This window comes from Neoarius graeffei, chromosome 22 (genome assembly GCF_027579695.1).
Source record: "Neoarius graeffei isolate fNeoGra1 chromosome 22, fNeoGra1.pri, whole genome shotgun sequence".
NCBI classification, from domain to species: Eukaryota; Metazoa; Chordata; class Actinopteri; order Siluriformes; family Ariidae; genus Neoarius; species Neoarius graeffei.
Window position 1 is genome coordinate 23,681,590 of NC_083590.1, and position 288,358 is coordinate 23,969,947.

The 288,358-nt window shown below is 41.6% G+C and overlaps 2 protein-coding genes across 2 annotated transcripts; one reads left to right on the forward strand and one right to left on the reverse strand.

The window, feature by feature from the left end:
• Positions 1-26,086: 26,086 nt before the first annotated feature.
• Positions 26,087-27,938, forward strand: tnfa (tumor necrosis factor a (TNF superfamily, member 2)). Its single transcript, XM_060904041.1, has 4 exons — positions 26,087-26,415; positions 26,519-26,546; positions 26,654-26,713; positions 27,146-27,938. Exons 1-4 carry the CDS (start codon positions 26,257-26,259, stop codon positions 27,589-27,591), a joined length of 693 nt encoding a protein of 230 aa, XP_060760024.1. The 5' UTR covers positions 26,087-26,256; the 3' UTR covers positions 27,592-27,938.
• A 7,659-nt stretch (positions 27,939-35,597) lies between these two features.
• gabbr1b (gamma-aminobutyric acid (GABA) B receptor, 1b) lies at positions 35,598-169,787 on the reverse strand. Its single transcript, XM_060904042.1, has 18 exons — positions 169,647-169,787; positions 140,666-140,800; positions 122,445-122,615; positions 120,368-120,469; positions 119,246-119,311; positions 118,954-119,145; positions 114,274-114,519; positions 113,039-113,102; positions 102,884-102,961; positions 79,980-80,130; positions 75,561-75,693; positions 72,141-72,257; positions 66,815-66,922; positions 66,505-66,598; positions 63,799-63,926; positions 43,584-43,712; positions 43,208-43,351; positions 35,598-35,939 (listed from the first exon to the last, which is right to left on the reverse strand). The coding sequence occupies exons 1-18, from the start codon at positions 169,770-169,772 to the stop codon at positions 35,655-35,657; spliced, it is 2,469 nt and encodes an 822-aa protein (XP_060760025.1). The 5' UTR covers positions 169,773-169,787; the 3' UTR covers positions 35,598-35,654.
• Between the last annotated feature and the right edge of the window lie 118,571 nt (positions 169,788-288,358).

Sequence of the window (288,358 nt, forward strand, 5' to 3'; positions counted from 1 at the left end):
TAAAATCATAAATGCAGAAAATATATGAAAAATTGAGCACTTTATGCTCGAGCACCAAACAACAGACCAAATACTGAGCCATGTGGGACTTTCATTCTTTCTTTCTAAAGAAAAAATCAAATTAGATTACAGTGTAATGCACAAGGGGTGGCACAGTGGTGTTGTGGTTAGCACTGTCGTCTCAGAGGAAGAAGGTTCTGGGTTTGAGCCCAGCGGCTGATGAGGGCCTTTCTGTGTGCAGTTTGCATATTCTGCTCGTGTCTGCGTGGGTTTCCTCCGGGTGCTCCGGTTTCCCACACGGTCCAAAGACATGCAGGTTAGGCTAATTGGTGGCTCTAAATTGACCGTAGGTGTGAATGTGAGTGTGAATGGTTGTTTGTCTCTATGTCTCAGCCCTGTGATGACCTGGTGACTTGTCCAGGGTGTACCCCGCCTTTCGCCCGTAGTCAGCTGGGGTAGGCTCCAGCTTGCTTGTAACCCTGCACAGGATAAGCGGCTACAGATAATGGATGGATGTAATGCACAAAGGGCAGCACAGTGGTGTCACCTCACAGCATGAAGGTCCTGGGTTACAGCCCAGCAGCTGATGAGGGCCTTTCAGTGTGGAGTTTGCATGGGTTTCCTCCAGGTGCTCCAGTTTCCCCCACAGTCCAAAGACATGCAGGTTAGGCTAATTGGTGGCTCTAAATTGACCGTAGGTGTGAATGCTTTTTTTTTCACTACATGCCACTAGAACACCTTTAATGAGCCATGACATTGATTGTACAAGCCTCTGGAATGGTCCTGAAGCAATAAACATTGTTCTTCCAAAAAATATTCCCCTAGTTGGTGTTTCGATGAAGGAGAGCGCTATCTGGCACGTCACTCCAGAATCTCCAACAGGCGTTCAATTCGGTTGACCTTTGGTGAGTGTGATGGCTGTTGCATATGATTTTCATCCGCATCAAACCATCCAGTGAGCCCTCGTGTCCTGTTAATGGGGCGGAGTCATCTGGTAAGAGACCACACCCATCAGGATATAAACGTTTCAACATAGGATAAAAGTGATCTGTCAAAAGACCTTTGTAGTGATTTGCAGTAAAGATTTCCCTTGAATTTGTGTACTGTCTGCGCTCGTATTTAAGAATCACAAAGTTTATAGTATTAGTTTAACAAATACTTAATAGATGACAAAATTTGAGAAAGGGGTTATAATTAGTTACTGCCTCAGCCTACTTAACAACATTCCTGATTGCAAAAACGTCTAAAATAAGTAGCAGGTGAAACATCCGGTATTGCACAAGATGAGGAAATGCTATATTTGTCAAAAAGGAAAAACACACTTCCCTTCCAAACGTGTGAAAATCCACCATGAGTGCTCTGTGTTGTTTGTACAGTGTTGCACACAGGGAAACTCCAGCTCTGGAGATGTTTCATTGTAGTCTCACTGAACACAACTGGGGATTTAATACTACAGTCGTGACACTGCCACCTACAGGTACTGAGAGATGTGTTTATCTATCTATCTATCTATCTATCTATCTATCTATCTATCTATCTATCTATCTATCTATCTATCTATCTATCTATCTATCTATCTGAGCTTGATAAACTGTTCATGTGAGCAGAAATTATAAAGCATATAAGATCATTAAAAGGAATTAAAACTCATATTTGTGACAAGATGTAGTGTAAATGTTCCACCACTGAATACTGCATACAGCATTAAGTAAGATGATAATAGTAATATTCTACCATTGCTTATGTAACATTTATCCTATCCACATTCACTGGATATGAGCAATCGTGCACTCTGATTGGCTACTCTACTACTAGGATATCAGCTCATATACCGTGAGTAGAGAAAAACAAAATGGTGGCGCATGTTGCTGAACCAACCGAGGACGGAATAAAAACTCGACTCGAAAACAAAACCCCAAAAATACACACACAAAAAAAGCAGCAAAATATGGAATAAAAGTATTTGATGGTAATAAAGCGTCTTTTTTATTTGTCAAGAATTATTATTATTATTATTATTATTATTATTATTATTATCGCATTTTTCACAAATTGCGACTGTCATTTCGCCGGCTTGTTGACATTCTGAGCGGAAATGATTTTGCTCAACGTTTTGTGTAAAGTTTTTATTTATCGAATTTGCAAAAAAATAAAAATGCTCTGTTTCTCAAAATCCAGTGAATATGGATAGAATAAAACAGTTATACCACTCAATCTCGTCGTATATGGTTTATAGCCAACTCGGCACTACGTGGCTCATTGGCTATCAGCTCATGTATGACTCGATTTCATGAAATAATTGTTAACTACAGGAAAGGAAACATGGCCTAATGGCATAGACATATAAACATAGACGCCTCCTTCTGCGTAGAATCATACGTGATCCTCGCCACCATATTGGATGTGGCAAAGTGGAGATTCTTCAACCGTCTCTGGTATAGCGTCTAGACAGTAGCCGAGAATAAAGATGCCTCATTCATGTGCTGTACCAACAGGTTTACCATCCAAACGAGATCACATGGGATTACCTTTCACAGGTGAGACTGGAAAAATACTTTTCATTGTATTTGGTCATTATGACGTAATTTTACGAACAGATTTTTCTGACTTTGTGGCTAATATGAAGTCTCGCGCATAATAGCCGCTCGGTGAAACCTGTCTCCAAACAACGAAGTATTTCCTTCGTAACTACGCTGATTGTTGTTAGTTAGTTGCTTAGCTAACTTTTCACATACTATGTAGGTTTCCCAAAAATAAAGACATGAAAAAGCGGTGGGAGACAGCTGTGCGACGGGAAGGGTTTTCTGCTACTCCGTCATCCATGCTCTGCAGTGAACACTTCAGAACGGAGGATTTGGACAGAACAGGTCAGACAGTCAGGATCAGAGAGGGAGCTGTTCCTTCAGTCTTCAGTTTCCCAGCTCATCTCCACCGGGTAGGTGTATAGTTATAAGCAGTGAGAATTAGATAATACAGTGCCACACTATGATGAACGTTTTTGAATGTACGATGAATGTTTTTAACCTTTCTGAATGTGAAAGAATCAGTGATGTATTTTGTTTTGGTATGACGTTAGAACCTGGCCGAACTCAGTTTGGCGGTCATTCAGAATACTGACGGGTATTTCGCACACTATTTATAACCATCACATTAAAAAGTTATGTTGTTTTGATGCCTGTTTGTTTCCCAAATATATACGTGTGTGTCTTAATGGGTGAATAAAAGGCATCGAGTTAAACATTATTGTAGAAAGGGGCTTTATGAAGTTCAGTTCATTTACTTGCATTGGTTTACAGGGAAGATTTGCCACATCCAATATGGCGGACACTCTGACGTATCCCAGCAACGGGCCACCAGTTCAATGCGGCGTCTATGTTTATATGTCTATGGCCTAATGGTTAGTGAAGCAGCTTTGCGACCAAAAGGTTGCTAATTTGATTCCCTGAATCAGCAGGAATGGATGAAGTGCCGTTGAGCAAGGCACCGAACCCCCAACTGCTCCCCTGGGTATGTTGTACATCCCAGTAATGTACCATAGTAAATACTATACAGATGGTTGGTGGGTAATTACTTATGTCTTAAGCATGACAGAGTTGGAAACAGTTATTCTTGGAACTGCACACCTTCTTATCTCACTTTATAGATACAATTGAAGCCTAACATCCTTATCTATGCTTATTTTCTAGTAAACTTCTCTTTTTCAACTCATATGTTCCATGAAAGGGGGAATTAAATAGAGAGGGGCTTGCCTGTGCAAGTAGGTCAAAGTAGGTCAAAAAGGTATACACATATGAGTAAGCACAGAAACCCTCCTCCACCTTGAGACTTTAAAGTGTGGAGAGTTTCACATCGCTCCCTCCGCTCAGGTAAAGCCTCGACCTGGCTGAAAACAAGTGCGTTATTCAGGGGCAGAGATGGGAAAGTCCCACTTACACACACAGGTTGTCCCAGCTGTACTATTCTCCATGAGAGTCTACCTCAGTGGAACTTACAGATTTACTGTTGACATAATAGATACAAGAGACACACGGCTCTAATACAAACTGATAATAATATACACTTGCCTGCCACTTTATTAGGAACACCCCACACCACACCCGCTGTTTGATGCGGTTCTCTAATCAGCCGATCCCTTGACAGCAGCACAATGCATCAAATCATACAGATACAAATCAAGAGCTTCAGTTAGTGTTCGCAATGTTCAAACATCAGAATGGGAAAAATTGTGATCTCAAAGTGTGACTTTCTTTCACTGTGTGTTGGCATGGGTATTGGTTTGAGCCACATGGACTGCTGGTTTGAGTCTTTCAGAGACTGTTGAGTTTTCAGAAACTCCAGAGTTTACACAGACAGAATGGTGCGAAAAACAAAAACCGCAGAGCGAGTGACAGTTCTGTGGATGGAAACAAACGCCTTGTTGATAAGAGAGCTCAGAGGAAAATGGACAGATTGGTTTGAGCTTTTTGGCCAGGAAGGATATAATGACTCATAGCAACTCTTTACAACCGTGGTGAGCAGAAAAGCATCTCAGCATCCAACAGCAGAAGACCATGTTGGGTTCCACTCCTGCCAGCCAAGAACAAGTTCCTATTAAAGTGGCCAGTGAGTGTATACAGTGGGGAAAAATGATCTGTGGGAAAACAACAGTCATAGTCATGATTAAGTGTTTCCAAACTTTTGGCTCGTACTGCTGGTGTGACTTAAGGTACCATAAAGCAAAATATGTTTTTGTATCAATTGTGATATTTTTTTTTTGTAATACAAAGAGCTGTTAAAAGTATTAAAGGAAAGGTCAGTGAAAGTAGGATGTATTCATTAAAATTCATTAAAATACAGCAAAAAGACAACCAGAATTTTCTTCATATTTTAAGACACACTGGAAGTTTTGGTCTAAAATTTCAGAATACTTTTTTTTGTCTGTTTGTTTAAGGAAGGGTAATAAGGAAGGGAGGATCAGAACATTCCAAAATGTCCAAATCGTAATTTGGCTGGATATTTTTGTGAACGGGCGGCACGGTGGTGTAGTGGTTAGCGCTGTCGCCTCACAGCAAGAAGGTCCAGGTTCGAGCCCCGTGGCCGGCGAGGGCCTTTCTGTGCGGAGTTTGCATGTTCTCCCCGTGTCCGCGTGGGTTTCCTCCGGGTGCTCCGGTTTCCCCCACAGTCCAAAGACATGCAGGTTAGGTTAACTGGTGACTCTAAATTGACCGTAGGTGTGAATGTGAGTGTGAATGGTTGTCTGTGTCTATGTGTCAGCCCTGTGATGACCTGGCGACTTGTCCAGGGTGTACCCCGCCTTTCGCCCGTAGTCAGCTGGGATAGGCTCCAGCTTGCCTGCCACCCTGTAGAACAGGATAAAGCGGCTACAGATAATGAGATGAGATTTTTGTGAACATTTTGAAACATTGAAATACAGCTCAAGTGTTTACGATTATTTGTATTTATTTATTTATTAAAACTATTTATTTATTCAAATTCAAATCCACATTTAAAAGACATAAAAACAGTGAAAATATGAAGCACATGGAATCAGACAAATGACCAAAATGTGTCAAACAAATCCAATCTGTCTAGATTTCCGTAGATTTTTCCGAGTAACTGTGATTGCACCCAAAAAGTGTTAAAGAAATTCCTAACAAAAAATTTCCTTTTTCATGCTGCTAGGCAACCAGATCGTACATTTTACTTTATATGGTATTTGAAGTCATAAAGTGTGTGTAATACACCTCTACGACTAGACTTGCATAACCTTATGGTATGACACATATATTTTATTTTATATATAATTTCCGACATGTCTGTGAGATTATGAAACAGAAGCATGGTACTGTACAGCTGCAGGAAGTCAAGTTAATCATTATTTGGGTGATCTGGATGATGAAATTCTCCATTTCTCCCTCCCACACTTCACCACCGTGTCCATCATTCACTGCACATGCACTCCAGCACATGGGATGTCATTGTCATAGTAAGTGATTTATTCCATGATGACATCCACCACAGAAACGTTACAGGTCATATGGTTTAGTTTTGAATCCACCGTATGTATTGTATACAACATCTCTGACTTGTTACCGTGTTCCCTATTAATTGTCTTTGTTTCTCAGTTTCACTTCATGTTATCTGACACAGATAAGTGAGAGAAAGTTAATAAATACAGTGCTTAGTGAACAGAGCGACTGAGTATTCAGACCGCATACATACATACATACTGAAACTATAGTGAACACATCCACCGAGGCACAGAAATACAGAACCTCTACTGTGACATTTAAAAAAAAAAAGAAAAAAAAAGGTGTAGCTATGTGTCAATATATAAGACAATAAGTTATAATAAGACAAAGGCCAATATTTTTTTAGTTACCACAAAATACTTTAATAATTTAAGAAATTAAGACAATTTGAGTATTGTGGTAGGAAACTGGGTGCGGAGAAGTTTGCTCATAAAACACTTCATTCTCGGAATGATGCATAAAGACAAAATGGAGTCACTGGTGCTGTGACATGGATGTACCATTAGTCCATGTCACCTTATGAGAATACTCAAAACAAATACTTTTCTTTTCTTTGCTCATTCCTGACAAAAAATTAACCGGAGGCTATGTATTAAACACGATACTCCAAAACATATTAAATTGTGGTTCTACACTTTGCACTAGTGTTGTAATCAAGACCACCTAAACCAAGACCAAGTCATGACCAAGACCAGAGTGTATCGAGACCAAGATAAGACCAAGTCAAGACCAAGACCAAGGCAGGGCAAGACCGAGTCAAGGCCAGCTAAGCTGAGGCCAAGTCATGACCAAGACCAGAGTGTATCGAAACTGAGACAGGACCAAGACTTCGAGGGGTTGAGATCAAGTCAAGACCAAGACCAAGGCAGGGCGAGACTGAGTCAAGACCATCGAAACCAAAACCAAGTCATGAGCAAGACTAGAGTGTATCGAAACCGAGACAAGACCAAGACTTTGAGGGGTTGAGATCAAGTCAAGACCAAGGCAGAGCAAGACCAAGTCAAGACCATCTAAACCAAGACCAAGTCATGACCAAGACCAGAGTGAGATCAAGTAAAGGCCAAATCCAAGGCAGGGCAAGACTGAGTCAAGACCATCTAAGCCAACCAAGTCATGACCAAGACCAGAGTGTACTGAGATCGAGACAAGACCAAGACTTTGAGGGGTTGAGATCAAGTCAAGACCAAGGCAGGGTGAGACCGAGTCAAGACCAGGACCAGACCAGTGTGTGTGAAGGGGGTGGCGTGACCACCATTAACAGAAAGAAAATTTTCAAATTAGCAATGAGTCACATTATCGGTTGCATTTGAAGCAGGAAATTTTACATCTAATCACAGTAATGATGTTAACAAATAAATCAGACAATGCACAGGCAATTTAGTGAAATCCCCACAGTTGTGATCTTGACTGGTCTTGAAATAAAATCCCGAGTCCTCTATGTCTGAGACCGAGACATGCCCAAGTAAAAATGCGGTTGATTCCAAGACGAGACCAAGACCTTCCAAAAGTGGTCTTGAGAACGGACTCATGTACTCCAGCACTAATTTGCAGCCATGTTGTTTAACCAGCCACTTTCTTGTTTTAGCTGAAAGTGTGTAACTGCATGTGGAAAATAATACAGTAAGAGCTATAATATTCAAGCATGATTATTTAGGTAAATAGGCTATTTTATTTCAAAAGTTACATATTTAAACTTGAGGAAAATACTCGAGAGAAATACATCTTCTCTCTCATGCATGCACGCACGCACGCACGCACGCACACAACTGTGAACTGATGGAAGTTACATTTGATGAGTTGGGCAGATTAAAGAACCACTAATCATTCACGGAACTCCCCATTCTTGGCTTTTCTCCATTTGTCATTTCGAACAAAAACATTTTTCACCCTTCGCTTCTTTGGCCTGTGTCTCCTAGGAGGTTTTTTTTTTCTGCAGACCTCTTAACCCCCATAATGTAACTTTTTTTGTTTGTTTGCTGGAACCCTAGCTTTGGCTGAGGTAATTCTCTTTAACCGTCAGTTGGTAGTTAGTGCTAGTTAGCGTTCCATGCTCAAGTTAGCATTAGTTAGCCTTGTATGCTCAAGTTAGCACTAGTTAGCCTTGCATGCTCAAGTTAGCACTAGTTAGCCTTGTATGCTCAAGTTAGCACTAGTTAGCGTTGTATGCTCAAGTTGCTACATTGAATCCAAGTCTTCTTGTTTCACTCGGACACTTTAATGACACCTCATGACTTTAAGACTCGCGATTCAGTCTGCACTATGAAATGTCACAAATAGTTTTATTACAATTGCATTCTTTCTTTGCCACTGTCGCTGGTAGGTTGAGCAAATTCAACAAGGAGCGGGTGCTAATTTCCAACACTGGTTACCATCCACAGAGGATTACTTCTTTCATATAACTGCACTGCACAAAGTATTTTTAATTAACGGACCTGCAATACACATGCTATTTATTATAAGAAAATAATCCACACCGGGGTGGTGTGATACAGCACAACGCAAAGCGGAGTGCCATTACCAACTTGAAGTAGATTATTTTCATATAACGGCACGGTGTGAAGTGTTTAGGCCACATCGTGCATTGCAACAGCTCTCTCTCTCGTCATTTTACAGAGAAACTGGAAGCGTAAATTCCTCTATCCTGAAAACGGTGACTGTTACAAAGTGTTGACACTCATGATAATCAATTACAGGTTTTAAAATCCCTTTGTGATGACTCTTAGATTATGCGGCGCTTCTGCCATGTGTATGAGCTCCCTGTGTATGAGCTGTTACTATAGAAACAGGAATGTATTAGATTGAGCGCATTAATCTAAATCTATGATTCATGTTACAGCCGGGGCTCCTGTCTGAACCGTCCTGTCACACTCAAATAATACACACCTTCTGACCAATCAGATTTCAGCATTCAACTGCGCTGTGGTATAAAGTCAGATTTAATGTTGTTGAATGTCCACAAGCCAAGTTAGTTCCTGTTATCACTTATATCATAGTAGCTATAAACAGTTGTTCCTTCACCAGACTTTCTCTTCCTCTTTCTTTTTTCTTTCTCTCTTGAAAATTTGTTCGGTGTTAAATGTGAAATAAACTCCTGACAGAAAAGTCACCATTTGAATTCAACTATTTTAAAACGTCTGTTTGTCATTAGGTTTAGATGATGTCGGGTCCCTGTGTATGAGCTGTTACTGTAGAAACAATATCGTTTTCGAACTAGCGCATTAAAATCAACTTAGCAAATACAATCCAGATGAAACTACTGTCTAAGCCGCTGTTATAAAAATACAAATCAACACCAATGAGATTCAAGAATCTTATATAATTAAAAAAAAAACAAAAAAACACAGCTGCTCCATTGAGATATGACCAAAATGTGGGGAAATAGGGGGCTGTCCCTGATCAGATCCCCAATCTTTTCTACTTCTTAACACCAACATTTAAAGAGAAGTACGACTCCAATGTACTATTTAAAAATGCCCCACTTTCGTGTGTTCTACGGAAGCTTACATCTCATTCACACCAGTGGTTTAGTTTAGTTTCCGCCCACACTCCATGTTCAAACTCTTTTGTGTGATTCTCCAAAACTGCACCATCACTTCATCGACTTAAATTTGTTTTAAACAACAACAACAACCATCACAACAAAAAAATCTAGATATAACAATCCACTTTGATTCTACTTTCTTTAAATTTGGTCAGTGCTTAAAATATGTAGAATAGAAACTGTACAGTAAGCGTGTGACATTATAAAATTACTCAGTTCCATATTTGGACATTAGCAGTAGCAAAAAAAAGAAAAAAGAACGACTATGAGATTCTGTGGAACTATACTCGTGTCATCTTTCACCACCTCAACACCATGTCATCGACTCTGACTTTCCTTCCTTCCTCAGACTCCTTCATATTTTGAAGTAACCTGCGAAACTTTTGATTGTTTTTACTTTTTATGTCATTCGTCTTTTTGTTGTTTTTGTCTCTTTAATCTGCATTTCTCATTTTTTACTCAACTACAAAATGACAGCATATGTAATTCTCACATAAATGAACATTACTGATATAAAAATGATGAATTTCTCTCCATCTGTGCTTCCTTTAATCGAGCTCAAAGCAAATAAATCACATAAGTGGAATTTTCAATGCGTTTTTTCCTATATTACAGTACTGTGCAAAAGTCTTCGGCCCCTTTTTTTTCATACAAACTTTGTTATAGATTTCTATTTGATGACTTCCACATTATCGAGTCGGTACAAAAACATTTTAGAGTCCAAACGTTTGTTTTGTTTTCCAGCACAAAATTAAATGTTACAGAAAAAAAAAGTTTGTACCTGAGCAGTATATTACATAAAAGAGCACTTTTCAGATGAAAAACGAAAACATAATGAAGGCTGCTGGGTTTTGGTGCAAAATGAAGAAGCGAGTGTGACAGTCAAGGTGTCCAGAAGAACTGGGGCTGGTTCTGGAAGATGCTCAGTAAAACCTACAGATCATTTCCACATAAAACTGCACTCATTGGACCTGAGACTGCTATTATTATTATTATTTTTAATCAAAGGGTCGTCTCACACCAGCTGTTGACTTTGTTTAATTTATTATGGCTTACTGCTTACTGTTTCTAGTATTTTTTTAATATTGAAAAATTTCATTTTATTATCTCATCTCATCTCATCTCATCTCATCTCATCTCATCTCATCTCATTATCTCTAGCCGCTTTAAGGCCTCTGCATGCTCTTGCGACAAGGCTTTCGCAGATAGCTTTTCGCAGACAGTTGTAATTTATTGTTGAGCGGGGAGTAATAGGCGTGCGAGATGTTATTCACCGGCACAACGCAAGGGGGCGCGAAGTCACTAGGAGTAGTTGGTGGGTGTGGTTAGTGGAGTGTTTATCCTCCGGTTACTTATAATGACTAGAACTTTTTTTTTATAATGACTAGAACTGGAGTCGTATAGATGTCCGTACTTCCTCAATCAACCGCTCTTCATGCTGCTCCATCTTCGCTTGTGTTTTTAAAAATGCCGGTCGTGAAAACAAACCAAACCGGGAAAGTAGGGAAGCGGAAGTGCGTGTACAGCGGATGTAGAGTGGACCAATCAGAGCCCTCTTGTCTGCGGCGCTGTCTGCGAGGCTTCTGTGGTGGTCACAATTTTTGGGAGGTGCGCGCAGAGCGTCTGTGAAGGTGGGGGGGCTACGCAGACACTGTCTGCGACGCTATCTGCGAGGACTGGGTTGTCAGTCTAAATTGGCCTTTATCCTTCTACAGGGTCACCGGCAAGCTGGAGCCTATCCCAGCTGACTACGGGCGAGAGGTGGGGTACACCCTGGACAAGTCGCCAGGTCATCACAGGGCTGACACATAGACACAGACAACCATTCACACTCACATTCACACCTACGGTCAATTTAGAGTCACCAGTTAACCTAACCTGCATGTCTTTGGACTGTGGGGGAAACCGGAGCACCCGGAGGAAACCCACGCGGACACGGGGAGAACATGCAAACTCCGCACAGAAAGGCCCTCGCCGGCCACGGGGCTCGAACCCGGACCTTCTTGCTGTGAGGCGACAGCGCTAACCACTACACCACCGTGCCGCCTCATTTTATTATTTTTAAGCTATTTTTGGTCAACAGCATGTCTTTACATGTGCTTTAGACTTTTGGACAGGACTGGAAGACGGCACAAAGGCAACAATCATAGCTGCACAGGAACAGACCCTTAGCACAAGATCAATAGAGGCTGGGGTCTACCACACGAGGCAGAACCTCAGGTGCAGACTGTGTAAAAATACCCCAGAGACAATCCAGCACATAACAGCAGGGTGTAAGATGCAGGAAGAGTGTACATGGAACGCCATAACCAAGTGGCTGGCATAGTGTTCAGAAACATCTGTGGACACACCTCCGAAGGTGGTTGAGAATGACCAAGCTAAGATCCTGTGGGACCTCCAGATACAGAAGGACAAACTGGTAATGGCTAACCAACCAGACATGGTAGTGGTGGACAAACGGGAGAACAAGGCTGTGGTGATAGATGTGGCAATACCAAGTGATAATAACATCAGGGAAAAGGAAGTTGAGAAGCTTGAGAAGTATCAACGGCTGAAATTAGAGTGAGGAAAGATGTGGAACATGAAGACACCAGTGGTCCCCGTGGTGATAGGAGCCCTCAGTACAGTGACCCCCAACCTGGGAGAGTGGCTTCAACAGATCCCAGGAACCACACCCGAGATCTCTGTCCAGAAAAGTGCAGTCCTAGGAACAGCTAAGATACTGCGCAGGACTCTCAAACTCCCAGGCCTCTGGTGGAAGACTCGATCTTGAGGGAAAAAATACCACCCAAAGGAGGGGCAAGTGGTGAATTTTATATATACAGGGTTAGTCAAAATTATGTTCACACTAATGGATTATTTTTCTATTTTGGCTGTACTGTTCATGTTTATCTCGACCACACATTTCCAGGTCCATGGATAGGTCGCGGTGGACCATTGCCGTGGCCTCCACACTCCCCTGATTTGACGCCCTGTGATTTCTGCTTATGGGGTATGGTGAAGGAGCGCGTGTATAGCAGGAAAGTTCGTGATATCAATGACCTCAAGGACAGAATAAAGACTGTGGTATCATCTATTCCCTGCGAAATGTGTGTCCGGGCTTTAAATGGTGCTGTTACTCGCTGGTTTTTGTGTGTTGAAGACGATGGCGAACAGGTTGAGACTGCCCTGGAAATCATCTTGCACATATGATCTATGTTTTGTGAATAAATGGTTTCTACCATTTAAGTGTTAACATAATTTTGATTAACCCTGTATATATAAAACCCAGAATAAAACTCACTGAAATCTCATCTCATCTCATTATTTCTAGCCACTTTATCCTTCTACAGGGTTGCAGGCAAGCTGGAGCCTATCCCAGCTGACTATGGGCGAAAGGCGGGGTACACCCTGGACAAGTCGCCAGGTCATCACAGGGCTGACACATAGACACAGACAACCATTCACACTCACATTCACACCTACGGTCAATTTAGAGTCACCAGTTAACCTAACCTGCATGTCTTTGGACTGTGGGGGAAACCGGAGCACCCGGAGGAAACCCACGCGGACACGGGGAGAACATGCAAACTCCACACAGAAAGGCCCTCGCCGGCCACGGGGCTCGAACCCGGACCTTCTTGCTGTGAGGCGACAGCGCTAACCACTACACCACCATGCCGCCCCTCACTGAAATGAACCATTAAATAAACATCACTTATAAAATTTGGTTAAATTTAATGGTCAGTGTAACACTTATTTTTATAGATTTGGATTTTACAGAATGCATTTTTTCAGTTAAAGGTTAGAGACTGACCTACTAACATTAACGTTATCACTGCAAGTGAGCAGTGGCATTGCCTCAGTTTCCACTGATTATACATGAAAACCTGACTAAAAATACTTTGTAAATATTGCGCCACCGCAGGGCTGACACACAGAGACAAACAACCATTCACACCTACGGTCAGTTTAGAGCCACCATTTAGCCTAACCACATGTCTTTGGACTGTGGGGGAAACTGGAGCACCCAGAGGAAACCCACGCAGACACGGGGAGAGCATGCAAACTCCACACAGAAAGGCCCTCGTCAGCCACTGGGCTTGAACTCAGAACCTTCTTGCTGTGAGGTGACAGCGCTAACCACTACACCACCGTGTCGCCCCATGTGGCAATTTATTTACGTGAAATACACGACACCACATGACACAATTCAGTGGCTTGTATGCTATATTATCAATCTATTCAGGTTGATTTGGTTCCCTTGCAAATATTTTGCTCATACACTCATCAGGAGCTCCACTTTTATGTGCTGTGTATATACAGTGGGGCAAAAAAGTATTTAGTCAGTCACCAATTGTGCAAGTTCTCCCACTTAAAAAGATGAGAGAAGCCTGTAATTTTCATCATAGGTATACCTCAACTATGAGAGACAAAATGAGAAAAAAAAATCCAGAAAATCACATTGTCTGATTTTTAAAGAATTTATTTGCAAATTATGGTGAAAATAAGTATTTGGTCAATAACAAAAGTTCATCTCAATACTTTATTATATACCCTTTGATGGCAATGACAAAGGTCAAATGTTTTCTGTAAGTCTTCACAAGGTTTTCACACACTGTTGCTGGTATTTTGGCCCATTCCTCCATGTAGATCTCTAGAGCAGTGATGTTTTGGGGCTGTCGCTGGGCAACACGGACTTTCAACTCCCTCCAAAGATTTTCTATGGGGTTGAGATCTGGAGACTGGCTCGGCCACTCCAGGACCTTGAAATGCTTCTTACGAAGCCACTCCTTCGTTGCCCGGGCGGTGTGTTTGGGATCATTGTCATGCTGAAAGACCCAGCCACGTTTCATCTTCAATGCCCTTGCTGATGGAAGGAGGTTTTCACTCAAAATCTCACGATACATGGTCCCATTCATTCTTTCCTTTACACGGATCAGTCGTCCTGGTCCCTTTGCAGAAAAACAGCCCCAAAGCATGATGTTTCCACCCCCATGCTTCACAGTAGGTATGGTGTTCTTTGGATGCAACTCAGCATTCTTTCTCCTCCAAACACGACAAGTTGAGTTTTTACCAAAAAGTTCTATTTTGGTTTCATCTGACCATATGACATTCTCCCAATCCTCTTCTGGATCATCCAAATGCTCTCTAGCAAACTTCAGACGGGCCTGGACATGTACTGGCTTAAGCAGGGGGACACGTCTGGCACTGCAGGATTTGAGTCCCTGGCGGTGTAGTGTGTTACTGATGGTAGCCTTTGTTACTTTGGTCCCAGCTCTCTGCAGGTCATTCACTAGGTCCCCCCATGTGGTTCTGGGATTTTTGCTCACCGTTCTTGTGATCATTTTGACCCCACGGGGTGAGATCTTGCATGGAGCCCCAGATCGAGGGAGATTATCAGTGGTCTTGTATGTCTTCCATTTTCTAATAATTGCTCCCACAGTTGATTTCTTCACACCAAGCTGCTTACCTATTGCAGATTCAGTCTTCCCAGCCTGGTGCAGGTCTACAATTTTGTTTCTGGTGTCCTTTGACAGCTCTTTGGTCTTGGCCATAGTGGAGTTTGGAGTGTGACTGTTTGAGATTGTGGACAGGTGTCTTTTATACTGATAATGAGTTCAAACAGGTGCCATTAATACAGGTAATGAGTGGAGGACAGAGGAGCCTCTTAAAGAAGAAGTTACAGGTCTGTGAGAGCCAGAAATCTTGCTTGTTTGTAGGTGACCAAATACTTATTTTACCGAGGAATTTACCAATTAATTCATTAAAAATCCTACAATGTGATTTCCTGGATTCTTTCTCCCCATTCTGTCTCTCATAGTTGAAGTGTACTGTGGCAGCGGGGGCGTGGTCAAGCGCCGGTCTGTGACAGGAGGGCGGAGTCAGGGAAGGTGAGTGGCAGAATCACTACACCTGACGGCAATTAACCTGTGTTTGTGTGTCTTCCCAGTAACCACACCCTATTTAAGGAGGCAGAGGGAGAGCAGAGAGAGAGAGCTTTCCCTGGACGAGACTGCAGTGTGTGTGTGTTTGTCTCTGTCTCCGTGTGGAATTGTCTACTGAAAAGGGTGGCAATAAAGCCTGAATTGAATCCGATCTCTGTCCTGCCGTCCTCTGTGCTCCACCCACCCATAGGGAACTTACCACATGTACCTATGATGAAAATTACAGGCATCTCTCATCTTTTTAAGTGGGAGAACTTGCACAATTGGTGGCTGACTAAATACTTTCTTGCCCCACTGTAGATATCTTACTTTAGATTCTTCAGCGTATCCAGCGTTTACCTTGATGACGCTTTGCACACTACTGTCATTATCTTAACCAGCTTCATGAGGTCGTCACCTGGAACGCTTTTCAATTAACAAGTGTGTCTCATCAAAAGTTAATTAGCGGACAAGTTTCTTCCTTAATGTGCTTGAGACCAAACAGTAAATAGTAAATAATCAAAATACTGAATAAGTAAATAGCCCTATTCCACAACTGTAGTAATCCATACAGTATTATGTCAAGACCCGCTCAACTCAGTAAAGAGAAATGACATCTATCATTACTTTAAGACATGAAGAAGTGACTTTTAATTCATAAAAATAAAGGAAAAACATTGAATTAGAAGCTGTGTCCAAACTTTTGACTGGTCCTGTTGCTGAAGTAGCTGATTATTTTCCTACAGTGGTATTTGTTCCAGTTAGCACTGTCACCTCACAGCAAGAAGGTCCAGGTTCGAGCCCAGCGGCTGGCGAGGGCCTTTCTGTGTGGAGTTTGCATGTTCTCCCCATGTCTGTGTGGGTTTCCTCTGGGTGCTCCGGTTTCCCCCACAGTCCAAAGACATGCAGGTTAGGCTAATTGGTGGCTCTAAATTGACCGTAGGTGTGAATGTGAGTGTGAATGGTTGTGTGTCGCTATGTGTCGGCCCTGTGATGATCTGGTGACTTGTCCAGGGTGTACCCCACCTCTCGCCCATAGTCAGCTGGGATAGGCTCCAGCTTGCCTGCGACCCTGTAGAACAGGATAAGCAGCTACAGATAATGGATGGATGGATGGATGGATGTTATTTGTTACAAACAAAGTGCTTTATTCCTCTTATACCATAGCAACTTACCAATGATAAGAATTTTGTATTGATTACAGAACAACACATATTTTTCACATCATATACATTTATAGTTATATTATAGCTAATATTGTGGAAGGTCTGCAAAAAAAAGCATTGCTTGTTATAGCAGCTATAGTCTTTCCCTTACTAGCCTCTTGTTTTTTTTTTGTCTCAACAAACAAACAAGAAGAAATTAAATGTAGCTGGCCATGTTACGAAGCTGTAAAGTTCAAAAACTACAATATTAAGAAACCACAAGAAGCCCAATTTCTTGAAGATGTCATACCGTAAAACACAGTCAGTTAAAGTTACTGAAACTGGAGACTCCTTTCATAAATGTTAAACATCTCCCACATTATACACCACTAGTGCATCCACCATACAGGTTTCTGCGTTACTTCAGAAACAATAACATATGAGAAGAAGAAGTGCACTAATAGGAATCTGTGGCTTGAATTATATGACAATATATATTGACATTTGTCATAGCATCTTGTGTCATCCTGGAAACCCCCACCCCACCCCCCAGATTGGATTATATTAGCAAATTTCACAACTTTTTTTTTAGTTTAATGTTGCAATCTGTTGAACATAGTGACACCTTGAACTGGCATCACATGCATTTCATATAAATGTGATATTTGATGAGCAACACTTTCATTTCCTCTGGTGCTATATATGCAAAGATTTAAAGAAACCACCGCAGTGAGTGAGAATGTCATCGTATGTAGGATGTTATGCTCTGTTGCATTGATGTGTAATGAGTGTAGGCCTATATAGAGGCTTATTTTTTTCCAAATGACTATAAAAGGATTAGTAAATTTACACTTAGTCATGAGGGAGATGTCCTTTTCAAAGAAGAAAAGAATCCAAAGAATCCGGTGGTGTCGAAGTTTACGTTTAGAGTTCGTCTCACAGCAGTGCCCATCCATCCATCCTTCAACCATCATCTCCGTCACTTCATGTAACTCAGAACACATGCTTTCATCCATTGTCCCTTACCAACCTGCTGGAACATGTCAACTCTTGACTCATGAAGAACCGTTCTGAGATCTGGGACATCAAAATTTTGCAGCCCATGTTACCAAATCTGTAAAGTGCTGAAAGTTACATTTCCACATTTACAGCTCAACCACATCAACAGCTACACACTAACACTAAGGTTACATAACTCACAGTTCTTTCCTCATGTCATCTCAGGGACATGTCCATCTCCAGTGTCAACTCTGGATTGCTTGAAACCTACCTCCTGATTTCTATAAAGCTGCTGAATGACAGTGTCTATTGTTAAAGACGCTCAAGAAATAAAATTGAGATCAAATCTCAGAGCAAGGGCGGCATGGTGGTGTAGTGGTTAGCACTGTTGCCTCACAGCAAGAAGGTCCTGGGTTTGAGCCCAGCAGCCGAGGAGGGCCTTTCTGTGTGGAGTTTGTATGTTCTCCCCGTGTCTGTGTGGGTTTCCCCCAAAGACATGCAGGTTAGGCTAACTGGTGGCTCTAAATTGACCGTAGGTGTGAATGGTTGTTTGTCTCTATGTGTTAGCCCTACGATGACCTGGTGACTTGTCCAGGGTGTACCCTGCCTCTCACCCATAGTCAACTGGGATAGGCTCCAGCTTACCTGCAACCCTGTACAGGATAAGCGGCTACAGATAACGGATGGATGGATCTCAGAGCAAGTCAGAAGTCTGATGTCAGAAAATATTGAGATAAAATTCAAAGAACGTGAACTAGCAAAATAACAGGTGGTAAATAAAAAGGAATGTATTCATTATTTTTGTTCACTTTTTTAGCTTTTTGTTCTGAATAATAGGTCCTAAGTTGTGTATTGTGTATGTAGATAATAATACTCATCTTTGTTTTAACCCCTTACATATCTCCAGTTACCAAATTATAATTATAGGCTAACATTATATACAGTAAATGTGTAGGTTTATGCAAGAACATATTCTATACTGTATACGTGAGGCAAAATGCAAACCTCATTTTGTATTTGGCTACATGTATCAATAATGTTGATATTAGCTTGTTAGTTGCAGTAACATTAGCTAGCTACAGTATAAGCTCCTTAGTTGGCGATCACAATAAAAGTACTTCATAGTTGTTGAACGTAGCATACTATGAGCATTGTTAGGTTCTGTTTTTGCCTCCGTTCGTTTGTTTGTTCCTAATGTAACTCAAAAGTTAGTGAACATACTTCGATGAAATTTTGAGGAAAGGTGAGCCATGGGCCAAGGAACAATTGATTAAATTTTGATACAAATCCAGATATGTATGCCGATCCGGGATTTGTTTGTCTGTTCCCAATGTAACTCAAAAAGTACTGAAAGGATTTGGATGAAATTTGGTGGACAGCTTTAGTATTATCCAAGGTTCAACTGATTTGATTTTGATGTTGATAACATGTGGCTTGGTGGAGATATGCACTCTACCGAGTTCCCTTCTAGTTTACTAGTGTATTAACAGCACAGCACAGTATTGTAGTAACAGTCTTTGTTGAATAAAAACGAATCTAATTAGCTTGCTACTTATTTTTGGAGAATAATAAACATTAACCATAGCACAGCCCACAGCCCACAATATAATAAACAAATCAAATTGAACTGAATCAAACATCAAATTTACATTCCTTTGTAAATGACAATAAATTACCGTGTCGTGTCTCAGAGAGCTGATCGCAAAGTTGAGTCTACTTGTAGCTTCACAGGTTAGCAATTATGTTTGTTCATGTTATTTTGTCTGGATTATAAACCAGCATGCTTCAGACATTTTGTATATTTATGTATGTGCTGTCAAACCTTAAAGACTTATACTGTGCGGGTTAGAGTGGCAAACCGTTACTATTAGAGCTGGGACTTGAGCTCAGCCAAAACTTGGCCAGACACCAAGAAAGCAACAGGGCAAAGGATTTTGTAAGGGATTAGTGTCAGGCTGCCAGGTTGCTCCATTGTGTGTAATTGTCTATGTTGATTTTAAAAGTAACTAAGTAAATTACAGAGGGAAATGAATACTGAAGTCTGAGTGAAAAGTACTGTAGTGAGCGTGCAGTGTGGAAGAAGAGTCTGGAGACAGAAATCTTAGTTTCTTGGTCGTTAGCCAGTGCTACTTGCTCTTGATAGATAGCACTGGCTTGACCGCTTTATTAGCATTCACTAACACTACTGATGAACGCTACACTGGCTGGAAGGTGACTTCACTGCTGCGCTGATGGTGCCAACTCACAGTTAAGCTAGCGTTGGCCTTCGAGGAGGTCTAGGGCAATAAATTTTATGTCCCCCCCACTATAAATCAAAATCTGATTGGTTAATTCATCTGTCAGTTCCTACATAAACATACACTGCCATGGCCTTCTGTCTCGGCAATGAAGTCCTAACCAATGAGTGAGCAGCTCTAAACTCTTCTCAGCCTAGAGACAACAAACAAAACAATCTCATTGGGTAACTCGATTTTAATGTTTTCAGGACAGTAACCCTTTCATTTCTGAAGGAAATCTGACAGAAAATGAGGCCGAATTAGAATTAAAAGAGAATAATTATAATGAAATTTTGAAAGAATGAAAGAAACTAAATATAATATTTGAAATGCTGATATGTCTGGGCCGTCTCTGAAGGCGTAGAAAGCCCTGACGGTTCCCGTCTGGTGAGTTATACTATGATATGAAAAGGGAGCAAAAGTAAGGGGATTACGCAATCTCTCAATCTCAATAAATAACTAATAAATGGTAATAAACTCTTTTCAAGCCTATTAAGGCATGATCATATATCAATACACATTTCAGGAAGTTTTATTTTTCTGAGTCTAAGATCTAAAATTGAACATTTTTCCAAAACAAGATTTCTTGACATTTCATTGTAAAACATTTAACAATATTGAAATACATTAGAACATACAAGAATGTTATTGTGCAACTATGTTCTTAAAAAGCTGACCTTCAGTTCCTGGTTGTTCACACATTGCTAGACAGTGTAGCTAGATAAAGCCAAAATCAGTTCATATTTCAAAAAGTGTATGCAGTGTTTCTCCTCTGAATTCTTTTCTATCAGAGTGTAAATAAAACGTCGATGTTGATTAGTCAAGGCTGTCCATGTCTCGCTAATCTTATGTTCATTTTGGATGATGATTGGCTGGCAGATACACAGTAGAACCTTATAAAACCAAGTTTATTTGAGAAATTGGATACAGAGCTCTTTTTCCCTCGAAAACATTCCACCAAAATAAAAAGAAAATAACACCACAAGGGTATAAAGTGTTCTCTGGTGATGAAGTGCCTGATCAAAATGCCAAATACAACCTCATCTTACAATCCTGCGATCACAAACTGTGTGATTTTTTTTCATCCATTCTTTAACCCTTTGATGTTAAATGCCACGTATCATGGCATTGTACAAACCCAAACAGCAGAGGATTACGCTTTGCCAGCCCACGTGTGTTTGAAACTGAGACAAATTGCACAATATACTGTATTAATGCAGGCCAACCAGCAGCTGTTGCACTAGGGCTCTATTTTTAGTTAAAGGAAGGAAACTGAGTAAAAGACTTAAGAGGCTGAAACCAAATGAGGCCCCAGGGCTTACTTTTCAAGAATATATAGATTTTAAGAGAACGAAAGAGTGATATCGGAAAATACTGAGATAAAATTCAAAGAAAATGAAATACCAAAGTAACAGGTGGTAAATAAAAAATGAAAAGGAATGTGATCATTATTTCAGCTCACTTTTTCACTGTTTATTCTGAATAATAAGGTCTAAACCTTGTATTGTGTGTAGGTAATAATAATAATAATAATAATAATAATAATAATAATAATAATAATAATAGTCTTTTCTTAACCCCTTACATATCTCCAGTTACCAAATTATAATTATAGGTTAACATTATACACAGTAAATGTGTAGGCTTATGAAAAATCATAAGAAGAAGCCTTTATTTGTCACATGTACACTCAAACACAGCAAAATCCCTTCTCTGCATTTAACACACATATGCACACACACACACACACACACACACACACACACACACACACACACACACACACACACACACACACACATAGCAGTGGGAAGCTATGCTACAGCACCCAGGGAGCAGTTAGGGGTTCGGTGCCTTGCTCAAGGGCACTTCAGCCATGATACAGAGGGAGGGGAAAGTGCTGTTCATTCACTCAACTCCCCTCACATTTTTCCTTCCAGTCCCAGGAATCAAACCAGCAACCCTTTGGGCCCAAGGCTGCTTCTCTAACCTTCAGCAATGGCTGCCCCTTATTGTATATTTAACACTTATTCCATGAAATTGAGTCGTACATGAGCTGATAGCCGACGAGGCGCGTAGCACCAAGTTGGCTATGAGGCATGTACGACTCGATTTCGTGGAATAACTGTTTTATTCTATCCACATTCACTGGATTTTGAGAAACTGAGCATTTTTATTTTTATTTTTTACAAACTTGCTAAAAAACTTTATACAAAACATCCGACAAAATCATTTCCGCTTTGAATGTAAACAAACCAGCGAAATGACAGGAGGAATTTGTGAAAAATGCAATAATAATAATTTTCAAAAAATAAAAAAGATACACGGGCACGGTGTTACACGGTGGTGTAGCGGTTAGCGCTGTCGCCTCACAGCAAGAAGGTCCGGGTTCGAGCCCCGTGGCCGGCGAGGGCCTTTCTGTGCGGAGTTTGCATGTTCTCCCCATGTCCGCGTGGGTTTCCTCCGGGTGCTCCGGTTTCCCCCACAGTCCAAAGACATGCAGGTTAGGTTAACTGGTGACTCTAAATTGACCGTAGGTGTGAATGTGAGTGTGAATGGTTGTCTGTGTCTCTATGTGTCAGCCCTGTGATGATCTGGTGACTTGTCCAGGGTGTACCCCGCCTCTCACCCATAGTCAGCTGGGATAGGCTCCAGCTTGCCTGCGACCCTGCACAGGATGAGTGGTTACAGATAATGGATAGATGTTTCTTTTACATACTTGATAACAACTTTTGGGGTTTTGTTTTCGAGTAGAGTTTTTATTTCATCCTAGGTTGGTTCAGCAACACGCTCCGCCATTTTGTTTTTCTCTACTCATGGTATATGAGCTGATATCCTCGTAGTCGAGTAGCCAATCAGAACACGCGATTGCTCATATCCAGTGAATGTGGATAGAATAAAATATATTATATAGTATATGTATTTGTCCTCTTATTTGCACTATTATCATGTCCCATGACATATGTTGCACTATTATTGTTACAGTTCCACCATACCTGCAGCTCCCTCACTTCACTGTGTCACTTTATACAGCTTTACACCAATACTGGATGTAGTGCCCCTCCCAGTTTTTGTTGTTCGTTGATGTCTTCTGTGAGCAATTGTCCTTATTTAGTTCTATTTTTATTCCATTATATTTTATTCTATTTTTTTTTTTACTTTGTCTACATTTATCGATATTTTAATCTGTACTTGAGCTGCTGCAACACCTGAATTTCCCCTCATGGGGAAATAAAGGAACGTTATCTTATATATAAGGTGTGTTTTCAACTGGAAAAATGCAATCCTCATTTTTTATTTAGACTAGGCATAATGTTGATATTACCTTGCTATAACAATAAAACACTTAATAGCTGTTGAAGTTGTTGAACATACTATTATTAGTTTATTAACAGCACAGTATTACATAACATCATACAGGAACCACTGGGTAATGTACTGTAGATTATGTTATGTTATGTTATGTTATGTTATGTTATGTTGTTATGTTGTTATGTTATGTTATGTCTGTGATGACTTCTGTCTTTCTCGTTAACACCAGTCTGATTCTTTCAACATTCTTATCGTTGACTAAAAACAAAGGTAATTAGCTTGCAAATTTACATAAAGTCTTCCTATCATGGAACATGATGCTGCCACAAAATGAGTCACACTACAGCTTTTAAACATGGCACAGACCACAGCCCACAATAAAAGAAACTATTCACTTGTATTATACATTAAACAAGATTTTTTTTTAATGATTTGAATTTGGCAACTCAATTTAAACTTTGAGGCAAAAAAACCAAACTGGATATCATGAAAATCATTAAAAATTCCAAAAATTCCATTAGATAGTATACTTAGTTAAGTGCTTATATTCTACTCATATTGAAACACTAAACTGGTTTAGTTTTCTGTGTTGAACCTTTGAAGATTTCCCCATAGGGACAAACTAAAGGGTCCTTAAGGGTTCAGTATTTAATCTTTTTGTTATCCATCCATCCATTATCTGTAGCCGCTTATCCTGTTCTTTTTATTATTATTATTATTATTATTATTATTATTATTATTATTATTATTTTGGCCACATCATGAGTCCCACCACAGCCCCAAAATATTCTACACATGTTTAATATGATCAAAATTTTAAATAGCTTTTGACAATTTCAAGGTAAATGGCATCAATTTTAACATGGAAAAGACTTCATTAAATCAAACCGAACTTTAATTAAAATAAGGTAAAATATTTTAAAGAAAAAAATTGGGCATCTGATAGTACTCAGGTTTGGATCTTCTACACTGCAAAAATTAAATAAATAAATTATAAATAAATAAATAAATAAATAAATATACACAGATGTTATAATTTCAAAAGGTGTGAAAGACATCCCCCAGAATTCTACAAAGAAGGAATTCTCCGATGGAAACATCACTTGCAGAAGTGTTTAGACTTAAATGGAGGATATGTTGAGAAATCGCTTTATTTTTTCATAAAAAAGATTTTTTTTTTCAGTTTGTCTTAGAACTTTTTGACTTACCCTCGTGTGTATGTATATATATATATAAAATGAAGTTAAATTTTCTAATCAGATTTATTTTGTATTTACTATTATAAAATTACCATAAACAAAATATAAGTCAAAGCATTTTCTAGCCTTTTTTTTTTACTCATTTCAACTTTAAATTCTTATTTTAGCATATAAGCTTTTATTTTACCATATAAATATTTACAGTCAGCAAAATTATTTTCCAATAGTACGAGACTTTTCAAGCTTGAAATGAGTAAAAATGTTTCAAAATAGGGATAATAATTTTATATTTGGTTTATTGTCATCGTATAACAGAAATACTAGATACATTTGACTATATTCAAGATATTTTCAGTTGATATCGTCTCATGTTCAGCAGGGACACAGTCTTTAATATGATGAAAATGTTCCATCTGATGAAAACTGAAACAGTTTCTGACGACCTGAAGGAAACTGGCATCCATTTCAAGTTGGCACAAAAGACGTCAGATCGAATAAAATGAAAATCTGGACATCACTAAGCGTTTGATCCTGGGTACAGCCTTGATAATGATAATAATACACTTTTATACAGTAGCAGTCAAATGTTTGTACACCCCAACTCTACTCATTCATAGGGTTTTCTGTATTTTGTATTTTTTCTATTGTAGAACAACACTGACAACATCAACACTTTGAAATAACATCTGGAACATATATCGAATTATGTGGTAAACAAACAAACCCAAATCTGTTTGATAGTTTAGATTCTTCCAAGTATCCAGCATTTACCTTGATGACACTTTGTGCACTATTGGCATTATCTTAACCAGCTTCATGAGGTCGTCACTTTGAATGCAATTCAATTAACAGCTGCCTCGTCTAAAGGTAATTAGTGGATGAGTTTCTTCCTTCTTAATGAGTTTGAGGTCAAACAGTAGATAGTAAATAATTAAAATACTAAATAAGTAAATAGCCCTATTCCACAACTGTACTAATCCATATTATGTACTTTAAGACATGAAGAAGTGTCTTTTAATTCATCAAAATAAAGAAAAAACATTGAATTAGAAGGTGCGTCCAAATTTTTGACTGGTCCTGGAGCGGCATTTGTTTCAGGCCTCGATTGAGTTTTCTCCAAAGAACTTCGTCATAGGTCTTGTTGGAGGTTTTCTAATAAGCATAAACTTAAGGATACATAAAGGTTTTAGACTGAACCTTTTTTAAAGTGTATTCTTACCTCATAAGTAAAGACTAAGATGAAATAATAAGAATGACTGTGCTGTTTGAGTTACTTTGAGGTGAGGTGAGAAAGGAGAAGAAGAAAAGTGGGGAGGGAACTCAAATTGGGCCAAATGAGGAAGGAAGACTAATACACGAGAATCAAAAAAAGCACAAACACGAGACAAGGGCAGAAAAACCCATAGCGAGAAAACCTGTATATTTCATCTTATGCTTTTTTTTTTCAAAGTAAAAAAAAAAAGATTACAATGCAAGCAAAGAAACAAACTTTTGTTGGGAGAAGAAACAAAGAAATGGGAGCACTGGTCGTGTGTGTGTGTGTGTGTGTGTGTGTGTGTGTGTGTGTGTGTGGTAAAAGAAATGTGCGTGGGCGTAGGCATGGTTTGTCTGTGGGCTTTCACAAAATGAAACACTTCATGGTTTCTTCCCCTCCTCTCTCCTTTCTGTCATCAGTGGAGTTTCCCCGGTATTTGCCTCCAGAGCTCCGCTTTAAAAGCAGACCAGCACACAGGAGCACCATTATCAAGCAGCAAAGACAGACACGAAGAGCAACTTCAGCTCCAGTCAGACATCTGAACTCAATTCCATCAGCAGGAGCTGCAAGCAGAAGACTACATTCCTCCTAAAGGACTAACTACTGAACGAGATGGCCAGTGATAGTCAGGTTGTGTTGGATGTGGACACACCCCGGGTGATGCTCGTACGTGAGAAGGCCACGTCTTCTTCAGGAATTTGGAGAACGTGTGGCATTCTGCTCGCTGTGGGTCTCTGTGCTGCTGCTGCTGTCTGCTTTTCTTTCAACAAGGTGAGCTGCGCGAATAGAGACATGACACTGCTCTATAACCTGTTCATATTTACCTCTGCAATAACACAGTCCTTCTTTCTTGTTTTTCTTCTTCATTTAACAGACGCAAAATCAACCAGATGAAACCCAAGGTGAGTTCAAATCAACGCTTCTTCCAGTTAATTAGTCACTCGAACAAGCTCTGAAACTTATTCTGAAATTCGCGACGCTAACGACATTGCTTCTTTTCTCGCATCAGAAATCAAGCATGCGCTGAGGCAGATTTCCGAGACTGCAAAGGCTGCGATTCATCTCTCAGGTAAGAAACTGGCTTGATTTTCTCAAAAGCATCGCGTCACAAAGATCACTGTTCAACGGTAGAGCGAGCAGCACAGTGAACACTCTCTCTCCCTCGTAGTTAAGATGCTCTTAGCGTTAAGAGGCTTTTGGGAAACCCACCACAGATTAGGTACAGCGCTAAACAAAGCAGCAAGGAAACACAGGCTCGAAAAGCAACAAAGGAGTTTCTAGATTAAGACAAAGAAAATCAATCTGGCGCTGAATGAAACGTTTTAAATATGAGCTGATTCAAACCTGTAGGTAAATCAGATTTGATGACTTGTACGGTGGCTGACAGAAACTGTAGATCAGTTGTATTAAGCCTTACTGTGTTGACTCACAGAGCAGAAGAGAAATAAATATGAAAGGAAAAAGAAAACATGTTTCATTTGCATTTTTCTTTCTTCTGAAGGTTCTTACAACTCGGAGTACTCGAACAAATCTGTCCAGTGGAAAGACAACGCAGACCAAGCTTTCGCCTCAGGCCTAAAACTGGAGGGGAACGAGATCAAGATTCTCCATGACGGCCTCTACTTCGTCTACAGCCAGGCCTCGTACCGTCTCAACTGCAAAGCTGATGATAAGGATGCCGAGGGCCAGGTGATGCACATGAGTCACAGAGTGTCTCGTTGGTCTGATGCCTATGGCTCATGGAAGCCACTGCTGAGCTCTACAAGATCAGCCTGCAGGAAAACACTTGAAGAGAACCCCTCACACTGGTTCGGTGCTATCTACCTCGGAGCCGCATTCAACCTGGAGGCCGGAGACCGACTGCGCACCGTCATGGACACCGAGCTGCTCTCTAAAGTCGAGAACACCGGCGGGAAAACGTTCTTCGGAGCGTTCTCCTTATCCTAAGATCTAACATGTTGCCATTTTAAAAGTTTGCAATGGCTCCTAGAGATGGACCCAAACTGAGGAACTGTTGTTTTATATTAAAACACACATCAGTGTAATTAAATGTTAATGGAACTGCTAAGTAAACTTTAGCAGTTCTCAATGTTCCGCTAGAGACGGAACAGATCAAGACGTAAAAACAGTCAGTGAGGACAGTGTTTTAAAACTGACTACAGGGAAAAATGAAATTTAGAAAAACATTCAGAAAATGATGTATGTATGTATTTATTTATTTATATAAAATTATTTATTGACTTATTTATTCCAGGGACACATATTTATTTTGTTATTTATTTATATGGTGTAATTTTGCTGGATGTTTAATGACCAATAAAACTAACAAAAAAAGAGAAAAAGAAAGTCTTGTGCTCTCTTGGTGTTTTACTGATTGGTTTTGGATGAAATGACTGGAATTTTTCTTTCAATAAGAAAAGTTCACTACTATTCTTACCGCTATGCATTACTTAACATAATGGTATTATATTGCTTCAGAGTCTATTACTCAGAGAGAATTATATTATGAAATAACGAATGAAATATCCTTCATTCATGTTCCTATGGAATCAAGCAAGCAAGAAAAAACAAAAAAAAAAAATGTACTGCATTTATGAAAGGTTCAATCTAAAGCCCTAAAGGTTCTTTAGTTTGTCACAAACTATCCTTTAACGATCCCTTCAGAGAATGCCTTTGTCAAAGGTCAACTCATATCGCTTGTCAAGTTTGTTAGTAAGAAACCATGAAAAAACAAAACCTCCTGATAACTTCTCCATGTTGGAATAAAAACATAAAGTTACGGCAATCTGAAACTAGATAGAGACTGTGACTAAAGTCAGAGTAATTTGTGCAAGCTGTTACAAACCGGGACATCTGGTCACCGTACCCTACAGATCTGGAACGGTAAGAGATAGAGAACGACGCTTAGTGAGGAAAAGTTGCGCCCTGACGCCCTGAACACAATAAAAAAAAAAAAAAACGATTTAAAAAATCATGAAAATTGACAGAGTTATAAATGATTGAAAAAAAATCCCATTTTTTCATGGATCATTCCGGATCAGTGATCCAGATCAGCACCAAAAGTCATAGCAATGTAATTCAGTCCAGAGGTTATTCTTTGGGCAAAATTTGGTGATGATTGGTTGAAAACTGAGGGAGAAATAGCGTCCTTAAAACATAATAATAATAATAATAATAATAAAATAGAAAGATCCTGAGGGAAACAATTTGCTTCAGCGCTGAGAGTGCAAATTAAAAATAACATTTCTTAAGAATATTAACTAGAACTATATGTTATTAAGAACATTCAAGCAGTGAATGTTTGAACTGGCCCATATGGAAAAGATGTAGATAAATCTTATAAAATTTGTATGTCCTTTGTCTGAAACTTGTATGTAAAGCATACAACAGTGAAACCAGATATAAGATCCTTAGTAAATTTGAACAAAATGAAACTTGTATGATTTGCGTATTTATCAGAACAATATATGACAGTAATGCAAAAGTGGCCACTTTCAGGAGTAAATCATATTCCTGATATGATGCACAATACATGAAACATAAACTGAAGGTGATGGAAAGTTATATATTTTTTATAAGTTTCTTCTATTTCTTTTCCATATGGGGCTGTATATTTCCGAAGGAAAGCTCCATCACTCATATTACTGCTCAGTTGTTAACATGTTTGTGGTTGATTTTATTAACCTCAGTGCGCTCGAGCTGGAATACAACTTGCCCCAGATATACCATGATGACAGATGATAATGATGACTGCATTAAAAGAGGAAGTGGGCAGTCTGTTCTCATTAAATATTATGATTTACGAGTAGTAACACTTTTAGGTTTGACCTGCATTTTGACGTAAACTTTATTTAGGTCGTAATCCCCCAACTTTTAAAAAATGACACACCGATGCTAAAGTAAGGGTCTGAATTGCACCTTGCGTAATTTTTCGCAAGCACTGCAATTTCCATTTGACTGCCATCTCCTTACATCAGAGCGAGTGATTTTTTTCTGCGAGAGGGGAAACTCAGTCATTTTGCCATGTGCTGACTCCATCAGTGGGTCCTCCTCTGCAGGTCACATACGCCGCCACCGCACTCTGGGATCAGGCGGCCTGGAAAGTTACGACCTTGAGAAAAGGTGATGTTCTTTTAATCAACCAGATTTAGAGTAAGAGGGAGGAGAGACTGAAGAGGAAAGACAGATTTGGAGTAGAACTGCCAGTCAAATGTAAGCAGGTTGGGGTAATGAGACGCTCTGGGCTTTAAACAGCACAGTACTGAAATGACCTCTATGACATTTCCAGCATGCATTTGGAAGAGTGACATTTGCACAGATCATGTGACATTTCAAAAGCACTTCATGTCAATGATTTTAAGAAGAATAATAAATATGCACTTGAGCTTTAAAAACTAGCAATGTGGGGTATTTGAGCACGAATTGTCACTTAGACTGTTCTGTAAAAAAAAAGCATTTTTAAAAGCCAGGTAAAAAATATTGAGTCTAAACTGTATAACTAGAGATGAATTTCATTTTTCAGTCCTCTGACAGGTACGAAGTAAAGCTGTACTTATTTTACTGACGTACCTTACGTAATAACTTACTTATTTGCTAAACAACTTCTTTACTTTAACACCATTGATTTATTTTATTTATTTACTATACTTTCTTTACTTTTAACTTAGTTAATTTACTTAGGTACTTTATTTATTTTCTTAGTTTTACTTCAGCCTGCTTATTCCACTTATTTACATTTTTATTTTTACTTACTTATGTACTTACATGCATTTATTTACGGGTTGTTTTACAATCAGGGTACGCAAGCTAAAAATCACATTTAACACTTATCTTCAATATCAAAAGGCTTGACTAAATAAACTTGGTTGTTTATTGTAGCCCTGTGATAGCTCTATTTACCATGCAAAAAAAAAATTTGGTGATAACGTTATTTTGGGTGAATGTATGGCAATATATGTCATATTTAGCAAAATTACTCGTGTCATTTAGAAAAAGTGCTTTTTTGACCACAGGTAGCTCCAAAAGGGATGCACTTACATCATTCTTTATACCATAAAACAAATATTTGGTTCCATATCATTGGAAACATAGTTAAGTTTTAATGTTGAATGCCAGTAAGTTTTCAGACTATTTTGATCAAATTAGTATGTAATTGTGTCAAAAAAAAATGTCCTCTCCAAGACAGCTAATTTTTCAATATAAAATAACATATCTAAAATGATTATTTTCATCCTAAAATGTGGTCAAGATATTGGGACATAAATATTAGAGACAACTAACACAAAGCTTACAGCCTTATATTTAAAAGCACTATGGAAGTAGTGGATTCTGAATTGTCAAAAAAAAAAAGTCCTCTCCGAGAATCACTTCATTTGTTTCTCCCAGCCCTGCTTAAAGCTACACTTAGGCAAAGTTTACATTAGACCGTATCTGTCTCGTTTTCTTCGCGGATGCACTGTCCGTTTACATTAAAACGCCTGGAAACGCCGGGAAACGGGAATCCGCCAGGGTCCACGTATTCAATCCAGATCGTGTCTGGTCCGGTGCTGTGTAAACATTGAGAATACGCGGATACGCTGTGCTGAGCTCTAGCTGGCGTCGTCATTGGACAATGTCACTGTGACATCCACCTTCCTGATTCGCTGGCGTTGGTCATGTGACGCGACTGCTGAAAAACGGCGCGGACTTCCGCCTTGTATCACCTTTCATTAAAGAGTATAAAAGTATGAAAATACTGCAAATACTGATGCAAATACTGCCCATTGTGTAGTTATGATTGTCTTTAGGCTTGCCATCCTTCCACTTGCAAGTGGTAAGTGACGCGCATGCCCGACATGCACTGAGATCACACACACAGCGGCTCAGTCCCAAATCACTGCTCGTGCGCTTCACTCACGCGCTGTGTGAGCTGCGCAGGGCCGGAGTGCGCACCCTCCAGAGGGCACTCGCTGTTCAGGGCGGAGTGATTTGGAGCGCAGGATGCCTGCGGAGCCGAGCGTATCCGTGTATTGGCGTTGCTGTGTGCACGCAAATCGTGTATTGGCGTTGCTGTGTGCACACTAATCGTTTTAAAAACGTTAATCTGATGATCCGCTGATACGGTCATCATACGGGGTATGTAAACCCCACCTTAATCTTGTTATAATACAAACTATTACACACGCCTATCTGTTCTTTAACTTGTCCTTCACTTAAAAACTGGTACAAGCACCAGTTTGAATCAATTTGAATTTTGGACCCCTGTGACACAAACTTTGTACCCTGATTGTAAAACAACCCTTACTTACTTCACTTAAGCTTCTTACTTTCTTTCATTTAATTTTTATTACTTACTTACCTTTACTTACATACTTTCTTAACTTACTTATGATTTTACTTTTACTTACTTAATTTACTTACTTTACTAACTTACATTTACCTACTTTATTTAATAATTATCCCCCGCCCAAATGAAGTTTGGCAGGGGATATAGAAACGGGTTTCGTCCGTCCGTCTGGCCATATTTTCGTTTCCGGGCCATATCTCTGAAACTACTGAAGATATCTTCATGAAACTTTGTATACATATCAAGGAACATGTCACCTGGTGCCTTTTGGTATTTTGGATTTTTGAAAAAAAGTATTTTTCAAATATTTACTTAAAAATAGATTTTGACTTAGTTTCTAAGAGCAATGCTCATTTCCGGAGCATATATCCAAAACTATTCATGATACAAATTTGAAACTTGGTATACATGTTAACAAGGTGATGTAGATGTGCCTTTTCATACTAAGATATCTGAGAAATTTTAATTTTTCATGTTTCCATGGAAACAATTTCAGACTTAGTCTCTCAGGTTAGTCTCAGGGGTAGGTTTTGTTTCCGGAGCAGAACTTGAAAACTTGAACTTGAAAAGTGGTATGGTCTTGAAAGTTGGTATATGTGTTGATTAAGTAATGTATATCTGCCTTTTGATACTAAGAAATGTGAGAAGTTTTAATTTTTAGCTCACCTGGACCAAAGGTCCGCTGGGTTTATGCCATGGGCTGCTGAGGTCAGTGTAAAGAGGTAGGGTTTGTTTCCTGCAGCAGAACTTGAAAAATGTGACAAATAATATCTTGAAATTTGGTATATAGTTGGTATATAGGGCAGGGGATATATTTACTCTGTCTTCCTGTTTTCTTACTTTTACTTACTAATTTGACCTTAGTTAATAATTTACTTTCTTGACTTATATTATTTATTTACTTAGTTTACATTTACTTACTTAACTTAATAACTTTCTTAGTTTTATTAACTTTTTTAACTTATTTTTACTATTTCTTTACTTTTACTTAATTTATTTACCTCTTACCTTTTTACTTACTTTATTTGCTTAACTTATTTTCAAGATTTATTTATTTTACTTACTTTACTAACTTACATTTACTTATTTTATTCAATAATTTTCTTACAATTCCTTACTTATTTACCTTAGTTAATAGCTTACTTTATTTACTTATATTACTTATTTACTTACTTACCTGAATAACTTACTTTCTTAGTTTTATTTACTTTTTTACTTATTTTTACGATTTCTTTGTTTATTTTGCTTTCTTACTTTTACTTAATTTACTTACCTCTTACCTTTTTACTTACTTTATTTATTCATTTGCTTACTTAACTTACCCACAATTCATTCATTCATTCATTCATTCATTCATAGCACCTTTCTAACATCTACTGTACAAAGTATGTAACACAAAGTTTACAACAAAAACAACACAAAACAGAAGAGTACATGATACATAAGCAAAGCGCATGTTCAGTAATGACTTTGAAAAATAATTTCTCCAGAGTGCTGAGTCCCGAGGACATAACACACACACACACACACACACACACACACACACACACACACACACACACGCCACATTTGATTCACCAAAGAACATAAAAATCAAGTGAAAACGCAGTGAAGGAATCACACCTTAAAATACAAAAACAATTCTCTTTATTTATCCATAGACACCAATTCTGTTAGATCTGACAGAATCTGAACATCTGAACTCTATAATGGTGAATATAAATATACTTTCAATACCACATGGGAATACGATTTACTGTTCACACTTTATATCGTATGTTCAAGAGAATACAGTTAACATATACACACTTTGTATGTGCATAACATCTGGATGATTATAGCTGGAGGTTCTTCTCGATCGATTTGAAGATGCCAGAAATGCTGCCGTCGAAGAATGAGTGTGAGATAATAAAATATAAATTCAAATTTCCTGTCAATGTGCTTTTTGTCATAAACATTTTCATGTAAACATATGAATAACACCGTGTTGAGTTTTGCACAGAATCCTTTCCGGAGCTGATTCTGCACAATCTGAGGAGAATCAAAGGCCGTGAGTCAATTGAAAGCTAAAAGTCCCACAGGCCTGTGGACCCAAGCTGGTATTTCAAACAATAACACCTTCCCCACATACTTAGAAGGACTACACAACACAAGGAGACAGAGAACAAAACAGGTAAGAACTTGCTCAGAAAAAGTACCTCAAGCCTGGGTTTTTCTCATCAAAAGTCAGTATGAAACCACAAGACTGGGATTTATGTTGAGAGGAAACTGTAAGAAGTGACAGAAAGAAGTGTGTGTGTGTATGTATGTATGTAGGGGGGTGTTGTTTTATGACTCATGTGATGCATCCTACAGCAATCCCCTCTCTTCACTGAACTCTAAGGGCTTTTGGGGGGGTTATAATATATAATAACTTTATAACATTCACATCGCTGGACTGCATGACACGAATAAGCGTCGACGCACGTGCCGTTAAGAAGCTAACTGGATTATAGCAGCTTGTAGATTAAATCTGAAGCCTTTGTCTGTGGGGTGGATAAAAGATAAGCGAAAAAAACAATCAAATCACATACTTGCAATCTACCACAGTAGGCTTTTAAACATGCAACAATGCAACATCTGTAAACTCTGGAACCTTTACTGCACTCAACTGTGGGAGGCCAAGCGACTGCAAAACCAATGCACGTCATTTCTGAGCATCTGTTCAGATTAGGCCTTGAAAGAAAACAAAAACAGACTTGGATGGAATATACCTTCAGGTTTTTTTTTTTAAATTTATTTCTCTTTAATAAAACCCTATTCGAAGGTCAGGATGTGTAATGGTGCTTCGTAATACTGTGCTTGGCAACTTCAAGGTGCGTTTAATAAGATCATAAATCCCAACGATCCTAACACCAACCAACAAAATGGTTATGATGTTTGATCATTCCTCCCTAAGGCAATCGATCCACCCTAAGTTTAGATCCGAACACCTCTGCTGTCTCCTGCCCAACCCTAAAAGTTATTTTGCCAGAAGCAAAAGAAACTGGTTAATGTGCTAAACAATGCAACCAAGAGCAGGTAAATGCTTTTCCTGGGTTAATTGTACAACATTACAAGCTGCATGCCTCAGGGAATGAGCAATGATGTCATGGTAAAAGGACATGGTTGCGAAATCGAAGCATTTTCCTTCTGACACGATCTGTGGAAAAAAAGACTTTATGCCTAAAGGCTTATAATGGGGGTGAGACTATAATAATTATGGTTCAGGAAGATTCAACACCAGTTCAGACAAATTTCCTACATAATAAAACACTTTCCAGCTCCACTAAAACATTCAAGACATTCTAAGTTATCAGGTAGATCAGCTCTAAAGTTGGTAATTCAAACCCCATTGAAGATACCTGATAGCTCATATTAGAGATTTATGATCCAAACTTTTAAGGAAGGCTGAACATGTTCTGCAAGTCACCCAGAGTTAGCCTTTCTCCGAGAAGGCAAATTCCCCATACCACTGCAAATGCAGCTTCAAAAATAAGCATGACTTGAACATGATGTGATGAGGTCCAGCTGCATGTTCCCTCACCGAACACAAATGCCAAGGTGTAAGACAAGGAAACAGGTAGATAATGAACAAATCTTTTGTGCCCCTTCCCCTTTTTAGTTCAGGTCTTCTTCCTGCCACATTCCTTGATCTTTCGTTGCCTCACTTATAGAGGAGCTGCAGGCGGCTGGCATGGCAGTTGTTGCGGCTGATCTTGCCATCTGGCTGGTAAACGCTGGTAGAGTTAGAGAAGGTTGGAGGCAGGGAGTGATTGTCTGAGGTAGGAATAGGGTATCCGGGTGGAGGGAGGAGAGATTTAGGGTCAGTGTGAGAGACTGAAAGCGGAGGGGTGCTGTGATTCAGGTTGGTAGATGACGGACGTCTCCGGGAGCGCAAGGCTTGTCGCTCGGAGAGCTGGTTCCTCAGTTCGGATACACGCTCTTCCTTCTGTGAGATAAAACAAACAATGGAGACAAATGTTCAACATGGACATTCATTCACTCATTTTCAGTAACTGATTTATCCTGATCAGAGTCATGGTGAAACCTGGAAGTACTGAACTTGAAGGATGAGATGGGATGCTAGTCCACCTGCCTATATTTAATTGAAAATAGTACAAAGATAACATATCAAATGTTCGAAACTACGAAATTTTACTTTTTTTTTTAATACATACTCATTTTGAATTTCATGTCAGCAACACGTTTCAGAAAAGTTGGGACAGGGGCAACAAAAGACTGAAAAAGTTGTGTAATGCAAAAAAACCCCAAAACCTAATTTGGTTAATTGGCAACAGGTCAGTAACATGATTTGGGTATAAAAAGAACATCCCAGAGAGGTGGAGTGTCTCAGAAGTAAAGCTGGGGAGGAGTTCACCGCTCTGTGAAGGACTATGTGGGCAAACAGTGCAACGATTTAAGAATAACGTTCCTCAATGTAAAACTGCAAAGAATTTGGGGATCACATCATCTATGGTACATCCATCCATTATCTGTAGCCGCTTATCCTGTTCTACAGGGTCGCAGGCAAGCTGGAGCCCATCCCAGCTGACCATGGGCGAGAGGCGGGGTACCATATGATATATTTAACGATCTTATGTACCATACCATCTACGGTACATAATATCATTAAAAGATTCAGAGAATCTGGGGGAATCTCTGTACACAAGGGACAAGGCTGAAAACTGACACTGGATGCCTGTGATCTTCAGGCCCTCAGGAGACACTGCATTAAACGCAGACACGTGTCTGTAGTGGAAATCACTGTATGGACTCAGGAACACTTCAGAAAACCATCATCTGTGAGAACAGTTTATTACTGCATCCACAAATGCAAGTTAAAACCAGATATAAACAATATCCAGAAACACCGCCACCTTCTCTGGGCCCGAGCTCTTTTACGATGGACTGAGGCGAAGTGGAAAATTGTCCCGAGATCCGACGAATCAAAAGTAGAAATTCTTTTTATAAATCGTGGACACCACGTCCTCCAGGTGAAAGAGGAGAGGGACCATCCGGCTTATTATCAAAGCACAGTTCAAAAGCCGGCGCCTGTGATGGTATGAGAGTGCATTAGTGCACATGACATGGGGAGCTTGTACATCTGGGAAGGCATCATTAATGCTGAATGATATATGCACGTTTCAGAGCAATATGCTGCCATCCAGACAAAATCTTTTTCAGGGAAGGCCTTCCTTCTTACAGCAAGACAATGCCAAACCGCTTTCTGCACATATTAAAACTGCATGGCTCTGTAGTAAAAGAGTCCGGGTGCTAAACTGGCCTGCAGTCCAGACCTGTCTCCCATTTAAAACCCTTGGCGCATTATGAAGCGCAAAATACGACAAAAGAGACCACGAACTGTTGAGCAACTGAAATGGTATATCAGGCAAGAACGGGACAACATTTCTCTTTCAAAACTACAGCAAATGGTTCTCCCCGTCCCAATGTTTTTGAAACGTGTTGCTGACATCAAATTCAAAATGAGCATATATTTTTCAAAAAACAATAAACTTTCTCACTTTCAACATTTGATATGTTGTCTTTGTACTATTTTCAATGAAATATAGGGTTTCCAGGATTTGTAAATTTTCATATTCTGTTTTTGATTTAGGGCGGCACGGTGGTGTAGTGGTTAGCGCTGTCGCCTCACAGCAAGAAGATCCTGGGTTCGAGCCCTGGGGCCGGCGAGGGCCTTTCTGTGTGGAGTTTGCATGTTCTCCCCGTGTCCACGTGGGTTTCCTCCGGGTGCTCCGGTTTCCCCCACAGTCCAAAGACATGCAGGTTAGGTTAACTGGTGACTCTAAATTGACCGTAGGTGTGAATGTGAGTGTGAATGGTTGTCTGTGTCTATGTGTCAGCCCTGTGATGACCTGGCGACTTGTCCAGGGTGTACCCTGCCTTTCGCCCGTAGTCAGCTGGGATAGGCTCCAGCTTGCCTGCGACCCTGTAGAAGGATAAAGCGGCTAGAGATAATGAATGAATGAATGAATGAATGAATGTTTTTGATTTATGTTTTACACAGTGTCCCAAATTTATGGAATTGGGGTTGTATTGAGCAGAGGCTCTTATCGAGAGCAATGTATAATGAGTGTTCACACACACACACACACACACACACACCCTGGAGAGCAGTTGGTGTTAGATGCCTTGCTCAAGGGCACTTCCAGAGAATCAAACCAATGACCCTTTGGACCCAAGGCTGCTTGTCTAACCTTTAGGCCATGACTGTCTTGCATGTATACGTTCACAACCAGTAGCAGTTTAGTGTAGCCAATGCACCTATCAGCATGCTTTTAGGAGAAAATGGAGAACCTGGAGGAAACCCATGCAGACATGGGGAAAGCATACAAGTAACCTGAACTCATAACTGGACAGGGGAATTTGGAGCTGCGAGGCCACAACACTACCTGCTCCACCAGCTTACCGCCCACAATAAAAATGTCCTGGCTTGGTAGTAGTTGGGGTCAGAGCACAGGATTATCCATGATATAACACTCCTAGAGCAGATCAATATTCTTGCTCAAGAACCCAACAATAGCAGTAATGGGATATGAACTCATGACCTTTTCATGTCATAGTTCCCATGGAAACCATGTTTGAGTCCTGTCTCAGCCGTTTTATTGTTATTGATCTGATTATGTGCACCTGACCTTTGTTTCCTTGGGTCTTTGTACCCATTATCTTGCCACTTAACTTTGTGAAATCTTGTTGTGCATTTGCCTTCATGTCTAATCCATGATTTCGTGTATGTTTGAGTTTCTTTTTTCCTCCACTTTGACCCTGGATTTCTTAGATTTCTGACCATCGAGTTGTCTTGTACTACCTTGTCTGTCTGTTTTGACCATAATGGACGCTATGGACACTGTGCTTTCTGGATTTGTCCCAATTAATAGGGGTTACACACTTATATCCACCTCTTAGCACATATTCCATCATGCGCTTTGGCTCAACCATTTATAAAAATACACATATATCAATCAATTAATCAATCAATCATGCCAAGCAAGCTCGGACCCCCATGACCCTGCCTCTCCAACCGACTTTATCCTGCATTACCGCAGGCAGTTCTTCTACTAGGCAGCCCGTGTCATCCCCCAGTTGATCAATGTGGGTACATGCGGGATGACCCACAAAGGTGGTACTGTATTTGGGCTGCCATAGAAGGAGATCGCTAGCCAGCTCTTCCTTGTTGCGCCAACAGTGGCCAGCAAACTGTAATCTTCTCTCCTGGACGGTTACCGATACGGGGGGAATAAAAACATATAGCTCTTTATTTGTTAGATGGTCTTTCCAGGAGATATTTAAAGCTGTTCTTAATATTCTTGTAAAGGTACCGTTGAGTGAGGATTGGAGTTTGGAGGTGAGTGTCCAGATAGTGCACCAGGTAGTGAGCAGGTAGCGGGTGGACACACCAATTTGGGTGGTCCACAATAGGGCCTCCTTCCCTCCGCTAGCCTGGGAGTCCACTGTGGGAAAGTGGTAGTACTCCTTTAACCCCCCTGTCAGGGATACTGGCAAAACCATGAGGAGCAGCGTGGTGGATTTCTGGTGCATGACGGAGGAGTTCTCGTTGACCAACGACTGCACATGAAATTGACGTTGGGCGGATGATTTGCGCTAAACAAACAATGGCCAAGGTCTCCCAGTCATGTTAATTGACTACTGCCAGGACCGTAGGCGTGGCATCCGCGGCTCCTTTTCTTCGCCACCAAAAGACTTACATGTATGTTACTGATCTTATGTTGACCTGAGTGTTCGAAGATGAAACGGTATTCAAATGGTTATTCTCAACCCTCAGCACCCACCATCAGAAAGAGTCCCAGACAATGTGAAGGACTTCTGGGGGTCTATTTTTATCAGTTTGGTTTATATTGCCGTCATTGAGAGATGACATTATGAAATACATTTTACAACAATACTGCTGGAGATTGTAAAGAGACTCCCTGGTTTAATGGGATTCCTATTTATAAAGCAATATTTCACCCAGAAGCCTTCTTTTGGTGTCTGAAGTTTGCTCCTTCCAGGTTAGATTGAATCTGTGAGGCTCATTTTGTTAAAAACTAGGGTCTGCTTTGAACTCCCAGTTTAATGAATCATCACACATGTGCTCAAAGCCTTGTCGAGTTGCTGAGAATCTCAAACAGATTCGCTTATGTAATTTCTGACGATGTGAACAAAAAGCCGCTGCAGAGCTGAAAATAGTAGCAGCCATCTTAAAACTAGACTCGCGCTCTTGTTTTCTTCTTTTAGGAATATAGACTTATGTAATATACACACACCCAGGCGTATTCCTGAGCCAAGTGGTGTCTTCTGAGTGCAGTTTGTAATGATTCAAATATTCTGAGCCGCTAGTTATACATTTCGCTTACTTGCTAAATATGCACTCGCCGGCCACTTTATTCGGAACACACATCCATCCACCTGCTGTTTGATGCGGTTCTCTAATCAGCCGATCCCTTGACCGCAGCACAGCGCATCAAATCATACAGATACAAATCAAGAGCTTCAGTTAATCTTCACAATGTTCAAACATCAGAACGGGAAAAATTGTGATCTCAAAGTGTGACTTTCTTTCACCGTGGCATGGGTGTTGGTTTGAGCCAGATGGACTGCTGGTTTGAGTATTTCAGAACCTGCTGATCTCTTGGGGTTTTCACACACAACAGTCTCTAGAGTTTACACAGACCGAATGGTGCAAAAAAACCAAAAAACATCAAGCGAGTGACAGTTCTGTGGGTGGAAACAAACATCTTGTTGATAAGAGAGGTCAGAGGAGAACGGGCAGATTGGTTCGATCTTTTTGGCCAGGTAGGATATAGTAACTCATAGCAACTCTTTACAACCGTGGTGAGCAGAAAAGCATCTCAGCATGCAACAGCAGAACAACACATTGGGTTCCAGTCCTGCAGCCAAGAACAGGAGTCTTAGAATCAAGAACAAGTTCCTGTTAAAGTGGCCGGTGAGTGTATATTAGCCTAAGTCTGAAGCTGGGGTCATTCTGTGATTGGGGTGCCATTTTTGTCCCACTGATATTATATTTAACAGTTATTCCACGAAATCGAGTCGTACATGAGCTGATAGCCGATGAGGCGCGTAGCACCGAGTTGGCTATAAGCCGTGTACGACGAGATTGAGTGGAATAACTGTTTTATTCTATCCACATTCACTGGATTTTGAGAAACGGAGCATTTTTATTTTTTGCAAATGCGATAAATAAAAACTTTATACAAAATGTCAGACAAAATAATTTCCGGTTAGAATGTAAACAAACCGAGGAAATGACAGTCGCAATTTATGAAAAATGCTGTAATAATAATTCTGAAAAAATAAAAATGATACGTTCTTACCAAGGGCGGCACGGTGGTGTAGTGGTTAGCGCTGTCGCCTCACAGCAAGAAGGTCCTGGGTTCGAGCCCCGTGGCCGGCGAGGGCCTTTCTGTGCGGAGTTTGCATGTTCTCCCCGTGTCCGTGTGGGTTTCCTCCGGGTGCTCCGGTTTCCCCCACAGTCCAAAGACATGCAGGTTAGGTTAACTGGTGACTCTAAATTGACCGTAGGTGTGAATGTGAGTGTGAATGGTTGTCTGTGTCTATGTGTCAGCCCTGTGATGACCTGGCGACTTGTCCAAGGTGTACCCCGCCTTTCGCCCGTAGTCAGCTGGGATAGGCTCCAGCTTGCCCGCGACCCTGTAGAACAGGATAAAGCGGCTAGAGATGATGAGATGAGATGAGATGTTCTTACCATGAAATACTTTCATTCCTTATTTTATTGCTATTTTGTATTTTTGGGGGGTTTTGTTTTCGAGTTTTTATTTCATCCTCGGTTGGTTCAGCAACACGCTCCACCGTTTTGTTTTCTCTACTCACGGTATATGAGCTGATATCTTAGTAGTAGAGTAGCCAATCAGAGCGCGCGATTGCTCATATCCAGTGAATGTGGACAGAATAAAAATGAATGTCCGTAACTGTCATGCATGCGAGTTAAACACATTTGCACTCTAATGCTAATTCTGTGCTAAAAAAAAAGCAACTTGGCTACGTTCACACTGCAGGCTGAAGTGACTCAAATCCGATCTTTTCGCCCATATGTGACCTGTATCCGATCTTTTATTGACAATATGAACGACACAGATCCGATTTTTTCAAATCCGACCCAGGCCGTTTGGATATGTGGTGCTAATTCCGATTCCTATCTGCTCTTTTCATATGCGACTTCAGTCTGAACCGCCAGGTCGCATTCATCCGACTTACACGTCATCAACAAGCCACAAACATCACTATTCTGCGCTGAAGTAGGCGGCGGGTCTCTCAAACAGTGTTGCCAGATACTGACGTTTTCCAGCCCAAAATATGTTCAAAACCCGCCAAAATGCTCTTGAAACCGCCCAATCTGGCAACACTGCTCTCAAAAAAGTTACAACAACATGGCGCGTAATCACGGGCGCAGATAGAGGGTGGGACGAGTCATATTTAAATTCACCTCGTTCGGTCCCCCCCTACTTATAGGGAGGAAAAAACGTCTATGCTGTCTTTCTTTGCATAAGGCAAACCTCACGGAAAAATCAAAAGACTAATTACCATTCGGTTTATTGAGGTGCACGGCAGTGTATACATATAGTTGCAACAACTCACATAAAACAAAACAAAGACTGATATTCGGTTGGTTGAGCTGCGCAGACTGCACAGGTTGCGAGCTCGAGCTTGGTTGCTATGGTTACTAACAACAAGTTTGACAGGCATGTTGGGGTTGGTTTGCTGGCAGCTTTGTCCCCCCCAGTTTTTTGTCCCCCCCCCAGTTCAAAAAACGTATCTGTGCCCCTGCGCATGACATCAATGCGAGGGACGCTTCGGGCTGTGAAGGTTCTGAATCTTCTCAATGGAAGGACGCAGAGGTTAGGGAGCTGATTTCCATTTGGGGGGATGCAGCTATTCAAGCTAGATTGGATGGGTCATACCGCAACCGGGCGGTTTTACTTCCGTAAACACTGGCCGTGCTCACTGCGTGTGACGTCGTCGTATCCTGCAATGCGCATGCGGAACACTTTTAGGTCGCTTTTCGTTCATACTGAGGATCACATACAAGTCGCATATATTTGTTAATGTGAACGACCTCACAAAAAAATCGGATTTCACAAAAAAAATCGGAATTGAGCATTAAGCCTTGCAGTGTGAACGTAGCGCTTGTTACACATTGAAGAGCAAAATGTCGCCATTTACCTCTTGGATGATCTTCTGCAACTCTTTGTTCTCTCGCTCCAGCTGGCGTGATTTTTCCTCATCATTGTTATTAGTGGACGAGCCGGTCTTCATGGTCTCCTGCTGATCAGACTGCCACTCGCCACGTGTGATTAACCTTCGCATCTACAGCACACACACACACACACACGCACATGCAAATAAATACAGATATGTACACAGATATACAAATACACTCCAGAGACTGAAGGAATGCAATCCGATACAATACAATAACCACACAATCCCTTTCATTAATTTTTCACTGGCAGGATAAAATGCTCGATAGATTTCTGATCTTCAGGCTACAATATCTGCACTAGAGAGTCTCATTCATATTAACGATCCTGTCTTTTACCTTGGGGACGAAGAGCACGACTAGAGTGATGTAGACGGAGAACACAATGGCGAGAGAGGCGAAAGCGAACGAGGCGTCCTGCTTTGAGGACAGGATCATGGTCACAGGAGCTGTAATCATGCACAAAACCTGAAAGAAAGGACAAGTGATGTAGACACAGAGGAAAAAAAAGACAGGACAGAGCATGGAATCGATAAATATTGACCCATGGTCAACCATCTCTCCAAATAAACACCATTTCATCCAAACTGGCAGGAAAAAGAATAGCCTGACATTAAGAGGAGGTGATATTTTTTGATGCGGTTCGTTAGTTATTTGGACAGGACACAAGGTGCTGGACAATACTGATAAATCATCACGCTTTACTGCACAGGTCATGAAACTGTGACCGTTTGGGGTGAAATCTCCATCTAGAAATAGACAAATAACATGCGTTCTCATCACTGCGGCCTGAAACGGAGGCAGGCTGATTTCTGAAATGCTCCTTTCTGCGTTATTTATGACTCAAAAAAGAGGTGCCTGCAGTAATTAATCTTTAATTAAAGGAAATATCCACCCGGAACGGCTTCAATATTAATCTTTATAATTAACATGTAATCCAAGATTTATTGTGCAATGAAGTTGGAGTTGATTTTTTAATTAAACTTCTTTCATTGGTTTATTTTCTGTTGGATGACCTGCTGTTTGTGGTGCAGTGGGATTTAGGCCTTGCTTCAGCTCCAACTAAAGAGAGCGATGCAGCGGCACTTTGTTCCTTCAGTCTGTCCAGCTCTCTGACCTCCTTATCTGTACAGTCTGCTCACACAGCTCGACTTCCAGTCATTAAGCTTTCATGCTAATAGCACTCTCACTGCCAGCTCACTCATCATCCTGTAGATCAGTGACCAGTTTAGTAGAGTTTCAACTGCAGTATACAGCATAGCTGCACCGGATTTCTCAGTAATATGACTTTGAAAGTCAACGGAGACAAAAGAATCACTTGCTTGCTTGTTTTTAGGAGCGAATAACAAACTCCGACAGTTTTACCCTGATATTTGAACTCCACTGTAACTGAACTAGCACTAACAACATCCTCCTGTGGCCTCAACTGCTCCCTTCTTACAGGAGCAACGAAAATACAGCACCAATGAAAAATCTGGATCACCACACCAGTGTTGTAGTCGAGTCACTAAACCTCGAGTCCGAGTCCAGTCTTGAGTCCCAGGTGTTCAAGTCTGAGTCATTAAGGAAAATTTCGAGTCAGAGAACAAGACCCCAACTGCACCATTTGACGGTGGCTGTTGCTGCCTTTATGTGAAAGCATCTCTGCTACTGTGTCGGACTAACGTTCCTGCTCGACCGCCACATTTTAGTGAATACACTGCAAAAAAATGGCCTTTCAAAAATAAGAAATAAAAGATTAAAACAAAGCATATTTGCTTGAATCAGGTGAAAAAAATCTGCCAATGGAACTAGTCAAATTTGACGTGGTAAGATTTCTTAACGCAAGATGTAAAATCTAACCTGTTTTTAGATGAAATAATTCCAAAATAAGATTGGGGAACTTATTATGCGAGATCTGATTAACTCAAAATAATCAAAATAGTTCTTATAACAAGATCGTACTTCTAACATTTAGCCATTCAAGTCATTTTTATTTATTTCATTTTAAGGGTATTTCACTTAAATTCATGACAAAGTCTTAGCAGTAAAAACTGAATTTAAGATAAATATACTAATATTAGGATTGTTAAATTCTACAACTAAGCATTGCTAGCTTAAAAGATTCTCCTTCTGTGACCTGTAATTAGTAAAATACTCTAGATATGAGACCAGAGACTATCTTGAATCAAGTTGACATGTGTAGCATTGCAACAAGTTTATTTTTTTTCCCATTTCAACATTCAAACATTAAAACATCTCTTAAAGTGCTGATGACACGAACATGACTCTATGCAATTTCTTAAATAAACTATACAACATGGCAAACATGTTAGATTTCTGTTATAATTACGTGAAAAGAAGCTGTTGTTACGCGAATATCCAACTTTTAATTGTACAGCGCAAGAAAACTGGGTCCGTGGCTCGCGGCCATGCTGTGACATCAGCGGAAGAACACGCTGCGGTTCACTGGCTGTTCTACTCAATGGAAATGGTGCATGAAAACGCCGGTGAACTCTCTAGTGCTAGCTCTTCAACAACCAAATACTGGTACTTTAAGCAGTGATCATGATGGCATGATTTTATCTGATTTTAAATAAATGAGATTGATAATAATGTGAATGTTCACAACTAGTACATACAAACTCTGCAGCTTCTGATTCAGCAGCTGCGTCATACTCCGCAAAAACATCAGCCAGAACCTACAATATAAATGGAAATGCAATACACTAAGCTCAAATGACTTTTGGAAAGTATAATTTCTAAATTTTTTCTACATATTCTTGAAGTCGGTCATCGGGGTACTTGCTACCGTTCCCTAACGACGCATGGCAAAGGGTAAAGTGTAGTGTTGCTACGAGTGCTTGCTAAAGCCTCCGGTGGAAGATCCTCGATGTGCTGATAAGACATACAGTTCTATATAACACACAAGTGTCACGATAATCACAAAACAGATGCAAATTGTTAAAATACCTAATTTTTAAGCAATCATGTGTTGATCTCTTCCGAATAGAATCTATGATAGCCTACCCTCTTTACCCTTTGCCTCTCGTTGCTAGGCAGCAGTTACATGAAAGCCGCAAGCTTTCACAAGCAAATACATGACTGATATCACGCCGACTTTATGATTACATTTATGATTATCATGAATGTGTACTCTATGATGTGTACTCTATGAGCACTCTGGAGCGAGTCACTTCCAAGATGGCCGCGCAGACCGCAGTGTTACTATTTTTAGCATCATGTCGGAGCACTCTATAGCTCTACGTACCTTTATCTTATGTCATTTCTCAACACATGTTCTGACAGTTGGACTGTCTTTGGAGGAGTCGCCTTGTCCCAGGCGACTGCTGGATCCGGCGTAGCTACTAGTAGACCCCCTCCGGAATACTGTAGGCACTGCTGATGGCAGCAACACACGTTTGTGCTGAACTGAACACCCAAGAGATTCTTTTAAGCTGGGAAGGGTGTCAAAACAATCCAAATCGAAGTGTTCAGAGCACAGGACGGATGTTGGGGAGGGCTCCCACTTGTCACGAGTGCGCCTGACTTGCTTCACCCACTTCGCATGCAGCTCGGGATCTCTGGGAAACTTGAATAAACTTACCCCATCCTTGTAGGTTTTGGAGCAAAAGCCGGCAACACAACACGAAGGCATAATAACTATATATATATATATATATATATATATATATATATATATATATATATATATATGAAATAATGTCTAATAAAAATACTAATAATGATAAACTGAACACCTGCCGCATCAACAACAAACTGGTAAGTGACAAGGAAGGTTCTTTCGCTGACGTCATATAGCCCCTCCTCCTCATTCGTCTCCTGGGTGCTGCAGCCCCGTCAAATTTGCCCAAATAGCCGCGTTTATCATCATAACTTGTAAAATAGGCGCCTTCGCGAATTAATATATGGATCATCGGGAATTACTTTTTATGTTATAAAACATCGCCAAAGATGTCAAAAACGTGTCATCAGCACTTTAAGATTTCACTTCCCCAGGACCTCAGGCACAAAAAAAAAAAAAGTCTACGCATTTTGACTTGCAGTGCTTACACAACGCCAAAGCAACAGTGCATTTTGGGGGCACTGACTATTCATGTGTACGAGGGGTTTACAAGATCAGGCACAAAAAACCAACCAACCAACCAACCAACCAACCAACCAACCAACCAACCAACAAACAAACAAAAAACACTGAACTTAACTCACAGCATTCCAAAAAGCCCTCACTAAAACGCCCTCCACTCACTCATAGCCTTTTTGAAGGCACCTGTCTGGTCTAGAGTCTGTACAGCATCTAGAAGGAGCTCACTCTGAATGACTGAGAAAACAGTCGCAGTAAACTAAAGATATGCAAGGTGACCAAACGTCTACGCATTTTGACTTACAGTGCTTACACAACGCCAAAGCAACAGTGCATTTTGGGGGCACTAGATTCAAAGATTTCAGTAAAGTTCATTTATTCCCAAAACAAGCATACTTTGTTTTTTTTTCTTGAAACAAGATGAACCGCATTTGAGAAATATCCAAAATGTACTTACTTGTTTAAAAAAAAACTTGTTTTATTTTCAAAGGTGCTCCAAATAAGACTTTTTCAAGACATTTTGTCTGTACAAGATTTTCAAGATGGACTGTATAAAAACTAGCCTTTCTAGCTAAATGAGGTTTTGTTTGTTGGGCAATTATGTCTTATAATAAGGGTGGCTAGATGTTTTGACTTGAAAATAGACAAATAAACTTCCTAAGATTTTTATTTTTTGCAGTGTAGTCTACAGATAAAAAGCTTGTTCATCGCTCAGCAAGCCCCGCCCACTATCAACAGGGTAAATAACATGAGAGGGTTAACACTAGCTAGTTCATCGCTCAGCAAGCAAGCCCCACCCACAATCAACAGAGCAATGAACATAGCGTGTCACTTCCTTCTCTGGGTGGAGTCTTGCCAAATGACGATCGAAGTTCGAGGTTGTCGATGTCGTCTCCTCGACAGTTCGTCTGCATATGGAACACACAGCAGTGCATTTTTTCCCACTGCACGAGAAGTCTGTATAAGCAAAGCGGACAATCCTAGAGGCGTCTCTCCAGGCATTTTGGCGTTGTTAACGTTAGTTTGCTCCTGAACATGACGTATGAACAGGTGAATGTGCATTCTCTTGCACGAAATTAGTATAAAAATTAATGTAGATATAAATATCTTATGCCAAATTATTATGGCATGTTACAAAAAATAAATAAAAAATCCGAGTCCTCGTCTCCAATTTATGAGTCCGAATGCAGTTAATGAACAAGTCCGAGTCATCAGTGCTCAAGTCCAAGTCAAGTCACGAGTCCTTAAAATTAGGGCACGAGCCGGACTCGAATCCGAGTCCTGGACTCGAGTTCTACAAGCCTTCACTACACATATCAGAAATATTTAAATATAAACATGACTATGTAATGCATGTCCATCTATCCATCCATCATCCTTGCCACTTATTTGTCAGGGTCATGTGGGAAGCATCACCCAGATGAGGGTGGGTTCCCTTTTGAGTCTGGTTGCTCTCAAGGTTTCTTCCTCATGTTGTCTGAGGGAGTTTTTTCCTTGCCACCATCGCCACAGGCCTGCTCATCAGGGATAAATTAATTTATCCCTGCACACACACACACACACACACACACACACACACACACACACACACACACTGTGTATCCTGTGTGTAAATGTTTTGCTGAGATAAAAAGCATCCCGCGTTTTATGATTCCAGAGATTGCTGAAGCAAGTGAGCAACGATATCATGTGACCACCGTGGGGCGTGTCTGACCTACTTTTAACGGTGTAGGCAAACATGGCGGACTCGGCTCTCCCATCAGCGAAAATCCAGCGGAAAAGAAAAGGAAAGCCTGCCTAGTGAGCGCAACTGCAAGATAGGTGACATGCAAGGTTAGATGATGTCATTTTTCTGGACAAATAACTAAATCATTCTAGCTAGCGCTTAGCTATCATTGACTTGACTCCACGGTAGCGAGTACGGAGTTATACACCTAATGTTTTGATCTTACAGAGAACGAAACGAGAACACAAAAGCAGGAACAGAGAAAAGATATAATTTATTCATCTTTTGTTTCACAGATCTGTTCACGAATGTCAACCACAAATTACATCCCGCGACTCAAAACTCTCCGAGGTCGATGCAGAGTCACGACGTTTTCCACACGTCGCCATCTTGGTGTGACGGAGTTCCATCTCATCTCATTATCTCTCGCTGCTTTATCCTGTTCTACAGGGTCGCAGGCAAGCTGGAGCCTATCCCAGCTGACTACGGGCGAAAGGCGGGGTACACCCTGGACAAGTCGCCAGGTCATCACAGGGCTGACACATAGACACAGACAACCATTCACACTCACATTCACACCTACGGTCAATTTAGAGCCACCAGTTAACCTAACCTGCATGTCTTTGGACTGTGGGGGAAACCGGAGCACCCGGAGGAAACCCACGCGGACACGGGGAGAACATGCAAACTCCGCACAGAAAGGCCCTCGCCGGCCATGGGGCTCGAACCCAGAGCCTCCCTGCTGTGAGGCGATAGCTAGCGCTAACCACTACACCACCGTGCCGCCCACGGAGTTCCATAGTTATGCTAATTAGTTAAAGCTCCTCGCATTCGGCTGTTTCCTGTTTCTGTAGGGCCGTACTCTTTACCTCAAGAGGGAGGAAAATGTTCCCAAAATGGAGAAAAGCGACCCTCAGGATATCAAAATGATCACATCTCGTCCGCATGATATTGTTCTTGCGAAACATAGGAAAATGCCATGCATAATAAAAAAAAAATGAACGTTTCTGATGACTTTGCAGTCAGCACTTTGAAAGTCTTTAATTTTCTGTAAAGCTGCTTTGTGACAATGTCTGTCGCTCAAAGCGCTTGACAAATAAACTGACTTGGCTTAAAGCCGGACTCAATCCCAGCTGACCATGGGCGAGAGGTGGGGTTCACCCTGGACAGTTCGCCAATCTATCTCAGGGCTAACACAGATACCAACAACCATTCACGCTCAGCTTCACACCTATGGGCAATTTAGCGTAACCAGTTGACCTCATTCACATATCTTTGGACTGTGGGAGGAAACCCACACAGGCATGAGGAGAACATGCAAACTCCGAGTTGGCAGAAAGGCCCGAGCTGGCAGCGAGGTTCGAACTCAGAACCTTCTTGCTGTGAGGTGACAGTGCTGTAATGCATATCAGACTGGTGTTTTTCTTCAACTCACTGGTTCATGGAGCGGCATGGTGGTTCAGTGGTGAGCACTGTTGCCTCACAGCAAGAAGGTTCCGGGTTGGCTGATGGGGCCGATGTTCTTCCTGTGTCTGCGTGGGTTTCCTCTACAGTCCAAAGACATGCCGTTAGGTTAACTACTCTAAATTGCCCCGTGTGTGAATGGTTATGAGAAGAAAATCTCTATAATAATCCAGAAGGCAAGAGGAAACCGTGACTGTAATCCTTCCCTGGAAGCTTTGCGGCTGCAGTGATATGCCAACTACAGAGAGATCTGGTTCCTGCTGAAATAGGTCTCTTTTTCATTTTATCATATTCCCTTTCAGCTCAAATTAGAAAGAAAAAAAAATTTGTGGTAGTGCCCAGCAGACTGCATCTCTGAACGTATCAGAGTTATTTATTTAATAGCAAGAGCTGAGATAGTCTGCGTGCTCAAATTTGGCTCACTGTATAATGGACAAACCCGGGGAGACGAGGCAGAAGATGACAGCGGGAATGAAACAAGAGAAGGAGAGTCAGTCAGAAAGCACTTCTGAGCAGGAATGATTGATAAACCCAGAGCGTAGCATCCTGCTCACGCAGTGATTTCGACTCAGCATGGTGTTAGCTGCTCAGCAAATCTGCACTCTTTGAAGTTATAGATTTCAGAAAAGCACACAAACCCAAACTGTTCACGGGTTGTCTGGGGCTGTAGTTTGAGTAATAGCATCTGCTCGAAACAGAAAACATCTGTGAAAATGGTAAGATCCAAATGTGTCATAAGGCAATGATAAACCTTCAAAGAGGATTTGACATCATGTAGGACTCATTACGAGATTTTACACCAGAGAGTCAGACTCCGGGTCTCGTAAAACGCACTGTACAGATTTGGATATTAAGACGCTCTCTGGAGCACACAGTGTTTGAAAAGTGATTTCGTGTATAAATACTAAATCAGTGTCTAGTTTTAATGAGTTATTTTTGGGACCATCCGTTTGGCCTCCATTAACATGTTATCGCTTTGTAAGAAATTAAGTATAAGACGTTAGAGGAACATAATCAGTGTTGATGCTGCGTGATCTATGACCTATGACAGTGTTGATTATTTTCTAATAACAGCATGTCTCAAAGTGTTTTATTCCTTTTATACCTTCCAAAAAGAACTATCCTTGTATAAAAAAAAAACCCACATCATCCTTTGCATCAATTTATATTTACATTTATTGTGAAACATTCATGAACCAACTTAGTCTTGGTTGTCCGTTAGAGCAGCCATTCCTTCACAAGCCTCCTTTTCTGTTTAACATTAAAGCTAGACGGCCTTTCGATTTCATAAAATCGGTGAAATTTAGTTCATTCTAAAATTCAGTCATTGTGATATATGTTTATTTCTGTAATATCTCACAAAATATCAGGCCATTCTGTGGCTGGGAAGTTATTTAATTTGAGGGGATTAAAGCAAATAATGTGCATGAAATCGCTCGCTTTGCGCAGTCAAGCAGACAGAGGAAGTCCGTGTGCGCGTCTGTGCATGCACAGGTTTACCTTTGACCATGCACTGACAGTTCCATCATTCGGTCGCTAAACGAACAGCTGATCACACCGAGGTGCTCGCTGACCGCCGATATTTATTAGTTTGGTCCTGTGTTTCCTTTCCGTCGTATATGACATAACGTCTTTTCTTCTCACTTTCCGTTACTGTAGTTGGTCTTTCACGTTTCATTCACACGCTCACGTCCTCCATTTTTCTCTCCTGTTTTAAATTTGTATCCCACAATGCCTTGCGCGAACAAGGAAAGCCCACCATGTCATGCATGACGTAGTATCTTGAATTGGGTCATGGTGAAGCAGGAAAAAACAGCAGATTTTTTGCCATTAATTGTTCTATAAAAAAAAACTAATAAAATTGGAAGTCTGTGATTCGAATTCAGTAGCTTTTGGTCCACTAAACAAAAATAACTGGGTGTCGTGGAAAATTCTTTTTATGACCTACACTTAAAATCTAAAAGGCAGTCTATCTTTAATAAAAAATAAAAATTCAGCTTGTCAATTTACTCAAAAAAATACTCCAGAAAGCCATCCATCCACCGTAAAAAAGTTTGTCAGAAAACTTAAAGAAATCTTTACATTTGATTATTAAAAAAAAAAAAAAAAAAGACTACTTTCAAAAATGTTCAAATAATTGTTTCGTCCTTACAGAAACAAGAGTGCTCTGAGAGCACAATATACCCTGCTGGCAACTAGGCCATAACTCTGTTATATGTCGACATATAACAAAGAATCCTGTTAAGTTTTGTGAAATTCCTCCAAAAATTGAGAGAGGAGTTGATTTCAGAAGGTGAGCATCCTTCCTGGGATGGACGGATGGACATCATCACGACATAATCCCACTTTGGGCCTTTCGGCCAGCAAGGGTTAAAAATATTACACATTTTAAAAATATATTTATACTAGCAGGTTACCCGGCATTGCTCGGGTTTTACAAAATTCGGGATTGCCCCCAGACTTCCATGTCAAATTTGTTGATGATCCATCGAGAAATGGTGATGTTAACCCAAGACAAACAAAAATCCAAACATCCACCACCCAGGGGCCCACTGGGGACCCACTGGGGCCCAAATATGAAATTTCTGAGTTCTGCCAAATTGTGGCTATCTCCTGTGCCTATGTGTCACGTTTAGTGAAGATCTGTTGAGAGTTTGTGTTGATAAATGTAACGTGAAAGGCATTGAGGGAGGGGATGGGTGGATGTTGTGCCCTCCAGGGACCTCCCTGGGACCCGTACATGAATTTTTTTTTAATATCTGCAAAATTCCGGGTCATTCCCGGACCTAGTTACCAAATTTGGTGAAAATCTGTTGAGAAATGGCGATGTTAGTTCAAGACAAACAAACAAACAAACAAACAAACAAACAAACAAAAACTGTGCAGCTTATTATATAGATAGCGCATAATGACAGCAGATCACCTTGAAGCCAAACTATCTCACGGTTACTGTGATAAAAAATTAATCATGCCTTCTGACCAACCAGAAATGAGAGCTCAACAGCACGGTGGTGTGATTTTATTGAATTGATATTTCAGGTATTTGAGAGGTGGTTATGAAGGATTCAGGGTTGCCAGATGAAACCATCAGCAGTTTAAAACCATCCCAATCAGCTCAAACATGATCACATTGCATCCAAAGGACCAAATTTATTAGCAGCAAATTGCACCAATTTGTGACCACATCAGTAGATATCAAAAGAATATCCCATGTTACGAGGTTTAAAGTGCATATTGCGGGTAAATTCAGGAGCGAGATCAATGTAATTCTCCTATTTTATATTAAACTTTGGTCAAATATCTGTCACATTTTGCATTTTGTGCAATTTTTTTTTACCTTGCGCAATACCAGAAAAATTCAGTTGAAATCAAGTCATTTGAGGCGAATTGGTCCACCTCTGAAAAAACTTGTCATTTGGATTTCCCGGCAAACACTGATTTTCGTGACGTCACGTGCGGGACGCCTCCCTCTGAATCCTACGTCAGCGCTGGTTTGTTTATGAGAAAACGACCTGGTGGTTTTCTGCAAATTTCTTCAACGTTATCATGTAATTATTAAAATGGTTAACAGATGTATCGTAGGAGGGTGTAGCAACACCAATCATGATGGGATTAGTACTCATCGTTTTCCAAAAGACCGGACAATGAGAGAGAAATGTGAGCGCTTGGTCTACACAGGCTGTGCACTGAAACCGTGCAAAGCTCGCGCAGCCTGCTGGCGCTTCCGCAGGTGACGTCACGAATCTGGCTCCAGACTCCCTTGGGATTTTTCCAGACGCGTTTTGTTATTTTATTTTTTTCTGCTGTAGACAGATGGCCTTGTGCAAAATTACCCTTCTGGATGAGTGTGTAAAGGGACATGCTTTCATCTTAAAAAAAAAAAAAAAGAAATTGGTCCGGAATATGCACTTTAATTTCACGAGTGTTTAACCTGCACTGCATGCTGCATACACAGGAAAAATGACTCAGCAATTTTTCCAGAGTTAAAAGTATTTTCCTCAAAGAGAATTAATTCTGCTCTGTTTTGAGTTTCGAGAGTAAAATTTGGAGTTGGAGTGCGAGCAAAATTACAGAGTAATTGTGTAACACAGTTGGTTGTGGCTCTGAATTGAGTAAAATAGCACAAGGAGTTAATTTCAAGGCACACTGAATGGAGCACTTGCATGTGACGTCACAGCCGATCCAGATTGTGACAGACGCCATCTTGTCGGTCAAACGCCATATTCCGCCTTCTACTTCTACTTCTGGTTCTACTTCTGCTTTTACTTCTACCTTTTCTTCTGGAAAACCCTACTATATACACTTCTACTACAACGGCTGCGGCTACAAGCTCTCCCTACCTGTGCACGGTTTTTGTTTTTTGTGTGTATTTTTGCGTGTTGTTCGTCTGTACCGGACTTCAATATCCACTACAACCGTATGGACTTACTGGACATTGGTTTCCAGCAGAAAATGACGGTTTGTAGCGATTTCCATCGCATGCACAACATTCCGGACGAGATAGCGAAACCAGCGGGGTCTCCGTGGATTGTTATCGGAAGCAAAGCGAAGGAGGCGGCGCTGGGAACGGAAGCAAAAGCGAGGCTGCAGAGCGGCCTGTTGACTAAGCTCAGAAAACAGCCACTCAAACCTCCACTGCTAAGCCTCTACCTCTCCAACGCCAGATCCATGTAAACAAGATGGACGATTTGGAATTACAGCTGGAATTACCTTATTCTATTCTATAATCGGCTGGTCAGTGCTATACTCAATACTTAAGTGACTTACCCGTCCAATGAGGATTCTTGTTTACAAGATGCCACATCTGAGTCGCTGACAAATCCTGAATTTCTGTAAAGAAAACTGTCCAGAGATTTATAAGCACGCAGTGCTTCACCACTGAACAGCGAGGGAAAGTTAATGAGGTAATTATACACGTCTGGGTATTCCGCTGGCAGTTCAACATCCGGTCATGAAAACTCCGTCCGGAAAGCCATAAGGGTCACTAATCTGTAGATTGTTTATTTTAGACATATATCTAGTTATCTGTTCATTAGAAAAATGAGCCGTGTAGTCCGTCGGTTGAAATTGATCCATTCTGTACACGAGTGCAGCAGTATTCAGCGCTGTTTTTGACCGACAAGATGGCAGTTGTGTACTTTCCGGTTACGTGACTGCAAGATCTCTATAGAGTCAAATCCCACCACAAAGAGTAAACAGAGGAAAAACAGCTCTATCAAAAGAGTAACTTTTAGTCTTTTTATAGATGGATCAAATGTTATCTGGCGTAGAGTGTAACATTCTGACTCAAACAAATAACCCCAAACCCAAAATAAGGCACTCAAAACAGAAAATCATGCTCTTTACTGGAATTCATACAATTTTAACAAATACAAATTACCAAACCCAAACCCATGGCCAACGTGAAGCCTAACGCTCACGGCGCACATCACACACAAACAAAGTCCTATTAATAGGCCCAGGTGAAGGCTTCGCAGCTGGCGACATTCAGCACAATCAACTTCCAGCTCCGCGCTGTCAACAGAGGCACCGCCCCCGAAACACTCGCAGGCGTCACATAGAGTAACAATTTGAGTAAATTTGAAATTTTTTGAGTAGAATTTGAGGCAAATTTCCTCTGTACTGCAGTTTAACACTCAAACCAGATCTCGATACCGAACATCTTCCTTCAAAAAGGTTTTTTAAAAAAAACCCTCGTAAGAAAATCAAACTTCTCCATTGTCACGCAAATGAGTCGATCACATTAGGAGCTAACTGTCAGGTTCATACGGGGGTTTTCCGCTGCGCAGGTACTTTGTGGTGGCGGTGCGCCAAACCACCGTTTCTTTTTAATTTTGTTTTTCACAGTTTGACCACTGGTGACAGTTGTTTACTCATCACTGTGACATTTATAAAAGCATACAGATGCAATCTGATTTGGACTGTATTCAAAAGCTTTTTGAAAACAAACAGATCTACTTCCTGTCATGTAGAAGTTGAGTTCAGTCACACAGACTTGCATGAAGCCGTCGCTTTTATACATGGCTGACTTTTGCTTTTCTGACACGACGGATTTGATCCATTAAATGTGTCACCATTTACAGAAGCACTCGGACGTTAAATTGCCTTTAACAGAACAGCGTCGAGTGCTGTGCATACCGAATTTGCTCAAAAACATTTAATTATTGCGACATAGCAAAGTCTTCTGTGAGGACGTGTTTATTTAGCATTTTCGTCTCTCCAGTGTCAGCACTTTGTACTTGCTGGTTTCTCGGTAACATGACAAGCTGTGGGGTTTTTTTTTTTTTTTGTATATTAACCTCAAGAGTGAGAAACAGAGAGGTTGGTGAAAGAATAGTTTCTGTAACGTAAGTGACAACAGAAACTAACTTTCATCTTATTTTACAACAACGTAACTACAAACATACGTTTTTCTAATGAATGGGAAATTATCACTTTTGGAAAAAAGAAAGAAAAAACTTTGGGACACGATGTTATACGAAAATAGTCAACTTCGGAGCGTTAACATTAACCTTGTTTCAGCGGGACACATCAAAATACCCAGTCGCTGGCGGTTTTCTGATAGCATTGCGTTTTATTGTTAAGTATCATACACTAAGTCAGAATTTACTGGACGGAGCCTTCATACGAAATGGAGACGAAATAAATGCTGGAGACTAAAAATGGCTTCAAAATAATGAAATGAAATGATTCAGCATTAAAAAAAATATTATAAACCGTAAACAGTAAGCCATAATAAATCAAAGTCAATATTTAAACAAAGTATGAGACGACCCTTTGCTTTAAAAAAAAAAAAATAGTAGTCTGAGGTCCAGTGAGTGCAGTTTGATGCGGAAATGATCTGTAGGTTTTACTGAGCATCTTCCAGAACCAGCCACAGTTCTTTTGGACACTTTGACTGTCACACTCGCTTCTTCATTTTGCACCAAAACCCAGCAGCCTTCATTACGTTTTCTTTTTTAATCTGAAAAGTGCTCTCTTATGGAATACGCTGCTCAGATACAAACTTTTTTTTTCTGTAACATTTAATTTTGTGCTGGAAAATGAAACGGACATTTGGACTCTAAAATGTTTTTGTATCGACTCGATAATGTAGAAGTCTCATCTCATTATCTGTAGCCGCTTTATCCTGTTCGACAGGGTCGCAGGCAAGCTGGAGCCTATCCCAGCTGACTACAGGCGAAAGGCGGGGTACACCCTCACTGCAAAAAGTAAAATCTAACCAAGATTAAATATCTTAAATCAAGACAAAATATGCTTGTTATTTGTCTGCCAAGATAATTCTCCTTTCCAGGCAGGTTTTGTGTAAGAGTATTTCACTTACTTTCAGCATTTTTTCCCTCAATTATCTTAATAAGGTACAGTATTATAACTTGTTATTGAGATTTTATTACTGGTTATGAGTAAGTTCTGTCTTAAAATGAAAATTACCATAATTTCATCGGTGTTACAATATATTAACCATAACAAGTTTGTCAAAGTCAGAATTTCTTATTTCAAGCATCTTATCCTTTCTTTTAATCTCTTAACACAAAACAGATAACTAAATTAAATGAATTGTTGTATTGTCAATCTGGCAACAAAAATAGGCTACAAAATGGATTGGTTTGTTGTTCTGATTTTGACTTATTTGGCGGTCTCAGTTGGTATAGACACTTACTTAAACAGAGCACACCAATACGTCCGGATGAAATAGTCAAACTGTTGGTTGGGGGACAAAGTATCTAGCATGTTAAAATGAGTAGTACAACTTTACTTGTTTTTAGTATAAATACACTAGTTTTAAGACATCTGTGGGGTTTCTAAAGCTAGATATATTTACTTGTTTTTAAAAATCTTGCCAAGTCAAATTTTCTTGTTCTGTTGGCAGCTAATTTTGCTTATTTTAAGTAAAATATTCCTAATTTTATTACTTTTTTTTCTTGTTTTTGTAAGCCGGGTTTTTGCAGTGCTGGACAAGTCGCCAGGTCATCACAGGGCTGACACATAGACACAGACAACCATTCACACTCACATTCACACCTACGGTCTATTTAGGCTACGTTTACATTAGACCGTATCTGTCTCGTTTTCTTTGCGGATGCACTGTCCGTTTACATTAAAACGCCTGGAAACGCCGGGAAACGGGAATCCGCCAGTGTCCACGTATTCAATCCAGATCGTGTCTGGTCCGGTGCTGTGTAAACATTCAGAATACGCGGATACGCTGTGCTGAGCTCTAGCTGGCGTCTCATTGGACAACGTCACTGTGACATCCACCTTCCTGATTCGCTGGCGTTGGTCATGTGACGCGACTGCTGAAAAACGGCACGGACTTCCGCCTTGTATCACCTTTCATTAAAGAGTATAAAAGTATGAAAATACTGCAAATACTGATGCAAATACTGCCCATTGTGTAGTTACGATTGTCTTTAGGCTTGCCATCCTTCCACTTGCAAGTGGTAAGTGATATGCGCTGGGATCACACACACAGCAGCTCAGTCCCGAATCACTGCTCGTGCGCTTCACTCGTGCGCTCTGTGAGCTGCGCAGGGCCGGAGTGCGCACCCTCCAGAGGGCACTCGCTGTTCAGGGCGGAGTGATTTGGAGCGCAGGATGCCTGCGGAGCCGAGCGTATCCGTGTATTGGTATTGCTGTGTGCACGCAAATCGTGTATTGGCGTTGCTGTGTGCACGCTAATCGTTTTAAAAACGTTAATCTGATGATCCGCTGATACGGTCTAATGTAAACATGGGCTTAGAGTCACCAGTTAACCTAACCTGCATGTCTTTGGACTGTGGGGGAAACCGGAGCACCCGGAGGAAACCCACGCGGACACGGGGAGAACATGCAAACTCCACACAGAAAGGCCCTCGCCGGCCACGAACCCGGACATTCTCGCTGTGAGTCGTCAGCGCTAACCACTACACCACCGTGCCGCCCCAATGTAGAAGTCATAAAACAGAAATCTATAACAAAGTTTATATGAAAAAGAAATACGGTGGCTATATATTATATATTTGCATGATTTATTATCATGAGAAATCTGATCTGTTTAAATCCATACAGCTCTATAAGTATAAGCGTTAAGCAAATGTTAACACGAGACTTCATTTTTGCTGATAAAAAGAGAAATTCTCATGCACTGAGATATCCTGCAGTGAAAGACATATTTCTGCATTTTCATCACTTTGTGAAATTTTAATTGCTTTAATGTTTTGCCTGAAACTACAGCACCTTACTCAGTATTTAAGAGGGTGTACATTAGGCCATGCTCACTCAAGGCACTTTTACTCAAGAATTTTACTTGTTCTGAGAAGTGGCTAATTGTAACAAGTTCTGCTGCCAGCGTTTTTTTTTTTTTTTAATCACAGTAAAATATTTCCAAAGCCAAAAAAGTTCATTTCAGAAAAGCATTCAGTGAGTTTTTTCACTCAGCCGAGTAGCACAGTGCTGAAAACATTCATCTCGTTACCAAAGGTGGTAGAATTTCCAACAATTGTAATTTTACTCAGGTAAAACGTAAAATTACATCCTTATCGAAATAAATTCTCTGGGAAATGGAGCACAGCTTGAAAATGATTACTGAGGTGAAAGTAGAAAAGCTTTTAGACTCTATATAACTCGTGACTTATTAAAGTAAAAGTACAAGAAAGATTCACAAAAAACAAGAGGAACCGAGGAACATAGGAAAGGCTGACTAACACCAGTCTTATTGCTAATCTCACAAACGCCAGCGAGCATGAGCATATGATACTACATGATTGCACAAAGATATGAAGTTTATCTTCAAGTGGTGAATGAATGTATATATCATGAGAGAGAGAGTGTGAAGCGAATGACTGATATATTTTTCAACACGAGAAGATAAACTTCATATATTTGCGCCACCGTGCAATATTCTTTATGTTATCTGGACACACACACAAAACCACCCAGTTAATCAAAAGAATTTTAATTTTAAACCGGTTCGCTATTTTGACAACACGCATCTAGTCAGCGGGAAAACACTGGGAGTGACATAATCGGAGTGAAATATCAGGAATCATTATACATTCAGGACACTTTTTCGATGGAATAAAAACACGTGTTCTATTCCCTTCTAGCGGGTTTCATTCATTTGGTTTGATAGCATGCAATATTGTTAGCATATCGCTTATCCTACGTGTATTACGTCACTCTACCCAATGGAGAATGAGCGTTGAATATGGTTTACGATATTGCACGGTTGTCAAGACAACATGACGTCATGCGTCAGAGCTGATGCGAATATTCACTGAGAAAGTTTTCTGCTGCGCATGTGCAGAAGCATTTCTTTGTTCACCGGTGGCGCCCGCAGTAAACTGTTGCAGTGAATTGAAAATGCCATAAAATATGGATTACATGTAAAACTTCCATGCTAGCGAGTGCTTTGGATATTTAAATAATATTGGCTGGTGTTGAGTGGTGTATCAGATATATTCCATTCAGCCAGCATGATATTGAACGAGTCAAAGACGAGTAGCCGAATGGAATATATCTGATATACCATGAAAAAAGCCATTATTATTATTATTTTACATACACATTCAATGGAACAATTATAGATTTTACAAAAAGTTAAGAACAGGGAGGAACTTACCAATATTGAATGCTGATTCTGATCAAATGTAATTCAGTGTTCTATCAATCCAATGTACTGTACAAAGTCAAAGTTCTAACAATAAAAATGGTACAAGCCCAAAAAGCCTGAACAACAACCCAACTTCTATACAAGCTATATCCAGGCTGACGGTTCAAGTTTAAAGTTACTTTTGGTCGTAGTTAATCGTTACATCACAGTTGTTCAAAACAAAAGGGCTTTGCTGAGTGAAGTCCATGAGTGACGTCGTCTTGTAAAAGTCTCTGTCACTTTTCCTCACCTCCAAGTAGAACTTTGACAATATTTCTGCTATTGCGCTCTTTTCCAGTTTTTCAATGTCTGTTGGTCTGTTTTTCTCTTGTAAATATGCATAAAGAATATCCAGTGAAGTTTTGGTAGCCTTTCAGGTGTTCAGCGTGTCTGTCTCTTTAAATCTTCACCTTTTAATAAAGCAAATGTCGCCACCATGTTTATGTACAAACTGTCCGAGTCACTCACTAGTGCGGAGGTTTTACATCTCCGATGTGTTTCTTTTCCAGTTTTTCGATGTCGGTTGGTATGTTTTTCTCTTGTAAATATGCATGAAGAATATATAATGAAGTTTTGGTAGCCTTTCGGGTGCTCAGCGCGTCTTTAGTGTCAATTTTCAGTTTATTTATTTGGTACTTAATTCGAGCACCAAATTAACCCAGTCTTCTCTCTCTCCCGGCCAACAAAGAAACGATTGTGCACATGCGCAGCAGAAAAGTTGTCATTGGATCATCTTTTAATGAACTCCAACATGTGACATCATGTTGTCTTGACAATGTGCAATATTATAACAATATTGCATGCTCATTCTCCATTGGGGAGAGTGGCGTAATACATGGAGGATAAGAGATAACAATATAGCATGGCATCAATAAATCTGCTAGAAGGGAATAGAATAAATATATGTTATTTACCAGCTGGGAGGTCCGTATGGTGAAATACCGTGACCGAGGTCTTGAAAGTGCTGAGCGAGGCCTTCTGGGCCGAGGTCAGTATTCAAGGCCGAGGTCACGGTATTTCACCATACGGACCGACCTTAAGCTGGTAAATAATATATTTATTTTTTTCTTTACCAAATTCTAACAGAAAACAAGAGTGCCCGAAAGGGAAAACCGAGCCGAGCCGCCATTTTGAATCCTCATTCATGGCTGTAATGCAAATGGCTTCCTCCTTGGTATACAAGTGCACTTCCATGGCAGGAAAAAAACTACATTTTGCCGCCTATGTAGTCCCCTATTTATACAAAACTGAGTCATTCAGGATTCAGCCATGTTTTTGCTCGGCGTTAGCAACAGTTAGAGGTTTTTAGCTTTCTCCTGAAATGTTTTCTTTTATTTCTTCTTCCTCAGGGTAGTAAAACTCGCTTTCACTGTGAACACTGTTATCACTATCCATGCTGTAAAATTAATGCTGTTCTCCTGAGAAATGCAAAAATAAATGTTGACAAAAATTGCTACTATGTTTGTTGTTGTTGTTGTTGTGAACGAGTGAGTTGCCAGAGGTCCGTATCTGAGGTCCGTATCTAGGGTCCGTATCGTAGGATACGGACCCACTCGCCAGCCAATCAGAGCGCAGGATTTGATGGAAACCAGACTGCGAAAAAAATAAATGTTTTTATTCAATGAAAAAAGTGGCCCATATGTATAATATTGGGAAGTAGCCCCTCTGTTCTTAACTTTTTGTAAAACCTACAATTGTTCCATGGAATGTGTATGTCTAATAATAATAATAGTAATAATAATAATAACAACAATGGGCGGCACGGTGGTGTAGTGGTTAGCACTGTCACCTCACAGCAAGAAGGTCCGGGTTCGAGCCTCGTGGCTGGCGAGGGCCTTTCTGTGCGGAGTTTGCATGTTCTCCCTGTGGGTTTCCTCCGGGTGCTCCGGTTTCCTCCACAGTCCAAAGACATGCAGGTTAGGTTAACTGGTGACTCTAAATTGACCGTAGGTGTGAATGTGAGTGTGAATGGTTGTCTGTGTCTATGTGTCGGCCCTGTGATGACCTGGCGACTTGTCCAGGGTGTACCCCGCCTTTCGCCCGTAGTCAGCTGGGATAGGCTCCAGCTTGCCTGCCACCCTGTAGAACAGGATAAAGCGGCTAGAGATAATGAGATGAGATGAATAATAACAACACTGACTGGCTTTTTTCATGGTATATCAGATATATTCCTTTCAGCTAGCATGATACTGAACTCGTCTTCGACTCGTCGACTTGTCTACCACGCAACGCCAGCCAGTATTATTTAAATATGTCACTCAGAGCCGTGATGTATTTTGGATGAAAAAATGCGAGTTTTTCAACATGAGTAGATAAACTTCATATCTTCAAGCAACGTGTGATTTTTTTTTGAATTATATCGAGACATTCACAAACAAAAAGTCCCCAAATTCATCAAAACAATTCACTGATTTCCTCACGGGTGAGGCTATTGAAAAATGTGTCACTCAATGTCCCGCATGTAGTTCGTATGAAAAATACAAGCGACGTATTTCCCAGTAAAACACTTGTGTCATTATATATATATATATATATATATATATATATATATATATATATATATATCCCTCAGCTGGGTGGATCGAGAAGCACAGTGAAATTTCCAAAATGACAGAAACAGATGGAGGGACAGAGGAGCTGAGAGACTCACAGAGACATTATAGATGGCCATTCCCACGGCTCGGTGGTCATTTATCTTCTCTGTAGAGATAGATTTGGTCTCATAGGCGAGGAAAATGCCAAGCAGCAGCAATAAGCCCTTGTAGCCATAAACCACCCCTGGAACAGTGAGGACACAACAAGGTCATACAGACAAAACAAACGTGCTGTTTTATTATAGATCTACTCAAAACACTGTCTTTCTGGCTGTCCGAAAATTGATCAGAAACTAAATCTTAATATTGGCTTGCTTTTTTTTTTTAATGCCTATCTAACTGGATAAAATGCATTAATTAACAATAATTCAACAGCGATGCTTGAGCTGTAGTCTCACAGTAATTTTCATGGTAATTCACACTTCTGTTCTCAAGGTCACGGCCACACATTTACTTCACACACGCATTTTAATCACTCTGTGACCACAGAACGCAGACTGGTTTAATCTGTTTTATTGAGGATGTGATTAATTTGTTTCATTAGTGCAAAATATTACATGAAATGAAAAACCTGGGGTGGAGAAAAAAAGAACCAAGCAAAAATTCCCAGTGAGTGTTACAATTACAATATTAAAATTCCCCTCATGCATACAGACGGGTGTAACACTGACAATATCTGTACCTGGATCTGTTTAGTGCTCCAAATATTCATAGCTGTATCTATATTCTGGTTTAGTGGGTGTGACCGTCTTTTTTTTTTAATGTGTGTAGGATAGTTATTATTTTTGCTCATAAAGTGGTGCTTGAAAGTTTGTGAACCCTTTAGAATTTTCTATATTTCTGCATAAATATGACCTAAAACATCATCAGATTTTCACACAAGTCCTAAAAGTAGATAAAGAGAACCCAGTTAAACAAATGACACAAAAATATTATACTTGGTCATTTATTTATTGAGGAAAATGATCCAATATTACGTATCTATAAGTGGTAAAAGTATGTGAACCTTTGCTTTCAGTATCTGGTGTGACCCCCTTGTGCAGCAATAACTGCAACTAAACGTTTGCGGTAACTGTTGATCAGTCCTGCACACCGGCTTGGAGGAATTTTAGCCCATTCCTCCGTACAGAACAGCTTCAACTCTGGGATGTTGGTGGGTTTCCTCACATGAACTGCTCGCTTCAGGTCCTTCCACAACATTTCCATTGGATTAAGGTCAGGACTTTGACTTGGCCGTTCCAAAACATTAACTTTATTCTTCTTTAACCATTCTTTGGTAGAATGACTTGTGTGCTTGGGGTCGTTGTCTTGCTGCATGACCCACCTTCTTTTGAGATTCAGTTCATGGACAGATGTCCTGACATTTTCCTTTAGAATTCGCTGGTATAATTCAGAATTCATTGTTCCATCAATGATGGCAAGCCGTCCTGGCCCAGATGCAGCAAAACAGGCCCAAACCATGATAACTACTACCACCATGTTTCACAGAAGGGATAAGGTTCTTATGCTGGAATGCAGTGTTTTCCTTTCTCCAAACACAATGCTTCTCATTTAAAACAAAAAGTTCTATTTTGGTCTCATCCATCCACAAAACATTTTTCCAATAGCCTTCTGGCTTGTCCACGTGATCTTTAACAAACTGCAGACGAGCAGCAATGTTCTTTTTGGAGAGCAGTGGCTTTCTCCTTGCAACCCTGTCATGCACACCATTGTTGTTCAGTGTTCTCCTGATGGTGGACTCATGAACATTAACATTAGCCAATGTGAGAGAGGCCTTCAGTTGCTTAGAAGTTACCCTGGGGTCCTTTGTGACCTCGCTGACTATTACACACCTTGCTCTTGGAGTGACCTTTGTTGGTCGACCACTCCTGAGGAGGGTAACAATGGTCTTAAATTTCCTCCATTTGTACACAATCTGTCTGACTGTGGATTGGTGGAGTCCAAACTCTTTAGAGATGGTTCTGTAACCTTTTCCAGACTGATGAGCATCAACAACGCTTTTTCTGAGGTCCTCAGAAATCTCCTTTGTTCGTGCCATGACACACTTCCACAAACATGTGTTGTGAAGATCAGACTTTGATAGATCCCTGTTCTTTAAATAAAACAGGGTGCCCACTCACACCTGATTGTCATCCCATTGATTGAAAACACCTGACTCTAATTTCACCTTCAAATTAACTGCTAATCCTAGACATTCACATACTTTTGCCACTCACAGATATGTAATATTGGATCATTTTCCTCAATAAATAAATGACCAAGTATAATATTTTTGTCTCATTTGTTTAACTGGGTTCTCTTTATCTACTTTTAAGACTTGTGTGAAGATCTGATGATGTTTTGGGTCATATTTATGCAGAAATACAGAAAATTCTAAAGGGTTCACAAACTTTCAAGCACCACTGTACCTGCCCATGACAATCTAACGTATTAATTTGGTTCAATTTTCCAAAATATACACAAACTATCAACCAAATTTAAACCACAATTACCCTGACCAGGCAGTTACTAAGGACGAATAAATGAATGCTGTAAATTCAAGCTTTATATCAGACCGCTTGCCTGTATGAAAGTAACAGCATCCCAGTCACATGACTTTGTTCTTGCATCTCATTTCACAGCTCCAGTCTCAACCAGATGCCTTTTGGTAAAAAACCCTCAACAAACTGTGCACCTCTTATCCATGTCTGTATTCGTATCTATTTACAAACGACATGTTCATATTTGAATATTAGCTTCCCGACTCATGCATGTGCTGTTACCGAGCCATGTGTTCATCTTCTCAGAGCTGCAGTGCTCCAGCAGGGGCTCAATCAACACGTCCAAGTCTTCCTTCGGCGCCTCTCTTGTGAATTTCTGCTCAAAGCGTGCAATCCGAGCAACAACAAACAGACAGGAAAGGAAAGGAAAGGGAAGGAATTTCCATTATTTCAATCTGAATCATCTTCCTGATACTTTGTTCATGTAAGGTGGCTCTTACTTGACCATAATAGTCTAGCCACGACACATTTTAATTCCTGCAACAACATGTACAATGTGCTGTATGCACTGAGAACCTAAGCACTGCCGTACCTCCTCTGTGATGTGTAGCGGATCCACAATCTGCCAGATCGTGAGGGACAGGACGTCAATAACCAGAAGCACGCCGACAGTAGCGTAGAGCTTCCAGGGCTCCAAATGCTGCTGGGATACACAAATACTAACAAGTCACCTTTTCTCATGGGCAGAAACCACTCGAGTGGAAAGGAACGGATTTATGGCCCCATAACTAACTAGTGAGTGCACGGAGGACGAGGAGAAAACAAGTGGGCCATTACTGCAAAGCCAATTCAGCCCAGTACAGAGTGTAGATCTTATGAGTGTCAGGCTTCAACTGAAAGCATTACTCTTTTACAGTCAATGACTCCTGTTCGCATCGTATGTTATGGATTGCTGCGTTTGCGATGAACAAAAGCCATCTTGAGAATGATCAATGCAGAAACGTGTTATAGTCACTATTTTGGGTTCTCGCAGTAGACGACAGCTGGTTTACACTGGAGCTCTGACTTTACAGAATAACGCACAGCTGACATCAGGGTGTGATGATGATTTCTCTTATGTATAACTGCACCTGAATTAAGTGCATTTGTGCCAAATACTTGCTTCAAGTAATACCGGGAACATTTTTCTATTTATTTATTTATTTATTTATTTATTTAATTTTATTTAGAAAGTGCACTTATATGTAGTACTCTAAAGTGCTTGACAAAATACTATTAAAAAAATCCAATTAAAAAACAAAACACACACATATACATATATATATATATATATATATATATATATATATATAAACGTTTTTGAAAGCAAAAAATTATACAAAATTCCAAAAACATAGACCAAAAAAAAAGCCTTTCAGAAAAGACACAAATATCGTTGTTACCAACAAGTAATTCTATCTATTCTTACTAAATAAATTTGTCTTTAAAGGTAGACCGCCTTTCAGATTTTTTAAGTGTAGGTCATAAAAAGAATTTTCCCCGACACCCAATTATTTTTGTTTCGTGAACCGAAAGCTACTGAATTCAAATCACAGACTTCCAATTTCATTAGGCTTTTTAAAATAAAACAATTAATGAATTTAGGGCCACATGGCCCTAAATTCTCCGCTATTTTTTCCTGCTTCACCATGACCCAATTCAAGATACTACATCATGCATCACGTGGTGGGCTTTCCCTGTTCGCGCAAGGCATTGTGGGATACAAATTTGAAACAGGAGAGAAAAATGGAGGACGTGAGTATGCGAATGAAACGTGAAAGACCTCCTGTGGAGTTCGGCCCCATATGGACAGTTGAAAGTCAGACCTGGAAGACGCTCTGGACTCTTACAGTAATGCTTTTATGGCTGAAGACTACAGTTGTCTTGCTAACTTTAGGACTGCGGTTGTCATGAACAGTTTTGCACTCAAGTTTCCATCAGTGAAGAGTTTATAACATCAACGAAACTGACTTCATGTTAAAACTGTTGATGTTATAGTCATGCTGTCTGTTGTTGCCCAAATGAGGATGGGTTCCCTTTTGAGTCTGGTTCCTCTCGAGGTTTCTTCCTCGTGGTGTCTGAGGGAGTTTTTCCTTGCCACCGTTGCCACAGGCTTGCTCATGGGGGATAGATTAGGGATAAAATTAGCTCATGTTTTAATTCATTCAAATTCTGTAAAGCTGCTTTGCGGCAATGTTTATTGTTAAAAGTGCTATACAAATAGACTTGACTTGACTACAGTAATGGAAAGCGAGAAGAAAAGACATTATGTCATATACGAAGGAAACGCAGGACCAAACTAATAAATATCGGCGGTCAGCGAGCACCTCGGTGTGATCAGCTGTTCGTTTAGCGACAGAATGATGGAACTGTCAGTGCACGCTCAAAGGTAAACCTGTAGATGGCAGTAATGCAACACTGTGGATGCCAGCTGCCGTAAAACCCAAAAGAAGAAGAAGAAGAAGGTAAACCTGCGCATGCGCACACGGACTTCCTCTGTCTGCTTGACTGCACGAAGTGAGCGATTCATGCACATTATTTGCTCGGGAATCCCCTCAAATTAAATAACCACAGAATCCCAGCCACAGAATAGCCTGATATTTTGTGAGATATTACAGAAATAAACATCCATCACAATGACCAGATTTCAGAGGGAACTAAATTTCACCGATTTTATGAAATTGAAAGGCTGTCTAGCTTTAAGTGTTTCTTAAATGATTCAAAGTCAGTTTCAAAACGAAGAAGAAGTTTCAAAATGAAAAATTTCTACCTCATTTTTGACCCATTTCCCATTTCTGAGTGAAGAACAGACAATTTGTTTAAGAGTCTAAGGTCAGTTGTTGATTTGTGATGAGGGATACACTGATATAGATGCTAGAATTAGGTATTGTTCTGATACTGTGCTTATTTACTATGTGACCTAAGCTTCCTGTCCTGTAATGTTGTCACATTAATAACAGACGACATGAGATACCTGTGATCTGGACGTATTTCATGATTCGGATAACAATCAAATCAAAGCAAAGCAGACTGTGAACTTTGCGCTACAAAAATATCAAGAGGAGGAACTACGACATCTTATGGCCCTTTTCCACTACCCTTTTTCAGCTCACTTCAGCTCGCTTCAGCTCACTTCAGCCCGACACGGCTCGCGTTTCGACTACCAAAAAACAGCACGACTCGGCTCGCTTCAGCCCTGCTTAGCCCCTAAAACTCGCACGGTTTTGGAGTAGGGCTGAAGTGAGCCAAACCGAGCCGAGTGAGGCTGGGGGCGTGAGTAGACACTCCCCTGTGCACTGATTGGTGAGGAGGAGTGTCCTCACATGCCCACACACGCCCCGCGAGCACGCTGGGATCTGTAAACACCGTAAACCCGGAAGAAGAAGAATTACGAATTACGAGAATTTCTGAAGCCTTATGCGCCTCGCCTCATCTATACGCTCTTGCCAGTATCTGTCCGCGTTGTTGGTGACAACAAGCCACAGCACCAAGACCAGCAACACTAACGACTCCATGTCCTCCATGTTTATTGTTTACTATTCGGGTCGTGAGACGACCGCTTAAAAGATCACTGATGTCACTGTTTGCGCTGCTTAACGACATCACCTGACGTCCACCCACTTTCGCTAACTCCACCCAATGTGTCCACTCACTTCCAGCCAGCACGGTTCAGCGCGGTTGTAGTCGAAATGCAACTCCAACAGCCCCACTCAGCTCGACTCAGCACGGCACGGCTCAGCCCGACTCAGCCGCGTTTGTAGTGGAAAAGCGGCATTATAATACTACGATCAGGGTTCTCCAGAAAATCTGAAGTAGCCAGCTAAAATAAAATAGTAGCCAGCTCTGGAATATGCGGAGGTGAATTTCCATGCCTTCTGGTGGATTCTGGTGCACTCTCAGCTAATAAATTACTAACCATTTCCCTGTAAAATACTTGCAAAATATGTATTTTGAGAGCTTTCTCTCCAGATGTGTGTGCGCTTGGCTTCCTCAGTTCCCCTCTGTAGTACGCTGCCTGGCTCGGTAACATAACTACATAGTGAGCTTATTTGGTGCATGTGTAATGTACTTGATGTGCTTCTGGTGTGGTATTGTGTATTGTACAGTTTTAATTTCAGCATAAAAATTTGCACACAATTAGTTATTTGCACTTGCACTTTATAAGTATGAAGCCTTAGCGAAGGGACCGGACATCTCTGTGGGAACTTCGACACTCTGGGTAGCTTGTGGATATGGAAATAACAATTCTTAGATATGAAAATATTAATCCCAATTTATACGTACAAACCTGCAGAAAACAGGCTTTATATTTATTTGAAGGTTATCACGAAAGGTTTTAGTTTCTTCTTCGGTGGCATTTTGTGAAAACCGAGTGAAATCGTCTGCAACAACCACCAACTGCGTCTTTACCGTCATCTGCTTCGGCGTGGTCACGTGGTCCAGCTCAGCCAATCAGAGCGCGAGACTCGATCAACAAACATGGCATCGCTTCTGGTCATGCTAGACCCAAATCGAAGACAATTTCATGGTGAAATAATTGGATTTGCAGCAAATTATGGGCAGCAGAGACGATATAAAATCACTAGAATGTTGAAAGGCAAGTTTTTATTTTTGTCCGGGATTGAGTAGTCAGCACAGACTGTCTGTGCAGGCGGAGAAAATCACCGGTCGCCGGTGCTTGTGGACATCTCTGTATGATACAAGGAACCTGATTTAAAAAAGGTAATTGCAGGGATGCATGTGAAAGCATTTCACTTCAGCGAGCACTGAGCACTGAATACTGAGAGACATTAACGATCACGTTTAAATGTCAGAAACTCAGCAGGAGGAGTTCGTGGGCTAGCAGCACACGGCAGCAAGCGACATAGACGGAGTTAAATAAAATATTCTGACAGCGCTTATTGCTGAACATGTTTACTGAGGTATTAAGGACGTTATTCATTCTCGGTACAGGGAAATGGGACGGAATACTTGTCAGTGATAATCAAACCTACTGTACAGCTGAGTAAGGTAGAAATTGGGTTGAAACACTGAAGTATTCCTTTAATCTTTCATGACAGGAAACAAATTTCAACCCCCTCAAATATTTGCATTTTACATCCCTGATGCGGCAAACAAAGTGAACATGAAATTGCATTTCCATCAGTTGCATTGTGCGGCGTGCATCATCATCATCATCCTCTTTAAGTAGAGAACAAGCTGCATTTGTGACAACTCTCCATGTTCTAATCCCTAAAAGCCAGGCAGACGCTCATAAATATTCACTAATGGCTTCTTATCTCTGAAAAAGACTCTGCTTTTCCAACTCAGCTAACCTCTCTCTCTCTCTCCCACTCTCTCTCTTTCTCCTCTTATTCCACCACCCAAGAATTCTACGTGACGGCGAACACGTATCTCCTGACTGGAGAGTGTTAACAGGAAAGTGGGTGTTTTGACATGGATTTTGCGAAATGATGGAGAGAATCGTTTCAGCCAGAGCTGTGCAAAAGGGTCATCGAGTTTGAGCCGTACGATAAATTGTTCATTTAGGAGTGTTCAAGGGCGTCTGGAGACCCATTTCTCGGAGGTCAGCCACAGAGATGAGGTCTAAAGTGATAGAGTGAGAAAGAAAGGGAGACCTATTTTAGTTAAGAAGAACAGAAGAGACATCAGGGTGAGAGAGCGAGAGAGCGAGAGAGAGCACCACGAAGCAAAGAGCAAGTAGTGTTAGACAGACTGATTATCATCTAATTATGTAATATCATCATAATCACATCATTTCATAATTTTTCACAGAAAGCAGGATGATCTTTGTTGCGATTATAATGAAGTCAGGGCTAGAGCTTTTATAGCACAGCTCTTCATGAACGACCTCTGTATTAAACCTGCACAAGATTTACCTTCCTCTTGTCTTTCTTCTCATCCTTCTTGGTGAAAACCGTGTGCACCCACCAGATCTTCGTAAACATGCTGCCGTAGGCCAGACTGAAGCCGAGCCCGAGGAGCCACAAGCGGAACTGGAAAAGAAACGGTCTTTTCAATGTACAGTAGGGAAGAGCGGGGAGACTTGGGACGGGGGAGACTTCACTGGGACAGTTTGTATTCCCATAAATTAATTCCAACCAATTGGAGTTTTAGATGACATCAGATGTTAGATGTTGACCATTAAAGGGGAACTTTTTGGGCAGTGTTGCCGGACAATTGCGCTTTGACACTTTCCCATTGAGATTGAGCAACATCATTTCTATCTGAACAATTTTCATCATTTTGGGCAACTTTTTAAGATCATCCAATCAGAGTGCTAGCAGTGAATCACATGACCACCTGAGGGCTTCTGAAATTTTCAACAAAGATGGTGGCGTCTCTGGCAGTGGAGTGAAGAAAAAGAGAGACGACTTATAGCTTTTTATGCCGGTAAGTCGTTATGTGTAAACCCAATGTGGTGAATTTACCTCATCAAATGCTTACAAAACCAACAGACATCTATTTTTATGTGCTCAGGTTGGAATTAAGACATTGATATATTTTTTTTTCAGCTAAGTGTAAACTGCTGTTAGTTAACCACCGCTCCATAGAGATTGAATTGGATTTAGCTAACTAGTGGTGGGTTTTGCTAACATAGTTAGCTGAATGTTATCGCTAGCTATGTCGGGATAACGTTAGCTCTCTTGCGTCAAGTTAAAGGAGAACTGAAGTCATTTTTAAACTTGCTTTATTTCTTAATTAACGTGTTATTCAACTACGTTTTTGCTTTTAGTAACCTTATATTGTGACTCGTATTGGCAACTAATTGCAATTAAATATTATATTTATCTGCCGATTCGGTTTTTAGCCATGTTGAATTTAGTTAGTTTGGTCCACGGGTATGGAATCAATTTTGTGCCAAAATGTTCATACAATACTTTTGAAATATCAAACAAAAACGACAAATCAAAATACAAAAAAAGAAAAAAAAGTCAATTTTTTTAGACTGGCAAACAAATTATTCATGTAATCGTGCAAAATATCAGTCTATTACTCTTCAGAAACCTTTTATTTTTGTTCCGCGGCTTTCTCAGTTTTGTTTGCCGTAATTTATTTTGGTTGCGATTCCAGCTTTCTCGTTTGCGCTCCCTGACTTTTTGCTTGCAGTTTTGGCACAAACTTCACGTGTGGGTGGGCTGTCCAGGAATGCATTCCCATTGGCTAGCTTGTGTTTGACTGACAGCTACGCTCAGCCATTCCCTACTCGGATTCTGGCGGACTGTTTGACGAGTGACCGATCCATTGACGGTAAACGAGGATCGAGTGGACTTCAGTGGCGACTATGATATTGAAGTTACACTTTGTTGAATTAATTCAATATCATAGTCGCCACTGAAGTCCACTCAATCCTTGTTTACCGTCAATGGATCGGTCACTCGTCAAACAGTCCGCCAGAATCCGAGTAGGGAATGGCTGAGCGTAGCTGTCAGTCAAACACAAGTTAGCCAATGGGAATGCATTCCTGGACAGCCCACCCACACGTGAAGTTTGTGCCAAAACTGCAAGCAAAAAGTCAGGGAGCGCAAACTAGAAAGCTGGAATCACAACCAAAATAAATTACGCCAAACAAAACTGAGAAAGCCGCGGAACAAAAATAAAAGGTTTCTGAAGAGTAATAGACTGATATTTTGCACGATTACATGAATAATTTGTTTGCCAGTCTAAAAAAATTTTTCTTTTTTTTCTTTTTTTTGTATTTTGATTTGTCGTTTTTGTTTGATATTTCAAAAGTATTGTATGAACATTTTGGCATAAAATTGATTCCATACACGGCAGGCGTCACTTATCCGCACGATCTTCACGAGACTTGTGCGAGACTTCGAAACTTGAAGTGTCAGCGCCGCCATTTTGAAAACGGTTTTCCAAACGAAATATTGCACAAAAACGAGTTTAAATGACGATTACTGCCTACTTTTTTCAAACTTTCCTGATTGCTATCAAAACAAACAAAACTTCCGGCTTGATTACGTCAGCGTTCGAAAGAGGGCGCACGCGTCTTTTGACAACGTTGGCAGATGTTGGTGACTTTGATTTCCGCTGTATATTTTACTTCCGTCCTACGTTGTCTCGGTCTCAACGAATCTCGTTTACGGCCATCGCTTTGACATATGACGCGGTACGCGGTGGTCCGGACTACCGTTGTGGTCCGGACCACGCCGTTTTCAGGTGTGGTCCGGACCACCAAGTTCAGAAGACAAATAAAAAGTCTTACTGTGATGTTGCATGGTTTAGGCCTATCCATAAAGATAAAGGATACCTTTTAAAAAAGCGGGCAGCTCCCGCTTTTTTACATGCGTTAGAACTGGTATCTTTTATTGCGCGTGTGTTTTACGCATGCATTTCTCTTCCGGTTTGAGAAAAAATAACAAATGATGTACGACTTTGTAAAAAAACTCGTATTAAATGACAAACACAGTATGATTTTGCTAAGTTTTTATTTATATCGTAATATAATACAGCATACGGTGAACCGGACCACAATCCAGGAAAAATAATTAATTAATGCCCTCGTTTTGTATGGAAAATACGGTGATCCGGACCACCGCGTACCGCGTCATATGGACTGATATATTACAGAGCATATTTCAAACACTCAACTTGCTCTAGCAGCGACAAAATAGCGATCAAAAATGCATTCCGATATCTAATAAAATGAGATAAATAGAATTTTGATAATAAAAAATTTGCCTTCAGTTCTCCTTTAAAAGTAATAAGCAGCTCATGATTTTTTTTTGTGAGTTATAATAGAGATTGTCTGACTTATCGTCTGATCTAATTCACATACAGAGCACGAGTACTTGTGGAAGTACTCGTGCTCGAGTCAGGTTTTGTGTAAACTGACATCGCTGTACCAGCATTGTGTGTTCATACAGTTCATATGGGACAAATTTTGATAATAAATAAAAATTAAACCTGTCGGATTAACCTAGGTATTTTATTTTAGTTCCATGTCTCCTCATTATGTCCCATGTCTCCCCTCAATGTCTCATGTCTCCCTGCAAAAAATAACAGTAAAAGTGAAGCCTGAAGGTCAGTATATGTGACAAGCTGAGAAACTACAGTAATGTTGTGGTAAGAGGGTACAGTAAATACTCTCTAATGCAATATGAATGTGACGCTACCTGCAAAGAATTTCACACAATCTACAAAAGCTGAAAATTTGTCCCAAGTCTCCCTGCTCTCACCTACATCGAATCCAAGAAATACTTTGTTTTTTTCCCCAGAAAAAAATCTTCCATGTATCATGCATCATAAACCTCCTATATTACAATTTCCAATAATGCCTTTGGGTTTACCTGGCACACTACAGGAAACTGAGAGCGATGGACGTGGAGCCCATCGATCCCCAGAGGAAATACAGCAGCCAGAGCCATCATACAGCCAACGGCCGTCATGTTATTCAGATACGGCTGCGAGTTCTGGATGTACCTGGAACATATGGGAATATTCACAAGAGATCTTCAGCTACATCAACAAACGAGACTGTCTCCATCTTCCATGTGCAGTGTCAGGATGTTCCTTATTTAATGACAGCGATGTCTCATTGTTTATGCAGGTCGTGGATAAGAGCATCTGGAAAACTTCATCCAGGAAAGTTTAAGCGTCTTGATTTTCACACAGTTGCGTGACGAAGAAAGTTTGCAAAAAAAAAAAAAATTATGGCATTTGGATGTTTTATTACCAAGTGACAGCTCAGAATATTAATTTTACATTTATTCATTCTGCCTTAATGAAAAGACAAACTTTAATGAAGTAAAATCACTCAGGGGATAGAAAATAAGGACTCACAGAAACAGATTTCCTCGATCAACTTCAATTTCATCAAGAAATGTGATTAAGACTAATTTGAGAAAATACAAATGAAAAGAAGATGATGGTGGCAATCATTTAAATGAACTTCTAATAGTAGATTTGCCAGTATCCTGAAGCTGACTTAATGGTTTTTGTTGTAATTATCATGTTAATTTGCAATCACTGTCAAATTGGCTTAATTTAAATATAGCTCCCAAACAGTGCTTTGGGTATATCTGGTACAGCTTAGTAACATTCGGAACCGAGACATGCCTCTATTGTGGTTTGAACACAATACAAATCTGTATTTATCTCCATGTTATTTAATTACATCATTCTCGACTCAACTCAGAATCAATTTCTGTCCCTTGTAAAAGCCAGCCAGAGTTCTGAGCTAATACAATTCCACATGCATCTGTGGATCAACAGTCTGTGCTGTTCTAGTTTGTTCTACATTCCTGTCTCTATCGAAGCTGATGATGGATTCTTCCAATTGCATCACCTCCACTTTTAACAACACTCTGTAAACTTTTGGGAACTAAGGAGACCAATTACTGTAGTTTTGAAAGATAAATGTTGTCCCATTCTTGCCTGGTATACAATTTCAGTTGCTCAACAGTTCAGGGTCTCCTTTGTCATATTTTGTGCTTCATAATGCAGCACCAAAAGTTTTCAGTGGGAGACCGGTCTGGAGTGCAGCAGGCCAGTTTAGCACCCAGACTCTTAACTACAGAGGCATGCAGTTTTAATATGTGCAGTTCTCGACTCAACTCAGAATCAATTTCTGTACCTTGGAAAAGCCAGCCAGAGTTCTGAGCTTATACAATTCCACGTACATCTGTGGATCAACAGTCTGCGCCGTTCTAGTTTGTTCTATGTTCATGTCTCTAACAAAACCGATGATGGATTCTTCTGGAAAAGCCAACGTGACTCTTATAGTGAGAGTACAAACAAAAATTTGTTTGTTTTCTCCAGAATCTTCTCAAGCAGGATTTATAGTGACATGCCAGAAGTAGCCACTGCATAAGCCTAGTATGTCCTCCAAGAGTTTGGAAATTAATTTTTAGCAGCTTGTAAATTTTCATTCAAAAATAATCTGGTCAGACAACACGGGGACGTGCTTCTATAGAAAAATAATCAACAACGAGTTTTATGTTATGCAGTCTGAAGTTGAATATTTTCCTGTATGTCCTGCACAGCAATGTACCAACTCTCGTACATAGCAACAACATATCATAGTGGTTTTATAAAAATCCATTTATAGTTATATTTCATATTTAACAGTTGTTCCATGAAATCGAGTCGTACATGAGCTGATAGCCAATGAAGCGCCTAGCATCGAGTTGGCTATAAGCCATGTATGACAAGATTGAGTGGAATAACTCTTTTATTCTATCCACATTCACTGGATTTTGAGGAACAGAGCATTTTTATTTTTTGCAAATTTGAGAAATAAAAACTTTGTACAAAATGTCCGACAAAACAATTTCCGCTTAGAATGTAAACAAACTGGCGAAATGATAGTAGCAATTTGTGAAAAATGCTATAATAATAATAATAATAATAATTCTTAAAAAAAAAAAAAGATATGTTCCAATCCAATCCAATCCACTTTATTTATATAGCACAATTTTAACAAACACAGGGTTTCCAAAGTGCTGTACACCACAACAGTAAACAATAGACAAAAATAAATAAATGAATAAAATCAGCAATAAGTAAAATAAGTATAAAATAAGTAAAAACAGTAAAATAAGTATAAAATAAGTAAAAACTCATAACCCACCCAACACTTCTACATCACATCAACACACCATCCAGTATCCAAAGGCCAAATAAAAAAGGTGGGTTTTTATCATAGTTTTAAAAAGAGACAAAGATGGGGCTTGTCTAATGTGGAGTGGCAAAGCATTCCACAATTTTGGGGCTGCTACAGCAAAGGCACGTTCTCCTCTGTTTTTTAACCTGGTTCGGGGTACAGCCAAAAGCAACTGGTCAGCTGACCTAAGAGAACGGCTGGGAATGTAGGGTTGTAGCAGCTCAGAGAGGTATGGTGGGGCAAGGCCATTTAAAGCTTTAAAAGCAAACAAAAGCATTTTAAAATGAATCCTAAAATGAACAGGTAACCAGTGCAGTGAGGCCAGAATAGGTGTAATGTGGTCATACTTTCTGGTGTTTGTTAAGAGGCGAGCGGCAGCATTTTGCACTAATTGCAAACGGGCAATGGAGGACTCACTAACTCCCATATATAGGGCGTTACAGTAGTCCAGCCGGGTAGTCACAAAGCCGTGGATTACTGTTTCAAAAATGTTCTTACTATCAAATACTTTTATTCCATATTTTGTTGCTTTTTTTATTTTTTGGGGTTTTGTTTTCGAGTAGAGTTTTTAGTGTTTCGTCCTCGGTTGGTTCAGTAACATGCTCCACCATTTTCTTTTTCTTTAGGGTTTTTTGGTGGTTGGCAAACCAACTTAAAGGTGCATTACCGCCATCGACTGGGCTGGAGTGTAGAACAGGAGATATTATGGGGAAAAAACTGTATTCTTTTAGCTATTTCTGTTTCTTTTAAATACTTAATAACAAAGTGATAAATCTGATTTGATGTGTGCCGCCATTTTGTTTTTCTCTACTCATGGTATATGAGCTGATAGCCTAGTAGTAGAGTAGCCAATCAGAGTGTCCGATTGCTCATATCCAGTGAATGTGGATAGAATAATGTGAAATGTCTGTTCGAGGAGTTTAAAAAGTCATTCCCTCACCAGCTCCTCTTTTCCTCTTTTTTCTCTCTTTTGAAGTTAATAAGATGAAAAACGCAGCTTGTCATGTTACAAAGCGCTCTGTCAGGAGGACTTCGCCAAGAATGTTTACAGAAAACTTATTCGCATAATGCAAACAGAAAACTGCGGAACACGTTCTGACCAATCAGATTCGAGAATGTTTTTTTCTCTCGCTAATAGCGAACACTAACAGCTGAAAAACACACTGTGTTTATTTCAACACTGCATCAACAACTGTATCTTGCTGCCTTTAATCTCAGCCTTATCACTGAATTTCATTACAGACTGACAGTTTATTTAAATGCTGTTTTTTTTTTCTTTTAGTAAAAAGCCCCTCTAGTAACCAGGCTCACGCTGTTAGCTTGGTTACTGGAGTTGCTAGAAAACTGAATAAATCTGATCATATGATGTGACTTGTTTTGAATATCAGAAATGAGATAAGGGCTGGAACGAGGGATGGTAGGTCGGAGTGGAGGAGTGTTACTCTGAAGTTCTGCATTGATTCTGTCACATTTTTTTTTCCGGAGGAAATAAACAACCTGCAACGGAATTGTTGCATCAGATACAAACTGATTGAAAATGAGTCTTCCAGGCATGGGACTGAATGTGAATAAGATTTAAATCACTGTACGGTAAGTCTTTTCTGAGCTGTCACACATGGACATGTTCTTGCTTTTGTCAGAAACACACACACACCCACAAAAGTTATCTGGGGTTTAGGTGTTATCTCAGGTAAGTTAGTTGAAATGAAAGAGGAGAATTCACATACACGCACACACACACACACATCTGAATGTACTTATCACAAGTACGCTACATACTTAGTATGCGTATCATGCACTTAATATTCTGAATCCATTAGCCACACTCACTCGGCTCTGCACGCTCCTGTGCACACTGCATCACTATCTAATGCATACATATGTGAAGGAGACTGTGGCTCTGGCTATTAACTAGTGCAGATGGAACATCTGAAGTCCTCTCCATCTTATTCAATCTCATTCAGTCCCGTGCCCTCTTCTGATACTATTTCTGGCTGAATAGAGACCGAGCTCTAATGAAAAGGGAATGCTCTGACTCGACATCCTGCTTTTTTTTTTTGGGAATCCGGCACACACACTGAGGCGCACACACTGACAGGCACACCTGACATTGCTGTTGTAAATGTTGAATGTGAGACACACAATGCCCAGTAAGATGCCCAGTCCAGCAAACACTGACACGGACACAAAGAGCTTCTGAGACAGGAATCTGAACTTCTGGATCACCACCGTCTGATCCGCCGGAGGACCAGGGCCTGGAGGAGAGGAGAGGAGCAGAGAGGAGCAAAGAGGAGAGGAAAAAAGAGAAAAGGAGAGGAGAGGAGCAGAGAGGAGAGGAAAGAAGAGAAAAGGAGAGGAGCAAAGAGGAGAGGAGAAAACAGGAAAGGAGAGGAGAGGAGAAAAGAGGAGAGGAGAGGTGCAAAGAGGACAGGAGAGGAGAGAAGAGGAGAGGAAAAGAAAAGGAGAGGAAAGGAGAGGAGCAAAGAGGAGAGGAAAGGAGCAGAGAGGAGAGGTGAGGAGAGGAGGGAAGAGGAGCAGAGAGAAGAGGTGAGGAGAGGAGCGGAGAGGAGAGAAGAGGAGCAGAGAGAAGAGGTGAGGAGAGGAGCAGAGAGGAGAGGAGTGGAGAGGAGAGAAGAGGAGCAGACAGAAGAGGTGAGGAGAGGAGCAGAGAGGAGAGGTGAGGAGAGAAGAGGAGCAGAGAGAAGAGGTGAGGAGAGGAGCAGAGAGGAGAGAAGAGGAGCAGAGAGGAGAGGTGAGGAAAGGAGAGAAGAGGAGCGGAGAGGTGAGAGAAGAGGAGAGGAGCAGAGAGGAGAGGAGAGAAGCAGAGAGGAGAGAAGAGGAGCGGAGAGGAGAGAAGAGGAGCAGAGAGGAGAGGTGAGAGGAGAGGAGCAGAGAGGAGAGGAGAGAAGAGGAGCAGAGAGGAGAGGAGAGAAGAGGGGCGGAGAGGAGATGTGAGAGAAGAGGAGAGGAGCAGAGAGGGGAGGTGAGAAGAGGAGAAGAGAGGAAAGGAGAGAAAAGGAGAGGAGCAAAGAGGAGAGGAGAAAAGAGGAGCGGAGAGGAGCAAAGATGAGAGGAGAAAGGAAAGGAGAGGAGAAAAGAGGAGAGGAAAAAAGAGTAGAGAAGAGGAGAAAAGAGGAGAGAAGAAAATAGAATAAAAGAGATCAAATAAAGAAGAGAAGATTGAATAAAGAAGATAAGAGAGAATAAAGGAGTAAATCAAGAGAAATATATAAGAACAGAGAAGAAAGAAGAAGAGAAGACAAGTCAAGAGTCGAGCACAGAAGAAAATTGAAATGAGAATCGAGGGGAAGAAAATAAAAAAGAAGAGAAGTAAAGAACAGGAATGAACAGAAAAAAATGAGAAATGTGATTAGTAAAGAGAAAAGAATAAATATGAAAAGAGAAGAGAAAAGGACAAAGAGAAGACAATAGACAAAAAGGAGAGGAGAAGAGAAGAAGGGAAGAGAGAGCAGAAAAAGAGTGCAAGATGAAAAGAAGAGAAGAATAGAAAAATTATAAAGTAGCAAAGGAAATAAAGAAAAGAAGAGATTTTCAAACAAGGGAAAAATATGATGGAAACCAGAAGAAAAAAAAAAGAAGTAGTAAATGGAGAAGAGATGAAATAAAATGAGAAGAGAAGAGAAAGTTCATTCGCATTGAAATACTAAAGGAATCAGGTGCTGAATAAAAGTGAGACACAGAACATCGAGAGAGAGAGAGAGAGAGAGAGAGAGAGAGAGAGAGAGGGGCATCAGCAGTGACCCAGTTGAATAAAGTAAGCCTCTTTCTGTTTCTGGTGTAATCATAGTGCTCTGTGCGTGCGTGTGTGCGTGTGTGTGTGTGTGTGTGTGTGTGTGTGCGTGTGTGTGCGCCTCAGAGTCAGTCCTGAGCTCAGTGTGGAGTTTCATCTCTTCACTTCCCCCATCTGTGTGTACTGATATCATCACAGCCTCTTTCCTCCTCCGTGAGCCTCGGGTGCAGGACTGCATGCTGAGCGGAGCGTGGCTTTTCTCTCCCGAGAGGCTGCTGCACTCACTTTGTCTCTCTCTCTCTCTCTCTCTCTCTCTTTCTCAGATTGTTTGTGCTCTCGAGTGCTGTCCAGATCCTGAACTCGGAGCCCAGAGAAACTCATGACCTCACGCTGGCCAGCAGCCTTAAAGCCACATGCTGAGGGCTAACAGGCTCGAGTGAGATCTTTCCTTCTCACAGAAACCTTGTGGCACTGAATACAGCTGTTGAATAAAATTATTCCCAGGTCCCGACAGGCGACCGAACTGTGGTTCAGGTGAAGGAGAGTGTGAAGGAGTGTGAAGTGCAAATAGGCTTGGCTTTGAGACTCAATGACAAGAGATAGAGAGAGTCATCATTATCTCATTATCTCAAGCCGCTTTATCCTTCTACAGGGTCGCAGGCAAGCTGGAGCCTATCCCAGCTGACTACGGGCGAAAGGCGGGGTACACCCTGGACAAGTCACCAGGTCGTCACAGGGCTGCACATAGACACAGACAACCATTCACACTCACATTCACACCTACGCTCAATTTAGAGTCACCAGTTAACCTAACCTGCATGTCTTTGGACTGTGGGGGAAACCGGAGCACCCGGAGGAAACCCACACGGACACGGGGAGAACATGCAAACTCCGCACAGAAAGGCCCTCGCCGGCCCCGGGGCTCGAACCCAGGACCTTCTTGCTGTGAGGCGACAGCGCTAACCACTACACCACCGTGCCACCCCTCAGATAGAGAGAGTGAGAGAGAATAAAAATTTCTGAGAAATGATTTCTGAGCACCAGATGCAGGGACCGTGATGGTTCAGAGTGTCAGATTCGCACCTTCATATTGCTCTGGTTTATTTTATTGTATTGTTAATCGTTTTACTGGCGGATTTTTTTTTCCCCAAACAGCTCAGTTCCATTCCTTGTTACAGGACTGAAATTGTGTTTTGCTCTCCAACAGATTTCCTCGTCGAAATCTTTTTCACAAGGGGCCACCAATCAATATTTCCTCGCCCCTCGTGCCTCAGGTGAAAATTGGAGAAAGAAAATTGGCTGCTTGTTTCACCGAGCTTCACACTCAGCTCCGTATGAAGGGTTTCTCATTTTCAGTGGCGAGACAGTTCAGTGACGGACATCACGTTAACGACGTGTCTCTTAGAGTCGTCGGTTCTCACCGAGCCGGGAATGATGTTTCACGGCAACACGGGCGAATACTCGTGCAATCAAAGGCTGAACATTTTTATTTGGTTAAAGTTTTGTTCACGATATTGAAAATAAAAAGGATGGAAGCAGGAAAGCCATGGCCTAAAGGTTAGAGAAGGAGCTTTGGGACCAAAAGGTTGTTGGTTTGATTCCCTGGACCAGCAGGAATAGCTGAAGTGCCCTTGAGCAAGGCTGTCTCTGGATAAAAGCGTCTGCTAAATGCCTGTAATGTAATTTGTCTTCTCCTCTCCTGTGCCCGTCAGAACAAAAGCGTTCAAACAGTTTTGTGTAGCAGATCAACGGCTAAACTGTTGACCATGTGAAAATAGTCCGTTTCATTTGGAATCAAAGTTCATGCCGAGTATCAGGATGATGTACGGCACTCACTCAGTCTATACAATACTGCAGAAAGACTGAAAAACAAAAATGAAAGTCGCTATCATCACACCATCTGTAGCCATGGTTTTAGAAAAGAAGAAAAAGTGTCAAAGAACAAAGTATAAAAAAAAAAAACAGAATTAATTGCCGTGGATCATCAGTCATTCTTTCTTGTTGACGATGGATTTCTGAAACTAACGGAGCTTTGCGATTTGCTATTTTAAAGAGGACATATTATGAACATCTCACTTTTTTTCAGTGCTTGTGCACATACACGAGTATCTGGAGTCCAGCAATCCGCAAGCTGTGAAATAAGACCCCAATCAGTTTCTTTTGTGCGGCCTATTTCAGAAAACATGAGCTTCAACAACAAGCTGTTTAGATTCAGCTCCTCTTTCTATGTCATAAGCGGAGCTCATTAGAATAATCCCGCCCCCTCATTACATTACATTACATTACATTACATTAATGGCACTTTGCAGACACTCTTATCCAGAGTGATGTACAACATACCCAGAGCAGTTGGGGGTTAGGTGCCTTACTCAAGGGTACTTCAGCCATTCATGCTGGTCGAGGGAATCAAACCAGCAACCTTTTGGTCCCTTTTGGCTCCTTCTCTATCCATTAAACCATGACTTCCCCATTTGAGTAGCTCCACTCATGGCTTAAAGTGCTGATGACACGTTTTTGACATCTTTGGCGATGTTTTATAACATAAAAAGTAATTCCCGATGATCCGTATATTAATTCACGAAGGCGCCTATTTTACAAGTTATGATGATAAACGCGGCTATTTGGGCAAATTTGACGGGGCTGCAGCACCCAGGAGACGAAAGAGGAGGAGGAGCTATATGACGTCAGCGAAAGAGCCTTCCTCCTAACTTGCCAGTTTGTTGTTGATGCGGCAGGTGTTCAGTTTATCATTATTAGTATTTTTATTAGACATTATTATACACATATATATATATGGCAGAGCAGAAGAGGGTGGTGGTGATAGATGTGGCGATCCCAGCTGACGCCAACATCAGGAAGAAGGAACATGAGAAACTTGAGAAGTATCAAGGGTTGAAAGAGCAGCTGGAACGGATGTGGAAGGTCAAGGGCTGCGTGGTCCCCGTGGTAGTGGGGGCACTTGGGGCAGTAACCCCCAAACTGGGAGAGTGGCTCCAGCAAATCCCAGGAACAACATCTGAAGCCTCAGTCCAGAAGAGTGCAGTCCTAGGAACATCGAAGATACTGCGCAGAACCCTCAAACTCCCAGGCCTCTGGTAGAGGACCCGAGCTTGAGGATGACATGGATACCACCCCCCCGCCGGGGGTGAGAAGGAGATTTTATATATATATATATATATATATATATATATATATATATATATATATATATATATATATATATATATATATATATATATATATATATATATATATATATATATATATATATAGGCGGCACGGTGGTGTAGTGGTTAGCGCTGTCGCCTCACAGCAAGAAGGTCCTGGGTTCGAGCCCCGGGGCCGGCGAGGGCCTTTCTGTGCGGAGTTTGCATGTTCTCCCCGTGTCCGCGTGGGTTTCCTCCGGGTGCTCCGGTTTCCCCCACAGTCCAAAGACATGCAGGTTAGGTTAACTGGTGACTCTAAATTGACCGTAGGTGTGAATGTGAATGGTTGTCTGTGTCTATGTGTCAGCCCTGTGATGACCTGGCGACTTGTCCAGGGTGTACCCCGCCTTTCGCCCGTAGTCAGCTGGGATAGGCTCCAGCTTGCCTGCGACCCTGTAGAAGGATAAAGCGGCTAGAGATAATGAGATGAGATGAGATATATATATATATATATATATATAGTTATTATGCCTTCGCGTTGTGTTGCCAGCTTTTGCTCCAAAACCCACAAGGATGGGGTAAGTTTATTCAAGTTTCCCAGAGATCCCGAGCTGCATGCGAAGTGGGTGAAGCAAGTCAGGCGCACTCGTGACAAGTGGGAGCCCTCACCAACATCCGTCCTGTGCTCTGAACACTTCGATTTGGATTGTTTTGACACCCTTCCCAGCTTAAAAGAATCTCTTGGGTGTTCAGTTCAGCAGTGCCTACAGTATTCCGGAGGGGGTCTACTAGTAGCTATGCCGGATCCAGCAGTCGCCTGGGACAAGGCAACTCCTCCAAAGACAGTCCTCCTGTCAGAACATGTGTTGAGAAATGACATAAGATAAAGGTACGTAGAGCTATAGAGTGCTCCGACATGATGCTAAAAATAGTAACACTGCGGTCTGCGCGGCCATCTTGGAAGTGACTCGCTCCAGAGCGCTCATAGAGTACACATCATAGAGTACACATTCATGATGATCATAAATGTAATCATAAAGTCGGCGTGATATCAGTCATGTATTTGCTTGTGAAAGCTTGCGGCTTTCATGTAACTGCCGCCTAGCAACGAGAGGCAAAGGGTAAAGAGGGTAGGCTATCATAGATTCTATTCGGATGAGATCAACACATGATTGCTTAAAAATTAGGTATTTTAACAATTTGCATCTGTTTTGTGATTATCGTGACACTTGTGTGTTATATAGAACTGTATGTCTTATCAGCACATCGAGGATCTTCCACCGGAGGCTTTAGCAAGTACTCGTAGCAACACTACACTTTACCCTTTGCCATGCGTCGTTAGGGAACGGTAGCAAGTACCCCGATGACCGACTTCAAGAATATGTAGAAAAAATGTAGAAATTATACTTTCCAAAAGTCATTTGAGCTTAGTGTATTGCATTTCCATTTATATTGTAGGTTCTTGCTGATGTTTTTGCGGAGTATGACGCAGCTGCTGAATCAGAAGCTGCAGAGTTTGTATGTACTAGTTGTGAACATTCACATTATTATCAATCTCATTTATTTAAAATCAGATAAAATCATGCCATCATGATCACTGCTTAAAGTACCAGTATTTGGTTGTTGAAGAGCTAGCACTAGAGAGTTCACCGGCGTTTTCATGCGCCATTCCCATTGAGTAGAACAGCCAGTGAACCGCAGCGTGTTCTCCCGCTGACGTCACAGCATGGCCGCGAGCCACGGACCCAGTTTTCTTGCACTGTGCAATTAAAAGTTGGATATTCGCGTAACAACAGCTTCTTTTCACGTAATTATAACAGAAATCTAACATGTTTGCCATGTTGTATAGTTTATTTAAGAAATTGCATAGAGTCATGTTCGTGTCATCAGCCCTTTAAGAATGGCCTTTGCAAATGAACGTTCATGAAGAAAGAAGTGCTACCTGATTGGTTGGCAGAAGATGGGGTGGGGCAAGCAGTGGCTCATTATCATTTAAAGGAACAGGCACTCAAATCATCCATTTTGAACAGGGCTGTTTAGACAGGGTGACAGGTGTTTGTGAATGTCTCGATATAATTCAAAGAAAATCACACGTTGCTTGAAGATATGAAGTTTATCTACTCATGTTGAAAAACTCGCAATTTTTTCATCCAAAATACATCACGGCTCTGAGTGACATATTTAAATAATACTGGCTGGCGTTGCGTGGTAGACAAGTTGACGAGTCGAAGACGAGTTCAGTATCATGCTAGCTGAAAGGAATATATCTGATATACCACGGAAAAAGCCAGTCAGTGTTGTTATTATTCATCTCATCTCATTATCTCTAGCCGCTTTATCCTGTTCTACAGGGTCGCAGGCAAGCTGGAGCCTATCCCAGCTGACTACGGGTGAAAGGCGGGGTACACCCTGGACAAGTCGCCAGGTCATCACAGGGCTGACACATAGACACAGACAACCATTCACACTCACATTCACACCTACGCTCAATTTAGAGTCACCAGTTAACCTAACCTGCATGTCTTTGGATTGTGGGGGAAACTGGAGCACCCAGAGGAAACCCACGCGGACACGGGGAGAACATGCAAACTCCACACAGAAAGGCCCTCGCCGGCCACGGGGCTCGAACCCGGACCTTCTAACTGTGAGGCGACAGCGCTAACCACTACACCACCGTGCCACCCGTCACAGACATTTCATTTCAGAAAACATGAGCTTTTCAACAACAAGCTGTTTAGATTCAGCTCCTCTTTCTATGTCATAAGTGGAGCTCGTTAGAGTAATCCCACCCCTCATTACATTAATGGCATTTAGCAGACGCTCTTATCCAGCGTGATGTACAACATACCCAGAGCAGTTGGGGGTTAGGTGCCTTGCTCAAAGGCACTTCAGCCATTCCTGCTGGTCCAGGGAATCGAACCAGCAACCTTTTGGTTGCTTCTCTATCCATTAAACCATGACTTCCCCATTTGAGTATCCCCACTCATGGGTTGAGAACTGCCTTTGCAAATGAATATTCATGAAGAAAGAATTGCCACCTGATTGTTTGGCAGAAGAGGGGGTGGGGTGATCAGTGGCTCATTATCATTTCAAAGAACAGGCACTCAAATCAGCCATTTTGAACAGGGCTGTTTAGCCCATGTTTACATTAGACCGTATCAGCGGATCATCAGATTAACGTTTTTAAAACAATTAGTGTGCACACAGCAACACTAATACACGATTCGCGTGCACACAGCAACACCAATACACGGATACGCTCGGCTCTGCAGGCATCCCGCGCTCCAAATCACTCTGCCCTGAACAGCGAGTGCCCTCTGGAGGGTGCGCACTCCGGCCCTGCGCAGCTCACAGAGTGCGAGTGAAGTGAACAAGCTGTGATTCGGGACTGAGCCGCTGTGTGTGTGATCCCAGCGCATATCACTTACCACTTGCAAGTGGAAGGATGGCAAGCCTAAAGACAATCATAACTACACAATGGGCAGTATTTGCATCAGTATTTGCAGTATTTTCATACTTTTATACTCTTTAATGAAAGGTGATACAAGGCGGAAGTCCGCGCCGTTTTTCAGCAGTCGCGTCACATGACCAACGCCAGCGAATCAGGAAGGTGGATGTCACAGTGACGTTGTCCAATGACGACGCCAGCTAGAGCTCAGCACAGCGTATCCGCGTATTCTCAATGTTTACACAGCACCGGACCAGACACGATCTGGATTGAATACGTGGACCCTGGTGGATTCCCGTTTCCCGGCGTTTCCAGGCGGTTTAATGTAAACGGACAGTGCATCCGCGAAGAAAACGAGACAGATACGGTCTAATGTAAACTTGGCCTTAGACAGGGTGAGAAGGGAACTGTGGTGCTTTATTCCTTGTGATATTATGACCAAAGCATGTCACAGACGTTTCATTAAGACCTCAGGGAACCGGGACAACTTGTGGAAAAGGGGTGCAATATGCTAACTTAAATGTCTACCAAAAATGGAAATGAAAAAGAAATGCAGCAACATGTACGAACACGTTTCAGCCTTCAGATTTGCAACTAAAAAAAGAACTTGCATCAGGTTTTGGCTTCTTTCCAAAAATGTTCATTTTGGTGCAGCACTACTTTAAACACCTACAATCACCTGGTTTACCTCCTCCAGCTTCAAGAGCTGATCAAGGACTTTCTCTCTGAAACATCCTTACTCCCTTTCCATGGAAATAATTTCCAAGAACAAAACGTACAAAAAGAAAAACAAAACTATCCCTGTAGGTCATATACATTCAAGTAAGCGCTTAGAAAACTAACCCCGTGTCCGAAATCGCTCACTCATTCACTACTCCCTACTCCCTATATAGACCCTTTTCAGTCACGTGACCTTCGTAAACGCGACCGCCATTTTGGACATGTAGTGGACTTCGGTTCGAATCGGTTTGAATGCAAGGAAGGCGACAAACATAAAAGAAAAAGGAGCGAGATGCAGAAAACTGTATTTACTAGTTTACTGTAATTATGATCTGGCAGCTATTTACACCGGATCCAGTGTAAATAGCTGCCGGAGCCAACGTCCGAGCTTGCCGGAGCATGCTCCGGCCGGCCGCAAGCTAGCGCGCTCCGGAACCTCGGATGTTGGCTCCGGCAGCTATTTACACTGGATCCGGTGTAAATAGCTGCCAGATCATAATTACAGTAAACTAGAATGGAATGTTAACAGCAATGTAATGCCTTTTCTGGCTAATTTTATTCGTCTTACCTCCAACAAAGTGGTCACTACACAAGCGTTGGTATGCCGCTATCCATCTTCTCCGTCGGTCAGCATCTACCGGGATCCGATAAAATGATAACCCTTGCCTTGTTTGTTGATGGTTACTACATCCAGGTGCACAACAATATAGTGGCATGATGGAAGTCTTGCTGAAAATAAACACTTTCTTTGCTGCCGTTCCTCAATGCTGGATGTGGTAAACTACTGGTAGTACATGTCCAAAATGGTGGCCGCGTTTGTCGTGACGTCACGTGAAAAGGGTCCATAGGGAATTACTATATAGAGGACTATTATAGTGAGATCATTGGTAAATTGAAAAAAAAAAAAGCTTTCGGACACTCTTCCATCACGCTGGTATTTACGTCATTACTGTTGCACAATTAAAACGTGTCAGCAGGGCCGCGTTAACCCTTGCCGAGGCCCTGGGCAGACCCCCCCCCCCGAGGCCCCACCCCCGCCTGTTGTCAACTGCGCTCAGCAAATTCACCCCCTCAGACGTGCCTGTGTAACTAGACGCAGAAACTTAAATAATGACAGTGGCACAATTAGAAATACTATTGAACGATAAAACTTTATATCCATCAACACCTATTTAATCGAGAAAAAGCAATGGTGAAATAGGCAACTGCATGGTGAAAAAATCCATCAGACATCACGGTTAACAAGTCTGGTTAACTAAAGTTTAGCCTCAAGAAGCCTTTGAATGAGTGAGTCAATGAACAACATGTCAAGAACATAACCTCGGCCTACAACAGTTTCTTTAGTATTCAGAACAAGAACATTCATTTGGTATATAACCGTTCATTTTCATTTTGGAATCCAGGCGACTTTTAACTTGTGAAAACAAAGAGCGATAACAAAGAAAGAAAAATATCTTGCTTCTCAGGAATAAATCTCAAAATGTTAGGCTATGTGAAACATTTCATCCTTTCACACACGTAATGTCCCAAACAGCAGTGGCACACAGCTTTGCGCATTCAGTTTGACAGCCATGGGTCAACTTACAGGGGCGCTTTCCTACTTTTCTGGAAAGCGAAGTCATTAATTAAATCATTGAACTCAAGCTGGCGTAGCGTGTGAAGACATGGTGGACAGTGATCATATTGACAGTGACGGGTGATTTATGCGACGGGACAAGGTGGGCTTCCTTACGGGTGGGGAAATGCATCAAAAATGTTATCAATATGATCAAAACTTCTGAAAATATCGTTTCATATTTTCCGATCTCGATACCTCCGAGGCCCCCTAGTGGCCGAGGTCCTGGGCAGCTGCCCATGAAGCCCGTTAGGATAACGCGTCCTTGCGTGTCAGATCAGTCGGCTGGTGGCTTTTCAAAATAATAAATACACACGTGTTTTTGCGGGTGGCACAGTGGTGTAGTGGTTAGCGCTGTCGCCTCACAGCAAGAAGGTCCGGGTTTGAGCCCCGTGGCCGGCGAGGGCCTTTCTGTGTGGAGTTTGCATGTTCTCCCTGTGTCCGCGTGGGTTTCCTCCAGGTGCTCTGGTTTCCCCCACAGTCCAAAGACATGCAGGTTAGGTTAACTGGTGACTCTAAATTGAGCGTAGGTGTGAATGTGAGTGTGAATGGTTGTCTGTGTCTATGTGTCAGCCCTGTGATGACCTGGCGACTTGTCCAGGGTGTACCCCGCCTTTCGCCCGTAGTCAGCTGGGATAGGCTCCAGCTTGCCTGCGACCCTGTAGAACAGGATAAAGCGGCTAGAGATAATGAGATGAGATGTATTTTTGTGATAAATCCATATTATACTGAGTGTATTTCCTACATTAATAAATACAAAGTACCTGCATCTTTCAGTTCTTTTAAATCAAGGCTGAATACTTTCTTCTTTGCCGCTGCCTTTTATTAAATCAAATTTGAGACTTAGTTTGATTTCTTTCAGCGTGACTGCAATGCATGATGGGATATATTGCTTTGGTTAGTGACCATCGGTTGTACACTACTTTTTGTGATGCATTGTGGGATACTTTGAGTGCACTATATAGGGTGTAAATAATCCTCACTATCGTTTCGGACAGCACTACAAAATGGCGTCCTCACTATATAGGGAGTGATTTCGGATACAGGGTATAAGTGACCACCAATGAGAATGAGAAGTGAGAGCAGAATCAGCCAATCACTGGGCGCATTATCCAATGTGACCATTTTGTGAGAGAAAAACGTCATGTCTGAAGTAATTGGGTGTTTGTGGTAATTTCATCAAATCATTGGCTCATCATCATGGCCGTATTGTAATTGGAGTATTTGAATTTGATTTTTTTAAGATTTGAAGAATTTGGTTCCAAAACGCGATAAATGCCAAATTTGAAAAATTAAAACTCCCGCCAACAAACCATCAGCAATTATCATATCTTACTCGTACTAGGTTCAGTTTTCACCAAAACGCGATATCTGCCATTGATTTACACACTGCATTATGGCCTTTCATTCCAAAAAACATATCCATTTGGCCAATCAGAGGCCGCCATTGGCGTGAAGTCTTCTAAGATGGCTGCGCCCATGAAGTAGGAAATCGCTTCATCACTTCTCACATTTATTGGACAATTTCACGCTGAATTATGAATAATTTTGATAAAATTATCTAAAAAAATAATCTCATCTCATTATCTCTAGCCGCTTTATCCTTCTACAGGGTCGCAGGCAAGCTGGAGCCTATCCCAGCTGACTATGGGCGAGAGGTGGGGTACACCCTGGACAAGTCGCCAGGTCATCACAGGGCTGACACATAGACACAGACAACCATTCACACTCACATTCACACCTACAGTCAATTTAGAGTCACCAGTTAACCTAACCTGCATGTCTTTGGACTGTGGGGGAAACCGGAGCACCCGGAGGAAACCCACGCGGACACGGGGAGAACATGCAAACTCCACACAGAAAGGCCCTCGCCGGCCCCGGGGCTCGAACCCAGGACCTTCTTGCTGTGAGGCGACAGCGCTAACCACTACACCACTGTGCCACTAAAAAATAATCTATAAAATAAAATAATCTGGGGTGGCACGGTGGTGTAGTGGTTAGCGCTGTCGCCTCACAGCAAGAAGGTCCTGGGTTCGAGCCCCGTGGCCGGCGAGGGCCCTTCTGTGTGGAGTTTGCATGTTCTCCCCGTGTCCGCGTGGGTTTCCTCCGGGTGCTCCGGTTTCCCCCACAGTCCAAAGACATGCAGGTTAGGTTAACTGGGGACTCTAAATTGACCGTAGGTGTGAATGTGAGTGTGAATGGTTGTCTGTGTCTATGTGTCAGCCCTGTGATGACCTGGCGACTTGTCCAGGGTGTACCCCGCCTTTCGCCCGTAGTCAGCTGGGATAGGCTCCAGCTTGCCTGCGACCCTGTTGAACAGGATAAAGCGGCTACAGATAATGAGATGAGATGAGATAAAATAATCTGTCATGAAAGAACACGGTTAAATGCAATTCAAATAGAAAGGGATATGTAGCATTTTGGGGAAAAATGCCGTGGCGTGGATATGTAGCGACTTGACAAAAAAATAATTACTTGGTTCAGTTAAAAGCTGTTAATTAGTTCTGGATTTCATTTTTGAAGTTTATTATCATTAAGGGGTTAGTCAATAAATTTTAAAACAGGACACAGTGGTTTTCCTTTTATCACTTCCTGTAATCATAGGGTGACCAGATTTCCCTAGTCTGAAACCGGGACACTTTTGCGCGCGACCATGCTCGTGCACGCACACCTTTTTTTTACGTAAACGTGACACTCAGAGAGGTGCGCTTATCATTTTGTTGAAGCTCACATTTATCAACATCTCACATGAAATAAAACAAACAGGCATTTTGTTATCTAGTAGCATAGTGGTATACAGATCAGTTCAATTATGGTCAGACAACAGATGTTGTAATGGCTGAGAATAGGCCAGGCTACGTCCATAGGCCAAATTTAAACTGATTTATTTCACCTGTTTGTGAGAACACCAAGAAGAATGCATATGCACATGTAGGCTATATCTCTAAAATTGTATGCACTATAGCATGAACTTTAAAAGTAGATATGTGACCTCAGCATAGCCTAGGTCAGAATCAACCTTACTAACCATTCCCCACAACTGAATGAATAAAGCAAGATGATGTGGACAAAAGTGAACACTTTAATGGAAGCTGCAACAAGCTGTTCAACACAGCAATATGGCCAAACTGTCAGAATGGTATGTTAAACAGAAACAAAAAAGAGACAAGTGATTTGAGAATATATACTACGGAAGCCGAGAGAAGCCCTTCATATAATCCTTTTTTTTATTCACCTTGTTATCCCGAGATAACGACATAATTAATTCAGGATCTCGAGAAAACAACACAACTAATTCGAGATCTCGAGAAAACAAAACCGTTATTCCGAGACCTCGAGTAAACAGCTGAGAAATGGTTCATTCAGGTGCGCCAAGAGACTTGTGATATGCTGACTTTGGGGCTATTTCTCATTCTGTATAGACGCAACTTTGGTCATTAGAATGTCTGGAATAATCGATCACCTAATAAGGCAATATTTTGATCAGGGGTTGACACAGGGAGAGATTGCATTAAGTCTTTTAATAAGGGATCATTTCAAAATTAGTCCGCAGCACCTCTGCAGAAGACTGGCCCGGCTTCGTCTCTACCGACGGAGATACAGTGATCCAGCTGAGATCATGAAATAATTGTTTTGTTTTCTCGAGGTCTCGGAATAACGGTTTTGTTTTCTCAAGATCTCGAATTAGTTGTGTTGTTTTCTCGAGATCCTGAATTAATTATGTCGTTATCTCGGGATAACAAGGTGAATAAAAAAAAGGAGCGCACAGCATTTGCAGCATAGGCTACCCAACTCAGTACAAGAACAAAGCACTTACAGTGTGTGCAGTAGGCTTCGTGCGCATTGTTCTGCACCTCTCGGAGGAAGGGGTAGGTGCCCTGTAAATCTTTGGAAAAGGTACATTTTCTTTTCGGCATAATTGCTGCGGCATTACTGCTGCTAGCTGCTAGACAAAGAACATTCGCGCCAGTTAATGTTTATTTTATTGTTGCATGGCAACACGTTCTGTTGTCTGGAATAATGTGGCTAAATAAACCCCCATGCCACAGGGCCAGGGGGCAGTAACCAGGAAAGCTTGCGATTCCTGTCCATTCATCAAAATAGTAAATGCAGTCAGACATTTCTCCGCTAATGATTCCCACGCTGCTCAGTCGCAAACGTCGCGAGTGGCGAAAACCGGGACATATCCGTGTCCCGACAGACTTTTGTCGGGACTCGGGACACACAACCCCAAATTGGGACTGGGACGTCTGGTCACCCTACGTAATCAGAAAAAGTGATTTTTCTCGAAACAATGGAATTGGATATATAGCGTTTTGGAACCAAACTCTTCATTTGTTTTGTGGTACATAGGTAGAGCCAAGCAGCTCACCCACTAGTTCAGACTTCAGGAGCTGGCGAGGCCTCGCACATCTACTCACCCATGACGCAATTAGGAAGCAACAAAGAACCAATATGTTACAGTGCAATCAACCGATTACCATTTAACTCTCAAGCCTGGGACCATTCTGTGATGAAGTGTGTGACACATTGATACACTGATCTACTGATACACTGACCCTATTTCACTATTTCACTGCCAGTCATGTGATTTAGAAAGCAGGATTCAATATATGGTACCAGTGAAAAGTTTGTACACCCCTGCTCATTCATAGTATTTTCTGTATTTTGTATTTTCTCCATTGTAGAACAAGACTGAAGACATCAACACTATGAAATAACATCTGGAACATATCTGGAATTATGTGGTAAACAAAAAACATTTTAAAAAAATATTTTCGATTCTTCAAAGTATCCAGCGTTTACCTTAAAGACGCTTTGCACACTCTTGGCGTTATCTTAACCAGCTTCATGAGGTCGTCACCTGGAACGCTTTTCAATTAGCAGGTGCCTCGTCAAAAGTTAATTAGTGGACGAGTTTCTTCCTTCTTAATGTGTTTGAGATGAAACAGTAAATAATAAATAATAATAAAAAATAATAAATAAGCATTCCACAACTGTAGTAATCCATTATAGTATTATGTCAAGACCCGCTCAACTCAGAAAAGAGAAACAATATCCATCATTACTTTAAGACATGAAGAAGTGTCTTTTAATTAATAAAAAAATAAACGCTGAAATCAAAGGCGTGTCCGAGCCTTTGACTGGTGCTGTAAGTTAGTCATGTTACTGTGTGTCCATTACAACAGACATTAAATCGGTCATGGATATCAGACGAATATCAGATGTGAAAAAAAAAAAAGAATCAGACATCTGGTAATTTTATTGTCCACCTGACGTTTATGGTCCAATGGCTGGCTGCAATGTGTGAAGTTTATTTGCTAGTGAAAGCCAGTGTCCTCTTTTTATTTTAAGGCAGTTAATTTCTAATGTCCGTACTGTGATCTATTAAATTTAATGTTGTTTTCGTAGCTGGATAAAAAGCCAGATTCTTGGCCAAGCCAAGCTCGGAGATGCTGAGTCTCACCACTGTTTTTTTTTTTTTTCAAACCAGCAACTAATTATGTGTGTGTGTGTTATAGATATATACAACTGTAATAATTGTATGTAATATACATTTTGTGTGTGTGTGTGTGTGTGTGTGTGTGGCACCACGGGATTTGTTTTATACCAGATGCTCTATTTACAGAATGCGTAGAAACGGTGCTGAAAAGCGTGCAATATTTTGCACCGTTTTCGCTGGCTGATTCAGTAACTATCAACAAATAATCGCCTCAATAGCGCCCCTACAGGACACATTTACCACTTTTAACATCATCCACGACTGAGACAAGTATAGATCTTCTTTCTGCCATAAAAATCAACGAATGGCATTTTGATTTGTAGTGAAAATGCGTCGATCACGCGAGCGCAGTTTTCGTGCAACGTTTGCTTGGCGGCGCTAAAAGTGCACCACATGTTTTCTTGACCTTCCGAGCAGCATTTTGTGCTTCTGTTGCTCAACAAATCTGGAAATTGGCCAACAATCTACAGTGGAGATTGTCTCCTGATGGATTCACAAGGTTCTGGATCATGTGTAGTCAGCGCCTGGAAAATGGACCATTTTGGGTTGCGTGCGTGTGATTTCATGTCAGATTTACAGAAAGTTCCTTTGGTCCAGTTTCACTTTGGTTTGTATTTCCTGCATACGAAGGCTTGGTAGTGTAATGCAGCAGGTAGAACGCAAAATCCATAATCTGAGCATCTGGGATGGAAATCTGGTAGACTGACACACACACACACACACACACACACACACACACACACTATATTATATATTATAGTGGTAATAGTTATAAATAGTTGTTAGAATTGTAACACAACTCTTCCAATGTACAGTATTTCTTTCTCCTTTTAAGCTCTATTTATTTTTCCTTAAAGGGGAACTGAAGTCATTTTTAAACTTGCTTTATTTCTTAATTAACGTTTATTCAATTACGTTTTCGGTTTTAGTAACCTTATATCGTGACTCGTATTGGCAACTAATTGCAATTAAATATAATACTTATCGGCCTATTCGGTTTTTAGCCGTGTTGAATTTAGTTCGTTTGGTCCATGGCAGGCGTCGCTTATCCACGCGATCTTCACGAGACTTGTGCGAGACTTCGAAACGTGAAGTGTCAGCCAGGTGTCAGTGCCGCCATTTTGAAAACTGTTTTCCAAATGAAATATTGCACAAAAACGAGTTTAAATGATGATTACTGTCTGCTTTTTTCAAGCTTTCCTGATTGATATCAAAACAAACAAAACTTCCAGCTTGATTACATCAGCATTCGAAAGAGGGCGTGTGTGTCTTTTGACAACGTTGGCAGATGTCGGTCGCTTTGATTTCCACTGTATGTTTTACTTCCGTCCTACGATGTCTCGCACAGGTCTCAACGAATCTCGTTTACGGCCATCGCTTTGACATATGGACTGATATATTACAGAGCATATTTCAAACACTCACAACTTGCTATAGCAGCGACAAAATAGCGATCAAAAACGCATTCCGATATTTAATAAAACAAGATAAATGGAATTTTGATAATAAAAAAAATTGCCTTCAGTTCTCCTTTAAACTCCAATCTTAGACTTCAGATGAACAGGACTGGAATGATCTAGAAGATATATTCATGTTAATAATTTTCTGTAAAATAAACCGCTGTAGGATGCCATAAAGATGCAGCTCCCCTCTTGACCCATATGTTATTGCAATGTCTTTTTTTCTACCAGATATCTCTTACATAGACACGAAAATCTCTCTCTCTATAGCTTTGAAGACAGCATGGATTTTTTTTCCCAGATAATCTGATAAAGTTTGCTTCAAAAAGTGCAGAAATGACTTCACATTATCCTACAATATTTGTAACTACTGCTCTTCCCTATCCAGTGTCTGCATGTATTCACGTTTTCAACGTTAACCATTTCAGAGTGTGTGTGTGTGTGTGTGTGTGTGGCCTGTTTGCGTTCGCGGCTTCGTACTTCTACCTGACCTTGATGGTGAAATCAGGGCCGTACGATACGATACCATAGCAACCAAGCCTCATAACGGTAACAGTTGCTACGGTGATGAGAGAAGACGGCAGCAATGCAGCGGTTGTCATGGGCGACCAGGGAAGGAGAGAGAGAGCATGTTGTGTGTTAGGAGAGAGATAGAGAGAGAGAGAGAGAGAGAGAGAGAGAGAGCGCAACATGCCAAATGAAAAGCAGGGATTGCTCAACATGTAATGTCCTGGAGCAAAGTCACACTCTCCTTGGCGGTTGCTTTATTCAACCACGTCACTGCTTAATGCTTATTTATAGCTGCTTCACTTCCCTGAACAGCAGCAGGCATGAGGTTGGCGCTAGGTAACGTTCACCATGGCGACAGTGTGACAGGGTCACCATGACCGTTTTACAACCCAGCGGTGACCTGGGATGCTCGTGCGTCTACACTGTGACAGTTGGCATGAGTGTGTCCATGCTCCCAGATGGCATGGCTCATGTCCCTGCCGTTGGTGCACACACACACACACACACACACACACACACACACAGCTCATGCGTTAACCTTGGTGCGCGTGCAGCATGCAGACATAATATTTTTCTCTCCAGAGTCTCCCTCGTCTCTTCTCAATATGGAGTATAATACAATGAGAGTCAATGGCCACTCACACAGCAATACCTTCCTGACAGATTCCACTGCATCTCACACACACACACACACACACACACACACACACACACACACACACACACACACACACACACACAATCTCACACTGAATCTATAGGTAACAGGATTTGCCACATCAGCCTGCTGTTCACACTCACAAGTTGAAGAAGCACTCGCAGTCTCATCACATTCCCACCGGAAGGGTTTTTGTGAAAATCGCAATTAGCGCTTTCAGCGACAGAGGCTCGCTACAGTTGCCATGGAGCTTGATGGATTCTCTACATTTTAAAAAGCTAATAAGGCCATTCTGAAAGCTCACAGGCGTACGCTGGCCTTGTCCAGGGAACGCGCATAAAGAGCGACGTGTTCAGAGCTGACACTCCATCTTCAGCCCGCGAGGTACACGGGCCTAGAGCTAATGATGTCTCGCACGCAACTCAAATACAATTTTCAATTCCGGCAGCCTGCTTTTGAGTTCTAAACGGCTGACAGAAAAATTTTGAAGCGCGTAGGATGCGTGTCGCAGCTGCCCATGCCGATCGGACTGTTCCTATCCTCCGAGGACGTGGAGACGCCTCTCGCCCGCCTGTCGGCGCTTTCCTTTTGATTTGTTTTGTTCCAGATGTCAGGAGGCATCTCCTCTACACACCCTCCCTGAGACGGAGTTTGAGCCGGTCATGAAATTTGATTAGAAAACTGAACGCAGCCATCGCTCATGCTATGTAGGGCAGATTTTTTATTAGTCTGCTTGCTCAATTTATGTTTGGAATTACCTAGTGGCAGTTTTCTAATGTCATTCATTTTTCATTTTTTCCCCCCCTTCTGTCTATCTTCTTGTTCTCACAAAGAGAATACTAAACAGAGTTTGACTGATTGATTAAGAGCCTCCAGCCAGCCTTTTCTCTCTCGCTCTGTGTGTGTGTGTGTGGTTATGGATGTGACCATAAGAGGCACAGAGCTATAAAAGAAAAGCAATGTGGAAGGAACACAGTGTGTGCATTTGAAAGAAAGAAAGAAAGAAAGAAAGAAAGAAAGAAAGAAAGAAAGAAAGAAAGAAAGAAAGAAAGAAAGAAAGAAAGACGCCTGATAGACAACAATAAAACAATTTATCATATGATCCATACAGACTCACGTACGTGCTCTTAATAAAACCATTGGGAAAAGTCACGTGACTGGGCAGATACGGATTTTTGAATCCGGTCCGGAAAAAGCCGTATGCGGCCCCGGCCCCGTTTCCCTCGCTTCCGCAGTTTTCCCTTTGCTCTGAATTGATTTTTTGAAAAATGAGCGACACAGCTGAGCACAGTGAAAGTGAATTTTATTATCCAGATGATTAATCAGACACAGACCTAATTGAACAAGCTGAAATTGTTGCACAAAATGACAAAAGGTACTTTCAAGCGAAGAAATTCACTTGTTTATACAAGGACAACAACAAGAAAACAGCATGATAAAAAGAACAAAAAAAACTAAGTACAACATGAATGTTTTCGAAAGATTTCTTGCTGAAGTGAAGGAGTAAAGACACACAACAGTCGTCCCCTCTAAGGAGCTCGACAGCTTGCTATGGAGTTTCTATACCATATATGAGCGAAGAAAAAGGAAATTTAGACGACGAACCTGCCACTTTGTCTTCCTTTTCGCGAAGTAAGGATTCAACGCTACCTTGACAACAAAAACAGTAAGATAAACATCCTGAAAGACGAAGAGGTTAAAAAGTCCAGGGAAGTCTTGAAGTCTAAGCACAGAGACCTCAGAAAAAATGGAAAAGGCAACAAATCAAATGCCACAGAAGGCTCGACTGGTGGAGATAAATTGATTGGTTCATTTTTCGCACACCGCTGTTCATTGTTTTCCACTGTATGTGTTAGTTTAAAAAGGTCATATGATAAAATGCTTATTGACTGAATTAGGTCGAGCCAAATATTTTCCCGTCCGGCCCTCCCACTCAGTCAATAAGTACATAACAATACAGTCTAAACACAGTCTATTTAACAGTTATTCCACCAAATCGAGTCGTACATGAGCTGATAGCTGATGAGGCGCATAGCACCGAGCTGGCTATAAACCATGTACGATGAGATTGAGTGGAATAACTGTTTTATTCTATCCACATTCACTGGATTTTGAGAAACAGAGCATTTTTATTTTTATTTTTTGCAAATTTGATAAATAAAAAGACTTCATACAAAACGTCCGACAAAATCATTTCTGCTTAGAATGTAAACAAACCGGCGAAATGACAGGAGCAATTTGTGAAAAATGCAATAAGAATCTCATCTCATCTCATTATCTCTAGCCGCTTTATCCTGTCCTACAGGGTCGCAGAGCCTATCCCAGCTGACTACGGGCGAAAGGCGGGGTACACCCTGGACAAGTCGCCAGGTCATCACAGGGCTGACACATAGACACAGACAACCATTCACACTCACATTCACACCTACGCTCAATTTAGAGTCACCAGTTAACCTAACCTGCATGTCTTTGGACTGTGGGGGAAACCGGGGCACCCGGAGGAAACCCACGCGGACACGGGGAGAACATGCAAACTCCACACAGAAAGGCCTCCGTCGCCGGCCACAGGGCTCGAACCCGGACCTTCTTGCTGTGAGGCGACAGCGCTAACCACTACACCACCGTGCCGCCCTGCAATAAGAATAATTCTTGAAAAATAATCATTTAAAAAAGATACGTTCTTACCATCAAATACTTTCATTCCATGTTTTGTTGCTTTTTTTTGGTAATTTTTGACGTCTTCTTCTTCTTTAGGGTTTTTTGGCGGTTGGCAAACCAGCTTAAAGGTGCATTACCGCCACTGACTGATAATTTTTTAGGTTTTGTTTTCGAGTAGAGTTTTCATTTCCTCCTCTGTTGGCTCAGCAACATGCGCCGCCATTTTGTTTTTCTTTACTCATGGTATATGAGCTGATATCCTAGTAGTAGAGTAGCCAATCAATCAGAGCGCATGATTGCTCATATCCAGTGAATGTGGGTAGAATAAAAGTGAAGATTCCAGTATACCACAGCAATTTGCCAACATTTACAAATTTTTAAAAACAAAACATACTTCTAATCCGTTTATAGTTACATTTAATGTTGTGGAATGAGCTTGTTCCGGGTATCTCTTACACTATGGCAGCTATAAACAGTCATTCCTTTGTCAGCCTTTCTGATTTCTTTCTTTTGTAGCTAATAAAACACAATCCTGAAGACTTTCCTGAAGCAGAAAACTTACTAACACTGGAGACTCCTTTCATAAAATGTTAAACAAACAAGTGTCACCATATCCACGACAATTATTCTATGCTTTTCTTTCTTTCTGAAACAACAGCATGCTTGTCTGACCCATTATTAGCAGCTCATCCGGCTGACAGGTGATGAGTTTATGCCGTCATGTGTTGTCCGTCGTCCATCTGGCGGCGTCCACATTTCATGAAAATCGCTTCTTTTCTCTCAATTCTTCACTGATTTTTATTCTTTTTGGCAGGAAGGTCGGTCTGCCTGGGGTGCATATGGTTTCTACCCAAATTTGCATAATTGCGATTAATAATGACGATATGGAGTAATTAATCAATCCCTAACGAGCAGTTTCCACACAAATCGCTTCTTCTCCTTCAATTCTTCACTGATTTTGATTCTTTCTGGCATGAAGGTAGGGGGACCTAGGGTGCATAGAACTTCTACCCAGATTTGCTTCATTATAATTATTAATGAAGTTATGGACTAATTAAGCCTTAATGAGCAGTTCAACAAAAATCGCTTCTTCTTGGTCAATTCCTCACCATTTTGGATTCTTTCTGGTAAATAGGTCGGTATTCATAGGGTGTATATAGCTTCTATATATAGCTTGTATATAATGTATATACGGTAGCTTGCAATATTTATTGCGCAAGGTGGCCCAATTGAGATCATTCCTTCTGGACGAGACGGGGCCGGAGTGAGCTACGCCATCAACGGTCTCGTTTCTATTTCTTTTTAGATTATGTGAAGTGTCCACTGTACAAGTCCCAATGAACGAGCTGTTACTATAGAAACAATAACGTATCAGAACAAATACATTTACGTTTACTCCTGTGAGTTAGATTATAGCCGGCAGCATGACCATCATAGCTGCAGTTATTGATAATTAACCAACACCTTCTGGCCAATCAGATTTGAGAATTCAACACTACCATGATACAATATAATAAAACAAAGATGACTGCGTCTCACCTATCCACTTGTCGTTCCCGTACCAGGAGAGATTGCCTTTGGTCATATCATAATATCCGATCTTCTTATAACTCCCTCCTGTAGGAGACAGACAGACATAAGAGTGAGACAGTGTGCGAGACAGAGAAAAGACAATAAGAGACAGAGGCATGGCAGGTGTCTCATTATATAGCACTTTAAATCAATGTAATAAGACAGCTGAACAATTTGACAGCTTTCTTAATAATAAGTGCGGCTTTCTGCTTTCAGCTTTCAGCCAGCTGCCTGAAACCAGAATCTATCATCAATCAGAGCTGCTTCTCACATAAACGTGATGTTTCCCCCCATTTTCCCACAATTCAGATGGAAAGAGGATGCAGTAACTGGGTAATACTGATAGACCAGTGCAGGAGAAAGAACAGGCAGGCAGAGAAATAAATCTTCGTTTCATGTAATCAAACTGAAAGCAACTGCAAAACCCAGCAGTCAGATATATATATACAGTGGTGCTTGAAAGTTTGTGAACCCTTTAGAATTTTCTATATTTCTGCATAAATATGACCTAAAACATCATCAGATTTTCACACAAGTCCTAAAAGTAGATAAAGAGAACCCAGTTAAACAAATGAGACAAAAATATTATACTTGCTCATTTATTTATTGAGGAAAATGAGCCAATATTGCATATCTGTGAGTGGTAAAAGTATGTGAACCTTTGCTTTCAGTATCTGGTGTGACCCCCTTGTGCAGCAATAACTGCAACTAAACATTTGCGGTAACTGTTGATCAGTCCTGCACACCGGCTTGGAGGAATTTTAGCCCATTCCTCCGTACAGAACAGCTTCAACTCTGGGATGTTGGTGGGTTTCCTCACATGAACTGCTCCCTTCAGGTCCTTCCACAACATTTCCATTGGATTAAGGTCAGGACTTTGACTTGGCCATTCCAAAACATTCACTTTATTCTTCTTTAACCATTCTTTGGTAGAACGACTTGTGTGCTTTGGGTCGTTGTCTTGCTGCATGACCCACCTTCTCTTGAGATTCAGTTCATGGACAGATGTCCTGACATTTTCCTTTAGAATTCGCTGGTATAATTCAGAATTCATTGTTCCATCAATGATGGCAAGCCGTCCTGGCCCAGATGCAGCAAAACAGGCCCAAACCATGATACTACCACCACCATGTTTCACAGATGGGATAAGGCTCTTATGCTGGAACGCAGGGTTTTCCTTTCTCCAAACATAACGCTTCTCATTTAAACCAAAAAGTTCTATTTTGGTCTCATCCGTCCACAAAACATTTTTCCAATAGCCTTCTGGCTTGTCCACATGATCTTTAGCAAACTGCAGACGAGCAGCAATGTTGTTTTTGGAGAGCAGTGGCTTTCTCCTTGCAACCCTGCCATGCACACCACTGTTGTTCAGTGTTCTCCTGATGGTGGACTCATGAACATTAACATTAGCCAATGTGAGAGAGGCCTTCAGTTGCTTAGAAGTTACCCTGGGGTCCTTTGCGACCTCTCCGACTATTACACGCCTTGCTCTTGGAGTGACCTTTGTTGGTTGACCACTCCTGGGGAGGGTAACAATGGTCTTGAATTTCCTCCATTTGTACATAATCTGTCTGACTGTGGATTGGTGGAGTCCAAACTCTTTAGAGATGGTTTTGTAACCTTTTCCAGCCTGACGAGCATCAGCAACGCTTTTTCTGAGGTCCTCAGAAATCTCCTTTGTTCGTGCCATGACACACTTCCACAAACATGTGTTGTGAAGATCAGACTTTGATAGATCCCTGTTCTTTAAATAAAACAGGGGGCCCACTCACACCTGATTGTCATCCCATTGATTGAAAACACCTGACTCTAATTTCACCTTCAAATTAACTGCTAATCCTAGAGGTTCACATACTTTTGCCACTCACAGATATGTAATATTGGATCATTTTCCTTAATAAATAAATGACCAAGTATAATATTTTTGTCTCATTTGTTTAACTGGGTTCTCTTTATCTACTTTTAGGACTTGTGTGAAAATCTGATGATGTTTTAGGTCATATTGATGCAGAAATATAGAAATTCTAAAGGGTTCACAAACTTCAAGCACCACTGTATATAGTGTATATAGCTTGCAACATATATTGCGCAAGGTGGCCCATTTTAGATCGTTCTTTCTGGACTAGCCGGAGCCAGAGTGAGCTATACCGTCACTGAAGCCATTTATTGCCATTTGGGTCGTTACAGGGCTCTGGGGGTCTACAGCCGCTTACACAACAAGAAATTAACTTAAGTGAGAAGCATTATAATTATCAGGTAATCAATCATTAAACATAATTACTGCACTCCACTCTGGCTTCCTCCTGGGAAATCCGTGTGTGTGTGTGTGTGTGTGTGTGTGTGTGTGTAAATATATGTTTACATCTCCATGTGATGAAGGGAGAAAAAATGGACAGAAAGTGAAAAAGAGTGAACACACTGAGCAAGAGAGAAAGAGAGAGAGAGAGAGAGAGAGAGAGAGAGTTATTATTAGCTGCTGTTTTTGCTGTGTGCTTTCACTATATAACACCAACTTCAACTTCATTTCCGTGAACAGCACCATGACATTCTAACAGCGAGGTGTTCTGTTAACTTGCTTTTCTTAATTATGTTACATGTTAATTAAAACCTATTTTCAGTGCACTGGGAATATTATATGCAATACAGCCATGCATTAAAACTATCCTGAAATGAGTTGACATAAGGCTGATTGTGTTTATTCTTGTGCTATCCGTGTTTAGTTCTAACACTGAAGGACAACAAGTAATGAAAACAGGAAACCAAATCCAATGTTGATTAACTGCAACCTCCTAGTTGTCATGTCTAGGCTACTTTTGACCTCCTTCGACCTCCACATTTTGCCAACAAGTTTATGATACTCTTGGCTTCCCATTTTACACATATAACTCAAAGGACCAAATCGAGGTAAACCTCTTAAAACTTTATATTTAGTTATTTATCCTAAAGCATATGGGCAGCATGGTGGAACAGTGGGGAACATTGCCGGTTCACCGCTCCAGGTTTGATCCTGAGCTCAGTTACAAATGTGTGTGTGTGCATGCATTGCCTTCCAACAGACCAGCAATCCATCCAGGGTATATTCCCATCTCATGTCTAACGTTCCTGGGATTAGAATCCACTGCAATCCTGATCAGGATACTAATCAAAGATGAACCAGGCCCGGCGCCAGGAACAGTTTACTAAGGGGGCAATTAGAAATCGCAAGGGGGCAAATATTTTTCATATCGTGTGTAGTAGTGATGGCGGTCTGACAACGTGTTTCAAACAATTAACTGCGCCAACCACAAAACCACGGCCCCGAAGGTTGCTTTAGTCCGGGAAAATCATGTGACATATTACCAGGGCAGTTGCGCTTTATCAGCCCCCGTGCCCACCTGTTAACCCTCCCCTCCGATTTTCTCACAGACACGCGTTACAACCGGAAAGATGCCAAACATAAAACAACACACACAAACCTACAGGCAAGTCCTTTAAATTTAAAATACATACAAATAGCTCCGCGGCATGAAAACAAAACGTCAATGCAAGTAAGGTACTTGGCTCGGCGGCCAAAATCATAATTTAAAAAAATCAAAAGACCCCGCGGCTGCACCAGTAATAGCCTTCCTGACTCGCACCGAGTCAACGCTAACCACTTAATCCGCGATCCCAGTTTAGGCGTGTAGGGGACAAAACACTCTGAAGTGATGAATTTTCACCCCCGCTGCATGGGGGGTGATGTCAACGACACATATTCTTACGCTATTTGCGCACAAAGCGGACCATATATGAACACATACACCAACATAAACGGAGATAAACTTAGCCTACAAAGAAAGAAAATGGATTCACAATATTGTGATTGAATTCGTTTAATTCGGAGGAGGAAAGACGACTCCCGTAAACTGACTGCATATTACAGGATATTGCAGAAACAGTGCACTTGTAAGTGTACATGTAAAACCCCCGCCCGCCCGCACGACCCCTCCCCTTGTCCTTATCACAGGTCTGTGTGTGCACGGCTGTGTCAGCATTTCACACATACACCCACAATAACTAGTCCCCAGTAGTTAGGATTGATACATATGTCTAAAACAGGGTTAATATTAAATTCAGGCTTTTTGAAATAATCCTACCTTAATACAGTTGAATTCTACGATTGCAACGTAAGAATCATAACAACCAATCAGATTTGTTCTACCGTGCCAGTTTTAGTAGTGATTTATGTGAAATGTATTTTTGTGCAATGCGCAACCACTTAATATTTCGTATTTGAAAATGCAAATTATTAATACGTCTATAATACATTATATTTTCATAAGAAAACAATTAAGTGATCTGAGTCTCCGTTGAGGGGGCGGGGCTGTAGCCACGAGGGGGCGACGCCCCCTTTCGCCCCCCCATGGCGCCGGGCCTGAGATGAACATGAATGAATAATCCCTCTAGTAACTACTCTGAATGATTTTTAACTCCCATGACAAAGAGTGAGGAATATTAGTTTAACCCACAGACACATCCTCAATTTAAGTGATTAAAATATTTGTAAAAATGTCTTGTGATCCTTATCAAAAATCAAAGGTGCATCAGTTTGTGCTGTGCCAGTGACAAAAAAAACCCCCACACACATCAAAATCCCCATAATTTATTGCAACAGCTTAGCTTGTGAGTGCCAGTGTACTCTGACCTCATTCGACCTCCACACTCTGCCCACCTGTTTTTGACCCCCTTGGCTTACCATTTTACATATCAAGTCTTTAGTTCCAGTTAATTAGATGCACTTCACACTCATTTCCTCACTCTTTAAAGAACTTTTCCTGTAATTTGTTGTAATTCTATAGCTTTTATACTTATCTGTTTTCTTTAGTTCCTTGCCACTTAATCGCTGGGTGTATCTCAATGGTTTATTTGCTGTTCTTCATTTCCTTTCTGTGTTTTCCTTCACTGCATCTTAGCACAAGAAAGGAAACAAGGACAGGAGAAATCGATTGCAAACTAATTTTCCAGATGACTCAGTGTTGCTCACTGAAGCATCATGTTCAAGTGATGTCACTTACTGATGACTTGTCCAGTTGTGTTGCCTGTCAGTGGAAAAAAAATCTTCCTGAATAGATAAAACATGATAAGATTACTAACTGGATTTAGCGTCACTGCACGTGTGTACATGCTTAAAGGGTGTAGCCACATTTTTTTTTTTTTTTTTTGCTGTGTGTACACAATGTAAATGGAGAAAGCCTGACAGTTTTATCGAGCTCAGTGTATAATATATAGCATACGGTCCGTGGGCAGAGTGTCTCAGGCTGAGGTAAACCAGCCAGCATTAACCTGCTGTTAGTTTTTCAACATATAAAGAAACAGTGCAAGATGTGTCATGGCCCATGGAGCTGGAATCTTCCAACACTAAAAGCTAGCACTTTTACAGGAGCGTTCTCCGTTCTTGTGTCCTTGTGGGTTCACGTAGGTGACTTGGCAGGAACATTCTTCCCAGGAACATCTCATTTTTGGTGTTTAACAATCAGTCAAGTAGATCGGAGTGACAGAGAGACACACATAGCGAAAAGCAGTGGCGAACCATCACAGACACCAAGAAAGCAACAGGGCAAAGGATTTTGTAAGGGATTAGCGGCATTGTTGCCAGGTCGCTCCGTTGTGTGTAGCCGTCAATATTGATTTTAAAAGTAAGTAAATTACAGAGGGAAATGAATACTGAAGTCCGAGTGAAAAATACTGTAGCGAGCGTGCAGCGTGGAAGAAGAGTCTGAAGACAGAAATCTTAGTTTCCCAGTCGTTTGCCTGTGCTACTTGCTCTCGATAGATAGCACTGGCTTGACTGATTTATTAGCATTCACTAACACTACTGATGAACGCTATACCGGCTGGAAGGTGACTTCACTGCTGTGCTAACGGCGTCGACTCGCAGTAAGCTCGCGTTGGCCTTTGAGAGGGCTGAGGGTGATATATTTTTGATCCCTCCCACTATAAATCAAAATCTGATTGGTTAATTCATCTGTCACTTCCTATATAAACATACACTGCCATGGCCTTCTGTCCCGGCAATGAAGTCCTAACCAATGAGTGATCCAGCTCTACACTGCAAAAAACTGAAAACTGAATTTGAGGAGAAAATTCCTTCATACTATTGAAATTGTCTTCCTGCATGGACAGATAATTTTACTTGACAAGACATCTTGGAATAAGTTGGTTACAATCTCGAACTACTTTTAATAATCTCAGAGTTGGTGTCTTGTATTTTTCTATACTGCAAAAATGATATCTTAAGTTAGAATATCTTGAGGATAGCCGAAACGATCTAGCATTTCCTATTCGAAGAATACACGACACCAACTCTGAGATTATTAAAACTAGTTTGAGATTGTAAGCAACTTATTCCAAGATGTCTTGTTAAGTAAAATTATCTGTCCATGCAGCAAGATAATTTCACTCGTATTAAGGAATCTCATCTCACCTCATTATCTGTAGCCACTTTATCCTGTTCTACAGGGTCGCAGGCAAGCTGGAGCCTATCCCAGCTGACTACGGGTGAAAGGCGGGGTACACCCTGGACAAGTCGCCAGGTCATCACAGGGCTGACACATAGACACAGACAACCATTCACACTCACATTCACACCTACGCTCAATTTAGAGTCACCAGTTAACCTAACCTGCATGTCTTTGGACTGTGGGGGAAACCGGGGCACCCGGAGGAAACCCACACAGACATGGGGAGAACACGCAAACTCCGCACAGAAAGGCCCTTGCCGGCCACGGGGCTCGAACCCGGACCTTCTTACTGTGAGGCGACAGCGCTAACCACTACACCACCGTGCCGCCCCGTATTAAGGAATTTTCTCCTCAAATTCAGTTTTTTGCACTGTAAACTCTTCTCAGCCTAGACACAACAAACAAAAAAATCTCACCAGGTAACTCGATTTTGATGTTTTCAGGACAGTAACCCTTTCATTTCTGAAGCAAATTTGATAGAAATTGAGGCCGAATTAGAAATTAGAAGAGAATAATTATCACGAATTTATAAAAGAATGAAAGAAATTAAATATAACATTTGAAACGCTGGGGCGGCACGGTGGTGTAGTGGTTAGCGCTGTCGCCTCACAGCAAGAAGGTCCTGGGTTCGAGCCCCATGACCGGCGAGGGCCTTTCTGTGCGGAGTTTGCATGTTCTCCCCGTGTCCGCGTGGGTTTCCTCCGGGTGCTCCGGTTTCCCCCACAGTCCAAAGACATGCAGGTTAGGTTAACTGGTGACTCTAAATTGACCGTAGGTGTGAATGTGAGTGTGAATGGTTGTCTGTGTCTATGTGTCAGCCCTGTGATAACCTGGCGACTTGTCCAGGGTGTACCCCGCCTTTCACCCGTAGTCAGCTGGGATAGGCTCCAGCTTGCCTGCGACCCTGTAGAACAGGATAAAGCGGCTAGAGATAATGAGAGAGATGAGATTTGAAACGCTGACCTGTTTGGGTTGTCTCTGAACGCCTCGAAGGCCCTGATGGTTCCCCTCTGGTGAAAAGGTATGCATGTTAGTGCAGTAATACTTTTTCCTAAGCGGTTCATTTCACCAGCTCGGTTAGATTGAAATTTTAAACCCTGCATTGCATCCACAGCTCACAAAGCAAGTGAGTGACAACTATCACAAATCAACCATTCAATACCTCGCACTGGGGCTCAGCATCATATCTCTCTCTCTCTCTCTCCATACACAAACAACCACACGCTATCACTTTATATGAGCTCACATTCATGAAAGCAACAATTTTTTCAACCTTTTCAATCTACACAAAAGAAGACAGGGGAAAAAAATCCTTCAGGCTGAAATAAAATGCGTTTTTAAAGCTACAGGGCTGGAAAGTTGGACAGGCGACATGGGCGACAACAAAGACAAAGACTTGAGTGGGAGAACATAAGCCTGCCAATCACACGGCTCGGACTCTGGAAATAGCCGTGGCCTGACAAAACCCCAGTGGAGATAAGAGGATGCAATCAGCATGTGGGAGCAGAGACTGGAATATCGATGGACTTGGCATTGCTATTGCAGTTGCTTGATCGAGACAGTGAAGCAGAAAACAGTATGGCTCTATTCCTCTATTCCATTACTGAGCCTAGGAAAAGCACTTACGTAAAAAAACAAAAAAAGGAAGTTCACTCTAAAAACACTGTTTTAATAAGGAAATGAAAGCACCTACTGTACTACAACCATGCGAACAAACATACTGATTATTGAAGAATAAACGCAGTGTATTCATTTCTTTTACATTTAATAAGCAATAAGCAAAAAAAAATTGCTTTTTTTCTTTCTCTCTATGAGAGACCAGAAAGTGCAAAATCTTCGATCCTGGAGACTTTCCTGTGTCAGGAAATCTACTGAGTCTATTGGAGACGGCTTGTACTGTATAAATGTTAAATAAATGGCTTCTTCCAGAAAACGTTACCAGATCATACATTATGCATTTTCATTTGTTAAATATACATTTATTTTGGGGTGAATTTATTAGTAGGCTTTGATTATGTGGTGTGTCCACTACAGAAGAAGTTCTTCTCATCTCATCTCATCATCTCTAGCCGCTTTATCCTGTCCTACAGGGTCGCAGGCAAGCTGGAGCCTATCCCAGCTGACTACGGGCGAAAGGCGGGGTACACCCTGGACAAGTCGCCAGGTCATCACAGGGCTGAGAAATAATAAAGTATTAGAATCAGAGTGTTAATGTGGTGGCATGGTGGTGTAGTGGTTAGCGCTGTTGCCTCACAGCAAGAAGGTCCGGGTTCGAGCCCCGTGGCCGGCGAGGGCCTTTCTGTGCGGAGTTTGCATGTTCTCCCCGTGTCCGCGTGGGTTTCCTCCGGGTGCTCCGGTTTCCCCCACAGTCCAAAGACATGCAGGTTAGGTTAACTGGTGACTCTAAATTGACCGTAGGTGTGAATGTGAGTGTGAATGGTTGTCTGTGTCTATGTGTCAGCCCTGTGATGACCTGGCGACTTGTCCAGGGTGTACCCCGCCTTTCGCCCGTAGTCAGCTGGGATAGGCTCCAGCTTGCCTGCGACCCTGTAGAACAGGATAAAGTGGCTACAGATAATGAGATGAGTGTTAATGTAGAAACCTGGCATTTGAATTATAGCCAGAACTACTGTTAAAAAAAAAAGTTTTAATGAGTATATGAAGTTCATGAGGGGCGGCACGGTGGTGTAGTGGTTAGCACTGTCGCCTCACAGCAAGAAGGTCCTGGGTTCGAGCCCCGTGGCCGGCGAGGGCCTTTCTGTGCGGAGTTTGCATGTTCTCCCCGTGTCCGCGTGGGTTTCCTCCGGGTGCTCCGGTTTCCCCCACAGTCCAAAGACATGCAGGTTAGGTTAACTGGTGACTCTAAATTGACCGTAGGTGTGAATGTGAGTGTGAATGGTTGTCTGTGTCTATGTGTTAGCCCTGTGATGACCTGGCGGCTTGTCCAGGGTGTACCCCGCCTTTCGCCCGTAGTCAGCTGGGATAGGCTCCAGCTTGCCTGCGACCCTGTAGAACAGGATAAAGCGGCTAGAGATAATGAGATGAGATGAAGTTCATGAGTGCATTCGAGGAAATTTTATTCTGCAGAGTGAAAATGCAAGTTTGTACAGAAGTCAATCCCTTTACGTTTTTCAGCCTTGACTGGATAAACACAGACCTGGATCGTGTAAGCATAAAAACCTGGGCGTGTTTCACCTGACACCTGCGCTTCTCTGAACCGAGGAACAACTGAAGGCTGACAGCAGAATCATAAATCATCTGCATGTCTGGAAGTAGTGGAGTGTAAGGATCGCTGCTGTCCCCTCACATCCTCATATGAATCGCTTAACCTGCAGCTGCTGCTCCTTAAAAGCCTTTTCACACACTGCACTCACACATGGTTGGGCAGCAGTGGGTTAAATGAAGGGGCAAGTGTTTATCCAGACTATCAAGAGTATCTTACATATTAATCATTCTCGTTTTAGACTTCAAACAGACACAATTCACAGATTTTCCCCTTCGGTGCTGACTGAAGTCATGTTCTCACTGGATGAATCTGTCAGCACTGTGACAAGTCGGAGGAAATCATGCATGCACTCTTAGAGAATTATTATAATCATATATTAATGCAGTGACAGAGATTCTGTCAAATCCATGCAGTTACCTTGCAGCTGCTCTATCAGAGTCCAGGCCATTCTCGAGCCCTGTGCATCAAACACAACGTGACCCTGGAAGAGGTGAGAGGAACGATCATTTCACACCACTTTTTATTTTAGAGACGCTCACTTCTAGCTTTTAAGTCTTGATCTCTTTCCTTAGCACATCTTGAACACACCTTTTCTTCTTGATAAAGGAGGAATCACACTTCCTACTATTTTAGAGCAACATGACTTTCAAAGATGGAGGGGATATCAAAATAATAAAGAGCAAATCAGCCTCTAGTTAGCCTGTTCCTTAACTTCTCTTTATGTCTATCCATCCATCGACCCAGCAATTCAGCAACCCATCCATTCATCCATCCATCCACCTATCATCCATAAAATCATCCCCCCACCTACTGATACATCTATTCATGCATCCATCCACCCACCCATCTATCCATTCAAGCAATCGTCCATCAATCCACAAACCCAACCCACTCATCTATCCATCCATAAATCCATCCAAAAGTTCACCCATCCACTTATCATCCCTCCACCCAGTAATACATCCATTCAGGCATCCAACCAATCTAGCCATCCATTCATGCAGCCATCTATCCATTCAAGCAATTGTCCATCGATCTACCCGTCCATCCATCCAAAAGCTCACCCATCCATCCACCCACTTATCATCCATAAAATCATCTGCCCACCCACTGATGCATCCATTCATCCACCCACCCATCTATCCATCCATTCACCCAGCCAGCCAGGCCTCTATTCATTCAAGCAATCGTCCATCAGTCCACAAACCCATCCACAATCCCAACCCACTCATCCATCCACCCATAAGCTCACCCAACCATCCATCCACCCACTTATCATCCATAAAATCATCTGCCCAGCCACTCATCCATTCATGCATCCATCCACCCACCCATCTATCCATTCAAGCAATCATCCATCAATCCACAAACCCATCCACAATCCCAACTCCTCATCCATAAGCTCACCCAACCATCCATCCACCCACTTATCATCCATAAAATCATCTACCCACCCACTGATGCATCCATCCACCATCCATCTATCCATCCTTGCACCCACCCAGCCAGCCATCCTCCACCCACCCATCTATCTATCCATCCATCCACCTAACTATTCTTTTTACCCAGCTATCCATTCAAGCAGTCGTCCATCAATCCAAAAACCCAACCCACTCATCCATCCATCCCTCCCTCCCTCCACTGTTACTCACAGAGACTCCCTCGAATGAGCTGGTGTTGAGGGCACGGTAAATCTCAGCAGTAATGTCCTTGTTGTTGTAGTTAAAGTCCTCCAGCCTGCGGCCTCTGGCCCTTAACGGCCCGACAGTCTTGTTGAGTGCCAGAGCGAGAGCCCACACTGCATCATAGGCAAGCGGCGCTTCCTGGAAACCTCCCGTTTCTTCTGGGTTCTTCCCTCCTAGCTTTGACATCAGCTGGGTCAGGAATTCCTGCGAGGTCTACGAAGCAAAGAAGTGAACTAAAATGAAAACGTATACATTTCAGACGGCGGGAGTGAGATCATTATACAGTATAAGTCAAGATAATGTGCAGTCTTCCCCTGTAGGAGCGTTTTATGCAGATGGAGGTAGTTTTTTCATTCATGTGCACATACACACACACAAAAAAATGAACACTTCCTGTGGTGATCACATTAAATTGGGGAATTCTGAGGAATTTAAAGACAAGAAGGAGAAAGTGGTTTTGCAGTTATTTCAGCTGCATGTGATTTTTTTTTCCTCCTCTCGCCAACCCAAAGTAATAACTCCAACATTTTTTACGCTTCAGACAGGTCCATTTAGCCAAAAAGCCAAGGTGTAAATAAATAACTTTGGGCTGTACGTGTGTACGCACATAAAGCATCAACGCTGTCAAAAAGCAGTATGGCAGGAGGAAATGAGGGAGAGCAAATCACTCCTGAATGAAGCAAATTTAGCATGATGATTTTTTCCACAAACATGCCTGTCAAGTACAACTCCCCCCCCCCCCCCCCCCCCATTTTGGCATCAGGTGTAAAGCGCGGGCATCTGGAAATGAGCCCAGACTGAGCAGGATGTGGGAGAACAGCGGGGGCATCTGTACTCATGACAGCTCCCAGCACGGGGCACCGGAGCTGGATATGCTTCAAACGGTGTCCCCCTGGGGAGCACATTCTACCCCGAAACTCACACCTGTCTTCTCATCAGCAGTTTGGACTCCAGAGACAGTCATCACATCTTCCACGGCTAAGGCTCTGGCTGTGATCTGATAGGTGACATGAGGATGTGTTTTCAAATGTTTGCGAAACATGAAGTGCATTCTATCCATCACATTCATGTGGCCACACTGAAGAAGATCTCGTCATCAAAAGAACATCAGCCAAGCCCACATGATCAGAGATTGACTGGAACAAACATGATGCTTATTTGAAAATTAAGTTTCCGTTGCCCCCGTAGTGCATCTTTTCTTTATGCAACAGCCAAGTTTTATACTTCAAAAGTTCTGTGGCATTTAGGTGTTTTCCGAATGACTGGTTTTTCAAGTAACGTTGTGAACTTGAATCAAAACTGGTGGATGGAAACCACACTATGGTCTTCACTGTAGAAACCACAGGTGGATGGAAAACACAAATAGGTGGCTGGAAACCACATCATGGTCTTTCATGCAGATTCAACCGAGAGTACTGTAAGAGAGGAAATATTGCACGAATGCAGTGTTCAATACTGCTAACAAGAAAATCATAGCAGATTGAAAAAAATGAATTTTATGAAAACCCCTTGTATATGCTCATGCTCTATGAGTGATTTTACTTTCTCTTGTGAATTACAGTGACACTAGACGATTGCTGGTGTCTGTGAACTCACGTAACGTATGCAGAAGAGGGCAATTAGCGCTTTCGAGTGTGTTATGCTGCCCCTTGAACAGGTGATTGGGTAGCTTCATGTGTTTTGGAGGAAGCATGTGTTTGCTTTCACCCTAATTCATCCATCCATTATCCATAACCACTTATCCTGTGCAGGGTCATGGGTAAGCAGGAGCCTATCCCAGCTGACTATGGGTGAGAGGCGGGGTACACCCTGGACAAGTCACCAGGTCATTGCAGGGCTGACACAGAGAAAAACAACCATTCACATTCACACCTACGGTCAATTTAGAGCCACCTTTAGAGTCTTTGGACTGTGGGGGAAACCGGAACACCCAGAGGAAACCCACACAGACATGGGGAGAACATGCAAACTCCACACAGAAAGGCCTCCGTCGTCGCCACTAGGCTCAAACCCAGAACCTTCTTGCTGTGAGGCGACAGTGCTAACCGCTACACCACCCTAATATTGGTAGCTAGTGTAGCATGGACAGAGCTGGATGGTGGCTGGGAATTTGCATGTGACCAAACAGGAGAAAATGGGGAAAAATCCAAACCAGAGTCCATGGTGGTGTAGTGGTTGGCACTGTTGCCTCACAGCAAGAAGGTTCTGAATTTGAGCCCAGTGGCCAACAGGGACTTTTCTGTTTGGAGTTTGCATGTTCTCCCTGTGTCTTTGCTCCAGTGTTCCCTCACAGTCCAACTCTAAATTGTCCACTGATCAAGTTTAAAATGCCCTAGACCAGGGGTGTCAAACCTGATCCATAAAGGGCCGTGTGGCTGCAGGTTTTCATTCCAGCCATGCAGCAGCACCCTGATTTGGCTTATTCAATCAACTGACACACCCACCCTTTAATCAAGGGTGGGTGTGGCTGCAAGTATTTGACTGTGTGAAGACAGTTCAGTTGATTGAATGAGCCAAGTCAGGTGTGCTGCTGCATGGCTGGAATGAAAACCTGCAGCCACAAGGCCCTTTATGGATCAGGTTTGACACCCCTGCCCTAGACACACCAAACATGGACCAAAACCTAGCTTTAGGCAGAGGTGGAAAAACTGGATTGACAAAGTAAAAGTCCTGCTTAGGTTTTCCTTCTGCCTGTGCTCTCAACACAGGTGATTTCACCAATTAGCTCATCAACCTGGCTTAGGGGATGTGGTAATTAGGATCAGCTGGTTCATTGAATTGGCTGGAGCAAAAATGTGGCAGGGTTTTTACTTTCTGCACCCGGGTTTTTCCACCTCTGGCTTTAGGAAATATAAAGTTGGCACAAAATTACAGTAACTGCTACCAAAAGAAAGACCACATCTTTCATATCCCACGTCCTTTCCCCTTCAGTGAGCTAGCTTTTCCACCAGGGAGAGTTTTATTTGCATTTAGTCTGATTGTGACTTAAATAGTGATGGATAGCTTGACGGACGAAGTGAGGCAAGAGTCACCATGGAACATGATGTTTGCGGATGATATTGTGATATGTGGTGAAAGTAGAAAGTTGGGTTTGGAGAGCTGGAGGTATGCATTGGAACGAAGAGGAATGAAGGTGAGCAGGAGCAAAACGGAATACATGTGCATCAATGAGAATGGGGATGAGAGTGTAGTGAAGATGCAAGGAGTAGACGTCAAGAAAGTTGGTGAATTCAAGTACCTGGGTTCAACTGTGCAGGAAAATGGGGGCTGCAATAGTGAGGTGAGGAAGAGAGTGCAGGCAGGGTGGAGCAGTTGGAGAAGGATTTCAGGAGTCATTTGTGATAGGAAAGTCCCAGTAAAAGTGAAAGGTAAGATGTATAAGACAGTAGTGAGAGCAGCTGTGATGTATGGATTGGAGACCGTACCCTTAACGAAGAGACAGGAGGCAAAGTTGGAGGTGGTGGAGTTGAGGATGTTAAGGTTTGCGATGGGAGGTTGGACAGGATAAGGAACGAGCACATCAGAGGGACAGCACATGTGGAGAGCTTGGGAATGAAGCTAAGAGAGATGAGACTGAGATGGTATGGGCATATCCTGAGAAGAGATGCAGAGCATGTGGGAAGGAGAATGTTGAGGATGGAGCTGCCAGGCAAACAAAAACGAGGAAGGCTAAAGAGGAGATACATGGATGTGGTGAGAAAGGACATGAAAGTGGCAGGTGTAGTAGAGAAGGATGCTGAAGACAGGGAGCAATGGAGACGAAAGATCCGCTGTGGCGACCCTTAATCGGGAGCAGCCAAAAGAAGAAGTCGTCGTCTGATTGTGACTTAACTGAACTAGAGACCTGTGCAGGTCTGAGCTCAGCCTTGGTCTGATTGGGAGATAGAAGCTATGGTACAGAAATAGAAAAAAAAAAAACCGCTCAGAAATATGTTGATGCCAGGATTCGAACCAACGTTGCAAAATTTGCTCCTCTCCTGGATAGCACCCTAGACTGCTCAACCACAGAGGATTACAGCATGAACTAAGTAATATAGTAACAGAGTGGCACCACACTATGATTGTGGACTTGTTGCCTGAGGCTGGCAAGCAAATTACATTCTTAAACACACTCGAACTCGGTTAAACACACACATACAGACAGGGGCCTCTATACTGTAGGCTTCAGCCAAAGGCTGAGCCAAAAAGCAAAAATATACATTTTCAGTTGTTTCCCATCAGATGTCTCTGAAATGTCAGTGCAAAAAATGAGATCTTAGCAAGTGAAAACATCTTGAAAATAGTTGAAACGATCTAGAATTTCCTATTAGAAGAATACAAGACACCAATTCTGAGATTATTAAACCTAGTTCTAGATTGCAACCAACTTATTCTAAGATGTTTTATCAAGTAAATATATCTGTCCATTCAGCAAGATCATTTCACTAGTATTCAGTCATTTTCTTCTCAAATTCAGTTTTCAATTTTTTGCAGTGGTCAAAGTCAAGATTACAATCATTACATTTTCCACGACAGACTCGACGATATTCAATTTCCTGTCCCTCCACCACATATTTTGGAACCCAAACTTTGATGATAGCGTTATCATTCGGGTCAAAAACCGTGGCGAAAAAAAAGAAAACAGGTGACTAAAAATAAAAGCCTCACCAGATTGGAAGCTCCTCGAACTGTCTCAGGGTTGAGCATGACTATCTCCGTGGTAACGTGGCCCTCCACCGCCTCCGTCATCTGCTCTACGGTGCAGTTGATTGATGGGTCTTTTATCTTGAACCAATTATCGGCGTACCAGCCAATCAGGAACCAGACGTATTTCTTCCCATACAGCTTCTCCTTATAGACCTGCAGCCAAGAGTTTTACGAAGCAGCAGACTTTCAGCTCGAAAAGAAGTTCTTCCTGAGAAACCATTAATCATGTCGGACGAAAGCACTACACACCGACCTCGCAGAAGACTTTCCGGGCCTCCGTCTCATAGAACAGACCCACGATGATCCGAGCGTCCTGGCGCTGTGGGAGAAGAAAGAAAAGGAGTCAGGGTAGAGAAATACTAACAGTGACATGAAAGAAAGACTGAGAAAGTAAAACAGAGAGAAGGAGATGTAATGAGGAACAGGAAGATAAGACACACTGTCTAAAATACACGTTATGATGTTAATACACACATGGCCTTCATAGAAAGTGTGACCATAAGCGCCAGCGTGTGTGTGTGTGTGTGTGTGTGTGTGTGTGTGTGTGTAAAACGCTGCAGTATTACTCATGCTTGGTGCTCCTTCACGTCCCTATTATAGTTGCGCTATATTCCAGGTTACCATGGTATCTCAAATGATAGCCAATTAATCTCCTGTACCAAAACTAGGTCAGCTGAACAAGCTGCCATCATGTGGACGCACAGAGAGACAGACAGGAGACTCCCTGAAGAGGCTGGAGAGAGAATAAGATCAGACCCATGTTCCAATTTATACAATTTTCTCTCCCAAATAAAAAACCACAGATATCTGAACACACCCTGTGGTACTTCTCCGGGAACACGGATGATTACTTTGATCATGACAAGGTAGTCCTGCTTTACTGCATCTGTGCTCTCGTGTGTGTGTGTGTGTATGTGTGTGTACATGCACACACAGACAAGGATCAGAGACTGGACTGGAAAAGGAAAAAACAACAACAGCGAAGCGGAGCGCCACAAAGACATACAAGGAATGGGGTAACATTAAGAAAACAAGAGGAGGGAATGAAAGGAAAAAAAAAAGTCAGGAGATCCCCCTCCTGACTATTATTTCCATGTGGGTGTTTCTATGCGCGTGCACCACACTTTGGATTTTATGTTTACATAATATCATACAAAATATCTTCAGTGTGACCTTTAACCTTCGACTTTTGATAGAAGTGTCTGCTAAATATGTAAGAAAATATAAATCAGTTTCGCGCTCATCTAACTTCGAGGGCTTGTATGTCCATTTGTGTACTTGTGTGTGGTGTGTGTTTATGTGGTGTGCTTTTACACTGTGTGTAGGTGTTGTGTGGGGGAGAAACAGAGGAGCAGGAAAGGAGAAGTGAAGGCACCTTCAGGTTCTTGACAGCTACAGCAGGGTCGGTGAGGAAACTCTGCCTCACGCTGATCTCGATTCTGGCCTCCTTCACTCTCTGCTCCAAATCATCCAACGTCTAGGGGGTGGGGAGATGGGAAGAAAGGTGAAAGGTTAGTGGGGGTCCAGTGACATTTGGAAAATGAGGAAGGAAAATAGGAGAGAGGGAAGGAAGGAGGACAGCAAAGAGGAAGAAGGGACATAAAAGAGAGAAAGCAAGAAAAAAGTTGGAATTGGAGAAGGAAGGAGTGAAAAACAGGGAGGGATGGATAAAGAATGAGAAAGGCAGAAAGATCAACAGTGGGAGAGAAAGAGTGAGAAAGTGCAAGAGTGAGAAAGAGAGAGAGAGAGAGAGAGAGAGAGAGGAGGAAGAAGATGGGAAGAATGGCAAAAGGAAGATGGGGGTCCAGTGACATTTGGAAAATGAGGAAGGAAAATAGGAGAGAGGGAAGGAAGGTGGACAGCAAAGAGGAAGAAAGAAAGAAAGAAAGAAAGAAAGAAAGAAAGAAAGAAAGAAAGAAAGAAAGAAAGAAAGAAAGAAAGAAAGAAAGAAAGAAAGAAAGAATTGGAGAAGGATGAAGTGAAAACAAGAAGGGTGGATAAAGAATGAGAAAAAAACAGAAAGCTCGACAGTGGGAAAGAGAGAGAATGAGAGAGAGAGGAGGAAGATGGGAAGAAAGGCAAAAGGAAGGTTGGGGTCCAGTGACATTTGGAAAAGGAAAAAGGAAAAGAGGAGAGAGGGAAGGAAGGTGGACAGTAAAGAGGAAGAAGGGACAAAAGAAAGAAAGTTGGAATTGGAGAAGGAAGGAGTGAAAAACAGGAGGGATGGATAAAGAATGAGAAAGGCAGAAAGATCGACAGTGGGAAAGAAAGAGTGAGAAAGTGTAAGAGAGACAGAGGAAGAACGTGGGAAGAAAGGTGAAAGGTTGGTGGGGTCCAGTGACATTTGGAAAAGGAAAATAGGAGAGAGGGAAGGAAGGAGGACAGCAAAGAGGAAGAAGGGACATAAAAAATAAATAAATAAATAAATAAATAAATAAATAAATAAAGAAAGAAAGAAAGAAAGAAAGAAAATAAATAAGAAAGAAAGAATTGGAGAAGGACAGAGTGAAAAACAGGAGGGATGGATAAAGAATGAGAGAAAAGCAGAAAGAGCAACAGTGGGAGAGAGAGAGGGAGGAAGAAGATGGGAAGAAAGGTGAAAGGAAGGTGGGGGTCCAGTGACATTTGGAAAATGAAAAAGGAAAACAGGAGAAAGGGAAGGAAGGAGGACATCAAAGAGGAAAAAATAAAGAGGGGACATAAAAGAGAAAAAGAAAGAAAGTTGGAATTGGAGAAAGGAGGAGTGAAAAACAGGAGGGATAAAGAATGAGAGAAAGGTAGAAAAATCGACATTGGGAGAGAAAGAGTGAGAAAGTGTAAAAGGAGGGATGGAAAAAGAAGACGAATAAGACAGCAAAGGAAGAAAGAAGAGAGAAGCAAGAAAAACAGAAGCAGGGAGAAGAAAGAAGGGAATTAGGAAAAGGAGAAAAGAAAAGGGGAGGAAGAGGGAGAGAGGAAGGAAGAGAGAGGTGGAGGTGAAGAGTGAGAAAGAGGAGTGAGATGGTGGTAGAGAGGGAGAAAGAATAAGAAGTGGAAGCAATAAGAAAGGAAGAAGAGCAGTCAACAGATAAGGAGAGGTAGAAAGATGGAGGGAGAGAATGAGAGAGGGGAATAAAAGAGATAAGAAGACAAAAGAAAAGAAGAAAATTAAAAGGAAATTAATGGTAAAGTCAGAAGTGAAGTGATATTGGACAGGTTTATGACAGAGAGATGGAGGGAGATGGATGGATGGATGGATGGATGGAATATCAAGTCCAGAAGTGAGGAAAGAAAGAAAGAGTGCAGGTTTTATTTCTTTAGCCGTGTTGTTTATTCTTTACAGCTTTGAAAGGTGTCGATAAGAAGTTTGTGCTCCAGATGATTGATTATATTCTGCCTCACTGTGCAGCTGTAGACACTGATACAGTCTGTGCGCTCCACAGTAACGACAGGAAGAAATCCACGTGACTCACGGAAGTGAAGACCTCGGTGGTCTGCTGGATGGTGGCGATCTTGGTCCACTTCCACTTCTGGAAGAGCTGCACGCGTGTGGGGTTGTGCAGCGTGGCAGACGGGTGTGTGCGGAAGAACGTGGGGAAGCGCTGACGGTTGGACAGAGCCGGAGAGCTGGAGCCGTACGAGAGCTGTGGCACAGGGGGAAAAAAAACCATGAAGAGGAGAGGAAAGTGCAGACCCATCAAAGAGTGCACCGTGAGCACACTAAAGACTCGGCTTTAATGTTCATCGTAAAACCTGAGAAAAGAAATGAACAGGAGGGGGGAGTGTAAACAAGAAGGAAATGAAGTGTAGGATTAGAGCTTTCTAATTAAAGTTGGCTACAGAGGTTTGACTTTGTGCTTTGACTCAATGAACTCATTTGATCTCATCCTGTTACTTTAGAGGCTTTTATGGTTTTTATTGCTAACGCTGCTACCTTGTTAGCATTTCAGTGAATTCTTATTGAGAGACGGGGTTCTTCCACTAAGTCTAAGAGGTGGTGCAGTGGTTAGCACTGTCACCTTACAGCAAGAAGGTTCTGGGTTTGAGCACAGGGGCCGATGGGGGCCTTTCTGTGTGGAGTTTGCATGTTGTCCTCGTGGGTTTCCTCCACAGTCCAAAGACATGCAGGTTCGGCTAATTGGTGGCTCTAAATTGACCGTAGGTGTGAATGTGAGTGTGAATGGTTGTTTGTCTCTATGTGTCAGCCCTGTGATGACCTGGCGACTTGTCCAGGGTGTACCCCGCCTTTCACCCGTAGTCAGCTGGGATAGGCTCTAGCTTGCCTGCGACCCTGCACAGGATAAGCAGCTACAGATAATGGATGGATGGATCGAAGAGGTTCAAGCATGACTTGTTCCAGCATGACAATGCTCCTGTGCACAAAGCACGCTCCATGAAGACATGGTATCCTGCACTGAACTCAAACCTTAAAGGGGAACTGAAGTCATTTTTAAACTTGCTTTATTTCTTAATTAACGTTTTATTCAATTACGTTTTCAGTTTTAGTAACCTTATATCGTGACTCGTATTGGCAACTAATTGCAATTAAATATTATACTTATCAGCCGATTCGGTTTTGAGCCATGTTGAATTTAGTTCGTTTGGTCCACGGCAGGCGTCGCTTATCCGCACGATCTTCACGAGACTTGTGCGAGACTTCGAAACGTGAAGTGTCAGCCAGGTGTCAGCGCCGCCATTTTGAAAACTGTTTTCCAAACGAAACATTGCACAAAAACGAGTTTAAATGACGATTACTGCCTGCTTTTTTCAAACGTTCCTGATTGATATCAAAACAAACAAAACTTCCGGCTTGATTACGTCAGCATTCGAAAGAGGGCGTGCGCGTCTTTTGGCAACATTGGCAGATGTTGGTGACTTTGATTTCCGCTGTACGTTTTACTTCCGTCCTACGATGTCTCGCACAGGTCTCAACGAATCTCGTTTACGGCCATCGCTTTGACATATGGACTGATATATTACAGAGCATATTTCAAACACTCATAACTTGCTACAGCAGCGACAAAATAGCGATCAAAAATGCATTCCGATATTTAATAAAATGAAATAGAATTTTGATAATAAAAAAAATTGCCTTCAGTTCTCCTTTAACACCTTGAGGATGAACTGGAACACTGACTGCACCCCAGGCATTACTCCTCACCCAACATCAGTACCTGATCTCACTAATGCTCTTGTAGCTGAATGATGACATATCCATGGCCTTGGGCCCAAAGGGTCGCCAGTTTGATTCCTGGGACCGGCGGGAAAAATGTGAGGGGAGTTGAGTGAATGAGCAGCACTTTCCTTTCCTTCAAAGGCTGAAGTGCCCTTGAGCAAGGTACCCAACCCCCAGTGTGTTCACTGCTTCAGACGGGTTAACTGCAGAGAAGGAATTTCGCTGTACCTGAGTGTACATCTCATCTCATTATCTCTAGTCGCTTTATCCTGTTCTACAGGGTCGCAGGCAAGCTGGAGCCTATCCCAGCTGACTACGGGCGAAAGGCGGGGTACACCCTGGACAAGTCGCCAGGTCATCACAGGGCTGACACATAGACACAGACAACCATTCACACTCACATTCACACCTACGCTCAATTTAGAGTCACCAGTTAACCTAACCTGCATGTCTTTGGACTGTGGGGGAAACCGGAGTACCCGGAGGAAACCCATGTGGACACGGGGAGAACATGCAAACTCCGCACAGAAAGGCCCTCGCCGGCCACGGGGCTCGAACCCGGACCTTCTTGCTGTGAGGCAACAGCGCTAACCACTACACCACCATGCCACCCCTGAGTGTACATGTGACCAAATAAAGGCTTCTTCTTCAGAAAAAAAAAATCCCGACAGCCACGCCCCAAAATCTAATGAAAAGCCTTCCCAGAAGAGTGGAGATACTTTTTGTCCGTATAGCGTATCGGTGGGTGTTTTCCCAGTGTTTTCTAACATTTCTGTGGACATAGTGGTCCTGAATTGAAATATTTCGAGCATGAAGCAGAGCACTAGAGCGAGCAGTTTTGGCCAGTACAGGGTTATGTAGGTCACATGTGGTGATGGTGATGTCAGATATAGAAATAGAGCTAAACATTAAAAATGAAGAGGGTGAATCTGTAACAGAAGGAACCAGCTGGAAAGGTCAGGAAATGGCCCAGATGCTAGATTCTAGTTTTATACCTGAAAACACCAACAATTTTTGCTTACTGTGGTCAGAATGTTCAGAATCGGCGAAGGAGTCTAGACACGCTGAAGGAATTATGAGATCTGTTTGTAGCATGGCCACTCGATTGAGCCATCCCATGGATTCATTACACTTATCTGATAAGAAGATAGGATAAGGGGATTTATATCCTCTGGGAGACTCAGACTCGGTTAACCCGACCATGAACCTCAGATAAAACACAGAGACGCCTGAAGAGATGCCTCTGCTTTCCAGGAGTCGATCTGATGCTCGATTTGAGGGTATGACACCATCCTGGTTTGAAAAAAAATGGACAAAAATTATCGTCCTTCTCCTTGACAGGTGTGCTTTCTGCTGTTTTTTTTTTCCTCATTAGTTCATCAGCTCATGCCGTGACATAAATGACATGAAGTGGTTTTTGACTCCTGACCAACGACCACAAAATTTGGGGCGGAAAAACAGAGTGAGAAAAGCAGATAATGCCACAAAATACTCCTCTCAGCACTTATCATGGTTCCCAGAGCAGATAACGCTGTGTGTTCTGAGTCTCCAACGTGTTTTTGTAATTGTATAGGTTTCGTTTTCTCCTCCACTGTTCGCTCGCTGGTTCTCTGTGTATATTTTTCCAGGTTTCTGTTCATGTATCTCGTCTATTGTTTCTCGTTACCATACGCTGTCAGAAACAGGGGTACAGTAGGAGTCCATTTCTGTCCCCCAAAGTACAATTTACATGAATGTACCCCTGAGGGCTCATTATTGGACCTCAGGGTAACTGTGTGTACCTTTTTAGGGCCAAAAAGGTATATGTATGTTCCCAAGAAGTATATAAAGGGTACAGATAAGTACTTTCGAGGGAACTGCGCCAGTGACAAGCCATTGTACCCCTAAAGGTACAGTAAAGTACTTTATTTTCTATGAGCGTCGTTCTTTCAGTGCTATCTTCATGTCAAGTTCTCTAATTTTATGTTAATTCATCAAAATCTGTATTTTGAGTCTGCTCAGACAAAGTACAGGTGGAGAAATTGGTCATGTTGGTGAGCAAATACAGTATAGAAATGAAAATATTATTATATACAGTTTTATTGCCAGTAATTCAACTCGCTAAAAATCTAAAAATAACAATTTGTCCATTTTGGGGACATTCACACAGTATGTGATGATGACGTCCTACAACTACTTTAACCCTTTGATGCAAAACATACCGTATGCACACCCCTTCTCATGCACAACATGGGTCAAAAATGACCCGCATTCATTTTCCAGGTTATTTCATGCTGACTGAGTTTTTCTTTGCTCTATCTTTTGAAATCAATTTATTTTATGATTGAATATTCCAAGTATTCTTTAAATATCTTGTTTTTAATTACCACAAATCATTAATTTAATTTTTTCTTTCCGACTTTATGAAGAAAAATACTTTTTATATTACTACACATGGGTCATCCAAGTGTGATTTAAAATTAAATGTCTTAATACTATAATAATAATTTGTTTCAAGTAATTACTTTAGCAGTGAATGGGGCCAGTTATTTATTTATTAACTATGTAGTTAGCTAAGCCAACTACAATAAAATTAGCTAACTAAAGTAGAATATGTCAACAGCTAGGTAGCTAATAGTAATTACTTGTAACTTTCTGACAAGTAATCTACTCACTCTCAAGGTAACCTAAACATAATCAATTTTTTTTCTAAGGTAATGTTAGAACAATTGAAAACCATTACTTACATGTCAAGTCAAGTCAAGTTTATTTGTATAGCGCTTTTAACAATAAACATTGTCGCAAAGCAGCTTTACAGAATTTGAACGACTTAAAACATGAGCTAATTTTATCCCTAATCTATCCCCAATGAGCAAGCCTGTGGCGACGGTGGCAAGGAAAAACTCCCTCAGACGACATGAGGAAGAAACCTCGAGAGGAACCAGACTCAAAAGGGAACCCATCCTCATTTGGGCAACAACAGACAGCATGACTATAACATTAACAGTTTTAACATGAAGTCAGTTTCATTGATGTTATAAACTCTTCATTGATGGAAACTTGAGTGCAAAACTGTTCATGACAACTGCAGTCCTAAAGTTAGCAAGTCAACTGTAGTCCTCAGCCATAAAAGCATTACTGTAAGAGTCCAGAGCGTCCTCCAGGTATAACCCTCAACTGTCCTCATGGGGCCGTCCTCCACAGGAGCGATGCGATAAAACTCCAACCAGACACAGGGCACCAGGATGGATCAAGCAGGTCCGAGGGGCAGAAGAGGTCAGCATCTCAATCCCAGGACCAACATGTAACTCAGAGGGACAGACTGGGGGGGGGAGGGAAAGAGAGAAAACACAGGTTGTTAGGTATGCCCTAAAAATGACACAAGTATTAAATCTGTGTGGTAGGCTCGCAGAGACGAGAGTCTTGACATCAGGCATAATACACAACAATGGCATGTTAATATGGTTAAAAAATATCATGACCTGCTCTGGCTGGATGCTTGATTGGGTGATGGGAGCACACTCCTCAGCAATGATGGGATGCAGATGGGACCCTTAGGGCTGGCCAAGACAATTCAGTTACATTTCACCGGGTCTGGGACATGTGACAGAATGTCTGACGGCCGATTCCCTGCAGGCTACGATAGCCAGTCGAGGTCTCCACCCTCTCCACCAAAAGATTTCCTGTTGACTCCATGTAACTCAGAGGGACAGATTTGGGGGGAGGGGAGAAGAGAGAGAGAGAGAGAGAGAGGGAAAGAAAACACAGGTTGTTAGGTATGCCCAATGTCACCTGAATAAGTAAGAACAGTATACATATTGCACTGAGTACAAGCAGGGACTCCGGCAACTAACTATGACAGCATAACTAAAAGGGGAGAGCCAGAAGGTAACACAGGCATGAGGGAGCCCCGGGACATAAAGCAGCCAGCCACTACACCGTCAACAAACTCGAGTGAGCAAGCGAGTGGGGACTGACAGCATCCATACATCCCAGTTTACCAAAACACTCTATGTCTGAGGACCCTCCAGATCTACACCTTTACCTCATAAACATCATTAACAAAAGGCTTGACTAAACAGATATGTTTTCAGCCTAGACTTAAATGCTGAGACTGTGTCTGATTCCCGAACATTACTTGGAAGGCTGTTCCATAACTGTGGAGCTTTGTAAGAAAAGGCTCTGCCCCCTGTCTGAGGACCCTCCAGATCTACACCTTTACCTCATAAACACCATTAACAAAAGGCTTGACTAAACAGATATGTTTTCAGCCTAGACTTAAATGCTGAGAATGTGTCTGATTCCCGAACATTACTTGGAAGGCTGTTCCATAACTGTGGAGCTTTGTAAGAAAAGGCTCTACCCCCTGATGTAGCCTTCACTATACGAGGTACCAGCAGATAGCCTGCACCTTTTGATCTAAGTAGGCGTGGCGGGTCATAGAGGACCAGAAGTTCACTCAGGTACTGTGGTGCGAGACCATTTAGTGCTTTAAAGGTCAATAGTAGTATTTTATAATCAATACGAAATGTGATTGGGAGCCAATGCAGTGTGGATAAGACAGGGGTGATGTGGTCATATTTTCTAGTTCTAGTAAGGACTCTTGCTGCTGCATTTTGAACTAACTGGAGCTTGTTTATGCACTTATTGGAACATCCAGACAGTAAGGCATTACAATAATCCAACCTGGAGGTAACGAAAGCATGAACTAGTTTTTCCGCGTCATGTAATGACATTAAATTTCTTATCTTAGCAATATTTCTGAGATGAAAGAAAGCTATCCGGGTAATGTTATCAATGTGAGTTTCGAATGAAAGACTGGGGTCAATAATCACTCCGAGGTCTTTTACTGCTGCACATGAAGAAACAGAAAAGCCATCCAGAGTCACTGTGTAATCAGAAAACTTACTTCTAGCTGTATGTGGTCCTAGTACAAGTCCTTCAGTCTTGTCAGAGTTAAGCAGAAGGAAATTAATAAGCATCCAGTGTCTAATGTCCTTCACACATTCCTCAATTCTATAAAGCTGGTGCCTCTCATCAGGTTTTGCAGAAACATACAACTGTGCGTCATCAGCATAACAGTGGAAACTAATACAATGTTTACGAATAATATCACCCAGAGGTAACATATATAGAGAAAAAAGCAGTGGACCCAAGACAGAACCTTGTGGAACACCAAACTTACCTCAGTACATCTAGAAATATCACCATTTATATCAACATACTGATAACGATCAGTTAAATAAGACCTGAGCCAGGAGAGGGCCGTTCCCTTAACTCCCACAACATTTTCTAGTCTATCCAGAAGAATGGAATGATCAATGGTATCAAATGCTGCACTAAGGTCAAGCAACACAAGCAGCGAGACACAGCCCTGATCAGAAGCCAACAGTAGGTCATTTACTACTTTAACCAGAGCTGCTTCTGTGCTGTGATTAGGTCTAAATCCTGACTGATACATTTCATGGATGTTATTCCTATGTAAATATGAGCATAACTGCTGTGCCACAGCTTTTTCAAGGATCTTGGAGATAAAGGGGAGGTTTGATATTGGCCTATAATTGGACATTGACAGGGATCAAGGTCAAGTTTTTTAATCAGGGGTTTGATAACTGCTAGTTTAAAGGATTTGGGTACATAGCCAATCGTAAGAGAAGAATTTATTATTTTTAGAAGTGGTTCAATTACTTCAGGTATTATCTGTTTGAATAGACGTGCAGGTAAGGGCTCTAGTACACAAGTTGAGACTTTTGATGCCGAGATTAATGAAAGTAATTCAGTTTCTTTAAGGGGAGTAAAACATTCTAATTGATGATCTGATACAGTTATATGGTTAACTACAAGGTCACTTTCATTGTCTGACCTTAAATTAGTAGTTTGAATTTTTTGTCGGATATTCTCAATTTTGTCATTAAAAAAATTCATGAAATAGTTACTATTATATACTGCAGGTGTGCATGTGTCTATAGTGGACTTATTCCTGGTTAATTTTGCTACAATATTAAATAGGAATCTAGGATTATTTTTGTTATCTTCTATTAGGGAGGAGAGATATGTTGATCTAGCAGCACTAAGAGCTTTTCTATACTTCAGGAAGCTCTCCTTCCACGCTAATTTGAACACTACCAATTTTGTTTGACGCCATTTACGTTCCAATTTTCGAGTGGTCTGTTTTAATGTGCAAGTGTCATCATTATACCAGGGTGCTATTTTTTTCTCTCTGACGATTTTCCTTTTTAGAGGAGCTACATTATCTAAAGTATGGCGGAATGTTGACTCTAAGCATTCAGTTGCCTGATCAAGTTCTGCGGGGGCTGACAGTGACCCAATCAAAGTTGATAACTCTGGGAGATCATTTATAAAGCACTGTGCAGTAGTTGACGTGAATGTACATTTAATACAGTAGCGTGGTGAGGTGCATATATTATTACTCAGACATAGTTTGAATGAGATAAGATAATGATCTGAGATAACTTCAGACTGTGGAAGTATGACTATATTTTCTACGTTTAACCTGAATGTTAGTATTAGATCGAGGGTGTGACCACCATTATGGGTCGGTCCTATGACATTTTGATTAATCCCTACTGAATCTAAAATGGACACAAACGCTGTTTTTAAAGGGTCTTCTGGGTTATCGAAGTGAATATTAAAATCTCTGACAACTAAAGCTTTGTCTAAGGAAATAGCCAGATCTGAGATAAAATCTGCAAATTCAGAAAGAAACTCAGAATATGGCCCCGGGGGCCTGTAAATAATAAGCAATGGAATTAACTGGGTAGACTTATTTTTCGAGGCTACATACATTATATGAGTATGAAGAACTTCAAATGTATTAAATTTATAACCAGGTTTTTGTGTTACACCTAGATAATCATTATAAATAACCGCAACGCCTCCTCCTCTGCCAGTTAGACGAGGCTGGTGTATATAACTGTATCCAGGAGGACTCGCTTCATTTAATGCTATATATTCATTTGGCTTAATCCATGTTTCAGTTAAACAAAGTACATTAAACTCCTGATCAGTAATGAGTTCATTAACCATTAGCGCTTTAGATGTAAGAGATCTAATATTTAATAGCCCCACCTTTAGATCAAAGGTGCTGGCAGCAGCTGTACAGTCAGTATGATCTAATTTTATATTGATTAGGTTACTGGAACAAACTCTCTGAAAATTTCTACCTTTTTGTTGAGCTCGGGGAACAGACACAGTCTCGATGTAGTGGACCCTGAGTGACGACTCTGTGCAGCTAGCAGACATTCGGTTTAGCCTGTTCGTCTGCTCCCTGGCCTTGGCTCTGGATTGTCAGGAATTAACTAGGCCTGTTCTGAGACTATGACCTATGCTGCAGGAAATGAGAGCAGCACCTTCCCGAGTGGGATGGATACCGTCCCACCCTAACAGGCCAGCAGTGCCCTCAAAATTAGCCCAATTATCTATAAAGCCCACACTGTTTTCAGAGCACCACCTGGACAGCCAGCAGTTCAGCGACCATAACTTGCTGTAAGCTACATCGCCACGCCGCATTGGGATGGGGCCAGAGCATACTACAGCATCGGACATTGCCTTCGCTAATTTAAACACCTCTACAAAGTTACTCTTAGTAACCTCAGACTGACAAAGGCATATATCATTAGCTCCTGCATGGATAACTATCTTTGAGAACCTGTGCTTGCCTAGGACTCTAAGATTACCTGCTATGTCCGGCACCCTGGCTCCCGGTATACACCTGAGTAGTCCCCTATAACCAGAGCTCTTTCAGGTTTCTCAGCGGGTGCATCACTAAGGAGAGCAAACCTGTTCGACACGTGACGCGGAGAGGAGTGGTGCTCCCATGGGCGAGCCTCAGCGGTAGCTTTGGCTCTATGCTTATGCCACCGAGCCGTCACCCATTCACCCCGCTGTAAGGGCTCTAATGCCGGAGTTGGGGGATTGCTAACTCCACCTAGGGCATCCAGACTTTCCCCTACAGAAACTACACTGTTCTCATTCTCACTGACCTTCTCTAAAGCCTGGACACGCGCTTCTAACACTGTAATCTTCTCCGTCAGAGAGCTAACTAATCTGCACTTATCACAAATAAAGCTAATAAAGCTATCGCTAGCGACGGAGGAAGAATGACTAAACATCCTGCACTCAGCACACTGAACAGGCTGAAGGTGTGCCATGATGAAAAGATTCATGTACCTTAATCGAAGATCTGTTGATATTAAAGCAGATCCAATGTGGATGGCCTCCGCTTGTGGTCTTTACACAGGAGGAGAGAAAAAGAAAGCTTCCGGTCTCGGTGTTCTTCCGAAAAAAAAGAGAGAAAAAAACGGAAAAAGGAAAGCGAAAGTGAAAAGTACAAAAAGGAAAGCGACAGTACAATCATGTATTAGATGGGCAAAGGACGCTGTGCTGAGCTGTGAAATGTCTGACACAAGCACAATTCACAGTTCCCACCAAACGCTGGAGTAAATGCATGCGGGTCGTTTCTGACCCATGTGTGTAAACTTGATGTAGAATTACAAAAGCTGTGCTTGTTCATAACTTAAGAAAGGAAAAATAAAAATGATGATTTGTGCTAAACAAAAACATGATATTTACTGCATACTTGGAAAAGTAAATGACAAAATGAATTTATTTCAAAAGTCTATCATAGAAACACTCAGCCATACATGAAATAACCTGGAAAATGAATGCAGGTCGTTTTTGACCCATGTTGTGCATTAGAAGGGTAGTGATGCAAAAAGGGTTTTTATTCAAAAAGTAAGAAAGGAAAAAATAAAATAAGGATGTATGATGATCAAAAACAAGTTAATTGAGGAATACCTTGAATACTGAATGATGGAATTAATTTATTGCAAAGATATAGAAGATAAAAACTCAGCCGGGTCACTTTTGACCCATGTTTTGCATCAAAGGGTTAACATGCCTTCATACAGCAAAAATGAACAGCCTCCTAATCAACAATCTTTATTTCAAACTATTGTTATTTAATCTGGATTACTGATAATAATAAAGTCTAATTCATTTCTTCCCATATCAGCATAAAGGGTGCTCTGCAAAAAAGCATTTTTTCCTGGAAAAAAAAAAACCAAGCAGGTCTGAAAGTTCCCTGATATACGGAAGCCGAGACAGGCCCTTCATATAATCCTTTTTTTAATTCACCTTGTTATCATGAGATAACGACATAATTAATTCAGGATCTCGAGAAAACAACACAACTAATTCGAGATCTCGAGAAAACAAAACCGTTATTTCGAGATCTCGAGAAAACAAAACAATTATTTCATGATCTCGAGTAAACAGCTGAGAAATGGTTCATTCAGGTGCGCCAAGAGACTTGTGATATGCTGACTTTGGGGCTATTTCTCATTCTGTATAGACGCAACTTTGGTCATTAGAATGTCTGGAATAATCGATCACCTAATAAGGCAATATTCTGATCAGGGGTTGACACAGGGAGAGATTGCATTAAGTCTTTTAATAAGGGATAATTTCAAAATTAGTCCGCGGCAACTCCGCAGAAGACTGGCCCGGCTTCGTCTCTACCGACGGAGATACAGCGATCCAGCTGAGATCATGAAATAATTGTTTTGTTTTTTCGAGATCTCGAAATAACGGTTTTGTTTTCTCGAGATCTCGAATTAGTTGTGTTGTTTTCTCGAGATCCTGAATTAATTATGTCGTTATCTGGGAATAACGGTTTCGTTTTCTCGAGATCTCGAATTAGTTGTGTTGTTTTCTTGAGATCCTGAATTAATTATGTCGTTATCTTGGGATAACAAGGTGAATAAAAAAAGATTATATGAAGGGCCTCTCGCGTCTTCCGTACTGATATTACACATGACCAGCTTATAATAAATATTGCACAATTACAGTACAGTACGTGTGTGAAATATGGAAACGGAGGAAGTTGATGAGAATATAATGTCCATCGTAATACTGAAATATTAAAATTATATCAGAGGAAGATGAATGAATTAATGAAACAAATGATTGAAATTAGGTCTGAGCTTGGTGATAGATCAGCAAGTATCTATGGTAACAGCCCCCAATGATGGTAATAATTAATTTGCTGCTGGTTTATATATATATATATATATATATATATATATATATATATATATATATATATATATATTAGTGCTGTCAAGCGATTAAAATATTTAGTCGCGATTAATGTCACGACTGTCATAGTTAACTCGCTATTAATTGCAATTTAATCGCACATTTTTGTCACACGAAAAACCATTGTAATTCTCTTATCAGCATAAAAAAAGTGAATGGGCTTGTTTTGTACCAATGTTTTTCTTATTGCAAAGCATAACACGTCTTGACACAGCCACTGCAAACTGAAACCTAAGCTGAGCACCGGGGCTCTTTGTCCCGAGACTAACAAGAGAACCATGAGTGAAGTGATCTACTGCTTGAGTTAGTCTATCAGAGAGACAGGTTACATAGTGACGGTAGGCTTGACATGCTTGATTATAATATAAAGTACACTATTATATTAAGTTTAAGTTGTTCGTTGATAAATATTGCATTGAATCTGATCTTTACTGTTTCAGCTCACTTAACACATTTTGTACTTTTACACTTTCTGCCTGTTGATGCGTCGCGCTGTCCAATCAGAGGCGGCCAAATTTGCATATTACAGGAAGGATTTCTGGGATAGCATTGAGTTTACAGTTCAGAGGGATCTGGCTTCTCTAGACGCTGTCTTCTTAAAACTGAATAAATATTTAAAAAGAGCCAAATGAGCCAGTCTTTTGAACGGCTCTTTTCAAAGAACGGATCACAAAGATGCGGATCCCATCAAAGAGCCATAAATCCCATCTCTACTAGCGCGCCCTGCCCGCGCTGGTTCTTTGAGGGAGGAGGGCAGAGGACTCTGGCTGTGCGGGGCGTGGCTAGCTGCTATCGTTTTTCTAAGCAAAGTCTATGTTCCAAGTTCCTGGCAGTTTCAAAAGCTTATGAAAAACCTACATCATGTCACAGAGCGTTAATCTCGCGATAAAAAAATTATCGCCGTTAAAATTGAGTCAAGTTAACGCGTTAATAACGCGACATTTTTGACAGCACTGATATATATATATATATATATATATATATATAAATAAATAGGCGGCACTGTGGTGTAGTGGTTAGCACTGTTGCCTCACAGCAAGAAGGTCCGGGTTCGAGCACCGTGGCCGGCGAGGGCCTTTCTGTGCAGAGTTTGCATGTTCTCCCCGTGTCCGCGTGGGTTTCCTCCGGGTGCTCCGGTTTCCCCCACAGTCCAAAGACATGCAGGTTAGGTTAACTGGTGACTCTAAATTGAGCGTAGGTGTGAATGTGAGTGTGAATGGTTGTCTGTGTCTATGTGTCAGCCCTGTGATGACCTGGCGACTTGTCCAGGGTGTACCCCGCCTTTCGCCCGTAGTCAGCTGGGATAGGCTCCAGCTTGCCTGCGACCCTGTGGAACAGGATAAAGCGGCTAGAGATAATGAGATGAGATGAGATATATATAAATACGGAGGTGATTATAGGAAATCGTACACGCTGTTTGGTTGAGAAATAATCACCTCGAGTGACTCGGAAAAATGGCGGCCAATCACTTTGTCACCGTAAGTGAGGAAGAATTACACATGATGAAAGAAAATGCTGTTCCTAAAAGCACTAAAGATGCTACGAAGTTTGGTCTAAAACTATTCAGAGGTAAGGTAGAAATGTGATTTATTTCATCGATTTCAAAACAAAGTATTTTATGTGACTCAGTGTAGATAAGTGACACAAGTCTGTGCCGCACCTTTATTACATTTGCATGCTGCTTTTGAAGTTTGAAATAAATAATTTTTTAATACGATTTTTTTTTTATTTAATAATCGTGTGTATTTATACTAAAACAATTATCCACCTCAGGCTCGGTGAATATTGGTGAATAATAACCTCTACTTCGTCTCGGTTATTATTCACTGATATTCACTAATCATTAATTTTTTCATGCAAATCAGAGTAAGAAACTAATATTCGCAGACATGAACGTAACTTTAAGCATGTTGGACGATGTGATATTCTAAGTTAATACGATATTTATTGCATCGAGCAAAGATGAGATTATTTAAGAAATGCAGCTATTACGCTGGGTTGGGTTGTAGACAGATATCATACTTGGCCGATACAAAAAGTAATCTATGTATGGTCTTGCATACTTGCCAACCCTCCCGATTTCGGCGGGAGGCTCCCGATTTTAGCCTCCGTCTCCCGCCTCCCAATCGTATTGGTTAAAAACTGGATAATCTCCCGGTTTTGGGAAATCCCTACCGCCAAGTTAAAAATACTCCCGATTATGTCCAATCAGAATCGTATGAGAAACACTGCTGACGTCAACTGATTTTTAACCAATCAACAAACAGAACGACAGTCACTTCCGTAATGTAGGATTCACCCAGGCTGTCCCACATTTTTTACAAGCAGTCATTCATCATGGCCACTAAACCCAATACCACACGGCAAAAACATGAATGCAAATACCAGGTTGCATGGGAGAATGAATTTCCATGGATAAGCAAATGTTCGACCAGCCAGTTACACATTTTAAGGTAAAGATACTTTAAATCAGAATATAATGGACATTTGAGTGTGAAATTAAACTGGTCTTCCGTACCGTTTCAGAAACAAACTGTACAACTTCTAAAGTGTTTAGTGAAATTTTGCATGACAGAGAATGTGTTTGGTGAGCGTATTTGAATAGTGCGGTCGTGTCTTAGTGCTATTTTGAATTTATGCTTGAAAGTTTTAAGTGAAAGTTTACAAGTGAATTATCTGGAAAGTGATTGATTTTGATAGAGTTTTGAGGTTTTAAGTGAAAGATTACTAGTGAGTGTATTTTGGTCGGACTAAAATTTTGCATTCGAGTGAATTTCTTTGCGGAGTATATTTTGTAGTATTTATAGCACCATTTTTAAATTTTGTTTGAAAACTTTCAGTCAAAGTTTGCAAATGAGCAAATTCTTCGATGCATTCCGATAGGATTTGGATAGGATTTCTAGTGCTTTTTAAAAATTCTGTTGGAAAGTGTTTAGTGAGAGAGATGCATTTCAGTAGTACTAAGACAGTGCAGTATTTATTTAATTGAGTTGTTACTATTTTGGTTAAATCTTATTAAAATCTAATTTAATTTATATATGATATTATAGTTCTCTGCATTTTTACATGAGCTTACAGAAGGAAAACATTTGATGCAATCCAATAATACTTTCATTCACTGTGACTATTTTAAGAAATTATAAATATTCTTCTAAAGCATCACTTGTTATTTTCTGTGGGTCTCTGAATGGATACAATATTCAGGCATGAGATTTTTCAGCTAAAAATCTGATTTAAGACTTCCCTTTCTTTCTTATTATATTAAAATTCAAGACAAGAGTATTATTTCAGATTTTTCACTCTGAGCTCTCTCAGGCCTGATACATGAATCCCATAGCCTAGAGTAATTGATAGAACAAAATCAACAATTCAAAAACACTTTAATTGTATAAATTTCAAATGGTTTGCAATTAATTGGGATCCACTGTTTTTATCATTTCAACCGCACATCATACCCTCGTCCAATTGAAAATGTCGTTTAAGCACTTTTCTCCCCCATGAGAGTTTTGAAAAGTTGGCAAGTATGGTCTTGTCTTGGCCATAACCATTAGTTTATGTGAATACAAACAAACAAACAAACAAACAAACAAACAAAAACAGACAGACAGACAGATAGACAGACAGACAGATAGATAGATAAAAACTACTGCTACTGTGTTCATGAGTGCAAAGAGCCAAGATTTGCACTGACAAAAAATGTATTTCCGAGTGTAGAGTGGTAAAGTGAGTGTGTGAGCAGTTCCCCTCTGCGAGCACTGAGCCACGCTCACTTCCTCTCATTCTTTTAAAGTTAATTCAACTGAAAGAGCCATTAAAGTAAAAATTAAAAAAAAAGTATTTGCAAATTTGCATTCATCAAATTTGTAGTCTGGTGTTTTATTATTTTATTATTTATTATTTCTGACAATTTCCAAAAGAATTTAAATTGAAAATATGATCTGGATGTATTTTTTGTCCCAACAGCAATGATCGTAATTTCCTATTATCCATCCATTATCTGTAGCCGCTTATCCTGTACAGGGTTGCAGGCAAGCTGGAGCCTATCCCAGCTGACTACGGGCGAGAGGCGGGGTACACCCTGGACAAGTCGCCAGGTCATCACAGGGCTGACACATAGACACAGACAACCATTCACACTCACATTCACACCTACGGTCAATTTAGAGTCACCAGTTAACCTAACCTGCATGTCTTTGGACTGTGGGGGAAACCGGAGCACCCGGAGGAAACCCACGCAGACACGGGGAGAACATGCAAACTCCACACAGAAAGGCCCTCATCGGCCGCTGGGCTTGAACTCAGAACCTTCTTGCTGTGACGTGACAGTGCTAACCACTACACCACCATGCCACCCTTCCTATAATAATAATAATAATAATAATAATAATAATAATTATTATTATTATTAGTGTATTATTATTATTATTATTATTATTATTATTATTATTATTATTATTAAATTGGTTACATAAACAGCTTGTGGGCAAAAAAAAAAACTAAGTAGATCATGAATAATTACAGTGGTGCTTGAAAGTTTGTGAACCCTTTAGAATTTTCTATATTTCTGCATAAATATGACCTAAAACATCATCAGATTTTCACACAAGTCCTAAAGGTAGATAAAGAGAACCCAGTTAAACAAATGAGACAAAAATATTATACTTGGTCATTTATTTATTGAGGAAAATGATCCAATATTACATATCTGTGAGTGGCAAAAGTATGTGAACCTCTAGGATTAGCAGTTAATTTGAAGGTGAAATTAGAGTCAGGTGTTTTCAGTCAATGGGATGACAATCAGGTGTGAGTGGGCACCCTGTTTTATTTAAAGAACAGGGATCTATCAAAGTCTGATCTTCACAACACATGTTTGTGGAAGTGTATCATGGCACGAACAAAGGAGATTTCTGAGGACCTCAGAAAAAGCGTTGTTGATGCTCATCAGGCTGGAAAAGGTTACAAAACCATCTCTAAAGAGTTTGGACTCCACCAATCCACAGTCAGACAGATTGTGTACAAATGGAGGAAATTCAAGACCATTGTTGCCCTCCCCAGGAGTGGGTGACCAACAAAGATCACTCCAAGAGAAAGGCGTGTAATAGTCAGTGAGGTCACAAAGGACCCCAGGGTAACTTCTAAGCAACTGAAGGCCTCTCTCACATTGGCTAATGTTCACGAGTCCACCATCAGGAGAACACTGAACAACAATGGCATGCATGGCAGGGTTGCAAGGAGAAAGCCACTGCTTTCCCAAAAGAACATTGCTGCTCGTCTGCAGTTTGCTAAAGATCACGTGGACAAGCCAGAAGGCTATTGGAAAAATGTTTTGTGGACGGATGAGACCAAAATAGAACATTTTGGTTTAAATAAGAAGCGTTATGTTTGGAGAAAGGAAAACACTGCATTCCAGCATAAGAACCTTATCCCATCTGTGAAACATGGTGGTGGTAGTATCATGGTTTGGGCCTGTTTTGCTGCATCTGGGCCAGGACGGCTTGCCATCATGAATGGAACAATGAATTCTGAATTATACCAGCGAATTCTAAAGGAAAATGTCAGGACATCTGTCCATGAACTGAATCTCAAGAGAAGGTGGGTCATGCAGCAAGACAACGACCCAAAGCACACAAGTCATTCTACCAAAGAATGGTTAAAGAAGAATAAAGTTAATGTTTTGGAATGGCCAAGTCAAAGTCCTGACCTTAATCCAATGGAAATGTTGTGGAAGGACCTGAAGCGAGCAGTTCATGTGAGGAAATCCACCAACATCCCAGAGTTGAAGCTGTTCTGTACGGAGGAATGGGCTAAAATTCCTCCAAGCCGGTGTGCAGGACTGATCAACAGTTACCGCAAACGTTTAGTTGCAGTTATTGCTGCACAAGGGGGTCACACCAGATACTGAAAGCAAAGGTTCACATACTTTTGCCACTTATAGATACGTAATATTGGATCATTTTCCTCAATAAATAAATGACTGAGTATAATATTTTTGTCTCATTTGTTTAACAGGGTTCTCTTTATCTACTTTTAGGACTTGTGTGAAAATCTGATGATGTTTTAGATCATATTTATGCAGAAATATAGAAAATTCTAAAGGGTTCACAAACTTTCAAGCACCACTGTAACTCCACCTTTCCCCCACCTGGGTTAATTGTTTATTCCTGTTATTTTCCACAAAATTCTCCACAGAAAAGTTGATTGTGTTATTAGAACAGGCCCAACTGCAATCTATGTCACTTGGAATGTCTGATCATTTAAAACATTTCTAATAATTTGGAGGACATTTTGATCTCAACTGACTTAGAAGTAAGGAAGAACATATCATCCGAGAGCTAAAGGCCCAGTAGTGACTTTCTGTCGGTTTTGTGATCTGAACCCACAAACCAAAGCGCTGAAATAAATGGACTCTGGGATACTCACCACTATGAGGTTCCACATACGAGCCGCCTCAGCCACCAGCGTGGACACTGAGCTACAGCCGGGCATCAGTACGATTTTTATAGGCTCCGTGTAGAGCAAGTCGTAGAGCAATTTAGTGGCTTCCCCGGGGTCGCACTGAAAGATCAAGAGAAAGATATCAGAGTATCCTGTGCATATTTCACGTCTTACCTCCGAGTCGATCTGATTCGCCATGTGGTGCGGTACAAACAAATGAAATATTTTACTGCTGAAGTATTCCATGAAGCGCTCGACTGTGAGATACATTCAAGAGATTTATTTAATAATACAATATAACAGAGAGAAAGAAAGAGAGAGAAAGTGAGAGAGAGAGAGAAATACAGAGAGATGTGTAATAAAAAACATTGATTTGGATAGCATCATGGTTTCTATCACCACTGTGTGATCTATGTCTGACAATAGCCATTGTTAAATTCATCTTAAATGTGATGTTGAGGGAAAAAAAATCAATATCTCATTCACATGATAATTGTGGCCTAACAGCGGCATTGATCACTGTGTTCAGAGAGGAATGAGCCGCGGTCCTTGGCCTTGAGCCGGGCTCATGATGGAGCGGGCGTGTGTTCTCATTTGGTCTCAGGGACAAAGACTTGCATTTTAATGCACATAACAAAGCATGCATGTCTAAAAACACTACCAACCATGAATGCCGCCTGATTACACAGGCTGGAAGCTTGATTTTGTTTGATTGGTGCAATCACGCTAATTGAATCAGCGATGCCCTCCAGCAACAGACTCCTCTGTACTTAACAATGTCTGATCTGGCAGTCGTGCTTCGACGCAGGTCCCCCTCCCTCTCGCTGTCTCTTTCTCCTGATGCTTTTAATTTCAGCTAAATGCACAGATAAATCAGGAAATCATTGGAGTCAAAACAAAGGGCCTGCTTTTAGTGCGGAACTGTTCGCTTTGTTTGAATTAAAACGATTCGCTGTGGAAGGCACAAAGCGTCAGGAGACATTGCACTCAATTAAGGCAAACGGAGAAATTTGGCATCACCGTTTTCCTGATATAGCAAATTTTGTCCACATTTCCTGTTTAATAATATAAATAAAGCAAATATTCCTCTTGTTGGTCACAATTCAAACATCAATGTCTGATCCCATCATCTATGGATGTTTTTTTTTTCTCCCATCCGTTTAATGCCTCCGTCAGCAAAGGTAATAAAATACCCAATTTCTCATCTAAATAAAATTTCCTCTTGTAATTATTGCTTCAAATTCTTCAGTCATGCCAAAGTAGAAAAGTATTAAACTCTTCAAACTCATCCGGAACAACTCGTCCGACTCAAATCACACACTGAAGGAAAATGAGTTCCTCTTTCACCAAAGAAAGCAAGTTAACTGAGGTTAACTCACAACAGCTAGATTTCTCATCTCATCTCATTATCTCTAGCCGCTTTATCCTTCTACAGGGTCGCAGGCAAGCTGGCGCCTATCCCAGCTGACTACGGGCGAAAGGCGGGGTTCACCCTGGACAAGTCGCCAGGTCATCACAGGGCTGACACATAGACACAGACAACCATTCACACTCACATTCACACCTACGGTCAATTTAGAGTCACCAGTTAACCTAACCTGCATGTCTTTGGACTGTGGGGGAAAACGGAGCACCCGGAGGAAACCCACGCGGACACGGGGAGAACATGCAAACTCCACACAGAAAGGCCCTCGCCGGCCCCAGGGCTCGAACCCAGGACCTTCTTGCTGTGAGGCGACAGCGCTAACCACTACACCACCGTGCCGCCCAGCTAGATTTCTTATCTCTGAAATGTGAGCTAGCATAATAAGAGCGTCAATGACGGTATAGCTTACTCCGGCTCCGTCTAGTCCAGAAAGAACGATCTAAAATGGGCCACCTTGCGCAATATATGTTGCAAGCTATATACACTACTGTACATACAGTGGTGCTTGAAAGTTTGTGAACCCTTTAGAATTTTCTATATTTCTGCATAAATATGACCTAAAACATCATCAGATTTTCACACAAGCTCTAAAAGTAGATAAAGAGAACCCAGTTAAACAAATGAGACAAAAATATTATACTTGGTCATTTATTTATTGAGGAAAATGATCCAATATTACATATCTGTGAGTGGCAAAAGTATGTGAACCTCTAGGATTAGCAGTTAAATTGAAGGTGAAATTAGAGTCAGGTGTTTTCAATCAATGGGATGACAATCAGGTGTGAGTGGGCACCCTGTTTTATTTAAAGAACAGGGATCTATCAAAGTCTGATCTTCACAACACGCGTTTGTGGAAGTGTATCATGGCACGAACAAAGGAGATTTCTGAGGACCTCAGAAAAAGCGTTGTTGATGCTCATCAGCCTGGAAAAGGTTACAAAAGCATCTCTAAAGAGTTTGGATTCCACCAATGCACAGTCAGACAGACTGTGTACAAATAGAGAAAATTCAAGACCATTGTTACCCTCCCCAGGAGTGGTCGACCAACAAAGATCACTTCAAGAGCAAGGCGTGTAATAGTTGGCAAGGTCACAAAGGACCCCAGGGTAACTTCTAAGCAACTGAAGGCCTCTCTCACATTGGCTAATGTTAATGTTCATGAGTCCACCATCAGGAGAACACTGAACAACAATGGTGTGCATGGCAGGGCTGCAAGGAGAAAGCCACTGCTCTCCAAAAAGAACATTGCTGCTCGTCTGCAGTTTGCTAACGTTCATGTGGACAAGCCAGAAGGCTATTGGAAAAATGTTTTGTGGATGGATGAGACCAAAATAGAACTTTTGGAAAGAAAGGAAAACACTGCATTCCAGCATAAGAACCTTATCCCATCTGTGAAACATGGTGGTGGTAGTATCATGGTTTGGGCCTGTTTTGCTGCATCTGGGCCAGGACGGCTTGCCATCATTGATGGAACAATGAATTCTGAATTATACCAGCAAATTCTAAAGGAAAATGTCAGGACATCTGTCCATGAACTGAATCTCAAGAGGAGGTGGGTCATGCAGCAAGACAACGACCCAAAGCACACAAGTCGTTCTACCAAAGAATGGTTAAAGAAGAATAAAGTTAATGTTTTGGAATGGCCAAGTCAAAGTCCTGACCTTAATCCAATGGGAATGTTGTGGAAGGACCTGAAGCGAGCAGTTCATATGAGGAAACCCACCAACATCCCAGAGTTGAAACTGTTCTGTACGGAGGAATGGGCTAAAATTCCTCCAAGCCGGTGTGCAGGACTGATCAACAGTTACCGCAAACGTTTAGTTGCAGTTATTGCTGCACAAGGGGGTCACACCAGATACTGAAAGCAAAGGTTCACATACTTTTACCACTCACAGATATGTAATATTGGATCATTTTCCTCAATAAATAAATGACCAAGTATAATATTTTTGTCTCATTTGTTTAACTGGGTTCTCTTTATCTACTTCTAGGACTTGTGTGAAAATCTGATGATGTTTTAGGTCGTATTTATGCAGGAATATGGAAAATTCTAAAGGGTTCACAAACTTTCAAGCACCACTGTACAAGCTATATATAGACACTATATCCACGCTAGGAATACTGACCTATTTACCAGAAAGAATCCAAAATTGCAAGGAATTGACCGAGAAGTGATTTTTGTTGAACTGCTCATTAAGGCTTAATTAGTCCATAACTTCATTAATAATTCTAATTTAGCAAATCTGGGTAGAAGTTATATGCACCCTAGGTCCCCCGACCTTCAAGCCAGAAAGAATCAAAATTGGTAAAGTATTGAAGGAGAAGAAGCGATTCGTGTGGAAACTGCTTTTATGCAATTATGCAAATTTGGGCAGAAGCAGTGCTTAATTTGTGAAGTGGGAGGTCCCGGAACGCAGGAGGTGGGTGGGTCCGGTGACTCAAAAAAAAAAGGCGAGGGGCGGTTTACTATAACTTTACGCACACACGCCTATTGCATGACATGTATTGCAACAGCAGCAGTTATCAAATCCTGGACAACAATGGACAACGCTCAGAATGTTCTCCAAACAGGCACTCAAGTTCACTCGCTCTCCACACATACGTTAAGGCAGGGGTCGGGAACCTTTTTGGCTGAGAGAGCCATGAAAGCCACATATTTTCAAATACATTTTCGTGCGAGCCATATATAAAAAGTGACGCTGAATACAACTAAAATGCATTTTTACGTATGACCAACAATTTGAGTGTAATATATTCTTTTTCATAATGAAGAGGCTCTTGACATGCCGTCTTCCTCCTGTCCCCCGCTGAATATTTTGACGCAAACGTAGCTTGGCGTGTTTCGAAGTGCCGCTTTATTTCATTGTTTCATCGATGCAATCTTGTCATTGTATAGGCCTATTGGACACAAAGCAGAACCCTCTCACCCCACAAAGGTGAATTCCTCTGTCCATTCCTGTTGAAATGTACGGTAGCCTACCAGTCACCTTTTTTCCCTTTTCGCCATGTTCTTTGTCAAAAGGCTTTGCTTTGCGGACAGCTAACTGACTTTTTCATTAAATGGAGGTGTACTTCTTGATCTCAATGTGAGCTGATTAATCTGTGAGCCAGATGCAGTCACCAAAAGAGCCACATCTGGCTCCCGAGCCATTGCAGACCCCTGCGTTAAGGCAACAACTGGATCAACAATTAACAAATCAAACACAGGTTACAATATACTGATGGCCATAATAAAACACAGCAGAGTAAAGACTTAATCTTGCTTGTGTATCTGACTGAGATTATAAAGAAAGTAAATAAATAAAACGGTCCTGGCACTTGCACCCACAACACAGCCCCATAGACCGTAGAACGCACTTGAACAATAGACCTACTATGTGTCGACCGACCCGGCAGTGGCCCCGCTTGGCAAAAAATCATATCATATTATTATCTGTAGCCGCTTTATCCTGTTCTACAGGGTCGCAGGCAAGCTGGAGCCTATCCCAGCTGACTACGGGTGAAAGGCGGGGTACACCCTGGACAAGTCGCCAGGTCATCACAGGGCTGACACATAGACACAGACAACCATTCACACTCATGGCCTAATGGTTAGAGAAACAGCTTTGGGACCAAAAGGTTGCTGGTTCGATTCCCCAGACTAGCAGGATTGACTTAAGTGCCCTTGAGCAAGGCACCTAACCCCCAACCGCTCCGGCAAGAGTGGTGGCGTACCTTGTGTCTGATTAGCCAAAGAAAAATTGATTATGTGATCATCAGTTCGGGCATTGAACCCGAGCAACTGAACTGAACATTCACAGCTACGGTCAATTTAGAGTCACCAGTTAACCTAACCTGCATGTCTTTGGACTGTGGGGGAAACCAGACAACCCGGAGGAAACCCACGGGGAGAACATGCAAACTCCGCACAGAAAGGCCCTCGCCGGCCATGGGGCTCGAACCCAGACCTTCTAACTGTGAGGCGACAGCGCTAACCACTACACCACCGTGCCGCCCTGTCAAAAAATTAAAAATAAAATAATATCAGACATTATGATCTTAGAAAACGCTTTAGTGATGAACAGTTACAGACAGTAATATGTCGTGATATTATGCTATAAAATGTTCTTTTTTATTAGGCTATATATTAAATTATATATTAAATTTATCTTCTAAAATAACAGACTGTACTCATATCACAACCGGTTTATTTCACCATTGGAGATCAGATCACACAAGACATGAGTTAAATGACTCATTTTAAGGATTTAAGTAGGGTATTTAAAAGCATAGCCTCGGATTTCAAGCATCTTTCAAGTTTAAAAGCAGTGCCAGCAAACATAAGTGCAATCAATTCAAGTAATAGTTAAGAAATAAAGGGTTTACAAAACAAGTTGGAGAATTCATTTTAAGGATTCAAGTTTTACTATATTCCAAGGATTCAAGTAACAGCCATAAGTGCAATCGATTCAAGTAATGGGTAAAAATTTTAGTAAGCTTTCTTGTTTTTTTTTGCCATTTTTTCCACAGCGCAAGCTAACGGCTACAAAAAACCCAGTGTTCTATTGAGCGGAAGTATACACCCCATGTCCCTCCCTCTTCCCCTTCCGCATAGATTTTGTGGATGTCATAGGAGAGAAATCAACAACAGATATCAAACTCAAAACCGAACACTAAACAAATTTTTATGTACTTATTTATTTAATTTATTGTTTGATTTTTTTTCCCTTTGTGATGGGGAACGATCTGATCCATTTAAATAGCTGCCGGAACACCGAATGAAATGAAAATAGCTGCCGGATCCGACGACGGAGGTTCCGGATCTTGTTCCGTCATGTTCTAGCTCAAATTAAGCCCTGGGCAGAAGCTATCTATATGCACCCCAGGCAGACCTACCTACCTTCCTGCCAAAAAGAATAAAAATCAGTGAAGAACTGAAGGAGAAGAAGCGATTTTCATGAAATGTGGACAACGACGGATAACTGACGGGTGACGGACAATGCATGATGGCATAAGCTCATCGCCCATCGTCCGGATGAGCTAATTAATCAGTAGCAAACTAGCTGTGTAAATGTACGCAGCAGCAGATAGACAGTGATTACAGTGATGATATTAGGTCTCATTCTCACTGTCACATGTTAAAATATAGATTTCTGGAATGTGAGGAAACTTCGACTCCTGGATCAACGCCTCGTTGATGACAAAGGTCAGAGCAGATTGGACTGATTTGAGCTGACAGGAAGTCTGACTCAAGTCACCAATCTTTACAAACATGGTAAGCAGAAAAGCAACTCAGAAGGAACATGTTAAACTGTGAGGTGGATGTGCTACAAGAGCCGAAACCCATATCTAATTCCACGAACAGGAATCCGAATATGTTTATAAATCTTCAACTGTCTGTTTTAATGGTTGACGTGAACAGTAAATGAAGCTCTTGACCCGTATTAATCCGATGTGCTGCTGATCGTGGCACGGTGGTGTAGTGGTTAGCGCTGTCGCCTCACAGCAAGAAGGTTCTGGGTTCGAACCCAGCGGCTGGCGAGGGCCTTTCTGTATGGAGTTTGCATGTTCTCCCCGTGTCTGCGTGGGTTTCCTCGAGATGCTCTGGTTTCCCCCACAGTCCAAAGACATGCAGGTTAGGTTAATATGGGACGGCCTTGGGCTGAGGTGCCCTTGAGTGAGACACCTAACTCCCAACTGCTCCCTGGGTGCTGTTAGCATGGCTGACCACTGCTCTGGGTATGTGTGTGTGCTCATTGCTCACGTGTGTGTTTTCACTGCTTCAGATGGGTTAAATGCAGAGAGGAATTTCACAAGTGTGTGATGAATAAAGTTGTGCTTTCTTAATAAAGTGGAACATATGGTCCAAGATGGCGATGTGGCAGTCGCATGCAGCGGCCCCTCCACATCCAAAATGGTGTTTTCTTATGTGATTTTGTCCCAACCTTGGACAGCACATGGACATCGGATCAAGTGGTGTTTGTGTCTACCATCACCAGACACTCGTTCAGAACAGCAAGTCTCATCTCATCTCATCATCTCTAGCCGCTTTATCCTGTTCTACAGGGTCGCAGGCAAGCTGGAGCCTATCCCAGCTGACTATGGGCGAGAGGCGGGGTACACCCTGGACAAGTCGCCAGGTCATCACAGGGCTGACACATAGACACAGACAACCATTCACACTCACATTCACACCTACGGTCAATTTAGAGTCACCAGTTAACCTAACCTGCATGTCTTTGGACTGTGGGGGAAACCGGAGCACCCGGAGGAAACCCACGTGGACACGGGGAGAACATGCAAACTCCGCACAGAAAGGCCCTCGCCGGCCACGGGGCTCGAACCCGGACCTTCTTGCTGTGAGGCGACAGCGCTAACCACTACACCACCGTGCCGCCCCAGGACAGTAAGTGTATAATGTAATACCCTTATGTCAAGCAGTGTGCAAATCTAGGAGGAAGTGATCTTAACACACACTGGACACTGAAATATTCCACATTGCATATTAAGATATTGCACATGAGCAGTCATGTGACTCAACTTGTGTTATAACCTTGAGGACATGTGCTCAGAAATGTTTTTAAGATTATTCCATGGTTCCTTTCCCTGTGACTTTCTGACAGATTTCAGGATAGTGTCAGTCGAGTTTGCAAAATTATTGACAAATAAAAGCCGTGCTGTGTGTATATATATATATATATATATATATATATATATATATATATATATATATATATATATTCTCTTGTGATTTTAGTGCTAGTGCAGATTGGCAGTAATATCTCACCCTTTCCCAGGAAACTCTGCCTGATCTCTCTCTCTCTCTTTCTCTCTGTATTCCTGAGGGAAGCCATGCGTGAGGATCACTCTCCCCATAGTGCAGCTGGGTCCCTTTGTGCCAAATCAACTGAAAATCCTGCCAAATCAACTGTTTTTTTCCCCCCTTCTTTTTTTTTGAATGAGAAGAAGGAGAAGAAAGACATCTGAGGTTGAAGTAACTCGACATAAAACTCACATCACGTCAGCATTTATTTTTATTGATTAACTTCAAATAACAGAACGGCACATCCTGCCGAGACACAAGTATTATTCAAACGGGAAAAGATTTTCTGACAAATGTGCGTTGTGTAATGTCTCTGAAGGACAGGACGTGTGCAGTAATTCTGATCGATTCACATAAGATTAGTGATCTCTGTATAAATGTTCACGATGTACGACTGGCTGTCACATTAAAAATCCCATGCCAACTACAGATGCCTCATAGCTATCAGATTATTACAGGCAATTGAGCATTAGTTGATCACATGACCATAATGTCTATGTTGGCTGTACGCAGGGGCGCCGCCAGAAATTTTGGGCCCCATGAAAGATTAGAATTTTGGGCCCTCCAACTTTACCCACCCTCGTCACAATTGCACTATTGTCATTATTTGACTTTTGATAGCCCATGGACCTTGAGTTTGTGACTTTATTACATTTTATGTATTAACCTACCAGGGACTAGATGAAAACTGGTCAGTGACTAATTCTGGTGCATTTACAATCACAAATGAAAATTCAAGATTTTGCCACATGCCTTCTTGTGCTAGGACAACTGGTAGTGAAATGTGTGATGTGACTGCTAATAAATCATACAACCCCGATTCCAAAAAAGTTGGGACAAAGTACAAATTGTAAATAAAAACGGAATGCAATGATGTGGAAGTTTCAAAATTCCATATTTTATTCAGAATAGAACATAGATGACATATCAAATGTTTAAACTGAGAAAATGTATCATTTAAAGAGAAAAATTAGGTGATTTTAAATTTCATGACAACAACACATCTCAAAAAAGTTGGGACAAGGCCATGTTTCCCACTGTGAGACATCCCCTTTTCTCTTTACAACAGTCTGTAAACGTCTGGGGACTGAGGAGACAAGTTGCTCAAGTTTAGGGATAGGAATGTTAACCCATTCTTGTCTAATGTAGGATTCTAGTTGCTCAACTGTCTTAGGTCTTTTTTGTCGTATCTTCCGTTTTATGATGCGCCAAATGTTTTCTATGGGTGAAAGATCTGGACTGCAGGCTGGCCAGTTCAGTACCCGGACCCTTCTTCTACGCAGCCATGATGCTGTAATTGATGCAGTATGTGGTTTGGCATTGTCATGTTGGAAAATACAAGGTCTTCCCTGAAAGAGACGTCTGGATGGGAGCATATGTTGCTCTAGAACCTGGATATACCTTTCAGCATTGATGGTGTCTTTCCAGATGTGTAAGCTGCCCATGCCACACGCACTACTGCAACCCCATACCATCAGAGATGCAGGCTTCTGAACTGAGCGCTGATAACAACTTGGGTCGTCCTTCTCCTCTTAAGTCCGAATGACACGGCGTCCCTGATTTCCATAAAGAACTTCAAATTTTGATTCGTCTGACCACAGAACAGATTTCCACTTTGCCACAGTCCATTTTAAATGAGCCTTGGCCCAGAGAAGACGTCTGTGCTTCTGGATCATGTTTAGATACGGCTTCTTCTTTGAACTATAAAGCTTTAGCTGGCAACGGCGGATGGCACGGTGAATTGTGTTCACAGATAATGTTCTCTGGAAATATTCCTGAGCCCATTTTGTGATTTCCAATACAGAAGCATGCCTGTATGTGATGCAGTGCCGTCTAAGGGCCCGAAGATCACGGGCACCCAGTATGGTTTTCCGGCCTTGACCCTTACGCACAGAGATTCTTCCAGATTCTCTGAATCTTTTGATGATATTATGCACTGTAGATGATGATATGTTCAAACTCTTTGCAATTTTACACTGTCGAACTCCTTTCTGATATTGCTCCACTGTTTGTCGGCGCAGAATTAGGGGGATTGGTGATCCTCTTCCCATCTTTACTTCTGAGAGCCGCTGCCACTCCAAAATGTTCTTTTTATACCCAGTCATGTTAATGACCTATTGCCAATTGACCTAATGAGTTGCAATTTGCTCCTCCAGCTGTTCCTTTTTTGTACCTTTAACTTTTCCAGCCTCTTATTGCCCCTGTCCCAACTTTTTTGAGATGTGTTGCTGTTATGAAATTTCAAATGAGCCAATATTTGGCATGAAATTTCAAAATGTCTCACTTTCGACATTTGATATGTTGTCTATGTTCTATTGTGAATACAATATCAGTTTTTGAGATTTGTAAATTATTGCATTCCGTTTTTATTTACAATTTGTACTTTGTCCCAACTTTTTTGGAATCGGGGTTGTAGAAAAAGTTATCTACCCAGCATCAAAATACCTATGGAAATCCCATGGATTGTTATGTGTTAGGTAGAAAGCTGTGTGTACTGTTCTGCAAAAAGGGAATACGTTTGAAACCAATGGTTTAGAACGTGTGAACATTCCACACACGTAACCATGTCAAACACTTGACTGGTGTCCGTTATTAGCAACACTTTAATCTAGCAAACTGTATATGGCGCTTGCTCATTAAAAACTTCAATCTTAAAGCATTTATGGGTTGTATTGCTGCTCACCTCCTTCTCCAAAGGGGGGTTCAGTGGTTTGGTAGGGCGGAGGTCGCCCTGAGACTGAATCTGTGCATATTTAGGGCACCCCATTAGTTATGAAACTGGTTATTAGCACCAGCATAACGTAATATTTCATCTTGTTTATCACACAAGTCAGTTCAGTTATTAAAATGGAAAAAATGTCACTGTACAAACTGTAAAAGTGTTCTCTTGATAGGCTAATCCAACCACGTTCATACTGTTCATTTACCATTCGCTAATATTCTGGACACACATGTGAGCGATAGCTACCTTTCTTTGGGAAAAACTGAGTGACCAGTTGCCTGCCTCTCCGGTCCCTCTCAGCTTTCAGCTGCCTTTCTTTACGTTTTTGACAGCCACTCTTCATATTTAGCGATCATAGACTGTACGCACTCCACTGCTGGCTGGCTGGCTGCTGCACCGCAACACAGCAGCAAGTAGCGTTGCACTGATCAGCACACAGATTTAACGCATCGCGCTTCTACCAGAACTGGACCGTACCATTTCGCAAAAGGGGGAGGGTTAAATGACAATATGTTGAAGAACTCAAGAAATAGACAACCTTGTTCAATTAGCTCATTTTACCAGATGGAATATTGCATTGCTGTTATTTCAAAAGTCTTATTAAAATCATTAAAAGCATATTATCAGCCCCTTAAAGGGCCCCATGGCAGTGCTGGGCCCCTAGAATTGTTCTAACCTTTCCCCCCCGGTGGTGCCAATGGCTGTACGTTTGATACTAACCTATAGCCTCCAGATGTGTCATTTCTCTTAAAAAAAAACACCTCATGTACATTTTATTGTTCAGAACTTTGTTTTGATTTCATCGAGAGATGACAGAAGAGAGATTGTGCATCCTAGAGTGTCTTATACCAAAGGAAAAAAGCACACAGAATATTTAACAATTATTCCACGAAATTGAGTCGTACATGAGCTGATAGCCGACGAGGCGCGTAGCACCGAGTTGGCTATTGGCTATAAGCCATGTAATGACGAGATTGAGTGGAATAACTGTTTTATTCTATCCATATTCACTGGATTTTGAGAAACAGACACTGGGTCAGCAACTATTGTAAAGGTTTTATCATCAGTTGGACTTCTTAAAAAACGATCGATGGCTGCACGAATTGCCTTTCGTGTTGTTTTCTTTTTTTTGTAGAAAGTGCTGTATCGCTGTCGTGCCGAGGTATAGAATAGCTTTAGACATTTATTTAATTATTCCTTGGACATTTCAGTTCTGTCATTTTCAAACTTCTTTGAGCTTTTGAACCAGTCTAAAAAAAATTCAACCAATTTTAATGTTTAAAGCAGATACACAGAGCCGTGGCCTCACTTTCGTTTATAAATGCCTTGAGACCTCAAGAATGGCACAGGAATAGTTTTAAGCGTTAACAATATATCTATTATAGTAATTTTTATGATTAAAGTTATTTATAGAGGTAGCGGTCTGAGTGAATGGCCTTGACGTCTGTAACGTCACAACAGGAAGTCTATCGGTCTCATCGCCATTTCCGCTACACTAAAACACAGAGCTAACTGCAACTCTGATCCTCCATTTTGAGCTAATTTATCGCCATGCCACGGAGATGTGTTGCTGGCGGTGCAGCAACACGACAGAAGGTGGATTCACGTTGCATTCATGGCCCAAGAATGTTCAAACTGCAAAGATTTGGACGCATTTTGCGAGAAGTTCACGGGCACATTGGGTGCCTACGAAGTGGTCTCTCCTCTGCTCTGCACATTTTACTGAAGACTCGTACAAGACCTCTGATCTGTTGAGGAGCGTTGGCTATAAGCCCGTATTGAAAGAGGGTGCAGTACCAATAATTAAAGGAAAAGAAAACTACAAGAAAAGGAAAGTTTTCTTTTTTATATTTATTTATTTATTTATTAAAAGGAAAGCGAGTTCAGTTGCACCAGTTCTCCCAGAGTGAGCTGAGGGTTGTTGCTAAAACCCAGGACGGAATGGGACGGGACATAATGCTTGGGCAGTGACCTCCCCACAGTTGTTGCTAAAACCAGTGACATCCCATTCCGTCCCGGGTTTTAGTAATTGCCTGAGCCCAGCAATAATGGCAGAACACAGTATGAAGAAAAGTGAATGAGCGGAGCAGCCATCTTATTTCTAAACTGGATATCGCTGCCATCTTGCCCTTACATGGAAGAAGTGAATGAACGGAGAACTGAACAAACAACAGAAAGTCAGATTGTTTCAAAAACAATCGGCCACAAGATCGGCCTTCAAGAAGCGAGAACACGGACGGGTTACGCTCCGACTCTCATTTGGATACAAAACAACAAAAACAACACGTTGTTTACCTGCATTTAGATGAATACACGTAACTTGTATTGTGTGTTTAAGTTACCGGTATAAGATGATTTAATTTGCTTCAGAATGTGATTGTCTCAGTTCATCTGATTATTTAATGAGCCTTTTACGTTTTATCAGTGAAAATGCATGCATGTACATGTATGCTGCATAAGTTATAACACCCATCCTGTTTTAATGAGAGTCAACCTACAATCAGTGAAGTCAAATCAGTCTTAGTTGAGCGAGTCGGTAACGGTATTTCTTACTTTCACCGTAAATTTTTATTTATATGACTTTGGTCTATAGCTGTCAAAGGCCTCGGCCTTAAAACTGGTTACCGCTGTGACGTCATGCACTCAGGGCTGGCTGGCTCAGCGGGGCAGCTACAATGCCAACTTTGCAGTCGATTTTAACTCTCAAAAATATATTTTTAAAAAATTCTCATTTCTGCAGCATACAAGAGTCAAGGATGGAGATACTATCCACTCAGAAATTTATATAAAAATAAAGGATCTGCATACGGTATCTCTTTTAAAGACGAAGAATGTAAACAAACCGGCGAAATGACAGGAGCAATTTGTGAAAAGAGTGCTCTGAGAGTACAATATCCCCCACTGGCAACTCGGCCATAACTCTGATAAAATGCGACTGAATTGAACGAAATTGCAATATGCGTATTACCGACATATAACAAGTTGATTTCAGAAGGTGAGCACCCTTCCTGGGACAGACGGACATCGCCACGACATAATCCCTCTTTGGGCCTTTCGGCCAGCGGGGGATAAAAATTGCAAGGGAAGTTGATTTCAGGAAGCAAGCACACCTTGATGAAATTGCCAAAGTACAAGTTTGTTAATAATCAAGCGCATAACTCTGGGAAAATTTGCCCAAATTAAACGAAATTTCAATCTGCGTATAACTGTCATATAACAAAATAAACCTTTTGCCAAGTTTGGTGAAATTCCTCCACAAATTGTGAGAGGAGTTGATTTCAGAAGAGCGTACACCCTCATGAAACTGTCAAAGTACAAGTTATTTAATCAAGGGTCAAAACTCTGGGAAAATTTTCACAAACGAAATTAAATCGCAATATGCGTATTACCGTCATATAACAAAGGCTTTTGCCAAGCTTCAAGAAATTCATCCAAAAATTGTGAGAGGAGTTGATGTCAGAAGGTGAGCACACCTTCATGAAATTGTAAAAGTGCAAGGTTGTTAATGAAGGGCTGTAACTCTGGTAAAATGCGACTGAATTTAACGGAATTATGATATTCCTACTAGCGACATATGACAAAAGAATCCTGCCAAGTTTGGTGAAATTCCTCCACAAATTGTGAGAGGAGTTGATTTCAGAACGCAAACACACTCATGAAATTGTCAAAATATAATTTTGTTAATCAAGGGCTGTAACTCTGGTAAAATGTGACCCAATTTAACGAACTTACACTATGTGTATTATGGACATCTAACAAACACTCCTGCCAAGTTTCGTGAAATTCCTTCAAAAATTCTGAGAGGAGTTGATTTCAGAAGGTGAGCACCCTTCCTGGGACGGACAGACAGAAATCACCACGACATAATCCTCCTTCGGGCCTTTTGGCCACTGGGGGATAAAAATGCTATAAGAATAATAATTCTTGAAAAATAAAAAAATATATACATTCTTACCATCAAATACTTTCATTCCATATTTTGTTGCTTTTTTTTTCTTTTTTGGGGGGTTGTGTTTTCAAGTCGAGTTTTTATTTTGTCCTTGGTTGGTTCAGCAACACTCTCCGCCATTTTGTTTTTTTCTCTACTCACAGTATATGAGCTGAGTAGTAGAGTAGCCAATCGGAGCGTGCGATTGCTCATATCCAGTGAATGTGGACAGAATAAAATGAGTTATTCCACAGCACCTTTGAATTCTCAATTCTCATTGGTCAAAATGATTTTTGATATCAGCAGCTTGAACTCTGACTCTGATTCAAATCACAGGTTTCGATTAAAGTGCTAATTCTCATCCATTTTCATGCTAACATCAAACTCAAAGGAACTCATAACAAATGCTCATGTCATGTTTAACAACAAACTGATTTTCATGAAGAGGAAAATGGCGATGATTTTTGAAAGGACGTCCCGATGATCACTTCGAGGATTTTTTCTGCAGAACAGGCTTCAGAACAAAGGACTTTACACTTTTTTTTGTGACACACTCGAACTTCAAGAGAGAGGATAAAAGATGAGGGAACGACTCTGTATACAGCAGCTACAATAACATGAGCGATAATAGGAGATCATACGTTTGTGGATACTTCACAGTACTAACTGTAATTATAATTAGACAAAAGGTTTTTTCATCCTCGGACAAATCTTAAAATTGCAAATTTTAGGTACAGTACTGTGCAAAAGTCTGAGGCACATTCATAATTTTCCAGCACAAAATTAAATCTCATCTCATCTCATTATCTCTAGCCGCTTTATCCTTCTACAGGGTGGCAGGCAAGCTGGAGCCTATCCCAGCTGACTACGGGTGAAAGGCGGGGTACACCCTGGACAAGTCGCCAGGTCATCACAGGGCTGACACATAGACACAGACAACCATTCACACTCACATTCACACCTACGCTCAATTTAGAGTCACCAGTTAACCTAACCTGCATGTCTTTGGACTGTGGGGGAAACCGGAGCACCCGGAGGAAACCCACGCGGACACGGGGAGAACATGCAAACTCCACACAGAAAGGCCCTCGCCGGCCACGGGGCTCGAACCCGGACCTTCTTGCTGTGAGGCGACAGCGCTAACCACTACACCACCGTGCCGCCCACAAAATTAAATGTTACAAAATTTTTTTTTTGTATCTGAGCAGCATATTCCATAAGAGAGCCTTTTCAGATTAAAAAAGAAAACATAATGAAGGCTGCTGGGTTTTGGTGCAAAATGAAGAAGCGAGTGTGACAGTCAAAGTGTCCAGAAGAACTGTGGCTGGTTCTGGAAGATGCTCAGTAAAACCTACAGCTCATTTCCGCATCAAACTGCACTCACTGGACCTCAGACTACTATATCAAAGGGTCATCTTACACCAAATATTGACTTTGTTTCATTTATTATGGCTTACTGATTACTGTTTATAATGTTTTTTAATGTAAACATTTCATTTCATTATTTTTTAAGCAATTTGAAAAAAAAAATCTACAGCATGGGCGGCACGGTGGTGTAGTGGTTAGCGCTGTTGCCTCACAGCAAGAAGGTCCGGGTTCGAGCCCCGTGGCCGGCGAGGGCCTTTCTGTGCGGAGTTTGCATGTTCTCCCCGTGTCCGCATGGGTTTCCTCTGGGTGCTCCGGTTTCCCCCACAGTCCAAAGACATGCAGGTTAGGTTAACTGGTGACTCTAAATTGACCGTAGGTGTGAATGTGAGTGTGAATGGTTGTCTATGTGTCAGCCCTGTGATGACCTGGCAACTTGTCCAGGGTGTACCCCGCCTTTCGCCCGTAGTCAGCTGGGATAGGCTCCAGCTTGCCTGCGACCCTGTAGAACAGGATAAAGCGGCTACAGATAATGAGATGAGATGAGACTTCAGATAAGTTAACGTTATTCATCTTAGCGTAACTCCGTTTTTACATGCTAACTAACGGTGTCCAAGTTAACTAGCTATGTGTTAACGTTAGCCGTGGACAAGGCGATGGCAACTTGGCAGACGAATCCATAGAAAGTCATTTGACGAACCAGACTGCATAGCTATTGCAGCGTTATCGCTAGCTCTAAAAGCACAGACAACTTCATTACAAGCTTTCTCTTGGAATAAAACATTTATATAGATCAATATGCTGCCGCAGGTTGGATGGTGAGTTTTTGCAGGCTGTGATGTGGTTCGTTTTCGGCAAACAAAACAAACATTTAAAATGAAACAAATCTTTATTCCTTACAAAAAACTGAAACATGGGTTCATGGGCCATGAGTGCGTGCATTCCCCAGAATAACCGTCTCCTTCCATTCTGCCATCAACTGATCGAGTTAAATAACGCTGCTGAGAAATCATTGATCTTGATTTTATCCAGTCTATAGACGTGTCGTGACCCTAGTGATTACTGATCGGCTGTCTCAGTGTCACCTGCGGAAAAACCATCACGTTTTAGAAAAGAAAAGAAAAAACATCCACTTTCAAAGCTGCTTCATAGTAACGAGTAACGAGGACCTTGATAGAAATGTAGTGGAGTAAAAAGTACGATATTTGCCTTTCAAATGTAGTGAAGTTAAAGTCATAAGTTTCCACAAAAAAATAATACTCAAGTAAAGTACAGATACTCAAAAAGTGGACTTAAGTACAGCGCTCAAGTAAATGTACATCGTGACTGTCCACCTCTGTGGAACACAAGTATTATTTTGTATTATTCAGAAATTATTATGATTTATTCCATAACTATATTTAAGTATTTGTAGTTATGAGCGTGAAAAAATGTCTGGACCAGCCAAAGAAACATCATTAGGGTTTAAGAGTTTAAATGAAAAGTAAATTGAACGACGCAGGGAAGTAGCTATCCTATTAGTCTTTCATTTCCAAATCTCTTCATTACAAGAGAACGTTATCTTTGGCTTGATGCTGCAATTATGCTATTAACCACAGCAATTCAGTGTGCCTAATTAGCATTAATGTTAGCTTCAAGAATAAACTGCTACTTTTATTCTCCAACACAAGCATGGCTAATAAGAACTGTGCACCTAGGGAATGATTATTCTAAATAAAGAAAACATAAAACTTTTAATTTGGTAATATTAAGACATTTGTTTTAGCTTTGTAACAGTATGGTTTATTCTGAATGGATGGTTTAGGGCTTTCTGGTGATTTTTAAGAGGGATCAAATGACTGACTGGACCCCCTGAAGGACCCCTTGTCTCCTTCAGCTACAGCTGTGCAATTCTGCCTTCTTCAGTATACAGAAGTAAAAGGGACATAGGTTATAAGTTCAGTCACACGCAGCTCCAGCACCGATCCCAATCCAGCCTGTCATGTCATGTCATGTCATGTCAATACGCCGTCGTCGCTTTGCGATGGTAGGTAACATGGATGAGTTAATGCTCTCCAACGCCTTCTATCTCTTGTAGCTGCGAATAAATTTACTCCTGATAAGCCAGTCCATGCCCGGATGTTGTCGTACCAGCATATACGAGGTCTTCCACATTGTCTGTTGCCTTCAACAAGACCTGTCATTGTGCTCCTTTCGATGAATCCAACCTGGAATTGATTAATTTTCTGAGCACTGTTTCCTGAACGTCTTCCGTCTTTCTGCTTTTGACCATTTTGTTTTTGCTTTCTATGCATTTTCAATCTCTGTATTGCATTAACACATATTAATCTCCCATTTACATCCTCCTAATAAAGTACATTGGGCGGCACGGTGGGCGATATGGTGGTGTAGTGGTTAGCGCTGTTGCCTCAGAGCAAGAAGGTTCTGGGTTCAAGCCCAGTGGCTGACAGGGGCCTTTCTGTGCGGAGTTTGCATGTTCTCCCCGTGTCTGTGTGGGTTTCCTCCGGGTGCTCCGGTTTCCCCCACAGTCCAAAGACATGCAGGTTAGGTCAACATGGGCAGCCTTGGGCTGAAGTGCCCTTGAGCGAGGCACCGAACCCCCAACTGCTCCCTGGGTGCTGTAGCATAGCTGCCCACTGCTCTAGGTATGTGTGTGTGTGCGCATGTGTGTGTTCGCTGCTTCAGATGGGTTAAATGCAGAAGTTAAATTTCGCTGTGTGCTTGAGTGTATGTATGACAAATAAAGGCTTCTTGGCTTCTTCTAGTCTTATTGGTATATTATTATGATTAGTATTATCATTACTACAAAAGTGACAGATATAAGCCATGATAAAACTAAATATGATGCAATTGCCACCCACTTCACAGAAACACACAATGTGCTTTGTCCCTCACCCTGTATGAATAACAGATTCACATCGTCGTGTAATGAATGAATATAATATTGTTTTTGGTACATATGAGCGTACCTGTCTTTGTCCAGGTCAGAGATTTGGTGTACAATAATTTCCCAGCTTTTATTTTCTTTGGCAAGAAAAACAAGTAAACAGAGGCAATAAGGGCACTAATGGCTTGGCAGCATATGCAGCCTGAGTGACTCGCTGAGCGAATGCTCAACTCGGAGGAAATTGGACTGTCGTCCAATCAACATTAATAAATGTTGGCACCCTGTTTAAAGAAATGCTGAAATTGGAGATGACACTGGAGCTGAATCCTTAATGCCAAATAAACTTCCGCTACTTGGTGTCTCCGAGAGAAGCTTTTCTTATGCTTCACAGAGCTGTCCGTGGTGCTGAATTAGATATATTATAAGGTGCCCGCCACAATTATTGCCCCCCCATAAGGATTCGTAAAAAGGGTTAAAAAACAAGATCAACTGTGAGCTACTGCTCACTTACGTATCCCCCCGCTCTCGTTTATATCAGAATGTAAGCGATCGAAGGAATAGGACACATTATGAATGTTGACTTCAACAAATAATGAACCCTGAAACAAGTAAGTAAAGAGCAGTGTCTATGGTCGTCTGTGTCTATGTGTCAGCCCTGTGATGACCTAGCGACTTGTCCAGGGTGTACCCCGCCTTTCGCCCGTAGTCAGCTGGGATAGGCTCCAGCTTGCCTGCGACCCTATAGAACAGGATAAAGCGGCTACAGATAATGAGATGAGATAACTTCATTGTACCTTAAGGTACAAAACACTTAAGTTGTCTACTGGTAGTGTGCATGAGGTAAGGGTTCAGGCTAGAAAACTAATAGTATACCTAGAAGGGTAATTGCAGTAAACTTCAAAACTAAAAAGTGGACTAGATGCATATAACCAGTAACTAATAGTATATTTCCAATATGCTATAAAGTATACTTTTATAAACTAAAAAGTGGACTAGAAGTGTGTAACGAGTAAACCAACAGTATATTTCCAGTATACTACAAAGTATACTTTAGTAAACTAAAAAGTGGACTAGAAGTTTAAAACAAATAGCTCCGTTTTCCCCCACAGTCCAAAGACATGCAGGTTAGGTTAACTGGTGACTCTAAATTGACCGTAGGTGTGAATGAGAGTGTGAATGGTTGTCTGTGTCTATGTGTCAGCCCTGTGATGACCTGGCGACTTGTCCAGGGTGTACCCCGCCTTTCGCCCGTAGTCAGCTGGGATAGGCTCCAGCTTGCCTGCGACCCTGTAGAACAGGATAAAACAGCTAGAGATAATGAGATGAGGTGAGATCCTGGTAAACAGTCATTTTGAAACAGCATTTTGGTTCTTGAAATTGCATTAAAATCCATGCTATATGTTTCGTAAATACATTCAGTCGGTAAACAGGAAGTCGATGTGCGACAGACCTGAAAACGGTATACATATACATATATAGAACCCCAAGCTGAAGTTTGGTACCAAATATCAAGCAGTTGTGATTTGTAGTTGCTGAGAAAAGTGTTACAAAAATTTTGTAAATCCACACTATCTGTTTCGTAGATACATTCAGTCGGTAAACAGGAAGTCGATGTGCGACAGACCTGAAAACGGTATACACGGTATAGAACTCCAAGCTGAAGCTCGGTACCAAATATCAAACGGTTGTGATTTGTAGTTGCTGAGAAAAGTGTTACGAAAATTTTGTAAATCCACACTATATGTTTTGTAAATACATTCAGTTGGTAAACAGGAAGTCGATGTGCGACAGACCTGAAAACGGTGTACATGGTATAGAACCTCAAGCTGAAGTTTGGTACCAAGTACCAAGTGGTTATGATTTGTGGTTGCTGAGAAAAAGGGTGTTTCGGACGGACGGACAGAGGTAAAAAAAAAAAAAAAAAGGATACCCCCCTGCTTTGGAGCGGGGGGACAAAAATTCACCTCACACTGAAAAAATAAGAAAAATCCAGCCTTTAACTGAAAAATTTATTCTGAGAAAAACTAATTCCTCATCAAGGAATAATTATTTTCAACAAGTGCCATATTATTTTATTATTTTCCACAAATGCCATTATTTTCAACATGTTGCACTATTATTGGCACCCCTGGATTTAATACTTTGTACAAGCTCCCTTAGGCAGTAAAACAGCACTGGGTCTCTGCTATAACATTTTAGGCTGGAGATCCAGAGCAGGGCATCTGAGACCATTCCTCTTTACACAATCTCTCCTGGTCATCCAGGAGCCGAGGCCCTCTCTTGTGCACTCTTCTCTTCAGCACACCCCCCATACACTGTGTGTGCATATATACACAGTATATATATATATATATATATATATATATATATATATATATATATATAAACACATGTCCACGTAATGGATTTCCATTCTGATTTACATTCTGAAACACACTCAATAATATAATTGTCATTCTGTTTCTGTCCCAGAGGGCATTATCTTTTGCATTATCCAAACACTGGATCCTGTAAATAATCCCTCTGTTCATAGAGCCATGTCAATGTTTTTGCATATTTTTTCATTTAGTGCCAACAGCATTACTGAAACGTAAATATAGGTCTAGCTGAACCAATTATTTACACTAGCTGTCATGATTACATTTCACAACGGACCGTATACACACCATTAATTTTGATCTGTAATTAAATTTTGATGTGCAACACACGAATAAGCATTTACTGGCTAAAGGGAAGCAAATGTCATCCACATTTCAACTATATCACTATTTTATGACATTTTCAGGTGAACACTTGTGAACATTGCGAATAAATAAAGTCAAAGGTCACAATTAGAACATCACAGGTGAATATGTAGTCATATTTTAATACCCTGAACATTAATTTTGTATACCGGGAAGTTAGATACAGACAGAAATGTAACCGTGATTTTACATCGATGTGCTTGATAGGTTAACATGCTATAAGCATGCTGGAACGTTACCATGACAACATGTCATCATAACCACTGACATTTGAGTTGAAAGGAAAATTCATTGCCTGGGTTTTATTGCAAAAGCTTTAATGGGCAAATTACCTCAGTACATATGCAGTCTGCGGATACTTCGTCCTAATGCATACAGCCCTCGCTCATCAGTCAAACTTCTCCTTCAGCCTCCAACCACACGGACAGAACTGGGGAGATCTGCCTTTATTCATATGCACCACACGAACGGAACGAGCAGCAAAACATTCTGAATTTGGATTCCTTGCCTTCTACGGATGTGTTTAAAAATCTCTCAAACTCAGTTTTCATAGAATAGTATCACTGTTTCAAATAAGTGTCCTTTTTTATCTGTTCCATGGGTAATTTTAGTCACTGACTCCCTTATGGCTCTGTGTCTGTTTTGAGATTTAGTGTTTGTCTGTGTTTTATTTCAGTCTGTGTTAAAGGGGAACTGAAATCATTTTTAAACTTGCTTTATTTCTGAATTAACGTGTTATTCAATTATGTTTTCGGTTTTAGTAACCTTATATGGTGACTCGTATTGGCAACTAATTGCAATTAAATATTATACTTATCGGCCTATTTGGTTTTTAGCCGTGTTGAATTTAGTGCGTTTGGTCCGCGGCAGGCATCGCTTATCCGCGCGATCTTCACGAGACTTGTGCGAGACTTCGAAACGTGAAGTGTCAGCCAGGTGTCAGTGCCGCCATTTTGAAAACTGTTTTCCAAATGAAATATTGCACAAAAACGAGTTTAAATGACGATTATTGCCTACTTTTTTCGAACTTTCCTGATTGCTATCAAAACAAACTGTTAGGGTTTTGCTGGGATTCGAACCTGATTCGTTGGTGTGATAATCCAGCAAACCCCCACTAGGCCACCAGGGGGATGACTCAAATGCAGAGGCGTGAGGCGGAAGTAGAAAAAGTATCAAACAACAGTTTATTTACACTATGTACAATATTTACAATCCGATGAAAAAACAAAAAAAGGAAAATCCAAAAGCTCAGAAGATAACAAAAATAAAAATATCCAAAGGTGCAAAGTCCAAAAACAAAAGGAAAGGCAAAATGCTGAACGCTCAGAAGATCCAAAAACACAGTAAATACTTAGGTCCAAAAGAAAAGCAAAATGCAAAACAAAGAACACGGTACAGAGGAAACTGGAGATAAACATAACAGCACAAAGACTCCGTGACAAGAGGACTGAACTCAGGGGATATAAATACACAAACTAAATTGAACACAGGTGAAGATAATCAGGACTAAACAGGCAATGAACACAAACACAAAACACAGGAATAGTGGCGGCCTCTAGAGGCCAAAATAAACATGACACGAAAAGGAAATAACAGCGGCCTCTAGAGGCCAAAACAGTCCTAGTCCTAACACAAACAAAACTACCGGCTTGATTACGTCAGCATTCGAAAGAGGGCGCACGCGTCTTTTCACAACATTGGCAGATGTCGGTCACTTTGATTTCCGCTGTACGTTTTACTTCCGTCCTACGATGTCTCGCACAGGTCTCAACGAATCTCGTTTACGGCCATCGCTTTGACATATGGACTGATATATGACAGAGCATATTTCAAACACTCATAACTTGCTACAACAGTGACAAAATAGCGATCAAAAATGCATTCCGATATTTAATAAAATGAGATAGACTTTTGATAATAAATTTGCCTTCAGTTCTCCTTTAATGTTATCTGTCTCTGTTTGTATACTGTATGTTTATGAAACTTTTTATTTTATTTGCTGCCATCTTGGCCAGGACTCCCTGGAAGAGGAGATATTGTGTCTCAATGGGACCTTCCTGGTAAAATAAAGGATCAATAAAAATGTGATCGTCTGATGTATTTTTACCTCGCCGGGATGGAGTCCACCGGGGGGCGAGGTATTGTTTTCAGTTGGGTTTCTTTGTTTGTTTTTTTTGTTAATGATATTACGGGAAAATGGCTGGATCAACCTTCATGAAACTTTCAGGATAGATGGGCATTGGTCTCAAATAGAACCTCCAACATTTTGAGGGTCATCCGGTCGAGGTCACCAAAAAGGTCAAAATCGTTTTTGTTGTGTCTATTGCCTCATATAGAGGCGCTCGCCACTACATCATTGTGCTGTAAGAATGTAAGAGTGTAACAATCGCACATTGCGCATACACATACACGTGTTCTGATTAAAATGGCCGGTGAGTGTATGCAATTCAGTTCACCATTTGAAATAAATGGACTAGACTAAAGAAATCGCTTTCAGATATGTTTATGCTTATTACAGACGGAAAGCGCGTTCCACTGAGCTCTAGCGCCGGGCCATTTCCGGGAAATAAGAGTTTGGGTCATGGCGACAGCGTGTGTATGTCAGCCTCGGTTCGGAGGTTTCAGTTTCGAAAACTGTAAGGGTTAAGAGTAGAATAATATAAAGTACAGACACATGGTATATTTTACTTCATCTCATTATCTCTAGCCGCTTTATCCTTCTACAGGGTCGCAGGCAAGCTGGAGCCTATCCCAGCTGACTACGGGCGAAAGGCGGGGTACACCCTGGACAAGTCGCCAGGTCATCACAGGGCTGACACATAGACACCCATTCACACCTACGCTCAATTTAGAGTCACCAGTCAACCTAACCTGCATGTCTTTGGGGGAAACCAGAGCACCCGGAGGAAACCCACGCGGACACGGGGAGAACATGCAAACTCCACACAGAAAGGCCCTCGCCGGCCCCGGGGCTCGAACCCAGGACCTTCTTGCTGTGAGGCGACAGCGCTAACCACTACACCACCGTGCCGCCGTATAGTTTACTTGTGATTTTTAAATTGTTCATTTTTGGATTACGCTTCGTTTTTGTTGCTACTGCCTCACAGAGCTAATATATATGCTATATTTACTGTATGGACAAATAGGTACCTATTTTTTCTCCACAATATCTTACTTCATATTCAATATAAATGCTGCCAGGCGAGGTTTGGTTTGCCTGGTGACACTTGTTTGTTTTTGTTTTGCTTCCATGGTTGGTTTACATGCCACTGTGCAATAATTTTATTTATTATTATTATTATTATTATTATTATTATTATCTTTTAAATATTTCTTATGCATGAAATGAACACAAATTGTTTTCAACGTGTTTTATAAATATACATCCATCCATTATCCATAACCACTTATCCTGTACAGGGTCACGGGCAAGCTGGAGCCTATCCCAGCTGACTATGGGTGAGAGGCGGTACCCCACCTCTCGCCCATAGTCAGGTGATGCACCCTGGACAAGTTGCCAGATCATCGCAGGACTGACACATAGACACAGACAACCATTCACACTCACATTCACACCTACGGTCAATTTAGAGCCACCAGTTAGCCGATACGACTCTTACGTATCATAGCTCTGTTCAGTTCTTGAATCTGATTGGTCAGAAGCTGTTGATGCATTTTCTACAACAGCAGCTCTGACAGCATAGCTGCCCACTGCTCTGGGTATGTGTGTGTGCTCATTGCTCACTTGTGTGTGTGTGTTCACTGCTTCAGATGGGTTAAATGCAGAGGATGAATTTCACCGTACTAGAGTGTGCATGTGACAAATAAAGGCCTCTTCTTTCTTCATGGGTAATACAGTATCTCTAGTATCTTCTCTTCACTAAATTGATTGAGGAAAAACTATCCCATATGATATGTATATGTAAATGATATGTATAAGTATTGTCATATAAAAGATACACTCACTGGCTACTTTATTAGGAACACCCATCCACCAGCACAGTGCATCAAATCATACAGATACAAATCAAGAGCTTCAGGTAATATTCACAACGTTCAAACATCAGGATGGGAAAAACTGTGATCTCAAAGTGTGACTTTCTTTCACTGTGGTATGGGTGTTGGTTTGAGCCAGATGGACTGCTGGTTTGAGTATTTCAGAACCTGCTGATCTCCTGGGGTTTTCACACACAACAGGCTCAAGAGTTTACACAGACAGAATGGTGCAAAAAACAAAAAACACTGTGTGAGTGAGCGACAGTTCTGTGGGTGGAAACAAATGTCTTGTTGATGAGAGAGGTCAGAGGAAAATGGCCAGATTGGTTCGAGCTGCCAGGAAGGATATAGTAACTCATAGCAACTCTTTACAACCGTGGTGAGCAGAAAAGCATCTCAGCATGCAGCAGCAGAACAACACATTGGGTTCCAGTCCTGCAGCCAAGAACAGGAGTCTTAGAATCCAGAACAAGTTCCTATTAAAGTGGCCGGTGAGTGTATATTATATTAAGAAGGAGTACCAGATCTGAGCGTTATTAGTAAATTCGTGCCTCGTCTGGTCTCCGTATGTGAGCTCAGCTGTGTGCTTTGTCCCAATATCACTGACCTGCTCACTTCATCTTTTGAGCCATTCATCCCCATTTCTGCAGTAAATGTAAAAGGATGTGATCTCTCTCTCTCTCTCTCTCTGTCCATTTCTTTATTTCTCTCTCTCTCTCTGTCCATTTCTTTATTTCTCTCTCTCTCTCAAGTCTCCCGGTCCATCTCTCTGTCTCTCTCTCTCTCTCTCTCTCTCTCTCTCACTCCCTGTCCATCTCTCTCTCTCCCCATCCATTTCTCTCTCTCTGTCCATTTCTCTCTCTCTGTCCATTTCTTTCTCTCTGTCCATTTCTCTCTCACACTCCCTCTCCATTTCTCTCTCTCTGTCCATTTCTTTCTCTCTCTTTCTCTCTATCCATTTCTCTCTCTCTGTCCATTTCTTTCTCTCTATCTCTGTCCCTCTCTGTCCATTTCTCTCTCTCTTTCTCTGTCCATTTCTTTCTCTCTTTCTGTCCATTTCTCTCTCTCTCACTCTCCATTTCTTTCTCTCTATTTCTCTTTCTCTGTCCATTTCTCTCTCTCTGTCCATTTCTCTCTCTCTCTCTCTCAAGTCTCCCTGTCCATCTCTCTCTGTCCATTTCTCTCTCTCTCTCTCTCTCTCTCTCTGTCCATCTCTCTCTCTCTCTCTCCCTATCCATTTCTCTCTCTGTCCATTTCTTTCTCTCTCTGTCCCTCTCTGTCCATTTCTTTCTCTCTCTGTCCATTTCTCTCTCTCTCCCTGTCCATTTCTTTCTCTCTCTCTTTCTGTCCCTCTCTGTCCATTTCTTTCTCTCTCTATCTCTCTCTATCCATTTCTCTCTCTCTTTCTGTCCATTTCTCTCTCTCTCTCTCAAGTCTCCCTGTCCATCTCTCTCTCTCTGTCCATTTCTCTCTCTCTCTCTGTCTCTCTCCCCATCCATTTCTCTCTCTATTTCTTTCTCTCTCTCACTCTCTCCCTGTCCATTTCTTTCTCTCTCTGTCCCTCTCTGTCCATTTCTTTCTCTCTCTCTCTCTCTGTCCATTTCTTTCTCTCTCTCTCCATTTCTCTCTCTCCCTCTCCCTCTTTCTTCCTGTCCATCTCTCTCTCTCTTTCTCTCTCTCGCTCTCTCGTGGGAATCCGTGGAGTTATGTGTTTGTTTGAACTGCAGTCGTCTAGGTAACTGTTGCCATGTCAACCACCAGCCCCCAGCAACCCCTCCTACTTCGTCCCTTTGAAATGGGGCTCCAATGCAGAGCCGTTTCAGCCAATCACGACAGAATTCTTAGCAAAGCCAACCAGTCACAGCGAGTTAACTGTTTGCAGCCTGTTTGTGTGTCTTTCAGTCTCAAACTCACTCTGTGTGTGTGTGTGTGTGTGTGTGTGTTGGCATCTCTGATGCGGGGGAGGAGGTTAGCAGGTGGGAAACGACGGCGTGAGGGAAAGAGAGAGACAGAGAGAGAGAGAGAACATCGCAGGCAGTGCGAATTAAAGAGATAGTCCCATGTCGCAATAAATCTCATTGAAGTGCACATAATCTACAGGGAAATGCATCCACAACCATAACGAACAACCTCTCATTACTTATGTAATCATAACACATTCCCAACACGATACGTAACGAGCCGTATGAATCACACGAGGACAGTTTATTCTCCAACTAAATCATAACTAATGACAAATTTAAGCAATTTGCAAGCTTTGGATAGCGAGCTTTAAACAAGACACAAATAACGCCAGCCTTACTCTGGGATACGTAATTAATATCATCCAACAAGTCAGCAATTACACAGTGCTGTGTGAAATGCATCAGCTCACAGCTGCGTCCTATCCGGTGCATGCGTTCAGCCAAACAGAGGAGCAATTAGACGATTCAATGCAGATGAAAGATTTGATTAATAAGAAGAAACTTCAGATAAAATATACGGATCACGTGGTGACGGATCAAGTTGCTGTCCGGATCATTGCCTTTGAGAAACTGGAAAGAAACTGGACTAAATCAGAAAGGTTTAAAAGCTTTAAATGCTGCAAATAATTTTGCGTTTCTAGAGAAGGAAACAATTTCATACTGATTTCTTTCTAGCTATTGATGAATGAATGAATGAATGAATGAATGAATGAACCCTTTATTATCACTGTTATCAGTGAAATTGACCATCAACCTGTCCTTACAGAGGGGGAACAGGACAGGAAGACAGGGATAAAAGAAAAAGAAACACAGGAGTAACATGAGGAAAGATGAGGGAAAAATTCATAGCAGGTATTGAATAAAATGATTTTATATACCGTAAATAACCAAATATAAGAGAAGATCATGACTTTAAGGGGAAAATATCAAATCACACAAGTACACACAGACACCGAAATTACTTTAGTTCCTCATCAGTGAATATTTTTGAATAAATGAAAGCAAATGCATGCTAGTAATATGAACAACCTAAGTATTAATCACACAAATTATCGCTTCCCAAATAATGATTTTTATTATGAGTAATGAATGAGTGTCGAGTGTTTCAAATGAGATTTAACTCATCACCTACCCTGCTATCGTAATGGATCAGCTCGAGCTCGTAGTCCGGAAGAATGTCCATCCTCTTGTTCACCAAGTCCAGAGCCATCTGAGCAGCAGGGAGACATGCTTGACCCCCGGGCCATCCTCCGCTCATTGGGAACAAGGCGCCGATGTAGAGCTTCTTCTTTCCTAAAGCAGGGCAGGACCAGGAGAGGAGCAGAGTGAGCGACAGGAGTGCAAATCTACGAGGGGTCCCAAAGCGCCGAACCCCGACAGGATGCTGACCAGACATGTTTTAAAGTGCGCACTTTTGTGTGATTTTTAAATTTTTTTTTTTGTAAAGTCTGGTTTGGAAGTTTGTCCAAGGAGGGAGTGATGGAGTGGACGCTGCACTGCTGATTGATTACTCATTCAACATGTTCATACTTCAAGACTTTCGGACAGTTTACCAACTGTTTATTCAAAACGATATGCCAGCTTTCTTTCAGTGTTGAATTGCTGTACCTGAATTAATAGTAGTCATGACGAGGCTAATAAGGCTAATAATTAACACAGGCGCAGGCCAGAAAGTCAGTTAATTGAATTTGGGCAGTCAATAGAAGTTGATGATAATTAAACGGAGCTGTTTTATTTCAGCCGCAGGCCATAAAACGTCTGTTCCTTGCACAGTAAAGCTTTACGAAATTTTTGGAAAAGAAAGAAAGATCACAAAGAAGAAGTGTTGCAGGATTTCAAATAAGTACAGCATATGACACTTGGGCTTGACAGAAATCACACACGTGCACACACGTCTACATACTCACGGCTTTCCTGAACATCGCTCGCGTTCATTTTGAACAAATTAGCGTCACATTTTTGTTAACAATCACTGCAGTGCAATAACATCCACTCAAGCTAAACCCTCCTCAGGATGGCTCATTGCAGAAACTATGACGCCGGAGTTAAAGCGACAGAACTATGTGACGTGGCGAGTCGAGAAACCCTGGAGCTGAGACAGAACAAAAGAAACGGTGCAAATAACGGTGCACGACGAGCCGTGCTTTCTCGGGATGCAGCAGGGAGACTGAGGGAGAGGAGCAAAATGTGCCAGGTTTTGAGTGAGAGAAAGAGGAAAGAGGGAGGGGAGAGAAAGAGAGAGAGAGAGAGAGAGAGAGAGAGGGCGAGAGAGAGCTGCAAGGCAGATAAAGGGGAGGACTTGCACTCGCTCCCTCTCTGTTTCACAAACCACTTTGAATTTGCAACCCTTTAAACGCAGGCGCTCTCATTTATCTCCCTCCTCCCTCTTTCCTCTGCCATCTACGCAAAGGATTTCTCCTCCACATCTCCAAAGGGACCCGCGCGCATCCTTTCATGCTTTCAACACCTGCTACTTCTGTGCTTCTATCCAAGAGTTTGTGTTAATGATGAGCATTTAATTACAAACGCAGGACTGATGTGAAAGAACTTCATTTTATCCACTTCACTTATTTGTGCGCACACAAACAAATGTACTGTATATATTTAAAAAGACTCATCGCTTTCTCCCTCTCGTGAACCTTTCCATCCGTCTGTCAATCACTGGAAGCATTTCATTTCACGAGGATCATTAAGCAGCCAAACTAAGCCAAACTGCATTATCACCCTCGGCTTCTCGCTCCCACGCAATCCTCTACATCTTCATCACCGCAATCTCCTTCCTCACACACACAGCTCACTAATCCCCAGGGATGGTGCACGTACACAATACGAAGAACATACTCTTACGCTCTCACTAATCCTTCGAAGGCGTATATGTGTTCAGTGTGGAAAGACGAAAGATGTGATGAATAACATCTTACGCCGATGCACCCCTGTTTGATGCTTCTCTGCTCACTGTCACTCTTCAGCCCTCAGTTTGAGTAACATGGTGTTTTCGGTCTGTTCTCTCTCTCTCTCTCTCTCTCTCTCTCATCTTGTGAGTCGTTCTACATTCATCCATTTATCTTTTTCAATCTTTCTGCACTCAAGACAGTACTTACACTGAAAAAGCTTGTCCAGCGACAAACTTCACCTTAACAAAGACCTTAACGTCTAGACAGTTTTGCGGTTTGCTTGTGATCGAGCACGACTGATTGCGTGCACCTCATAGGCGCATCCATGGGCGCCGCCAGGGGGGGAAAGGTTAGAACAATTCTAGGGGACCAGCACTGCCATGGGGCCCTTTAAGGGGCTGATAATATGCTTTTAATGATTTTAATAAGACTTTTGAAATAACAACAATGCAATATTCCATCTGGTAAAATGAGCTAATTGAACAAGGTTGTCTATTTCTTGAGTTCTTCAACATATTGTCATTTAACCCTCCCCCTTTTGCGAAATGGTACGGTCCAGTTCTGGTAGAAGCGCGATGCGTTAAATCTGTGTGCTGATCAGTGCAACGCTACTTGCTGCTGTGTTGCGGTGCAGCAGCCAGCCAGCCAGCAGTGGAGTGCGTACAGTCTATGATCGCTAAATATGAAGAGTGGCTGTCAAAAACGTAAAGAAAGGCAGCTGAAAGCTGAGAGGGACCGGAGAGGCAGGCAACTGGTCACTCAGTTTTTCCCAAAGAAAGGTAGCTATCGCTCACATGTGTGTTCAAAATATTAGCGAATGGTAAATGAACAGTATGAACGTGGTTGGATTAGCCGATCAAGAGAACACTTTTACAGTTTGTACAGTGACATTTTTTCCATTTTAATAACTGAACTGACTTGTGTGATAAACAATAAGATGAAATATTATGTTATGCTGGTGCTAATAACTAGTGCTAATAACCAGTTTCATAACTAATGGGGTGCCCTAAATATGCACAGATTCAGCCTCAGGGGGACCTCTGCCCTACCAAACCACTGAACCCCCCTTTGGAGAAAGAGGTAAGCAGCAATACAACCCATAAATGCTTTAGGATTGAAGTTTTTAATGAGCGAGCGCCATATACAGTTTGCTAGATTAAAGTGTTGCTAATAACGGAAAGCAGTCACATCACACATTTCACTACCAATCGTCCTAGCACAAGAAGGCATGTGGCAAAATCTTGAATTTTCATTTGTGATTGTAAATGCACCAGAATTAGTCACTGACCAGTTTTCATCTAGTCCCTGGTAGGTTAATACATAAAATGTAATAACAAAGTCACAAACTCAAGGTCCATGGGCTATCAAAAGTCAAATAATGACAATAGTGCAATTGTGACGAGGGTGGGCAAAGTTGGGGGGCCCAAAATTCTAATCTTTCATGGGGCCCAAAATTTCTGGCGGCGCCCCTGGGCGCATCCATACCTGGGATTCTTTCAGAAAGGCCATACTCCCATATCCAAGCTCCACATCATTTCCCAGGGACACTTGCTAAACGGATAAAGAGCTGCAAGCACTGCAGGTATATTTGCGATTTCCATACTGCGAATTAGCGGTACGCTTGGAACATTTATTGCGCCATCGGACACCATCCAGCACTCAGCCCTTGTTATATGCAGCTGTTTCAAAGACGCTAATGTGTAGCTAAATCAAGGAGACCACAAACTTGTGATAATTGTACTTTGCCCAAGACAATGAGACACAAGAGAGAGTGAGCACATTACTCTGTGTGAGCCGCCTGGAGCACTCTCTGGATGCTTGCTCCATAAATTCTGCCAACATCTTGCTGCAAAGCTGATTAGCCATTCTGGACTCCGTCTTAAACAACGGGGTAATTTTATAAAACGAGGGAAGCACTTTAGGCGAAGTGCTCTGCTGGAAAGGAGGAGCTGTAGTCCATCTACTGCACTGCTCCTCACTCTCACCCCCCATACACACACACACACACACACACACACACACCCTTTAAAACTGGACACATTATATCGGTCATGGAAATATAACACAATATTCCCTGCGTTGCATGGTTAAGCCATGGCCTAATGGTTAGAGAAGCAGCTTTGGGGCCAAAAGGTTGCCGGTTTGATTCACTGGACCAGCAGGAATGGCTAACGTGCCCTTGAGCAAGGTACCTAACCCCCAACTGCTCCCCAGGCTGCTCTGGGTAAGTTCTACGTCGCTCTGGATAAGAGCGTCTGCTAAATGCCTGTAATGTAATATAATGTAGTGTAATGTATCACGGTTCCCTTGGCAACACGAGACATCTGCTTGTTGTTTTGGCTTAAAGTGCTAGTCCTACACAAATGACATCTGACATCATAACATCCCGGGTTTTCTGTGTGTGATATGCTCAAATAGGTTGTAAAGTTCACTGATAAATAAAAAATTGGTTTGAATTTTTTTTTTGCGTCTGTTCTAAAAATCACTGCCATTAGATTGCAGCGATTTATTGGTCAGCGGCGCTGCATGTGTGACGTCATATGCGCCACTGCCTTCTTTTGTTTAGCTCTCTACACAACTTTACAACAACAAGGACAAAGAAGAAATGACTCAGAGTGAATAAGCGTGGTTTGGTTTTGGATCAGTAATTGCCTGTCGTCTATCTAAGTACTATATTTAGCCGCGTAGGAACTACCTTAGAACATTATTGATTTATTTGACTAAGGGCAAGTAATCAATTCAAGCAATAGGCTAAACACAAGTTCAACACTTCCTGTGTGGCAGTGAGCTCTTTGGGACGGCGCTTCTGACTTCTGTTTCCTGATCGTAGGAACTGCTCCGTGTACCAGACGTCGCTCAGATCCTTCTATGCCTCACAAATGTATGGAGCAGACACCAAACCGTCCTGCTGGCTTGAAGTTACCTCTCTTTGTCCGTGCAAATCAAACCCATTCATTCTGTAAGTGTCCTGCCAACTTTGGGCTATCTCATCTCATCTCATCTCATTATCTCTAGCCGCTTTATCCTGTTCTACAGGGTCGCAGGCAAGCTGGAGCCTATCCCAGCTGACTACGGGCGAAAGGCAGGGTACACCCTGGACAAGTCGCCAGGTCATCACAGGGCTGACACATAGACACAGACAACCATTCACACTCACATTCACACCTACGGTCAATTTAGAGTCACCAGTTAACCTAACCTGCATGTCTTTGGACTGTGGGGGAAACCGGAGCACCCGGAGGAAACCCACGCGGACACGGGGAGAACATGCAAACTCCGCACAGAAAGGCCCTCGCCGGCCACGGGGCTCGAACCCGGACCTTCTTGCTGTGAGGCGACAGCGCTAACCACTACACCACCGTGCCACCACTTTGGGCTATAATGAATCAAAATTCCGTGTTTTTTTTTTTTTTTTTTTTAAATCGCCAACACTTGAACAGTCTTGAATGGCACACCTCTTAGGAGGCATGCTTTGCTTTTAATTTTGTTTTGGGAATTAAAAAAAAATCATTAAAAACATGCTACGCTTTGCAAAGCAGACGAAGCCAGAAATGCTGCGAACATTCAAGTGTTGCGTGTATGACATTACTTCCTTTAAATTAACAATAACTTACCAGGAACATATTCGTGTAACGACGGACTCAAAGAGTCAAACTTTACCGGCTAAACAGAACATGTTCCCGAGCTCATATTAAAATACAATCTAGACAGTAAACTATTTAACATGTCTAGTTTTACAAGGGTAGTATCTCACTGGGCTGTGACAGCCTGTGACTAGTTGGAGACAACAACTGCGATAAAATATGCGAATTAGAGACAATTTTCACTTGGAATCACACTGAATTGATATTCACATATTTTATCTCAATTGTTGTCTACAACTAGTCGCAGGCTGTCGCAGCCCAGTGAGATACACTCGCACTTCCTGTCTCACGGAAACTGACGTGAGAAGGGTTCGTGACGGCTTTGCGACACTAGCGACGCATTTGCGGCTATTTTGAGAGAAATTTTGTCGCGCAAATTTTTTGAGCATGTTCAAAATTTCAGCAACAAAGGAGTGACACTTTGCGACATGTGAGAGGAAATTGAGAAGCCCCACGAATGTTTCAAGACACTTTTGAAACTCTCTCACGAATGACGTTCGCAATTTGTCGCAAGCTGTCACAGCCCAGTGAGATACTGGCTTAAGGTATAATTTCCAGGGGTGATGTCATTTTCATAAGACTAGCACTTTAAAGGAACAGTCCACCGTACTTCCATAATGAAATATGCTCTTATCTGAATTGAGACGAGCTGCTCCGTACCTCTCCGAGCTTTGCGCGACCTCCCAGTCAGTCAGACGCAGTCAGACGCGCTGTCACTCCTGTTAGCAATGTAGCTAGGCTCAGTATGGCCAATGGTATTTTTTGGGGTTGTAGTTAGATGCGACCAAACTCTTCCGCGTTTTTCCTGTTTACATAGGTTTATATGACCAGTGACATGAAACAAGTTCAGTTACACAAATTGAAACGTAGCGATTTTCTATGCTATGGAAAGTCCGCACTATAATGAGAGGCGTACTAACACCTTCTGCGCGCTTCGGCAGCGCATTGATACGGAGCTCAGATATCAATGCGCTGCCGAAGCGCGCAGAAGGTGTTAGTACGCCTGTCATTATAGTGCGGACTTTCCATAGCATAGAAAATCGCCATGTTTCAATTTGTGTAACTGAACTTGTTTCATATCACTGGTCATATAAACCTATGTAAACAGGAAAAACGTGGAAGAGTTTGGTCGCATCTAACTACAGCCCCAAAAAATACCGTTGGCCATACTGAGCCTAGCTACATTGCTAACAGGAGTGACAGCGCGTCTGACTGACTGGGAGGTCGCGCAAAGCTCAGAGAGGTACGGAGCAGCTCGTCTCAATTCAGATAAGAGCATATTTCATTATGGAAGTACGGTGGACTGTTCCTTTAAAGCTAGACGGCCTTTTGATTTCATAAAAAAAATCTGTGAAATTTAGTTCCGTCTTAAATTTGGTCATTGTGATGGATGCTTATTTCTGTAATATCTCACAAAATATCAGGCCATTCTGTGGCTGGGATTCTGTGGTTATTTAATTTAAGGGGATTCCCGAGCAAATAATGTGCATGAAATCGCTCACTTCATGCAGTCAAGCAGACAGAGGAAGTCCGTGTGTGTGTGTGTGTGTGTGTGTGTGTGTGTTCGCATGCGCAGGTTTACCTTTGAGCGTGCACTGACAGTTCCATCATTCTGTCGCTAAACGAACAGCTGATCACACCGAGGTGCTCGCTGACCGCCGATATTTATTAGTTTGGTCCTGCGTTTCCTTTCCTTCGTATATAACATAACGTCTTTTCTTCTCGCTTTCCGTTGCTGTAGTCAGTCTTTCACGTTTCATTCGCACACTCACATCCTCCATTGTTCTCTCCTGTTTCAAATTTGTATCCCACAATGCCTTGCGTGAACGGGGAAAGCCCACCATGTCATGCATGATGTAGTATCTTGAATTGGGTCATGGTGAAGCAGGAAAAAATAGCAGAGCCACGTGGCTCTAAATTCATTAATTGTTCCAGGTAAAAAAAAAAAAAAACGAATAAAATTGGAAGTCTGTGATTCGAATTCAGTAGCTTTCGGTCCACTAAACAAAAATAACTGGGTGTCGGGGAAAATTCTTTTTATGATCTACACTTGAAAAATCTGAAAGGCAGGATAGCTTTAAGTGCTTGTTTTGGTTATTAGTCCCCCCACACACACGCACGGTCTAGTCACTGGCTTGTTTCCTTACTGTGTTCACCTATTCCTTGTTTTCTAAAAACCATCTGGATTTAAACCGTCTCCGTGAAGTGCCGTCAGTCCTAAACTTTTTTTCTAAGTTTGTCTAGTTTGCATTTGAAGAACAATTTCTTGTGTTTTATAACGAAACACAGGAAAGCATTTTGATACTTTATATTCTTGTGCAAGACTTTTTTTTTTCCACATTTATGTTTATTTCAGTGCTCTTACTGATGAATTAGCAAAGCTTTCATCCGTGAAATCCACTTTGATAGTAAATGAAACACAAACCAAGCAATTCCCCTGGGCATTATTAAAAAGCTATTTGAGAGCTTCTCATTTACACACAGAAGCCATATTTCTTGTCAGCATACCTTTTTTTTTCTTGATTATAACAGTTAAGGTTGCATGAATGTAACAAGAGTTTCGAGAAAAGTCCAGAGGACGTCCCCAGCGCTGTCCTTCTGTCCACCTTCTTAATCAGGCAGTCTGGTTGGTGATCATCCATAATTCATAATACATTCTATCACTTAATAACTGAAACTACTGATTAACTGTTATAATGTTTTCATTATCTAATCTCTCTCAGTCCATTTCAATAAAATTAGAAGTTACACTGGTCTGACTACATTACAGCAACGGATAGGAGACACAGTTATATGCTGGATGTACACTCACCGGCCACTTTAATAGGAACTTGTTCTTGATTCTAAGATTCCTGTTCTTGGCTGCAGGACTGGAACCCAATGTGTTGTTCTGCTGTTGCATGCTGAGATGCTTTTCTGCTCACCACAGTTGTAAAGAGTGATTATGAGTTACGATATCCTTCCTGGCAAAAAAGATCGAACCAATCTGGCTATTTTCCTCGGACCGCTCTTATCAACAAGGCGTTTCCATCCACACTCAATGTTTTTTGTTTTTCACACCATTCTGTCTGTGTGTGAAAACCCCAGGAGATCAGCAGGTTCTGAAATACTCAAACCAGCAGTCTATCTGGCTCAAACCAACACCCGTGCCACAGTGAAAGAAAGTCACACTTTGAGATCACAATTTTTCCCGTTCTGATGTTTGAACATTGTGAACATTAACTGAAGCTCTTGATTTGCATCTGTATGATTTGATGCATTGTGCTGCTGTCAAGGGATCGGCTGATTAGAGAACCGCATCAAACAGCGGGTGGATTTATGGATGTTCCTAATAAAGTGGCCGGTGCGTCTATGCAACATAATGTACATTTTTGAGCAAGATATAGTCACTGGACTAAAAAAAAAAAGTTGATTTTAAAGTGTGTTCATTTCAAAGTTTAAAATTCAGGGTCTCCTGAGTGGTGCAAAAGAAAGCCTATTTGTTGTGAGACTGCAACTTCGAAACCTGACGACGTCACAGCCAGTGAGTCAAATACAGAAAATTTGCTGTTTTCAAGACGGGTGGGATGTCCCTGATGTAGAGGTCTGCGCGGGACAGAATTTTCAGTCCCGCTCCCGCCCGCATTGTGCAGTCCCGCTCCCACCCGCTCCCGCAAAGAATTATGATTTTCAGTCCCGCTCCCGCCCGTGCCTGCCATATTTTGTCCCGCTCCCGCCCGCAAATCCCGCATGATGCAGACGTTCGTGTTATTTCTTACGAAAGTTCTTGTCATTGGCTTGGGGAATTAAACATGCTGAGCTTAGCTGAGCTCTCCACTGACCGATCCTTCACCTAGTGCACGTAGCGAGGGTGCGCGTTGCCAGGCGGCATGCGCAGTTGAGGCTTTACAGAGATACCCAACACACCTACCAAAATCTACAGTGGATATTAAGAATATTGTACATTGCACATAGCTTATATGTCACTCCTCACATTTACATTCTAGGAAATACAAGTAGGCCTATAAGAAATTAATATAATTTAAAGATACAGCGTGATGGTGCCCCGCCCCCTACTTTGAGTGGATTTGAGCATAAATATCTACAGCTCATGTTCAGGGGTGCGTTTCCCAAACACGCAAATGTACCTCTTTTTAAAGCAGCACTTACTTCTGAAGCACTGTGAGCTTCACTAGAGGAGCTCTGCTCTTCTGCCATGATCGGAGATCTCAAACACGGAAGAGCGGAAAGGAATCGGAAACGTACGCGAGATTAGACCACATCCGCAAATTTAGGCATCTTAAAATGTTTTTATTAATGCCAAATAAAATATCCAGCACAAATTATATATGATAGACATAAATTAATAATTTATAAATTTTATTTTAAACACGTTTTTAGTTAGCGGGACTGCAGCTTATCACCTCTCCCGCCCGCGCCCACATTGTGCACTCCCCCTCCCGCCCGCAATGAGCTTTCAAAATTTGTCCCGCGCCGCACTGCTTTGCGTCGGGTCCCGCGGGACTCCCGCAGGAGTGCAGGGCTCTACCCTGATGTCTCTCCCTTGTCGATCACAGTGATACTAGCAAAGCAAATTGTTGGCATGTCTGAGCTCATGTATGCAGAAGAGGGCGGATAGCACTTTTCCTTAGAGTGTGTTATGTTACGTTGCTCTGTGATGCAGAATGAACAGCAGTTCCAATAGACCGAGCGGGTTGGCTTTGTCTGTCACACAGGAAGCATGTTAGCCTGTTTGTCACTGTGATGTGATTGAGAGCTAGCAGGTGGGTGGGAACTGGAAGGTAAGCAATTTCATTTTCATTTAAAATTATTACCTTGCCCAGGACAGCGTCCACCAGGGGGTGGGGTATTGTTTTCGGTTGGGTTTCTTTGTTTTTTTTGTTCACGATATTACGGGAAAATGGATGGACCAATCTTCATGAAACTTTCAGGATTGGTCTCAAATAGAACCTCCAACATTTTGAGGGTCATCCGGTCAAGGTCAAGGTTTGTGTAGCTATTGCCTCATATAGAGGCGCTAGCCACTACGTCATCTTGCTGTAAGAGTGTACGAGTGTAACAATTGCACACTGCACATGCGTGTGTTCTGATTAAAATGGCCGGTGAGTGTATGCAATTCGGTTCATCATTTGAAATAAATGGACTAGTCTAAAGAAATCGCTTTCAGATATGTTTATGCTTATTACAGACGGAAAGCGCGTTCCACTGAGCTCTAGCACTGGGCCATTTCCGGGAAATAAGAGTTTGGGTCATGGCGACAGTGTGTGTATGTCAGCCTCGGTTTGGACGTTTCAATTTCGAAAACTGTAAGAGGTAAGAGTAGAATAATATACAGTGGTGCTTGAAAGTTTGTGAACCCTTTAGAATTTTCTATATTTCTGCATAAATATGACTTGAAATATCATCAGATTTTTACAAAAGTCCTAAAAGTAGATAAAGAGAACCGAGTTAAACAAATGAGACAAAAATATTATACTTGGTCATTTATTTATTGAGGAAAATGATCCAATATTACACATCTGTGAGTGGCAAAAGTATGTGAACCTTTGCTTTCAGTATCTGGTGTGACCCCCTTGTGCAGCAATAACTGCAACTAAACGTTTCCGGTAACTGTTGATCAGTCCTGCACACTGGCGTGGAGGAATTTTAGCCCATTCCTCCGTACAGAACAGCTTCAACTCTGGGATGTTGGTGGGTTTCATCACATGAACTGCTTGCTTCAGGTCCTTCCACAACATTTCGATTGGATTAAGGTCAAGACTTTGACTTGGCCATTCCAAAACATTCACTTTATTCTTCTTTAACCATTCTTTGGTAGAACGACTTGTGTGCTTAGGGTCGTTGTCTTGCTGCATGAACCACCTTCTCTTGAGATTTAGTTCATGGACAGATGTCCTGACATTTTCCTTTAGAATTTGCTGGTATAATTCAGAATTCATTGTTCCATCAATGATGGCAAGCCGTCCTGGCCCAGATGCAGCAAAACAGGCCCAAACCATGATACTACCACCACCATGTTTCACAGATGGGATAAGGTTCTTATGCTGGAATGCAGTGTTTTCCTTTCTCCAAACATAACGCTTCTCATTTAAACCAAAAAGTTCTATTTTGGTCTCATCCACCCACAAAACATTTTTCCAATAGCCTTCTGGCTTGTCCACGTGATCTTTAGCAAACTGCAGACGATCAGCAATGTTCTTTTTGGAGAACAGTGGCTTTCTCCTTGCAACCCTGCCATGCACACCATTGTTGTTCAGTGTTCTCCTGATGGTGGACTCATGAACATTAACATTAGCCAATGTAAGAGAGGCCTTCAGTTGCTTAGAAGTTACCCTGGAGTCCTTTGTGACCTTGCCGACTATTACATGCCTTGCTCTTGGAGTGATCTTTGTTGGTTGACCACTCCTGGGGAGGATAACAATGGTCTTGAATTTCCTCCATTTGTACACAATCTGTCTGACTGTGGATTGGTGGAGTCCAAACTCTTTAGAGATGATTTTGTAAACTTTTCCAGCCTGATGAGCATCAACAATGCTTTTTCTGAGGTCCTCAGAAATCTCCTTTGTTCATGCCATGATACACTTCCACAAACATGTGTTGTGAAGATCAGACTTTGATAGATCCCTGTTCTTTAAATAAAACAGGGTGCCCACTCACACCTGATTGTCATCCCATTGATTGAAAACACCTGACTCTAATTTCACCTTCAAATTAACTGCTAATCCTAGAGGACATTAGTATGATGACTAACGAGACTAAGATTCTTAGAAAGTGCGGGTGCGGATGGGAAAGAATGACAACACTTAGGGGTCTTCATATCCATATGGGGAAGAAAAAGTGTGGAGAGAGCCTCAAGCGACGTTGCACTGCTCAGGCAGGTCAGACAAGTGGGATCCAAGGCCAGGTTGAAAACCACAGTGCCGTCGGGCCCAGTGTCGTAGAGGAAGAACAGGACGAGAGGAGGGAGGAGGAAGAGAGGGAATGTAATGATCCCCAAGAAGCCATCCCAGCAGCACCCCCAAGCAACCCAGGAACAAGGCCATCCCCACAAACCAGAAGCCTGGAAACCCTAGTGCAGAGGAACAGAATCAAATGGCCAAAGTCCAATGAGATGGAGGAGTGGAGACAGTTGGATGAACATCTGAGTGGACTGCTCCAGAATGCTCTGCGTGGATCAGTAGAATCGAGGCTGAACCTGTTTGGCGAGATTTTATATGAAGAATGTAACAGCAGGCTTGGCGAAGTTGTCAGCTGGAAAGCTGGCAAAAGGGCCAAGGGAAGGAGGGAGAAGGAAATCGAGGACCTGGTGGTAGATGGAAGGCGTCTCCGGAAGCATTGGAGGAAAGCAGAAGATGCAGAGAAAGAGGGTCTAAAGGCCCTCTGGAGAGACATCAGAAGAAAGCTGGCCGCCCTACGAAGGGCCGAGCGCATCCGACGACGGAGGAAAAGGAAGGAGAAGGAGAGGGCGAACTTCTTCAAGAATCCATTCCGGCATGCACGAGGCCTTCTGGAGGAAAAAACCAGTGGAGTGTTGGAGGTATCCAAGGAGGACCTAGAGAAACACATTCAGGCCCATTATAGTGACCCAGCCAGGAGTGAACAGCTGAGCTTGCCAGGCTATGTGCCCAAGCCAGCTGAACCAACAACAGAATTCGATGGGTCTCCCCCTAAACTCAGCGAAGTAAGGCAAGTTGTCCACAAGGCAAGGTCATCATCAGCACCAGGGCCAAATGGAGTCCCATATAAACTTTATAAGAACTGCCCACAAGTGCTGAAACTCCTGTGGACACTGATGAAAACTGCCTGGACTAAACAGACCATCCCCGCTGAGTGGCAGAGGGTGGTAGCAGTCCCAATTCCTAAAGAGCAAAACTCTAGAACCCTCGATCAGTTTAGAAGTATAGCCTTGCTGAATGTTGAGGGGAAGATCTTCTTTTCAGTAATGGCGAGAAGAATGACCGCATACCTCATGGCCAATGGATATATAGACACCAGCTGTCAGAAGGCAGGGATTCCCGGTTTCCCAGGGTGTGTGGAACACGCCTCAATGATATGGGATCAAATCCAGACAGCAAAGAGGGAGAAGAAGGACCTGCATGTAGTGTGGCTAGACATAGCGAATGCATATGGCTCAGTGCCCCACCAACTCATTGCATTTGCATTGGACTTCTTCTATATCCCCACTAACATCAAGGCCATGATAGCAAGCTACTTTCAGAATATGCACATGTGCTTCAGACTGCAAAACTTTACCACCAAGTGGCAGCAACTGGAGGTAGGCATTGCCATGGGGTGTTCCATCTCCCCCATCCTCTTTGTGGCTGCGTTTGAGGTCATTCTAACAGGAGCAAGGCAGGTGGTGGGGGGAGTCAGACTGCCGCAGGGCCGACGGCTTCCCCCATTACGAAGTTACATGGACGACATCACATGCCTTCTACAAACGGCTCCATGCATGTCGAGGCTGCTCAGACGATTGGACGAGCTGATTAGCTGGGCCAGAATGAAGTTTAAACCGGGCAAGTCTAGGAGCCTCTCTATGCGCAAGGGAGAACGTAACGACAGGGCTGTGTTCACCATAGGAGGAGAAAACATCCCCCTCATTGCTGACCAGCCAATCCGCAGTCTGGGAAGACAATATACATCCAGTCTCTCAGACAAGTCGATGGGGAGGACCATTCTGCAGCAGCTATCAGCAGGCCTGGAGAAGATCGACGCCAGCCAGTTGCCCGGAAAGTACAAGGTGTGGTGTTACCACTTTATCTTGTACCCAAGAGTAATGTGGCCGCTGAAGCTCTGCGAGGTCACCTCCTCAGCTGTAACTCGGATGGAGACAAAAGCCAATGCCTTCATCTGTAAATGGCTGGGGCTCCCAAAGTGCTTTTCAGCAACAGGTCTGTATGGATGGAATGCACTCCAACTGCCCCTGAAGTCCATCACCCTTGGGTATAGGCAGGAGAAGGCAAGGCTTGTAATGGAGTTGAGGGAGTCTTCCGATGCAGCAGTGAAGGACCAGTGGGCACGGGTTAAGACAGGGAGGAAGTGGAAGGTGGAGGAGGAGGTGCAGAGGGTAGTAAGCAGGATACAATACCAGGAAGTGGTTGGCATGGTCCAGCTAGGGAGGGCAGGCCTTGGATGGAGGGAGCCACCCCGTGTGTGGTCCAGAGCAAGTAAGAAGGAGAGGAAGGACCTGGTGGCTGCTGAGATGGCCAGGATGGAGCAGGAGGAGCTCAAAGTCAAGGCCATTGCTCAGGGCCAGCAGGGCCGTTGGACAACATGGGAGGGGATGACGAGAAAAACTGTCAGCTGGGTGGATCTCTGGAAGACTCCACAGGCCCGCCTTAGTTTCCTAATCCGAGCAACGTATGACACCTTACCCTGCCCTCGTAACTTACATCAGTGGTTGGGGACAGAACAAGCCTGTGACCTATGCGGTACCAACAACGCTTCGTTACAACATGTCCTGTCAGGATGCAGGACAGCTCTGACACAGGGGAGGTTGAGATGGCGTCACGATCAGATCCTCCGAAAGCTGGCCGAGATCGTGGAAACAGCAAGGCGTGAGGCAAGCAGAGAAGAGACAGCGGGAGCCCAACATCGCATCCACTTCCTCAGGCAGGGAGAACTGCCAGCCGGATTAGGAAGGATACTACCATCAAAGCTCCTCAATCAAGGTGCAGAGTGGAGGCTGGCAGTGGACGTGGGCAGGCAACTTCAATTTCCCCAAGAGATCTGCAGCACCTCCCTACGACCTGACATGGTATTGTGGACCACAGTGGAGAGAAAAGCACTGTTGGTAGAGTTGACTGTGCCATGGGAAGAGGGGTTGGCAGCTGCCCATGAGAGGAAGAGGGCAAAGTACTCTGACCTACTGGTAGAGTGCAGGGAAGCCGGATGGAGTACGAGGCTATACCCTGTGGAGGTAGGGGTAAGAGGCTTTGTGGCAGACTCGACAACCCGGCTGCTGAGAGACTTAGGCCTGCGTGGCACCAGTTTGCAGAGGGCCATTAGGGGGCTATCTGAGGAGGCAGAGAAGGCAAGTTTTTGGCTCTGGCTGAGACGGAGGGATGTAGCATGGGGAGCAGGTACGATTTAAGAATGCTAGCTGCAGGGGGTGGCAGGGAGACGTCCCTGTTCACTGCCCCGCCACCAGGAGATGTTCTGGGGTAAGGGGCGAAACATCTATGAGCGGTGGTCCCCAGCTGACGACCCTGCAGCTAGCAAACAAGGCACCGGTGGAGGTGCTGCATGCCAAAAGGCAGTGCAGGAGAACACCTACCTGTATAAAGAAAAGAGGTTCACATACTTTTGCCACTCACAGATATGTAATATTGGATCATTTTCCTCAATAAATAATTGACCAAGTATAATATTTCTGTCTCATTTGTTTAACTGGGTTCTCTTTATCTACTTTTAGGACTTGTGTGAAAATCTGATGATGTTTTAGGTCATATTTATGCAGAAATATAGATAATTCTAAAGGGTTCACAAACTTTCAAGCACCACTGTAAAGTACAGACATTTGGTATATTTTACTTCTGTGATTTTTAAATTGTTCATTTTTGGAGGACACTTCATTTTTGTTGCTACTGCCTCATAGAGTTAATAAATATGCTATATTTGCTGTATGGACATGGGATCAGAAAACTATTCTATTTATAAGCAGTAGCCACATGCACCCATAGGGTACCTTTTTTTTTTTTTTTGCAATATCTTCCTTCATATTCATCACAAGCGCTACCGGGCGAGGTTTGTTTTGCTTGGTGACACTTGTTAAATTTATAATTATTATTACTACAGCAGGGGTGGCACGGTGGTGTAGTGGTTAGCACTGTCGCCTCACAGCAAGAAGGTCCGGGTTCGAGCCCCGTGGCCGGCGAGGGCCTTTCTGTGTGGAGTTTGCATGTTCTCCCCGTGTCCGCGTGGGTTTCCTCCAGGTGCTCCGGTTTCCCCCACAGTCCAAAGACATGCAGGTTAGGTTAACTGGTGACTCTAAATTGACCGTAGGTGTGAATGTGAGTGTGAATGGTTGTCTGTGTCTATGTGTCAGCCCTGTGATGACCTGGCGACTTGTCCAGGGTGTACCCTGTCTTTCGCCCGTAGTCAGCTGGGATAGGCTCCAGCTTGCCTGCGACCCTGTAGAACAGGATAAAGCGGCTAGAGATGATGAGATGAGATTACTACAGCAGGTGGATGGATGTTCCTAATAAAGTGGCTGGTGAGTGTATACTATATATATATATATATATATATATATATATATATATATAGTTAAAACTGGACTGCGTTGTCTGATTAAGGAAAACAGGACGTATCTTACAGTTGTACTGAAGTACCTCCATCCCAATTTAATAATACAGCACTGTATTGCAGACTGACAGTCCATCTTTATGGCTTGACATCTATATATATATATCATGATCTCACCTTGGCATTCGTTTCCATAGACCAACTCAAAGACTGGCTTATTAAACCATTTAAAACAACTTCAGCCTCTACCTTTTTCTTTAAAAGCACTTGAAACATGTCTTCAGCTTTTCAGTAAGGCATCACGGCATGCTTGACTTCACGCTGTCAAAATTAGTAAGGATTTCCATGCACGCTTTTTGAAAAGCATGTCAAGGTTGACGGCAGAAGGAGAAATATTGAGGTGAAAGTCTTTCCTCGTGAGAGGAATCCAATGTCATGTGGTCCTCTGTGAGGCGGCAGAAGGAGGAGAAGGAGGAAGAGGAGGAGGTCAGCGGCTTTGTCTCATATGCACAAAAACGGCACTAGGCTGCCTCAAGACACATCTAAAATATCAAATAGTGTAATGGATGCGGTCTCGCTGGAATTGAGCCTGCAGATCATTTTAATATGGTTAATGCAAGTGCTTTGAGTTCAGAGTCTGGTTTCCACACATACTGTAGTAACGCAATTTAGTCAGATGGGTTTAAAACTTTGCAAACTGACAATCACAGAGACGAGGCAAAAAATGAGAACAATGAGCATGTTCTGCCCTGATGTTTCAAACCTAAACAGCAGCAGCAGTATGGTAGCAGTGAATACAATGGAATAAATAAGTGTACACACCCTGTTAAAATGATAGGTTTTTCTGATGTAAAAAAAAAATGAGACCACGATAAATAATTTCGAAACTTTTCCCACCTTTAATGTGACCTATAATCTGTACAATTCAAATGAAAAACAAACAAATCTGTTCGGGGGAAAAACATCTCATCTCATTATCTCTAGCCGCTTTATCCTTCTACAGGGTCGCAGGCAAGCTGGAGCCTATCCCAGCTGACTACGGGCGAAAGGCGGGGTACACCCTGGACAAGTCGCCAGGTCATCACAGGGCTGACACATAGACACAGACAACCATTCACACCTACGGTCAATTTAGAGTCACCAGTTAACCTAACCTGCATGTCTTTGGACTGTGGGGGAAACCGGAGCACCCGGAGGAAACCCACGCGGACACGGGGAGAACATGCAAACTCCGCACAGAAAGGCCCTCGCCGGCCCCGGGGCTCGAACCCAGGACCTTCTTGCTGTGAGGCGACAGTGCTAACCACTACACCACCGTGCCGCCGGGGAAAAACATAAAAAATAAAAACATACAAGAAGCTGGTTGCATAAGTGTGCACACCCTTAAACTAATACTTTGTTGAAGCACCTTTTGATTTAATTACAGCATTCAGTCTCTTTGGGTTCACACCTGCCATCAATTAAAATGACTCTGATTAACCCCAAATAAAGTTCAGACATTTACTCAGTTGCATCCTCCAGCAAACGCCAGGGTTCACAGAGAGCTTACAAAGCATCAACGGGATCTCATTGTTGAAAGGTATCAGTCAGGAGAAGGGGACACAAACATTTCCACGGCATTAGATACACCATGGAGCACAGTGAAGACCGGCATCAAGAAGTGGAGAAAATATGGGACAACAGTGACGTTACCGAGAACTGGACGTCCCTCCAAAACTGATGAAAAGACAAGATGAAAACTGGTCAGGGAGGCTGCCGAGAGGCCTACAGCAACACTGAAGGAGCTGCAGGGATTTCTGGTAAGTACTGGTTGTGTACGACATGTGACAACAATCTCCCGTATTCTCCATATGTCTGGACTATGAGGTAGGGTCAAAGAAAAACATCCAGGCCCAGCTAAATTTTGAAAAAAAAAAAACCATCAACTCTCCCAAAAGCATGTGGGAAAATGTGTTCTGGTCTGATGAAACCAAGGTTGAACTTTTTGACCACAATTCCAAAAGGTATGTTTGGCACAAAAACAACACTGCGCATCACCAAAAGAACCCCAAACCCACGGTGAAGCATGGTGGCGGCAGCATCATGTTTTGGGGTTGTTTTTCTTCAGCTGGAACAGGGGCTTTAGTCAAGGTGGAGGGAATTATGAACAGTTCTAAATACCAGTCAATTTTGGCCCAAAACCTTCAGGTGTCTGCTAGAAAGCTGAAGATGAAGAGGAATTTCATCTTTCAGCACAACAATGACCCCAAAAAAGTTTTGGAACGTCCCAGCCAGAGCCCAGACCTAAACCCAATTGAAAATCTGTGGGGTGACCTGAAGAGGGCTGTGCACAAGAGACGCCCTCGCAATCTGACAGATTTGGAGCGCTTTTGCAAGGAAGAGTGGGCAAATATTGCCAAGTCTCGATGTGGCAGGCTGATAGACTCCGACCCAAAAAGACTGAATGCTGTAATTACTGTAAATCAAAAGGTGCTTCAACAAAGTATTAGTTTAAGGGTGTGCACACTTATGCAACCAGCTTATTGTACATTTTTTATTTTTTATGTTTTTCCCCCTAACAGATTTGTTTGTTTTTCAACTGAATTGTACAGGTTATAGGTCACATTAAAGGTGGGAAAAGTTTTGAAATTATTTGTTGTGGTCTCATTTTTTTTTTTACATCAGAAAAACCGATCATTTTAACAGAGTGTGTACACTTTTTATATCCAATGTAAATCAGTGACACTTCCTAATTGGTTGCGTGTGTGTGTGTGTGTGTGTGTGTGTGTGTGTGTGTGTGTGTGTGTGTGTTTATTCCTCATGGCTTCATGGATAATGCTGCCACTTTGCACCAGCATGAGATACTCCTGGCATCTCCGAGGCCATTTAACAAGCATCATCACGATGCTGGAGGTGAAAGGGTTGAAAAAAGCCAAAGGGTTAATTGCAGTATTGCCCTGTGCTCACGCGTCATCTTACTGAGCAGTATTGAGTTGCATTTCTCGACAACTGAATGTCCTCTGCCTTAATGTGTATTTCTATAATAGTGTGACGTAAATAATAAAGTTGAAGGTTATTGTTGTGGTGTAGAAGGTCAATTAAAAATCATGACTGCAGCTGGATTTCAGATAAACCCCAAATTATGCGTTAAACAGCTTAAACAGGCTCCATAATGTGCTTGTGATATCCCGTAATGATATACAATGTGTCATATGGTGTTCATTAAAATCGTTCAAGGGTCGCTAAATTTTTTTCCCTGGAAAACCGAGAATAGAAGGAGCACAGGTGTTATGACAGCCACAGGTGTCAAAGATTTAAGACATGCCAGTTCAGTTTTGAAAAAGCTGCCAGATAAATCTAAATTCTTCCACAGTAATGAACACTCCCCTGCCCTCCACAGGCAAGAGGAAATGAGCAAACTGACAGCTGGCTGCTGGCTAATGATCATACGGCAGCGCGAGCGGAAATAGTTGCACGGGTTGCCAGGCTAGCAGCAGGACAGAGCGATTGGACCTGCTGGTTGCCAGGTCACATCGGGCCACCGCGATTGGTTGCCAGGTCACAGCAGGGCTTCACGATTTGTTGCATGGGTTGCCAGGTCACACCTGGACATCACGACCACCTGTCGAGGTTGCCAGATGAACACACCATTTCAGAGGCCACCGAGGAAACGTATTCCTCAAAAAGTTCTCCAGTGAAGCGGCGGGAATTGTTCAGGAAAACAAACAATGAGTGAACAAAAGAGCCACACCCAATGGTTTGTTTTTAAGTGGGAGAAACAAAAGAAGGCATACAAATACCACAGTTGTCTGATTTGATGCCCTCTTCCTACCCACTCCTCCACAATGCTGCTGTGGGAAGATTTCTGCACAGAACCACACACTTCTCTTCTCATCACCATAGTAATCCTTTTATTTGCACGGCACGGAGAGAGCATTCTCCCGGTGGATTCTCTTCACTTGACACCAAATTTCATTTGTTGCTAAATTCCTGGATTTGAAATTGCATCAGCGCTCATTTTTCCCTGGCTCCCCATAGGTAATTGACAGATTGCATTCTCTGTGCATAGGGGAGAGAGATCACTCCGCAGTGAGGAAAGGCAGAGCGAGAAACCGGGAAAAAAAACACAAAGCACACACAGCTCAAGCAAGCTCACTCTGGTCGACTCGTGTGAAAGCATGCTTGGGTTTGTCGTTTCAATATAAAACGACTGTCAAGCGACAGCAGAAGCTATCAGCAGTTGAGTGGCAAATCGGTAGCCAGCTCGCTCGCTGTTCTGCTGAATTGGTGTGTGAAATATGACCAAGCGCTGCTTAATAACACACCTGCTGCTTAGAGCGTCTGTTCATTTCGATCCTCCACTAACCCAGTGATGGTTAAACCTCTTGGCTCAGGAGCTATGACTCACCCCGCTGATTCTCTCGCTCAGTCCAGTCTTTTTCATTCATTTCACTCAATCACGCCTCCAGAGCAGACGCAACCTGCAAAACATCTCCACATACCCTACATATCTGACTTGTTCTATCAAATAATGCAGTATGTTTAAAAAAATAATAAAAAGTCTGAATATCTAGTTGGCAAATAGAAAATTCACTTAATTTCCAAAACTTAAAGTAGAACTGAAGTCATTTTTAAACTTGCTTTATTTCTTTACTAACGTGTTATTCAATTACGTTTCACTTTTAGTAACCTTATATCGCGACTCGTATTGGCAACTAATTACAATTAAATATTGTGCTTATCGGCCTATTCGGTTTTTAGCCACGTTGAATTTAGTTCGTTTGGTCCACGGCAGGCGTCGCTTATCCGCGCGATCTTCACGAGACTTGTGCGAGACTTCGAAACGTGAAGTGTCAGCCAGGTGTCAGTGCCGCCATTTTGAAATCTTTTCCAAACGAAATATTGCACAAAAACGAGTTTAAATGACGATTACTGCCTACTTTTTTCAAACTTTCCTGATTGCTATCAAAACAAACAAAACTTCCGGCTTGATCACGTCAGCATTCGAAAGAGGGCACGCGTGTCTTTTCACGACGTTGGCAGATGTTGGCGACTTTGACTTCTGCTGTACGTTTTACTTCCGTCCTACGGTGTCTCGCACAGGTCTCAACGAATCTCGTTTACGGCCATCGCTTTGACATATGGACTGATATATTACAGAGCATATTTCAAACACGCATAACTTGCTATAGCAGTGACAGAATAGCGATCAAAATGCATTCCGATATTTAATAAAATGAGACAAATAGAATTTTGATCATAAAAAAATTGCCTTCAGTTCTTTAAAACTATAGTATTACATGATAATACTATACAATACAATGTATTACAACGTAATACAAGTACATGTGGTCTTAAAAAGAAAAAAAGCATCAAAATTGAATCGTTTATGTCTAAAACGACAGTGAATTATGTGACCAATAAATCCTGTTAAGACATGACTATGAGAACGAAGTGAAAATGGCAAATTACATGAGAAAATGATCCTGTTTCAACAACTGTCCTAAAGAGAAAGGAAGTATTGTACAGCCTTTGTGTTGGTATAATAAATAAATAGATAGATAGAAAGGAAGAAGAAATATACAAAAGAGACAGATGCACTGTATCGGAGAAAAACTGAAATAATCTCCGTGAAAATAATTATAGTAGTAAAAGAGCCATTCAAAAAGAAAAATGACCAGAGACTGAACTGGAAAAGGAAAAAAAAAACAGTGAAACGGAGCTCTATAAAGATATGTAAGGAATGTGGGTAAATTTGAGAAAATAAGAGGAGGTCATGAAAGAGAAACAAGTCACGAGATACTTTTCTTAGTGCAAGTTTGATCGGATACGACGGTTTAACACATAAACCAAATACACGCGATGCGAGTGGTAAGATGGTGGCCAGATGGCTTCACTCTGACGAGCCAATGAGCTCTCCAGATTTTATATAGAGCTCAGTGGTCTAGTGCTAGCAAGCTAGCTGGCTACCTTGAACTACAGTAGCTAGCTAAAAAACAATGTGGAAAACAAAGTCACATCTGCTATGTATATTTATGATGTGTGAAGAGTTTTACATGGGTTTTGTAATCTGGTCTGGGATTTGATTTGTGCTTTCCGTCCCATCTTTTAGCTAACTAGTCAACATATAGTATCCAGCTAGTTTTGCTAGCTACCCTAGTGGCTCTGTGTTTTTAAAGTTAGCATGTGATAACAAATAAGTGTGAAGTACTATTACAGGGTTTTTACTTTCCTGACTTAATGCTGATGATTTTTTTTTCAACCAAATTCTAATGTAATGCACCTATAAAACAGGCAACATCTAAGAAAACACTCATCTGCAGAAGGTTAGGATAATTATTCAAGCAGTTTCCCTGAATGAATAATTGAAAACAGTGCCTTTAAAAACTAGAAGGGACTCTGTAGAGTTTATACCTCCATCAAGCCATATATTATCAACATCAAATCACCTGAACCTAGGATAATACGAAAGCAGTACACCTAATTTCATCCAAATCTGTTCACTACTTTTTGAGTTATGTTGGGAACAGACAACAAAAAAAAAAAATCCTGGATGTCAGGGTGGAGACATTTACAGATACAGGTGCAGGGGACAGCGGGAGAAGCAGTAGACAGAAACGGGTGGAGGTCGGTCAATCAGCAAACTGGATAACATAGACGAGACTAAGAGACATGGTCAAGGTAAACATAAACAAAGGTCGAATACTAGAAGGAAGGCAGGCAGAAATTAAACGACTTGGTAACGACAGGAAGGAAACACTGAACAATACTCTGCAGTGAGTGAGAGTGAGAATGGTGTTTATACTGTATAGGGTTGCTGATAATGACGATAATGAGAGACAGGTGCATTTAATAAGCTGGAGACAGAGGGCGCTGTGGTTGCTGGGAGGTGTAGTTCGTGGCGGCCATGTTGGAAGGCTGTTTCAAGCTTGTGCTCTCAGTGCTGTTACTGACACTGGATCCACACATATCTGAATTTGCATCAAAATCTAATCAGTTGTTCCTTCACCCATGGCTCACCTTTCCTCCAAATTTCATCAAAATCTGTTCAGTACTTTTTGAGTTACGTTGGGAACAAACATACAAATGGAGCCAAAAATATAACCTCCGATAAACCAAAGTTGTCAGAGGTAAAAATGGGATGTTGTTCGCAGATACCATGGTTCACCACAAACAGGCTGTACATTTCTCAAAATGGGATATCCATCCATTATCTGTAGCCGCTTATCCTGTGCAGGGTCACAGGCAAGCTAGAGCCTATCCCAGCTGACTATGGGTGAGAGGCAGGGTACACCCTGGACACGACGCCAGATCATCGCAGAGCTGACACATAGAGACAAACAACCATTCACACTCAATTTAGAGCCACCAATTAGCCTAACCTGCATGTCTTTGGACTGTGGGGGAAACCAGAGCACCAGGAGGAAACCTATGCAGACACGGGGAGAACATGCAACTCCACACAGAAAGGCCCTTGTCAGCCACTGGGCTTGAACCCAGGACCTTCTTGCTATGAGGTGAAAGTGCTAACCACTATACCACCATGCTGCCCCTTGAACTGGGACATTTCCCTTGCATTATTAGGATATTTCCAAACCATACAAGTTACCAGAGGTGGAAAGAGTACTAAAATATTATACTCAAGTACAAGTACTGTTACTCTGATGAAATTTTACTTAAGTACAAGTAAAGTTACCAGACAAAAAATCTACTCAAGTAAAAGTAAAAAGTAGATCATTTAAAATGTACTTTGAGTAAAAGTAAAACGTTACTTTTAACAATGGGTGTTTTCTGCCTCCATTGTGTTGTGCAAAAATGAAAAAGAAGAGGAAACAAGGATATATGTACATCTCAACCCAGATGTTTTATTTAAAGGAAGTGTATCAAATTGAATGCATAGGATAATGCTGCATTAAAACTGAGACAAACAAAAAAGGTCAATACACACAGTCATGTCGTTTACATCGCCCTGACCACACACAAAGCATTGAACACGAAATATGAAAGTGAAATGTTGCACCGAAATTTCGTAGCTTGCCTGTGTGCACTGTGTGTTATTGAACAATTCAATTCAAACATTATTTGTTTTGCTTAGTATTCCTTTCTGGCCTGTTGGATGTAGAATGGTAGGAGGACTGATCACGTCAGGTTGGCGAGCTAACTTGCTTGCATGATTAGCCAACCGAATAACAGACTAGTTACCGTTATGTTACAGTACCAACAGGTTGCTACTTCAACATTAGCAATGCCATCCACTATTTTTGGAATATAACCAGCCTATTGTCGGTTTTACTATGGAAAGGAAACATTATGCCAATGACAATACTTACCTCAACATGCTTGCGCAGATTAGACGTCGAATTTTTGTATGCCGCAATGGTTGTCTTCTTGGGCACACATAATCTGCATTGCATAATGAAACTGTCACCCCTTTTCTCAACGAAGCTGAAGTGATCACGTATGTAGGGCCAGGGGTGCACTTCATTACTGGAAGAAATTGCGTTTTCTGCAGGGTCGTCCACCACAGGTTCCTCGGTCTCCTCCATGTCCACAGGGGCACTTTATCAACACCCGTGGCCCAGGGGCTAGGCCCCTCATAGGCTACCTGTCAACCCTACCCTTAGCGTTGGCCAGGAAAACACTCTTATTTTATTTGCAATACGTGTCAAGCATTTACAGTGTAAGCGCGTAATTAGCCTAGAAGCCTACGATAGGTTACGTTTGGCTCAGCGTAGCTGCGCAAGGCCCACGCTCACATCGCTCAACACATCCGACCACAGAGGGAGAGAAGAACGTGCGCATTATCATTACAGAGCCGGTTCTGATTATTACCACGGACAGGACAGTGATACTGCGTAACTTTCACGCAGGGGCATGGCCAGAGATAACCACACAAGCGCGCGTGCGCGATAATGTAGACCTATGTGTAAACATAAAACACACACACCTACAGACAAGGCCTTTTAAAAAATAAAATACATAAAAATAGCTCGGCGGCATGAAAACATTCACTGCAAGTCAAGGTACTTGGCTTGGCGGCCACATGAAACGTAAACACCATGGACAGCGGCCAAACTCATAACTCTACAGACCGAAATACACGAAACCGAGTCCTACTAGGGTCTATTTTACCGATCTATGTTCAAGCATCATGCAAGTCTTCCTTCTCCTTGAATAAGACCATGCATTCAACTGCCTTTTTGACATGACTGCATCGAAATACCACTTGCAACAATATTTCACGCACTCCATCAAGAAAAAAGTTAAACATGATGAACGCAGGCATACTGTTTTGAGCATACGATTTTTTAAAAAGAAACTAGCTACATCAAAGTCCTTCAATAAACCCATCCTTTAGCGCAAATGAGCTTAACCTAGTTCAAAGCATGACGCTAGCAGTAGCTGCATAAGGCAAAATCACGTGGGCCTTTCGTTAACAACAAGCCATGGCGGGCAAACATTAATAATCAAGCGTCCTTACCTTAAAACGTTGTCTTGACCACAGAGCTTCTCAAGTATTTCACTTAAATCCACACGGGTTAACAACACACCCAACACAGCTAGCGAGAAATGTGGATCTGCGCTAGCTTTGTATTGCTGTTCCCCTCAGTATGCTTACTCTGTCTGCTGCCCGAACTGTGAACATTATAGGCTACAATCTTTTCATCAATTTCTTCAGTAGATGCCGTTTTAGACATTTTATTATCCCCATAGAAATATGCTATTATACTAACAGGATTATAACCCATACGAAAAAAAAACAGTAAAGAACTTATACGAATTTACCACTGTCTTAGTAGTAAATCCTTATAAATATAAGGATAAATCCTTATAAGGACTTATAAATAAATATATATGCCATGTATGATTTACTCCTGAAAGTGGCCCCTTTTGCATTTTCCTCATACAATTTTTTTATGAAAATCTACTATGTATGAAGTGAACATTGTGCATGGTTTTTACAGATAATGTGTATGATGAATTACACCATCTTTGTATGCTTCCTGTAATGTTTGTAGGGCCTTGCGCAGCTACGCTGAGCCAAACGTAACCTATCGTAGGCTTCTAGGCTAATTACGCGCTTACACTGTAAATGCTTGACACGTATTGCAAATAAAATAAGAGTGTTTTCCTGGCCAACGCTAAGGGTAGGGTTGACAGGTAGCCTATGAGGGGCCTAGCCCCTGGGCCACGGGTGTTGATAAAGCGCCCCTGTGGACATGGAGGAGACCGAGGAACCTGTGGTGGACGACCCTGCAGAAAACGCAATTTCTTCCAGTAATGAAGTGCACCCCTGGCCCTACATACGTGATCACTTCAGCTTCGTTGAGAAAAGGGGTGACAGTTTCATTATGCAATGCAGATTATGTGTGCCCAAGAAGACAACCATTGCGGCATACAAAAATTCGACGTCTAATCTGCGCAAGCATGTTGAGGTAAGTATTGTCATTGGCATAATGTTTCCTTTCCATAGTAAAACCGACAATAGGCTGGTTATATTCCAAAAATAGTGGATGGCATTGCTAATGTTGAAGTAGCAACCTGTTGGTACTGTAACATAACGGTAACTAGTCTGTTATTCGGTTGGCTAATCATGCAAGCAAGTTAGCTCGCCAACCTGACGTGATCAGTCCTCCTACCATTCTACATCCAACAGGCCAGAAAGGAATACTAAGCAAAACAAATAATGTTTGAATTGAATTGTTCAATAACACACAGTGCACACAGGCAAGCTACGAAATTTCGGTGCAACATTTCACTTTCATATTTCGTGTTCAATGCTTTGTGTGTGGTCAGGGCGACGTAAACGACATGACTGTGTGTATTGACCTTTTTTGTTTGTCTCAGTTTTAATGCAGCATTATCCTATGCATTCAATTTGATACACTTCCTTTAAATAAAACATCTGGGTTGAGATGTACATATATCCTTGTTTCCTCTTCTTTTTCATTTTTGCACAACACAATGGAGGCAGAAAACACCCATTGTTAAAAGTAACGTTTTACTTTTACTCAAAGTACATTTTAAATGATCTACTTTTTACTTTTACTTGAGTAGATTTTTTGTCTGGTAACTTTACTTGTACTTAAGTAAAATTTCATCAGAGTAACAGTACTTGTACTTGAGTATAATATTTTAGTACTCTTTCCACCTCTGCAAAATACACACACACATTGACTGCTCATCTTTCATGTGTTTGCTCTTTATTCTACATCCAAGCTTCTTGACCCAAGCCACCTCTCTCTCAATCCCATCCTTCTCTTTCGCTCTCTTCTCTCTCTGTGCGGATATAATAACGTTAATATGATCTGCAGCCCATCCATAAAACAGACTCTAATCAGCCTGCCTGACTGCGAGTGCAGCCAAATGCACTCTGCTATTTCTGGTACCGACATCCCTCATGTTTATGGCGCATCTCTTTTGATTGTGTTGTCACGCGAGTGCTTATTTCATGCTTCGAGAGCGCTCTCGATTTTTCCTGACTTTGTTTCAATGAATAAGAGACAAGGGAATTAATAGGACCGAGGCACTAGTATTTCCATGTCAGCAGACAGGAGGTGTACAGTAGAGACCAGAAGTGAGACATTGACAAACAACATAACAAATCGGTTTTGGTCGATTCAGCATTATCTTTGCAATGGAGCTGCAGAGGCTGCAGTTTATTAGAGAGGGTCCAAAAATACTAGCAACCAAGAACTTGAGTATTAAATACAGTATATTTTATGTAGGGTAGCATGGTGGTGTAGTGGTTAGCGCTGTCGCCTCACAGCAAGAAGGTCCGGGTTCGAGCCCCGTGACCGGCGAGGGCCTTTCTGTGTGGAGTTTGCATGTTCTCCCCGTGTCCGTGTGGGTTTCCTCCGGGTGCTCCGGTTTCCCCCACAGTCCAAAGACATGCAGGTTAGGTTAACTGGTGACTCTAAATTGACCGTAGGTGTGAATGTGAGTGTGAATGGTTGTCTGTGTCTATGTGTCAGCCCTGCGATGACCTGGCGACTTGTCCAGGGTGTACCCCGCCTTTCGCCCGTAGTCAGTTGGGATAGGCTCCAGCTTGCCTGCGACCCTGTAGAACAGGATAAAGTGGCTACAGATAATGAGATGAGATTTTATGTAATATAGCATATAACGATATGCACAAAGAGCTGTAGGCAAACAGAAACTGACGATATATTTGACTAAGATAGTTCAATGACTTGAAGGAAGAAATGAGGAATGGGATTGGGTTGTGGATTAAAATGATGTGGGAATAATTCTCTCCATAGCTCCACCACTATATCACTCTCGTTTCTCTTGATGTCTCCACCACCACCACCACCAACAACAAACCACTTAACCTGGGCCGAGCCGACAAGCCGAGAGAGGCAGAAAGGGTCAGCAGTATACGGCGATAAATCACAGCTCTAATGACAGGGGAAACTGCAGCTCACAACTGATAGGCCGTTGACCGTGCTGCTCTCTCTCTCTCTCTCTCTCTCTCTCTCCAGTGCAGCCTTCGAAATAATCAGTGTGAGACGGGCTTGGGTGCAACAGAAAAGGGAGGCTGTGTGATGACCTTGCAGGGACATGCTGGCTTGCAATCAGTGGTAAGACGTAATGCAGTCACCTGCCTGAATGCTTTCTGATACTTGAGCGAAAGTTCTGGGACTCGAATCAAATATGTAGTCATTTCTTTTTCATCTGATATTATGCCAGTCTCAGAAACGAGGATAACGTTAGCCAAATAAAGTAAAGTAGTATGAAAACTCTGACATTGTTTTCACCGACTTCTTTTTATAGCTTCACTGGAAGCACTAAATGTTCTAAATGCTGTTAAATATTCTCACTTCCAGCTATCAAGAAACGCCAAACATTTTACTCGCCATATCTCTACTGAACAGATGGGTTACTCAGGCAAGGTCATTCATGACAATGTTTGTTGTAGCAATGGTTTGCAGTCAAAGTTCTGCCCCCGTCCCGACTGAATTATTATTATTATATCCGGAGAAAATTAGAACAGCTCAGCTACGGATATTAACTATGAATCAGAGACTTGGGCCAGGATTTAGGCTGCAGCAGTATGCACAGAGCATCATGTTTTAACTAAATCAGTGACTAAACAAATTAAATTCCAGATTTGCCATCATTAGAAGGGATAAATGGCAGCACTTACACCAAGAGTAGCATGTGAAAAGACAGAAACAGCAAGCATCTGATTATTTCTCATGAAAGCATGTCCTAAAATGGAGTCCAGATATTAATGGGAATAAAAATAATGCCTACAATTATAAATATCATGATTGATTATCTTTTAATCATTTTCACAGGTTACTTGAATTAGAAGAGCTTCAAAGCTTAATAACTCAAAAACAAGCACGTTTGGAGGATGTTCCTAGTGAAGCTCATAAAAAACAAGATCAACTGTGAGCTACTGCTCACTTACGTATCCCCCCCGCTCTCGTTTAGATCAGAATGCAAGCAATTGAAGGAATAGGACACTTATTATGAATGCTGGCTTCAACAAATAATTAACCCTGAAACAACTAAGTTAAGAGCAGTGTCTCTCCCCAGGGATTTCAAATAGCATCCTGGTAAACTGGCATTTTGAAATAGCGTCAAAATCCACCGTGCATGTTTCGTAAGTACATTCAGTTGGTAAACAGGAAGTGACAGACCTGTTAACGGTATACACGGTGTAGAACCCCAAGCTGAACCTCAGTACCAAATATCAAGCAGTTGTGATTTGTAGTTGCTGAGAAAAGTGTTACGAAAAATTTGTAAATCCACACTATATGTTTCGTAAACGCATTCAGTCGGTAAACAAAGTTGATGTGCGACAGACCTGAAAACGGTACACACGGTATAGAACCCCAAGCTGAAGTTTGGTACCAAGTACCAAGTGGTTATGATTTGTGGTTGCTGAGCAAAAGGGTGTTTCAGACGGACGGGGATACGGACAGAGGTAAAAAACCAGTATACCCCCCTCCTTCGGAGCGGGGGTATAATAAAAAAAAAGTCAAAAAAGTTCTTCTGGTCAGTGTTGTGAAATGTGCAGGTATGTCTCACTGTCCAGATCCATCGAGGCATATGAGCCTGCAACATGTCAGAGTACAGAGGTACTTCAATGTGATGAGGATGAAGAAGAAAATGAGGACGCATATGATAGTCACCATCATGAAAACAAAGATAGTGATGAGGAGATCAATTACTGGTATGATGAAAATGGTCATAATGTTGGACTTGATAATTCTGAGCACCTTGACGACCATTATGATAATGAAGACTTATTCCAATGGACGAGACGTGAGTGGGATTCCAGGCAGGACCTGCTTGTGTTGGCTGAAGGGCTCAGAGGGATGATTATAAGGAGGACCCTGGAATAGAGGTCTGAAGAAGACGGAGGCTCAGAGACAGAAAATGATGAAGCCGCACCTTGAAGACGGGAGCGTCTGAACCATGGTGAGGAATACAATCGCTCTGAGCCCATGCTCAATCAGACTAGAGTAATTGATATTCCTGACATACCACTATGTCTCCTTAATATAGCATCCCTGTAGTTCTGGAAATGGTCAGAAGGTACACGTCCTCTTCTTAAGAGCTATAATATTCAACACAGTTAAAATTTCCACTTCTTAATCCAGCTTTTCTCGAGTCAAGTGATGTGACAAAGAGGCTGTAGGGGTGTAAATATTCCCTCCTGTTTGAATAGGTGCACTGATTTCCAAACAGTAATGTAGTAGCACACATACAGTGGATATAAAAAGTGTACACAGCTCGTTAAAATGATCGGTTTTTCTGATGTAAAAAAATGAGACCATGATAAATTATTTCAAAGCTTTTCCCATCTTTAATGCGACCTATAACCTGTACAATTTAATTGAAAAACAAACAAATCTGTTCGGGGGAAAAACATAAAATAAAAAACGTACAAGAAGCTGGTTGAATAAGTGTGCACACCCTTAAACTAATACTTTGTTGAAGCACCTTTTGATTTAATTACAGCATTCAGTCTTTTTGGGTTCACACCTGCCATCAATTAAAATGACTCTGATTAACCCCAAATAAAGTTCAGACATTTACTCAGTTGCATCCTCCAGCAAACGCCAGGGTTCACAGAGAGCTTACAAAGCATCAACGGGATCTCATTGTTGAAAGGTATCAGTCAGGAGAAGGGTACACAAACATTTCCACGGCATTAGATACACCATGGAGCACAGTGAAGACAGTCATCAAGAAGTGGAGAAAATATGGGACAACAGTGATGTTACCGAGAACTGGATGTCCCTGCAAAACTGATGAAAAGACAAGACGCAAACTGGTCAGGGAGGCTGCCAAGAGGCCGACAGCAACACTGAAGGAGCTGCAGGGATTTCTGGCAAGTACTAGTTGTGTACTACATGTGACAACAATCTCTCGGATTCGCCATATGTCTGGACTATGGGGTAGGGTCAAAGAAAAACATCCAGGCCTGGCTAAATTTTGAAAAAAAAAAAAATACATCAACTCTCCCAAAAGCATGTGGGAAAATGTGTTCTGGTCTGATGAAACCAAGGTTGAACTTTTTGGCCACAGTTCCAAAAGGTATGTTTGGCACAAAAACACCACTGCGCATCACCAAAAGAACCCCATATCCACGGTGAAGCATGGTGGCGGCAGCATCATGTTTTGGGGTTGTCGTTCTTCAGCTGGAACAGGGGCTTTAGTCAAGGTGGAGGGAATTATGAACAGTTCTAAATACCAGTCAGTTTTGGCCCAAAACCTTCAGGTGTCTGCTAGAAAGATGAAGATGAAGAGGAATTTCATCTTTCAGCACGACAATGACCCCAAGCATACATCGAAATCAACAAAGGAATGGCTTCACCAAAAGAAAATTAAAGTTTTGGAATGTCCCAGCCAGAGCCCAGAGCTAAATCCAATTGAAAATCTGTGGGGTGACCTGAAGAGGGCTGTGCACAAGAGACGCCCTCGCAATCTGACAGATTTGGATCGCTTTTGCAAGGAAGAGTAGGCAAATATTGCAAATTCTAGACGTGGCAGGCTTATAGACTCCGACCCAAAAAGACTGAATGCTGTAATTAAATCAAAAGGTGCTTCAACAAAGTATTAGTTTAAAGGGCTCCTGACAGCAAAATTATGCTCTAAAATAGGTTTCTGTAATAAAATTACAAACACCACTCATCACTTTCATGATAGAACTAACCACCAACAGAACGAAATTAGTAGATTTGTCTTTGTGTGAAGTTGCGTCAATCTGGCCAAGCGCTAAGCCGCTGTCAGTGGCCGCCATATTTGCCGTGACGTCACATGCAGAACGACTGCTCGGCCTTCAAAGCGGCTATGGCCGACGAAACAGAGCGATTTTCTGACCAGTCTTCAGAAACTGAGGCCCTTTTTGAGGTTGACACTGGACATGTCAGATTACACGAAGACGAAGCAGTGGGTGGCATTTTGCCTTATCGTTTTGAGCCGTATCTGGATGATTTGCCTGCAGAAGGCGAGATTTCCGACTCGGACACAGACGACGACGGGCCCAATGCAGAGGACGTCGTGATCCCAGCTGACATCGGGAGGCTCCAAAACACTGAATGGTAATATAATAATAATAGATCTAGTCCTCTGGGGGGGATGCGGACAATATTACCGCACTGATTTCCTTTTTAAAAAATATGCTCTCTTGAAAGTTCATGGTCTTTTAGATTTGGGCCATTTTCTCACATTTTTATTTGATAAGAATAAAAACTTCTATGAACTGATGAAATTCAATTGCATGTTAGGCCTATAAGGTCCAGCCAACACGGTATTGCAGCGGAACTGTGGCAGAACTTTGAATCATGAACAAATTCACCTATTGCTATTATTTATTAGTAAATATCTCATTACAAGATGGAGATCGGGGCGGCACGGTGGTGTAGTGGTTAGTGCTGTCGCCTCACAGCAAGAAGGTCCGGGTTCGAGCCCCGTGGCCGGCGAGGGCCTTTCTGTGCGGAGTTTGCATGTTCTCCCCGTGTCCGCGTGGGTTTCCTCCGGGTGCTCCGGTTTCCCCCACAGTCCAAAGACATGCAGGTTAGGTTAACTGGTGACTCTAAATTGAGCGTAGGTGTGAATGTGAGTGTGAATGGTTGTCTGTGTCTATGTGTCAGCCCTGTGATGACCTGGCGACTTGTCCAGGGTGTACCCCGCCTTTCGCCCGTAGTCAGTTGGGATAGGCTCCAGCTTGCCTGCGACCCTGCAGAACAGGATAAAGTGGCTAGAGATCATGAGATGAGAAGATGGAGATCTACACCGAAAAATCATCAATCAACAACTAATCAAACAAGTGTCACATGTCTGTCAAACAGAGGCCCACCTGTCATTGGGAGTCCACATGTCCCATGTCCGGCGCACTTGTTTTGCCCACTCTTCGCGTCTGATGGGATCCTTGGGAAAGGTATACAGACTATACCCGGCTTCCCTGGTGTTTGAGCAAAATCCAGCCACACAACGAGCAGGCATATTCACCAAAATAAACGACTCAGATGCAAAAATATTCACTTGCAAAGCACTGGTGAACAACGAGAAGTTGAGAAAATGTCTGTCAGTGGTTCTGCATGTGACGTCATATCCGCCTTCTTCCTCGGCCGTGGGTTGGCTCGCTATGATATCGATTTATCTGCGTGACGAGCCATTCAAAACGATGTTTGTTACTATTCTGTCGCGCAATGTGTGAAGTAAATCTGTCATTTTATTCAACTCAATATGGCTGAAATTAACAATTTAACATATTTTTTGCTGTCAGGAGCCCTTTAAGGGTGCGCACACTTATGCAACCAGCATATTGTATGTTTTTTATTTTTTATGTTTTTCCCCAAACAGATTTGTTTGTTTTTCAATTGAATTGTACAGGTTATAGGTCACATTAAAGGTGGGAAAAGTTTTGAAATTATTTATCGTGGTCTCATTTTTTTTACATCAGAAAAACCGATCATTTTAACAGGGTGTGCACACTTTTTATATCCGCTGTAGCTCTTTATGATCACAAGGAATGTGTAGGTGGTGAAGCCTTTTGGCCCGTAAGTGAGATTGAAGGAGGAAATCAAACTGTCTGTTCAATACTGTATCACATCACAATACAGCCACATCCATAGCTCTCAATTCTCATCTCATCTCATTATCTCTTGCCGCTTTATCCTTCTACAGGGTCGCAGGCAAGCTGGAGCCTATCCCAGCTGACTACGGGCGAAAGGCGGGGTACACCCTGGACAAGTCGCCAGGTCATCACAGGGCTGACACATAGACACAGACAACCATTCACACTCACATTCACACCTACGCTCAATTTAGAGTCACCAGTTAACCTAACCTGCATGTCTTTGGACTGTGGGGGAAACCGGAGCACCCGGAGGAAACCCACGCGGACACGGGGAGAACATGCAAACTCCGCACAGAAAGGCCCTCGCCGGCCACAGGGCTCGAACCCGGACCTTCTTGCTGTGAGGCGACAGCGCTAACCACTACACCACCGTGCCGCCACGCTCTCAATTCTAACATATTAAATTGTTTTAAATGTATGTGTTTCATATATCCAGTTATGGAGATGCGCATCATGTTGTCGGAAGATGATGTGTACATGACAGTTTTCCTGAGTTAGTGTGAACTTGAGTACACGGTCGTATTTAGATAAAACAGAACGGATTAGAAGAGTGGCATCGTTTCAGAAGTCTCGCTTCATATTTGTGGAGCAATGCCATACTTGCCAATTCATGTGGTAGTCTACTTATTTTGACAGGTGAATACCGCCTACCGCTTTTAGTTCTAAAAAAAACCCCGCATTTCAAAATAATCAGTGAACGCTGCGGATTCATTCTTCTGATCTCGCTTCAGCTGTTTTCGGCACACAGAATACAAGTACGGAGCGTCAAATAGTCATTAAGTGAAGCTGAGAGCCAATGGAACAGCGCGATAATGGTGTTGAATCTAAATTGTGTTGCTTTATCGCACCTTTCCATTGGTTCTCATTATGGTTACAGCCAATTAGCAATGTGCTTACATGTTATAACAAATCGCACCAGTATTTGTAAAAACCAAACACATTCTGGTGATCCCGAATAATGAAAACTCCAAAGAAAAAAAAGATTTGCTATGACAACCAGGTCACTGGATCATCCAGCATCAAAGCAAGGTGAGAAGCATGTTTTTTCCATACATCAGTCTGATTTCTTGAACATCCATCCATTATCTGTAACCACTTATCCTGTGCAGGCTCACGGGCAAGCTGGAGTCTATCCCAGCTGACTATGGGTGAGAAGCAGAGTATACCCTGGACAAGTCGCCAGATCATCACAGGGCCACTGTCAGCCATTGGGCTTGAACCCAGAACCTTCTTGCTGTGAGGTGACAGCGCGAACCACTATGCCATCCTCAATTTCTCAAAGTGTTTTTATATTTTGGATTTAATTCAGACTTATGCACGTCAAAACACCTCTGTAAATAGAAATTTTGGGAATAAAAAGTTCCAGAGCTTTGATAAATAGGCAAAATATTACAGTACGCATTTAAATAATGTGATTCATATCGTTTAAATTGTTGAGCGATATTCAAAAATAAATCTGTGTTTAGGAGGTCTGTTGAACTTTAAAAGTTTGAGAACGCCAGTATTAGAACAAAAATGCGCTAGTAATTGAATATTCAAAAATACTCTATATAGCCAAAAGTATGTGGACATGTGACCATAGAGACAAATGACCATTCACACTCAATTTAGAGCCACCAATTAACCAAACCTGCATATCTTGAGACTGTGGAGGAAACAGAAAGATCCCCGTCGGCTACTGGGCTCAAACCCAGGACTTTCTTGCTGTGAGGCGACAGTGCTAACCACTACACCACCGTGGCACCCTCAATGTCTCGAACAATTTTCTTCAAATATGGCACTCAGAATGCAGGCGAATGCATCATTTATTTTTATATTGATTTTTATTCTTTTTTTTTTTTAATTTCCATGGGGGGGACCCTTTTAAGGGCGCGACTGCATCACGCAATCTGATCTACCACTTTTCATTCTCTGAGGGTTGGCAAATATGCAATGCTGTCACCAGACCCGTCATATATTAAAGAATTATACTAATTATTACAACATAATAAGGCTATTCTTGCTTAGGATATCGCAGACCAGTGGATCTCAAAGTGACCAGTGGAACTCTGTAAAGCATGGAGGGGGGTTAAATTATTACTATTATTTTTATTTTATTTTTTTACAGTGATGGAAATCCTCATCAACTGATCATCATCAAAGCATTATCATTTACTCTTCAGTTTTTATAGTTTGGGTTTAATTCAGACTTTTGCTCGTCAAAACGCCTCTAACTATCTTCTGTAAGAAAATGTGAGAATAAAAAGTTCCAGAGCTTTGATAAATAGGCAAAATATTTCAGTATGCATTGAAATAATGTGATTCATATCATTTAAAATGTTGAACGATATTCAAAAATAAATCCGTGTTTAGGAGGTCTGTTGAACTTTGAGAACGCTAGTATTAGAATAAAAATGCGCTAGTAATTGAATATTCAAAAATACTTTAGGCGGCACGGTGGTGTAGTGGTTAGCGCTGTCGCCTCACAGCAAGAAGGTCCTGGGTTCGAGCCCCGGGGCTGGCGAGGGCCTTTCTGTGTGGAGTTTGCATGTTCTCCCCGTGTCTGCGTGGGTTTCCTCCGGGTGCTCCGGTTTCCCCCACAGTCCAAAGACATGCAGGTTAGGTTAACTGGTGACTCTAAATTGACCGTAGGTGTGAATGTGAGTGTGAATGGTTGTCTGTGTCTATGTGTCAGCCCTGTGATGACCTGGCGACTTGTCCAGGGTGTACCCCGCCTTTCGCCCGTAGTCAGCTGGGATAGGCTCCAGCTTGCCTGCAACCCTGTAGAACAGGATAAAGCGGCTAGAGATAATGAGATGAGATGAGAAAAATACTTTATATAGCCAAAAATATGTGGACACAACCATTACACTCGTATGTACAGTAATTCTTCCACAAACTGTAGCCATAAAGTTGGAAGTGCACAATTGGACAAGACAACTGTCTCTGTATGCTGTAATATTACAATTTCCCTTCACTGGAACTAAGAGGCCCAAATCCATTCCAGCATGACAACGCTCCTGTGCACAAAGCAAGCTCCATAATTTGTAAAGTTTGGAGTGGAAGAACTCCAATGTCCTGCACAGAGCCCTGACTGAACCGAACACCTCTGGGATGAGCTGAAACTGGACCTTGACATCAGTACCTGATCTCACTAACACTCTTATGGCTGAATGATCAGAAATCCCCACAGCCACGCCCCAAAATCTAGTGAAAAGCCTTCCCAAAAGAGTGGTGGCGAACATCTGGAATGGAGATGTTCAACAAGGACATACAAGTGTGACAGTTAGGTGTCTGTATACTTTTGGATATAGTGTGTCTTGATTAAAGGTTATTCATACAGAAATTTTGCAGCTTTTTCTTCCAAAACAGATAAGACAGGGAAAGGGTTACAACCATGACAGGTTACACTTACAAGTAATCTTCTCATTCAGGTCATGGATAATTATCCAAGGATAGAAACACCGGGTTGTTAGGTGGTGCACAAATGATCAGCTCATGAGTTAGCCCTCTAGAAAGCAGCAATGTGCTTGTCATGTTTTGTTGCCTGGCTCGCTATTTGATTTGGCTAAAACAAACGGCAGCTAATGATGTATTAACATATGGCTGGTTGATTAGCTAGTTACACAAGTGCATTAATATAGACTAAGGTAAACAAACAAATATATAATGATGTAGAACGATAGAGTGAAAATTATTAGCACAACATTTCGGCTGTACGATATTGCCTTCTCTGATTTTCTCTTGACAGCTGTAAAGCGTGTGCTGTGATTTATACAGGTTATATAAAGAAAGATCCCCTCTTCTCAAACTTTATTTTGCTTGATTTCATCAGTGTTTCTGTAACCCTGTTGAATTTTATGAATGAGAATATAAGTTTGAATCAATAAGTTCATAGCTTAATAAATAGCATTGAAGTTAAAAAGTGAAAATGTATTGGCCAGCAATGAAGTTAGGATATTGTTTAATGACAGAAGTGAATATTGGGTAATGTTACTATGGTTTACTGAGCATGCCATTTAAAATGTTAATTATTTGTCGTGCGAAAAATTATATTGAAATGTTTTCAATATGCCGGTAAGAATAAGAAAAAAAAAGTTGCACAAATGTTTTGTGAACTTATTTTAATTCTGTAACCTTTGTGAATGAGCCAATCACATTCAAGGTCAAAGGACAGGAAGTGAGTGGAGTTCGCGAACGAGAGGAGAACGTTGGAGAATTGCGGGAAAGAGAGACGAGCGAGAGGATAGCGATACAGGAGAGAAGCGTGTTGTCTGCTGTAACGTGAAACACGAACTGTTTAGTTAACATCTGTCATCGTTTTAGTGAAAGTGTTCGACCTGGACTCTTGAAGAAACTTTATTGGTGATAGAGTTTTGTCAGTTTGGGTGGACTACTCAACAGAAGACCAAGTTTAGTGAAATTAGCTGCTAAGACAGTGGCTAGTGCGTTTGCATGGACTTTGCTAAGAAGCTAGCGATCAGCAAACTCAAACAGTGAAGCCTGTGTGGAACTGTGAGGGTGACGAGGAAAACAAAAATCCCGACGGAGTCGGACAGCGTTGCCGAGTGGAGGACTTTGCCGACATCGTCTACTGTGTGACTCCTCAGCTACGTGAATCTTCTCTCCTCTTCTCATACTCCTGTCTCCCTAGAGCCCACGTGTGTGCGACTACATCAGCTAAGATGCTAATTTTCCCTTTCGCCGTTGTGGTGAACCAGCCATTCTGTTTGAGGCTACAACGTATACAAGCTACGTCCAGGCCTGCAACTTTTGAACTGGGCATTTGAAATCATTTTATTTTATTGAATATTACTAGCTACTAGGCTATTTTATTTATTTTGGGCCCATAGTGTATCTTTGAGTCTTGACTTTATGTGTATCTTTATTTTATGTTGACTCTGATTATCTTTATTTTATGCTTATTTGAATGCATGTGACAATTTAAATATTTAATACTAAGTTCTATTTTTTAAGTAAATAGTCCATATTTTTTTAAACCTTTGTGTTTATTGACTACTTTTGAGACTGAAGTTAGTTAGTTCGTTAATGAAGATTAAGGGTAATTTTAAGTTTAAAAGAGTTAAAGTGTTTTAATAAGAAGACGGAAAGTAATTTCAAAGACATTGCATTATATGATAAAGTGTAAAAATTCATGGTTAAGCATTGATATAAGCTAAAAGAGTATTTCATTTAAAAGTGAATGATTGCATACAAATTAGGTAAGTTCTGGTAGGTTTATTGCTGAAACCCCAACCAATTATTGATAATTTAAAAGAACACAGGTTAAGGCCAATTTATGCTGACAACCCAGTCCTCGCAGATGGCGTCTGCGTAGCCCCCCCCCCCCCCCCCACTTCGCAGACGCTCTGCGCGCACCTCCCAAAAATTGTGACCACCGCAGAAGCCTCGCAGACAGCGTCGCAGACAAGAGGGCTCTGATTGGTCCACTCTACATCCGCTGTACATGCACTTCCACTTCCCTACTTTCCCGGTTTGGTTTGTTTTCACTACCGTCATTTTTAAAAACACGAGCGAAGATGGAGCAGCACGAAGAGCGGTTGATTGAGGAAGTGAGGAAGTACGTACATCTATACGACTCCAGTTCTAGTCATTATAAGTAACCGGAGGATAAACACTCCACTAACCACACCCACCAACTACTCCTAGCAATTTCGCGACTTCGCGCCCCCTTGCGTTGTGGCGGTGAATAACATCGCGCACGCCTATTACTCCCCGCTCAACGATAAATTACAACTGTCTGCGAAAAGCTATCTGCGAAAGCCTTGTCGCAAGAGCATGCAGAGGCCCTTAGCCACCTCTCATTATAGCCAAACAAGCTAGAGGGACGCAACATTTCCATGACCTGCATGTTTCCTGAACATGCTAACATGTAGTTAATTAGCCCCTTCAATGCCCTTGGACGAGTCACATATGTCATGAAATCTTTGACCGCTGTGCCTTATGACTTACGCAACTCGTCATAAACGCCTCCTTTTATGTACCTTAGATGGCACATTACTTTCACTTCACAGCAGCGGATTATCGCAAGTTGGCCTAGTGGTTAGCATGTTTGCCTCCCGATTGGAAGATTGTAAGTTCTATTCATGGTCAGGTCATACCAAAGACCATCATAAAAATGGTACCCAGTTACTTGGAATACATGGGCCCTTGGTGTACATTGTGTTTTCAAGTACTAGTAATTCATGTTTATGGACAGGTTCTCATTGACAAGACTCATTGTCTTGTTTTTTTTTTTTGGGGGGGGTGTTTTTGAAGTTGTTTTTGATTACTGAAGTTATTTTTACTCTACAACAGTGTTTTTTGTGATTTTTCTATACAAATATTAAAAATATAAAGTTCTGAACAAGTTAGAGAAAGATTATCAAAATATCCCAATTTTGACCTATTTTTGTCCTATATGCCCGGTCCATTACAATCAATCATGGGTGGCAGCCAAGGGGTTAATCTGTTTCGAATAAACCAAGAGCTAGATTACACCTTGGCCGATGTGTGTAGTGCAGCAGGTCGTGCATGACATGTGACGTGCAAATGTAGATACATTAAAACAATATATATAATTTTTTTGAGATAGTTAATAGGAAGAAGGGCTTGTTTTCTTTCTCTGGTTGTGATTCGAAAGCTTCTTTGGGGCATCAGGGTTACTGATTTGTCCACATCTGTAGCAAGTACTGTATTTGGACAAAAATGGGAATACATTAAATGTGAGGAGGAAAAACAGGTACCAGTGTTTTATGTGAAAGCTGAGCTGCTTGAATACAATAAAATACACTATACAATAAAACCACGCCACTGAGAATACACTGAGACTCCTCCATGCATTACTGCAGACCAGGTCAGAGGTCAACTGAGGAAGCTTCACCCCAGGAAAGCAGTAGGCCCAGACAAGGTGTGTCCCCGACTACTGAAGACCTGCACTGCTGAACTGGGTGAACCACTCCAACACATCTTCAACCTCAGCCTGCAGCTGGGGAGAGTGCCCACCCTCTGGAAGACATCATGCATCGTTCCAGTTCCCAAGAAGAACTGGCCCAGCGAACTGAACGACTTCCGACCGGTGGCACTCACTTCACATCTGATGAAGACGTTGAAGCGGCTCTTCCTCAGCCTCCTCAGACCCCAGGTGCAACATGCCCAGGACTGTCTGCAGTTTGCGTACCGGGCAGGTGTTGGTGTGGAAGACCATCCTCTACCTGCTACACCGAGCCCACTCGCATCTGGATAAGGGAAATGGCACAGTGAGGATCCTCTTCTTGGACTTCTCAAGTGCCTTCAACACCATCCAGCCACTTATGCTTCAGGACAAACTGAACAGGATGCGAGTGGACCCTTGCCTGGTCACCTGGATCTCCAGCTACCTCACCAACAGGCGGCAGCACGTCAGGCTGAAGGACATCACGTCTGATACTGTGATTAGCAGCACCGGAGCACCCCAGGGCACGGTGCTAGCCCCTCTTCTCTTCACCCTGTACACTGCAGAGTTCTGCTACAACCCAGAGCTGTGTCACATTCAGAAGTTCACCGATGACACAGCCATCGTGGGATGTATCAGGTACGACAGAGAGGAGGAGTATAGGAGCCTGGTGAGGGACTTTGCCATTTGGTGCAACAGGAACCATCTGCAGCTCAACACCTCAAAGACCAAGGAGCTGGTCATTGACTTTGGGAGGTCCAGACCAAGGTCACGACCAGTTCTGATCGAGGGAGTCGAGGTGGAGGCTGTAGATTCCTACAAGTACCTCGGGCTGTGGCTGGACAGCAAGCTGGACTGGACTTGCAACACCAACCACTTGTACAGGAAGGGACAGAGCAGGCTGTACTTCCTTAGGAGGCTGCGGTCCTTTAACATCTGCAGGAAACTCCTGTGGATGCTCTATCAGTCCATGGTCATCAGTATCCTGTTTTACACCGTGGTGTGCTGGGGGGGCAGCACATCCAAGGAGGACACATCCAGGCTGGACAAACTGATCAGGCGGGCTGGCTCTGTGGTCGGCATGAAGCTGGACTCTCTGGTGACGGTGGCAGAGAAGAGGACTATGGACAAACCACTGAACATCATGGACGATGCCAGTCACCCTCTGCACACCGTCATCAGCAACCAGAGGAGCCTGTTCAGTGACAGAATGCTCCTTCCCAAGTGCAGGACGAACAGACTCAAAAACTCCTTTGTCCCTCACGCCATCAGACTGTACAACTCCTCTCTGGGGGGGAGGAGGGGTAACAGGAGGACAGAGGATGGGAAGGAGCAGTAGCCCAGCCTGACAATAAGCAATACCGGACAATGTGCAATATAATGTGCAATATAATGTGCAATACCTCTCCTGCTGGACTTTTTTTCATATCTTTTTTTTTTATATTTGTATATGTAAATACTTAATGTAATTTATCTAGAAGTTTTCTCTATTTTCTATTCTCTGTTTATCCTGTAATGATGCTGCTGGAATTTTAATTTCCCTGAGGGAACCCTCCCAAAGGGATCAATAAAGTTCTATCTAATCTAACCTAGTCTAATCTAATACATTGAGAACAGCTGTTGATGACTAATTAGGAGCTTTTAAATATGTCTCTAAGGTTGTCAGTAAGGTTAAATGCATCCTTCAGGGCATTGCTGGACCTGTGCCTTTTCCAAATCATGAAAATCTGCTCATTATTTTGTAGCATAACAATACAGTAATGAGCAGAGTCATTCCTATTAGCATACATGGTTTGCCAATGCAACGCCAAAGACCGAGTCCATGATTTACGAAAGGTTTGCGGTGCGGTTGAGGAGAGTAAAAAGAGGAACCACGGTCAGGACAGAGGAAATTAAAATTACTACAAGGCCATACAAGAGACAAACAGGAGGATCCTCGAGTTACATGTCAACCATGAGGCAGAAACCGGAAGAACAGCAACACTGAGGTTTAGGCATTATAATTACCATCACCTCTCGGGTGCTAGAAGAGACTAAAGACGTCCACAAGTACACACCAGATTCAGCTACCTCTGACAAGTGCAGAACCTCATCCACTGACAGATAAGAGAAGCGGCAGATATTGGAAAATCCTCCCAGTGGCTGAAGAACCGTACAGAGGCACTAATCATAGCAGTACAAGAACAAGCACTCACCACTAGATCAATCAAAGCAGTGGTGTATTATAGCAGATAAGCTCCTGAGACAGTCCAGTACACAGCAGCAGGGTGTAAACAGTGCAGCAAGAAAGCTCATATACCAGGAAATCACAACCGGGAGTGTCAAGGAGGTGTGGGTGTGCTCATATACTGAAACCTATAAGATCTGAAAGAATTACAGCTGTAATTAGGCAACAGATGCTGAAATCCTTTTTAAACAAATCTTGACAAACATGTTATAAGATGTCGCACATAGTGAATGTTGAATCAATTTTGAACATGTTGGTTGACACTGACTACCTATAGCCTTCTTTACTAAATATTCAGTTCTGTTGTCATTGCCAAAGCATTAACTATGGCTAATTTTCATCTCAGCGATCCACCATGTTTGCTGTGGCTCCGCGGTCGCACCCTCTGACCCACGCATGGCCTCATGTGACTTTTCCAAACTGGCTGCTGAGCAGTTTGTAAACAGACTAATACGTGGTTAGGACCAAAGGTGGACAGTAAACGAAGTACATTTACTTGAGTACTGTACTTAAAGGGGAACTGAAGTCATTTTTAAACTTGCTTTATTTCTTAATTAACGTGTTATTCAATTACGTTTTCAGTTTTAGTAACCTTATATCATGACTCGTATTGGCAACTAATTGCAATTAAATATTATACTTATCGGCCTGGCGGCACGGTGGTGTAGTGGTTAGCGCTGTCGCCTCACAGCAAGAAGGTCCTGGGTTCAAGCCCCGGGGCCGGCGAGGGCCTTTCTGTGCGGAGTTTGCATGTTCTGTCCGTGTGGGTTTCCTCCGGGTGCTCCGGTTTCCCCCACAGTCCAAAGACATGCAGGTTAGGTTAACTGGTGACTCTAAATTGACCGTGAGTGTGAATGGTTGTCTGTGTCTATGTATCAGCCCTGTGATGACCTGGCGACTTGTCCAGGGTGTACCCCGCCTTTCGCCTGTAGTCAGCTGGGATAGGCTCCAGCTTGCCTGCGACCCTGTCGAAGGATAAAGCGGCTAGAGATAATGAAATGAGACTTATCGGCCTATTCGGTTTTTAGCCATGTTGAATTTAGTGCGTTTGGTCCACGGCAGGCGTCGCTTATCCGCGCGATCTTCACGAGACTTGTGTGAGACTTCGAAACGTGAAGTGTCAGCCAGGTGTCAGTGCCGCCATTTTGAAAACTGTTTTCCAAACGAAATATTGCACAAAAACGAGTTTAAATGACGATTACTGCCTACTTTTTTCAAACTTTCCTGATTGCTATCAAAACAAACAAAACTCCCGGCTTGATTACGTCAGCATTCGAAAGAGGGCGCGCACGTCTTTTGACAACGTTGGCAGATGTTGGTGACTTTGATTTCCGCTGTACGTTTTACTTCCGTCCTACGATGTCTCGCACAGGTCTCAACGAATCTCGTTTACAGCCATCGCTTTGACATATGGACTGATATTTTACAGAGCATATTTCAAACACTCATCACTTGCTATAGCAGCGACAAAATAGCGATCAAAACTGCATTCCGATATTTAATAAAATGAGATAAATAGAATTTTGATAATAAAAAAAATTTGCCTTCAGTTCTCCCTTAAGTACACTTTTTGAGTATCTGTACTTTACTCGAGTATTGTTTTTTTTTGGAAACTCATGACTTTAACTTCACTACATTTGAAAGGCAAATATCATACTTTTTACTCCACTACATTTCTATCAAGGTCCTCATTACTATGAAGAGGCTTTGAAAGTGGATGGTTTTTTTTTCTTTTCTAAAACGTTATTGTTTTGTTTCGTATGTGACACTGAGACAGCCGATCAGTAATCACTAGGGTCACGTCATGTCTATAGACTATAAAATCAAGTTCAATGATTTCTCAGCAGCTTTATTTGAACACAATCAGTTGATGACAGAATGGAAGGAGGCGGTTCTTCTGGGGAATGCACGCACCCATGGCCATACCTAGAACCCATGTTTCAGTTTTCTGTACGGATTAAAGATTGATTTCGTTTTAATTATTTGCTTTGTTTGCCTAAAACGAACCACATCACGGCCTACAAAAACTCGACGTCCAACCTGCGGAAGCATATTGATCTATATAAACGTTTTATTCCAAGAGAAAGCTTGCAATGAAGTTGTCTGTGCTTTTAGAGCTAGCGATAACGTTGCAATAGCTATGCAGTCTGGTTAGTCAAATGACTTTCTATGGATTTGCCCGCCAAGTTGCCATCGCCTTGTCCACGGCTAACGTTAACACATAACTAGTTAACTTGTTCACTGTTAGTTAGCATGTAAAAACGGAGTTACGCTAACATGAATAACGTTAACTTATCTGAAGTCCTTTCAGAAATATGTTTTAGCATAATCTCGCCAAATAAACAGAATGTAGAAATCTGTGTTTAAAGGTGTTTATTCTACAGGTTCTACAAACAAGTCGGTAAATCCAGTCAGTTGCTTCAGAGGCATTAGGTTTTGTAAGCGTTGTGGCAATAATGCAACAAAGCGTGAACAGAAAATGTACTTTTAATACTTAAGTACTTTTAAAAGCAAGTACTTCAGTACTTTCACTTAAGTAAAAATTTGATTGGAAAACTTTCACTTGTATCTGAGTAACGTTTGACCAGGGGGATCTGTACTTTGACTTAAGTAATGAAGTTGGGTACTTTGTCCATCTCTGGTTAGGATGCCCCGCATTAGGAAATAAAATGTATTGAAACAAGATGATGCATACCAACCATGGGGATGGGTATCAGCTCAAACAATTCAGAAAGGGGAGTGGATTAAATGGTTCCTGAACCAGCACATCGACCTATGTCACTTTAATATCATTATGATGGGTCAGCTCTAAAGTTGAAATAAAACCCACGTCAGTGCAGACAGATGAGCAGGTAATAGCAAACCTACCAGACCATATTAATAATAGACAAGGAACAGAAAACTGCAGTGGTGATGATAGATGTGGCAATTCTGCGTAACGGACAGATCCAGCAGAAGTAATATGAGAAATCAGAGAAACACCAAAGGTCTGAAAGAGGAACTAGAGAGAATGTGGCATGTGTGTGTGGAGGGTAAAAGCAAATGACATTCTGTTGTTTATAATAGCAGTACTTGGACTGCTCTGCTGGATGGATGGATGGATGGATGGATGGATGGATGGATGGATGGATGGATGGAGGATGGCAGGGCTGAATAATTTAATGACCCTCATTTCAAGATGCGTCTCAGAAAATATACAGGGTCTCAATATACATGTGTAGTTTGACCACCATCTCGTCTCATCCCATCTCTCTCTCTCTCTCTCTCTGAAAGAGCACACCTTTATTTATTGTCCTGCTGAAATTGAGGTTAGGCTCTCTGATGCTCTTTGATATTGCAGGTTTGAGTGGTCAACTCAGAATGCCAAATAAATGCCAGATAGATATTTACCTTACACGTATGTACACACATATAAAGGCAAAAATATATACAGAAGATAGATAGATAGATAGATAGATAGATAGATAGATAGATAGATAGATAGATAGATAGATAGATAGATAGATAGATGCTGCATACATTATATCTTAATGTTTGAAATGAAATGAAACCGACATTGATTTGTCCCTGCATAATGCACAACCACATCTGCGAAACCGCTTCCACATAATGACCTTACCCATGTCGAGATTCCCCTGGTAGGAGGCAGGGAAGGGATAGAGGCAGAGGAAAGAAGAAAGACAAAGAGAACGAGCACGTGGTTTGTCTTTTGTTAATTAAAATCCTCCAATGCTGCCTGCTGCTTGTTGGGTGGAAACCAATCTCAGCTCTCTGCTGAAAAATAGCCAATATCACCAGCTCCCATGTTCATTCCCAAGAGCCAACATACCCAACAACTATTCTCAGCAAGTTCCCTAAAAATCTATACAAAGAACAGGAATTTAATTACACCCAGTGCTGTTATTAATCTGAAAAAAAGTCAATATATCACATATTCCACCCTTGGGCACTAAACTGGCTAAGTACAAACAGAACAATCACTGCTCCATAGGCAGCATATCCTCCGTTTTGTTTTGCAAAATTTGCAAAGAAAAAAATATATATTTGAGATGAAGGATTTGTTTGTGAAAAACAATCCGTCTTTTCCATCATGGATTCAACAAACAGTGAAGTATGCCGCACTGGGCTTTGACTTCCTGCTGAGTTTGTTGTTGGTCTGTTGACCTATTGGTGAGGCCATGTTTAGCATCAAAGCAATGGGGATGAAATGATGACATTTGCACTTCTAAGAATAACTTCTTGTGCAAATCAGGAAGCAGCCACTGCATCACGAAGGTTAGTGTTTGGTGCAATTATAACAAGAGTGCTCTGAGAGCACAATATCCCCCCACTGGCAATTATATCTTTGCTATAAGTGCTTAATACGCCCTCATGAACTTGTCAAAGTACAAGTTTGGTAATCAAGGGCCATAACACTGGTAAAATGTGACTGAAGTGAACGAAATTGCAATATGTGTATTAGCGAAATGTAACAAAGAATCCTGCCAAGTTTTGTGAAAGTCCTCCAAAAATTGTGAGAGGAGTTAATTTCAGAAGGTGAGTACCCTTCCCGGGATGGACGGACGGGCGGATGGACGTAATCCCCCTTTGGGTCTTTCGAGATAAAAACGTAAACAAAATCCATCCTTGGGTAGAACCATTTGTGAAATTCTTTGTAAGGGGTTAGTGCGTGTTAGAGTTAGGGTTAGTAGTAAGGGTCTTAATGCTGGAAAAGGACATAAGGTTTTAAGCATCTAGATCTGGGTCATTAAAAATCACTATGGGCTGTATTCAGGGTTGAGTTACACATGTGTAGTGAAGATTTAATCCTAAACAGAGGCGTGTCTCAGTTACACATGATTCTGACCTTGGATTGAAACCCATTTTTCTTGAGCAATATTGGCTCACGGAGCATGCAGCAGTATGAACTTCAGCACCATTGTCTGACAGTTTGTAACCACAGTGATCAAGCTGAAATGTATGTTTAGTGGTGTAAATAGACTCTAAAGCTCTGGAATGACAGTTGAAGTCAAAATTTAATACATAAAAATGACAATCCGGCACAGAATGATTATGCCCCCCTTGAATGTCTCTACCGGTGTATCGACCAAATCAACAACTGGATGTCACAAAATTTTCTCCAGCTGAACACAGATAAAACAGAAGTAATTCTATTTGGGAAAAAAGATGAAAGACTCAGGATTACCACTATTCTTGACACAAAGGGGATTAAAACAAAAGATATGGTTAAAAATCTTGGTGTTTTCATTGACAGCGAGCTAAACTTTGACAGTCACATGAAAGCAATCACTAAAACGGCATTTTATCACCTAAAAAAAAACATTTCCAAACTAAGAGGACTTATGTCAAAAAATGATCTGGAAAAACTTATACATGCCTTCATCTCTAGTAGGGTTGATTACTGCAATGGCCTTTTCACAGGCCTGCCAAAAAAGACCATCAAACGACTTCAGCTGGTTCAAAATGCAGCGGCGAGGGTTCTCACACGAACAAAAAGAACAGAGCACATTACTCCAATTCTAAGGTCCCTTCACTGGCTTCCAGTAAGCTACAGAATTGACTTTAAAGCATTGCTGCTGGTGTACAAATCTCTAAATGGTACAGGGCCCAATTACCTCTCTGATATGTTGCAGCGGCCTAACCCAATCAGATCTACCAGATCGCAGCAGCAAAATTTACTATTAAAACCTGTTGTTAAAACAAAGTGTGGTGAAGCAGCTTTTAGCTACGATGCAGTACAGCTATGGAACCAACTCCCAGAGGACATTAAAAATGCTCCTGCTGTTGGCAGCTTCAAATCTAGACTAAAGACCAAGCTGTTCTCAGATGCTTTCTGCTAACTGATAAATATCATCATCTTTATATGTATTAAACTTTACTTAACTTTTACAGTCTCTGCATGTTTTAAACTGTACTTAACTTTTATTCTGTTTTATTCTGCTGTTTTTTACTGAACTTTTACTTCATTTTATTATTTTATTTCTACTATTGTTTAATTCTTATTATTTTTTTTCTCTCTTCTTCCCCCTTTATTTTATGTAATTTTATTTTCTATTGTTTACTGTTTTGCCTTTACCTCTGTAAAGCACATTGAACTGCCACTGTGTATGAAATGCGCAATATAAATAAACTTGCCTTGCCTTGCCCATCTTGAAGACCAAAGAGATAAGCATTTATGGGCAAAATTGAGAATTAAAGTACAGTGAGCTGTAAGCGCAGTAGGTCAAATCTTAGAATATCCTTCAAACTATTTTATTAACATGACTCAAAATAGCAAATAAATTGATATTATTCTATCCATATTCACTGGATATGAGCAATCGCATGCTCTGATTGGCTACTCTACGACCAGGCTATCAGCTCATATACCGTGAGTAGAGAAAAACAAAATGGCGGAATGTGTTGCTGAACCGAGGACGAAATAAAAACTCTACTCAAAAACAAAACCCCCCAAAATACAAAAAAAAAATTTAACAAATTATGGAATAAAAGTATTTGATGGTAAAAACCATATCTTTTTTATTTTTCAAGAATTATTATTATTATAGAATTTTTCCACAAGTTGCTCCTGTCATTTCGCCGGTTTGTTTACATTCTAGGCAGAAATGATTTTGTCGGATGTTTTGTATAAAGTTTTTATTTATTGAATATGCAAAAAATTAAAATAAAAATGCTCAGTTTCTCAAAATCCAGTGAATGTGGATAGAATAAAACAGTTATTCCACTCAATCACGTCATACATGGCTCATAGCCGACTCAGTGCTACGCACCTCATTGGCTATCAGCTCATGTACAACTCGATTTCGTGGTTCCATACATGTCAACCTATACGGAATGTCCGTATTTTATACGGATTTGATTCAATAAACGTAGTATACGGGCGTATAAATAAAGTTATACGGATTCTTTAAAAAAAACTTCAATATTTATCTAGAGCTATAATCAATTCCCACGACAGCCAGTAAAGAGTCTTATGAAATCGCGCGTTATCTTGTGGTAGCGAGACTTCGTTCCACTTTTGATCATGTGCACACCGCATTGCGAGAATTCCGCCAACCCGGAAGCCATAGACATAAACATAGACGCCGCCTTCTGCGTAGAATCATACGTCATCCTCGCCGCCAAATTGGATGTGGCACAGTGGCGATTCTGAGAATAAAGATGCCTCATTCATGTGCTGCGTTTAACTGTACCAACAGGTTTACCGTCCAAACGAGATCACATGGGATTACCTTTCACAGGTGAGACTGGAAAAATACTTTTCATTGTATTTGGTCATTATAACGTAATTTTACGAACAGATTTTTCTGACTTTGTGGCTAATATGAAGTCTCGCGCATAATAGCCGCTCGGTGAAACCTGTCTCCAAACAATGAAGTATTTCCTTCGTAACTACGCTGATAACACTTTGTGTTTTTGTCAAACATTGGAGCTTTGTATTCATTCTGAAGGTTTATTGTTATTAATATTGAATAAAAAGTAATATCATTGTTAATTATCATTCAAATTTTAGGTAAATTATTTTAATTTGCATCTTATACGGATTTTATAAGGGAAATACGGATTTTGGAGGTTGGTTATACAGGTTTGATTGACCAAAGGTTGACATGTATGAATAACTGTTAAAAATGCTAAAATAGTCTACAGCTTCATAACCTCGATTAAGTCTCTTACGGCTATGTTAATTTGTGTGGACAATTAATTATTGCACATGATATAACAAATACAATGCAAAATAATAAATAGGATGTGCTGGATCAAGTGCTATTTTATAAGCTGCCCAATAATACTAAACTCCTATTCATGTTTATTTGAAAATGTTCCATCTTCTCATTAATATGGTCGCTGTATTAGCCTGTTTTTTATTTTTAAATCATTTTCTGCTTTTATGGCACATTGTATTACATTTAACAGCAAAGGGAGGAAAAAAAGCATTTTCTATGCCTGATTTATTTCAAGTTTAAATGAAAGATTTGTCAACCTCGGAGATGCAGGATACATGCAGGAACTTTTTAATGATCACACTGGCACACCCGTAAAATGAACTTAAAGGAGAACTGAATTATCAAAATTCTATTTATCTCATTTTATTAAATATCGGAATGCGTTTTTGATCGCTATTTTGTCGCTGCTATAGCAAGTTATGAGTGTTTGAAATATGCTCTGTAATATATCAGTCCATATGTCAAAGCGATGGCCGTAAACGAGATTCGTTGAGACCTGTGCGAGACATCGTAGGACGGAAGTAAAACGTACAGCGGAAATCAAAGTGACCAACATCTGCCAACATTGTCAAAAGACGTGCGCGCCCTCTTTCGAATGCTGACGTGATCAAGCCGGAAGTTTTGTTTGTTTTGATAGCAATCAGGAAAGTTTGAAAAAAGTAGGCAGTAATCGTCATTTAAACTCGTTTCTGTGTAACATTTCGTTTGGAAAACAGTTTTCAAAATGGCGGCGCTGACACCTGGCTGACACTTCACGTTTCGAAGTCTCGCACAAGTCTCGTGAAGATCGCGCGGATAAGCGACGCCTGCCGTGGACCAAACGAACTAAATTCAACATGGCTAAAAACCGAATAGGCCGATAAGTATCATATTTAATTGCCAATACGAGTCACGATATAAGGTTACTAAAACCGAAAATGTAATTGAATAACACGTTAATTAAGAAATAAAGCAAGTTTAAAAATGACTTCAGTTCCCCTTTAGGCGTGTACATAACTCTTCTATGATTTCACATAACTTTCCGCAGCATTAATATTGATGTACCTTTTGGATTTAAATAATTAACTCTGAATGCAGCCCTATATGAATAAAATGTATTGCTGGTGGTGGTGTTGATGTTGGATGCATGGCAGGCACCACACAGCTGAATGTGAACAAACAGGAGCTGGTGTTTAAGAGTTGAAACTCTGGAGACACAGGTGGGAGTCGAGGGAATGTAATAAGAACCTGAGAAACAATTTCCAGCAAGTCAAAACAACCAGAATTCCTCATTTACTAAATAGATAGAGGACATAAATCTCTCCTTTCTTTTTCTATTCCCCATTCTCGTTCCCCCTCTCTCTCTCTCTCACACACACTTGCTCACTCCCACTCTCTCTCCTCGCATCCTGAAGATTTCTCTGTCCTCATCTCTTCAGACCCTACTTTGATTTCTTCCATCGTCCTTTTCATTTCTCATTCATCCAGTTCACCCAGGGCCCCATTCTTCATCTCTTCTGTGTCATCCTTTCCCTTAATCCACTTTTTCTCCTGTCTTGCACTTCCTCCCTTCTCTCTGACATCTTCTGCCACTCTCTGCTTTGCCTCATAAGCATTCACGTGTGTGCGAATGTCACAGTCACACTCTGACGTTGACATGCTCATTAATCAGCCCAGAAAAACACTGATGGGGGGAATGAGGCACAGTGCAGCACGCGCACACACACACACACACATACACCATAGCGTGGAATACAAGCATCTGCAATTCATTCACCTCGCCCGACACACAACCAGCACTGTCAAGGTCATGATGCAACCACATTCCAGCACTGGTGTTAATTTAGCTGGTTATCAGCCATATGTGAAATACACCCCATCACTGTTCCTGAGATCAAACTGCTTCCTAGTGTTATACAGAGATATAGTCTGATTAACAACGACCTCTACTGCTGCCTCTAAGCATTCTCTAATCGAGTTTGCTAAAAGGTACAGCATAATCCATTGGTTTTCATTCCATCAATTACAAAAAAGCAATACAACTTATATATCAATCAAAATATAGAATTCTTTACAGATTTAAAAGACCATCACATTACAAGCTGGCCTAGTGGTTAGCGTGTCCACCCCTCAATCGGGAGATCACGAGTTCTACTCGCAGTTGGGTCATACCATCATAAAAATGGTACCTGCTGGCAAGGTACGCTGCAATCCAGATGTGAATATGGAGTCAAACTCTTGCGGTTACCGGAAGACTAGCCCCCCCATTGTAACCCTATGAGGGGCTGAGGGCTATGGAGATTGGTGCCATCCAATGCGCCTTAAGGACCTGGTTAGTACTGGGATAGGAGACTACCTGGGAAGACCAGGTTCTGGCATGGGAGGGACTTTGACTTTGACATTTAATACAACCTGAGGACACTACGAATACTCAACAATGTCGTTTGGACTGGTCCATGCCCCCTTCAGTTTTTCAATTATTCATCAGCGATGTTCTCAGAGATACAGTGCTAAAGTTCATGAAAGTGACTTCTCAGTCACCTCAAACTCCCTGATCAAACATGTGCAGCATATCAAAAATGGGCTTTTCCAGACTGTTTTGCACAACAACCTCTTCAGAAAAGCAGAAATGTGTGAATTGCAAAAGTTCCAAGTCACATTATTGGGTTGTAAGTCAAGAGGATGTTGTCATGGACAGTCCAAGTAATTGCAGATTGGCCTAGTTCCCTAAACATCAAAGAACTATAAAGAGTCCTAGGGTTTGCCAGTTTCAACCAATAACATGTAATCTGCAACTTCAGCACCATTGCAACACATCTCAGCTCACTCCTGAAGTCAGGATCAAAGAAACTCTTGTGGAACTGTGTAAGCCCCAAGCAAATTATGTTTTTACCATCCTAAAATAAGACCCCTATTTGTTTTTAAGCACCTATATCTGAATCTATCATTCATACTACACATAGACACCCCTGAATAGCAGAAGGGAGCTGCATCCAATCCCAACACCAGGACACTCCAACTAAAATGTACCATCAGGATTATTTTCAAAGAAACACCTTCCTGTGAAATCGGCATGTGAAGAATGGCAGGACTGACTGGAGGGTGGTGCAGGGGAGAACATCTTTTTGTCATGACATGACAGATGGGCTCTCCTTTTCTTCGTCTGGTCCAATTTTACAATCTCCTGTCATCCCGACTCTAAGAATGTCAAACCTGATGTCCCGTCATGCATCTATCCACCAACTCCCACACCCATGTCTGCTGACAACATTTAACCAGAGACATGTTTCATCAATGCCATTAAGGACATCAGCTGTCAAATCTCATACTTCACCCTGCACCTACCCAGTTCCCTCAAGACAAAAGTTATGGTCCTCCAAATCATACATTTATATTTACAGCATTTGGCAGACACCCTTATCCAGACTGAGCTACAGATGTGCTTTGTAGTCTCTTTTAAAATATATCCTCAGGCTAGAATAAATACATCAGGGTCTAAGAATACTATCAAGCTAAAACTATGTCAGATGGGAGTTGGTACAGCATGAAAAACAAGCTAGCCAGGATTTAAACGCTTCATCAAGAGGTGGGTCTTCAGTCTTTTTTTTTTTTTTTGTAGACAGTCAGCATCTCATCTGTATGGATAGCCAGGAAAAGTTCATTCCATCATCTGGATACCAGTACAAAGAAAGGTCCTGAAGAATGTCTTCCTTGTACCTTGTGGGAAGGTGTGTCAAGTTGGAGCATGCTGGAGACTCAGTGGGAAAGTGATGCAAGCAGGGTTTAATAAGTGGGAGAATGTGTGGAGCCTTAGCCTGGGTGTGAATGGTGTATGGTGCTTTATACCTACCCAGCTACTAAATCACCCAGGTGTTACCAGCCATCCCTTTTCTCCTGGAACACAGATACCCCAGGAGTCAATTAGTGGTTCCAAATGACTAAAGGAGCATAAGAGGTGGAACCCAGGTGTTTAAGTCATGCTGCCCACTAGGGTTGTAGTACTTGAGACCGGTCTTGGTCTTGAGACTAGTCTCAAGGCCACTTTTTGAGGGTCTTGGTTTCGTCTCAGAATTGACCACATTTGTACTCTGTCTTGTCCTGGGCTCAGTCATGGGGGACTCGGATTTTATTTCGTTACTGTGATTGGATGTAAAATTTCCTGCTTCAAATGTGACCAATAATGTGACTCATTGCTAATTTGAAAATGTTCTGCCTGTTCATGGCTGTCACCCCTCCCCCCTTTACACACACTGGTCTGGTCCTGGTCTTGACTCGGTCTCACCCTGCCTTGGTCTTGGTCTTGACTTGATCTCAACCCCTCAAAGTCTTGGTCTTGTCTCAGTCTTGATGCACTCTGGTCTTGGACATGACTTGGACTTGGTTTAGGTGCTCTTGATTACAACACTTTTGGAGCACCTTTTGGAGACTCCTGTTGACAAACTGGGAGATCGTTTAGGGTTATCGCCCAAAGACATCAGACCATTCAGGAATGGTAAAATTCCATTTATGGAACCTATAAACTGCAATTGCCATGTCAGTATTACAGTACTTATTGCTAAGCTTCCAGGTCTCATTATTCAGTCATGTCGTTCCTGGCCTACTGGATGAGGAATAGCCACCACCACCACCATTAAACCCTGAGTGAGTCCTTGACATTCTTGACTATCATCACTGCCAGGTCCACTCCAGTACCCCATTGACTTGGAGGGCTACAGCCCCGAGGAACAATGCAAGGTCCCTCCACAAGATGTCCTGGACCCTCTTTTAGCAGAGTACTACTCATGCTATCCTGACTTGCCAGCTCAGTGACCTAGGAGCTGACCCAGAATAAAAGTTACATGGGGTGGTTCTGTCATGGTTTTGTCACTACAATCCACATGATCTACAGCCTTCATAATATGATCATCAGTTACCAAACAAACAGCACCAAAGACATATCCCCATTCGCAAATTTCCAGATTACTGATTGGATTTCCCTATTCACACTCACCCACACTCCCATAAATATCTCTGACAAACTGGCAGACTTTGTGAAGTTTCACACCAGCATTGAGTGTGTGACAATTCCAAGCCTTTGTTTGCTGCCTGATTGCCTCATTGTTTTGACTGTTTTTACTGCGCGTCATTATCCCATTAGCTTTGTCTAGTTTAGACCTGCTTACAAATAGCCTGACACTTCGTCAGTCTCTCATTTTGAGTGTAGCCTACGTGTGCCTGAGTGGTTTTTAATAAAAGCAATCAATGTGCAGTTGTATCTGCCTGTCTGACTTCATGACAGCGTGGAAAAGAAAATTCAATTTCCAAGTTTGAAAATACCTCAATTCATTTATGTGAGGTTCAGTAATGTAATAACACATCAGCTGACAAAGTTAACATTTTGAATGTTGGTGAATGATGGGCATCGTTCAGAAACCACACTGATGCCTTGTACTAAATCATAAAGGGTCAATCGAATATACTGTGTCTCTAACAAATACACTGTTAGGGACACAGTATATTGGTTATTCAATTTGGCAGAATTATTCGTGAACTGTGAAAGTTAGCCTGTTGTGTATATTTCTCAGAATATAACATTATTTTAACATTCTGTACCAGAAATGCTGTCTATGCTGTTGAAGACAATATGCGATATATGAACAGGATATCTGTATAACTTACACTTATATATTTTGGTTTTCTGAAAATGAATATATTATTGAACAGCAAGTATTAAAAACATTTTATAGTTCGTAATTCATGACATAAACACTTCCTCGTGGTGTTCTACTGACACCCTGTGTTACAGGACTGCATTTTCACCCACTTAAAATTTTCAGCTTCTACGGTTACCAGCTCAATACTGCCACCATTAGACACAACACTGACACGACACTCGACATTTTCTCTATCACAGTGCGTAAATTTACACACTGATAATCAGAGAATTCAATAACATTGCATCCAGAGGTAGCAAATTTAATTTCCAGTTGAGCTGTATTACTTGGCTTGGCTTTCCTTTTATCATAACTATAACTGTCACCACTGATATCTGCAAAAGGTTTCGTCATGTGCAGAGATAATGGCTGTGTCCGAAATCACTCACTCGTTCACTACTCCCTACTCACTATCCAGGGAATTCTGTATAGAGGACTATATAGTGAGCTCATTGGTAAAATGGAAAAAAAAACACTTTCGGACGCTACTCTGTCATGCCGTTATTTACGTCATTGCTGTCGTACAATTAAAAAATGCCAGATCAGTCGGCTGGTGGGTTTTCAAAATAATAAATACATGCATGTATTTTTGTGATCTCATCTCATTATCTCTAGCCGCTTTATCCTGTTCTACAGGGTGGCAGGCAAGCTGGAGCCTATCCCAGCTGACTACGGGCGAAAGGCGGGGTACACCCTGGACAAGTCGCCAGGTCATCACAGGGCTGACACACAGACAACCATTCACACTCACATTCACACCTATGGTCAATTTAGAGTCACCAGTTAACCTAACCTGCATGTCTTTGGACTGTGGGGGAAACCGGAGCACCCGGAGGAAACCCACGCGGACACGGGGAGAACATGCAAACTCCGCACAGAAAAGCCCTCGCCGGCCACGGGGTTCGAACCCGGACCTTCTTGCTGTGAGGCGACAGCGCTAACCACTACACCACCATGCCGGCTGTATTTTTGTGATAAAAATCTATATTATACTGAGCGTATTTCCCACATTAATAAACACAAAGTACTTTGTGTCTGCTGCATCTTTCAGTTCTTTTAAATCAAGGCTGAATGCTTTCTTTCTTTGTCGCTGCCTTTTATTCAATCAAATTTGAGGCTTTTGATTAATTCCTCGCTCTGCACTCTAACTTTTATTCTTGTATTATATCTGTCTTATTCTATTTGAGCTTATTTTCTATTCTCTTACTATTTTTAATTGTACTTGAATGTCCATTTATAATGTGGTTCTTCCTCCATCCGTTCACCCCAACACACTTTTTTCTTTCAGCGTGACTGCAATGCATGATGGGATATATTGCTTAGTTAGTGACCATTGGTTGTACACTACTTTTCACGATGCATTGTGGGATACTATGAGTCCGCTATATAGGGTGTAATAATTCTTACTATACATTCGGACAGCACTAGAAAATGGTGAACTCACTATATAGTGCACTATATAGTGAGTAGTGAGTGATTTCAGACACAGGGTGTCTTTACTTCACTTTGGTTTAATGTTGTTAAGGATTTTCTCAGTCTTAGTAGAGACACAAATATTTGAAGAATTATCGCTGTGTCCATTTCGGCATCCAAAGAGATGTGAAGTTTGGGTTGAGGGGACAGGATTGGCTACACAGTTAAAGAACAGGTCATTTTTCACACTTTTTAGCATTTATAACAATTATTCTATATTTGTCATGGTTTGTCAAAAAAAAACTCATTTTATAGTTCATAAAACCCTTCATTCTGAAGACACAAGTGTTTCTGGTCCAATGTTCAGTGAAGGTCTGACTAGAAACATGTCCATACACAGTACCGTGGAAATGTTTTAGGCATCCTGGTTTTTTTAGTACAAAATTTTAAATAGATGTTTATTTTATGACTTCTGCATTATTGCATCAGAATAAAATCCATCCATACATACTGTCCATTATCTATACAATTTACAGTGGGGCAAAAAAGTATTTAGTCAGTCACCAATTGTGCAAGTTCTCCCACTTAAAAAGATGAGAGAGGCCTGTAATTTTCATCATATGTACACTTCAACTATGAGAGACAGAATGAGAAAAAAAATCCAGAAAATCATATTGTCTGATTTTTAAAGAATTTATTTGCAAATTATGGTGGAAAAAAAGTATTTGGTCAATAACAAAAGTTCATCTCACTACTTTGTTATATACCCTTTGTTGGCAATGACAGAGGTCAAATGTTTTCTGTAAGTCTTCACAAGGTTTTCACACACTGTTGCTGGTATTTTGGCCCATTCCTCCATGCAGATCTCCTCTAGAGCAGTGATGTTTTGGGGCTGTCGCTGGGCAACACGGACTTTCAACTCCCTCCAAAGATTTTCTATGGGGTTGAGATCTGGAGACTGGCTAGGCCACTCCAGGACCTTGAAATGTTTCTTACGAAGCCACTCCTTCGTTGCCCGGGCGGTGTGTTTTGGATCATTGTCATGCTGAAAGACCCAGCCATGTTTCATTTTCAACGCCCTTGCTGATGGAAAGAGGTTTTCACTCAAAATCTCACAATACGTGGCCCTATTCATTCTTTCCTTTACACGGACAGGCACGTGCACACATAGGGCTTTAGGGGTGCTTGAGCCCCTGCCCTTTTTGCCTCGAATTAAATATTGCCCTTTTAAAATAATAATAATAATAATCCTAATAATAAATAATACAGTCCTGTTAGAAGTTTAAAACAACGGCGGTACAAAAACTCCACGGCAATCTACCAATTTTCTTGTAATCCAGGGTGGCTGTGTGCGTTGAGCTGCCGCTTCTCTGTCCATTCGAGTGCGGCCAGAGAGAGGGCGCGCGGCCAGAGAGAGGGCGCGCATGGATGGGAGTGAGAGGGAAGAAGCCGCTGCACGCGCTGCCACAATGATAACAGAGGAGACGTGACAGTGAGGTAGCTTGAACATGTGAGTTATGGTCTAACAGTTCGCCCTTTCAAACTGTATGTACATGACATTTGGGCGTTTGTAGGGCTACTGACATTTGTGCGAGTAATTTAAGTCTCTGTAGTTTAATAATCTGCTTGTTAACTGACGTGACCTGACCTGTTACTGTTAACAATCGATTGCCTCGGCCGTGCTTCGGTGTACATGCAAGTATCGTTACTGCTTTAAGGCCCCTGGAATGTTAGGCTTCTACTTTATGAGAGGAAGGACTGATTTTTATCATTTTGTCCATTAGGCTATTTACTTATTTGTTCAAAGTTCAGGTTTCACTGTTCAATGTTAAATCTTTAACAGTAAAAAAGCCGAATAATGCACCAGTGTTTTATTGCTTTGCATGTCTTCCAAGCCTATGATAATGTGAGTGACAATTTTGCTGACAAAAGAAATGGCAATTGCATATCACTTTCACCAACACAGGACACATAGCTAAGTACTTACCTTCCTATTAGTACGTTCATTTTAATTCTACATTTCCATATTTTGGAAAGGACCGGGGAAAAAAAATCATGCACTTGCTGCCCTTTTTCTGACTTTGAGCCCCTGCCCCTCTATAATCCTGCGCACGTCCCTGTACATGGATCAGTCGTCCTGGTCCCTTTGCAGAAAAACAGCCCCAAAGCATGATGTTTCCACCCCCATGCTTCACAATAGGTATGGTGTTCTTTGGATGCAACTCAGCATTCTTTATCCTCCAAACACGACAAGTTGAGTTTTTACCAGAAAGTTCTATTTTGGTTTCATCTGACCATATGACATTCTCCCAATCCTCTTCTGGATCATCCAAATGCTCTCTAGCAAACTTCAGACGGGCCTGGACATGTACTGGCTTAAGCAGGGGGGACACGTCTGGCACTGCAGGATTTGAGTCCCTGGCAGCGTAGTGTGTTACTGATGGTAGCCTTTGTTACTTTGGTCCCAGCTCTCTGCAGGTCATTCACTAGGTCCCCCCGTGTGGTTCTGGGATTTTTGCTCACCGTTCTTGTGATCATTTTGACCCCACGGGGTGAGATCTTGTGTGGAGCCCCAGATCGAGGGAGATTATCAGTGGTCTTGTATGTCTTCCATTTTCTAATAATTGCTCCCACAGTTGATTTCTTCACACCAAGCTGCTTACCTATTGCAGATTCAGTCTTCCCAGCCTGGTACAGGTCTACAATTTTGTTTCTGGTGTCCTTTGACAGCTCTTTGGTCTTGGCCATAGTGGAGTTTGGAGTGTGACTGTTTGAGGTTGTGGACAGGTGTCTTTTATACTGATAATGAGTTCAAACAGGTGCCATTAATACAGGTAACGAGTGGAGGACAGAGGAGCCTCTTAAAGAAGTTGTTACAGGTCTGTGAGAGCCAGAAATCTTGCTTGTTTGTAGGTGACCAAATACTTATTTTACCGAAGAATTTACCAATTAATTCATTAAAAATCCTACAATTTCCTGGTTTCCTGGATTCTTTCCCCCCATTCTGTCTCTCATAGTTGAACTGTACCTATGATGAAAATTACAGGCCTCTCTCATCTTTTTAAGTGGGAGAACTTGCACAATTGGTAGCTGACTAAATACTTTTTTGCCCCACTGTATCTGTTACAGAGTCATAGAGTCAATCCCAGCGGACTTCAGGCAAGAGGCAGGGTTCACCCTGGAAAGTTCGCCAATCTCTCACGGGGCAAACACAGAGACGAACAACCATCATACTCACATTCACACCTTTGGGCAATTTAGAGTAGACAGTTGACCAAATCCACGTTTTTGGACTGTGAGAGGAAACTGGAGCACTTGAAGAGATCATGTACACTTCAAACAGAAAGGCTCCAGTCTCGTGCCAGGTTAGAACCCAGAACTTGCTTGCTGTGACATGAGAGCGCTAACCACTGTACCATCAAGCAAGTTGTTATGCACAGTAATTAACGAGAAAATAAGTTACCTTTTTTAGTGTCTACATTTTAGCTTAAACAAACTAGTGGAAGTATTTTTTATCCCCCACCCAAACGAAGTTCGGCAGGGGATATAGAAATGGGTTCCGTCTGTCCGTCCGGTCACATTTTCGTTTCCGGGCCATATCTTTAAAACTACTGAAGATATCTTCATGAAACTTTGTATACATATCAAGCAACATGTGAACTGGTGCCTTTTGCTATTGTGGATTTTTTTTTTTTTAAGTATTTTTCAAATTTTTTACACAAAAATTGTTTTTGACTTAGTTTCTAAGAGCAATGTTCGTTTTGGGAGCATATATTCAAACATATTCATGGTACAGATTTGAAACTTGGAATACATGTTAACAAGGTGATGTAGATGTGCTTTTTCATACTAAGAAATTTGCAAAATTTTAATTTTTCATGTTTCCATTGAAACAATTTCAGACTTAGGTTTCTCAGGTTAATCTTAGGGGTAGGTTTTGTTTCCGGAGCAGAACTTGAAAACTATGAGTGGTACTGGTATGGTCTTGAAGGTTGGTATATGTGTTGAGTAAGTAATGTATATCTGCCTGTTGGGTCAAATTTTATTATGTGTAGATTATGATCAGAATATGAATCAGAATCAGTAGGTTAAATCAGGATATATGTAGGTATATGTAAGTTTAGTGAAATAGTAATTCTTAGCTTATTCTGTGTCAAAATTTAGTTTGAAATGACCTTAGGTCCGGCTGGACATTGTTTGGGAACATTTTGTTTATGAATGTGTATTTTGAACAGAGAAGTGTCTGAAGGTCTGTTTCAGTGTCAGATCGACCCATACACACTCTGAAATGGTAGAATTAAAGTTCATGATCATGTTAATTCATTCAGTTGAACCTTAGGTCATAGCTTCATAAAAGCTATGAAATATACTGAAATATATTGAAATATACTATTGTAATGATTAATGTTAGTTTTATAGGTCCCGTAATTAATGAATGCATTCTGTGATTAATGTTAATTTTATAGTTCTAGATTAGTTTCATAATGACATTATAATTATAATTAAGATCTTATGATTCTAAGGATTTTTAGTTTAAAAGCATTAACCTGATTTAGTTATGAGTTTAATCCTGTTAGTTGTTTAATTGTTCTCTCTCTTTCAGACATATTCTCACTGTTCTTGTGGTTAAGTTGTTCTTATTTTTCTTTTATGTTTATTCTCTTATAACATTCCTTGTTTTAGCATTATGAAAGACATACTGTTATTTGTTATTTTACTTATGATGATGGAATCAAGATGTAATTTACTGACTTAACACACATTCATGTATTAAGAATTATTCCTGTTAATTAGTAAGATCCTTTCTGTGCAAACTAGTGTTTTTTGACCTTCTTTGTAGGCAAGACATTATCTATGTTTAACATTCCAAACTATTCCACGAAGAATCAGACATAATATTGATTATAAGCCAAAACTCTGATATCTATCTGTACCTTACTGTCAGCAAATATGTTTTTATATTATGATTGATTCAAGATCATTACACGCTTACACATAGACACACACCCATTACATACACACACACACACATGAAGACAAAACATAAACACAGAAACACTATAAGATGCTTCCAAAAATGTTTTCATTTGGACGAAGTGACTGAGCGAATAAACTGGCATGTGAACAACTCTCACGTGTTCCCTTGTCTGTGTTCGAGCTGTTGATTCGTCCACCTCGGGCCCGAGGGAAAGGCATTCATGAAGGAATCCAGGGTCTCTTTCTGGGCGAACCCAACAATTTGGTGTCAGAAGTGCGATACTGCCAACCAGGTGAGTAAATTATTTAATTTAATTTATAATTTGATTGGTTATTGATTGGTTGACCGCCTGGTTGGTAGTAATTTCAAAAAAAAAAAGAGACCCGTAATTCAGGTAAACCTCGTGTAGAGGCACGGGACGTAAGGAACCTCGTAGACTTTTTAGAGATTAGATTAGACCTTTTAGACTCTTGTTTACGGGACGAGACGGGGCTGGTAGAGCCACGGGATTGGGCTGGTAAACCTCGTAATAATTTGTTTACGGGACGGTGAGCTTCGTGAAGACACTCCACAGGGGAGAGCGGTCACGAGAAGAGCGCGCTTAATCTTTGATTCCTTCGTGCGGCCATGGGGTGTAGTTGTAGTAAAGAGGTACTCAGACCCGATTCTGAAGACACTCCACGGGATTGGATGAATCGATGTGATTTGGGACTCTATACTGCTCCTTGGTTGGACCTTTTAGCCGATTGGTCTGGGAAACAATTTCAGTCTCGGTTAATTTATCCTCGTGCAGGGACTTTTAGACCAGAGTATCTCGCTTCGGCATATAAACAGATATATGAAGGATTTGGCAACCCAGAATGGGATTATGATTACATGACCAAAGGTTATTTAGAGTGGATTAAAATGAAGCCAATTTGGGATAATTTTCATGGAATTAAAGAGACGAAAGAACAGAAGAATTCAATACCACATCCTAAGCGCAATGCAGAGGTGAAACCTGCTTTATTTAGATCCATAGCCTCTGCTCCCCCGCTGATATTCGAGGAAACAAGAAACATTCCTGTAGATACACCGGTGAACCCTTCATGTCCCGCTGATAACGTTCCTAGCGTATCTCATAACACAGGCGCTAGAAGGAAAACTGTAATGAGCAGAAGAAACGAGACAAACGAATCTAATACGGATTCTGACGATGAAATAAACACAGCTTGTGTGTGGGCACGAAGAGGAAGAGGATTTAAGATCAATCCGCCTTCAGCATCAGAATTAAAAGACATTATCAAGTTGTTGCCTTCGATAAACAACCCAATCAACTTTGTAGACATGCTCGTAAGAATGTGCAGGCACAAACAAATGGTTGGTGCAGATTATCGTTTTCTCATGCATGCTGTTCTCAGTGATAGATATGATGAAAATGCATTGCTAGCCGCTGTACCTTGTTTAAAGCCCGAGAATGATGAGTATGAGATAACTGAGATGAAGCTGGAAGAAAACGGTCAGACCACGACCAAACAAGTAATGAAGTTTTACTGGAAAGACACTGATAGAGCTATGGCAGAATTAAAGGAACAATTGACGCGTTATCTGCTCTCACGAAGACAGGCTAGCCGTGATCTTTCACAGGTTACTAATTGTAAATAGGAGAAGGCTGAACTCACTTCCAAGTTTTTGACACGCTTTAGCGAGACGTGGACTTGTTTGGGAAATATGCCACTGAACCAGCAGCAAAGCAATCCTCTCTTTATCTCGACATTTCTGAATAATTGTCGTCCTGATGTACAGAAGGTGTTGAAACATCATTTGAGTGACCGGAGTAATATGATAGTGAGAGCTCTAGGGGAAAAGATTAGAGTTTTGGAGGGAGATGATCTTTTGGATACTAAGCAGGTGGCTTGTCTTTCTGTTGCTAGTGGTTACTCACAACAGAATTGGGGTGTTCCACAAGGCAGGGCGGGGAATAAGGGATTCCCCGGTGATAGATTGTGCTATTATTGTGGTAAAGAAGGGCATTGGAAGCGCGAGTGTAGAAAGAAACGAGCAGATGAAGACAGGGCACGGCAAAGAGCTGCTTCTTCTTCTTCTAATCTTCAGCGTGGTGTGTCTCTTCCTTCTTCTCCCCCTCCTCCTCTTGCTTCGCCTACAGCGAGCGTAGGCCCATATCGAGCATAGAGCTGCCTACAGAGCTGTGACCCTATGATGATACATTGTTCTTTCGACTCTTATTTAGCTAGTGATTTGCCTGTTGTAGAATTAGCTGTGAATGGAAAGGTGCTCCCTTTCTTAATTGACACTGGTGCTACAATGTCCTCGGTGGGAAAGTCATACGAGGGTCCGATGTCTAACAAAACCGTTCGCTCTGTGGGAATTGATGGGGTCCCTTTTTCTTCCCCTTGCACTCCTCCGTTACTGGTAACCTGTCCCGCTGACCCAGCACTTCGTAAACATCACTCTTTTGTGTTGATGTCACAGTGTCCTTTTAACTTAATGGGACGGGATCTAATGAGTCTGTTACATTTATCCATTTCGTTTCAGGGATCCAAGATGACTATTTGCACTCCTGACTCGCTGCCTCCTGCTTTATCTTATCTTTCTTCACATGTGACTGTACCAAATATCTCTGCTGTTTGCATGACTTCTGTAAACCCTGTTATTCCCTCTGCTGACCCTTCTACGGCTTTGGCTGAAATCCCCTCCTCTCTTTGGGCTGAACAGAAGGATGAGGTAGGCCTGGTTCATTGTGTTCCTTATGAAGCTAAGCTGAAACATCTGCTCCCTGTTTATGTTAACCAGTATCCTCTCTCTGAGGATAAAATCAAAGGGATTGATGTCATCTTACAGTCTCTCTCTTACAGTCACATGGCCTTTTGATACGAAGAAATTTTAACTTTTAGCTCACCTGGACCAAAGGTCCGCTGGGTTTATACCATGGGCTGCTGAGGTCAGTGTAAAGAGGTAGGGTTGGTTTCCTGCAGCAGAACTTGAAAAATGTGACAAATAGTATCTTGAAACTTGGTATATAGTTGGTATATAGGGCGGGGGATATAGATGACTCTGTCTTGTTGTTGTTGTTGTTTTTTGTTTGTTTTTTCATCTAGCACCAAAAAAGAAAAAAAAACAGCAGAGACAAACAACCATTCACAGTAGCCAATCTACATAATCCATGTGTCTTTGGACTGTGGGAGGAAACCCATACCATCATGAGCAGAACATTCAAACTCCACACAGAAAGGCTTGAACCTTCTCACTCTGAAGTGATAGTGCTAACCATTGTACCACCATGCCATCCCAGAACAAAATCATTTTCTATTTCCAAGCATAACTTTTCCAGCAAAAAACTGTTACAAAAATATATAACAATGTATTACTACATAACAGACTGCATTCCAAATAAAAACACATGATGAAGGCTGACAGGTTTGTGACGGTTAAATTCTCCAGATGAACTACAGCAGATTCTCCAACATGCTCAGCTGGCAGCTAATTTTCTCATAAAACTGCACAGATTGTACCAGAGACTAATTTTTTTTTTTAAAGCAAAGATTTGTTCCACCAGATAATGACTTTATTTATTTTATTACTGTTTACTGCTTTATTTTATGTCAAAACAGTTAATTTCATTATTTCTGAAGGCATCTTTACTGTACCGCATTTCTTTGCATGTGCCTAAGACTTCATCACAGTAATCTGTGTGTATTCATTACGCAATGTACAACACATGTAAGGGTATATTATAAATATGATTTTGTATGCTATTCAATATATGGGAGAATGTTTTTTATGTTAAGTATTTCTATGTCAAAATATTGCTTTAAAGCATAAAACTAAAAAAAAAGTTGGGAAGGTTATGTCTGCTTCGATTGTGTTGAAGGTCACGAATTTCATGGCTCAGTAAACTAAAATCTGATTAATGAAACAGAACCATATAATTATCGATGGTCTAATGACAAAAATAATAAAGATGATATAACACACTTTCAAACCTTTCTTTTAAATTTGCATGATGTGAAGGCCTGTTAACTGCTGTGTATATATTATATATTTAGTCATTAAATCAAGATACAGTATATCTCACTAGCTTTACTGTATCATGCATCTTTGCTATAAAGATATCAATTTGATATCATCTGGCCATACAAATGTATTGTAGTTAAAATAAGCCCTTACCATTTAGTTTTAAAGACTTTCATGAGAAATCTTTATTAGGAACACCCATCCATCCACTTGCTGTTTGATGCAGTTCTCTAATCAGCCGATCCCTTGACAGCAGCACGATGCATCAAGTCATCCAGACACAAATCAAGAGCTTCGGTTAATGTTCACAATGTTCAAACATCAGAATGGGAAAAACTGTGATCTCACAGTGAAGTGTGACTTTCTTTCACTGTAGCATGGGTGTTGGTTTGAGCCCGATGGACTGGTTTGAGTATTTCAGAAACTGCTGATCTCCTAGGGTTTTCACACACAACAGTCTCAAGAGTTTACACAGAATGGTGCGAGAAACAAAAAACACTGAGTGAGTAACAGTTCTGTGGGTGGAAACAAATGCCTTGTTGATAAACGGACAATCAGAGTAGTCGTGTAAAGGAATGCGTCTGCTCGACCCAAAACCAAACAAGCCCAATCTTATCTGCTTTCGGCTCCCTTAGACAGCACTGGCCTTGGCCAAGGCCGTTGCTGGGAAAACAATTCCCCCTGGAGGTCACTGCTGTTAGACTCTCTCGTATTCCTCCCCCTTCTTCCCGCGGTCGCTGCTTCATCCCCAGTGTGACAAGCGGGTGCGTGACCAGCGCCATCATGGCTGCAGGAGCGGACGGCTACTTGCTTGCGCTGAGTTACCTCTACCTCCTCCCCTATCCCCTCCCCCCCTTTACCCCCACCCTGATCGCCCCCCCTCCCCCCTTCCCCCCTCAAGTCCCGAGTTTTCATGTTGTAAAGTGTACTTGTGTTATTTTGTGCTTATGTGCTGAGGTTTTTTTAATGCTCCCACACTGTACTCCTCACAGGAGCATAGTGTGGGGGTTGCTTTTTTTCTCCTCCCCTCTCCTCATGTTACTCTGTATTTTTTTCTTTTCATCCCTGTCTTCCTGTCCTGTTACTCCCCCTCTGTCGATTGTGTGTATGTAATAATGGACAGATTGATGGTCAATTTTGCTGGTACTTGTGACTAGTGATAATAAAGGGTTCATTCATTCATTAATAAGAGAGGTTAGAGGGAAATGGCCAGATTAGTTCGAGCTGCCAGGAAGGATATAATCACTCTTTACAACTGTGGTGAGCAGAAAAGCATCTCAGCATGCAACAGCAGAACAACACATTTGGTTCCAGTCCTGCAGCCAAGAACAGGAGTCTTAGAATCAAGAACAAGTTCCTATTAAAGTGGTTGGTGAGTGTATAAATTTAATGGTATTGTTTCTATATTGCTGGCTTCTATGAAAGAAGTAGAGCTCTCATACCTCCTAAATCGCAAATGTAAATCCCTGTGGATTTACTTCAACAATATTACATAAAGATCGATCAATAACAGTTGTAAATGTCCCTTAATTCCACAGGGTGTCGATAATGGTGGACACCGGTGAAAGTGATCACTATTATCGACACCTCACGCACGTGACTTCTCAAACGCGCGTTTAGATACAAAATGACGGTTGTCAAATGAAAGAGTAAGAAACAAAGTAGGTTTTGACGAGGAGATCATGAAATATTGGTGAGTTTGATCAGTAAAAGCATGTCCATGATCTTTCCACTATGCTTACCTGTGATGATAATGTCCGGGTTTTCATCAAATTGCTGATCGTGCTAAAAAAATTCCATCTCAGGTAACGAGTTGCGTCATCGGACAACAAGATCAAAGGGCAAGGTGGGTCTTCCGGTTGATTAATTAACCAATAATAACTGTTGTAACTGAAACTCAGCTTTGTAAAATTGTTTTTTATTGGTAAATCTGAAACGGCGTCGATAATTATGGATTGTCGATAATTGTAGCCGCCGCTCGAGATCTAAAATATTTTTAGAGCCCTGAGTGTATACAAAGAACATGTGCAGTCGAATGAAGCCTGCGGTATATACTCTATTTTCAGAATTATTTGGGATTCATCAGTTTTTAGGTTCTGATATTGTGTCAGGAGGAGAAAGAGCATTAAGTAATTCAGAGGGCTCTTTTTAATGCCCCAGAAAGCAGATCCAAGGGTAATTTGGAAGTGATAGACTATAATGATATGCCTGGTTATAATCTTCCAGAAATATTACTGTTGTGTCAGAATGACACTGAAGTAAAATTCAATAATAATAAACCCTGGCATCTGTTGAGACATGAAAGAAAACACTATATTTCTTCATTTCAGCTAACAGCCATGACACAATCACCAGTATTTCAGCTTAACATAACTAAATTACTTCCTTTCCTGATCGTTTAAAGGCATAACATTTAGCTTTTATGTACTTTGTGTATCATGGGGCATTAAAAAGAGCCCTCGGAATTACTTAATGCTCTTTCTCCTCCTGACACAATATCAGAACCTTAAAACTGATGAATCCCAAATAATTCTGAAAATAAAGTAGAGGATATAGAATGAATGAATGAATGAATGAATGAATGAATCCTTTACTGTCACTGTTACCAGTGAAATTGACCATCAACCTGTCCTTACAGAGGGGGAACAGGACAGGAAGACAGGGATAAAAGAAAAAGAAACACAGTAGTAACATGAGGAAAGATGAGGAAAAAAAGAACACCCCCCACTATGCTCCTATCAGGAGTACAGTGTGGGACCATTTAAAAAACCTCCGCACAAGCACACGATAACACAAGTACACTTTAAAACATGGGACTTGAGGGGGGGAAGGGGGGGAAGGAGGGGGCAATCAGGGGTGGGGGGAAGGGGGAAGGGGGTAGGAGAGGAGGGGAGGAGGTAGAGGTAACCCAGCGCAAGCAAGCAGCCATCCGCTCCTGCAGCCATGCAAGCGGCGCTGGTCACGCACCCGCTTGTCACACTGGGGGTGAAAAACGGCAACCGTGGAAAATTGGGGAAAGAATGCGAAGAATGCAAGAGTGTCTCCCAGCAGTGACCTTCTGGGGGAAATGTTTCCCCAGCAACAGCCTTGATCGAGGCCGGTGCTGTTCAGGGAGCCGAATGTTGATAAGATAGAGATTGTTTGGTTTTTCGAACAGACACAGTCTTTACACGTCCTCACCACTCGTCCATATCTGTCCATTTCATCCATATCTGTCCATTTCTGTCCATTTCTGTTCAATTCAATTCCATTTGGTCTCCAAAATACTTATTCCTTGCAAAGCCGAAAGCGTCTCCAAGATGACAACCATGTTTGTGGTTCAAGTTCTATAGCCACAGTCTGAGTGCCAACAGCTTTGCCCACCGCTTTAATCATATCGGGCAGTTTTGTGGAGCTTTGAACAGCTGTCACCGTTGTCTGATTTCCTCGATATACCAGGGCAATGCCTAATCCAATCAGCAAAAGTCTGGTAATCATGGTTCCGAATAGGTAGATATCTCCACTGTCCTCCACAGACGTTCCGGCAGGACAGGTGGGTTCCCCCAAACCCAGAAACTGTGTCAATTTTGTTAGGAGACCAGTTTATCAAATCCATGCTTTTTTAGTTTAGAAATTCAATGCGGAGAGAGTCTCTCAAAAAAAAAAAGTATAGGCAGACGAGATGAAACAAAGAGCACAAGCAGGAAAAAAAGGAGAGGAGAGCAGAGAAATGCGACCGCCTTCCGTGAGAGCACGGAGAAGAAGGAGGCTTCAGTAAAAGCTCTACTGGACTGAATTTGGTCTGACTGTGAATTTCTTGTAAGTCAACATCTAAATAAACATGTTTTAAATGATGGTATTTAAAATGATCTAAGTATTTTTCCTTTGTAAAACTTTTACGTCATCATACTGCCACCTAGAGAAGAGAAAACTTCCAAGACTCACCAATGCCCTCTTTTGGCAGAAAGGGTCAGCTAGTTCCATTTTAAAGGGCTCATTATTATTATTATTATTATTATTATTATTATTATCACTGGCGGCACGGTGGTGTAGTGGTTAGCGCTGTCACCTCACAGCAAGAGGGTTCGAGCCCCGTGGCCAGCGAGGGCCTTTCTGTGTGGAGTTTGCATGTTCTCCCTGTGTCCACGTGGGTTTCCTCCGGGTACTCCGGTTTCCCCCACAGTCCAAAGACATGCAGGTTAGGTTAACTGGTGACTCTAAATTGACCGTAGGTGTGAATGTGAGTGTGAATGGTTGTCTGTGTCTATGTGTCGGCCCTGTGATGACCTGGCGACTTGTCCAGGGTGTACCCCGCCTTTCGCCCGTAGTCAGCTGGGATAGGCTCCAGCTTGCCTGCGACCCTGTAGAACAGGATAAAGCGGCTAGAGATAATGAGATTATTATTATTATGAAAAACTATATTTGGGTATCTGGAATGTCTACCAACCAACAAACTCTGAAATAAGACCCCAGTCAGTTTCTTTTCTTCTGCCCATTTAAAAAAACATGAGCTTCAAAAACAAGCCGTTCAGATTCGGCTCCTCTTTCTATGTCACAAGCAGAGCTCATTAGAATAATCTCGCCCCCTCATCTGAGTATCTCCACTCATAGCTTGAGAACTGCCTTTGTGAATGAATATTCACGAAGAAAGTGCTACCTGCTTGGCTGGGGGAAGAGGGGGGGTTGTGATCAGTGGCTCATTATCATTTAAAGGGACAGGCACTCAAATTGGCCGTTTTAAACAGGGCTGTTCAGGCAGGGTGAGAAGAAAACTATGGTGTTTATCCTTGTCGTATTTTGACCAAAGTACGTCACAGACATTTCATTAAAACCTTAGTGAACTGAGTCAACTGTCTTTTGCCACTTATCCCGTTTTGAAACTGTACAATCCCCTGTGTGTGCATGGTGTTGAAGCAGTCTAGTGTGTGTATCACCGTCTACTCCTTTAAAATCGCTACTGGATTAAATTCTACAACCCCGATTCCAAAAAAGTTGGGACAAAGTACAAATTGTAAATAAAAATGGAATGCAATAATTTACAAACCTCAAAAACTGATATTGTATTCACAATAGAACATAGACAACATATCAAATGTCGAAAGTGAGTCATTTTGAAATTTCATGCCAAATATTGGCTCATTTGAAATTTCACGACAGCAACACATCTCAAAAAAGTTGGGACAGGGGCAATAAGAGGCTGGAAAAGTTAAAGGTACAAAAAAGGAACAGCTGGAGGACCAAATTGCAACTCATTAGGTCAATTGGCAATAGGTCATTAACATGACTGGGTATAAAAAGAGCATCTTGGGGTGGCAGCGGCTCTCAGAAGTAAAGATGGGAAGAGGATCACCAATCCCCCTAATTCTGCGCCGACAAATAGTGGAGCAATATCAGAAAGGAGTTCGACAGTGTAAAATTGCAAAGAGTTTGAACATATCATCATCTACAGTGCATAATATCGTCAAAAGATTCAGAGAATCTGGAAGAATCTCTGTGCGTAAGGGTCAAGGCCGGAAAACCATACTGGGTGCCCGTGATCTTCGGGCCCTTAGACGGCACTGCATCACATACAGGCATGCTTCTGTATTGGAAATCACAAAATGGGCTCAGGAATATTTCCAGAGAACATTATCTGTGAACACAATTCACCGTGCCATCCGCCGTTGCCAGCTAAAACTCTATAGTTCAAAGAAGAAGCCGTATCTAAACATGATCCAGAAGCGCAGACGTCTTCTCTGGGCCGAGGCTCATTTAAAATGGACTGTGGCAAAATGGAAAACTGTTCTGTGGTCAGACGAATCAAAATTTGAAGTTCTTTATGGAAATCAGGGACGCCGTGTCATTCGGACTAAAGAGGAGAAGGACGACCCAATTTGTTATCAGCGCTCAGTTCAGAAGCCTGCATCTCTGATGGTATGGGGTTGCATTAGTGTGTGTGGCATGGGCAGCTTACACATCTGGAAAGACACCATCAATGCTAAAAGGTATATCCAGGTTCTAGAGCAACATATGCTCCCATCCAGACGACGTCTCTTTCAGGGAAGACCTTGCATTTTCCAACATGACAATGCCAAACCACATATTGCATCAATTACAGCATCATGGCTGCATAGGAGAAGGGTCCGGGTACTGAACTGGCCAGCCTGCAGTCCAGATCTTTCACCCATAGAAAACATTTGGCGCATCATAAAACAGAAGATACGACAAAAAAGACCTAAGACAGTTGAACAACTAGAATCCTACATTAGACAAGAATGGGTTAACATTCCTATCCCTAAACTTGAGCAACTTGTCTCCTCAGTCCCCAGACGTTTACAGACTGTTGTAAAGAGAAAAGGGGATGTCTCACAGTGGGAAACATGGCCTTGTCCCAACTTTTTTGAGATGTGTTGCTGTCATGAAATTTAAAAATCACCTAATTTTTCTCTTTAAATGATGCATTTTCTCAGTTTAAACATTTGATATGTCATCTATGTTCTATTCTGAATAAAATATGGAATTTTGAAACTTCCACATCATTGCATTCCGTTTTTATTTACAATTTGTATTTTGTCCCAACTTTTTTGGAATCAGGGTTGTACATCAAATAGCTTTGAATAGCTTTGAGCTTTTTTGCTCGCAGTGGCCTGGCTGTAAGTTATTGAGGATGAAATAAATAATATAAAACGTGAGCTCTTACCTGTGTGGTGTCTGTTGTCTATATTAAAAGAAAGGAGGAAATGGAAAATACATTAAAAATTAACATTTTGAAAGCAGAGCTGAAAGCTGAAAAACACACACACGGAATGCAGAGGCTGAAACTCACAGCGACAGGTGGGTTTGGGCGAGTCCCATGTGCCCAGTTTAGTACACTGTGTCGTGTTCCTGCCCTCGAGGATGAAGCCACTCAGGCAGCTGTATCTCAGCACGGTGCCCTCCACTGCTGGCCCGGGCGGAGACATCACTACACGACCGTTCTCCAGAGAGGTCCAAACCTGTGCACATGGCAGCACTGATGTGCGCGCACACACACACACACACACACACACACACACACCACAGTGAAATCATGCCTATTCTGTGAGTCCTGCATTGTTGTCTTGACTTACATCCAAATCCACCACTAATCTATGAGCCACAATTCCACATCTCCACACATTATTCCGGTCTGGAAATTATATCAACATCTATATGTGGTTCTTCCCCAAAACACAAAGTTGGAAGCACACAATTATCTAGAATGTCTCTGTATGCTGTAGCATGACAATTTCACTTCACTAGAACTAAGAGGCCCAAACCTGTTCCAGCATGACAATGCCCCTGTGCACAAAGCACGCTCCATGAAGACATGGTTTGCCAAAAATCACAGCAAAGGAACTACTAAATGGGATGTTCAACACACACATAATGGATGTGATCATCAGGTGTCCATAAACCTTTGTCCATTATAGTGTATGTATCTTAAAGGTGGACACTATATCCAAATTTCCAGGTTATAGTTATTTATTGCAAGCTTTCCCCCCCTTTGTATGAACTGGAATGAAATAACTGCTTTAATAAAACACTTGCGTTTACATTGATTTTAAGATGGACTGTATGTTTGGCAGTGAAAGAGTTACACACATCATATGAGTAAATTATACATTTAGATAATTAACAGTTATTCCACGAAATCGAGTCGTACATGAGCTGATAGCCGACAAGGCGCGTAGCACTGAGTTGGCTAAAATCCGTGTACGACGAGATTGAGTGGAATAACTGTTTTATTCTATCCACATTCACTGGATTTTGAGAAACTGAGCATTTTTATTTTTATTTTTTTGCAAATTCAATAAATAAAAACTTCATACAAAACGTCTGACAAAATAATTTCCGCTTAGAACGTAAACAACCCGGCGAAATGACCGTAGCAATCTGTGAAAAATGCGATAATAATAATTCTTGAACATTTAAAAAAAGATGCATGTTCTTACCATCAAAGACGTTCATTCCATATTTTCTTGCTTTTTTGTATTTTCTTCTTCTTCTTTAGGGTTTTTTTTTGGTGGTTGATAAAACAACTTAAAGGTGCATTACCGCCACCGACTGGGCTGGAGTGTGGAACAGGAGACGTGTGTGGGGGTGGGGGAGGGGTTTAATAAATAAATAAATAAAAATAATGCGCTTTTAGTTATTTCTGTTTCTTTTAAATACTTGATGATAATTTTTAGGATTTTGTTTTCGAGTAGAGTTTTTATTTCATCCTTGGTTGGTTCAGCAACACGCTCCACCATTTTGTTTTTCTCTACTCACAGTATATGAGCTGATATCCTAGTAGTAGAGTAGCCAATCAGAGCGCGCGATTGCTCATATCCGGTGAATGTGGATAGAATAAATAATCAATATCTGCAGAGATGTAGATATAGACAGTATATCGTATATTTGTTACTTTTAGTTATTTTTATTCTTTGCTTTTTCCTTTACAGCCTTTAAGACACCAGTGTTCATAATTCCCAATACACTTCTAGTAAACAATACAGGAACAGTAGATTATCTCAGGGATGGAAATCTACTTTCACATTGGCTCATTTGGCTGAATGAGGAAGTGGTAAAGCTACAGGAGGAACATCTACCTGTCATTATTGTAGGATTTTACACCAGCAGTAACAGTAGGTCATCTGTATGTTTAAACAGAGTGCTATTTATTAAAAATAGCATTAAGCAGATCTCATCTCATCTCATTATCTCTAGCCGCTTTATCCTTCTACAGGGTCGCAGGCAAGCTGGAGCCTATCCCAGCTGACTATGGGCGAAAGGCGGGGTACACCCTGGACAAGTCGCCAGGTCATCACAGGGCTGACACATAGACACAGACAACCATTCACACCTACGGTCAATTTTAGAGTCACCAGTTAACCTAACCTGCATGTCTTTGGACTGTGGGGGAAACCGGAGCACCCGGAGGAAACCCACGCGGACACGGGGAGAACATGCAAACTCCACACAGAAAGGCCCTCACCAGCCCCGGGGCTCGAACCCGGACCTTCTTGCTGTGAGGCGACAGTGCTAACCACTACACCACCGTGCCGCCCATTAAGCAGATATTATTAATAATACTGGTTAAATGTTTTGCTTTAAATTGGATTCATGCGTTTCGCAGATATTAAAATTTGTGGAAAATATACAGAAATGTATGATCTAACATGATCTGTTTACGTGTTAAAGATGCAATGCAAAGAAATCTCATCTCATCATCTCTAGCCACTTTATCCTTCTACAGGGTCGCAGGCAAGCTGGAGCCTATCCCAGCTGACTACGGGCGAAAGGCGGGGTACACCCTGGACAAGTCGCCAGGTCATCACAGGGCCGACACATAGACACAGACAACCATTCACACTCACATTCACACCTACGGTCAATTTAGAGCCACCAGTTAACCTAACCTGCATGTCTTTGGACTGTGGGGGAAACCGGAGCACCCGGAGGAAACCCACGCGGACACGGGGAGAACATGCAAACTCCACACAGAAAGGCCCTTGCCGGCCCCGGGGCTCGAACCCAGGACCTTCTTGCTGTGAGGCGACAGCGCTAACCACTACACCACCGTGCTGCCCGCAATGCAAAGAAATGACAAACAAATTTCTATGTTTAACATCACCCATTTCCTCTCCTATAAAACAATTTCAGTATATGTAGTGAAATAAAATTGTTTGGGGTAAATAAATTAATTCTGCGCACCAGCAACTTGTCTGGAAGCTTCTCTACTCCACTCCTGAGCAGGACACTTTAGTACAGTTTTCATTTTGGTACAAAAAGTAAAAAAAAAAAAAAAAGGTGTGATTATATTCTCTGAACAGTTCAAGACTGTACTTATAAAATTAAACAATCGGGCATTTTTACAAACTGTGTAGTCAAAGTTTTCAGTTCTTCAGCTCCGGCTGCAGGTTCCCTCACAGTACTGGAAATAAATTTATCCAACACAGTTATGAATTCGTATTGAGCTTGACTTGAAGATCACGCCTAGATCACAACCCCCTCATAATCCTCATGCACGGCCACTTTATCCAAAGGATTGTTTCACACACAGTCACACACTGAACTCTCGCAAAAAAAAAAAAAAGACAATCCTAATATTTATTCTTTACTATTATGACTGCAATTATTTTATCACTTACACTCACCGGACACTTTAATAGGAACTTGTTCTTGATTCTAAGATCCCTGTTCTTGGCTGCAGGAGTGGAACCCAATGTGGTCTTCTGCTGTTGCATGCTGAGATGCTTTTCTGCTCACCACGGTTGTAAAGAGTGATTATACGAGTTACTATATCCATCCATCCATCCATCCATCCATCCATGCATTATCTGTAGCCGCTTATCCTGTACAGGGTCACAGGCAAGCTGGAGCCTATCCCAGCTGACTATGGGTAAGAAGCAGGGTACACCCTGGACAAGTCGCCAGATCATTGCAGGGCTGACACATAGAGACAAACAACCATTCACACCTAGGGTCAATTTAGAGCCACCAGTTAGCCTAACCTGTCCGTCTTTGGACTGTGTAGGAAACCGGAGCACCTGGAGGAAACCCATGCAGATACGGGGAGAACATGCAAACTCCACACAGAAAGGCCCTCGTCGGCCGCTGGGCTCAAACCTAGAACCTTCTTGCCATGAGACGACAGGGCTAACCACTACACCACCATGCCACCCGAGTTACTATATCCTTCCTGGCAAAAAAAGCTCAAACCAATCTGGCTATTTTCCTCTGAACTCTTCCGTTGGTTTCCATCCACAGAACTGTCACTCACTCACTCACTCACTCACTCGATGTTTATTTGTTTTTTGCACCATTCTGTCTGTGTAAACTCTAGAAACTGTTGTGTGTGAAAACCCCAGGAGATCAGCAGTTTCTGAAATACTCAAACCAACTCAAACCATTGGGCTCAAACCAACACCCATGCCACAGTGAAAGAAAGTCACACTTTGAGATCACAATTAACCCATTCTGATGTTTGAACATTGTGAACATGAACTGAAGCTCTTGATTTGTATCTGTATGATTTGATGCACTGTGCTGATTAGATAACTGCATAAGACGGCAGGTGGATGGGCGTTCCTCATAAAGTGGCCAGTGCGTGTTAGAATCTACTTTTCGAATCATCAGCGTCCTTATCACTGATTATATGTTTCTATAGCTATGAATCCATGCTGATATTGTACTGTATACTCCGATCTATTCATCCATCCATTATCTGTAGTCCCTTATCCTGTCCTACAGGGTCATGGGCAAGCTGGAGCCTATCCCAGCTGACTATGGGCGAGAGGCGGGGTACCCCTGGACAAGTTGCCAGGTCATCGCAGGACTGACACGTAGAGACACACAACCATTCACACACACACACATTCACACCGACGGTCAATTTAGAGTCACCAGTTAACCTAACCTGCATGTCTTTGGACTGTGGGGGAAACCGGAGCACCTGGAGGAAACCCACACGGACACAGGGAGAACATGCAAACCCCGCACAGAAAGGCCCTCGCCGGCTGCTGGGCTCGAACCCAGAACCTTCTTGCTGTGAGACAACAGTGCTAACCACTACACCACTGTGCTACTCTACTCCGATCTAAACGACACTAATTATCCACAATTGTAAAAGTACTGCACAAATGTAAATGCACATTCAATGCTGCTTGTATTTTGTGCTGTCCTGTCTATCTGAGCACAATGTCTTGTCTTATTTGCACTATGTGTACACTGTGGACCCTGAGCGTCGCCATGCGTTCTCTCTGTATACTTGTATATGGTTGAAATGACAATAACGATCACTGCGGCTTTGACTTTTATTGAGTTTGTCTGCCATCTAGTGGTAGGATAATGTATTGCATTAACAGCAGGCCCAAGCCATTCTCCGAGCCATCGTTTGGCCATCCGGGGTCCAGAGATTCACGACAAATCATGCTCAAAGCTACTGATTTTTAATAATCGTAATGATAATATTAATTAATAATGCATATGTCAAATGATATCTTTCCTAGTATATCAATTTTTAATGTGTTTGTATTTGTTAATTTGAAAATAGCTTGGAGTACCTCACCTGTTACTGTTGATATAAATATGATGAACATGAACACAATAACCAGTCAGACTGCATGTTCAGAATAAACCGTCGTATAACGTTCAGTTACTCTGAGAAATTATTCCTTCATTAAACTGAAACTAAACAGAAAATGTGTGTAGTTAGGAGAGTACGAAATACAAATCTGGGCCCACTGACAGCTCCTGGGAGCTTAAAGATATGTGTGTGTGTGTGTGTGCAGGGCCGTCGACAGGGGGGGACAACAGGGTATTTTGTCCCGGGCCCAGGCATGAGGGGGGGCCCAGAACTGGTCCCTCATGAAGATGCCATTAATCATTCTGTTTCATTTCAAAATGTGTTGATTTGGGGGAGAAAAATGTGCTATATTTGCATTCAATGAATGATTTCTGGTTCTTTTGCCTTTATTGTCTTCGAAAATAGATTCAAGAACCCACCTACCACCCCTAATGCAGAAATGGTTTGGTCTTTGATTAAGGCGCCAAATAACACGGCACTATTCCATCATAACGCTTCGACAATAGGCGTACGAGCCCGTTTGCCAACATGCACAAGTCAGGAGCAAAGAAAAGAAAAGAGAAAAAGAGATGAAGAAGCCAAGAGCCTCAGGGGCTCACTGCATAGATATTTTAGAAAAGATTCAGATGATGCAGCAGGTGGTGAAGGCAGTGGGGCAGCTGAGCCAGGTAAGACACAGATAACTTTTTTCCAGCCCCGTAATGTAACCCCAGCATGCACGACGCGCCATTCATAATTATAAAGTAGGGGATAGCAGGGTACACTGAGTGAACACTGAAATGCACAGGGCATTGAATTATTTCATAAACATATCGGTTTAATAACACTGTGTTGCATATATCTCAATGAAGCAAAGAATAGCACATTGGCCCACAATCATATCCAAATGTTTTAGGCACGCTTGCTGAGCTGCGCTGAGCTGGACTCCGGTTAGCTGAAAGCCCGTGGAACGCTGCCTCTTGTTAATTAAACCTTATTTTGTTGGAAATCATCCCGTGTAGATACGACGGCATGTGAAATTGCCAGCTAGATAGAGTTTAATGTAACGAATGGGCTATAAATGGGGTGTTTTGAGGTTAGTCTGTTGCAAAACATTAAACTTTCGCTTAGACTGGATACTCTTCAAACAATTCCCTTGCTCAAGTGAAAAATGATAGGCCTGTATGAAAAGCGCAATTAATGAAAGTAGCCTAATAAGCCCTAAATGAATAAAACAACCTCTGTTTTATTGTTGTTGCTTACACGTTAAGATTTTGAAATCTTCTCGGTCCAGTTCTATATCCAGGGAACGTTGTAATCCTTTTGGTTTATCCGTAATAAACGTGTCAGCCCCCAGGTCAGATAGGCTAATGTTACGTGGTTGGGAGGGTGTCAATTTTTTTTGTAACATTCTAAATCGAGTAAGGAAAGGACGTTTATGAAAAACAAGACAAAAAAATACACTGAAAAAAAGAGGGGTTGGGTGTGGGTGGTTGCTGTGTGGCGATGTGCGTGCGCGCGTATGTGTGTGTGTGTGGGGGGGCCCACTCAGATTATTTTGTCCCGGGCCCAGCCAAAGCTGTCAACGGCCCTGTGTGTGTGTGTGTTTTCTTATCAAGGTTTTTACCAATATTTCTATTATAAATTGAATGACTGATTTATATTGACTCTGGAAAACCAATTGTAATGTGTGTCATCTCTGATATTATATAATTTTCCACCATGTTAACACTCACAGGAAAGAAATTAAAAGGTAAATGTAATCTGGAAGACGCTTTATCTGTATTGTGCTGAAGCTCATTTATTTTCCTGAAAGTTGAGAAAGTTCTTCTGGTTAATGAAGAGAAATGTGCAGGTGTGTGACACTTTTATTTCCCCACCACACAGGAACATGGAGGCAAGCAAGCTTGCAACATGCCTGGGATCTGTGAACAGTGATGAAAACGATGATGTTGATGAAGATGATGGTGGTGGTGGTGGTGGTGATGATGATGATGATGAAGATGGTGATGATGATGATGATGATGATGATGATGATGAAGATGAAGATGATGGTAGTGCTGGTGATGATGATGATGGTGGTGGTGGTGGTGGTGGTAGTGGTGATGAAGATGATGGTGGTGGAGGTGGTGGTGATGATGTGATGATAATTATGGTGTTGGTGGTGATGATGATGATGGTGGTGGTGGTAGTAGTGATGATGATGGTGGTAGTGATGATGATGATGATGGCGGTGGTGGTGGTGATGATGATGGTGGTAGTGCTGCTGCTGATGATACTGGTGATGAAGATGGTGGTGGTGGTGATGGTGATGAAGATGATGGTAGTGGTGATGATGGTGGTGGTGGTAGTGGTGATGGTGGTAGTGGTGATGATGATGATACTGGTGATGAAGATGATGGTGGTGGTGGTGATGGTGATGAAGATGATGGTGGTGGTGATGATGATGATACTGGTGATGATGATGATGGTGGTGGTGGTGATGATGGTGGTAGTGGTGATGAAGATGATGGTGGTGGAAGTGGTGGTGATGATGTGATGATAATTATGGTGTTGGTGGTGATGATGATGATGGTGGTGGTGGTAGTGGTGATGATGATGGTGGTAGTGATGATGATGATGGTGGTGGTGGTAGTGGTGATGATGATGGTGGTAGTGGTGATGATGATGATACTGGTGATGAAGATGATGGTGGTGGTGATGATGATGATGGTGGTGGTGGTGATAATGATGATGATGATAGTGGTGATGAAGATGACGGTGGTGGTGATGATGATGGTGGTGGTGGTGATTATGATAATAATGATGATGGTATGGTAATGAAAATGGTGGTGTTGGGGATGATGAAGGTGGTGGTGATGATGGTGATGATGATGATGATGATGATGATGATGATAAGGCAAAGTGGTGATGGAAAATGAGGATTTTGATGGAAATGAAGAATAGGAAGATGATAATTAGTGGACTCAGGATGGTTTGAGGACACAGATGAAGATTGTGATGATGAGGACCTTGAATGCTTCAATGTTGATGATGATGATAGTGAGCAGTATAGCTCAACAGCTCAGACAATAGCTGACAGCTAGAGGCAATTTAGATTCACCAATCCACCTACTGGCATGTTTTTGGGAGGTGGGAGGAAACCAGAGAACCAGGAGGAAACTCACACTGACATGGGGAGAACTCCACACCATCCCGTGCTCTGGATCATCAAAGCTGTGAGGCAGCAGTGCTACCCAGCTTGCATCAGTACAAAGTCCAATACCACACACTCATCTCTATGAATAACTGTCATACTTATGCTAATCATTTAATTATTTCCTTGTCAGTCTCCTCTGTGGTATTTCTAATGTTGGTGAGTTGCCATGATGGAGCGTCCAAAACAGATTTCAGCCCAGAGCTGTGTACAGTGACAAGCTTGACATCTCGAAATGAATTAAGGGTCTCTCAGTATTTACTGGCAAATCACATGCTTTAATAATTATCATGTATATAAATGAAAACACAAGCTGAAATGACCAAATGGAAGCCTTCATATTTAAGATGGTTCACAACAGCTGCGTAGGTGAAAGCATACATCTGATGCCACTTGGCTGCGCTCTAGCTATCCTCATCTCATTATTTCTAGCCGCTTTATCCTGTTCTACAGGGTCGCAGGCAAGCTGGAGCCTATCCCAGCTGACTACGGGCGAAAGGCGGGGTACACCCTGGACAAGTCGCCAGGTTCTGGCGATCCTATAAATAAAAATGTCTGGCACACTAATATTTATGGATGGATTCAAAATTGATCTTACAGCACTTGCTGCGCTGGTTGAGATCAGTCCAGGTGCCATCAGGAAGGCATTTCCTGACCTTAGGCCCCACGATGACCCTGTTCCCCCTGCAGATATATTCAATCTCATAGTCCACTGGTAAGACCTGCACGCTGCGGATCTGAAACACAACAAACAGTGATGATCCACTACATCTAAACACATTCATGAAGTACGGTATTCACAAACATTCAGAAATAACCTATTACCTGTTCTTGGGTCAGGCCTCTGTATCTTATCCCTCCATCTCTGGGTGGACGAATGATCGCACAGCCTGAGGGAAATGACAGAGCGATTGTGATAATGATGTATTCGAGCTCTTAGTTGTCACGGATCCTCAGACAATCACTATTTTTACTCTGTTATATTTAAATATTGTATATTAGCACAGTAACCTCATACCTCATCTATTAGTGTAAAGACGAACCACACATAATAAAAATAATACTAATAATATACGCTATACTATATTATTATACATACACAGGACACTTTTTCGATGGAATAAAAACGTGTTCTGTTCCCTTCTTGCGGGTTTCATTCATTAGGTTCGATAGCATGCAATATTGTTAGCATATTGCTTATCCTACGTGTATTACGTCACTCGACCCAATGGAGAATGAGCATTGAATATGGTTTATGATACTGCATGGTTGTCAAGACAACATGACATCACACATCAGAGACGTAAAACTTCCCCGCTAGCAAGTGACTGTGACAATTTGTAAACAAACATGGCCGCCAGGTTTGTTTTGTTAAATACGGAAGATTTTGAGAGAATTTTGAAAGAGAAAGATGCGTTGAACACCCAAAAGGAATGTGTATGTATGTATGTATGTATGTATGTATGTATGTATGTATGTACAATAATAATAATAATAATAATAATACATTTTTCATGGTATATCAGATATATTCCTTCGACTCGTTCAGTGTCATGCTAGCTGAATGGAATATATATGATATACCACTCAACACCAGCCGATATTATTTAAATATACATTATGATTATTCTGTGATTATAGACTGTGATTATTCTCATCACAAAAATCTCAAAGTAAATGATTAGAACATCAAAACAGTAAGGAAAGAAATTACAGTCACTAATGAACTCACTGATGACTACAGTTCATGACCATTAGGAATGGCTGACGGGGCCACGGGGCTCGAACCCGGACCTTCTTGCTGTGAGGCGACAGCGCTAACCACTACACCACCGTGCCGCCCGCATTAGCATATGGCTATATATCTTATGCTTGTGCAGGATTAACATATGTCTGTAGTACATTGAGCAGTTGGGGGTTAGATGCCTTACTCAAGGGCACTTCAGCCATTCCTAATGGTCCAGGGAATTGAACTGGCAAACTTTTGTTGACTGTATGTTCAACAAAACTAGATTTAAAACGACCCATAAATTATTGCCAAAGTTAAACAAGTACATGTTCTTGAACCTGTGCAAATGTTCCTAATGTTCTCTGGAACACCATTCGAGGGTTTAAGGTGACTCAGGACAGACACTTTGCTCGGGAGATCATCAAGACACACTAAAGTTGAGCAGCATAAGCAAGACTTTTGAGTCAATGCACAGCTTAATCGGCACCCAGTGGAGCATGAATGAAACTGGAAATATAAACATACTCTGCCTTTTTGCCTGGTATAAAATCCTGAGGCCACATTCTGAAGCTAATGTAAAGAGACAACAGTGCAGCGAGCCAGGAACACGGTGCAGGATTAGCATAAGTCTATATGTCTTATCATCGTGAAGGATTAGCATATGTCTATATGTCTTATCATGTAGGATTAGCATACATCTATATGACTTATCATCACATAGGATTAGCATATGGCTATATATCTTGTGCTTGTGCAGGATTAGTATATGTCTATGTCTTATCACGTATCATCTATGGGTCTTGTCATGATGTAGCATTAGCATATCTCATCTCATCTCATTATCTCTAGCCGCTTTATCCTGTTCTACAGGGTGGCAGGCAAGCTGGAGCCTATCCCAGCTGACTACGGGCGAAAGGCAGGGTACACCCTGGACAAGTCGCCAGGTCATCATAGGGCTGACACATAGACACAGACAACCATTCACACTCACATTCACACCTACGGTCAATTTAGAGTCACCAGTTAACCTAACCTGCATGTCTTTGGACTGTGGGGGAAACCGGAGCACCCGGAGGAAACCCACGCGGACACGGGGAGAACATGCAAACTCCGCACAGAAAGGCCCTCGCCGGCCACGGGGCTCGAACCCGGACCTTCTTGCTGTGAGGCGACAGCGCTAACCACTACACCACCGTGCCGCCCGCATTAGCATATGGCTATATATCTTATGCTTGTGCAGGATTAACATATGTCTGTAGTACATTGAGCAGTTGGGGGTTAGATGCCTTACTCAAGGGCACTTCAGCCATTCCTAATGGTCCAGGGAATTGAACTGGCAAACTTTTAGTCCCAAAGCTGCTTCCCTAACCATTAGGCCATGGCTTCCTTATGACTATATGACATATAATCATGTAGGATTAGTATATATCTATTATTCACTGGATATGAGCAATTGCATGCTCTGATTGGCTACTCTACTACTAGGCTATCAGCTCAATACCGTGAGTAGAGAAAAACAAAATGGCGACACGTGTTGCTCAACCAACCAAGGATGAAATAAAAACTCTACTTGAGAACAAAACCCCAAAAAATAAAAAAGAGCAACACAATATGGAATTAAAGTATTTGATGGTAAGAACTTTTTTTTTCAAGAATTATTATTATTATAGCATTTTTCACAAATTGCTACAGTCATTTCGCCGGTTTGTTTACATTCTAAGCAGCAATGATTTTGTCGGACATTTTGTATAAAGTTTTTATTTATTGAATTTGCAAACAATAAAAACAAGAAGACAGAGTCATCTATATCCCCCGCCCTATATACCAACTATATACCAAGTTTCAAGATATTATTTGTCACATTTTTCAAGTTCTGCTGCAGGAAACCAACCCTACCTCTTTACACTGACCTCAGCAGCCCATGGCATAAACCCACCGGACCTAAAAATTAAAACTTCTCACATTTCTTAGTATCAAAAGGCACATATACATTACTTAATCAACACATATACCAAACTTTCAAGACCATACCACTCATAGTTTTCAGGTTCTGCTCCGGAAACAAAACCTATCCCTAAGACTAAAATTAAAATTTCTCAAATTTCTTAGTATGAAAAGGCACATCTACATCACCTTGTTAACATGTATACCAAGTTTCAAATCCGTACCATGAATAGTTTTGGATATATGCTCCGGAAACGAACATTGCTCTTAGAAACTAAGTAAAAATCTATTTTTTATGTAAAAATTTGAAAAATATATTTTTTTCAAAAATCCAAAATAGCAAAAGGCACCAGTTCACATGTTGCTTGATATGTATACAAAGTTTCATGAAGACATCTTCAGTAGTTTTAAAGATATGGCCCGGAAACGAAAACGTGACCAGACAGAAGGACAGCCGGATGGAACCAGTTTCTATATCCCCCGCCCAAACTTCATTTGGGCAGGGGATAATAAAAATGCTCTGTTTCTCAAAATCCAGTGAATGATAAGATAAGACAAGATAAGACTTTATTGTCATTGTAGTTATACAACGAAACTTAGTTTGGTAGCACTCAGATAAAACATCGGCAGTAAAAAATAATAATATAAATAAAGTAAATAAAATACAGGATAAAGTAAGAAGGGGAATTGCAGTGTAGGCGGATATTGTACAATTGTACTAAGTGTATTTACGTACCTATGTGCAAAGTGATCAAGCCAGTAAAATAAAGTGCAGCGTGAGCAGATATTGTACAGATTGTAATAATTGTATATACAGTCCTGAAAATAAAGTGATCAGTGCAGATGGACTCAAACAGTTATTCCACTCAATCTCGTCATACATGGCTTAGAACCAACCCAGTGCTGCGCACCTCTTCGGCTGTTAGCTCATGTACGACTCAATTTAATGGAATAATTGTTAAATATTACATAGACATGAGTGTTTTACTGGGAAATACACCATCCATATTTTTCATATGAGCTCCATCTGGGATATGGAGAACCAAAACTGTGATATAAATCTCTATATGTCACTCGTGAGGAACTCGATTAATTGTTTTGATAAATTTGGGGGGGCGGCACGGTGGTGTAGTGGTTAGCACTGTCGCCTCACAGCAAGAAGGTCCGGGTTCGAGCCCCGTGGCCGGGCAGGGCCTTTCTGTGTGGAGTTTGCATGTTCTCCCCGTGTCCGCGTGGGTTTCCTCCGGGTGTTCTGGTTTCCCCCACAGTCCAAAGACATGCAGGTTAGGTTAACTGGTGACTCTAAATTGAGCGTAGGTGTGAATGTGAGTGTGAATGGTTGTCTGTGTCTATGTGTCAGCCCTGTGATGACCTGGCGACTTGTCCAGGGTGTACCCCGCCTTTCGCCCGTAGTCAGCTGGGATAGGCTCCAGCTTGCCTGCGACCCTGTAGAACAGGATAAAGCGGCTAGAGATAATGAAATGAGATAAATTTGGGGACTTTGTGAATGTGTCGATACAGTAAAAAGAAAATCACACGGTTTGAAGATATGAAGTTGATCGTCTCATGTTGAAAAACTGAAATTTTTCATATGAAATGCATCACGGGTCTGAGTGACATATTTCCCGATATTTGACTCCGATGATATCACTCCCAGTGTTTTCCCACTAACTAGACGTGAACTGGTGGTGAATTAATAAATGGTGAACTGGTTCAAAATTAAAATTATTTTGATTAACTTGCGTTTTTGTGTGTGTGTGTGTGTGTGTGTGTGTGTGTGTGTGTGTGTGTGTGTGTGTGTCCATATAATATAAAGAACATTACACGGTGGCACAAAGATATGAAGTTTATCTTCTCGTGCTGAAAAAATATATCACTTGTTCACTTCACTCACTTGTAATATATACATTCACCACTCAAAGATAAACTTCATTTCTTCCCGCAACTGTGTAATATCGTCTATATACACATTTCCCAAATAATAATATGCCATTTCAGAGACGTTATTAACTTGGAAATCAAATACTAAACAAGAATCTAGGTTTCTTAATTGTAGCTGTACATTTCACAGAACAGCCATCAAGCTCTCGGGTGAAAACTGTACGTCCCCTTACTGCAAACTGTATTCCAATTTTTCAGAATATATGGGGACATTTCTATTTCAAGCTTTTATATCTCTTACACTACACAGTCTTCCATTTTGCAAAGTTGGGTTCCTGAGTCTAGCCAAAATTATAATTATGTGTCATCAGCATAGAAGTGAAAGCCAACCTTATGTTTACAAATATATGTTCAAGAGGATGGATATAAATGAAAAATGACAGGTGGCCTGAAACAAAACCTTGTGGGACACCATATTGCTTTTAGTTATGCTTAGGGGTGGGACTAGATTAAAAAAAATAATCTAATTAATTACAGGCTTTGTAATTAATTAATCTTAATTAATCTCAATTAATCGCACTACCGTATTTGCCCCAAAAGCAACATTTATTTTATGTAACTAAATAATATGTGAAGAGTTCAAATAATACACAGACATGATTTTTAGATTCAAGCTCATTTAATAGCTGTAAAGAATAAATTGCATTTCATTTTGCAATAGTAAACAGTAGTAAATAGTAAGGTCCCTGTCCAAAATTGAAGAGACTAAGGTTTAAGTAGCTTTAAAAAGTGTCTTGGAAAAAACAAATTGCATTTCATTTCAAAATAGTAAACAAAGGTAAGGTCCCTGTCCAAAATTGAAGAGACTAAAGTTTCAGTGCCATTTTACTAACCATTTTAGTTGTTACCTTCTGGATCACACGCCACAATCTGCAATACATCTCGTAGACCCTTGTCTTCTACTGTACCACCGATAGCGGTCTGCAGTCCAGGGCAATCCACTTGGCCAGTGTGTTCGTTAAATTTTCCGATGTTGCCCTGCTCGTTTTCTTCTGGAATCCAGCCATTTCTTTGAGTTTGCACTGCTGACCAGAACTGCTACCTCGAGCTGCAGCTGTTTCAGTAATCGCGGTGACATGCTTGGCATTTAAATGGTACCGTAAAGTTGACGAGCTTCTGTGATAAGCAAACTCCTTTCTGCACAGTTTGCAATAAACTGTGGTTTTATCAACAGTTCCGTTTTTTGAATATAAATTTACCGTCCAGCAGACCCGGCGCGCTTTCAAGCTCCATTGCTGTAACTGCAACTGTGTGCATCAGTATTTGTCGCACCATAACACGGTGCACTAACAACGGTTCTGGGTTGTTTGGCATGCAAACTGTGATAAAATGCGTTAATATTTTTAACGAATTAATTTGTTTGAAATTAATTAATCTTAATTAACGCATTAATGTCCCACCCCTAGTTATGCTGTCATAGTTAGTTTTGCCGGAGTCCTTGCTTACACTCAGCACAAAATGTATACTGTTCTTATTCATTAGGTGACATTGGGTATATCTATCAACCTGTCTCCCCCCACCCCCTTTCACTCTGTCTGTCCCTCTGAGTTACATGTCGATCCAGAGACCAAGATGCTGACCTCTGCTGCTCCTCGGACCTGCCTGATCCATCCCGATGCCCTACGTCTGGCTGGAGTCTCATCGCATTGCTCCTGTTGAGGACGGCCCCAAATGGACAGACAAAAGTTGCACTTGGAAGACGCTCTGGACACTTACAGTAATGCTTTTATGGCTGAGGACTACAGTTGACTTGCTAACTTTAGGACTGCGGTTGTCATGAACAGTTTTACACTCAAGTTTCCATCAATGAAGAGTTTATAACATCAACAAAACAGACTTCATGTTCAAACTATAATGAATTTCCTGGTTTCACAGTTAGACTTTGTGAGGTTATAGAAGCAAGTTATTTATAATCACGTTGTCTGTTATCACCCAGATGAGGATGGGTTCCTTTTTGAGTCTGGTTCCTCTCGAGGTTTCTGCCTCATGTCATCTGAGGGAGTTTTTCCTTGCCTTGCCACCATCACCACAGGCTTACTCATTGGGGATAGATTAGGGATAAAATTAGCTCATGTTTAAAGCCTTTAATTTTCTGTAAAGCTGCTTTGCGACAATGTCTGTTGTTAAAAGCGCTATAAAAATCAACTTGACTTGACTTACAGGCTCTGAAATAATGCTTAATTAACATAAACCCTCATTCACGCTTATGTGTGCTTGACCAATATGTGACTATATTGTTTACACTGCTGTATATAAATTAGCTGACTGGTTTGGACTGCATGTAAACGCCACACAGAAGGGCCCCAGTCCCTCGCTAGGTTCGAACCCAGAACCTGCTTGCTATGAGGCGACAGTGCTAACCACCACACCACTGTGTCATGTACAGTAATTAACAAGAAAGTATGTTACCTTTTTTAGTGTCTACACTTTACCTAAAACAAACTAGTGGCAGTTTTTTTCCTCCTAGCACCAAAAACTCATACCATCATTAAACCTTGGTGACGCCAAGGACTAAAATGCCTGGAAAGACCGTGATATTTTAGTGGCCATATATGCTCTGTTATTATATACAGCTCTCTCACCCAGAATCAATTTTCCTGTCTGATTTAGTCATCTGGTTTCAGTGGTTTAGTACATTACCATACCATACATTACCATCCAGTACATTACCATACAGTACCATAACATAGCTTGTTATGGCCATGATGAGTACTGCTAGATTCAGATATGTTTAGAACAGAAATGCAGCCAGAAAAAACCCAAAACTGTATCCTCCCCAAAGGCTGTATTAAAATGTCTTAAGTCAACCAAACGTCTTGTTTCTGTCTTCTAGTTTACCAAAGTTATGTGCAAAGACTGTATAGCATGCCTGTTGAGCAGCAGGTGGAGCACTTTCCCTTCCAATCCAAGCTCAAGAGTGAAAAACGACAGCTGTGTGTCAAGGCACTGGATTTTACCAAAGCCATAAAGCCAAATGAGTAAGGACTGCTATGCCCATGGCTCTCCTGTAATTGAATGAGGAAGCTATGTTTCATCCGGCATTACATGGGAACGTACCAAACCACTGAAACCAGATGACTAAATCAGACAGGAAAATTGATTCTGGGTGAGAGAGCTGAACATAATAACAGAGCATATATGGCCACTAAAATATCACGCTCTTTCCAGGCATTTTAGTCCTTGGCGTCCAATCTCGTACAAATGGCACAGCTCCCTTGAGGCTCTCAGGTTTTCATCATGCTAAGAGTGAGCAAGTAATAGCTGCTTTAGTCTGTTATTACAGCCTCGCTCACCTTGTATGTCACCAACTAATTACAGTAATCATCTAGTCCAGCACCAGTAGCCAGGAGAGGCCAGTAAGAGTGTGGAGGTGTGTGTATGTTTGGAAGTATAAGTGCTTATGTGTGCAAGCTTACAAAGTAATTTTGTATTTTTTAAAGTATTTTGCACATAAGTATATTATAAAGGCACCTAAATGATCGTGTTTATATTTCTGTTATTGCTATAAATGTCACTAATGTAGAAAAGCCAGTATAACCATTGACAGATTTACACGAATATAGTGCCTCTGGCATTTTGTACAAATATGATGCTATAAATGATTTACACACTCGCTGATGTATTTGTGTATTACGGCTTTCAGCAGCTTAATAGTGTTGATATTGTGATTCATTAGCTGGACTAAAAGGACGAAACAGCCGAGCCAGGCCTGCAGTGTTTGAGATAGGAAGCAGCCAATTAGGGTGCGCCTGAAAGGACGTGATCGAAATTTCATTTCCAGATAGCACTAATTTGACTGAGAAAAATTAGACATGAGGGAACTTAGACATCCAGGGGAAAAATGGATGAACTTTGTACACACACACACATATATATATGAAGTGCCCTCCACGATTACCCCCCCCCCCCCCCCCCCCGGAAAGATTAGTAAAAAGGCTCGGAAAAAAATCTACCTTTTGGTGAAGTAGCTTCATTTCCCGCTGAAAAACTGAGAAAAATCCAACCTCTACTAGAAATCAATTTATTCAGAGAAAAACAAATCCTTCATCAAGAAATGACTATTTTCAACAAAAACACACGTGCCACTATTATCAACATCTCTGCATTTAATACAACCCTGATTCCAAAAAAGTTGGTACAAAGTACAAATTGTAAATAAAAACGGAATGCAATGATGTGGAAGCTTCAAAATTCCATATTTTATTCAGAATAGAACATAGATGACATATCAAATGTTTAAACTGAGAAAATATATCATTTAAAGAGAAAAATTAGGTGATTTTAAATTTCATGACAACAACACATCTCAAAAAAGTTGGGACAAGGCCATGTTTCCCACTGTGAGACATCCCCTTTTCTCTTTACAACAGTCTGTAAACGTCTGGGGACTGAGGAGACAAGTTGCTCAAGTTTAGGGATAGGAATGTTAACCCATTCTTGTCTAGTGTAGGATTCTAGTTGCTCAACTGTCTTAGGTCTTTTTTGTCGTATCTTCCGTTTTATGATGCGCCAAATGTTTTCTATGGGTGAAAGATCTGGACTGCAGGCTGGCCAGTTCAGTACCCGGACCCTTCTTCTATGCAGCCATGATGCTGTAATTGATGCAGTATGTGGTTTGGCATTGTCATGTTGGAAAATGCAAGGTCTTCCCTGAAAGAGACGTCGTCTGGATGGGATGGGCATATGTTGCTCTAGAACCTGGATATACCTTTCAGCATTGATGGTGTCTTTCCAGATGTGTAAGCTGCGCATGCCACACACACTAATGCAACCCCATACCATCAGAGATGCAGGCTTCTGAACTGAGTGCTGATAACAACTTGGGTCGTCCTTCTCCTCTTTAGTCCGAATGACACGGCGTCCCTGATTTCCATAAAGAACTTCAAATTTTGATTCGTCTGACCACAGAACAGTTTTCCACTTTGCCACAGTCCATTTTAAATGAGCCTTGGCCCAGAGAAGACGTCTGCGCTTCTGGATCATGTTTAGATATGGCTTCTTCTTTGAACTATAGAGTTTTAGCTGGCAACGGCGGATGGCACGGTGAATTGTGTTCACAGATAATGTTCTCTGGAAATATTCCTGAGCCCATTTTGTGATTTCCAATACAGAAGCATGCCTGTATGTGATGCAGTGCCGTCTAAGGGCCCGAAGATCACGGGCACCCAGTATGGTTTTCCGGCCTTGACCCTTACGCACAGAAATTCTTCCAGATTCTCTGAATCTTTTGATGATATTATGCACTGTAGATGATGATATGTTCAAACTCTTTGCAATTTTACACTGTCGAACTCCTTTCTGATATTGCTCCACTATTTGTCGGCGCAGAATTAGGGGGATTGGTGATCCTCTTCCCATCTTTACTTCTGAGAGCCGCTGCCACTCCAAGATGCTCTTTTTATACCCAGTCATGTTAATGACCTATTGCCAATTGACCTAATGAGTTGCAATTTGGTCCTCCAGCTGTTCCTTTTTTGTACCTTTAACTTTTCCAGCCTCTTATTGCCCCGTCCCAACTTTTTTGAGATGTGTCGCTGTCATGAAATTAAAATGAGCCAATATTTGGCATGAAATTTCAAAATGTCTCACTTTCGACATTTGATATGTTGTCTATGTTCTATTGTGAATACAAAATTAGTTTTTGAGATTTGTAAATTATTGTATTCCGTTTTTATTTACAATTTGTACTTTGTCCCAACTTTTTTGGAATTGGGGTTGTACTTTGTACTTTCTACGCCCTCCCTTTGCCAGTAAACAGCACTGAGTCTCTCCAATAACATTTGATAAGGTTGAAGATACAGAGCAGGGCATCTGAGACCATTCCTCTTTACACAATCTCTCCAGATCATCCAGGGTCCTCAGCCCTCTCTTGTGCTCTCGCCTCTTCAGCTCACCCCACAGGTTTTCACTGGGGTTCAGGTCAGAGGACTGAGATGGCCAGGGCAGAAGCTTGATTCTGTGCTCAATGAACCATTTTTGTGTTGATTTGGACATATGCTTTGGATCATTGTCCTGCTGGAAGATCCAATGACGACCCAGTTTTAGTTTCCTGGCAGAGGCAACCAGATTTTGATTTAAAATGTTCTGGTGTGGCGGCACGGTGGTGTAGTGGTTAGCGCTGTCGCCTCACAGCAAGAAGGTCCTGGGTTCGAGCGAGGGCCTTTCTGTGTGGAGTTTGCATGTTCTCCCCGTGTCCGCGTGGGTTTCCTCCGGGTGCTCCGGTTTCCCCCACAGTCCAAAGACATGCAGGTTAGGTTAACTGGTGACTCTAAATTGACCGTAGGTGTGAATGTGAGTGTGAATGGTTGTCTGTGTCTATATGTCAGCCCTGTGATGACCTGGCGACTTGTCCAGGGTGTACCCCGCCTTTCGCCCGTAGTCAGCTGGGATAGGCTCCAGCTTGCCTGCGACCCTGTAGAAGGATAAAGCGGCTAGAGATAATGAGATGAGATGAGATGAGATGAGATGAGATGAGATGAGATGAGATGAGATGAGATGAGATGAGATGAGATGAGATGAGATGAGATGAGATGAGATATGTTCTGGTGTTTCATGGAGTCCATGAAGCCTAACAAGGTTTCCAGGGTCTTTGGAGGAAAAACAGCCCCAAAACATTACAGAACTTCCGCCATATTTTACAGTTGGGATCAGGTTCTTTTCATTATAGCCATTCTTATTGTTACACCAAACCCACCTTGAGTGTTTATTAAGAAAAAGCTCCATTTTTGTTACATCAGACCACAGAACACGGCTCCAGTCAAAGTTGTAGTAGCGTTTCGCAAACTTCAGGTGCTTCTGTTTGTGGTTAACTGACAGAAAAGGCTTTTTTTCTGGTCAACCTTCCAGATAATCTGTTGGCGTGAACGTGTCGTCTGATGGTGGTTTTGGAGACTTGGAAACTCCAAGATTTGACTTTTTCTTGTAATTCACCAACAGTGATCCTTGGGGATATTTTTTCTGCCTTTCTTACCCTCCTCCTCACTGTACGTGGGAGCAAAATAAACTTGGGTCACCTTCCAGGCAAGTTTGTAACAGTTCCAGTTGGTGTCCCCTTCTTTATCTTTGCTCTAACAGTAGAAATTGACATTTTCAGGCAAGTAGCTATATTTTTATAACCATTCCCTGACTTATGAAGGTCAACACACTTTTCCCTCATTTGGTTTGTATTGTCTTATCTTTCCCATGTTGATGGATGACTAAGGGAATTTGGCCTCTATGTCACCTCATATTTGTCCCCCAGTTAATTAGGAAGTCATGGATTACAGCCTGAAAGTTCCTACACACTCCAATCCAATGTGGTTTGTTTGTTTGTTTGTTTGTTTGTTTGTTTGTTTGTTTGTTTGTTTGTTTGCAGATGTGCAGCTTGTGAACAGGCAAGGCAAGCAACTGCTTGGGGCCCCCCAAGAGTTAGGGCCCAAGGGCTTATTTATTTTGTTTTTTATTGTTTTTATTGTTCTTTACCATTGTATTTTCACATTTGGAATTTAAAAAACTTTGGTTTCATACATTTTTCGTTGGTGTCAGATTATTTATAACATATTGGTGATGAACACTGGTCAGAAGGGCCCCCTGGAAATTTTTGCTTGGGGCCACAACAGACTCTAGAATCACCTCTGTTTGTTTGAAAATAATTATTTCTTGATGAGGGATTTGTTTTTCTCTGAATAAATTTATTACAATTAAAGGTTAGATTTTTCAAATTTTTTTCAGTGTGAGATGAAGCAACTTCACCAAAAGGTGGATTTTTTTCTAACCCTTTTTACTAATCTTTACAAGGGGGCAAATAATCATGGAGGGCACTGTATACACACACACACACACACACACACACACACACACACACACACACACACACACACACAATATCCCAAACACTCAAAAAGAAAAATAATTATACATGTTCATACCTGCAGTTGTATTGTGTGAAGCCTCAGTGAAGGAGTCAAACATGAATATTATCACATGAAAAAATAATAGCATCATGCCGCCACCTGCAGACAAAGATACAGAAGGAGGAGAGAGAGATAGATAGAGAGTTAAGATGATTATCTTTTGTACACATCTGAAATCCAGTAATTAAAGAGCACTGCAGTGTGAAAGCCCTAAAACCAAACAGATAATACCAACTGACTCCATCAGCCTGTTTTAGTATTCAGTCTTCAGTCTTACTGTAAGGAAAACCTTGTAAAATAATTAATTAGATCAATAAAGACACGTCAATACAATGCGATATAAAAAACTAACACAATAGCATCATGAGACACATAACAAGAAATCAGAATGTCATAGCTATCATGGCAATGAGAGGAAATAACACACTGCTTCCACTGAAATTATTTGTGGCTCAGTGTTTAATGCTGTGAGTTAGTGATCGCTCAGTGTGTGAGTTTAAATACCAGAGCTGCTCGAGAAACAATGCTTGGCCCTTGGACCTTCAAATACTCATCTCAAAATGTAAAACCACTTTGTATAAAGGTATCTGCCAAAAAGAACACATGTAAATGATTTTTATCAACTAGCTTACCATGTATAATTAAATGAGAGAAAGGGGGAATCATTCTGTTACTCATTTAGAAGATAAATGAGCTGTTGATTGATTGACAGGTTGATTGATGTGATCAGTGGTGGCACAATGGTTTAGGCTCCAGAATACTGATCAGACAACTGAGTGTTTAAATCCTGGCACTGAAGCTACCCCATTGGGGTTCTTGGGCAAGACTGCTGCATTGTTTTAGACAACCTTTTCATTCATTCCTTAACATCTTCAGTAACAGCTTTTTTTCTTGGTCAGGTTCCTTGTGTATCTAGAACCTATCCCAGAGACACTGGACTTGAGATGGGAATATACCCTGGATGTGGATGGGATACCAATGGGATAACAAATATGCAAATATGAAGTTCAAGTGTTCCTCATTCATCTGATGATTAAACCTCTGGTTTGCTGTTTTGAAGCCAATTATCAGACTGCTGGCTTTCATCTGGCACCATCATAGATTTCACCACACACTGTGATCCAGTGTGTGGCTGGATAGAAACTTTCAACCTCCTGTTGTGTTAAGTTTTTGATAATCCAGTCAGTGAAAGGGAGGCAGACTGAGGACTGACTTAAAACTAGGAGCCCAACCTGTGTCAGAATACATGGCAGAGCTCCAGATCCTGGCAGGAGAAAACCACAAAAAGCCAATGGCCTTTTATACCAGGCTTAAAGACAGCATCAAGCATAATCTGGTGAGTTGTAGAGGAACAGAGAGCCACATGGCTGGAGACACTGAAAGCATGTCAGAGTACCCACAGACTACCCACCCTACCACCTACACCCAGCAGAGGTGTGTTGCAAGGAGAAAGACAAGAATGACTACAACTGGGTAGATGTCTCCAGTGCTCTGGGGGAAGGTCACTTGCCTGAGCTACAACATTTGCAAGCTATCTTCTTCTTCCCCTAGCCCGCAAGGGCCATTGGGGCACCACTGATGACATTTTAACAGTCCATGTCTAGGGCATTTAAACTTGGCAGAGCCCATCCCTCTCCAAGCTTGATCGGTGGGCAATTTAGGCCCTGTCCACACCGCAATGGATTCAGGTGAATCTGATAAAATTGTTTAGCGTTTCGGCCTGGCGTCCACACGGCACCAGCGTTTTGGGTGCCCCAAAATGAAATCTTTTGAGAACGGGTTCCAGAGTGGAAAAATCTGGCAACGGCGCCGTTGCGAAGTCGTCTGGATGAATAGAACGGATTTGTTTACGATGACGTCACAACCACATGACAATCCCGCCAGCAAAAATAGGGAAAAAAAAGGAGCGATCTCACCTCTTCAGATGTTGGTTTAAGTCCGACAATACATTCCTCAAAAAGGGTGTAGAAGAACAAAGTAATCCATCAACGTGTAGCATTCAATTTATTCCGGACCATTAAAGAATTCTGGAGGATCTCAGAATGTTGGCGTACTGGCTTTCATCTACCCCCATTCATTCCTCTTTTCGCATCTCCATTCAAAAAACGAGCACGTGATTTAAAGGGACTATAGCCATAGGACAGGGAGTGAGAAGGTGTGCACGTGTGACAGTGACAGGGAAGAACCTAGGCTCATGAATTTCTCTTAAAGTGAAGGCAGAAGAACGTTCAGCGCCTGGCCAGGCTTTCTATGTATTAATTAACATAGATGTTTTAATATGAAATATAAATAAGTGTCTTTGACAATAGATACTATTTTACGCTACTGACTAATAATCAAAACTTTATGTGGCTGATGCTACAGAAGAAGGGGTTTATGCACATGCGTCTACTTCTTCTATTGTTCTGGTGTCTCCGATGGGACCGTCGTACAGCGCACGTAGAGGTGTGGCATGTGTATTGCATCGTTTTCAGCAAGCGTTGCGTTGCCATATGTACCTGATATTTTACTGATCCGTTGCCCATGTGGACGCGATATTTAAAAAAAAAAATCTCATTGCCGTTGTGTGGATGTAGCCTTAGAGTAGCCAGTGAACCTAACTGCATGTCTCTGGACTGTGGAGGAAACCGGAGCACCCAGAGGAAACCCACGCAGACACGGGGAGAACATGCAAACTGTACACAGAAAGGCCCCCGTCGGCCATCGAGCTCAAACCCAGAATCTTCTTGCTGTGAGGCAACAGTGCCAACCACTGCACCACCATGCCACCCACAAACCATTATAGGTACCAGGAAATAGTCTTGGATTAGGATCAAATTCTGGAAGACCTTCTAGGCACCATTTAATACATTTGTCTTTTTTCCCCACATACCACACCATAGTAAAACAAGAAGAAACTCCTGCACTATGTCATTGCAGACTGCAATGTGCAGAGGGATTCAAACCTTCTTCTTCTTCTTTAGTCAGCAGCCAAAAATAGCAGTGAAGACTGCAGCAGTGAGAAGCAAGTGGACGTAGAATCAAGCTTTTGTCATGCTCTGATGAGCTTCAAAACAGAAGCAACAGCAGGCAAATTGACAACACGGAGCAACACCATTGAAGCAAGAGCTCAGATTGTTCACTGGTCTATCTACATCCCTCTCCTAACCTATATTCATAAACTCTGGGTAGTGACGAAAAGAATAAGGTCATGAGTACAGGCAGCAGAAATGACAACCTGCTGCAGAGTTGCTAGCCTTACACTTCATGAGGAGCGCAACAATTCAAGAGAGCCTCAGAGCAGAGCCCGAAATTAGAGGAACCATTTGAGGTGGTCTGGCACGTCTTGTTGGACAGAGACCCCAGGGCAGGCCCAGGACCTGCTGGAGAGATTATATTTCCAAGTTGGCTTGATAATGGCTGAAGATTCGCCAGTAGGAGCTGAAATCTGTGGCTGGGGATAGAGACATCTGGACTGACCTTCTCAGCCTGTTGGCACAATGGCCACCACCAGGAAAAGTCACAGTGAATGAATGAATTAATAAATGAATGCACAGCAATTCCATATCCACTTTTGATCCCAGAGTTTATAATAAAGTTTCACCAGCAGTATTAGAGTAGACAGTTGAGGGGGAAGTGCTGTTACATGCGGCATGCTGCAATCTGGGGAGCCAGGATAAAAGGTAGAGCATAAGATTCCCATAATGATGCCATGGCTGATCACTGCAGTGAAAGGATATGACATGTTCCTTATTCATAAGGCTATTAAACCCATATTTTACTGTGTGCTGTACCCATTTTTGAAGCCAAGCCCTTGAGTATTTCTATCTCGGAGATCTCTTGTACTTTGTTGTCTCTGTTTGTTACTGTTAAACTGACTGTGTTATTCTTCTCCCCTTTGAATTTTTTGTTCCTACCTTGAGTTACTGTGTGGAATTTCCCAAGTGTCATCTGTCAGGTATTTTGCTCTCACTTGCTTTCTATCACATCCCACTATACATTGATATAAGGGTAATGCTGAGTAACCACTAAAGAACAAAATCATAGTGTGATGCACAAAATCACGTTTTAAGGATGATGAGAAGTGCACTGATGTCAATCATGTCTCTATAGTCAAGAAGTGACTCAAATATTCCTTTTTTTTGTATGAAATGACCTTTGTTGCATACAGTGATGCCCACTCAGTCTGCGCATTTCTTTGAATTAATTAATCTACTTATTGGTTAAACATTAAATGCATCCAATCAGAGAAGGACACAATCAATGTACACTTCAGTCAGTGGATTAAAATGAGTGTAATACTTGTTCTTATTGTTCGATAATAATGAGGAGACACAGAAAGCAAGGAATTGCATGATCTCAAATATTTTCTATCCACATTCACTGGATATAAGCAATCACATGCTCTGATTGGCTACTCTACTACTAGGCTATTTGCTTATATACCATGAGTAGAGAAAAGCAAAATGGCAGAGCGTGTTGCTGAACCAACCAAGGACGAAATAAAACTCTCCTTGAAAACAAAACCCCAAAAATTGTTATCAAGTATTTAAAAGAAACAGAAATAGCTAAAAGAACGTAGTTTTTTCTCCCCAATATCGCCTGTTCCACACTCCAGCCCAGTCGGTGGCGGTAATGCACCTTCAAGTTGGTTTGCCAACGCCAAAAAACCCTAAAGAAGAAGAAGAATGCACCAAAAAATACAAAAAAAGCAACAAAATATGGAATAAAAGTATTTGATGGTAAGAATGTATCTTTTTTATTTTTCAAGAATTATTATTATTATTATTATTATTATTATTATTATTATTATTATTATAGCATTTTTCATAAATTGCTCCTGTCATTTTGCCAGTTTGTTTACATTCTAAGCGGAAATTATTTTGTCGGACGTTTTGTATAAAGTTTTTATTTATCGAATTTGCAAAAAATAAAAATACTCCATTTCTCAAAATCCAGTGAATGTGGATAGAATAAAACCGTTATCCCACTCAATCTCGTTGTACACGGCTTATAGCCAACTCGGTGTTACGCACCTCATCGGCTATCAGCTCATGTATGACTCGACTTCATGGAATAACTGTTAAATATTATATATATATATATATATATATATATATATATATATATATATATATATATATATATATAAATAATTGTTGGAAGAGCAATGACCCTCTATGAGGTTGAAAAAAAAAGTTATACACACAGAGGACTGTGCAAAAGTCTGAGGCACCCTATATTTTTTTCATACAAACTTTGTTATAGATTTCTATTTTATGACTTCTACATTATTGGGTCGGTACAAAAACATGTTAGAGTTCCGAACATTCCTTTCATTCTCCAGCACAAAATTAAATGTTACAGAAAAAAAAAAGTTTGTATCTGAGGAGCATATTACATAAGAGAGCACTTTTCAGATTAAAAAAGAAAATATAATGAAGGCTGCTGGGTTTTGGTGCAAAATGAAGAAGCAAGTGTGACAGTCAAAGTGTCCAGAAGAACTGTGGCTGGTTCTGGAAGATGCTCAGTAAAACCTACAGCTCATTTCCGCATAAAACTGCACTCACTGTACCTGAGACTACTATTTTTTAAGTTTAAATATTGACTTTGTTTCATTTATTATGACTTAAGTCAATGACCAAGGAGCTGGTCATTGACTTTGGGAGGTCCAGACCAAGGTCACGACCAGTTCTGATTGAGGGAGTCGAGGTGGAGGCTGTGGATTCATACAAGTACCTCGGGCTGTGGCTGGACAGCAAGCTGGACTGGACTTGCAACACCAATCACTTATACAGGAAGGGACAGAGCAGGCTGTACTTCCTTAGGAGGCTGCAGTCTTTTAACATCTGCAGGAAACTCCTGTGGATGTTCTATCAGTTCGTGGTCGCCAGTATCCTGTTTTACACCGTGGTGTGCTGGGGGGGCAGCACGTCCAAGAAGGACACATCCAGGCTGGACAAACTGATCAGGCGGGCCGGCTCTGTGGTCGGCATGAAGCTGGACTCTATGGTGACGGTGGCAGAGAAGAGGTCTATGGACAAACTACTGAACATCATGGACGATGCCAGTCACCCTCTGCACACCGTCATCAGCAACCAGAGGAGCCTGTTCAGTGATAGAATGCTCCTTCCCAAGTGCAGGACTAACAGACTCAAAAACTCCTTTGTCCCTCACGCCATCAGACTGTACAACTCCTCTCTGGGGGGGAGGAGGGGGAACAGGAGGACAGAGGATGGGAAGGAGCAGTAGCCCAGCCTGACAATAAACAATACTGGACAATGTGCAATATAAAATGTGCAATATAATGTGCAATACCTCTCCTGCTGCCCCCCTTTTCCTTTTTTTCTCCCCTTCCTCTCTCTCCCCCTTCCACTCTTCCCCATATCTTATTCTTTTTATATTTGTATATGTAAATACTTAATTTATTTTAATTTATCTAGAAGTTTTTCTCTATTTCTTTTCTCTGTTTATCTGTAATGATGCTGCTGGAATCTTAATTTCCCTGAGGGAACCCGCCCAAAGGGATCAATAAAGTTTTATCTAATCTAATCTAATCTAATCTAATCTAATCTAATCTAATCTAATCTAATCTAATCTAATCTAATCTAATCTAATCTAATCTAATCTAATCTAATCTAACTGTTTATTTAATGGTGAAACATTTCATTCCATTATTTTTAAGCCATTTTTGGTCTACAGCATTTCTTTCCATGTGCCGAAGACTTTTGCATTGGACTGTATATACACTGAAATAATGAATAAGACAATGAATATAGAAATGTACACTACCGTTCAAAAGTTTGGGGTCACCCAGACAATTTTGTGCTTTCCATGAAAAGTCCCACTTTTATTTACCACCATAAGTTGTAAAATGAATTGAAAATATAGTCAAGACATTTTTCTGGCCATTTTGAGCATTTAATCGACCCCACAAATGTGATGCTCCAGAAACTCAATCTGCTCAAAGGAAGGTCAGTTTTATAGCTTCTCTAAAGAGCTCAACTGTTTTCAGCTGTGCTAACATGATTGTACAAGGGTTTTCTAATCATCCATTAGCCTTCTGAGGCAATGAGCAAACACATTGTACCATTAGAACACTGGAGTGAGAGTTGCTGGAAATGGGCCTCTATACACCTATGGAGATATTGCACCAAAAACCACACATTTGCAGCTAGAATAGTCATTTACCACATTAGCAATGTATAGAGTGGATTTCTGATTAGTTTAAAGTGATCTTCATTGAAAAGAACAGTGCTTTTCTTTCAAAAATAAGGACATTTCAAAGTGACCCCAAACTTTTGAACGGTAGTGTAGTTTGCAGTTCTTTTCCTTACTGTGCATAATATTTATATGTTAAAAAAAATGGCACAAAGTCTAAAATTTAGCCCTGTGGTACTTAAAACTGAGGGCGCATTCACACCTACGTTGTTTGGTCCGGACCAAACGACCAAACGAACCAAATTTCCCTTGGTCCGGACCTTTTGGGTTGGTCTGAATACAAACCACCGAACTCTGGTCCGGACCAAACAAGCGGACCGAGACCGAGCTGCAAGGTCGGACTTGGTCCGGACCAAAGGAACTCTGGTGCGGATCTTTTGGAGGTGTGAAAGCAGACCGGACCTACTCCGACAGTTTTGCTTTTTTGTACCTCGGGAGCTTCCGTTGTTTGTCAAGCGTTATGGGAAACAGAGTCTTGACACTCCACCGCAAAGTGCAAACACTGTTTCGGTTGTCAAGGGAACCTTACAACAGTCGTTCAGTCATTCAGACCAGTGGTAGGCTAGACTACAGGAGTACAAAAAATGAGTAGGGGGCAAACGTGGGCCGAGGAAGAAACACGTACCCTTGTGGATATATGGGCAGATGTCCACATATCTGAGCTTTTGGAGAGAACACACAAAAATGCCGACGTGTTTGCTGTATTCGGTGAGAAAATGAAGGAGAAGGGGTTCACGCGCTCCCCAGAACAATGTCGGCTAAAAGTGAAGAAACTCCGTCAGACCTACATTAAAATCAGGGACATTCTTTCAAAAAGTGACGGTACTAGTGACGCAAAAAAGAAATTCATCTATTGCGTGAAGAGCCAGAACTGTCACAACACGATGTGCGCTCATCAGCACTATCCTCCGTAGCCGCCTTGCCCTTTGTCGTCGTCGTTGATAAATTACTTGTACAACAGCATAGTAATCGCACAATTGTGAAAACAGTAAAAACTGGAAAAAACATATAGCTTTGATGACATTAAAAAGAATAACAGCACGGAAAGCCTCCATGACTACTTTTGAACTTAACGCTTTGTGCGCGTGTCGTCTCTGACCAACAGCTGAACGACCTCAGGGCGCGTGGCTTTGTTGACAGATTTTGGTCCGCTTACTAAAATGTACAGTGTGAAAGCGAACCGCACCAAAATGAAAAAAAAAAAACATTTGGTTCGGACCAAAGCAAGTGAACTATCGAACTATCCTGGTCTGAATACACCCTGAGACTCTGGCCACAACTTAAAAAAAAAAACCTTCCTTAAATCATTCCAGTGCCTGGCAACCTTTTCAGCACAAAGTGATTGACAATGTCAAAAGCTTTTAAAGGTCATAAAAAGGGCAGTGTGTTATCTAATGGCCTGAGGTTAATGAAAGCGGCAGCCTGAGACCAGCGCCGTCATACTACAACAAACGCTCAGCGCAATAAAGATTAAACATTTGAAAGAGTTCAAGTTACATCAAAATCCAATTCACAATGTTATAACAACCTGATAAGGAAACTTTCTTCCTGTCAGAAGAAGAAACTGAGAAACACAAATTACACTTTGTGAGTGACAATTCTGCAAACAGAAACACCTTGTTGAGAGAGTTCAGAGGAGAACGGCTGGACTGGTTCCAGCTGATTACAAGTCTGCAGTAACTGAAATAACAACTCCTTCTATCCACAGTGAGCAGAAAATGATCTTAAAATGCTGACATATACCTTTATGATTGATCAGAAGGTCCTGATTAATTTTCTCGCAGCTTTCTGTTAATGCGCTTGATGAAATGTATGCACTAACAACTAAAGCGGGGGACTTGTTTGATACACACTCACAAAAATATCATGGAATCACTGGTATGGTGATGTTCTCAAAGATGAGTTTATTTAAAATTTTGGAAGGAGTCTCCAGATTCAGCACTTTGTAACAATCAGATATAAAGCTGTAACTTTAACTGTAAATGACAGTTTATAGCTACTATAATGTAAGTGATAACCAGAACGAACGTGTTTAGAGGATGTATAAGAAGCATGGTGTTTTGTTGTTTAATAAATAAAGAACACACAGTACTGTGCAAAAGCCTTAGGCGCATGTAAAGAAATGCTGTAAACCAAAAATGCCTTAAAAAAAATAATTAAATGTTTCGACATTTAAAAAAAAATACTATAAACAGTAATCAGTAAGCCATAATAAATGAAACAAAGGCAATATTTGGTGTGAGACGACCCTTTGCTTTAAAAAATATAGTAATCTCCGGTCCAATGAGTGCAGTTTTATGCGGAAATGAGCTGTAGGTTTTACTGAGCATCTTCCAGAACCAGCCACAGTTCTTCTGGACACTTTGACTGTCACACTCGCGTCTTCATTTTGCACCAAAACCCAGCAGCCTTCATTATGTTTTCTTTTTTAATCTGAAAAGCGCTCTCTTATGGAATACGCTGCTCAGATACAAACTTTTTTCTGTAACATTTAATTTTGTGCTGGAAAATGAAAGGAATGTCTGGAACTCTAAAATGTTTATGTACTGACTTGATAATATAGAAGCCATAAAATAGAAACCTATAACAAAGTTTGTATGAAAAAAATAGGGTGGATATATATCCTATCCACATTCACTGGATATGAGCAATCACGCGCTCTGATTAGCTACTCTACTACTAGGATATCAGCACACATACCGCGAGTAGAGAAAAACGAAATGGCGGAGCATGTTACTGAACCAACCGAGGACGAAATAAAAACTCTACTCGAAAACAAACGCCCAAAAAATACAAAAACAAGAAGACGGAGTGATCTACAGTGGGTACGGAAAGTATTCAGACCCCTTTAAATTTTTCACTCTTTGTTTCATTGCAGCCATTTGCTAAAATCAAAAAAGTTCATTTTATTTCTCATTAATATACACTCAGCACCCCATCTTGACAGAAAAAACAGAAATGTAGAAATTTTTGCAAATTTATTAAAAAAGAAAAACTGAAATATCACATGGTCATAAGTATTCAGACCCTTTGCTCAGTATTGAGTAGAAGCACCCTTTTGAGCTAGTACAGCCATGAGTCTTCTTGGGAATGATGCAACAAGTTTTTCACACCTGGATTTGGGGATCCTCTGCCATTCTTCCTTGCAGATCTTCTCCAGTTCTGTCAGGTTGGATGGTGAACGTTGGTGGACAGCCATTTTCAGGTCTCTCCAGAGATGCTCAATTGGGTTTAGGTCAGGGCTCTGGCTGGGCCAGTCAAGAATGGTCACAGAGTTGTTCCGAAGCCACTCCTTTGTTATTTTAGCTGTGTGCTTAGGGTCATTGTCTTATTGGAAGGTGAACCTTCGGCCCATTCTGAGGTCCTGAGCACTCTGGAAGAGGTTTTCTTCCAGGATATCTCTGTACTTGGCCGCATTCATCTTTCCTTCAATTGCAACCAGTCGTCCTGTCCCTGCAGCTGAAAAACACCCCCATAGCATGATGCTGCCACCACCATGTTTCAGTGTTGGGATTGTATTGGGCAGGTGATGAGCAGTGCCTGGTTTTCTCTACACATACCGCTTAGAATTAACGCCAAAAAGTTAAATCTTCATCTCATCAGACCAGAGAATCTTATTTCTCATAGTCTGGGAGTCCTTCATGTGTTTTTTGGCAAACTCTATGTGGGCTTTCATATGTCTTGCACTGAGGAGAGGCTTCCGTCGGGCCACTCTGCCATAAAGCCCCGACTGGTGGAGGGCTGCAGTGATAGTTGACTTTGTGGAACTTTCTCCCATCTCCCTACTGCATCTCTGGAGCTCAGCCACAGTGATCTTTGGGTTCTTCTTTACCTCTCTCACCAAGGCTCTTCTCCCACGATTGCTCAGTTTGGCTGGACGGCCAGGTCTAGGAAGAGTTCTGGTCGTCCCAAACTTCTTCCATTTAAGGATTATGGAGGCCACTGTGTTCTTAGGAACCTTGAGTGCTGCAGAAATTCTTTTGTAACCTTGGCCAGATCTGTGCCTTGACACAGTTCTGTCTCTGAGCTCCTTGGGCAGTTCCTTCAACCTCATGATTCTCATTTGCTCTGACATGCACTGTGAACTGTAAGATCTTATATAGACAGGTGTGTGCCTTTCCTAATCAAGTCCAATCAGTTTAATTAAACACAGCTGGACTCCAATGAAGGAGTAGAACCATCTCAAGGAGGATCAGAAGAAATGGACAGCATGTGAGTTAAATACGAGTGTCACAGCAAAGGGTCTGAATACTTATGACCATGTGATATTTCAGTTTTTTCTTTTTTAATAAATTTGCAAAAATTTCTACATTTCTGGTTTTTTCTGTCAAGATGGGGTGCTGAGTGTATATTAATGAGAAATAAAATGAACTTTTTTGATTTTAGCAAATGGTTGCAATGAAACAAAGAGTGAAAAATTTTAAGGGGTCTGAACACTTTCCGTACCCACTGTACATCTCCTGCCCAATATACCAAGTTTCAAGATATTATTTGTCACATTTTTCAAGTTCTGTTGCAGGAAATCAACCCTACCTCTTTACACTGACCTCAGCAGCCCATGGTATAAACCCACCAGACCTTTGGTCCAGGTGAGCTAAAAATTAAAATTTCTCACATTTCTTAGTATCAAAAGGCCAGAGGTGGACAAAGTACCCAACTTCATTACTTAAGTCAAAGTACAGATCCCACTGGTCAAATGTTACTCCGATACAAGTGAAAGTTGTCCAGTCAAATTTTTACTTAAGTTAAAGTACTGAAGTACTAGCTTTTAAAAATACTGAAGTATTAAAAGTACATTTTTTGTCAATAGATTGTTGTATTATTGCCACAACGCTTCCAAAACCTAACACCGTTACCAAAAACAGAAATGTGAATTCACAAAATGAACGCATGCTGTGCCATCATGGTGGTTTAACGTTAAGCTAGCTAGTCAGTGAAGCTCCACCTGACATGCTAACAAACTCTTTTCAAACTCGAAATCATATTGGGTAGCTAACACTACTAGAAAAAAATATTTCTACATTCTGTTTATTTGGCAAGATAATGCTAAAACATATTTCTGAAAGGACTTCAGATAAGTTAACATTATTCACGTTAGCGTAACTCTGTTTTTACATGCTAACTAACAGTGAACAAGTTAACTAGCTACGTGTTAACGTTAGCCGTGGACAAGGCGATGGCAACTTGACGGGCAAATCCATAGAAAGTCATTTGACTAACCAGACTGCATAGCTATTGCAATGTTATCGCTAGCTCTAAAAGCACAGACAACTTCGTTGCAAGCTTTCTCTTGGAATAAAATGTTTATATACCTCAATATGCTCCCGCAGGTTGGACGGCGAGTTTTTGAAGGCCGTGATGTGGTTCGTTTTTGACAAACAAAGCAAACATTTAAAATGAAACAAATCTTTGTTCCTTTCAGAAAACTGAAACATGGGTTCTAGGTATGGCCATGAGTGTGTGCATTCGCCAGAAGAACCGCCTCCTTCCATTCTGCCATCAACTGATCGTGTTAAATAATGCTGCGGAGAAATAACTGAACTTGATTTTATCCAGTCTATGGACGTGACGTGACCCTAGTGATTACTGATAGACTGTCTCGGTGTCACCTGCGAAAAAAAAAAAAACAATCACGTTTTTGAAAAGAAAAGAAAAAAACATCCACTTTCAAAGCTGCTTCATAGTAACGAGTAACGAGGACCTTGATAGAAATGTAGTGGAGTGAAAAGTACGATATTTGCCTTTCAAATGTAGTGAAGTTAAAGTCATAAGTTTCCAAAAAAATAATACTCAAGTAAAGTACAGATACTTAAAAAGTGTACTTAAGTACAGCACTCAAGTAAACGTATTTCGTTACTGTCTACCTCTGCAAAAGGCAGATATACATTACTTAATCAACATATATACCAACTTTCAAGACCATACCACTCATAGTTTACAAGTTCTGCTTTTCATACTAAGAAATTTCTCAAATATCTTAGTATGAAAAGGCACATCTTCATCACCTTGTTAACATGTATACCAAGTTTCAAATCCGTACCATGAATAGTTTTGGATATATGCTCCGGAAACGAACATTGCTCTTAGAAACCAAGTCAAAATCTATTTTTTATGTAAAAATTTTAAAATACTTTTTTTTTTCAAAAATCCAAAAATAGCAAAAGGCACCAGTTCACAAGTTGCTTGATATGTATATAAAGTTTCATAAAGATATCTTCAGTAGTTTTAAAGATATGGCCCGGAAACGAAAATGTGACCGGACGGACAGAACCCGTTTCTATATCCCCCGCCGAACTTCATTTGGGCGGGGGATTAAAAAAAAGCAACAAAATATGGAATGAAAGTATTTGATGGTAAGAATGTTTTTTTTCAAGAATTATCATTATAGCATTTTTCACAAATTGCTCCTGTCATTTCGCTGGTTTGTTTACATTCTAAGTGGAAATGATTTTGTTGGACGTTTTGTATCAAGTTTTTATGTATTGAATTTGCAGAAAAATAAAAATGCTTGGTTTCTCAAAATCCAGTGAATGTGGATAGAATAAAACAGTTATTCCACTCAATCTCGTCGTCCATGGCTTATAGCTAACTCGGCATATACATACATATATATATACACACACACAAGTTTTGGGGTATAAGAAGAATAAAACACGATGGGTGTGCCTTTATTGGAACTTTGTTGATTATTTTCTTATAACAGAACACCCTGGAGTGTCATTTGGTCATTTCTTTTCTTACAATATTAAAGAAATGCTTTAAAAAACAACAACAACAACAACAACAATTATATCAAATCAAAGCTTGAACTGATCTGAGAGAATGAGACAGGCGAGAAAGGAAGAGAGAAAAGTTGGAACGGAAAAAGTAATATTTTGAGTGGGACACAAGGATAAGACGAGAGCAATGAATTGAAAAATATCACCAACTGAGAAGAGACACAGGGAGAAATGAGAAAGAAGAATACTGGAATACACCTGCTTTAATCTCCCCAAATTCTCCTGTCCCACTTCCAGCTCCTCATTGGCGTTCTCGCTATCCGCTGAATGATTCATCCTCTGCTAGGCGTTTTCCCTCGCGTGGAACAGAGCTCAGTGACACCCGCTCATCCATATTCCATCTCCACCCAGCTGTGCCGTGACTCAGAGGTGTTTCAGCACATGCAGTTCCAAGGAGAGGGACACAGCGGACTAGATGAATGATTTCCACAGACCATTGTTTTCTCATCTCATATGTACCATTTTTGATTAAACCGTGTATGCTATGATGAGGGATGATAAAAAACAGGCAAGTGTGAGATGATGCGGTTGCAGCGAGGCACAAAAATGATGAGAGGCTGAGCTACAAAGGTGACAGCATAGAGAGTGGGGAATCTAGGACGCGACCGGCGCCACTCAGTGATGGAGTAAGGGTCTGTGCACATCCTACAAAGCACACACTCCTTCTTTCAACCACACACACACACACACACGAATTACACACTCAACTTCCACCCAGAGCAACGTGAATAAATTCAATAGACTTGCCCAATTCCTACACTCATCTGATATGCAGGTGGGAAGGTTGAGAGAGGGAGCGTGCCACTCTAGGCATGATAGACTTGGTGCACTGCTTACAATAGAAAGCAATTTCTGCAGCTTGTGCACAGAGTTGAAGCGCTCTCCGAGGGGCACGAATGAATACACGTGCTGTAACGTGTTTCATGCAACACAATGAAGGCAGGCACTTTTTTTTTTCAAGCTGCTTGCTTTAAAATGACTGCTCACAGCATAAAGCAGAATGTTAACAGCTAAAGCAGGGCCTGAGTGAGAACAGATTATCACATCAATTCCACCATGGAGGAGTGATGTGGAGAATGCTACACTATTTCCAGCTGCTTCTAAGTGTATGCATGAATGGAAGGATTGAATGATAAATGGGTGGATGGATTAATTTTTTTGTATGTTACCACATATTTCACAAGATTGGGAATTGATAGAGTATGTTGCATGTACTAGTACATGATATAAATATAGATAGATGGGTTGAAGGATGACTGGATAAAGGAATGGGTGGGAGATGGATGGATGAATGGATAGATGAGTTAAAGTATGTATGGATAGAGGAATGGGTGGGAGATGGATGGATGGATGAGTTAAAGTATGTATGGATAGAGGAATGGGTGGGAGATGGATGGATGAGTTAAAGTATGTATGGATAGAGGAATGGGTGGCAGTGGATTGATGGATGGATAGATTTTTGTGTCACCGCATATTTCACAAGATTGAACTCAGACAGAGAGAGAGAGAGAGAGATTGTAGGTTGGTGGATGCATGGATAGATGGATGGATTGACAGGTCTGAATTGATAGACAGAGGAACAGGTGGTAGATGGTACATGGATGAAGCAATGGATGGAATTTAGGGTGGAATGTAGAATGGATGTAGGGTTGGTAGATGACACCTGGTTAGGTGGCAGAATGAAGGGAAGGCAAATGATGGATGGATGGATGATGGTTAGGCACATGGATGAAGAGATGATTAGTAGGTGGTAGAAAAATGGATAGACTGGTTGATTGATGCATGAATTGAGGGATGGATAGATTATTAGTATGTTGGCTGGTTGTATGTACTGGTACATTGTACAAATATAGATAGACTGGTTGAAGGATAACTGGATAAAGGGATAGGTGGAAAATGGATGGATGGATGGATGGATGGATGGATGGATGGATGGATGGATGGATGGATGGATGGATGGATGGACGGATGGATGGATGGATGGATGGACAGTAGATGTTAGATGATTAGGTGGATGGATAAAGGAAGAGTACACAGTGGATTGTTGAAAGGGTGGATATAGTAGTACAGGGTATGAACTTATATAGATGAGTTTAAAAATTAATGGATAAAGGATAAAGCAGCTAGAGAAGAGAAGAGAAGAGAAGAGAAGAGAAGAGAAGAGAAGAGAAGAGAAGAGAAGAGAAGAGAAGAGAAGAGAAGAGAAGAGAAGAGAAGAGAAGAGGGGCAATGGATTGATGGATGAACAGTAGATGTTGGATGGTTTGGTGAATGGGAGATGATGGATGGTTAGGTGGATGGCAGATGATGGATTATTGGGTAAGGGCGGTACAGTGGTGTAGTGGTTTGCACTGTTGCCTCACAGCAAGAAGGTTCTGGGTTCAAGCCCAGTGGCCGATGGGGGCCTTTCTGTGTGGAGTTCGCATGTTCTCCCAGTGTCTGTGTGGGTTTCCTCTGGGTGCTCCGGTTTCCCCCACAGTCCAAAGACATGCGGGTTAGGTTAATTGGTGGCTCTAAATTGACCATAGGTGTGAATGTGAGTGTGAATGGTTGTTTGTCTCTATGAGTTCGCCCTTTGATGATCTGGCGACTTGTCCAGGGTGTACCCTGCCTCTCGCCCATAGTCAGCTGAAATAGGCTCCAGCTTGCCCATGACCCTGCACAGGATAAGTGGTTACAGATAATGGATGGATGATTGGGTAGATAGTAATGTTGGATGGCTAGGTGGATGGTAGGTGTTGAAAAATTACTTGGCTGGTAGATGTTTGATGGTGAGGTGGATGGTAGATGGTTAGGTGGATGGTCAGCAGTGGCGGCGGCTGTCCATCGCTAGCAATGATGACTGCTTCATTAGGATGCGCAGAAATGCAGATGTGCCGCGAGGCACACACCAGAGTGACAGAGTCACCTGCAGCGGCGGCACCAATGGCCCGGCCGAACCTCCATGGAAATGTCAGGCCTCTTGAGCTCCTGCACACTATTCTCCTCTCCTAACGAAGCGCCTTACATGGTAAGGTAAGACAAATGATGTCGTGTCCCCATCATGTTGTCTCTCTGGACCTCCAGACCTGATGCCAAGTGGTGCAAAAAAGTGCTACAGACCTGATGGGTATGGAAGTTGCCCCGCAGTGACAACTGACTTGCCGAGTGATGCCATCCATTGGCCATTTGAGTGGCTCTTCCGCATGCCATCTGGTGGTGTGCCATTGACCCTGTTGGGTTCATCTGCCACACTGCACTGAAAAGCACTCTGCTGCCAGTGCCTTATTGATGGTGTACTATTTAACCCATAGCTGGAACCCAGGCAGGTGCTACCACTCTGGGTCAGAGCGGATCTGGGAGCAATGCTGATTAAGGGTTAACTCCACTTTCCCCAATACTCAAGTCCTCCCGGACCGGAGATTCACCACTGGTTGCAGTTTAAAGTCATACCCAGGACTAAGTATGACTAACACCTCCTTCACTATGACTTCACTGTGTAGTGAGGTGGATGGTAGATGTCAGGTGATTAGGTGGACAGTCGATGTTGGATAGTGAAGTGAATGGTAGATGTCGGGTGATTAGGTGGATGGTAGATTTTGGATGGTGAGGTGGATGGTAGACGACGGTTGGTTAGGTGGATGAATCAGTGGATGGATGATATACTGGTACATGGTAGAAATACACATAGATGGACTGAATGATAAATGGATCAAGGAATGGGTGGAAGATCTATGGCTGGATGGTAGATGGTGGATTGATTGGTACATGGTAGAAAGATGAATGGAAAGATGAATGGAAAAGTGGATTGAAGTATACGGTATATATGGATGGGTGGCCTATAAAAGGAATTTTAAAAAATATAAGGAGTAGAGAAATGAAGGTTCAATAAATTGATACATCAACAGATAAAAGATAGATAGATACTGGTAGATAGATAGATGTGAGTGTGTTGGTGGGGTTGCTTTGGTGCTCTGAAGGATTAGCATGGCTCATCAACACAAACCCACACAAATCCACAGACGCTAATGTGGGCACGGAAGCATGAAAATTCACACAAGTCCTGCACCTGAGGTGTAACACTTCTCTCTCTTTCGTTCTCATTCACTGAAACTCCCTGTTACTCTCGCTGCTTCTCCTCTCTCATCCTCCTCTTCCTTACTTAACTCTACACGTTCTTTTGTATTTTTAGAACCGTGAACGTGTCGCGCTGAATCCATAGTTCTCATCCAGAGCGTGCCTCGATTACTTACACTGGGCTCTTAGCCCATTCTTTCAAATTATTTCTCCAGAAAAAATACATGCGGCAGCTATCCCATTATCCCCTCTTTTGACATGTAACAGTCCTTCTCAGGACGTTTAACAGAAGGCGAACCAAAAGCTCCCTTTGACTACCTCATTCTGTTGCCAGGCAACCATTCATCTAACCCTCCTTCTCTTCCCATCCTCTATCTCTTTAACTCACTTCACTCTCTCAGCATCAGTCCATCACCATGTTCATTGTTCTCCCACGAGGTCAACATACAAAAAGAGATGTGAGAGAAGAGGGTGGAGGTCATGACCCAACAGCACACACTGACAGGAGAACTGCCATTTTCACCAGACAGTTGTGTTTCATGCATGTCCTGTCTCACTCTCATTTCATGCCTAAGGCATACTAAGGGACAGTCCACAATCCCTTGACTTTGATTGGCTTGTCCACATCCTGATAAGGAAGACGGATCGAAAACATGACAGACTAGCTGATGTAAATCTCTGATTCATGAGGACAAGCACTGAAACTGTGTGTGTGTGTGTGTGTGTGTGTGTGTGTGTGTGTGTGTGTGTGTGTGTGTGTGTGTGAGAGAGAGATAGAATGAGTAATTGAGTGTGCCCCATGTACAACCCCAAATCAGAAAATGCAAATAAAAAAGAAACCAGTGATTTCTAATTTTACTGACTTCTGTTTCATACAGTCAAAAGTTTGTACACCCCTACTCATTCATAGTTTTCTCTGTATTTTGACTTTTTTTTTTACATTGTAGAACAATACTGAAGACATCAAAACCATGAAATAACATATGGAACATATATGGAATTATGTGGTAATCAAAAAAGCCTTAAGTAAACAAAATATGTTTCATATTTTAGATTCTTCAAAGTATCCAATGTTTACCTTGATGACGCTTTGCACACTATTGGCGTTATCTTAACCAGCTTCATGAGGTCGTCACCTGGAATGCTTTTCAATTAACAACTGTGCCTCGTCACAAGTTAATTAGTGGACGGGTTACTTCCTTCTTAATGCGCTTGAGATCAAAGAATAAATAGTAAATAATAAAAATACAGTAAATAGCCCTATTCCACAACTGTAGAGGGAAAATTCAGTTTTTCTCCAAGTTGAAATGAACCATGTGTTTAGTTTTAATCATAGTTTTTGACAACAGTGACATGAACAATAATGCCACCTAAAGTTTGCCTAAAGTTAATACTTAATTTTTTTTTTTTTACAAAAACAAACATTGTGCCAAGGGGGCCTTTTACCCCCCCCCAGTGGGGTAAAAGGCCCCCTGAGGTGGGGCAATAGGCCCCCTCACTCAAAAAAAGCTGTTTGGATAGCAAAAGTGTTTACTTAAGCCTAAAATGTGAAAGAAACAAGAAAATATCCCTGAATTAATGAATAGATGCATTATTTTATTATATTTCGCATTTTAATTTCAATTTTTTTTAAAATTTCAATTATTTTTAATATTAAGTTCAAATTACTTGCTTTACTCAACCAGGTAAGCGAGATGTTATTAAAAACTATGTATCTGCTATTCAGAAATGTATGAAATACAGTAATTATGATAAAAGGAAACGATGCCCCCTGGGGGCTATTTACCCCGCCATTAAGGGGGCATTTTACCCCACAGACTACACTTTTACAAAAAAGCGTCTTACTTTCAAAATGTGATTCAACTTTTTATACCTAATGTATTTTTTTTAACGTACTGACTTGTCTACTCATACCACATACACAGCTGTGATATCTGACGAAATAGCAGCTATCTAAATACAGTTTTACTGATATCTGAAAATTATATCACTTACCATGAAATTTGATTTCTCGCCGCTGCGTTGCTGATATGCGATCCACAGTGGATATTTCTATATCCCCGTTGTCAAGCCAGTCCATAGCAACAATGGAAATGTAACTTTGCGCCATCTGGTGGTTATTTTGGGTAAAACAGGCCAGGGGCGTATTACCCCACGAGGGCGTATTACCCCACTCTACTCTACTAATCCATATTATGTCAAGAACCGAACAACTAAGTAAAGAGAAACGACATCTATCATTATTTTAACACATGAAATGACTTTTAATTAATTTAAAAAAATTGAATTAGGTGTGTCCAAACCTTTGACTGGTAGTGTACATTCATTCATGCCTGCAACACATTCAAAAAAAAAGTTGGGACGGGGCAATTTTTGGCTAGTAATGGAGTAAAACAATTAAATAATGATGTGATTTGAAACAGGTGATGACAACAAGTGATTGTAATCATGATTTGGTACGAAGAAGAACAACAACAACTTTATTCATCACACGCTTGTGAAATTCCTCTCTGCATTTAACCCCTCTGAAGCAGTGAACATACATGTGAGCAATAAGCACACACACACACAGCAGCCATGCTAACATCACCCAGTTGGGAGTTAGGTGCCTCGCTCATTAACCTAACCACATGTCTTTGGTGGAAACCGGAGCAAACCCATGGAGAACATGCAAACTCTACACAGAAAGGCCTCCGCCAGCTGCTGGGCTCAAACCCAGACCCTTCTTGCTGTGAGGCTACCATACTAACCACTTACACCACCGTGCCGCCCCAAGATCAGCATCCAAGAAAGGCCTAGTCTTTGAGAAGCAAAGATGGGTCAAGGATCTCTTGTTTGTCAACAAAAAAATTTTTTGTGTGAGAAAATTATCAAAATGTTTAAAAACAAATGTTTATGAAAGAAAGATATGAAAGGATTTGGATATGATTAAACTATACCATCATTAAACGATTCAAGGAATCTGGAGGAATTTCAGTGTGTAAAGGGCAAGGGCTCAAGCCTAAGCTGAATACCCTTGATTTCTGATCCCTCAGATAGCACTGCATTAAGAACCATCATTAATTTATAGCTGATATAACCACAATGGGCTTAGGATTACTTTGGCAAAATTTTGTCAAGCTCTACAATACAGAGTTACATCAACAAATACCAGTTAAAACTTTACTGTGCAAAAAGGAAGCCTTATGTTAATGGTGTCCAGAAGCACCATCGACTTCTCTGGGCTCGGAGGCATCTGGGACAGACCATCACACAGTGGAAACGTGTATTGTGGTCAGACAAATCGATATGCCAGGTCTTTTTTTGAAAGAAATGGACACCATGTGCTTCCGACCAAAGGCGAAAAGGACCATCTAGACTTTTCCAGCAACAGTCCAAAATCCAGGGTCTGTCATGGTATGGGTTTGTGCCAGTGCTCTTAGCAAAGGTAACTTACACTTCTGTGATAATGTAAGCATTAATGCAGACAAGTACAGTGAGACCGTGGTGTAACTTATGCTACCTTCACAGGGGCATAGCTAGGATTTTTCAAAGTGGGGGTCATACACTGACTGGCAGCCTGAGTACATTCTGTAACAAAAAAATAAATTACCATTGCTAGTTTTAGGTAGCTTAGAAACCGGCTCTTCCATTATTGCTGTTCATCATCATCTCATTATCTGTAGCCGCTTTATCCTGTTCTACAGGGTCGCAGGCAAGCTGGAGCCTATCCCAGCTGACTATGGGCGAAAGGCGGGGTACACCCTGGACAAGTCGCCAGGTCATCACAGGGCTGACACATAGACACAGACAACCATTCACACTCACATTCACACCTACGGTCAATTTAGAGTCACCAGTTAGCCTAACCTGCATGTCTTTGGACTGTGGGGGAAACCGGAGCACCCGGAGGAAACCCACGCGGACACGGGGAGAACATGCAAACTCCGCACAGAAAGGCCCTCGCCGGCCATGGGGCTCGAACCCGGACCTTCTTGCTGTGAGGCGACAGCGCTAACCACTACACCACCGTGCCGCCTCTTGCTGTTCCTTCCACGTTTTCTTGATGTTGTGCTCTAGAAACAGCACACTAAAACTTAGCTTCGAAACCACAAAATGCAACTTTGATGGAAAAAAATATATAATAAATTGCTTACCTCTCTTCACGTCGAAAGGAGGAGGAAAGTTTTGCTTGTTTTGACATGGCGAATTATTAACACAAGAGGAAACACTAGTAATTCACAACTAAAAAGACTGCAGCTACACTGGCAGCTTGACCGTGCTACAGTTAG

Bases quoted from the DNA above. Each gene is read 5' to 3' on its own strand.
- tnfa (XM_060904041.1), top strand. From the start codon at position 26,257: ATGGCCAGTGATAGTCAGGTTGTGTTGGATGTGGACACACCCCGGGTG. The intron at 26,416-26,518 runs GTGAGCTGCGCG...TTCATTTAACAG, and splicing joins TCTGCTTTTCTTTCAACAAG to ACGCAAAATCAACCAGATGA. The intron at 26,714-27,145 runs GTAAGAAACTGG...TTTCTTCTGAAG, and splicing joins GGCTGCGATTCATCTCTCAG to GTTCTTACAACTCGGAGTAC.
- gabbr1b (XM_060904042.1), bottom strand. From the start codon at position 169,772: ATGAGCGGAGGATGGCCCGGGGGTCAAGCATGTCTCCCTGCTGCTCAG. The intron at 113,103-114,273 runs GTGAGTAACAGT...CACCTCTTCCAG, and splicing joins GCTCATTCGAGGGAGTCTCT to GGTCACGTTGTGTTTGATGC. The intron at 63,927-66,504 runs GTAACAGCACAT...TCACTGTTCCAG, and splicing joins GAAGATGAACACATGGCTCG to GGGTGGTTTATGGCTACAAG.